The sequence below is a fragment of the Bufo bufo genome, chromosome 8 (genome assembly GCF_905171765.1).
Source record: "Bufo bufo chromosome 8, aBufBuf1.1, whole genome shotgun sequence".
Classification (NCBI taxonomy): domain Eukaryota; kingdom Metazoa; phylum Chordata; class Amphibia; order Anura; family Bufonidae; genus Bufo; species Bufo bufo.
In genome coordinates this window covers 218,682,729-218,971,086 of record NC_053396.1, presented here as the reverse complement: position 1 = coordinate 218,971,086, position 288,358 = coordinate 218,682,729, and the positions used below count along the sequence as shown (strand labels likewise).

General features: G+C 44.0%; 1 protein-coding gene and 1 long non-coding RNA gene across 3 annotated transcripts in view; both read left to right on the top strand.

Annotated features, from left to right (window-relative positions):
* The window catches only part of LOC120977470, a 21,920-nt gene extending 5,855 nt beyond the window's left edge, over window positions 1-16,065 (top strand). The window contains exon 3 of the long non-coding RNA XR_005773904.1: window positions 15,821-16,065. This is a non-coding gene — a long non-coding RNA (uncharacterized LOC120977470). The remainder of the gene's footprint in view (window positions 1-15,820) is intronic.
* A 72,124-nt stretch (window positions 16,066-88,189) lies between these two features.
* On the top strand, window positions 88,190-246,581 carry PCDH19 (protocadherin 19). 2 transcript variants are annotated; one of them, XM_040405244.1, is made up of 5 exons: window positions 88,190-91,248; window positions 95,682-96,009; window positions 169,573-169,631; window positions 182,096-182,265; window positions 244,701-246,581. In XM_040405244.1, the coding sequence occupies exons 1-5, from the start codon at window positions 89,090-89,092 to the stop codon at window positions 245,285-245,287; spliced, it is 3,303 nt and encodes a 1,100-aa protein (XP_040261178.1). In that variant the 5' UTR covers window positions 88,190-89,089; the 3' UTR covers window positions 245,288-246,581. The 2 variants fall into 2 exon arrangements, with proteins under 2 accessions (XP_040261178.1, XP_040261177.1); XM_040405243.1 differs by having other exon boundaries at window positions 182,093-182,265.
* Window positions 246,582-288,358: the final 41,777 nt, after the last annotated feature.

Here is a 288,358-nt window from a genome sequence, read left to right as displayed (position 1 = left end):
CAACAGAGACGTGAAGCTGGCCGCCCTCTCCTCATTTACATCATACAAAGCACTTCATTGGCTATGTAATGGGAAAGATTAAAAAATTATCTTTTTCATCAGACTTTTGAGAATCTTAATATACAGAGAACTGTTCAGATTTGAAGAAATATTTTTGACAACCATTAGCCCATAGCAAGAATCGTTACCCAGAATCTCAGGATTTTATTATTCAAAATCTCATTATGCTTTCCTACTAAGGACAAGACAGGGGTGAAGTGGGTGCAATTAGGTAAGGGCAATGTAAATATAAAATAAATTGAGAAATTTTAAAACGCTGCAATACAGGTTTCTTTAAAATATTGAAGTAAATGGTTCCTCCTGTAGCAGAACACCCAGTGGTCAGGTCTGGTATTGCAAGTAAAATACAGAAAGGTAGAAAACAAGATATATGTTTATACTCTAAAAAATTTCTAATGTTTATTCTCTGATGTTTAAATTGGCTTGATTGTAGTTGACAAAATTCTCCACAGGATCCTATGGTAACCTAAGGCTTATAAGGGGCCGATGCCCTCCTTGAGTAGAAACGTGACCGTACAAATTGTATTTTATCTGTTCTTTTATTTAACAGGGAGAATGACAGGACCATAGTTTTCTTATGACCCCAGCCTAAGGTGAATATGCGCCATTTACCAAGATTGTGTATCTTTAATTAAAGCAGTTAAAAATTCTGATCTGATTAACTTCTTAATATATCATTGTAATACCCAGCTCCAATCCCCTGCAAAGACCTAATGATAAAATTATGTCTGCCTTCAGCCACCACTAGGGGGAGCTTAGGTGCTTGCTGCATACTATTATACATTGAGGCTCCCCCTAGTGGTGGCTGCAGTCAGACATACTCTTTTACCTCTATGATTTTAATACAGCTCCAAAAGGATACAGATAATTTAAAGGGCATCTGTAAGCAGTTTTGACTATGGTAGACTGCTGACAGTGATAGGTAGGGGTCAGGGAGAGCAAGGCAAACATACCTATAGTGGAGATTTATTATCAGGAGTGGTGTGGATATGAACTTTCATTCTGACAGATTCTGCTCCTTAATTAAAGGCTATAGATGCATTCGGAGCAATGTTTTATTATTGGATTTTACTCATTTTGAGCTAAATAATAAATTTTCAAATGGTCTTAAGTATTATAATTTTTCTGTAGTTTTTGTGATACATGCGGTTAAGAATCAGTCTATTTGCGGCATGTACTTCCTGAGTTCCGTCATGTGCAGCCTTATGCCTGATCTCCTGACCTCATAAACAGCCTTGGGAACTCAGGAGAAACAGTCTGCAAATAGACTGATTTTTAACTGCATGCTTTTACAGAAACTGCAGATTTTTTTTTTAATAAAGACCAACTAAAAATAATTTTTAGCCCAGAATTAGTAAAATGCAATCATAAAAACTGCTGTAGTGTTTATAGCCTTTAAGTGTACTGGAGGTGGAGCTTCTCTGTAAAGTGCACTCCACATAGAGCTGCTTCATAGCCCCTCCCCTTTGCCCTGAGTCACAGCTGTAGCTTCTACCAGTAGACCCCAGTAGCTCCGCCTCCAGTGCACTTGCAGGAGCAAAATCTGGCAGGAACTAAACATTTCTATCTACAAACTCCTTGTGATAAAAGTTCTGTGGGTCCTGCTCGCCACAGCCTATATGTAGTGCGGTCAGCAGTTTAGCATGGTCAAAACTGCTGACAGATTTGCTTTACATGAATTTCTTAGAAATTGGCCCTAGTGTTTTTGAGAGGGAAATTAGACGACAGTATTTTGGCTTTCTTAAAATGGAAGCACTAATGCGACTGTATTAAAATGCTGCTAACATTAAAATAATTCCTGATTTTTTGCCTTAAATGTTCGGATCTGTGTCATTAATATTTATAACACTGCTCACAGGGGCGTGGAGGGCAAATAGAAATGTAAATGTCCATTTAAAAGACAGTTTGATTACATTACTGATACAATATTTGTGATTTCCTGTCCAAGGAAACTCGCCCATAACTAATCTAAATTATAAAATAATCCGCCAGCTTCATGATGATAATGATTCTGCAGAACGGACCGAGTGGGAGAATTTCTCAGCTCCGGCCATATGCATTTTGCATTTTGCATTTGGCGGCTTCTATTTCGTTTGCTGGAATATAAAAAAAAAGGAAAAATAGCAAAGGAAAAAAAAAAAGAACAATGTTACTGATCTGTATCAAAGATCATTGTGAGGCTCTTCAGTTCAGAGACACTTAATGAAATGTTTACTCGTGGACGTCTCGGTGAATCCTAATCTCACACTTAGAGGTCTTCTTGGTGCGGACTTTGATGAATGTTAATTAATATTCGCTCTCAACCAGACCCGCTTTCTGACTGGAGGAATGAGATGCAGCGACCGACCTTATGCTGCAGGTCTCATGAAAAATGTAACAGAAGATTATCACCTTATAACAAGTCATCTGAAAGGACAGCGGCTCCATGCAGAGAACAAGGAGGAGGCAAAGGATACATCACAGCTATGGGGGAAAAAATCATGACCGACCTGCTCCTTACAACAAGTTAATTTAATCAATAAAAAGAAAAAAAAATAATTATGTAGAATATAAAAATAAAAGTTGTAATACATCCAGTAATTCATAACCTGTCACTGGAATGTGTTGTGTACTGAGCTTCATGATAAAACAAATCATCTCAGTGGTAATGCCAGCTCTGTCTTTGTAGCAATGTGGAAGGAATATTATATGAAAATTTTAACCTTAGTTTGGGCAATAAAATTTTCTAACACATACAACGCACAGCAATATCATCTACATGCACAAAAAAAAAAAAGCCTACTATAATACTGCTCCTATGTACAAGAATATAACTACTATAATACTGCTCCTATGTACAAGAATATAACTACTATAATACTGCTCCTATGTACAAGAATATAACTACTATAATACTGCTACCTATGTACAAGAATATAACTACTATAATACTGCTCCTATGTACAAGAATATAACTACTATAATACTGCTCCTATGTACAAGAATATAATACTATAATACTGCTCCTATGTACAAGAATATAACTACTATAATACTGCTCCTATGTACAAGAATATAACTACTATAATACTGCTCCTATGTACAATAATATAACTACTATAATACTGCCTCCTATGTACAAGAATATAACTACTATAATACTGCGTCTATGTACAAGAATATAACTACTATAATACTGCTTCTATGTACATATATATATAACTACTATAATACTGCTCCTATGTACAAGAATATAACCACTATAAAACTGCTCCTATATACAAGAATATAACTACTATAATACTGCTCCTATGTACAAGAATATAACTACTATAATACTGCTTCTATGTACCAGAATATAACTACTATAATACTGCTCCTATGTACAAGAATATAACTACTATAATACTGCTCCTATGTACAAGAATATAACTACTATAATACTGCTCCTATGTACAAGAATATAACTACTATAATACTGCTACCTATGTACAAGAATATAACTACTATAATACTGCTCCTATGTACAAGAATATAACTACTATAATACTGCTCCTATGTACAAGAATATAATACTATAATACTGCTCCTATGTACAAGAATATAACTACTATAATACTGCTCCTATGTACAAGAATATAACTACTATAATACTGCTCCTATGTACAATAATATAACTACTATAATACTGCCTCCTATGTACAAGAATATAACTACTATAATACTGCGTCTATGTACAAGAATATAACTACTATAATACTGCTTCTATGTACATATATATATAACTACTATAATACTGCTCCTATGTACAAGAATATAACCACTATAAAACTGCTCCTATATACAAGAATATAACTACTATAATACTGCTCCTATGTACAAGAATATAACTACTATAATACTGCTTCTATGTACCAGAATATAACTACTATAATACTGCTCCTATGTACAAGAATATAACTACTATAATACTGCTCCTATGTACAAGAATATAACTGCTATAATACTGCCTCCTATGTACAAGAATATAATTACTATAATACTGCTCCTATGTACAAGAATATAACTACTATAATACTGCCTCCTATGTACAATAATATAACTACTATAATACTGCTCCTATGTACAAGAATATAACTACTATAATACTGCCTCCTATGTACAAGAATATAACTACTATAATACTGCTCCTATGTACAAGAATATAACTACTATAATACTGCGTCTATGTACAAGAATATAACTACTATAATACTGCTCCTATGTACAAGAATATAACTACTATAATACTGCTCATATGTACAAGAATATAACTACTATAATACTGCGTCTATGTACAAGAATATAACTACTATAATACTGCCTCCTTTGTACAGGAATATAACTACTATAATACTGCTCCTATGTACAATAATATAACTACTATAATACTGCTCCTATGTACAAGAATATAACTACTATAATACTGCCTCCTATGTACAAGAATATAACTACTATAATACTGATCCTATGTACAAGAATATAACTACTATAATACTGCTTCCTATGTAAAATAATATAACTACTATAATACTGCTCCTATGTACAAGAATATAACTACTATAATACTGCCTCCTATGTACAAGAATATAACTACTATAATACTGCTCCTATGTACAAGAATATAACTACTATAATACTGCCTCCTATGTACAAGAATATAACTACTATAATACTGCTCCTATGTACAAGAATATAACTACTATAATACTGCCTCCTATGTACAAGAATATAACTACTATAATACTGCTCCTATGTACAAGAATATAACTACTATAATACTGCGTCTATGTACAAGAATATAACTACTATAATACTGCGTCTATGTACAAGAATATAACTACTATAATACTGCCTCCTATGTACAGGAATATAACTACTATAATACTGCTCCTATGTACAATAATATAACTACTATAATACTGCTCCTATGTACAAGAATATAACTACTATAATACTGCCTCCTATGTACAAGAATATAACTACTATAATACTGCTCCTATGTACAAGAATATAATTACTATAATACTGCTCCTATGTACTAGAATATAACTACTATAATACTGCTCCTATGTACAATAATATAACTACTATAATACTGCTCCTATGTACAAGAATATAACTACTATAATACTGCCTCCTATGTACAAGAATATAACTACTATAATACCGCTCCTATGTACAAGAATATAACTACTATAATACTGCTCCTATGTACAAGAATATAACTACTATAATACTGCCTCCTATGTACAAGAATATAACTACTATAATACTGCTCCTATGTACAAGAATATAACTACTATAATACTGCGTCTATGTACAAGAATATAACTACTATAATACTGCGTCTATGTACAAGAATATAACTACTATAATACTGCCTCCTATGTACAGGAATATAACTACTATAATACTGCTCCTATGTACAATAATATAACTACTATAATACTGCTCCTATGTACAAGAATATAACTACTATAATACTGCCTCCTATGTACAAGAATATAACTACTATAATACTGCTCCTATGTACAAGAATATAACTACTATAATACTGCTCCTATGTACTAGAATATAACTACTATAATACTGCTCCTATGTACAATAATATAACTACTATAATACTGCTCCTATGTACAAGAATATAACTACTATAATACTGCTCCTATGTACAAGACTATAACTACTATAATACTGCCTCCTATGTACAAGAATATAACTACTATAATACTGCTCCTATGTACAAGAATATAACTACTATAATACTGCTCCTATGTACAAGAATATAACTACTATAATACTACTCCTATGTACAAGAATATAACTACTATAATACTGCTCCTATGTACAAGAATATAACTACTATAATACTGCTTCCTATGTAAAATAATATAACTACTATAATACTGCTCCTATGTACAAGAATATAACTACTATAATACTGCTCCTATGTACAAGAATATAACTACTATAATACTGCTCCTATGTACAAGAATATAACTACTATAATACTGCCTCCTATGTACAAGAATATAACTACTATAATACTGCTCCTATGTACAAGAATATAACTACTATACTACTGCCTCCTATGTACAAGAATATAACTACTATAATACTGCGTCTATGTACAAGAATATAACTACTATAATACTGCGTCTATGTACAAGAATATAACTACTATAATACTGCCTCCTATGTACAGGAATATAACTACTATAATACTGCTCCTATGTACAATAATATAACTACTATAATACTGCTCCTATGTACAAGAATATAACTACTATAATACTGCCTCCTATGTACAAGAATATAACTACTATAATACTGCTCCTATGTACAAGAATATAATTACTATAATACTGCTCCTATGTACTAGAATATAACTACTATAATACTGCTCCTATGTACAATAATATAACTACTATAATACTGCTCCTATGTACAAGAATATAACTACTATAATACTGCCTCCTATGTACAAGAATATAACTACTATAATACCGCTCCTATGTACAAGAATATAACTACTATAATACTGCTCCTATGTACAAGAATATAACTACTATAATACTGCCTCCTATGTACAAGAATATAACTACTATAATACTGCTCCTATGTACAAGAATATAACTACTATAATACTGCGTCTATGTACAAGAATATAACTACTATAATACTGCGTCTATGTACAAGAATATAACTACTATAATACTGCCTCCTATGTACAGGAATATAACTACTATAATACTGCTCCTATGTACAATAATATAACTACTATAATACTGCTCCTATGTACAAGAATATAACTACTATAATACTGCCTCCTATGTACAAGAATATAACTACTATAATACTGCTCCTATGTACAAGAATATAACTACTATAATACTGCTCCTATGTACTAGAATATAACTACTATAATACTGCTCCTATGTACAATAATATAACTACTATAATACTGCTCCTATGTACAAGAATATAACTACTATAATACTGCTCCTATGTACAAGACTATAACTACTATAATACTGCTCCTATGTACAAGAATATAACTACTATAATACTGCTCCTATGTACAAGAATATAACTGCTATAATACTGCCTCCTATGTACAAGAATATAACTACTATAATACTACTCCTATGTACAAGAATATAACTACTATAATACTGCTCCTATGTACAAGAATATAACTACTATAATACTGCTTCCTATGTAAAATAATATAACTACTATAATACTGCTCCTATGTACAAGAATATAACTACTATAATACTGCTCCTATGTACAAGAATATAACTACTATAATACTGCTCCTATGTACAAGAATATAACTACTATAATACTGCCTCCTATGTACAAGAATATAACTACTATAATACTGCTCCTATGTACAAGAATATAACTACTATACTACTGCCTCCTATGTACAAGAATATAACTACTATAATACTGCGTCTATGTACAAGAATATAACTACTATAATACTGCGTCTATGTACAAGAATATAACTACTATAATACTGCCTCCTATGTACAGGAATATAACTACTATAATACTGCTCCTATGTACAATAATATAACTACTATAATACTGCTCCTATGTACAAGAATATAACTACTATAATACTGCCTCCTATGTACAAGAATATAACTACTATAATACCGCTCCTATGTACAAGAATATAACTACTATAATACTGCTCCTATGTACAAGAATATAACTACTATAATACTGCCTCCTATGTACAAGAATATAACTACTATAATACTGCTCCTATGTACAAGAATATAACTACTATAATACTGCGTCTATGTACAAGAATATAACTACTATAATACTGCGTCTATGTACAAGAATATAACTACTATAATACTGCCTCCTATGTACAGGAATATAACTACTATAATACTGCTCCTATGTACAATAATATAACTACTATAATACTGCTCCTATGTACAAGAATATAACTACTATAATGATCTTTTTATTTTAAAACAGGCAACAAAATATTACAATACACTTACAATAAAATCATAGAAAAGAATAAATATAAAGTGACATCACAACACATTATACAATTGCTGACACATGGATGTTCCTCCAGTACACGTTATTGCGGTTATTTTTTATGTCTTTCTTATATATCATCTTCAGACTTTCCAGGATATTATATAAGATTTTATCACAGGTCAGGAGCTCTCTGTTGATGACCAGGCAGCACCGCGCACACCACAGATGGTACATGGTCACCACATTCACTACATACAGGGAACTTCTGCTGTATTGTCTGAGATCTGGGGGGAAGTCTCCATACAAGAGCTGTTTATACAGCTGTCCCACTAGATGTGGTAACTGAAGGGACCGTGACACGGCCTCCCATACCTGGACACTGAACGGACAGTCCAGCAGAAGATGCTCCATGGTCTCCAGTACCTGATGGCATTGCTCTCTAGGGCAGGATCTGTCTGGCACATTTCTACACTTTAGATTTTCCCTGACATACATTTTTCCATGAAATGCCAGCCATGACACATCCTTCATGTGAGCGGGGACTCTGGGGTCCTCCAGGATTTTCACAGCCTGTTTTACATCCAGGTTCGGGGCGTTCCTCAGCTGGATATGGGCACTAAACTGAGATATCAGCAGGTTCTTATACATCTCTTTCCTACTGAACTGCTTTACCTCACCATATAAGATTTTCCATTTAATGATCTTGCTAATTGCTTGTACCGCATACCAAGAAACGTTATTCTTAATGCGCCCCGAGATCCTCTTAATGGGGTCACCTACCGACCACACAGACACAAACTGCTGGATCTGGTTCTTAAACAGACGACTCCACGGCTTCACCTCTAAACTCTTACAAAATGAGAAATTCTTCATCAGAAACATTAGGTTAAAGAACAGCTCTGGGCAGGGCATGGACAGGCCGCCCTCCTTCTGGGGGAGATAGACAATGTTCCTCCTGACTATATTCACCCTATTACCCCACAAGAAGTGGAAGAAGATATTGGTCAGTCTGGTAAGTAACTTATCGGGCACTGGGAACACCACACTGACATAGAGGAATAGCGGGAGAAGGAAGCTTTTCAGCAGGCGGATCTTCTCCTGATAAGTCAGCTTCCAGTGCCTCCAGCACTGCACCTTCTGCTCACACACCGCCAGCTTCTCCTCCCAGTTCACCTTCCCATCATCTACAGTTCCAAAATGAACCCCCAAAATCTTTATCTTGCCCTGCACTGTTCTAAAGGGCACTGAGAAGACCCCACGGTCACCCCCCAGCCACAACGCCTCGCTCTTCTCCATATTTACAGCAGAATTCGACACTAGAGAGAAAGCTGCTATCTCCTGTTGTAGGGCCACACAGTCCTCACTAGACGAGACCAGAACCGTCACATCGTCCGCATAAGCACAGAACTTTATGTTCACTCTTTTACTCTGTAGGTGACATTCCAAACCCAAAAGATTTCTATTATCCTGCAACTTTCTTAAAAAAGGATCCAGACTGAAGACGTACAATAATGGGCTTAGAGGGCAGCCCTGCCTTACACCAGACATGATCCTAAAGGGCTCTGCCAAGTGACCATTAATCAGAGGCTGGCTTACCGCCTCCTTATAGAGAACCTGCAGCCATTGTACAAAGCGTGCAGGAAGGCCGTACTCCAACAACACCTGGTACAGGTAGTCATGATGGACTCTGTCAAAGGCCTTGCTCTGGTCTAACCCCACCACATATGCTCCTCCACTGTGCTGCCTGATGTAGGTCACCGCTTCCCTCACCAGCAGCAATGAGTCCTCTATAGTCCGGCCTTTCACACCACACGTCTGGTTGGAGATGATCAGGTCATCTGCCACCGTACTCAGCCTGTGATACAAGATCTTGGCCAAGACTTTATAATCAGTGTTTAATAAAGACAATGGACGCCAGTTTTTTAAGTCTTTTAGATTTCCTTTCTTTGCCAGGAGAACCAGAACAGATTTATACTGTGACTGTAGAAGTTCCCTGGCAGAGAGACAATCATTATAGACCTGCGCCAGGTCTGGGGCTAATATATCTCTGAACTCCTTATAGAATTCACTGGTCAGACCATCCAGGCCCGGGCTCTTCTTGGTTTTTAAGGAGTCAATGCTCCTCTTCACCTCCTCCTCAGTTATGGGCTCGGCCAAGCCATCTGCTTGTGCATGATCTAGTTTAGGGAGTTTGACACCTTTCAGGTAAGTTCTGATACTGTCACCACTTATCTGACGGTCATTAAACAGATTTTTGTAATAATCTCCAATAATCTTGTGGAGTTTACTTTGATCTGACTGCTCTGTCCCCTCCTCATCTAACAGGCTGGTCATAAGCTTCTTATTAACCCTGTTCTTACAGGCAATATAGGGGTCTGGGTTGTGAACCCCCCAATTATCGAACTGCCCCTCTGCTTTGAGAGACTTGAGGCGGTCATACTGCAGCTCTCGCATCTCCTGCTTTATCTGGCTGACGTACTTACCATCTATCTTCTCACCATTATTGATCTTACCATATAACCTGCTTAACTTCAGCCTCAGTGCAGAATACCTCATATACTCCACATTACTATGCCTCCTCGCAGCACGTATCAGAAACTGCTTGATATCACCCTTCATACACTCCCACCACTCCGCTGCGTCATCACACATACACTGGGTGGTCCTCCGGTCATTATAGAAGGTGGTAAAGGCCTCTCTGAACCCTGGATCTTGCAGCACCGAGCTGTTCACCTTCCAGTAGCCCCTACCACAGACCACGGCCCCGGCCAGATCCAACGTGACACTCACCATACAATGGTCAGAGAACTCTATGGGACTCGTCCTGTAGTCAGAGCTCCTCACTTCTCGTTTTATATACACCCGGTCTATTCTACTGGCGTTACCGGCCTTATGGTAAGTGTAGGCTCTATTGGAGCCACGCAAACCATAAGGATCCACTAAATGAGCCTGCTGGACCATATTGTTAAGGAAGTTCTCATCATATCTCAGTTGCTTATGACTACTGGAACGGTCCACATTACAGGAGACACTATTAAAATCCCCACACATTATAAACACCCTGGATGTAAAACAATATGGCTTCATCTGCTGGAATAATTCCCTCCTCTCCTTTCTAGTCTGAGGAGCATAGACATTAATGACTCTATAATACACAGTGTCCAGTATAAAATCCAGCATCAAGCAGCGGCCCGAACAGATCTCCAGGACTCTCTCCACCTCAACTTCTATCTTATTGAAGAGAATCGCCACACCGTCATTTCTCTCCAGCCCGAAGGACCAGAAAGATGCTCCATGTCTCCAGTCTCTCTTGGCTGCAAACACCTGAGCATTGCTCTTCAAATAAGTCTCCTGTAAGAAGAAGATATCAGATCTCTCCTGAGACAGACGCTGGTAGATCGCCTGCCGCCTGTTTTTAGTCTTCACACTATTCACATTTATAGAGCTGATTCTCAGCCTCATCCAGGACACTTAGGTTTTCTTATTCTTTTTCCTCTTCCCAATACTGTGACCTTTAGAACCCCATCTTTTGGTGGACACTGAAGGGTCAGGTTCATCTTCCAGAGGGTCATCATCAGGGTTATGTGAAGAAACATAGTCCATTTCAATCTTTTCTTCTGACTCTTCTTCCCCTAGCGCACCATACTGCCCGGAGGTTATGGCCAGCACTGGCGGATCCGGGGTTTTCTTTGCTGTAGTGCTGTTCTTTCTTTTTACAGTCTGAAACCCGTCTTCATCCACAGAGGACCTCCTGAGCTTCCTGAGCCCTGCAGCTGGACCATCAGGCTTTGTAGACGTAGAGGGCAGTTCTTTAGGTGGTTTGGCAACTGGTTTACTGGTCACTTTACTCTGCAGATGAGAATTCTCTTCAGTGGCTGGTACTTGTAGTGCTACAGATGGTACTTTAGCTTCCACAGCAGGATTTCTGGATTTCAAAGTCTTTTCAATGGCTGGTACTTGTGGTTCAGCAGATGTTGGTACTTGTAATGGAGTAGTTTGGCTATCAGTCTCCAACTCTGCCGGTACTTGTAGTGCATCAGCAGGGTCAACACTCTCTACAGCAGGGTCAGTAGTACTTTGCATTACTTCAGCAGGACGATTACCAGTTTCTGGGGCTGTATCTGCTCTTGCAGTGACATCCTCCTGACCTTCCTCCATGGCCTCTGAGAAGATCTCAACACTGCCTTTATTATGATCTGCATGCGGACATTCCCGGAACGTATGACCAGATCCTAAACACAGGTTACAGATGACCGGACCTGTACAGTCGTCCTTTGAATGTCCAAACTGCCCACAAAATGAGCACTTAATACGGGAGCAGTTGATGGCGAGGTGCCTGCCCCCACATCTGTGACACAGCCGCGGCTGACCGGGGTAGTAGCATATCCCTCTCTCTGAGCCCAGGTAGAAGGAGTGCGGCAGATGTCTGGTCACACCATTGTTCTGCGCTAGTTGTACCATCACGGTGTATCCGCCATTCCAGATGTCTTCCTCATCATAGATTTTTTCCGGATGACTCTTCACCAGACACTGTCTGCTCAGCCAATGCTCCAGATCTGCCAGCGCCACCACCTCAGACTGGAACAAGATGGTGGCCTTCACTACCTGAGGCTTGGACAGCTGGATCACCTGTAGATGCTCCCAGATTGACTGCTCCTTCGTGTCATTGTATATGTTCCAGAATAAGTCCAGATCATACTGAAGCTTAAAGCTGATGTCATAGATCCTGCTGGAGGGGATATGGATCAGGGCGTACACCTCAGAGGCCTTAAATTTCATAAAGTCCTTCAGAAGAACTTTCCCTATATACAGTCTGCAGGGGAGGCTATCTTCTGGACCCGTATACTTAATCCGTACAGCATTCCTTCTCTGAGGTGGAGGGTTAGCCGGCCTTGTAACATTGGAGAACAGTCTCCTGAATTGTGGACGGTCAGCAGGAGGATCAGTGCTGGGCCTCTCCTCTACAGTCTTACTGACTCCAGATTGTCCTGCAGATCCACCTGTGTCTGCTCCAGACTGCTGTGCAGCTGACACTGCGGACGGCTGAGGGTCCTGTATACTGACCTCCATGTCTGCTCCAGTCTGTGTAGTCGTCTCCTCTGAAAGCTGATCGAGCGGGGTCTCATCCACAGCACTGAGCAGGGTCTCAATCACAGCACTGAGTGGGGTCTCAATCACAGCACTGAGCGGGGTCTCCTCCACAGCACCTAGCGGGGTCTCCTCCACAGCACTGAGCAGGGTCTCCTCCACAGCACTGAGCAGGGTCTCCCCCACAGCACTGAGCAGGGTCTCCCCCACAGCACTGAGCAGGGTCTCCCCCACAGCACTGAGCAGGGTCTCCCCCACAGCACTGAGCAGGGTCTCCCCCACAGCACTGAGCGGGGTCTCCTCCACAGCACTTAGCGGGGTCCCATCCACAATGTCCATACATGAAGCAGTCTCCTGCTCACACACAGGATTGCTGCTCTCATTCACTTCAGCAGAGTTACAAGCTGAGTCCACTGCAATTAACTCCTTGTTGGATGGCTCACTTTGCTCTATAGTATTCCCAGCATTTTCAGAGACTGACTGCTCAGACCCCATACATAGTGACCCTGAAAGCAGTGACCCTCCAGGCGCTGCACCCACACATCTCTGAGGGTGTCCTTGCTTCACCATATTATGCACATTGCTGTAATCTTTCTTTTTTATTTCTATGATTTCTTTCATCTTCACATTCTGGGCTCTGGCCCCCCTCTTTTTCTCCATTGCCCAGCTTTCCACTTTAGGTATTGTGTTTTTACCTTTATCTAGTTTATCTTTTAATATATCCAGTTCACGTGTGCAGTCATCCAGGCATTCATACTTCATCAGCTTTTTCTTGGGATCAGCCTCTGTCTTTATCTCATCTCTTAACTTAGAAATGCGCCTTTCCAGTTTAAATAAACTTGTCTTTGTCACAGTTGTACTAAATCCAGAAGCACTACAAGTTTCAGTTGACTCACCAGCCACCACTTCCAGATCATCGCTTCCAAGATCTCCATGCTGCAGGCCACACTCCAAGCTCTGGGCTTTCCCAGGATCATCAGCCCAGCTCCCCTCCCCTCCACCTGGGTCAGAAGCCATGCCCCCTCCCTGCAGGGAGCTCAGCAGCACACGTCTATCCTCTCCTATGGACAAGAATAGAACTACTATAATACTGCCTCCTATGTACAAGAATATAACTACTATAATACTGCTCCTATGTACAAGAATATAACTACTATAATACTGCGTCTATGTACAAGAATATAACTACTATAATACTGCGTCTATGTACAAGAATATAACTACTATAATACTGCCTCCTATGTACAGGAATATAACTACTATAATACTGCTCCTATGTACAATAATATAACTACTATAATACTGCTCCTATGTACAAGAATATAACTACTATAATACTGCCTCCTATGTACAAGAATATAACTACTATAATACTGCTCCTATGTACAAGAATATAACTACTATAATACTGCTCCTATGTACTAGAATATAACTACTATAATACTGCTCCTATGTACAATAATATAACTACTATAATACTGCTCCTATGTACAAGAATATAACTACTATAATACTGCTCCTATGTACAAGACTATAACTACTATAATACTGCTCCTATGTACAAGAATATAACTACTATAATACTGCTCCTATGTACAAGAATATAACTGCTATAATACTGCCTCCTATGTACAAGAATATAACTACTATAATACTGCCTCCTATGTACAAGACTATAACTACTATATTACTGCCTCCTATGTACAAGAATATAACTACTATAATACTGCTCCTATGTACAAGAATATAACTACTATAATACTGCTCCTATGTACAAGAATATAACTACTATAATACTACTCCTATGTACAAGAATATAACTACTATAATACTGCTCCTATGTACAAGACTATAACTACTATAATACTGCCTCCTATGTACAAGAATATAACTACTATAATACTGCTCCTATGTACAAGAATATAACTACTATAATACTGCTCCTATGTACAAGAATATAACTACTATAATACTGCTTCCTATGTAAAATAATATAACTACTATAATACTGCTCCTATGTACAAGAATATAACTACTATAATACTGCTCCTATGTACAAGAATATAACTACTATAATACTACTCCTATGTACAAGAATATAACTACTATAATACTGCTCCTATGTACAAGAATATAACTACTATAATACTGCTTCCTATGTAAAATAATATAACTACTATAATACTGCTCCTATGTACAAGAATATAACTACTATAATACTGCTCCTATGTACAAGAATATAACTACTATAATACTGCTCCTATGTACAAGAATATAACTATTATAATACTGCCTCCTATGTACAAGAATATAACTACTATAATACTGCTCCTATGTACAAGATCATATCTACTATAATTATTATTTTTTTCCAGCACATGGAGCAACATAACATAATGTGAGGAAACTGAGCGGGTCTGAAGACTTTCTGAATGCACTGGATGCCCACTGTAGAGACCGCTACGGATGTGGCTGCAGGGATTTTATGTCTGTCTCTGACCTGGATGTCACTTCCATATACTCAGCTCATACATTTCTATTGGAGATCAGAAAATGTTACTTTTTTTAAAAATACCAAAACAGTATAAATCTGAACGACCTTGTTTATCGCAATGAACCTTTCCTGTTTCAGGTTACGCTGTGTCTATCCTGATAGTGTCCCCGGCCTGAGCTCAGAATGTCACCAGTGCCGTGTGTTACCCACATTAATATCTGCCAGCCGGAGACATAACGTACCAGCGAACAACAGTGCAGAACGTGCCAGCAAAAACCTTCTGCTCTAGATTTTAATAAATATTTTAAAAACAACTTACAGCTGTCACAGAATGAGTTACTGCTCCCGACTGATGAGAAACGATAAGGCTGCATTCACACAACAGGGAAAAAATGGCCATTAAAAACCATACAATGTCAGCTTTTCATGGACATTTTGCATCCGTGTTTGCTTCCATTTTCTGTCCGTCTAATTCTAATGTGCATTTTGCCTCAGTTTTTAATAAAAATGGAATAATTTCATAGGCTTTTTTTCAAATACCAACCCTTGCAGTGCCCTTAAGATACATAACGTCCCCATAGTGCCCCCCCCAGTATAATTAATGACCCCCTTTGTGCTATTCCCAAATTTTAATGATGATGTCACGAATAGTTGGGAGGGAGGGACACCTGAATAACAACAGAAGGGGAAAGACAAAGAACTAGGCCTCAAAGCCAGGGAGAGGAAAACGGTCACCTCCCAGGAAACCCCTAGACATGGCCCTGACTCCTGTCAGTATGTATAGACCCTGAAGGTGGGAAAATACATACGCCGGAACCTAAACCCTAGGAGCCCTGAAATGCCCTAGAGGTAGTGACAGGGAATGAGACAACTGGTTCCTTCCCATGTGAACGAACCAGCGTCTTCCTAAAGCCTAGTAACAACAAGCACAAGGGAAACAACCAAATACAAAGAGCAGTGCAACTTATCTTATAGAAAATGGATATGCAGGAACACCGGAAAAGTCCACACACCAACTCTTCCAAATCCAAGCAGAGAATATCAACCGCATGGTATGAAATGTGAGACCGAGCTAAATAGGGAAGCAGTAATGACCACAAGCTGCACCTGACAAGAGGTGTGGTCATTACCATACAACAACATTGAGAATCAAGAGACTGTCAGTTAACCCCGCGTGCAGCCAGTCTCTCAGATCTTCTAACCTCTGTCACAGTTGATCTCCTTTGTGCCCCCTCTTCCGCTGGTGCAAAAAACACTTCTCCTCACCACTTGCATGTGAGGCAACACTTGCTCCTTACTGGGGGAAGCAGGACCTGACGTTCCCAGTGTGATCATGTGACATCATCACATGATGAACATCAGGTCCTGCTGCCTCCAGTGAGGAGCAAGCTTCCCCTTTGGTGAGGGTACTTTTTATTATTTTAACCCCAGGAAAGCCCCTTTTTATATAATTTACCAGTTTTTAACGGCCGTTAGATGGGCACGCTCCTATCCACAGGTCCATTGGTTGTTTCATTAGGCTGCAGGGCTCATGCACACAAACTTAATTTTTGTCCATGTCCATTCTGTTCTTTTTTCGGGCTGTATGCAGAACAATTCCTTTTAATGGGATTGCAAAAAATCGGAAATTACTCCGTGTGCATTCCATATCTGCATGTCCGCAAGTCCGTTCCGCAAAAAGAATAGAACATGTCCTATTCTTGTCCGGACAAACATTGTTACAATGGATCCATAAAAAAACGGATGTAATATGGACGTCATACGGATGTCATCTCGCTATTTTTTGCGGATCCGTGTTTTGCTGACCGCAAAATACATACGGTCGTGTGCATGAGCCCTAAGGAAGTGACAAGGATTGTTTACAGCCCTCTAAGCTGTGTGCTCTGGAATGAAGAGGGTTAAAATAACATACTAAGGCCTCTTGCCCACGAACGTTGTGCATCCGTTCCGTGCATTGGGGACCGTAATTCGCGGTCCCCAATGCACGGGCAACATCCATGCGGCGGCCGGGACGGATCGAGACCTATTCAAATTGAATGGGTCCATGATCCGTCCACACCGAAAAAAAATCAAACAAGTTCTAATTTTTTGTGGTGCGGAGACACGGACTCCGTAGTGCTTCCGTGGGGTTTGGATCCGTGCTTCCGTTCCGCGTCTCCGTGATTGCGGACCCTTTCAAGTGAATGGTTCCGCATCTGCGATGCGGAGTGCACACGGGCCTGTGCCCGTGTATTGCGGACCTGCCATATGCGGGCCGCAATACGACCATGGGCACACAACGTTCGTGTGCAAGAGGCCTAAGGAGGATAAAGGAGTAAAAAATAACTGACCGGAGAGGGAATGGCAAGAACGTGGTCGGTGGTTGTCACGTCCTATCGGGAGTCCACATGCTGGAGCTTTGTTGTGTGGCTCTGTTATGTGGGCACTCTGTTATTTAGATGCTTTGTGTTCTGTGTGATGCTCATTATCTACAGCGCACCTTGTGGTCAGGCTGGGTATTACAATTGCAGTCACTAGTTTACTGAGATTCATGGTCCTCCACATTAATAAGGCAAAAATAAACTTGCAAAATAAATCATAAATATTAGAAAGGTAATAATTACTGTGATAAAACACAAACCATGGCTCTGTGCCATCATGGGTCCTGTCCAGATGGGTTCAAACCGTCAGTAAAGGATGTCTATTAGGACCATACTGATAGCTCTTTGTTCCTGCGCAGTAAAAGCTCTGCAATCCATATATAATGGAGAAAGATAGGGGTTATCTACTTTGGTTGTCTCTTTATGATGTTGCCCTTTAATCTTCACATAGAAGACACAAAGTATCACAATTCCAATGCTGGTACCATGTACTCAAGTACAAGCCTCATCTTCTCGCCTGGTTTAGCGGATGAGGTATAGCACTGGGTAGATGGCGCTTTATTCTCATTGTGGACTCCATGCACCGACACTTTGTTGCGGGGTTAACCAGATGGAATCAGCCAACTCCAGGTAAAGGGAATTAATTGAGGGTGTCGGCTGCAGCACGAGATTAGGGAAGCGGAGGCAAGCTGAGTTATGTCTTGCAATTACCACTTGTCTGAGCTCCTAATTAGTCGCCTTCGACTCCCACTAGTTTATTACTTACATCTCGCGAATCAATCTGTAACCGTACGGTAAAGTGAGAGTGACCCCCGCTGGGGGAGTCCATGACAAATAATCGGGGATTTGTGCATCTTCAATAAACAAGATGTTAATAATCCATAATAAACATATCAGGGCAGAGCAGAGAAAAATGGGCATGAGATGAGCGAGCCCCGGAGGATAGCCAGACGGGTAAGGGATCGACTCAACCGAAGCTGAGCATTATTAATATCCTATTAGGACCAAAGTCCAAATGTAATTAAAGGAGTCTTCAGTCTTATGTACATAAAGCTTAATCATTGTTCAGTATGCCGAAGAGTGGGACAACTTTCTAATAGATTAGGTTTCAGTTCTTCATCATTTTCAAGCTCTATGCTTGCTGTCAGTGAATGGTATTCTGTTTAGGCTCTGGAGTGGTTCTGATCACAAAGATCCAGCTGTTGTGGTGTAAGGAGTCTTGCAGGCAACGCTTTTGGGGAAAAGTATGTCAACTACCTCCCGTCCAGAAGGAAGAAATGTTTCTCTGTAGTGCCACCTCGTAGGTCAGTGGGTGGCTCAGTGGTTCGCGGTGGCTCAGTGGTTAGCACTGGTGCCTTGCAGCGCTGGGGTCCTGGGTTTGAATATGACCAAGGACAACATCTGCATGGAGTTTGTATGTTTGCGTGGGTTTCCTCCGGGTTCTCCGGTTTCGTCCCAAAGACATACTGATAGGGAACTTAGATTGTGAGCTAGGGATGAGCGACCCCGAACTGCAAAGTTTGGGTTCATACTAAACTTTGCAAGTTCGGGTGACCGCATCCGAACCCAGACTTTTTCACTGGGGTTCAAGTGATTTTATTATTTTCCGTTATAACATGGTTATATGGGAAAATAATAGCATTCTTAAGACAGAATGCTAAAGAATATGACCATTTAGGGGTTAAAAAAACTAAAAACAACTCACTTCATCCACTGATCGCGCTGCAGCAGTCTCTGCTATCTTCTTTCAGCAGGAGCTACCAAAGGACCTGCGATGTGCGCGATGACGTCACCACGTGGAAGAGCGCAGCGTCGTCATCGCGCACATCGCGCAGGTCCTGCCTCGTGATCGCTCATCCCTATTGTGAGCCCCATTGGGGGTAGTGTGATGATAAGGTCTGTAAAGCGCAGCAGAATATAGCGGCGCTATCTAAGTGCATAAAATAAATTAATAACAATAGCTACCCATCGGTGGCACCAGGCAGAGAGTTCTCTTTCTTCTGGAGGAGAGCTAGATTGCATTCTGGAAACTAAGAGCTTGCACGGACCTAATGCTTCTCACAGCTGAGGGTTTCTTTCCGTTGTATCCAGACTTGGCAAAAACTGAAGCAAAAAGAATATCAGAAAGTGTCAGGATGTTTGATTATGTGAGTATTAAAGTGATCCTTCTTTATAAAACGTCAGGGGCAAAAAGAGACTTCTGCAATTATATCGTCACGTCTCCTGGTGGTGTCATTCACTAGCATGAAGCATGTGGAAGAAAAGGAGCTATAGACAATCAAACTGGGAGGAACCATAGAGACAAGAAGAGGGAGGAGAGTGCAGGGGCTATGCTTTCCTACTGAGCCAGGGTGACTCTGTGACAAAACAATCACCCTATAGATGCTGTAAGTGGCTGACAGAAGAAGAAACCAGCAGACAATGATCGATCAACAAGAAAGCTATCAACCACTGTTACTGGGAATAGAGGAGGAGCTGGGGGGCACCGACACCAAGTGGTTTGCCAGGTAAGTACAGACCTAAACATGGAAAGAGAAGTTAAGAAGAACCAAAGAGAGAAAAATAAGAGGAAGAGGTACCGATGTGTCCTTCCTTACCTTTTCTTTTGTCTCGATGACCAGTGTAGAAAAAAAACATGATTTTCTGATACTCAGTCACGAGATGCCCATCCTATTTTCAGAACAGGGCCCCTGAGGTGAAGGGAGCGCCGCCAGCAGAGGTGAGCGAAGTATTGGAAAATTCAATTTGGCTGCTTCACTAAATTTTACAAACATTTTTACTTTGTGACAAATCACTTTATCTTGAAGTGCATTTCTTTATAAGTAGCGGGTGCAATGACGAGGAGCGGTGATTGTGCCCCCCCCCCCCTCAGATGCCGCGTTCATGCAGGATCACAGCATCTGATATACATAACACGGTGTAAAATTTAAAAACAATAAAAGTCATATCTGATCCATTTCGTTGCGATGAGCCGGCTGCCGCCATCTTGCTTGAAGGTCTGGTGCAAAATCTCGTGGTGACGTCATCTCCACGGCCGGCGGACGGGATTTCGCGCTAGATCTTCAAGCATGATGACGGCGGCCGGCTCATCGCAAGCCAATGGAGCTCTCAGGTTAAATTGCAGCGAATCGAATTTATCCTGAAATTTGTGGTATATCCTAGAGATGGAAAGATCCCTTTAACCAAATGTGCGTGAGGGGACAAGTGGAAAGCGCAGGGACTGCTCCTTCCTATGACATCTGGGTGACGCTTGTAGCACGCCTGCCATGGCTGCCGTGCACCTAGCCTTTCTGCTGCCTGAGGCAAAGCCTGAAACAGCCCCCCCAACAGCCCCCCCCCTCACCCCTCCCTGATGCCATTTAATATTTTCTAATGTTTTAATAGGACACTTCATGATTTGTGCCGGTGACAGAAGCTGCGACATCCAGACGAGAGGAGCAGACGATTACGGGGAAAGACTGATGCTGCGACCAGGAGAAAGTCGCGGAGGCAGCATTCCCCCTGCAGTAACATCACATATTCCGCTCTATTACAAGTAACGCGCCAGCAAATAAATATCCTGCAAATGAAAAGATTTCTCCGGCATCTTCATCATCGGCAGCCCCGTGGCGTCTTCCAGTGTCCCCGGACTGCAGGATAAAAGTATTACACGCCCGCGACGTCCGTGCAGCGATGCTAGATGAGCCGCGCCGACGCTTCTTCTCTCTTTCCAGCATTAACGTTGAAGCTTAAAAAAAGAAAAGGCCAGGCGATAGGAGCATCAATTCTGCGCTGCGGCGGGCCGGCTGCCTATAAAACACGCCGCGTGACCCACTATTCACCCCGATTCGGCCGATCTCATTCCAGGGAAATGTTTAGATTATATCTAAACAAATTAAATAGTGATTTGTGAGAAATTACAGGAATGCAATCTGCCAGGCGCGGCGTGCACACGAGAGGCGAGCGGGACATTGCATTTCAGTGTCCACTGAACACAAATAATGGCATCGCTGAGGCTAAGAGCGCAAACGCTTTAAGGGCAGCTGAAATGCGTGGAGGAAACAGATGTGCTGAAAACCAGAGCGACCGGTCATGTGCTGGAGCTCATCTGTCCACATCAGGATGTTCATTATTTCCCCCTGTTACACTCATGACCACTAGGGGGAGACAAGCACTGTATGATGATTATTATGATGATTATTATGAAGATTATTATTATTATTATTATGTTACTTTTTCTGATGTCTTCTAAGAATAAAGGCAAATGGTGTTACCCACAATGCACTATTTCTGTCCCATTGAACATGGTGTATGGGCTGCAGGCAGCATGTTATAGAGCAGGAAGAACTGAGTGGACTAATATATAGTTTTATAGGGAATTATTCAGTAAAACATGTATTTTATTCACTTAAATTCCTGCTTATTCTGGGCTTTGTAGTGAAGGAGGCGGTCCTATCAGTGATTGACAGCCTTCCCTCTATGACCATGAATACAGAGATAGCTGTCAGTCACTGCTAGAAGACGGCAGAAAAAGTATCTGAGGAATAGCAGCTAAAAGTAACATAATAGCTAGCGTTGAGCGATCCGAATTTCAGGGAAAATTGGATTCACCACAAAGGCTTCATGGTAGCGAATTGATTTTCCCTAAATGGTGGTAAAAGACAAAAAAAATAAAAAATAATCATACTTACCTCATCCATTTGCTCAAAATGGGCCAGCCGCCATCTTGATTCAAGATCTCTCACAAATCCGTATGACGTATAATTTCGCCATGCCGGCCAACATGATGATGTCATCACGGGATGCACAAGATTTTTTATGCCAGATGTTCAATCAAGATCCATTGCGAGCAAATGGATGAGGTATGATTTTATTTATTTATTTATTTTATTTTGCACTGTGTTATTAATGTCAGATGCCGCAACCAGCGATGAACGCGGCATATGAGGGGCACGGTCCCCGCTATTTACTAAAAAAATAAAAGTAATTAGTCACAAAGCAAATTTTTTTTTTTTCAATTCGGCGAAGCAGCCGAATCAAATTTTTCAATACTTTGCTCTTCTCTAACAATAATAATAATGATGATAATATTAATATGTTTTAATGAATCTTTTCCTATAAAACTATATATATATCAATCTGCTCAGCTCCTCCTGCTCTAGGACGTGCTGCCTGCAGATTACTTTGCGTTTTCACGCTGACAGGTTTCCTTTATCGCAGACAGATTCTAATCTTCAGTAAAACAGTTTATAAATATTTCCTTTAGGCTGTAAACAGTCGTGCAAATAATGAAACATTCTGCAACCTTGTAACATTTGTCTAGACTGTATGCAATAGCTACAAACCTTCAGCTGTGAGAAATATTACGGAGAATACACACGCAGCAGATTTGTTGCAGACTTGCCCGATTCTGCCCCATTCGTCTGAATGGGTCTTGCTGAATTCCATGTGCTTTCTGCCTCATTCACATGACCTCAAGGGGACTTTCAGATGCAGAAATTTTAGCAACAAATGTGTGAAATTGTCTTTCGATCTGTACAGGTTTTCAGCCTCTAAAGAGTAATTTTCCCACTTACTGACAGTAAGCAGAGATCTTAAAAAGGAAGCAGGAAAGTATAGTCTATTGAGAGAGCCTCCTAGTGGCCATGTATATAACAGTTTATTGTGAGTCATTTTCATTTTACATCTCATCCCCAATAAATTGAATTTGCAAAAGAAAATGCCAAACCCTAAAAAGAATGTTCACTAACCGAACCTCAGAGGAGCATTGCTGATCCCGGGGACCTGATAAAGGTTTCACAGACAGCAGCAACAAAAGTTCACTCTATTGTAGAAGAGATGATATTTCCTTCTGCTCAGACATAAATGGCATAAAATACTAGAGGAAAAAAATAAATAAATTCCCTTTACTTATTATAGAAAAAGATAACAACCATTATCTGCAACATGATGAGAAATGTGTTTAAATCATGCACTGATCCTGAGTTACATTATGTATTATACTCCAGAGCTGCACTCACTATTCTGCTGGTGCAGTCACTGTGTACATACATTACATATCATGTACTGATCATGAGTTACATCCTGTATTATACTCCAGAGCTGCACTCACTATTCTGCTGGTGCAGTCACTGTGTACATACATTACTTATCCTGTACTGATCATGAGTTACATCCTGTATTATACTCCAGAGCTGCACTCACTATTCTGCTGGTGCAGTCACTGTGTACATACATTACTTATCCTGTACTGATCCTGAGTTACATCCTGTATTATACTCCAGAGCTGCACTCACTATTCTGCTGGTGCAGTCATTGCGTACATACATTACTTATCCTGTACTGATCCTGAGTTACATCCTGTATTATACTCCAGAGCTGTACTCATTATTCTGCTGATGGAGTCACTGTGTACATACATTACTTATCCTGTAGTGATCCTGAGTTACATCCTGTATTATACTCCAGAGCTGCACTCACTATTCTGCTGGTGCAGTCACTGTGTACATACATTACTTATCCTGTACTGATCCCGAGTTACATCCTGTATTATACTCTAGAGCTGCACTCACTATTCTGCTGGTGCAGTCATTGCGTACATACATTACTTATCCTATACTGATCCTGAGTTACATCCTGTATTATACTCCAGAGCTGCCCTCACTATTCTGCTGGTGCAGTCTCTGTGTACATACATTACATTACTTATACTGTTCTGATCCTGAGTTACATCCTGTATTGTACTCCAGAGCTGCACTCACTATTCTGCTGGTGCAGTCACTGTGTACATACATTACTTATCCTTTACTGATCCTGAGTTACATCCTGTATTATACTCCAGAGCTGCACTCACTATTCTGCTGGTGTAGTCACTGTGTACAGACATTACTTATCCTGTACTAATCCTGAGTTACATCCTGTATTATACTCCAGAGCTGCACTCACTATTCTGCTGGTGTAGTCACTGTGTACATACATTACTTATCCTGTACTGATCCTGAGTTACATCCTGTATTATACTTCAGAGCTGCACTCACTATTCTGCTGGTGGAGTCACTGTGTACATACATTACTTATCCTGTACTGATCCTGAGTTACATACTGTATTATACTCCAGAGCTGCACTCACTATTCTGCTGGTGCAGTCACTGTGTACATACATTACATATCATGTGCTGATCATGAGTTACATCCTGTATTATACTCCAGAGCTGCACTCACTATTCTGCTGGTGCAGTCACTGTGTACATACATTACTTATCCTGTACTGATCCTGAGTTACATCCTGTATTATACTCCAGAGCTGTACTCATTATTCTGCTGATGGAGTCACTGTGTACATACATTACTTATCCTGTAGTGATCCTGAGTTACATCCTGTATTATACTCCAGAGCTGCACTCACTATTCTGCTGGTGCAGTCACTGTGTACATACATTACTTATCCTGTACTGATCCCGAGTTACATCCTGTATTATACTCCAGAGCTGCACTCACTATTCTGCTGGTGCAGTCATTGCGTACATACATTACTTATCCTGTACTGATCCTGAGTTACATCCTGTATTATACTCCAGAGCTGCCCTCACTATTCTGCTGGTGCAGTCTCTGTGTACATACATTACATTACTTATCCTGTACTGATCCTGAGTTACATCCTGTATTGTACTCCAGAGCTGCACTCACTATTCTGCTGGTGCAGTCACTGTGTACATACATTACTTATGCTGTACTGATCCTGAATTACATCCTGTATTATACTCCAGAGCTGCACTCACTATTCTGCTGGTGCAGTCACTGTGAACATACATTACTTATCCTGTACTGATCCTGAGTTACATCCTGTATTATACTTCAGAGCTGCACTTACTATTCTGCTGGTGGAGTCACTGTGCACATACATTACTTATCCTGTACTGATCCTGAGTTACATCCTGTATTATACTCCAGAGCTGCACTCACTATTCTACTGGTGCAGTCACTGTGTACATACATTACTTATCCTGTACTGATCCTGAGTTACATCCTGTATTATACTCCAGAGCTGCACTCACTATTCTGCTGGTGCAGTCACTGTGTACATACATTACTTATCCTGTACTGATCCTGAGTTACATCCTGTATTATACTCCAGAGCTGCACTCACTATTCTGCTGGTGCAGTCACTGTGTACATACATTACTTATCCTGTACTGATCCTGAGTTACATCCTGTATTATACTCCAGAGCTGCACTCACTATTCTGCTGGTGCAGTCACTGTGTACATACATTACTTATGCTGTACTGATCCTGAATTACATCCTGTATTATACTCCAGAGCTGCACTCACTATTCTGCTGGTGCAGTCACTGTGAACATACATTACATTACTTATCCTGTACTGATCCTGAGTTACATCCTGTATTATACTCCAGAGCTGCACTCACTATTCTGCTGGTGCAGTCACTGTGTACATATATTACTTATCCTGTACTGATCCTGAGTTACATCCTGTATTATACTCCAGAGCTGCACTCACTATTCTGCTGGTGCAGTCACTGTGTACATACATTACTTATCCTGTACTGATCCTGAGTTACATCCTGTATTATACTCCAGAGCTGCACTCACTATTCTGCTGGTGCAGTCACTGTGTACATACATTACATATCATGTACTGATCATGAGTTACATCCTGTATTATACTCCAGAGCTGCACTCACTATTCTGCTGGTGTAGTCACTGTGTATATACATTACTTATCCTGTACTGATCCGAGTTACATCCTGTATTATACTCCAGAGCTGCACTCATTATTCTGCTGGTACAGTCACTGTGTACATACATTACTTATCATGTACTGATCCTGAGTTACATCCTGTATTATACTCCAGAGCTGCACTCACTATTCTGCTGGTGCAGTCACTGTGAACATACATTACATTACTTATCCTGTACTGATCCTGAGTTACATCCTGTATTATACTCCAGAGCTGCACTCACTATTCTGCTGGTGCAGTCACTGTGTACATATATTACTTATCCTGTACTGATCCTGAGTTACATCCTGTATTATACTCCAGAGCTGCACTCACTATTCTGCTGGTGCAGTCACTGTGTACATACATTACTTATCCTGTACTGATCCTGAGTTACATCCTGTATTATACTCCAGAGCTGCACTCACTATTCTGCTGGTGCAGTCACTGTGTACATACATTACATATCATGTACTGATCATGAGTTACATCCTGTATTATACTCCAGAGCTGCACTCACTATTCTGCTGGTGTAGTCACTGTGTATATACATTACTTATCCTGTACTGATCCGAGTTACATCCTGTATTATACTCCAGAGCTGCACTCATTATTCTGCTGGTACAGTCACTGTGTACATACATTACTTATCATGTACTGATCCTGAGTTACATCCTGTATTATACTCCAGAGCTGCACTCACTATTCTGCTGGTGCATTCACTGTGTACATACATTACTTATCCTGTACTGATCCTGAGTTACATCCTGTATTGTACTCCAGAGCTGCACTCACTATTCTGCGGGTGCAGTGTGTATATACGTTACTTATCCCGTACAGACAGTTGAGGGTTACATTCTCCTCTATTTCTGGTAATTGTGTGAGGGATTCTGCTGCAATCATTATTAAAGGAGCAGGAAGTAATAATCTGACAGAACTAATGGTCCGTGCGCTCAGTTTGTAACAATCCCTGTGGATTTGCCGACAGCGACAGAATAAGCCACAGGCCGCAGGTAGAGCCCTGCAGTCAGAGGAAGCGTGACATCCATTTCATGTGCCAGGCGAGATTCCCATAATGGGTCACTTTTTAACCCTTCCTGTGCCATTGCTGCATGTATAATTTACATTTCCTTTCATACAGCACACCGATGTAGCAGAGCTGAGTTGGATATCTGGGACTGGTACTAAAATGCTGTAAATGTGTAACATTATTTCATAGATTTTTTTAATGAACGCTGTTGATATGACTGTACATTTATAGGGTTTGTCCTTTTGGGATAACCCTTGTCTTATACCCTAGGGGGGTAGTATGAAGCTTGTAGACCCCCCCCCCCCCCCCCATCTACCATGTGCCATTTATAAGATTAAAGGGGTATTCCGGTAGTCTGAAATCATCCACAAGATAGGGGATAACTATTAAAACAGTGGGGGTCCTACAACGAGGACTCCCGCTGATCACGACAACTGGGGTCCCATTCCCTCTGCAGTCCCCCGAAATGAATGGAGCAGCCAGTCGGGCATGCACACGGCTGCTCTATTCATTTCTATGGGAGTTCCGGAGATAGCCGGGCGCTGTACTCGGCTATCTCCTAAATTCCCATAGAAGTGAATGGAGCAGCCGTACGCATGTCCGCCGTGCTCCCACTATTCTCTGCAGGCACGGACAGTGCTTCACCCACCTGGTCCACACCTGCCTCCATGCTCTTGCTCTTTCTACTTTTAAACAGTGGTGCTCCTGGCCACCGGCACAGACTGATTTCTGCAGGTTGAGGCCTAAATGTGCTGCTGGCCTTTTGCTTGTCTCTTAGGGTGCGCACATGGCCACCCTTGGCCTCTTAAAGGGCAACTACATGCAGTTCCAAATGCATCTTCAGCCAATGGCTGGCTGTCCCTGGAACTCATCTTAGGGAGGGTGTCTGAGCTTTGGTGTCTAGTAACCAGCGACGGTGTGCTCTCATGTCTGACTACCCGTGTACCACACCCAGCCTGACTACAGATTCTGCTCTCACTTCTCCTGTCCTGACCTTGGTCTGTGTCTTGTTTTGCTCCTTGCCACCTTCCCCGACCTCGGATTCAGTGGTGGATCCAGAGCCTGGTCTCGGGAGGGGCACTTCCAGATTATTTTCTGTCCGTCGCCACAGAACAATGGTGCTTATAGAACAGACTACACAGTGTAGAGGTATACTGTATATTGTGTGGCACAGTGTAGAGGTATACTGTATATTGTGTGGCACAGTGTAGAGGTATACTGTATATTGTGGGGCACAGTGTAGAGGTATACTGTATATTGTGGGGCACAGTGTAGAGGTATACTGTATATTGTGGGGCACAGTGTAGCGGTATACTGTATATTGTGTGGCACAGAGTAGAGGTATACTGTATATTGTGTGGCACAGTGTAGCAGTATACTGTGGGCACAGTGTAGAGGTATACTGTATATTGTGGGGCACAGTGTAGAGGTATACTGTATATTGTGGGGCACAGTGTAGCGGTATACTGTATATTGTGTGGCACAGTGTAGAGGTATACTGTATATTGTGGGGCACAGTGAAGAGATATACTGTATATTGTGGGGCACAGTGTAGAGGTATAATGTATATTGTGTGGCACAGTGTAGCGGTATACTGTATATTGTGTGGCACAGTGTAGAGGTATACTGTATATTGTGGGGCACAGTGCAGCGGTATACCGTATATTGTGTGGCACAGTGTAGAGGTATACTGTATATTGTGTGGCACAGTGTAGAGGTATACTGTATATTGTAGGGCACAGTGTAGCGGTATACTGTATATTGTGCGGCACAGTGTAGAGGTATACTGTATATTGTGTGGCACAGTGTAGAGGTATACTGTATATTGTGGGGCACAGTGTAGAGGTATACTGTATATTGTGTGGCACAGTGTAGAGGTATACTGTATATTGTGGGGCACAGTGTAGCGGTATACTGTATATTGTGGGGCACAGTGTAGCGGTATACTGTATATTGTGTGGCACAGTGTAGAGGTATACTGTATATTGTGTGGCACAGTGTAGAGGTATACTGTATATTGTGGGGCACAGTGTAGCGGTATACTGTATATTGTGGGGCACAGTGTAGAGGTATACTGTATATTGTGTGGCACAGTGTAGAGGTATACTGTATATTGTGTGGCACAGTGTAGAGGTATACTGTATATCGTGTGGCACAGTGTAGAGGTATACTGTATATCGTGTAGCACAGTCTAGAGGTATACTGTATATTGTGTGGCACAGTGTAGAGGAATACTGTATATTGTGTGGCACAGTGTAGAGGTATACTGTATATTGTGTGGCACAGTGTAGAGGTATACTGTATATCGTGTGGCACAGTGTAGAGGTATACTGTATATCGTGTAGCACAGTCTAGAGGTATACTGTATATTGTGTGGCACAGTGTAGAGGAATACTGTATATTGTGTGGCACAGTGTAGAGGAATACTGTATATTGTGTGGCACAGTGTAGAGGTATACTGTATATTGTGTGGCACAGTGTAGCAGTATACTCTATATTGTGTGGCACAGTGTAGAGGTATACTGTATATTGTGTGGCACAGTGTAGCAGTATACTGTATATTGTGTGGCACAGTGTAGAGGTATACTGTATATTGTGTGGCACAGTGTAGCAGTATACTCTATATTGTGTGGCACAGTGTAGAGGTATACTGTATATTGTGTGGCACAGTGTAGAGGTATACTGTACATTGTGTGGCAAAGTGTAGCGGTATACTGTATATTGTGTGGCACAGTGTAGAGGTATACTGTATATTGTGTGGCACAGTGTAGCGGTATACTGTATATTGTGTGGCACAGTGTAGAGGTATACTGTATATTGTGTGGCACAGTGTAGAGGTATACTGTATATTGTGGGGCACAGTGTAGCGTATACTGTATATTGTGTGGCACAGTGTAGCGGTATACTGTATATTGTGTGGCACAGTGTAGAGGTATACTGTATATTGTGGGGCACAGTGTAGCGGTATACTGTATATTGTGTGGCACAGTGTAGCGGTATACTGTATATTGTGGGGCACAGTGTAGCGGTATACTGTATATTGTGTGGCACAGTGTAGAGGTATACTGTATATTGTGTGGCACAGTGTAGAGGTATACTGTATATTGTGTGGCACAGTGTAGAGGTATACTGTATATCGTGTGGCACAGTCTAGAGGTATACTGTATATTGTGTGGCACAGTGTAGAGGAATACTGTATATTGTGTGGCACAGTGTAGAGGTATACTGTATATTGTGTGGCACAGTGTAGCAGTATACTCTATATTGTGTGGCACAGTGTAGAGGTATACTGTATATTGTGTGGCACAGTGTAGAGGTATACTGTACATTGTGTGGCAAAGTGTAGCGGTATACTGTACATTGTGTGGCACAGTGTAGAGGTATACTGTATATTGTGTGGCACAGTGTAGCAGTATACTCTATATTGTGTGGCACAGTGTAGCGGTATACTGTATATTGTGTGGCACAGTGTAGCAGTATACTGTATATTGTGTGGCACAGTGTAGAGGTATACTGTACATTGTGTGGCACAGTGTAGAGGTATACTGTATATTGTGGGGCACAGTGTAGAGGTATACTGTATATTGTGTGGCACAGTGTAGAGGTATACTGTATATTGTGTGGCACAGTGTAGAGGTATACTGTATATTGTGGGGCACAGTGTAGCGGTATACTGTATATTGTGTGGCACAGTGTAGCGGTATACTGTATATTGTGTGGCACAGTGTAGAGGTATACTGTATATTGTGGGGCACAGTGTAGCGGTATACTGTATATTGTGTGGCACAGTGTAGCGGTATACTGTATATTGTGGGGCACAGTGTAGCGGTATACTGTATATTGTGTGGCACAGTGTAGAGGTATACTGTATATTGTGTGGCACAGTGTAGAGGTATACTGTATATTGTGTGGCACAGTGTAGAGGTATACTGTATATCGTGTGGCACAGTCTAGAGGTATACTGTATATTGTGTGGCACAGTGTAGAGGAATACTGTATATTGTGTGGCACAGTGTAGAGGTATACTGTATATTGTGTGGCACAGTGTAGCAGTATACTCTATATTGTGTGGCACAGTGTAGAGGTATACTGTATATTGTGTGGCACAGTGTAGAGGTATACTGTACATTGTGTGGCAAAGTGTAGCGGTATACTGTACATTGTGTGGCACAGTGTAGAGGTATACTGTATATTGTGTGGCACAGTGTAGCAGTATACTCTATATTGTGTGGCACAGTGTAGCGGTATACTGTATATTGTGTGGCACAGTGTAGCAGTATACTGTATATTGTGTGGCACAGTGTAGAGGTATACTGTACATTGTGTGGCACAGTGTAGAGGTATACTGTATATTGTGTGGCACAGTGTAGAGGTATACTGTATATTGTGGGGCACAGTGTAGAGGTATACTGTATATTGTGTGGCACAGTGTAGAGGTATACTGTATATTGTGGGGCACAGTGTAGAGGTATACTGTATATTGTGTGGCACAGTGTAGAGGTATACTGTATATTGTGGGGCACAGTGTAGGCTATATGTGTATAACATAAACATATTTCACATGAAAACTTACAATTACTTGGCTCGGCCCTTGGGGATCTCGGACACAACTTCAACACTTTGGTCGGGGGCTCGGCGGAGCTGATGTTGTGTTTTATCCTAATAAGAAAGATTTCATAATAAGGATTTGGAGAAGGGGCAGAGGGATAGCAGAGCAGGGAGAGGCTGCTGCTGCTACTAGGGGGTCATATCATGGGGGAGTAATAAAGCCCACCATAATGCCCCCCCCCCAGTAGAAATAATTCTCCTTATAATGTGACAGTGCAAAAAATACCCCCTTGTAATGCCCCCAGTTGAGCTAATGTCCCCATAGTGCCCCCATAGTGCCCCCATAATGTGCCAGTATAAAATACCCCTAAATAGTGCCCCCAGTAAATGCCCCCATAGTGCTCCTCTCCCCCCTTCCTTCTAGTGCCCCCCATAATGTACCATTATAATATGCCCCAGTAGATGCCCTCAGTGTCCCCCATAATTTGCAAGTATAAAATACCCCTTCTTAGTGCCCCCCGTACATGACCCCCATAGTACTCCTCTCCCCCCGTCCCCATAGTGCCCACCATGTGTCCCAGTATAAAATTCTACTGTACAGAGCCCCCCATATAAAACACCCCTTCTTTGTGGCCTCAGTAGATGGCCCTATAGTGCCCCCAATAATGTGCCAGTAATAACAGCCCCCCCATTATGTGCCAGTAATAACAGCCCCCCATCATGTGCCAGTAATAACAGCCCCCCCATCATGTGCCAGTAATAACAGCCCCCACATCATGTGCCAGTAATAACAGCCCCCCCATCATGTGCCAGTAATGACAGCCCCCATCATGTGCCAGTAATGACAGCCCCCCCATCATGTGCCAGTAATGACAGCCCCCCCATCATGTGCCAGTAATAACAGCCCCATTATGTGCCAGTAATGACAGCCCCCCCATCATGTGCCAGTAATGACAGCCCCCCATCATGTGCCAGTAATGACTGCCCCATTATGTGCCAGTAATGAGAGCCCCCCATTATGTGCCAGTAGCCAGAGCCCCCCATTATGTGCCAGTAGCCAGAGCCCCCTATTATGTGCCAGCAGCCACCAGTATTGTACACAAAAAAAAAAAATAAACACTTATACTTACCTCCTTGGCAGCGATGCAGGCCTCTTCCGGCCTGTGTCCCGCGCTGTACAGCTCAGGCGGCGCGATGACGTCATCGCGCCGCCTGCGCCGGCCTCTGATAGGCTGCCGGCCTAGTGCCTGCAGCCTATCAGAGGAAGGGAAAGGGACATGCCTCTCCCTCCCCTGCCTCAGCACTTACCTAAACCAGGACTACTCCAGGAGGTAGCGGCCTGGTTGATTCTTTGCTGTGAAGTCCAAATCCCTGTACAGGGGTGAAAGGATAAATACCAGGGAATCGCCAGGAGAACACCCTTAGGTTTAGCCCAACGTTAAACTGGTTAGTTGGTGCAGTAGGTCAACATCCACTGTCCGCTATACTATATTTTTCTCTCTCAAGGTGCTAGGTAGGTCTTCTGGAAGAAGGAAGACTCTCTCTCCAGTGCCACTTATCAGGGGGACCTGCCCTACAAGTCAATGTCTGACCGTTTAACAGGTTTTATGATACAACTTGGGTTATAAGTCCAATCGGAATCATCTCTATAAGCAGAAGAGACCCATCATTAGATAACTATTTCAGGGTATTGTTCTTCGTCAGTGCAGATCAGGGTCTTGGTTTGAGCTGATGAGGGGCAAAAACCCAGAAACAGCTATCTAATGATGGGTCTCATCTCTTGATGGAGATGATCTTGCTTTGGCTTAATAAGTCATATTGAAAGGTCAGACAGTAACTTATAGGAAAGTTTCCCCCAACTAATTGCACTAGAGGGACAGTTTTTCTTCTTCCTGGAGGAGAGCTTCTTTATATACTGGGATTAGGGCAGCTGAAGTTCATGGAGATCCATTAGTTGCTGGTGCGGCTTCATTCTGAGAAGAGATTGTCTACTGAGGACAACCTCAATATATGTAGCATTATAGCATGCCACAGTATGCACCTTCATAGGAATGCAATGAACAATGCAATTTGACATAATGTAACTTGAATGCACTTCTAGTCCAAAAAATTGGTAACAAAGTTGCCACAAAGTCACATAATAGGCAACAAAACATGACTTCTAATGTCGAAAGTACCCATGTGGACATCAATTGAGACCTATGGGTGTCCCACCGTTGAGTTTTTTGATCGATTTTAGTCTCAATAATGAATTTATAAAAGGAAAATCTCAGATTTGGTGAAGTTTCTCATGACTTAGCAAAATGGCCCCTTTGACATAAAACATGAGAGAAGTGAAGTCAAGATAACCCGGTGTCAGGAGAGACTTCAGACCATGTTCACACTCACTAGGTGAGGATTTCCTATGGATTGACTAATGTCTTGACTAATTGAGGAGCAGGATGATACAGGGAATGTACAAGGCGAAGGCATGCATGGCAAGAGATAATAAAGTATAACTTTTGCCAATTCCAATTTACAGTAGAGATAATGGGTGTCATGAGGCCGGATAACAATGACTGATGTCGACAAGGAGCTTGTAGCCCGGCTTGACTAATTAGGCAACAGGTAGCTGAGGAACATCTGAGGAATGTCAAGTCTCAGGGAGGATTGCAAGCGCCTGAAGACTTCATTTAAAGCCTGACAACAAACATAATGCAGACAGAAAGTTATGGAAACCAGAACAAGGGTGGCACCTACACCAGAGGATCACACAGGAATGGTACTGACTGGTACAATGGAGTCTGAAGCCCTGTGAAGACCTTCTTACATACCTGAAGCCTGAGACAGGGAGGATTATCAGTTGTTATTGAGCAGATGTGAGGGCTGACAAATAGACTCTAAGTAATGTGAATGTGGTTGGTGCTCAATAAGCTGCACATTTCTCAGATGTGTGAAGAAACGCATTTCGAGCCCAGGAAGAGAGAAAATAACTGAGAGGTAGCAGCTACAGTGTCAAACTGATTAAAAGTCTCTCTGTGTTCAGCAACTTCAGCTTGTTGTCTATGTGCTGGAATCCAGACTCTTCGGGGCATGAAAAGAAACTGTGCAAAAAAACGTCCTAATAATCATAATAACACCTCCGTAAAGTCTGCGCTTTCTTCTCCCCATTATAAGTGTCAGTGGGGGAGCAGAAACTTTACTTGATAGGCAGAGCAACACATTTTACTAAACGGCTCGCACATTTCTTCAGGTAGTTTGGAGGAAAGGTAACATTGTGAATAACGTTCTTTGTGGTTGACAGCTTTGTTACAATGTAACAGTTTCTCATTATCAGTAGGAACAGACATAAAACACTAAGTCCGACGTCTCTGGGAAGTAGCCAGAACTGAGGAACCGGTCAGGAACTAGGTTAGCCGAGGCTTCTGCTGAGGAGACCTACTTATAATACAGCACCACACGGAAAGTGACACAGGACATTACCGTACAAATGTAATACTGCCATATACTCACGTAATAGTTTCATACAACAAATAGTAAGAAAATTAGGTCACTTTCCAAAAAGAAAAGGAAGCTGAACCTCTAAGGCCACCAGAGTGATAGCACTTCTATAACTTAGCCAGTATCTCATCTGCAGACGGCTGTTTCGGGATGATTGCCCACCATCGGTGCAGAGCAGAGAGGACTGGCTTAGCTAAAGTGAGAGGCCTTGGTCAGATTTGGGGGGTACTACACTTCTCCTTATGCAGAGCACCTCCAGGATACAGTGAATTGATAACAGTATCTTTATGTGAACATAGAACAGTGCCCACAATAGAATACCATACAATTTCTACATAATACTGTTATACAATACTTTATAATACTATAAGATACTTCCTTCATAATACTACCAACCAGTGTCCACAATATAGTATCATAGAGCTCCTATATAATATTGCTCTGCAGTTTCTTTATAATACTGCCATATAGCTATAATGCTATATAGTGCTTATATAATACTTCCATATATTAAACTATTATCTGTATCATTTAGTGAACACAGAATGGCGCCATATAGTTCCTATATGATACTGCTAAACAGGGCCCAAAATAAAGTACCATATAGATTCTACAGTCGTGGCCAAAAGTTTTGAGAATGACACAAATATTAGTTTTCACAAAGTTTGCTGCTAAACTGCTTTTAGATCTTTGTTTCAGTTGTTTCTGTGATGTAGTGAAATATAATTACATGCACTTTATACGTTTCAAAGGCTTTTATCGACAATTACATGACATTTATGCAAAGAGTCAGTATTTGCAGTGTTGGCCCTTCTTTTTCAGGACCTCTGCAATCCGACTGGGCATGCTCTCAATCAACTTCTGGGCCAATTCCTGACTGATAGCAACCCATTCTTTCATAATCACCTCTTGGAGTTTGTCAGAATTAGTGGGTTTTTGTTTGTCCACCCGCCTCTTGAGGATTGACCACAAGTTCTCAATGGGATTAAGATCTGGGGAGTTTCCAGGCCGTGGACCCAAAATGTCAACGTTTTGGTCTCCGAGCCACTTAGTTATCACTTTTGCCTTATGGCACGGTGCTCCATCGTGCTGGAAAATGCATTGTTCTTCACCAAACTGTTGTTGGATTGTTGGAAGAAGTTGGAGGGTGTTTTGGTGCCATTCTTTATTCATGGCTGTGTTTTTGGGCAAAATTGTGAGTGAGCCCACTCCCTTGGATGAGAAGCAACCCCACACATGAATGGTCTCAGGATGCTTTACTGTTGGCATGACACAGGACTGATGGTAGCGCTCACCTTTTCTTCTCCGGACAAGCCTTTTTCCAGATGCCCCAAACAATCGGAAAGAGGCTTCATCGGAGAATATGACTTTGCCCCAGTCCTCAGCCGTCCATTCACCAGACTTTCTGCAGAAGATCAATCTGTCCCTGATGTTTTTTTTTGGAGAGAAGTGGCTTCTTTGCTGCCCTTCTTGACACCAGATTGTGGAGAATTCAATGTTGAATCTGTATTTAGCGCACCCTGTATAGAGGCTGACTGTAGGGTTCCACCCCAGTAGATATGACAAAATCAACAGCAGCCTTAAATGATCGATGCTAAGGTACATTTATTGGAGGTATATTTTTACATGCGACAGTATAACGTTTCGGCAAGAAAGTTGCCTTCGTCAGATACAATGCCGCAGTCAGAGGAGGAAAGGAACAAGATGAAAGGACGCAGGTGAAGTGTGCATGAGCTGTGCATGCTAAGCCATTCTGGCTTAGCATGCACAGCTCATGCACACTTCACCTGCGTCCTTTCATCTTGTTCCTTTCCTCCTCTGACTGCGGCATTGTATCTGACGAAGGCAACTTTCTTGCCGAAACGTTATACTGTCGCATGTAAAAATATACCTCCAATAAATGTACCTTAGCATCGATCATTTAAGGCTGCTGTTGATTTTGTCACTTCTTGACACCAGGCCATCTTCCAAAAGTCTTCGCCTCACTGTGTGTGCAGATGCGCTCACACCTGCCTGCTGCCATTCCTGAGCAAGCTCTGCACTGGTGGCACTCCGATCCCGCAGCTGAATCCTCTTTAGGAGACGATCCTGGCGCTTGCTGGACTTTCTTGGACGCCCTGAAGCCTTCTTAACAAGAATTGAACCTCTTTCCTTGAAGTTCTTGATGATCCTATAAATTGTTGATTGAGGTGCAATCTTAGTAGCCACAATATCCTTGCCTGTGAAGCCATTTTTATGCAACGCAATGATGGCTGCACGCGTTTCTTTGCAGGTCACCATGGTTAACAATGGAAGAACAAGGATTTCAAGCATCACCCTCCTTTTAACATGTCAAGTCTACCATTTTAACCCAATCAGCCTGACATAATGATCTCCAGCCTTGTGCTCGTCAACATTCTCACCTGAGTTAACAAGACGATTACTGAAATGATCTCAGCAGGTCCTTTAATGACAGCAATGAAATGCAGTGGAAAGGTTTTTTTGGGATTAAGTTAATTTTCATGGCAAAGAAGGACTATGCAATTCATCTGATCACTCTTCATAACATTCTGGAGTCTATGCAAATTGCTATTATAAAAACTTAAGCAGCAACTTTTCCAATTTCCAATATTTATGTAATTCTCAAAACTTTTGGCCACGACTGTACATAACACTGCTAAACAATTCCTCTATGATAGTGTAATATAGTTCTTATATAATACTACGAAACAACGCCTACAATAAAGTACCATACAGTTCCTATATAATAGTGCTATAAACGTTCTATATAATAATGCACTACAATGCCAGTTTATTACTGCCATACAGTACCAAATAATAGGCATATATAATACTGCCACATATTGTCAGCCTATTACTGGCAGTGACTACATAACAGTTCCATATAGTTACTACCTAGTACTGCCATATACTGCCTACATTACATATCAGAACCTTAGACTAAGCACATAACAGTGACATCACCGGTGTAATGATATAATGACTACATAATACTACCAAGCAGTGCACACCCAGTGCTGCCGTACAATAGTACCAGTACTTGTAATACAGGTCACTGCCTGGACTCGCTCTGTAGATATTCAGGGAAATCTCCTGAAGAAACGTCCCCGACCTGCATCTAATGAGGCGACGTCCACCGTGTTCTGTGAACGCAATCAATAGATACGAGCGGAACTTATCTTCCTGAAGATCTTCTAATTATCTCACACAGAACCATAGTAATGAAGAGGAGCCAGAGAGGGACGGGTGCTGCAGGGGTTAATTGTCACAGAGAAGGATAGGGACGGCAGCGACAGATGACATCACAGATCATTCTAAACCTGCTGACAAGAAGAAACCCTGACAACTTCCGTAAACCGACTACTGCTGAGGAAGACATAGACCTGACAACTAGTGAAAAACATCCAGTGTCCATCTAATATCTATCTATTATCTATCTATTATCTATTATCTATCTATCTATCTATCTATCTATCTATCATCTATCTATCTATCTATCTATCTATTATCTATCTATTATCTATTATCTATTATCTATCTATCTATCTATCTTATATCTATCTATCTATTATCTATCTTATTTCTATCTATCTATCTATCTAATATCTATTATCTATTATCTATCTATTATCTATCTATCTATCTATCTATCTCATATCTATCTATTATCTATCTATTATCTATCTATCTATCTATCTAATATCTATCTATCTATCTATCTATCTATTATCTATCTATCTATCTATCTATCTATCTATTATCTATCTATCTATTATCTATCTATCTATCTATCTATTATCTATCTATCTATCTATCTTCTATCTATCTATCTATCTATCTCATATCTATCTATTATCTATTATCTATCTATTATCTATCTATCTATTATCTATCTATTATCTATCTATCTATCTATCTATCTATCTATCTCATATCTATCTATTATCTATTATCTATCTATTATCTATCTATCTCCTATCTATCTATTATCTATCTATTATCTATCTATTATCTATTATCTATCTATCTATCTATCTATCTATCTATCTATTATCTGTCTATTATCTATCTATCTATTATCTATCTATTATCTATCTATCTATCTATCTATCTATCTATCTATCTATCTCATATCTATCTATTATCTATCTATCTATCTATTTATTATCTATCTATCTATCTATCTATCTATTATCTATTATCTATTATCTATTTATTATCTATCTATCTATCTATCTATCTCATATCTATCTATTATCTATTATCTATCTATTATCTATCTATTATCTATCTATCTATCTATTATCTATCTATCTATCTATCTATCTATCTATCTATTATCTATCTATTATCTATCTATCTATCTATCTATCTATCTATTATCTATCTATCTCTTATCTATCTATCTATCTATCTATTATCTATCTATTATCTATTATCTATCTATCTATCTATCTATCATCTATCTATCTATCTATCTATCTATTATCTATCTATTATCTATTATCTATTATCTATCTATCTATCTATCTATCTATCTATCTATCTATCTATCTATCTATTATCTATCTATTATCTATCTATCTATCTATCTATCTATCTCATATCTATCTATTATCTATCTATTATCTATCTATCTATCTATCTATCTCATATTTATCTATCTATCTATCTATCTATCTAATATCTATCTATCTATCTATCTATCTATCTATTATCTATCTATCTATCTATCTATCTATCTATCTATTATCTATCTATTATCTATCTATCTATCTATCTATTATCTATCTATCTATCTATCTATCTATTATCTATCTTCTATCTATCTATCTATCTATCTATCTCATATCTATCTATTATCTATTATCTATCTATTATCTATCTATCTATTATCTATCTATTATCTATCTATCTATCTATCTATCTATCTATCTCATATCTATCTATTATCTATTATCTATCTATTATCTATCTATTATCTATTATCTATTATCTATTATCTATCTATCTCCTATCTATCTATTATCTATCTATTATCTATCTATTATCTATTAATCTATCTATCTATTATCTGTCTATTATCTATCTATCTATTATCTATCTATTATCTATCTATCTATCTATCTATCTATCTATCTCATATCTATCTATTATCTATCTATCTATCTATTTATTATCTATCTATCTATCTATCTATCTATCTATTATCTATTATCTATTTATTATCTATCTATCTATCTATCTATCTATCTATTATCTATCTATCTATCTATCTATCTATCTATCTATCTATCTATTATCTATCTATCTATCTATCTATCTATTATCTATCTATTATCTATCTATCTATTATCTATCTATTATCTATCTATCTATCTATCTATCTATCTCATATCTATCTATTATCTATTATCTATCTATTATCTATCTATTATCTATTATCTATTATCTATCTATCTCCTATCTATCTATTATCTATCTATTATCTATCTATTATCTATCTATTATCTATTATCTATCTATTATCTATCTATTATCTATCTATCTATCTCATATTTATATATCTATCTCTCTATTATCTATCTATCTATCTATCTATCTATCTAATTATCTATCTATCTATCTATTATCTATCTATCTATCTATCTATCTACTATCTCTCTATTATCTATCTATCTATCTATCTAATTATCTATCTGTCTATCTATTATCTATCTATCTATCTCATATCTATCTATCTCCTATCTATCTATCTATCTATCTATCTCCTATCTATCTATCTATCTATCTATCTATCTATCTATCTCCTATCTGTCTGCGGTCACTGCTCCTCTGATAATATAGTTGTATTGGCAGAAAATACTTCAGTTTTCGGGGCAATATCGGATTTGGACCTCTACTGATTGGTAAAGGGTTGTCTTCTCCAACGAGTCACATTTTCTGCTTCATGGAACGGATGGACGTTGGCGTGTCCGGAAAGAAACATCAGAGAGGGAACGCCCTGCAGCCATTGCAGGAAGAACACAAGCTGATCACATACAGCCCTACCTGCTGATTGTCTCCCCTGGAGCAGATGGGGATCTTCCAGTAAGACAATGTAACATGTCACACGGCTAGAAATGTCCAACATTGGTTGGAAGAGCCTGACCAAGACAAGTACTAGCCTGGACCCATAATTCCCCAGACCACCTCAATGGTCGTGTTTTCTCTATGGATACTCCCCCCCCCCCCGCCCCCTCCAGAAGCTGTGGGGTGCACTGCAGTCAGCATGGCTCCACATACCTGTGACCACCAACCAGGACCTTATGGAGTCACTCCACGTCGGTGGTCAGAATAATGGGACTGGACTGTGTATTATTGTACCGATTATTCTGGATCTGTGTTTTGTTTATTTATCTCTTCTTCTGACGGATCAGAAGAACGGAAAACGGAGCGGTGATGTGAACGCAGCCTTAGGCTTCATTCATGTATCTCCGGTGACTGTATCCGGCAGAGAACATCCTGCCCGAGCTCACCGGGTCCAGCATTGCTAGATTCTGCCGTTCACCAGGGATGCCCAACCAGCACCCTCAAGCTGTTGCGGAACTACAACTCCTAGCATGCCTGGACAACCTAAAGCTTTCCCGCCATAGACTATGGCCGACTACTAGCAGGGTGAAGGGCAGAAACCAGCAGTGGTGAATTGGTGAACTCTGGCAGGATCTTCTCTACCGCAGGGATTAGCGACCTCCGGCACTCCAGCTGAACATCGGAGCATTTCCCTTGCCCTGCGCTGAATCTGGAGAATTTTTCTGGAGATTCGGTGATGTCACGGGATCTGCAGAAAAAGCTCTTGCAAGGGAGAACATTGGAGCATGAAATGTCAGTGGGGTTGAGTGTGGGGGGGGGGGGGGGGATATGACAACCCCTATAACAGTCACAGTCATAACTAGCATTGAGTGAACTTGTATTTTCAAGTTTGGCGTACAAAGGTTCGGGTTATCTAAGAATTCCGTTATAGAATTCTATGATGGCATAGCATGGTCAGCATAGACTTCTATTATGACGGAATGCAATACGGAAAGCCTCTTATGGGCTTCCATGGTGGATGCTGTCATAGAATTCCGTCGTGGTCCGTGGTACCGGAATCCATAACGGGATTCTTAGAAAACCCGAACCTTGTACGCCGGACTTGAAACACAAGTTCGCTCAACACTACTCATAGCGCATTAACTAAATGTGAAAACTCATCAAGTGTGTGTTAACTCTGCTACATCTGTGTGTATGGTGAGACGGTGACGGGCAGGAGCGAGGAACGGCAGAATCATCCATCTCTTTCCCATCAGTGGTCAGGCCTGAGGCAGCAACAGGAGCCACAATCAACGGAGCATAAAGCTGTCCTCGGAGTGAGAGCGGTGCGTCGTCTGTTGTAGAGAAGCCTGGGGCGGTTCTGTGTGTGGTCTGAGCGGGGAGACCACCAGGCTGGGATTAGCCTGAGGTTTGGGGGGTCCCGTGACGCCTAGGGATAAGGGTCGCATGGTCAGCGTCTGGCGGACGACTAGACCACAATCCGGTGTGGTAACAGCCAGGAGGCTGATGGACATTAGGCTGGGGAAAGCCGCACGGGTTCACGTGTGTGTGTGAACGGTGACTTAGGTGAGTCAGGGATAGACTGTGTTTAGTTAGAACCTGGAATTTTTGCAGGTCACAACCTTTAACAAAGCCCAAGCAGAGGCGCTAGAGGAGCAATGTGAGCAAAGGGCACAAACAAAGGGTCATAACTCAAGCAGAGGCATGAGGGTCTCCTGAAGCAGGTTAATAGTGGGGATCCTGGAGAAGAGGCAATATTAGCGGTGCATTTAGAGCGGGGGCATCTGGAGCTGGGGCACTTATGAGGGTGCACCTAAAACAGAGGCATTAGGGTCGCCTGAGGCAGGGTAATAGTGGGGATACAGGAGCAGGGGTATTAGGGGGGCAACTGGAAAAGATGCAATATTAGGGGTGCATTTGGAGTGGGGGCATTGGGGGGCACCTGGAGCTGTGGCACTAATGGGTGTGCACCTAAAACAGAGGCACTGGGGGGGACCTAGGGCAGAGTCCCCCCAATGCCACTCTGAACTTTTCAGAGAGCAGCACACATACAAAGATCTGAGTCTGCTATAAACAAATCCCCTATTTCCCCCTTAGTCTCCTACAGCTCACTACTGTCACACACCTGAGAAATCAGCCCAGCACCGCAGAGGAGTCCTTCTCTCCAGCAGCCACGGTTTTCTGACAGCAGGGAGGGCAGGAGGATGGCCAGACATGTTCTCTCCTCCTTCACTGCCAGCAGCCCAGGAGTTTTAGATGATACTGCGGGGCCTCCTGTACAATTTACACCAGTAGGAGGCTGCATCGCTGTGCGATACTGCCACCTAGTGGCTACAATAATTATCTCTCCTGAGAAAGGAGAAATAATTACTCCTCCATCTTATCTCGGGCACAGGAGACTGGGGGGCCTACCGAGGAATCCCCCACCTCCCCGGTGGGCCAGTCCGAGCCTGTGTTTATGATCCATTAGCAGATTCTGCTAAAGATTCCATAAAAAATACCAGAAAACTCCTGCTTCGTGCTGCACAGTTCTGCTTGTACAGTCGGAGAATTGCCGACACAGATGTGAACAGCACCGAACAGGTTCTCCTGCATCTCACAATCCTGGACTCTTCTGCCTCTTTCCTGTAACAAGTCTGAGGTTTTCTCTCTGAACAGTTATTCTTACAGCCACCTCCTGCTGACCCTCCCTCTCATCTCTGCTCCCGGGTGTGTTGGGGTCACCGCGGCCGCCCACATTCCTGCGCCCGATCTCCACATCTGTTTATTAAAGGAATTATCTGCTACTTAACAGATTGTCTAAACATTTCATATCCCAGATGAGTAGATCCCATAGAGGCTCCAGAATGTTCTCCGGGCAACAATTCAAGCATCGTTCCTTTGAGTTTAATTCTTGTTTAAAAAGACAGAACCTTAAGCTTCTTAGATTTTATGATTTTCTCAAAGATTTTTTTTTTCTCGCCGCCCCCCCCCCCCCCCCCCCCCCCCCTCATTGTTAGAAAAGCCCCTGAAAAAAAGCCTCCAAGTTTCATCTCCAGCGATCAGCTTCAGTCTGGGGAGAACCTGGCAGCAAGGCTTCAATTTCTCTGCAGCGCCTCCAGAGGTGAAATCGAGCATTACACACTTCTAGTTAAACTCGGTGGGTTTTCTATGCAGTGGATGACGTGTCCTCCAGAGGAACACCGAGAGGCTCTCCCCGCTAGCCAGGTCCTGAGCAGGGGGCTAAAAAAATTACAGAACATTTAAAGGGTTTCTATCACTTCGTTTCACCTATTGAGCTTTCAGACACTAGCGATCCGCTAGTGTCTGCTTTATCTAACCATCCTAATATAAGAGCTTATTGTCCTGCCGTTTAGCTAAAAAAATAACTTATATAGATATGCAAATGAGCCTCTAGGTGCTATGGGGGCGTGATTAGCACCTAGAGGCTCCGTCTACCTTAACAAACTGCCGCCGCCCAGCGCGTCCCTCCAGCCCGCCCATCTCCTCCGGAATGCGATGCTCCTCGTATTCGGCGCATGCGCAGTGAATGTCTGATCGCTTCCCTGCTCAGACATCTCCACTGCGCCTGCGCCGATGACGTCATAGTGCTCCGAGGAACAGGCGCAGTGGAGATGTCTGAGCAGGGAAGCGATCAGACATTCACTGCGCATGCGCAGAACAGAGACGCGCACGGAGAGGATCGCTTCAGCTGGAGATGGGCGGGCTGGAGGGACGCGCTGGGCGGCGGCAGTTTGTTAAGGTAGACGGAGCCTCTAGGTGCTAATCACGCCCCCATAGCACCTAGAGGCTCATTTGCATATCTATATAAGTTATTTTTTTAGCTAAACGGCAGGACAATAAGCTCTTATATTAGGATGGTTAGATAAAGCAGACACTAGCGGATCGCTAGTGTCTGAAAGCTCAATAGGTGAAACGAAGTGATAGAAACCCTTTAAGGTCCTGCACATTAGTGTTGTCCATACCCCTTTATGTTCTGATTTGCAGGACAGATCCACAAAAAAGATGAAGTATGTAGAAGTCCCTTTAAGCTGAAATCTACGTCTATACGGTAGTTATTGGGTTAAAACCAAAAACATAGTGCACTAAGGGGTATCGAGGGTATGTAGACTTTTACAACCAACTTTTTCGTTGTTTAGTTGCATCTGAAATAAAAATATTTTTGAACACTTGATGGAAGATTTTTTCTTTTCGTTTTGTGTATGCAGCTCCAGTGCAGAGCTATGTGTCTCCATAGTTACAGACTACACTGACCCTGTAGTCGTCTCGCTCTCTCTTCTGTAGTATTTGTGTATATGCACCACAGCCATGAGACGGCATATACCGTACTGTACGTGTTTCCTGGCGCAATACGGCCATTTTCGGCATCGCGATAGATCAATCTCACACCTTTAGACGTTTTTTTTTTTTTTTTTACTTTGTGCCTTTAGAAATCATTACCAATTTGAATCTCATTACTTTAATGCAGTTAATTTAACCCTCCGAGCCCATGTGTCTCCAGCACGTATTTAATAGCAGCTGCACTTCGCACTGGTGGAGCTTCGAGTCTCATAGAGCTGTGCGCGCAAGCTGCGCTCCCCGTCACGGGCAGTGCATTATCTTCTGTCTGGTATAGATGGAACCCCTGCATGTATCACATCATCCGCAACATAGTAACAGCGTGACCCCCAGGGTTATATTGTATCCATTTTGGCTGCACTGAGTGACTATGAGGGGAGAGGACATTTTACCTGGAAATCTCTCGATGGCTCCCTCTACTCAGGGGGCCATCAGAATATCACGGGGCCACATAGCACATCATAGAATGGGCCCCCAAATGGATGTTGCATATTGGCATTTGAGGCGGTCAGATTGTCCAGTGACATTCAATGTTTTATATATGGCTGTGTCGGGTCACCTCTATGGCTGAGCAGGCCGTTCCTGTTGCATCAAGCCGGACTCAGAAAGGGATGAGCGACCGGAGCAGAGCGGGAACAGCAGTAGAGGGGTCAGTATTTTGAAGCTTAGCCAGGGACATCCGCGTATTTATTTATCATATCGTGCAGGATGTTTTTAGCTTTGTTTTTTCTTTTTTTCTGTGATTTTTGTCTATTATGTAGTATATGCTTGAGGGAGTGGCACCTTCAAGTGTGAATGCGCTCCTATTTTATCTTAGGCGTAGCATTTCTGTACACTTTTGCCCTTCCTATCCCACAGGCGGCCTTGATTAGGCGGTACATACAGGGAGTGCAGAATTATTAGGCAAGTTGTATTTTTGAGGATTAATTTTATTATTGAACAACAACCATGTTCTCAATGAACCCAAAAAACTCATTAATATCAAAGCTGAATATTTTTTGAAGTAGTTTTTAGTTTGTTTTTAGTTTTAGCTATTTTAGGGGGATATCTGTGTGTGCAGGTGACTATTACTGTGCATAATTATTAGGCAACTTAACAAAAAACAAATATATACCCATTTCAATTATTTATTTTTACCAGTGAAACCAATATAACATCTCAACATTCACAAATATACATTTCTGACATTCAAAAACAAAACAAAAACAAATCGGTGACCAATATAGCCACCTTTCTTTGCAAGGACACTCAAAAGCCTGCCATCCATGGATTCTGTCAGTGTTTTGATCTGTTCACCATCAACATTGCGTGCAGCAGCAACCACAGCCTCCCAGACACTGTTCAGAGAGGTGTACTGTTTTCCCTCCTTGTAAATCTCACATTTGATGATGGACCACAGGTTCTCAATGGGGTTCAGATCAGGTGAACAAGGAGGCCATGTCATTAGATTTTCTTCTTTTATACCCTTTCTTGCCAGCCACGCTGTGGAGTACTTGGACGCGTGTGATGGAGCATTGTCCTGCATGAAAATCATGTTTTTCTTGAAGGATGCAGACTTCTTCCTGCACCACTGCTTGAAGAAGGTGTCTTCCAGAAACTGGCAGTAGGACTGGGAGTTGAGCTTGACTCCATCCTCAACCCGAAAAGGCCCCACAAGCTCATCTTTGATGATACCAGCCCAAACCAGTACTCCACCTCCACCTTGCTGGCGTCTGAGTCGGACTGGAGCTCTCTGCCCTTTACCAATCCAGCCACGGGCCCATCCATCTGGCCCATCAAGACTCACTCTCATTTCATCAGTCCATAAAACCTTAGAAAAATCAGTCTTGAGATATTTCTTGGCCCAGTCTTGACGTTTCAGCTTGTGTGTCTTGTTCAGTGGTGGTTGTCTTTCAGCCTTTCTTACCTTGGCCATGTCTGTGAGTATTGCACACCTTGTGCTTTTGGGCACTCCAGTGATGTTGCAGCTCTGAAATATGGCCAAACTGGTGGCAAATGGCATCTTGGCAGCTGCACGCTTGACTTTTCTCAGTTCATGGGCAGTTATTTTGCGCCTTGGTTTTTCCACACGCTTCTTGCGACCCTGTTGACTATTTTGAATGAAACGCTTGATTGTTCGATGATCACGCTTCAGAAGCTTTGCAATTTTAAGAGTGCTGCATCCCTCTGCAAGATATCTCACTATTTTTGACTTTTCTGAGCCTGTCAAGTCCTTCTTTTGACCCATTTTGCCAAAGGAAAGGAAGTTGCCTAATAATTATGCACACCTAATATAGGGTGTTGATGTCATTAGACCACACCCCTTCTCACTACAGAGATGCACATCACCTAATATGCTTAATTGGTAGTAGGCTTTCGAGCCTATACAGCTTGGAGTAAGACAACATGCATAAAGAGGATGATGTGGTCAAAATACTCATTTGCCTAATAATTCTGCACGCAGTGTATAGCTGTGCGTGCTCCTCCTCTCATTGGTTGCTGGATGCACATAGAGGTGACTAGGAGCAGCACATCATATGTCTGCGCTCCTGAACATAGATGCCCGATGACATAGGTAGGTTTAGTGTAAGACCTGTCTGATCTGAGATCACCTTGGCGCTGGTAGGCGGGCACAGATGTGTATTGATCAAAATATCTTGGCTAAGTGTCTCAGATTCTATTACATCAGAGTGAGGACTTAGTCCATATATAATGCTTGCAATTGAAAAATAAAGAGATTGTGGCGCTCACCAGACCTGTTTCACATGGGAAGCACGGATTGCGCTGGGAAGCAATCGCCGATTCCAGACTTTGGCAAAAAAGATTTGTGCAGATGTCCAGCTTCCATACAGGGACAGCCTAAAATACAGTAAAACGACAGTGGATTCACATCTACGCGTTTCGGATCGATTACTTCTGATCCATCCTCATGACATCTATTTTGCATCTATTTTGTTAGTGCATTATTATCTTTTTTTTAATGTGATTTTTTTCAAAAATGTAGCCAGGGACATCCGCATATTTATTTATTTATTACATCGTGCAGGATGTTTTTATCTTAGTTTTTTCTCTTTTCTGTGATTTGTGGCATAAGTTTAATTGCGTTATGGACTCCGTTTCCACGGACCATAACGCAATTCCATGACGGAATGCCTTTAGAGGCGTTCCGTTATTCATTCCGTCATAACAGAAGTCTATGTCCTGCGTAACGGACCCGTCCGGTTTACGTTATGCAGGAGAGAACTCCAGCATAACAAGCACCGGACGGATCCGTTATGCAGGCCACAAACTTCTATTATAACGGAATGCGTCTAAAGGCGTTCCGTTGTGCGTTCCATCATGGGATTGATTGCATTATGGTCCGTGGTAACGGAATACCAGAACGCAATTCAGTAAATACCGCAACGCAAACTCGAAGTTCAAAATATGAAATTCGCTCATCCCTATGCCGTCCACTCAGCTCCAGATTAGCTGCCTAGTCTATTTGGGTCTGAGGTTTGGCTGAAATCTACTCCTCTCATGAAAATCTCAGGCTGCTGCTCTGTTCCCCATGCCTGGCACTATATGGCGGTATAATATGAGCTGCATGTATATTGTCTTTGCAGTATTATGTGGCCTGTAAATGTAATGGCTTAACATCATATGGTGGTATTATGTGAGCTATATATATATATATAGAGAGAGAGATGGTTATCACTATATTGTCATATTATTTGTTTGCTATATGTTTTCTTAGCTCTATATTGCGGTTTTATGTGAGCTGCATGTATATTGTATTGGCGCTATATTTGGCCTGCTGTACCATGTGGGCTGCAGACTAATGATACCAACAGGGGTGGGGGGTCCTAGACTGAGACGAGAGGGTGGGCGGTGGGGGAATGTGACAGGACCGGGCAGGGAACCCTCCCAAATAGTCAGAGGAGCAGAATGATTGCACTGACAGCTCCCGACTCAGCATTTCTATTCACCAGACACCATGATATCAATAGCCGAGCCCTGACCAGCGGCTCCAGATCCCTTCCTCCCTAACAAGACGCCAGCAAACAGTGATTCATATAAATGAGACAATGCACAAAATAATCCATCAGGAAACGAGCGAGAAAATCTAAAGAAGGACCAAAGTGGAGCAAATCTGATTGTGAGGAGATTGTGAGGAGCTGCTCTGTGCGCTCCTGCGGAGAAGACGCGCTCCTGTAACGGAGGGATAATGTCGCCCCCGACCAGATGCAAATGGACATGATGCATATTTTTATATTTGTTACTAGGATTGCACAGATCTGGAGAAAACTCCAATATGTTCGTTAAGGGCAAAATCTGCCCATGAACCAATATAACGATTTCATGTTAAACTGGAAAGTGCAAAGAAACGACACGAAGAGCCTCAGAGAAAAAGGAGAAATCAGAAATACAACAATCAGATCAGAAACGAGCAAATAATAAATAATTACATGTAAGCCATTGGACCGGCTAAGGAATTCTCATTACCTCCTGTAATCAGAGGATGAGAATAGCTCTGCGGACCGGAAATACTCAGAGGCTACAGGATGAAGAAGAGCATTCTACTGAGCCAGGGAGGGATAGATATAGAAAGTATATATATATATAAATTACATTACTAATCCTGTACTGATCCTGAGTAACATCCTGTATTATACTCCAGAGCTGCACTCACTATTCTGCTGGTGCAGTCACTGTGTACATACATTACTTATCCTGTACTGATCCTGAGTTACATCCTGTATTATACTCCAGAGCTGCACTCACTATTCTGCTGCTGCAGTCACTGTGTACATACATTACTTATCCTGTACTGATCCTGAGTTACATCCTGTATTATACTCCAGAGCTCTACTCACTATTCTGCTGGTGCAGTCACTGTGTACATACTTACTTATCCTGTACTGATCCTGAGTTACATCCTGTATTATACTCCAGAGCTGCACTCACTATTCTGCTGCTGCAGTCACTGTGTACATACATTACTTATCCTGTACTGATCCTGAGTTACATCCTGTATTATACTCCAGAGCTCTACTCACTATTCTGCTGGTGCAGTCACTGTGTACATACATTACTTATCCTGTACTGTTCCTGAGTTACATCCTGTATTATACTCCAGAGCTGCACTCACTATTCTGCTGGTGCAGTCACTGTGTACATACATTACTTATCCTGTATTGATCCTGAGTTACATCCTGTATTATACTCCAGAGCTGCACTCACTATTCTGCTGGTGCAGTCACTGTGTACATACATTACTTATCCTGTACTGATCCTGAGTTACATCCTGTATTATACTCCAGAGCTGCACTCACTATTCTGCTGGTGGAGTCACTGTGTACATACATTACTTATCCTGTACTGATCATGAGTTACATCCTGTATTATACTCCAGAGCTGCACTCACTATTCTGCTGGTTAAGTTTTTTTTATGTACATACATTACTTATCCTGTACTGATCCTGAGTTACATCCTGTATTATACTTCAGAGCTGCACTCACTATTCTGCTGGTGGAGTCACTGTGTACATACATTACTTATCCTGTACTGATCCTGAGTTACATCCTGTATTATACTCAAGAGCTGCACTCACTATTCTGCTGGTGCAGTCACTGTGTACATACATTACTTATCCTGTACAGATCCTGAGTTACATCCTGTATTATACTCCAGAGCTGCACTCACTATTCTGCTGGTGCAGTCACTGTGTACATACATTACATTACTTATCCTGTACAGATCCTGAGTTGCATCCTGTATTATACTCCAGAGCTGCACTCACTATTCTGCTGGTGCAGTCACTGTGTACATACATTACTTATCCTGTACTGATCCTGAGTTACATCCTGTATTATACTCCAGAGCTGCACTCACTATTCTGCTGGTGCAGTCACTATGTACATACATTACTTATCTTTTACTGATCCTGAGTTACATCCTGTATTATACTCCAGAGCTGCACTCACTATTCTGCTGGTGCAGTCACTGTGTACATACATTACTTATCCTGTACAGATCCTGAGTTACATCCTGTATTATACTCCAGAGCTGCACTCACTATTCTGCTGGTGCAGTCACTGTGTACATACATTACATTACTTTTCCTGTAATGATCCTGAGTTACATCCTGTATTATACTCCAGAGCTGCACTCACTATTCTGCTGGTGCAGTCACTGTGTACATACATTACATTACTTTTCCTGTAATGATCCTGAGTTACATCCTGTATTATACTCCAGAGCTGCACTCACTATTCTGCTGGTGCAGTCACTGTGTACATACATTACTTATCCTGTACTGATCCTTAGTTACATCCTGTATTATACTCCAGAGCTGTACTCACTATTCTGCTGGTGGAGTCACTGTGTACATACATTACTTATCCTGTAATGATCCTGAGTTACATCCTGTATTATACTCCAGAGCCGCACTCACTATTCTGCTGGTGCAATCACTGTGTACATACATTACTTATCCTGTACTGATCCTGAGTTACATCCTGTATTATACTCCAGAGCTGCACTCACTATTCTGCTGGTGCAGTTTTTTTATGTACATACATTACTTATCCTGTACCGATCCTGTATTATACTCTGGGGTGGGTCTGAATGGTTCTTGATTGATTTAGGATCACAGCTATAAGATATCTGACAAACTCAGCTCTGCTTCATCTGTATTTTGCACTAGAAAACTAACTTCCATAATGACAATGCTTTAGGCTGAAAGCACTTGACGGATGCGCCCGGGGTCACGGATACAGAACTGGAGCCTCCGCCCTGTGCTTGTGACACGGCTGTGTAGTTGTCCGCCTCATATGTATCTACAGGAAAGTCCCGAGAGAAAATTCTTCTCCAGTAATAATCAAATTTGGCACAAAATTTAATCCTTACAGAAATATCAGGTAACAAGAGCTCTAAAAGATGAAAACCTCAGCCTAGAACAGAAGCCCTTCCGGATGACCTCAACTCTCAACATCCTCAGTCTGACTGCAAATAACAGGTGATGAAGATCAAAGGGATGAAGAACCGTGAAGCCTCGGCTGCGTGGAGCATGGAGTAGATCGACTCATGTTAAGACTGGAAACACTAAAACTTCTAGTCGTGCGACTACTTAGGGCTTTAAAGTGCATCTGTGATCATGCTAAACTGCTGACAGCTGGGGAGAGCAAGACAGACCTACCTTCGGTGGAGCTTTGGTCATCAGGAGTGGTGTGAATATGAAGTTTTATTCTGACAGGTTCTGATTCTTAAAGGGGTATTACTAACTGGAACATTTTATGGCACATCACTTGGATATGACATAAATGTCAGATAGGTTCGGGACCCAGGAGGCTCCTATGTCCAGAGCGGGGCCCTGAAATGAACGAAGAGAACACTGTGCATGCGCGGCATCCTCGTCATTCACTGCTATAGAACTCCAAAAATATGCAACAGTGCTCATCTGTTTTCATAGAAGTGAGTGGAAAGCAAGCCGCACAAGCATGGCCGCCCCCCTTTCCCCCCCTTCATATCTAGGAGGCTTCAAAAATCTCACAATGGTGACGCAAGGGTGTGAATAAATTGTCAACTGGGGGTTACTATTTCCATGACAATTGTCAGAGTGTCCAAGGGCAAAGAGAAGTGCTTCCTCAGAGGAGCCCATCATCGGCCCCTTCCGGACCAACGATATTGGGCTATGTGTGGTCAGCACTGCATGGCACTACTATAAGTGCGGTGGACGGGTGTGTCCAGGGGCCTCCTCAAGTCTCCAGCCCTTCTGGGTCCAAAAGCAAGATTTGCCGCAAGATCCCTCCCCTCCCGATGGACTTTTATGGCCTTCTCAGGTGGCCTAACCCTAACTCTTGCTCCTGCTATACCTACACCTTTGCTAATGTGGAAGTTGGGGGTGATAGTTGTTGGCTGAACGGCCGCTTCTAGATTTTTGCTTTTACACCCAAGCTCTTTGTAAGTCTATTTCCAGAAATGTTCCGTCCTGTAAAGAAAAGCCCACGTTACGACCTTGCTGAGTTTTTTGACTCTCGTGATAATTTCTCCCCCATTCGGAGGCTCTGGACTTAACAATGAATGGGGTCAAGTGACCTCGCCGTCCTCATGACGGGACATAAACATCGGCGGCGCGGGGCTCCAGGAAATCTCATCTACGCTAGATCCAATAAATATCCGTAATGCGGGTCCGCTAGAAGAGTGCGAGCAGCCTGTGGAGAATCTCGTTTTCTGTAGGATTAAGATTCCTCGTAAAACTTTTTACAGGACTGCGAAGCGAAGTGCGCGGAGGATGCATCCGTTCACCCCGCGTAAGTATCAGCGCTGTCATGTATAAGAGTCATCAAAAAGGAAAATGACTTTATGCCCAGAGAACGAGTATTTCACGGAGGACGATGATACCCTTAGAGGGAGGGATGGTCGAAAGCAATTCCCTTATGTTACGCTCCCTTTCTTAAAGGGTTGCCTGGTTTTTGCCCAGCAGTGCAACTAGCCTCCCCAATGCCAATTTCTTAACCTAACCCCTTAATTTCAGCTCATGGCCCTTCGAGTGCCCCTACCTGGTGCTGCCTGAGGCGATCGCCTCACCTGGCCTCGTTGATGGTGCGCCCCTGACCATGACCCTTTTAGAAGGAATGCTTCGCTCACGCATCAATAGGTCGACATGGTAAAGTGTATCCATTGTGACCACATGTCGCAATCGGCAGATTGACTGCGTCCTGAAGGGTGGCGCTAGGGAGTTTCACAGCAATGCCCTACAGCATGGGTGGGCAACCTGCAGCGCTCCAGCTGTTGTGTCCTCAGAGCTCCCTACAACTTGTCCCACGAAAAATAAGCCCTTATCTGTCTAATATGAATTAAAGATTGAGGCTTTTGGAAGGTAAAAAGAGAAAAAATGAAACGCAAAAACAAAAATGGCCTCAGTCCTCATGGAGTTACGCTAAGGAGCTGAGGGGTGTCTCTTAACCGTCCTGTATCCAGCAGGACAGTCCTGGATTTCAGGCGCTATCCCGCCGTCTCAGGATTTGGAAACCGTCAAAAACTCCACTTTTTGCCCTGACCCGCTATCGGTGGCATGGTGCTGGCAGGCGGCATACAAGGACAGCATCATGCCTACTGCACCAAGATGAAGACAACATAGACCAGACAAGAACTGCATGGGGTGATCTGCAAGGTTCGTTGTGGGAACGTGGCTTGGGGAGGATTTATTTTGGAAGTATGTACTAAGGGGCGCCATATTTTGTAAGGAAACACTAAGGGGCATCATACTGTGAGGGAGGCACTAAGGATGCATCTTCACTGTCTAGAGGAGCACTACTATTGTAGAGGTATCCTTACTGGAAGAAAATCACTAAACGGGCATCACTACTATGAGGGGGCGCTAAGGTGGCTCTATTACTGTGTGGTGGCGCATAGAAGGTTGGGTTGGACATATTGGATTTTAACATGTCCAATCCTTTTGTTTTCATATAAGACAAGTTTCGGCCAAAGCCGAGCATTCATGTGAAGCTATTTTATGTGCATGGCCTCCTTAAAAGGGTCATCCTGGGACTAGGATATGCCATCAATGTCAGATTGGTGAAAATTCCACCTCTGGGACCCACTCCAACCTCCAAAGTACAGGGAGGGCCGTCGTACGTGTTCACCGCCATCACTCCCATAGCAGTGAAAGCAAGCCGTGCATGCGAGGCTGATCCCCCTGCACTTCGACAGCCCCATTCTGGAGGTTGGAGCAGGTCCCAGAGGTGGGATCTGCACCTATCTGACTATGCCCTTAATGCCTCAGATGGGACAATTCATAGCATGGGTGACCGGTCAATTTGATGGTCAATCCAACATGGTGTGTCCACAGTGAATGGTTATCATCAGTGCACACAGCAGGCGTGTCCTCTGTGATGACATGTAACATGTGATAGACCCTAGACCTAGAGAAACCTGTGTGTTCCTCATGTAGAGCGGTCTTCTGCATGACCCCGTGGCCTCTGTTATGACAGGGCTGAACTCACAGGAGGACCTTCTGGTCTGGTGGTGGACTCCAACCCAGAGAGGTCCCCTCCTGCTGTTCACGCCCCATATGCACATTCCTACAAGTGAAATCTGATGGTAAAGTCCTTTTTGTCTGATTTTTGTTTTTCGAGGCAGCTCGATAGTCTGAGAAATGCAGCAGCTTTTTCTTCTTCCTCCGTGCAGAATCCATAGAGGTACCACGAATGATGATTATGTATGGCAATCTGTTCACATTACATAAGGACGGGCAGGGAAGGGAGCAGCTCCCCTTAAATATGCCATCTCCCTCCTCAGCATTGTCATCTCGCTAGACTGCAGCAGATCTATAATCCACCAGTCTGGGCTCTCAGCGTTACGTGCTCGCTGTTCACAGAGCTATGAGTGAACCTCTTAAACGACATGGAGTGAGACAAGACAGGATGGAGAGCACTTAGCGAGATAACCTCGTGACAGGCCCGCCGGGCAGATCTACAGATGCCAACACTAGCACCTAAGGAGGCTGCAAGGGAACCAGATGTTACCGCCGCACGAGTCTCTATTTTGGCATCTGCATCCTGTGACATTTCTAAAATAGAACACGAGGACGCAGGTCTGACAACGGATCGCTCATCCCAGATACCTAAAGTTCTGGAATGCCGCTCGCTTCTGGAGTTAGCAGTCGAAACTAGCTATGGTGCTTGGAGGGGCTCAGAGTCTCCGGAAAACACCAGTATTATAGATGATAGATAAGGGGCCCCGTTATTTTGCATTGGGGCCCAGGAGCTTCACGTTATGCCTCTGCCTTCCAGCTACGGGGAACTTTAATCTAAAGGGTTGAAGAGGAGGTTAACTGTGAGAGCTAGGAGTGGGGAGTAGGACATAAACCTTTAATCCCACCTCTGAGTAGATTTAGTCCCGCCCCCGAGGGGGCCATTACATTGGATAATTTGTATGAGGACATTTTGCACTCTTCGTTCAGGTCATTCTCATTATTGGACTCCATCTTCTTGATTTCGGGATCAAAGCTACCGCTCTTAAATGCTCAGGATTTTCCAAAAGCCGGGCATATGCCCTATCATTTTGCAGATTTTTGGCTAGCATTAAGCTACCATATACAGGTGAGCTGATTGCTCATTTGGACGACAGCTACATTTCCCAATTCCCCGATGCATGTTTGCGCCAATTTGCATTTGCAGCGCACCTCACCCACCTCATGGCTGCACACCCAAGCGGTACTGGTGCAATGGAAATACTGTGTCCCTTCTCCTCTACTGGACCCAATCAGGGAGAACCATCATAAGGAGCATAAGACAAAAGCTGCCAATATTATATGTAAATGAAGCTTAATTATAGTGTGTAAAGCTCTGTCCGTTTTACCTGCAGTGATACATTATAAAGAAGAGGCTGATGCGTTTCGCTCACAGGCGATTGTCTAAATTGGATACAATTGTAACAAACCCTCATTACTGAGAAGACTTTGTTCTGTTTGAGTCCAGCAAGCAGAGACATTGAAATATCATGATGTGAAACTGAACAGAACATCGCTGATACTTTATAATACGGCTTTAAGTTCTACGGCATCTGGATTACACCCCTTTTAACCCTCCCACGAGGAACTAAATGATTAAATATTCGTTTAATGAAGTCTAGTTTGGATGAGTGGGGGCTCAGACTATTGGGTGTTGGACTAACAGACTCTCACTCCAGTCCTGCTAAAGTTACTTACATTTGCGCCTGGAAACAGCCCCGGCTCCCGTAGTTTTTACTCTAGGCGCACGGACTGACACATATGCACCTAATTTATGACGCGGCGCACGCCTCATCATAAATTAGACGTATCTAGCGGCAGGGCAGGGGGAAACTAAGACCGATATAAAAAGTTGGTCTTAATAAATGTGCCCCAAAGACTCCAGTTTTCATCTTTCTGAAGGAGCGCTAACTTGCATACCTTTTCCCAAGGAGCAGCGCTCCCTAACGCCACGGCTCATGTTGCGGGATCCACATTCGTATGCATCTTCACCAACACTCGTGTGCAGGCGGTCTTAGCGTCTGGCAGTCTCTGCAAGGAAAAACAGCGCCCCACAGAGAGCTCCAGCCTCGGCTGCATTCACATCATGAGGCATACAATAGATGCCATGCGGTGGCATCTGCCATCATAGGGTCCCTTTGTAAAAAATTTAATTATCCATTTAACGTATGTGCTTTTTTTACTGGCCTCTGCGGGATCCTACATACCATATAACAGCACATTCCTAATGTATATTGTAAATGAGGGGCAAAAACCTAATGTGAACACAACCTTAGATGTTACTTTTCCTGAAGTAGTTGGAAATCCACCTCCTCTATCATCAGCTGCTCATTAGGGAGCGCTCACATGTGGAGGAAAATTCCTCCAAAAATTCTGCAACATAAAGGTTTCCCGGGTGTTAACCTGTGGGGCAGAGAAGTGTCAGTCTCTGCGTTGCGCTCCGCTGTGGAATCAGCATTCAGCAGAGTAAATAATTATGGGTTTTTACTGAAGCTGAACGACTCTCTTCATTTCAATGGGGGCATATAATCCGCATCATAATCCACACAGAAATCCGCATCATAAACCGCACAGAAATCCGCATCATAATCCGCACAGAAATCCGCATCATAATCCGCGCAGAAATCTGCATCATAATCCACGCAGAAATCCGCATCATAATCCGCACAGAAATACGCATCATAATCCGCACAGAAATCTGCATCACAATCCGCACAGAAATCCGCACAGAAATCCGCATCATAATCCGCACAGAAATCCGCATCATAATCCGCACAGAAATCCGCATCATAATCCGCACAGAAATCCGCATCATAATCCGCACAGAAATCCGCATCCTAATCCGCAAGGGCTCAGCTACACTCAGTGGGGGTCATTTACAAAGACTGCATTTTTCTCTGTTTTTTCTCTGGACGATGAGCCTAACTTATGACGAGGCCCACGTCTTTCAGTCAGTGAATAGATCATCCTCTGTCTTCTTCTTTGTAGTATCTCTCTCTCTCTCTATCTGATATATCAAAAACAGGGGCAGGATTCCCAAAACTATCTCCTGACACTGTATCAGAGTCTCAGCTCTACTTTCACACGACCGTATTTTGTTTCTGTGTCCATTCCATGTTTTTTTTTGCGGATTGCATGTGGACCCATTCATCTCAATGGGTCTGCAGAAAATGTGGACAGCACACCGTCTGTTCCGTAGCCCCGCAAAAAATATAGAGCATGTCCTATTCTTGCGGACAAGGATAGGCATTGTTACAACGGATGTAACACGGATGCCAAAAGGACATATTGCGTATTTTTTGCGGATCAGTGTTTTGTGGATCGCATGTGAATGTAGGCTCACCGACAGAAATCACAGGTTTTGAAAAGGGTGAATAATTCTAAAACCAAGCGCAGACATTGGATAACGGCAGAACCTTTCAATATTTAAACTTTATTGATACAATAAATGACACAAATATAAACAAAGTGTCAGAAGAAATAAATAAATAAATAACAATGTGTCCAATGCAGTTATGTTAGAAAACTTTATTAAATCTGCCGCATTCTGTCCAGAATTCACAATGTAATCTCTTGCTGAACCCATGGAGGGACCAGAGGCATAACCCCTGGGCCCCTGTGCAAAATCTGGAACAGGGGCCCCTCTCCCCCACAGTCCATGTGTTTTCTATAAGACTGGTGTATTCTTATGAGGGAGACGGTTTTTGGCTCCCCGATAGTGACTGCTACCTCTGCATCCCTGCGAGTCACTCAGCACCCCCCCCCCCAATCCCATAGTCTTGATAAGGATGGCGGTTCTAGAGCTTTATAATTGCTCTGCTCCTCTCTTCTTATTGTAGATGAAATGCTGGCATTTTACGGGCGACTCCCCGGCCCCGGCCATCGCCCCTCATTTCCATGCCTTTCTTCTGCCCCAGTCTCCTTGTTTGGTTGTGTGTGATCTCAGAAGGAGAAGATCTGAGCAGCTCCTGACTCGCTGATCACCGACAACTTGAGCTCCTGCTGGGATAAAAGGGTCTCGGCGCCTCTTACATGTGTGGTGGAGGCTAAACTGGAATTACATGTGTCAGTAATGAAGGAAAAGACATGACAGCAATCCCCCGGCTGCACGCTTTTTGTTTGGACTACAACTCCAGTGATCCACACTGAGCCCTTTAATGCTGGTGGAAGGATCGGACGCACCTGAGGAGTAGGTCAGGGCCACACACAAGCTTTTTGTCATGGCACGATATTGAGTCATGTGATGAGATTTTTTGGAAAATGTATGCAACTTTTTTAACCCTTAGGCCTCATGCACACGACCGTTGTTGTGTTCCGTTCCGCAAAATGGGGTTCTGTTGTTCCGTGATCCGTTTCCGTTTTTGTTTCCGTGTGTCTTCCTTTATTTTTGGAGGATCACCAGACATGAAGGAAAGTAAAAAAAATCGAAGACAGGTTTGCCATGCAAATGATAGGAAAAAAACGGACGCGGACATGGATGACATACTTGTGTGCCTCCGTGTTTTTTAGCGGTCCCATTGACTTGAATGGGTCCGCGAACCGTTTTCAGCGAAAAATAATAGGACAGGTTAAATTTTTTTGACGGATTGGAACCATGGATCACGGACGACAAACGGTGCATTAGCCGAGTTTTCAACGGACCCATTGAAAGTCAATGGGTCCGCAGAAAATCACGAAAAACGGCACAACGGACACGGAATAAAACAACGGTCGTGTGCATGAGGCCTTACAGGAACAAGAGCTGAAAAATAACAAGAGAATTACCCATGCCTGCAGCAGCAGCCCCCCACTAACTGGCTGTACCCCCATCCCTGCGCGGCTCTACCTCCAAGTTTAGATGAAGGCGCCCGGAGCGCTATATGAATCCATCAATAAAACACTATATAGTAATAAAAGGCCATAAGTAAAAATAAATAACTAAATAAATAAATATAATAAACGGTCTGTTCTGGTGTCTGGTTTAATTGTGGAGGTCTGGTTTGGGGTATATGTTGATTATAGGGTCTGAATTTTAATTTTAGGGTCTGGTTTTGGGTTTGTATTGATTGTTGGGTTCTTTATTTTTGGGTCTGGTCTGGTGTCTGGTTTAATTGTGGGGGTCTGGTTTAGGGTCTATGTTGATTATAGGTATCTACATTTTAATTGTAGGGTCTGGTTTTGGGTTTGTATTGATTGTGGGGTTCTCAATTTATTTTTGGGTCTGGTCTGGTGTCTGGTTTAATTGTGGGGGTCTGGTTTGGGGTTAATGTTGATTACGGGGTCTGAATTTATTTTTGGGCCCGGTTTTTGGTGTGGTTTTGGGCCTATACTAATAGTGGGGTCTGAATTTATTTAGGGGTCTGATCTAGGGTCTTGTTAAATTGTGGAGTTCAGTTTGAGCCTGTATTGATAATGGGGTCTGGTGATATACAGGTACCCACAATTAACCCAGACCCCAGACCAGACCTCAAAATTTAAACAAATCTCCCAATTCATCGAAAAAACCCAAATAAATTCGCACTTCAAACCGGGCATCTTCATGCTGATTCTGAAAAATTATTTTATGCTTCTGTTTGATGTATACATTACAAAAAGAAGAATACTAACGCAGCACACCACCTTCTTGTATCTTGCACAGTCCAGTAAAAAAACGTATATTCTTTTCTTTTTTTACAATACAACCGGTAATGGTAAACAGAGGCCACGGTACGGTATTATTCTGAGACATCCGTTTACCGTATACGTTTTTTCTAAGTCTGGCGCAGGGTATCAGAGCAGTGATGCCGGAGCAGCCAGGGATTGAACAGGGAAGCAATGGTTCTCATCTTCTGCATTTTCCCCCCTTGGCTGATATTTTGCAGATCCTGGACCACACCTTAAAAACTGTCAGCCTCCCTGAGGGGTTACAGTCCTCTTCTGTGTGGTTCTGGCGGAGGCGGAGGGGCTCCACAATCAGCACATTCCTCTGCAAGTTACACAGTTTCTGTTTAGACAAAAAGATTAAAAATAATAAAAATAAAACCTACGTCGCGGGGACTGTATATAGAAAGCTGAATAATCACATATGTTACGTGTTCCCTGCTGAAGTCCCAGCGAGACCTTCCTCTTTCTTCTATGTGCTGAACAGGAGATCACAGGGTCGTGCAGATGGTGGCCGCACCCGTGACTGCTGCAGTCTGGAGGGAACGTATACAGGGGATGACTGCTGCAGTTTGGAGGGACCGTATACAGTGGGTGACTGCTGCAGTCTGGAGGGAACGTATACAGGGGGTGACTGCTGCAGTCTGGAGGGACCATATACAGGGGGTGAATGCTGCAGTCTGGAGGGACCATATACAGGGGGTGACTGCTGCAGTCTGGAGGGACCATGTACAGGGGATGACTACTGCAGTCTGGAGGGACCATGTACAGGAGGTGACTGCTGCAGTCTGGAGGGACCATGTACAGTGGGTGACTGCTGCAGTCTGATGGGACCATGTACAGGAGGTGACTGCTGCAGTCTGGAGGGACCATATACAGGGGATGACTGCTGCAGTCTGGAGGGACCATGTACAGGGGGTGACTGCTGCAGTCTGGAGGGACCATGTACAGGGGGTGACTGCTGCAGTCTGGAGGGACCATATACAGTGGGATGACTGCTGCAGTCTGGAGGGACCGTATACAGGGGATGACTGCTGCAGTCTGGAGGGACCATATACAGGGGATGACTGCTGCAGTCTGGAGGGACCATATACAGGGGATGACTGCTGCAGTCTGGAGGGACCATATACAGTGGGTGACTACTGCAGTCTGGAGGGACCATGTACAGGGGATGACTGCTGCAGTCTGGAGGGACCATGTACAGGGGGTGACTGCTACAGTCTGGAGGGATCATGTACAGGGGGTGACTGCTGCAGTCTGGAGGGACCATGTACAGGGGATGACTGCTGCAGTCTGGAGGGATCATGTACAGGAGATGACTTCTACAGTCTGGAGGGACCATGTACAGGGGATGACTGCTGCAGTCTGGAGGGACCATGTACAGGGGATGACTGCTGCAGTCTGGAGGGACCATATACAGTGGGTGACTGCTGCAGTCTGGAGGGACCGTATACAGTGGGTGACTGCTACAGTCTGGAGGGACCATGTACAGGGGGTGACTGCTGCAGTCTGAAAGGGACCATGTACAGGGGGTGACTGCTGCAGTCTGGAGGGACCAGGTACAGGGGGTGACTGCTGCAGTCTGGAGGGACCATGTACAGGGGGTGACTGCTGCAGTCTGGAGGGACCATATACAGTGGGTGACTGCTGCAGTCTGGAGGGACCGTATACAGGGGGTGACTGCTGCAGTCTGGAGGGACCATGTACAGGAGATGACTGCTGCAGTCTGGAGGGACCATATACAGGGGATGACTGCTGCAGTCTGGAGGGACCATATACAGTGGGTGACTGCTGCAGTCTGGAGGGACCATATACAGGGGATGACTGCTACAGTCTGGAGGGACCATGTACAGGGGGTGACTGCTGCAGTCTGAAGGGACCATATACAGGGGGTGACTGCTACAGTCTGGAGGGACCATATACAGGGGGTGACTGCTGCAGTCTGGAGGGACCATATACAGGGGGTGACTGCTGCAGTCTGGAGGGACCATATACAGGGGGTGACTGCTGCAGTCTGGAGGGACCATATACAGGGGGTGACTGCTGGAGTCTGGAGGGATCATGTACAGGGGATGACTGCTGCAGTCTGGAGGGACCATATACAGTGGGTGACTGCTGCAGTCTGGAGGGACCATATACAGGCGATGACTACTGCAGTCTGGAGGGACCATGTACAGTGGGTGACTGCTGCAGTCTGGAGGGACCGTATACAGGGGATGACTGCTGCAGTCTGGAGGGATCATGTACAGGGGGTGACTGCTGCAGTCTGGAGGGACCATGTACAGTGGGATGACTGCTGCAGTCTGGAGGGACCATGTACAGTGGATGACTGCTGCAGTCTGGAGGGACCATGTACAGGGGATGACTGCTGCAGTCTGGAGGGACCATATACAGTGGGTGACTACTGTAGTCTGGAGGGACTATGTACAGTGGGTGAATACTGTAGTCTGGAGGGACCATGTACAGTGGGTGACTGCTGCAGTCTGGAGGGACCATATACAGGGGGTGACTGCTGCAGTCTGGAGGGACCATGTACAGGGGATGACTGCTGCAGTCTGGAGGGACCATGTACAGTGGGTGACTGCTGCAGTCTGGAGGGACCATGTACAGTGGGTGACTACTGCAGTCTGGAGGGACCATATACAGTGGGATGACTGCTGCAGTCTGGAGGGACCATGTACAGGGGGTGACTGCTGCAGTCTGGAGGGACCATGTACAGTGGGTGACTACTGCAGTCTGGAGGGACCATATACAGTGGGATGACTGCTGCAGTCTGGAGGGACCATGTACAGGGGGTGACTGCTGCAGTCTGGAGGGACCATGTACAGGGGGTGACTGCTGCAGTCTGGAGGGACCATATACAGTGGGATGACTGCTGCAGTCTGGAGGGACCGTATACAGGAGATGACTGCTGCAGTCTGGAGGGACCATGTACAGGGGATGACTGCTGCAGTCTGGAGGGACCATGTACAGTGGATGACTGCTGCAGTCTGGAGGGACCGTATACAGGAGATGACTGCTGCAGTCTGGAGGGACCGTATACAGGAGATGACTGCTGCAGTCTGGAGGGACCATGTACAGGGGATGACTGCTGCAGTCTGGAGGGACCGTATACAGGAGATGACTGCTGCAGTCTGGAGGGACCATATACAGGGGGTGACTGCTGCAGTCTGGAGGGACCATGTACAGTGGATGACTTCTGCAGTCTGGAGGGACCATGTACAGGGGGTGACTGCTGCAGTCTGGAGGGACCATGTACAGGGGGTGACTGCTGCAGTCTGGAGGGACCATGTACAGGGGATGACTGCTGCAGTCTGGAGGGACCATGTACAGTGGATGACTGCTGCAGTCTGGAGGGACCATGTACAGGGGGTGACTGCTGCAGTCTGGAGGGACCATGTACAGGGGATGACTGCTGCAGTCTGGAGGGACCATGTACAGTGGGTGAATACTGCAGTCTGGAGGGACCATGTACAGGGGATGACTGCTGCAGTCTGGAGGGACCATGTACAGGGGATGACTGCTGCAGTCTGGAGGGACCATATACAGAGGGTGACTACTGCAGTCTGGAGGGACCATGTACAGGGGATGACTGCTGCAGTCTGGAGGGACCATGTACAGTGGGTGACTGCTGCAGTCTGGAGGGATCATATACAGGGGGTGACTGCTGCAGTCTGGAGAGACCATGTACAGGGGGTGACTGCTGCAGTCTGGAGGGACCATGTACAGGGGGTGACTGCTGCAGTCTGGAGGGACCATGTATAGGGGATGACTGCTGCAGTCTGGAGGGACCATGTACAGTGGATGACTGCTGCAGTCTGGAGGGACCGTATACAGGAGATGACTGCTGCAGTCTGGAGGGACCGTATACAGGAGATGACTGCTGCAGTCTGGAGGGACCATGTACAGGGGATGACTGCTGCAGTCTGGAGGGACCGTATACAGGAGATGACTGCTGCAGTCTGGAGGGACCATATACAGGGGGTGACTGCTGCAGTCTGGAGGGACCATGTACAGTGGATGACTGCTGCAGTCTGGAGGGACCATGTACAGGGGGTGACTGCTGCAGTCTGGAGGGACCGTATACAGGAGATGACTGCTGCAGTCTGGAGGGACCATGTACAGGGGATGACTGCTGCAGTCTGGAGGGACCATGTACAGTGGATGACTGCTGCAGTCTGGAGGGACCGTATACAGGAGATGACTGCTGCAGTCTGGAGGGACCGTATACAGGAGATGACTGCTGCAGTCTGGAGGGACCGTATACAGGAGATGACTGCTGCAGTCTGGAGGGACCATATACAGGGGGTGACTGCTGCAGTCTGGAGGGACCATGTACAGTGGATGACTGCTGCAGTCTGGAGGGACCATGTACAGGGGGTGACTGCTGCAGTCTGGAGGGACCATGTACAGGGGGTGACTGCTGCAGTCTGGAGGGACCATGTACAGGGGATGACTGCTGCAGTCTGGAGAGACCATGTACAGGGGGTGACTGCTGCAGTCTGGAGGGACCATGTACAGGGGATGACTGCTGCAGTCTGGAGGGACCATGTACAGTGGGTGAATACTGCAGTCTGGAGGGACCATGTACAGGGGATGACTGCTGCAGTCTGGAGGGACCATGTACAGGGGATGACTGCTGCAGTCTGGAGGGACCATATACAGAGGGTGACTACTGCAGTCTGGAGGGACCATGTACAGGGGATGACTGCTGCAGTCTGGAGGGACCATGTACAGTGGGTGACTGCTGCAGTCTGGAGGGATCATATACAGGGGGTGACTGCTGCAGTCTGGAGAGACCATGTACAGGGGGTGACTGCTGCAGTCTGGAGGGACCATGTACAGGGGGTGACTGCTGCAGTCTGGAGGGACCATGTATAGGGGATGACTGCTGCAGTCTGGAGGGACCATATACAGTGGGTGACTGCTGCAGTCTGGAGGGACCATGTACAGGGGATGACTGCTGCAGTCTGGGGGGACCATGTACAGGGGGTGACTGCTGCAGTCTGGAGGGACTGTATACAGGGGGTGACTGCTGCAGTCTGGAGGGACCATATACAGTGGGTGACTGCTGCAGTCTGGAGGGACCATCTACAGGGGGTGACTGCTGCAGTCTGGAGGGACCATGTACAGGGGGTGACTGCTGCAGTCTGGAGGGACCATGTACAGGGGGTGACTACTGCAGTCTGGAGGGACTATATACAGGGGATGACTGCTGCAGTCTGGAGGGACCATGTACAGGGGATGACTGCTGCAGTCTGGAGGGACCATATACAGGGGGTGACTGCTGCAGTCTGGAGGGACCATGTACAGGGGATGACTGCTGCAGTCTGGAGGGACCATGTACAGTGGGTGACTGCTGCAGTCTGGAGGGACCATGTACAGTGGGTGACTACTGTAGTCTGGAGGGACCATGTACAGTGGGTGAATACTGCAGTCTGGAGGGACCATGTACAGTGGGTGACTGCAGCAGTCTGGAGGGACCATGTACAGGGGATGACTGCTGCAGTCTGGAGGGACCATATACACTGCGTGCAGAATTATTAGGCAAATGAGTATTTTGACCACATCATCCTCTTTATGCATGTTGTCTTACTCCAAGCTGTATAGGCTCGAAAGCCTACTACCAATTAAGCATATTAGGTGATGTGCATCTCTGTAATGAGAAGGGGTGTGGTCTAATGACATCAACACCCTATATTAGGTGTGCATAATTATTAGGCAACTTCCTTTCCTTTGGCAAAATAGGTCAAAAGAAGGACTTGACAGGCTCAGAAAAGTCTAAAATAGTGAGATATCTTGCAGAGGGATGCAGCACTCTTAAAATTGCAAAGCTTCTGAAGCGTGATCATCGAACAATCAAGCGTTTCATTCAAAATAGTCAACAGGGTCGCAAGAAGCGTGTGGAAAAACCAAGGCGCAAAATAACTGCCCATGAACTGAGAAAAGTCAAGCGTGCAGCTGCCAAGATGCCACTTGCCACCAGTTTGGCCATATTTCAGAGCTGCAACATCACTGGAGTGCCCAAAAGCACAAGGTGTGCAATACTCACAGACATAGCCAAGGTACGAAAGGCTGAAAGACGACCACCACTGAACAAGACACACAAGCTGAAATGTCAAGACTGGGCCAAGAAATATCTCAAGACTGATTTTTCTAAGGTTTTATGGACTGATGAAATGAGAGTGAGTCTTGATGGGCCAGATGGATGGGCCCGTGGCTGGATTGGTAAAGGGCAGAGAGCTCCAGTCCGACTCAGACGCCAGCAAGGTGGAGGTGGAGTACTGGTTTGGGCTGGTATCATCAAAGATGAGCTTGTGGGGCCTTTTCGGGTTGAGGATGGAGTCAAGCTCAACTCCCAGTCCTACTGCCAGTTTCTGGAAGACACCTTCTTCAAGCAGTGGTACAGGAAGAAGTCTGCATCCTTCAAGAAAAACATGATTTTCATGCAGGACAATGCTCCATCACACACGTCCAAGTACTCCACAGCGTGGCTGGCAAGAAAGGGTATAAAAGAAGAAAATCTAATGACATGGCCTCCTTGTTCACCTGATCTGAACCCCATTGAGAACCTGTGGTCCATCATCAAATGTGAGATTTACAAGGAGGGAAAACAGTACACCTCTCTGAACAGTGTCTGGGAGGCTGTGGTTGCTGCTCCACGCAATGTTGATGGTGAACAGATCAAAACACTGACAGAATCCATGGATGGCAGGCTTTTGAGTGTCCTTGCAAAGAAAGGTGGCTATATTGGTCACTGATTTGTTTTTGTTTTGTTTTTCAATGTCAGAAATGTATATTTGTGAATGTTGAGATGTTATATTGGTTTCACTGGTAAAAATAAATAATTGAAATGGGTATATATTAGTTTTTTGTTAAGTTGCCTAATAATTATGCACAGTAATAGTCACCTGCACACACAGATATCCCCCTAAAATAGCTAAAACTAAAAACAAACTAAAAACTACTTCCAAAAATATTCAGCTTTGATATTAATGAGTTTTTTGGGTTCATTGAGAACATGGTTGTTGTTCAATAATAAAATTAATCCTCAAAAATACAACTTGCCTAATAATTCTGCACTCCCTGTACAGTGGGTGACTGCTGCAGTCTGGAGGGACCATGTACAGGGGATTACTGCTGCAGAGGGACCATGTACAGTGGATGACTGCTGCAGTCTGGAGGGACCATATACAGTACAGGGGGTGACTGCTGCAGTCTGGAGGGACCATGTACAGGGGATGACTGCTGCAGTCTGGAGGGACCGTATACAGGGGGTGACTGCTGCAGTCTGGAGAGACCATGTACAGGGGGTGACTGCTGCAGTCTGGAGGGACCATATACAGTGGGTGACTGCTGCAGTCTGGAGGGACCATGTAGAGGGGGTGACTGCTGCAGTCTGGAGGGACCATGTACAGTGGGTGACTGCTGCAGTCTGGAAGGACCATGTATAGGGGATGACTGCTGCAGTCTGGAGGGACCATATACAGTGGGTGACTGCTGCAGTCTGGAGGGACCATGTACAGGGGATGACTGCTGCAGTCTGGAGGGACCATGTACAGGGGGTGACTGCTGCAGTCTGGAGGGACCATGTACAGTGGGTGACTGCTGCAGTCTGGAGGGACCATGTACAGGGGGTGACTGCTGCAGTCTGGAGGGACCATGTACAGTGGGTGACTACTACAGTCTGGAGGGACCATATACAGTGGGATGACTGCTGCAGTCTGGAGGGACCATGTACAGGGGGTGACTGCTGCAGTCTGGAGGGACCATGTACAGGGGGTGACTGCTGCAGTCTGGAGGGACCATGTACAGGGGATGACTGCTGCAGTCTGGAGGGACCATATACAGGGGATGACTGCTGCAGTCTGGAGGGACCATATACAGTGGGTGACTGCTGCAGTCTGGAGGGACCATATACAGTGGGTGACTACTGCAGTCTGGAGGGACCATGTACAGGGGATGACTGCTGCAGTCTGGAGGGACCATGTACAGTGGGTGACTGCTGCAGTCTGGAGGGACCATATACAGGGGGTGACTGCTACAGTCTGGAGGGACCATGTACAGGGGATGACTGCTGCAGTCTGGAGAAACCATGTACAGGGGATGACTGCTGCAGTCTGGAGGGACCATATACAGTGGGTGACTGCTGCAGTCTGGAGGGACGGTATACAGTGGGTGACTGCTGCAGTCTGGAGGGACCATGTACAGGGGATGACTGCTGCAGTCTGGGGGGACCATGTACAGGGGGTGACTGCTGCAGTCTGGAGGGACCATGTACAGGGGGTGACTGCTGCAGTCTGGAGGGACCATATACAGGGGATGACTGCTGCAGTCTGGAGGGATCATGTACAGGGGATGACTGCTGCAGTCTGGAGGGACCATATACAGTGGGTGACTACTGCAGTCTGGAGGGACCATGTACAGTGGGTGACTGCTGCAGTCTGGAGGGACCGTATGCAGGGGATGACTGCTGCAGTTTGGAGGGACCATATACAGGGGATGACTGCTGCAGTCTGGAGGGATCATGTACAGGGGGTGACTGCTGCAGTCTGGAGGGACCATGTACAGTGGGATGACTGCTGCAGTCTGGAGGGACCATGTACAGTGGGTGACTGCTGCAGTCTGGAGGGACCATGTACAGTGGGTGACTACTGTAGTCTGGAGGGACCATGTACAGTGGGTGAATACTGCAGTCTGGAGGGACCATGTACAGTGGGTGACTGCTGCAGTCTGGAGGGACCATGTACAGGGGATGACTGCTGCAGTCTGGAGGGACCATATACAGTGGGTGACTGCTGCAGTCTGGAGGGACCATGTACAGGGGATTACTGCGGCAGAGGGACCATGTACAGTGGATGACTGCTGCAGTCTGGAGGGACCATATACAGGGGGTGACTGCTGCAGTCTGGAGGGACCATGTACAGGGGATGACTGCTGCAGTCTGGAGGGACCATATACAGGGGGTGACTGCTGCAGTCTGGAGGGACCATGTACAGGGGATGACTGCTGCAGTCTGGAGGGACCATGTACAGTGGGTGACTGCTGCAGTCTGGAGGGACCATGTACAGGGGGTGACTGCTGCAGTCTGGAGGGACCATGTACAGTGGGTGACTACTGCAGTCTGGAGGGACCATATACAGTGGGATGACTGCTGCAGTCTGGAGGGACCATGTACAGGGGGTGACTGCTGCAGTCTGGAGGGACCATGTACAGGGGGTGACTGCTGCAGTCTGGAGGGACCATGTACAGTGGGTGACTACTGCAGTCTGGAGGGACCATGTACAGGGGGTGACTGCTGCTGTCTGGAGGGACCATGTACAGTGGGTGACTGCTGCAGTCTGGAGGGACCATATACAGTGGGATTACTGCTGCAGTCTGGAGGGACCGTATACAGGAGATGACTGCTGCAGTCTGGAGGGACCATGTACAGGGGATGACTGCTGCAGTCTGGAGGGACCATATACAGGGGATGACTGCTGCAGTCTGGAGGGATCATGTACAGGGGATGACTGCTGCAGTCTGGAGGGATCATGTACAGGGGATGACTGCTGCAGTCTGGAGGGACCATATACAGTGGGTGACTACTGCAGTCTGGAGGGACCATGTACAGTGGGTGACTGCTGCAGTCTGGAGGGACCGTATGCAGGGGATGACTGCTGCAGTTTGGAGGGACCATATACAGGGGATGACTGCTGCAGTCTGGAGGGATCATGTACAGGGGGTGACTGCTGCAGTCTGGAGGGACCATGTACAGTGGGATGACTGCTGCAGTCTGGAGGGACCATGTACAGTGGGTGACTGCTGCAGTCTGGAGGGACCATGTACAGTGGGTGACTACTGTAGTCTGGAGGGACCATGTACAGTGGGTGAATACTGCAGTCTGGAGGGACCATGTACAGTGGGTGACTGCTGCAGTCTGGAGGGACCATGTACAGGGGATGACTGCTGCAGTCTGGAGGGACCATATACAGTGGGTGACTGCTGCAGTCTGGAGGGACCATGTACAGGGGATTACTGCGGCAGAGGGACCATGTACAGTGGATGACTGCTGCAGTCTGGAGGGACCATATACAGGGGGTGACTGCTGCAGTCTGGAGGGACCATGTACAGGGGATGACTGCTGCAGTCTGGAGGGACCATATACAGGGGGTGACTGCTGCAGTCTGGAGGGACCATGTACAGGGGATGACTGCTGCAGTCTGGAGGGACCATGTACAGTGGGTGACTGCTGCAGTCTGGAGGGACCATGTACAGGGGGTGACTGCTGCAGTCTGGAGGGACCATGTACAGTGGGTGACTACTGCAGTCTGGAGGGACCATATACAGTGGGATGACTGCTGCAGTCTGGAGGGACCATGTACAGGGGGTGACTGCTGCAGTCTGGAGGGACCATGTACAGGGGGTGACTGCTGCAGTCTGGAGGGACCATGTACAGTGGGTGACTACTGCAGTCTGGAGGGACCATGTACAGGGGGTGACTGCTGCTGTCTGGAGGGACCATGTACAGTGGGTGACTGCTGCAGTCTGGAGGGACCATATACAGTGGGATTACTGCTGCAGTCTGGAGGGACCGTATACAGGAGATGACTGCTGCAGTCTGGAGGGACCATGTACAGGGGATGACTGCTGCAGTCTGGAGAGACCATGTACAGGGGGTGACTGCTGCAGTCTGGAGGGACCATGTACAGGGGATGACTGCTGCAGTCTGGAGGGACCATGTACAGTGGGTGAATACTGCAGTCTGGAGGGACCATGTACAGGGGATGACTGCTGCAGTCTGGAGGGACCATGTACAGGGGATGACTGCTGCAGTCTGGAGGGACCATATACAGTGGGTGACTACTGCAGTCTGGAGGGACCATGTACAGGGGATGACTGCTGCAGTCTGGAGGGACCATGTACAGTGGGTGACTGCTGCAGTCTGGAGGGACCATATACAGGGGGTGACTGCTACAGTCTGGAGGGACCATGTATAGGGGATGACTGCTGCAGTCTGGAGGGACCATGTACAGGGGATGACTGCTGCAGTCTGGAGGGCCCATATACAGTGGGTGACTGCTGCAGTCTGGAGGGACCGTATACAGTGGGTGACTGCTGCAGTCTGGAGGGACCATGTACAGGGGGTGACTGCTGCAGTCTGGAGGGACCATGTACAGGGGGTGACTGCTGCAGTCTGGAGGGACTATGTACAGGGGGTGACTGCTGCAGTCTGGAGGGACCATATACAGTGGGTGACTGCTGCAGTCTGGAGGGACCGTATACAGGGGGTGACTGCTGCAGTCTGGAGGGACCATGTACAGGAGATGACTGCTGCAGTCTGGAGGGACCAAATACAGGGGATGACTGCTGCAGTCTGGAGGGACCATGTACAGGGGGTGACTGCTGCAGTCTGGAGGGACCGTATACAGGGGGTGACTGCTGCAGTCTGGAGGGACCATGTACAGGGGGTGACTGCTGCAGTCTGGAGGGACCATGTACAGCGGATGACTGCTGCAGTCTGGAGGGACCATGTACAGGGGGTGACTACTGCAGTCTGGAGGGACTATATACAGGGGATGACTGCTGCAGTCTGGAGGGACCATGTACAGGGGATGACTGCTGCAGTCTGGAGGGACCATATACAGGGGGTGACTGCTGCAGTCTGGAGGGACCATGTACAGGGGGTGACTGCTGCAGTCTGGAGGGACCGTATACAGGGGGTGACTGCTGCAGTCTGGAGGGACCATATACAGGGGGTGACTGCTGCAGTCTGGAGGGACCATGTACAGGGGGTGACTGCTGCAGTCTGGAGGGACCATATACAGGGGGTGACTGCTGCAGTCTGGAGGGACCGTATACAGGGGGTGACTGCTGCAGTCTGGAGGGACCGTATACAGGGGGTGACTGCTGCAGTCTGGAGGGACCATATACAGGGGATGACTGCTGCAGTCTGGAGGGACCATGTACAGGGGATGACTGCTGCAGTCTGGAGGGACCATATACAGGGGATGACTGCTGCAGTCTGGAGGGATCATGTACAGTGGGATGACTGCTGCAGTCTGGAGGGACCATGTACAGGGGATGACTGCTGCAGTCTGGAGGGACCGTATACAGGGGATGACTGCTGCAGTCTGGAGGGACCGTATACAGGGGGTGACTGCTGCAGTCTGGAGGGACCATATACAGTGGGATGACTGCTGCAGTCTGGAGGGACCATGTACAGGGGGTGACTGCTGCAGTCTGGAGGGACCATATACAGGGGGTGACTGCTGCAGTCTGGAGGGACCGTATACAGGGGGTGACTGCTGCAGTCTGGAGGGACCGTATACAGGGGGTGACTGCTGCAGTCTGGAGGGACCATATACAGGGGATGACTGCTGCAGTCTGGAGGGACCATATACAGGGGATGACTGCTGCAGTCTGGAGGGATCATGTACAGTAGGTGACTGCTGCAGTCTGGAGGGACCATGTACAGTGGGTGACTGCTGCAGTCTGGAGGGACCGTATACAGGGGATGACTGCTGCAGTCTGGAGGGACCATATACAGGGGATGACTGCTGCAGTCTGGAGGGACCATATACAGTAGGTGACTGCTGCAGTCTGGAGGGACCATGTACAGTGGACACTCTGGTGTAATGAAAAGCTGTGTAAATTTATAATTTACTTTATGTTTCAACTCCTCACTATTTTTAAGATCTCTCCTTGCTGTCAGCAACTGGAAAATCTTGCTTACAAGCAGACACCGCAGACCCATACCGTTCTAATAGTTCTGAGTGTTTGTTACAATTCGGCTGAGTGTTTGTTACAATTGTACCCAGTCTAGACAAATCCTGAACTGGACGACATTTGACACTGAAACGAAAACCGCGGCAACCTACATGTGAACTGCATGAGTTTGCAGGTCAACAATTTATCCCCTCTGCTCAGAATAATTGTCTGATCAGCGGAGTTCCGACCTCTGGGGCCCCTGACGGACACGACGTTGGGGACCTGTGCTCTCCGTTTAATTGGAGTGACAGAAACATGCGTCTGTGCCGTTCTATTAAATGCCCTATACAATGGCTCACCTAGTAGAGTAAAAGAGTTTGCTACATTGTATCAGTGCAGGGAAGAGCTACATGCATATTTATTACTAGCCACAGAGCTCTTGATAAATGTGATGCATCTTCCGGCTGTTTGGACACCAGTTATGAGGGATGTAAATTTGTGCAATAATGTGTGATACTTTCTGGCATAAATAATAGTTATTCTGTAGCGCTGTGGAGGCCACGCCCCATCATTACCAGTTTTCCCAAAGTGTCAAGAGCACCAGAATTTTTTTTAAAACGCACCAATAGTTTTTTTTGCACAAAATGAACCTTTGCTTGGAATGAAGGGAAGTCTAGCAATGGCTCTGCTTTCCTGGCAGTGAAGTAGCGTGAATGACAGCCCCAGAGGACACCAATCTGAAGAGTTGAAGGGGTGATATGCAGAATAGAAGCAACTCAGCTCAGAGGCTGCTGAATAAAGGTCAGCGACCAGTAGATGGGGTAGCATCCTAATATAATTGTGAAGGACTCACTACTCAGGGGAAGGAGGTAATAGTGCAAGGCTTTAGCTCCTCAGAGGCGGGGCTTAAAGAGCAGGACCAAAATGAATTACTGGATAGGTTTTGAACAGGGTGACGTGGTGCCGCTCTGCTGACTGGAAGCAGAGGAGGGAGAAAGTAGCTAAATAACAGAATAAATCACAATTCCAATTATTACAGATTGATATGACGGGCGTGCCTGGAGGTGTAAGAACAAGAGAAATGAAATAATTGTAGACAAACAGCTGAATTTTTTTACTTTTGCACAGAAAATATTAAACGTGGCAGCGTTATTACGACAGCAGAAGATTCGTGAAAATAATGACGTTCTCCATCTGTTTCTGCGGGGACCGGTTACAAATTCCTCCAAGGGAGAAGAAGACGTCTTCGGAACAATCCGGCGCTCTGTTTATCCTTTTAATTGTACATTTCAGATTGTAATAGCAGATATTTAATCACGTCGCCTTCAGCACCCCCCCCCCCCCCCCCCCCCAAATGGACAAGCATCAGCAGTTTTAAAAGAGCTTATGAGCTTATCTGCGGATCTTACTGGAACGGCGGAGCCGAGCGCTGCGAGACAATTATTCATTTACAAGACGAGACAAAAGAAGCGCAAAAAAAAGTGAGATAACGCGTATCACAATGGCTCGGAAGGCTTTCAGAGCTGACATCATGTGCGTACGCTGAAATCCTGGGGACCCGTAGCCAAATCCAGAAGGAGTGCTACCCATGGGAAGCAAACGGGCTGCATCTTTATTAAAATCTAGGGGTCATATTATGGAGTTCAGTAAGAAAGTTCTGCATTTCTGCAGCCACCACTAGGGGGAGCTTTCAGGCATATGGTCACAGTATTGAACTCAATGATGGCTATAAAGGTCTGTATGTAGTGAGCTCCCCCTGGTGGTGACTACAGGTAAACATTAGCAGGAAGCAAGGGAATGGGGATTCGGTTCAGTTGCTACTGTAAAGTGATAAAAAGGTCCAACAAACCTTAGAGGTATCCAAAAAAAAATGCTATGGGGCCCTAAAGATGGAACTGCACTTAGTAAGGAAAGAAGTTAAGGTCATGGTCAAAAAGCAAACTCTACGCCCAATCCTTGGATGGAGGGTTTGATGACCTGAACCATCAGGGGGCGCCATTATAAACTTTCCTATTGATACCTTTTGCTCTATGGAAGTTCCAGCAACAGGTTGTTAATTCTTTCTAGCTCTTGTTGGAATTAACAAATTCAGCTCTGCTACATCTACCCATCACAGTGTTTGCCAGTACAGGTGAGCTTGGGCAACATCTTTTGTGAATGACTAAAGTACAAGTTTATCAGCAGTCCGATGTAAAACTATTGCAATGTGAACATGGGCCATGGTAAAATGTCAAACTCAGCTCTGCTGCGCCAACACATGCAGGGCTTGTCAATGCAATGAATAGAGCATGGTGCGGGCATCTTTTGTATAACGTGCGAACAGGTTGACCTGCCATCCTGTACAGACCGCACAGTCCCAATGGTATTGGCAAAATTGCCAATTCAGCTCGGCTGCGTCTATATATGTGCCAAATTTATCAGTGCAGCAGAGCCAGGAGCAGTGTGTATTATGTGCAGTGGTATCTGTCGAAACACAGATTAACCTGCAAGGAAAACCATAGATCAGGGTCTGTGATATCAGTGACCAACTCGGCTCTGCTGCATCTCTAGTCACTCATTTGAAAGTGAAGCTTATGAGTCGCGGTGCGACCAGCAGCTTTATAATAATAATCCTTGGAGTAGAAAGAACTGGTTAGGTCATTCTGAGCATCCCTCGGATATTGGTCACCGCCTCGTGTTACCCCATTGCTGGTTACTAGTGCCCCCCCCTCCGGGCGTGAAATGCTCAGGATTACAGGGGGTCAGCACCTGATCTGCATCAATTCATTGCCCAGATCCATAGATCTACCCAATACAATGGGTGAACTTATGTGAGAAATTCTGAGGTCACTAAGGTCACAATCTGAACAATCAGAGCTGCAGTGTAAAGCAAGGTGGAAAGCAGCAGCCTCAACCTCTGCTGAGATAAGATGAGGATTTCATACTGCCCCTGGCTCTAATAGACAATGCAGCTATAAGCAGGAGTCACTGGTCACAGTTTAGCGGTAAAAGAGCAAAGCTGTAGTGTAAAGTATGGCCGATGGAAAGTGGATTTCAGACTCGCAAGCTGACTAGTAACCTTAAAACCACTAGCAGCGACCAGACGGGCCAATGACATCACTAACGTGGCCCCGTGGCCCCCGTCAGGACCACATGCTGGGCTCTGGATATTTCTACATGCATTTATATAACAAAGGTTAAACGTTCTGCAGCTTTCTATTATACGCGGTGTTTACCATTCTTAAGATCCCTGCCTCCTTTCAGTGAATGGGAACCTTCTTGTTTCTGTTCAGAGGCTGAAAGCCTGCTTAGATCAGATACTTTGCACAGCTGTGACTTTGCTACAGTTGGACCCCATTTTCTGAGCTCTCCGGGCTCTTCGCTGATAACTGACTGATACAATGTAGCAAACCCTCTGAGCCGTACATGCGTTTATCTTCACTGACACATTGCAACAAACCATCTGCTGGGTAAAACAGAAGGAGGTCAGGATGGGGTTTCAGCCCCTATGGCCTCGTGCACACGACCGTTGTGCGTTTTGCGGTCCGCAAATCGCGGATCCTGCAAAACACTGATGCCGTCCGCGTGTGCGTTCCGCAATTTGCGGAACGGCGCGGACAGCCATTGATATAACTGCCTATTCTTGTCCGCAAAAAGGACAAGAATAGGACATGTTATTTTTTTTGGCGGACCACGGAACCGAGCGACGAATGCGGATGGCACAACCCATTCTAGCGAATGCCGCCAAAACTGCGGCTCGGGTGCGGACCAAAACAACAGCCGTGTGCATGAGGCCTAAGGATGTTCTCTTTCACTGACAGCAAGCAGAGATATTGATGAATTTATATAATTATATTATGAATGATATAAAACGTTGCAAGACTTTCAATTCTATAATTGCGCTTCATTTCCATAGATGGAGCGTCTCCTAAAAGCGGATGATCCGAGGTGGCAGGTCTGAAACATCATCCACAGCAGCGGTCTGCCACTTTCCATTTGTCGGGAAACTACAACTCCCAGCATGCCTTCAGTGGTCATTGAGCGCTGGCAGCTTTACTTCCCCAACAGGTTGCAGCAAACCACTGGTATCTATGCCTATCTATCCATAATTGGTTATCTTGGGTTTTGGCAGACAAGCAGGATACCTGCAGAAAATAGGAGTTGTAGTTCTGGAGAGCAACATGTTGCAGATCATTGCACCCTTATCATTTGCACTGTCCCTTTAAAAAAAAAAAAAAGACTTCAGTGCTGGCAATTGCTCCATTTGGCCACTAGATGTCTCTCTTGTGCCTTCAAAGATCTTCCCATTCGCAGGGATTTTTCTCCCTGGCACATAAGTATATATAGGATAAAGGAGACGGGAGGTTGCGGGTTCTGTCAGCTGCAGCTCGTGAATGCGTTATACCGGAGAATAAGGCGGCCCGAGCAGAATCACCCCGTGTCCAGCATAGAAGCCCCATTAATAAAGCCTCCCGCACGGGTTTACGCTCTGATAAATGGCGCTGATACACGGTGCGATGTATTCTAATAGATTTCGCATGAAAATAACAGCTTTGACGACCATATTGCGAGCAATGTGCTTCCAAGCACGCATTAATATTCAGATATGTAGAGCACTGCAGGCTTTGTGTAACTCGTCGGGGTGGACGCCGGATCCTCCGGTGCTGAAATCCACATCCCATCCTGATAGTAAATGAAGCAGAAAAAAAAAATCCCATTAAATGGCCACCACCGCGCGGCGTTAGGATGGCGTTTCAAAGGGATATTGCGCGTTTTTCGCGACACCTGTGCATTCTGCAGCTGTATATGGCCGAGCATTAGGACCCCTCTGAACCTGGATTTTCTTGGTGTGGAGCCTTTCACAGCCGCTAGGAGGGGGCGGCGGATAGCGGGCGCTCAGCCAATCAGCTTTCAGCATATTTTGCCTAGAAGTCTAGAGAAATCTGTAAGCAATGCTCACAGCTGCACAGAGTATTTAAGGAGTCAAGTGCACAGCAGCTTCGGTTATTCAAACCTTGTTTCAGTATTTGGAAAGGAAATGTAACGTTGTATCTTTTTGTAATACTTTTTGCATGTTCTGTGTGACCCGGGCACTGTTTACTGACAGGTAGCGGAGGTGCTATCTCTGTTCATCGCTCATCTTCGTGATACTTCGCAATGCTCACTCGCCACCTAAAATTTAACGAAAAGTTCGGCCGCTTTCTCGTATACTTTGCGTTTCAATATTTCTCCATTTTCAAGATCTCGGCTTGCTGTCAGTGTTCACACCTGTTCGTGATTTCTGCAGCTAACAAAGGATTTTCTGCGTGAATACACTGTAACAAGCCCTCAGATGTGATAGCTGGGTATGGATGTTTCCATTCACTGACAGTGAGCAGAGATTTTAAAAATATTGATGAACTGAGGCACAAAGGATAGGTGAACGTTGCAGAATGTTTCGCTGCAGCCTGACCAAGCCATCAGATGCCGCGCTCCCTTCCCGCTGTGATTTTTCCAGCTGTGACCACCAGAGGGAGTCGCTGTAACTTAACACAAGGACATGCACATGGGTGAACGAGCCCACTGGGCCCCGCAGGGTGTTGTAACCTGGGCCCCTAGTCTATAGATGCTGCCTCATGGGCCGCAGCAGAAAGGACATGCCCCACAAGCTGCAGCAGAAAAGACATGCCCCACAAGCGGCAGCAGAAAGGACACGACCCATGTGCTGCAGCAGAAAGGACACGACCCATGTGCTGCAGCAGAAAGGACACGACCCATGTGCTGCAGCAGAAAGGACATGCCCCATGAGCTGCCGCAGAAAAGACATGCCCCATGTGCTGCAGCAGAAAGGACGTGCCCCATGAGCTGCAGCAGAAAAGACATGCCCCATGAGCTGCAGCAGAAAGGACATGCCCCACAAGCTGCAGCAGGAAGGACACGACCCATGTGCTGCAGCAGAAAAGACATCCCCCATGAGCTGCAGCAGAAAGGACATGCCCCATGAGCTGCAGCAGAAAGGACATGCCCCATGAGCTGCAGCAGAAAGGACGTGCCCCAAGAGCTGTAGCAGAAAGGACGTGCCCCACGAGCTGCCGCAGAATGGACACACCTCATGGTCTGCAGCAGAAAAGACATGCCCCACAAGCTGCAGCAGAAAGGACATGCCCCATGAGCTGCAGCAGAAAGGACATGCCCCATGAGCTGCAGCAGAAAGGACATGCCCCATGAGCTGCAGCAGAAAGGACATGCCCCATGAGCTGCAGCAGAATGGACACACCTCATGGGCTGCAGCAGAAAAGACATCCCCCATGAGCTGCAGCAGAAAGGACATGCCCCATGAGCTGCAGCAGAAAGGACATGCCCCATGAGCTGCAGTAGAAAGGACGTGCCCCACGAGCTGCCGCAGAATGGACACACCTCATGGTCTGCAGCAGAAAAGACATGCCCCACAAGCTGCAGCAGAAAGGACATGCCCCATGAGCTGCAGCAGAAAGGACATGCCCCATGAGCTGCAGCAGAATGGACACACCTCATGGGCTGCAGCAGAAAGGTCACTCCCCTTCAGCTTTCAGCTTGATATAAATCTAACAGAGCAATGATGCCCCCTTGGCTGCAGCAGAAAGGACACTCCCCTGAGCTGCCAGGTTGATATAAGTCTTGCAGAGCAGTGAATGGGGAGATCTCCGGATCCATGTGAGGTCCAGGGCTGGTTCTGGCTTTGTTAGAAAGAGATTGTCATGTCCTATATGACTAGTTTTCATTTTTTACATTAGTTATTGGATAACCCCTTTAAGGCGTCTACAGAGCTCCGGATGGAGAACAGCTGTGAGAAGAAGTCCTCACGGAAAGTCTTATGTGAGCGGGGTTCTGCCAGAGAGGACGCGCTCAATATTTACTGATCATGGAGATTCTTCTAGTTCCTGTCGGCCGCTCTAATAATTATCTCCTTGTGATTTCCTGAGCAGTTGGGCTGATTAGTCCCTGGCATTCTCATGTGCTGCCACATGGCAGGGATCCGGCAGGCGGCACAATGGCGGCTGCCCCTACAGCTGCGGAGTGGCATTGTATCAGTGCTGCTGGTAAGTGCAGGGCAGGTAGGTGGCCATGGCTCAGCCGCTTGTCTGCCTGGCTGAAGGCCCCTAACAGACACCTACAGGGGGCGCCACCATGGATGAGGATGGCACCCCTGTACATGGCATCAGGTTGCAGCTGTAAATGTATTCTTCACACAGTAGGTGTAAGGACTTTTCTACCTAGCACTGGAGTTGTACAGCGGAACTACAACCCTCAGCGTGTCTGGTCAATCAAAAGAAACAGTGCCTGTCACATACCCACTGTACAGAAAAGCCTGCAGCTGCTAGGGGGACCCCTGGTGGCAGGGCACCCGCCGGGTACTGGACTGCCTCCCCTTCAGTCTCTAGATTTATACCATTGAATTCAAGCTGGTTGATCGGCTGAGGGTTTGAAATGAAGTGATGTCATAATTTAGATGCAGTGATGTCATCATTTACATGCAGTGATGTCATAATTTAGATGCAGTGATGTCATCATTTACAAGCAGTGATGTCATTATTTACACGCAGTGATGTCATAATTTACACGCAGTGATGTCATCATTTACATGCAGTGATGTCACTATTCCTAGTTCAACTGGGGGTCTTACATTGTTAGTAGAGATGAGCAAAGTTCTTAAAAATTCAATTTGGCTGCTTCACCGAATTTTACCCAAAAATTTGCTTTTGTACCGCCCCCGTCATTGAACCCCCTCAGATGCTGCGTTCATCACTGACCGCGGCATCTGAGATCAATATTAAAGCATTTTAGGAGTTGCTCATAAAAGCTAAATCCTACTTACCTTATCTATTTGAGGGTGAAGAGGCCGCCGCCGCCGCAGCCACCACCATCACGTTTTTCACGGATCCGTTGTTCCGTTTTTTGTTTCCGTTGTGTTTCCATTTCTGTTCTGTTTTTCCATTCCGTTTTTCCGCATGGCATATACAGTATACAGAAATTACATAGAAAAAATTGGGCTGGGCATAAAATATTCAATAGATGGTTCCGCGAAAACGGACCGGATATGGAAGACATACGTATGCATTTCCGTATGTGTTCCGTTTTTTTTGCGGACTCATTGACTTGAATGAAGCCACGGAACGTGATTTGCAGGCAATAATAGGACATGCTCTATCTTTCAACGGAACGGAAAAACAGAAATACGGAAACAGAATGCATACGGAGTACATTCCGTTTTTTTCCCCGGAACCATTGAAATTAATAGTTCCGTATACGGACCGTATACGGAACGCAATTAATGGCCCATAAACGGAAAAAAACAAACGGTTGTGTGAATGAGGCCTAAATGTGAGTTATTATTAGAACCAGTGAAGGTTTTACGTTGTGATTATGGGGGTGGAGTGATGTCACTATTCCTAGCTGGGCTGAGGGTCTTCCATTGTGATTTCACTGTTTATAGCACAGGTGAGGGGTCTTACATTGTGATATGATCATTATTTAGATGCAGTGATGTCACTACTCCTGGCCAAGCTGGGGGTTTAACATTGGTGATGTCATCATTTAGGTGCAGTTATGTTAACTTACTATTCCTGGCCTAGCTGTGGGGGTCTTTCATTGTGATATCATCATTTAGATCCAGTGATGTCACTACTCCTGGCTAAGCTGGGGGTTTAACATTGGTGATGTCCTCATTCTGGTGCAGTGATGTCACTATTCCTGGCTTATCTAAGGGTCCTCCTTTGTGATGTCATCAGTTGGTGCAGTGATATCACTATTCCTAGCCCAGCTGGGGGTCTTCCATTGTGATGTCATCAGTTGGTGCAGTGATGTCACTATTCCTGGTCCACCTGAGGGTCTCCCATTGTGATGTCATCAGTTGGTGCAGTGATGTCACTATTCTTGGCCCACCTGAGGATCTTCCATTGTGATGTCATCAGATGGTGCAGTGATGTCACTATTCCTAGCCCACCTGAGGGTCTCCCATTGTGATGTCATCAGATGGTGCAGCGATGTCACTATTCCTGGTCCACCTGAGGGTCTCCCATTGTGATGTCATCAGATGGTGCAGTGATGTCACTATTCCTAGCCCACCTGAGGGTCTCCCATTGTGATGTCATCAGATGGTGCAGCGATGTCACTATTCCTGGTCCACCTGAGGGTCTCCCATTGTGATGTCATCAGATGGTGCAGTGATGTCACTATTCCTGGTCCACCTGAGGGTCTTCCATTGTGATGTCATCAGATGGTGCAGTGATGTCACTATTCCTGGTCCACCTGAGGGTCTCCCATTGTGATGTCATCAGATGGTGCAGTGATGTCACTATTCCGAGCCCAGCTGGGGGTCTCCCATTGTGATGTCATCAGATGGTGCAGTGATGTCACTATTCCTGGCCCACCTGAGGGTCTCCCATTGTGATGTCATCAGCTGGTGCAGTGATGTCACTATTCCTGGCCCACCTGAGGGTCTCCCATTGTGATGTCATCAGATGGTGCAGTGATGTCACTATTCCGAGCCCAGCTGGGGGTCTTCCATTGTGATGTCATCAGTTGGTGCAGTGATGTCACTATTCCTGGCCCACCTGAGGGTCTCCCATTGTGATGTCATCAGCTGGTGCAGTGATGTCACTATTCCTGGTCCACCTGAGGGTCTCCCATTGTGATGTCATCAGCTGGTGCAGTGATGTCACTATTCCTGGCCCACCTGAGGGTCTCCCATTGTGATGTCCAGGGCAGTATGGAGCAGACACTGTGGTGGGCTCTCCTCCACCAGGCAGCTCTCAGCTCTCTTGTATCTGCTCAGTGAAGACTTCCACCTGAGTAATTCTTCCATTCTCGTTACCTGGGGGATTGGTAATGGCCGCGCAGCCCATTCAGACTCTTCTCTCAGCTCAATCAAATCTTGGAGGCGCCAGTTCCTTGTATTGATCACTGGGTTCCTGACAGACTTTGCCACAAGGATGCAGCATCTCAGCAGGTCCGGGCTAATGGCCTCAGAGCCGTCTCCGCAGAAGAGAGCGCTCCTCAGGCCGTCTCCCATTATTCTCCTGACCACAGATATTCCAGAGACCCCCATTCCTCCACCTCCTCCTGACGGGGGTCACATTTCACTGCCTCCTGCCTGATGCCAATACCTATTAGTGTCCTGCCCTTCCAGGTCTCCGCTTTCCATCATACCACACCAACTGGGAGCAGATTAACCCCTTCTGTGCTGCAGGGGAGCCATTAACCCTTCAGTCCTGACTGCTGCTGAGAACGCACCATGTATTATCTATCTCTGTACATGTATACTACATATCACCCCATTCCCCCTTTATAACTATAGGCGTGACTATCCGGCCTCTCCTTCCTCTCCTGACTCCCCCGTTCTCTCTGGCCTCCTCCGGCCTCTCCTGCCTTCCCCTGGCCTCTCCCAGCCTCCCCTGTTCTCTCCAGCCTCTCCTGGCTTCCCCGACCTCTCCCAGCCTCTCCTATTTTTTCTGGCCTCCCCCGGCCTCTCCCAGCCTCTCTTATTCTCTCTGGCCTCTCCAGGCCTCTCCTGCCTTCTCCTGGCCTCTTTTGCCTTCACCAGCCTTTCCTGTTCTCTCCTGCCTTCCCCAGCCTTTCCGGCCTCCCCTGTTCTCTCCTGCCTTCCCCAGCCTCCCTGGCCTCCCCCAGCCTCTCCTATTCTTTCTGGCCTCCCCCGGCCTCTCCCAGCCTCTCTTATTCTCTCTGGCCTCCCCAGGCCTCTCCTGCCTTCCCCTGGCCTCTTTTGCCTCCACCAGCCTTTCCTGTTCTCTCCTGCCTTCCCCAGCCTCTCCGGCCTCCCCTGTTCTCTCCTGCCTCCCCCAGCCTCTCTGGCCTCCCCAGGCCTCTCCTGCCTCCCCTGTTCTCTCCTGCCTTCCCCGGCCTCCCCCAGCCTCTTTGGCCTCCCCTCTCCTCATCCTCCCACCTCGTCCCATGTAACATTAAATGAACATCTCACCATTAACCATCCCCCATTGATTTCCCATAGCCGTGATCCACCTTTAAATAATGTGACAAGATCTCCTCTAATCTGGATATTTAAGCAGCCGCAATCAATGGATCTGATTAAAACCCCATTAAATAAATCACAGCCTTACTGGAGGCCGGAGTCCTCCCATGCTGCAGTGTGCACTGTATATGCAGTTAGAGGGATGAGCGCAGTCATTACCCGGAGCCGGCCAAGTGTGAATACAGCTTTATTACTGCTCTCCAGATGTCAGCATAGGAAACTATTGCAGCCTGGATGGCGGAGAGGAGGGTAAGTGCTGGTGGAAGGGGTTAATGCCTGGTAATGGCAGAGTGTAACGAGCTGCTCAGTGCACAGGAACGGAGAGTGACTACCGCAGGTACCTGTACACCGCCTCTCCTGCACCCGCCTCTCCTGCACCCGCCTCTCCTGCACCAGCCTCCCTTGCACCAGCCTCTCCTGCACACCGCCTCTCCTGCACCAGCCCCTCCTGCACCAGCCTCTCCTACACCAGCCTCTCCTGCACCAGCCTCTCATGCACACCGCCTCTCCTGCACACCACCTCTCTTGCACACCTGCCTCTCCTGCACCAGCCTCTCTTGCACACCTGCCTCTCCTGCACCTGCCTCTCCTGCACACCGCCTCTCCTGCAGCGGCCTCTCCTGCACACCGCCTCTCCTGCACACCGCCTCTCCTGCACCCGCCTCTCCTGCACACCGCCTCTCCTGCACACCGCCTCTCCTGCACCCGCCTCTCCTGCACACCGCCTCTCCTGCACCCGCCTCTCCTGCACACCGCCTCTCCTGCACACCGCCTCTCCTGCACACCGCCTCTCCTGCACCCGCCTCTCCTGCACACCGCCTCTCCTGCACACCGCCTCTCCTGCACACCGCCTCTCCTGCACACCGCCTCTCCTGCACCCGCCTCTCCTGCACCAGCCTCTCCTGCACACCGCCTCTCCTGCACCAGCTTCTCCTGCACACCGCCTCTCCTGCACCAGCTTCTCCTGCACCCGCCTCTCCTGCACCGGCCTCGCCTGCACCGGCCTCACCTGCACACAGGCTCTCCTGCACCAGACTCTCCTGCACACCTGCCTCTCCTGCACCAGACTCTCCTGCACACCTGCCTCTCCTGCACCAGCCTCTCTTGCACACCTGCCTCTCCTGCACCTGCCTCTCCTGCACACCGCCTCTCCTGCAGCGGCCTCTCCTGCACACCGCCTCTCCTGCACACCGCCTCTCCTGCACCCGCCTCTCCTGCACACCGCCTCTCCTGCACACCGCCTCTCCTGCACCCGCCTCTCCTGCACACCGCCTCTCCTGCACCCGCCTCTCCTGCACACCGCCTCTCCTGCACACCGCCTCTCCTGCACACCGCCTCTCCTGCACCCGCCTCTCCTGCACACCGCCTCTCCTGCACACCGCCTCTCCTGCACACCGCCTCTCCTGCACACCGCCTCTCCTGCACCCGCCTCTCCTGCACCAGCTTCTCCTGCACACCGCCTCTCCTGCACCAGCTTCTCCTGCACCCGCCTCTCCTGCACCGGCCTCGCCTGCACCGGCCTCACCTGCACACAGGCTCTCCTGCACCAGACTCTCCTGCACACCGCCTCTCCTGCACACCGCCTCTCCTGCACCTGCCTCTTCTGCACCAGCCTCCCTTGCACTGGTCTCTCCTGCATCGGCCTCTCCGGCACACCGCCTCACCTGCACACCGCCTCTCCTGCACCGACCTCTCCTGCACCAGCCTCTCCTGCACCGACCTCTCCTGCACCAGCCTCTCCTGCACCGGCCTCTCTTGCACACCACCTCTCCTGCACACCGCCTCTCCTGCACCTGCCTCTCCTGTACACCGCCTCTCCTGCACCAGCCTCACCTGCACACCGCCTCTTCTGCACAGGCCTCTCCTGCACCGGCCTCTCCTCCACCGGCCTCACCTGCACACTGCCTCTCCTGCACACCGCCTCTCCTGCGCACCAACATCTCCTGTACCAGCCTCTCCTGCACCGGCCTCTCCTGCACCGGCCTCTCCTGCACACCACCTCTCCTGCACCGGCCTCTCCTGCACACCACCTCTCCTGCACCGGCCTCTCCTGCACACCGCCTCTCCTGCACACCGCCTCTCCTGCACACCGCCTCTCCTGCACACCGCCTCTCCTGCACCGGCCTCTCCTGCACCAGCCTCCCTTGCACCGGCCTCACCTGCACACTGCCTCTCCTGCGCACCAACCTCTCCTGCACCAACCTCTCCTGCATCAGCCTCTCCTGCACCGGCCTCTCCTGCACCTGCCCCTGGCAGTGATGGATTGCTGCATGCTGGGGGATTGAAGACTTTTATCTCTCTGACTTATAGCTCTCCTGCCACATCCTCCTCGCCCAATGCCATTCACAGGCATCTCAGGGGGTACGCTCTCTGGACCGCTCAAGGGCACCATGCAGGATGCAGAGCTCCACTGTCAGGACAGCCCAGCTCCTGGAGCAGAGACCCCAGCATGAGCAGCACCTTGGACAGCTCCTCCCTGCAGCTCCACTGCTGCTGACTGCTGAAGTTTTACTCCCCTGCTCGAAATTTGAAGCTCCCCAGCTCCAATGAGAGCACCTCACCCCCCTCCTCCCCCCGCAGGCTGTGATAGGCTGCAGACTGGAGTATCTCCCAGCAGCTCCCCCTCCCTCCTCTCCTCTCTGTCTCTCTTTACAGACTGCACTGGCAGTAGTTAGCAGCAGCAAAGCTGGAGAGACCTCTAGCAGGCTGCATGCACCCAACTGCAGAAAGCCCGAGGAATATGCAGGACTACGAGCACTGCCCCAGCCCGCCGGTGGCCCTTGGATTGTAAACTACTTGAATTGCATTTTCTGCACTGAAGGTGAGAGGCGTCTGATGGGATCAGGGGCTCCTGCAGAGTCTTGGACATTATCTGGAGATTATTGAAAGTCTTCCTTCTGCATCCATAGTGGATTTATTTGCTGCACGTTGAAGGAGGTCCACCTGCTCTGTTCATCTAGCATTCACACTTTCTGGAGATCACAGTCAAAGGTTGGACTTGGCTTTTTTCTTGGCACATCCACAATTGCAGATAGAAAAGAGCCGGCGGTGAGGACTGCGTAAATGAATGAACGCTCCTGAGGCTCACACGCTAATTATCGCAGCCCTTGTGTGGCTATGGATCAGAGGCGGGTGACGGAGGTTTGAGGCTCAGATTTGCCTCCGTACTGACTTCCTGAGATGGTATCTCCACATCCATGCAGCTCTTTGCTCACTGAAGAATGAAATGACTGCAAGTCATGAGGACGCGTTTGAAGTGCCCATCCAGTGCGCTCTGATGCCTGCTGCTTCTCCCTGAGACATTGCGCATGCAGAGCAGGTGGCGGGGTCCTGAGGCTGCTCTCCACACTTCATCTTGCTTTTTCATTCTTGCATTGGTCTTCAAAGGAGCTGAGACTGCAGCACAGCAGGCGAGAAGAAGAAGAAGAAGCCCCAAGTTGAGGAGGACCAGATCTGGAGATCCCCCCCCATCTTCTTCATCCAAACCGGTACCCCAATTGCCTGTATGTGTGTTGTGCACCTTTGCTGTATCTCCTGCAGCTGACATTGATCAGCCCCAGATTTCTCACTTTAAGGGGAGAATAAGCGACAATGTGGCTGTGCCTGTGCAGGGAGATGGATGTATTTCACATTTTGCTTTTGCTGGCCGTGTCTTGGACACGAACCCGAGCCTTGATCAACTTGAAATACACGGTGGAGGAGGAGCAGAGAGCTGGGACTCAGATTGCCAACGTAGCTAAGGACGCTAAGGATGCAGGCTTTGTGCTGGACCCCAGGCAGCCTGCCTTCAGAGTGGTGTCCAACTCAGCCCCCCACCTGGTGGACATCAACCCCTCTGGAGTGTTGGTGACCAAGCAGAAGATTGACAGGGACCTTCTCTGCAGGCAGATGCCCAAATGTGTCATCTCGCTGGAGGTCATGTCCAACTCCATGGAAATTTGTGTCATTAAAATCGAAATCAAAGACCTCAATGATAATGCCCCCAGCTTCCCCACCGACCAGATAGACCTGGAGATCTCAGAGACTGCCAGCCCTGGAACCAGAATCCCTCTGGAGAGCGCCTATGACCCCGATTCTGGTAACTTTGGGGTGCAATCCTATGAAATCACACCCAATGACCTGTTTGGTTTAGAGATTAAGACCAGAGGGGATGGGTCCAGGTTTGCTGAATTGGTGGTGGAGAAAAATCTGGACAGAGAGACTCAGTCGCATTACAAATACATCATTACAGCTCTGGATGGGGGAGACCCCTCCAATTTTGGCACGGTGGAGCTGAATATCAAAGTGATAGATTCCAATGACAATAACCCGGTGTTTGAGGAGCCTTCCTATACAGTCAACGTCCCCGAGAACGCTCCCCTCAATTCCATAGTCATTGATCTCAATGCTACAGACCCCGATGAAGGTACCAATGGGGAAATTGTGTATTCCTTTAATAGCTATGTGTCTAACAAGACCAGGGAGCTCTTCAAAATAGACCCCAAGACCGGGGTGATCACGGTCAGTGGAGCCATAGACTATGAGGAAGGCCATGTCTATGAGATTGACGTTCAAGCCAAGGATCTGGGACCCAACTCCATCCCTGCTCACTGCAAAGTGACTGTGAATGTATTGGATGTAAATGATAATGTGCCTGTCATTAACTTGCTCTCGGTGAACAGCGAGGTGGTAGAAGTGAGCGAAAACGCCACCCCTGACTATGTCATAGCTCTGGTGAGGGTCTCGGACAGGGACTCGGGCATCAATGGAAGGGTTATGTGTAAACTCTTGGGCAATGTGCCCTTCAGGCTGCAGGAATATGAAAGCTTCTCCACAATCTTGGTCCATGGCAAGTTAGACAGGGAGCAGAGAGACCAGTACAATTTAACCATTCAGGCTAAGGATGGTGGGAACCCCTCTCTTCAGTCCACTAAGTCCTTCACAGTGAGAATCACAGATGAGAATGACAATCACCCCCACTTCTCCAAAACCTTCTACCAAGTCATCGTCTCAGAAAACAACACCCCAGGGGCCTACTTACTGTCTGTGTCAGCTAGAGACCCCGATTTAGGATTAAACGGCAGTGTGTCCTATCAGCTTGTACCTTCCCAAGTGAGAGACATGCCAGTCTTCACCTATGTGTCAATCAACCCCACCACTGGAGACATCTACGCCCTGAGGTCATTCAATCACGAACAGACAAAGGCTTTTGAATTTAAGATTTCGGCAAAGGATGGGGGGACCCCACCCCTCCAGAGTAATGTCACTGTCAGGGTCATAGTGGTGGATGTGAATGACAACACCCCGGTGATCACTGCCCCCCCACTGGTCAATGGCACCTCAGAGGTCTACATCCCCAGGAATGCAGGCATGGGCTACCTGGTGACTGTGGTGAAGGCTGATGATTATGATGAGGGGGAGAATGGCAGGATCTCTTATGAGATCACAGAAGGTGACAGGGGCTTTTTTGAAATCGATCAGATCAACGGGGAGATCAGGACCACCAGGACATTCGGCGAAAACTCAAAGACCACTTATGAATTGATTGTAGCAGCTCAGGACCATGGGAAACCTTCACTTTCTGCATCTGCCTTGATTTTAATTTACCTGTCCCCGGCCCTGGATGCTCAGGAGTCAATAGGATCTGTCAATTTATCCCTCATTTTTATCATCGCCCTGGGATCTATCGCCGCCATTCTCTTTGTCACCATGATCTTTGTGGCCGTGAAATGCAAGAGGGACAACAAGGAGATCAGGACCTACAACTGCAGGTAAGGAGCTGTAGACCCATCATGTCACTCTATACATCAGGGAAAATCCTGCCACAATGTATCCTTTATTTTCTAGAGTCATTCCCTTTGTTACAGATGTATCCCTCCCTCTGCAGCACCTGGGAAGCTTTCCCGCTATGGCATAGGGTTTATATTTGGAGCTCTTTGGATTTACATCCATGGGATAAAGGAAGCTTATATCACAGGCGATGAAAAAGTTAAGGGCTGATGTAGAAGTCTGAATGCAGACAGAATGGGACCGGTTTTAGGGTATCGATTTTGAGCGCGACAAGTGTTGCATCCAAAATCGCGGTGTGGCTGTACCCGGTAACTCTTGCAGGTGTCTGCAGAGCCAATAGTCAGTCAGGGCTGGCGGTTAATGAAGCAAGTTGGTGGAAGAGAGGTGCACTTCCCATTTTTCACCATTAGGTGGCACTGTGAGCACAAGAAATGCGCGGATCCGCTGGAGTCATGTAGGCTGGATGTGAATCACAGTTGGAATTTGAAAGAATACAGAATGAAATGAAAACATAATGATTTTTACATTTCAGTGCGTGCCTTCGGAGGCGATCGCATTCAATTCAAGCCCTTTTCTTAGCGCTGTCCCCTTCCCACCCCTCTAGTAATAGCAAAAAATATAATAATAATTTAAAAATTAAAAGAAAAAACAAAACAGAAAAAACCCAGATTCATTATTGATTCGGTTCTTATCAGTTTATGTCAGATTTCTAAGCGCTTATCTCTCTGACACATAAATTGTCAAGGCAGCAGCCCTGCTGGTGACATAGGGTCCTCCGGGCTGAGGTGGGAGCCCCCTTTATGGGGCTGATGATGCTACAAGCTGCAGTCTTAGGGGGCGGACAGACTGCATTCCTGTCCTTTACTCTATTGTCAGCATAACAAAAAAGTTTGGTAGACAAATGCCAACCCCACATGAATATCAATCAGCTACCCTGTGGGGCAGCTGCAGCGCCTGATCTCGTTACTGGAGGATGGATATGCTGCCCTCGAATATTCCCATCACAAGGAATGGCGTCTGAGGCTGCGGAAATAGAGGTTTTCATCGGTTTTAGCTCCTGCTGTAATGTCAGAGGAAACCAGAATGTCCACACAGAATGTGCAAAATCACAGAGATAGATATTATATAGATAGATAGATAATATATAAATAGAGATAGATAGATATTAAATGGGAAGATAGATAGATAAAAATAATGGACATGCAAGTTTGATTCTGTCTTTACATTTGGAAAGGCATGCTGTCATTTGTAGTTCTACAGCGGGTGAGGGGCTGCCTTGCTCTATGCACAGTCCATTTTCCATAAACACAATTGTGTACATTAGGTGTATGTGGGCCGAGTCCTGTAGGATCGGGAAGAGGATACGTAAAAATCATTTCTTTTTTTTTCTATTCTATCTATCTATCTATCTATCTATCTATCTATCTATCTATTTATCTATCTCTTATCTATCTATCTATCTCCTATCTATCTATCTATCTATCTATCTATCTATCTATCTACTTCATATCTATCTATCTATCTATCTATCTATCTATCTATCTATCTCTTATATATCTATCTATGGATCTATCTCTTATCTATCTATCTAATATCTATCTATCTATGTATCTATGTCATATCTATCTATCTAATATCTATCTATCTATGTATCTATCTCATATCTATCTATCTATCTATCTATGTCCTATCTATCTATCTATCTATCTATCTATTTCATATCTATCTATCTATCTATCTATCTATCTATCTAATATCTATCTATCTCTTATCTATCTATCTAATATCTATCTATGTATCTATCTCTTATCTATCAATCTAATATATATCTATCTATGTATCTATCTCATATCTATCTATCTATCTATCTATCTATCTATGTATCTATCTCATATCTATCTATCTATCTATCTATCTATCTATCTATCTAATCTATCTATCTATCTCTTATCTATCTATCTATCTAATATCTATCTATCTATGTATCTATCTCTTATCTATCAATCTAATATATATCTATCTATCCATCTCATATCTATCTATCTCATATCTATCTATCTATCTATCTATCTATCTATAGCACTGCCTATAGACTGGAGAGGGATTAACCCTCGGTTTACTGAAGCAGGATGGAAGAGAATGCTTTCCAGATTTCCCCTCAACCTCTGACTGGAGATATCGGGGATGGGGGGGGGGGGGGGGGCGCAGATGTAATGAGTCAGGATGCAAAGTATGTTACACCCCAGTTGTGCAAACATCTGCATCTGCCCAGACACACACAGGGCTGACTGCAGGGCCGGAGCTGATCTGCTGCTGATAATGCAGGGAGAAGATCTGTCAGCTGCGGGAGTCTTAGAAGAGAGAATTGTTCTCTGCCTCAGTGACTGCTTCCAGTGAGGATGGCAGGATCCATCCAGTGCAATTTTATAATATCATATAGACCCCCCCCCCCCCCTCCACCTTCCCTTCAAATCTAACCATTTTTATGAAATTCAGTGAAAATGAAAAAATGATGGGCAGGCGAAAATTAAAATTCCTCCCTGGAAAATCTTCATCTGTATTTTTCCTCTGCAGCTTAGAGGCGGGTGGCTTTCCGTGGCCCCGGTGCCAGCCCTGCTGCGATTTTAATTCTGTGCTTTTATTTCCGTCGTGATGAAAATGTCATCGGGACTGAAGTGTAAATCCGTGTCCTATTTTTTTTATTTGTATGTGACATTTCTGACGGCGTATCGTGGTCCCCATTCATTATCATCACTTAAGATGCTGAATAAAAAGTGACCCCCCCCCCCCCTTGCAATTAACCCTCTTTTGCCTGTGCCATCTCGTTGACCTGCCTGGAGGAATAGAGACCTCCATGAGGCCACTAATAGAGAGGCCACGGATGACCTACCTTGCAGACACCCCACCTACCATACGGGGGCATCGCGTCCACCTACTAGATACTTTGCTTGGAAACAGGTTGCTACAACCAGTATTAGTAAATTGAAGGGGGGTCATTTTGTGCCCCCTTCCTGTGCGAAGATATAATAGATGGCCGATGGAAGGGGCGAGAGTCTATAATAAATGAGAGGAATCTGCCCAGATCTGTAATAAAGGTCACTGAGGTCAGGGGCGCACCACCAGTGAGGCCAGGTGAGGCAGAAGAAAGGCTAGGTGCACCCCTGACTGAGGTGCTGCTGACCCATAGGTGTGGTGGAGCGGGATCTTAAGGTGGACAGGTTCTTGTCTTCTTCTTCCATGCCTTCATTTTCTGCACTTATTTATTTGCATTATCTACTTGAATTTCCATCTTTCCGCCATTGGGGGGTTGTTTAGCCATCGCACGGCTCCTCACGCTTCACTGCTTGTAAGAAAAGAGTGAGATGTGACTGCTCGTTGACTAGTCATTTGAAATAAAGATTCCCCGCATCCTCTACTGTAGCACGTTCTGCCGGGCAGGACAGGTAATCATCATCATGCACATCCTCGCTTCACAGCAGAAACGCGTTAGCAAATGCTACATGTTCACCCCCCCCCCCTTCTGATCATTAAAAAGCATGCAGGTGTAGCAGAGCTGACATCATGATGTTTGACATAGGACTGCTGGCAAATCTGATGTGCCCCATGAATAATAGAAGTGCTTGAGATCCACCAGCTACGTTGAAAACATGTCTTCTTAATGTGCGAGAAAATTCAATGTGTCGGCGAGTTAATGTACAGTGTGTGTGGACAGACCGTAGTCAGCTCTGCTATATCTGTATTCTGCATCCAAGCCTGTCACGAAGGGCTGCTAGGGATGGCTACTGGACAAATCTAAGACTTAGAAGAAGATGAGATGTGGCTTCAGAAAGGGATAATCAGCGAGAGCTGTGTCATTCTGAGAGTTGTAGTTCGACATTTAAGAAAAGGTCCACTCCTAAAAGGTCCTGTACATAGCTGTCCATCTAGCTGAAGGCCATAACCACCTAAATGGAGCCTATGCTCTGAATCAATAATTAGGAGGTCATAAAAATGTGTCGAGAACATAAGAACTCGAACAGAACCATCGAGAAGGTAAAAAATGACATAATGAACGTACACAACGTCCTAACATTTCAAGGGATTTTCAGAATGCAGCTTTGCAGATAATGTTTCTCTGCTCGACTGGCTGAAGGCCAATTAACCCCTAGAACTTGTAATTAATATGCTGGAAATCATGGGTTCGTGCTCCTTACATGAGCCTAATTAGAGGATGAAGTGAAAGACACTTGTAAATCATCACGATGTGTCCACCTCTGCTATGGAGATGTCTAGAATTTAACCAAAAGAATGATATGGGGTTGACGTGATTTTATCTAGAATTTTTGGAATTTTCTACATGTTGGGTTGCCTTGTATTGCACAGAACCGTGATAAAAACATGCATGTGTTTGCACCTTATTAATGTTGTCTTGCAGAATAGCCGAATACTCCTATGGACACCAGAAGAAATCCAACAAGAAGAAGAAAATCAGCAAGAACGACATCCGACTGGTGCCCCGTGATGTGGAGGAGACGGATAAAATGAACGTGGTGAGCTGTTCCTCCCTTACTTCATCACTAAACTACTTTGACTACCACCAGCAGACCCTTCCGCTTGGCTGCAGGCGTTCAGACAGCACCTTCATCAATGTGGACAACCAAAACTCAAGGAATGCAGGGTCTAACCATGTCTACCACCACACCTTCACCAACCAGAGTCCTCCTCAACCCGACCTCATCATCAACGGGATGCCTCTTCCTGAGGTGAGTACACTGAGCAACCACCTTCTCTTCCGCTAGCCTCATGGGGGTCTATAACATAACCAGCATGCCAGGTGAGATGCATTGCGGGTCACACATAGTCTTCCAATCTTTTAGAGTCAATGAAAGCTGATACTGAGTCAACCGAGTTTCTTATCTTCAAGTTTATGGTTGACTTTTTGGATGGAGCATGAGGTGACACTTGAGGACTAAAGTAGAAGTCCCTTGACCAGATCTCTTATAAATATGATGGTGGTACTCTTTGACAACCACTATGATCACTATTTCTGCTTATGAAAGAAACCCTTAAAAATGTAAAAGAGTGAATATGAAAAGTGTTTTCACCATACCTGCTATGATCCTTGGCTACATGAACCTTTGGACACGTTGACTTCTTTAGTGATGATCCAAGCGGTGACTAATCAATGGATTATTTTGCTATGGAGTCAAATGAATAACCATACAATGTAAGTTCTCTGGTCAATCTTTTTGAAGATGTGTTTGACCTAGAAGTAGTGCCCACAACCTTCATGTTTAGCCACATAGGTTTCGGGTCAAAGTGACATCTTAGTAACTGAGGAAGACTCCACAATGAGTCAATATGTTGTAGTATCAAATATTGGCACTTCTGTTGCAGATTTAAAGTATAGCTCCTCTAATTGTGTTTGCTTCTTTGCTCGTTGAGTTGGTTTCTTGAGTGGCCGAAGCACTTTACATATTTGAGGTCTTAAATCTATTATGGAAGTTACATGTACATTTTTAGCTTTTGTTTCCAGTGCTACAATTACCTGCATAGAATGGAGCACTAGTCACAATGTGCTTGGATTTCAGTAGTGGTCAAAGGACCTGTACATGGCATATGAAGCCTCTATGGCCTCATACCATGGAGCTGTAGGCAAGGCACTATGGTACTTTCATAATGGCCTCCAACGAAAGAGGCAACATATGAATCCAAGAGTAAATATGGAAGCATGATCTACAGTACAGGCCCATAAAACTTTAATTTCTGAACTTTTTGGAGGCCTTGAATGTTGGTCATCCCATTAAGTAACTGCAGGTTATTATAGGTTCTCTATACCTGTACGTCTTCAGAGGAAGGATGAGATCTAGTATGACTCTGAACATAAGCGGTTGAATATTTTGGATATACAATTCTCTCATCTACAAGAGAATGAGGTTTCATTGGTCTCTGGTTCCTCATTATTTTCATCTCTTATCCTGTAAAGCATGGGTTACAGAGAATAGAGGACCCACTATTGTCTATGCTCCGTCTGGTGTGACTACAGGATTAAGGATCACACCTCCTGAGCTTGGGCCAATTAGTTTCTGTAGTCAGCGGGCTTTATGAAATGTGTGACTTTCTCTCTTTATCAGCCGAGCTTCTCTTCACACTTTATAAGAGTTTTCTATAAGAGTTAAAGACAAGTGACAATAGTTTCCGCACTTCTACCAACACCTGTCCCGGGGCACATTCATATAATATCCCAGTCCGTTCTTCTGTGGGTCCTACTCAAGGAAGAAGAAAATATGGAGACATACAAGATCCAATGAACTATGGTCTGTTGGATATGTATAGGACTCCCTGTCTAGATGAGGGTAGTTGTATGAATATCTTCTACCAAGTCCTAAATGGACATTCATTATGATAAAAAGCTAATATCTAGGGTCCAGGGATGGAAAAAATTTGCGTCCTGTCGCTTTAAGAGCATAGTTCTACTTTTCCTTGGCCATTACATGCAGCTATGTGAAGTGATCTTACTTAAGATGTGAGTTATGTTTAAAGGGGTGTGCTACCTTAAAAGAAAACACATATATCGCCGACATAGGTCGTAGCACAGCTCTTAAAGTTCTCTTGTACACTTCCTACACAACCCAAGCAACAAAAGATCCTGGTACCTTTTAGCAAACCTCATTCCTGGCCAGACCTGGAAATTGGGAAGCCTACTTACCTGCTCCCCGCTGCTGGGTCTCTTCTCCTTCACTCCTCGGCTGCCTTGCTTCCAACATCTGCTTTGACACTGCTGCAGCCTATCACTGGCTGCAGCGGGGACCTGGATCAGTTGGTCACATGACAGAAGCAGGGAAAGTCATCGCTGCGGCAAATGACTGGCTGCTGTGGTGTCATCGCAGATGATGCAGAACATTTTTTCTGGGGAGATAATAAAAAAAAAAGGCCTAAAAATTACTTGCCTCCACTGAACCCACCTCTGCCAGTCTGATGCTGCTGTGGTCTCCTGAACCCAGGTCGACATGCAATGAAAAGCCTGCGGCCAATCACTGGGCGAGACGGGTCACCGCTTAGGCCATCAGTGGAGGAAAAGACAACATTGCATGTAATTTGTATTTCACCCTTTCACTTCTGTATATTAGGATCAGGGGGGCACCACCAATGAGGCCAGGTGAGGCGATCGCCTCAGGCAGCACTAGGTAGGGGCAAGAGGGGGACATGAGAAGGGCAATGAGCGCTTTGATTGTGGCAAAGGGGTTAGGTTACGAAATTGGCATGGGGGGGGGATCGCTGTTTCAGCCTCAGGCAGCAGAAGGGCTAGGTGCACCCCTGATTACGATTACACTGGATGAAAATGTCCACGTCTGGAACCTTCAGTGTAAACCCGAGAAAGTTCTTTCCATGAGTCAGGAGTCAATACAGAGTTTAGAAAGACAGAAATATTGCTTTCCTAGAAATGTGGAGCTCAGCGATAAGAGATACAATGTGTCCACTGATTGACACTCCTATTCATCTTGCCAATATTGATACATATGTTTCTATCCTAAATCATTCAATCTTAGTGCTGGGCAGATGCGTTTTGCCGAGTATTGTTTCTTTAATTGTTCAAATTGGCCACATCGGGGCTCATTCTGAAGTTTAAATCTCATTATTAGCTTGTTACAAAATTAAAACAACAACAGCCAAATTGGCAGAAGAGATGAGTCGATGTGATGTGGAGAAATTAATTATCTGTGGACTTTTTACATTTCAATCAAAGATATTAGAGCACGGAGACACCGGCGCTCCTCTCGGGCGTTCTCATTGCTTTCATGATAAAAAAAAAAAAGTGTAAAAAAAAAAAAAAAGGGAAGGGATATGAAGCTTGGCGCGGTGTTTGTGAGGTGCATCGAATTCATTCTTCTCATTACTGAAGGAATCTAGGAGATAAATTGTAACCAATGAGATTATTGTTTTAATTAAGGAGCCCAATACTGAGCCTATTAGGTAAGAGGTCTTTTTGGTTGGTTGCTTAGCTGGTTAAGTAGTAGCTTGGTTAGTTTAATGGTGGTTTAGCAGCCTTCGTGGTTTAATGGCTAGTTCGAGAGCTAATTGATTACTTAATTGGTTGGTGATTAGTTAAGTATCAGTTTGGCAGGTTGCTTGCTTTACTAGCTAGTTGGACTGTCAGTTGCTTACTTAAAGGGGTTATCCCATCACAGACAAAGGGGACATATCTCTAGGATATGACGGATAGGTGCGGGTCCCACCTCTGGACCCGCACCTACGACGTGAACGGAGCGGGGAGAGCTGTGGCTGGAGGACCCCGAATTTTCCGGGGTCTGTCCACCACCAAGCGCACCGCGCACGCGCAGCCCCTGCTCCCATTTATTTCTACGGGGCAGACGGAAATAGCCGAGCCAGCGCTCGTCTATTTTCGGCGGCCTCATAGAAATTAATGGAGGGCGCAGTGTGCCTTCCGTTCATTTCCCCGCTCCGTTCTCATTGTAGGTGCGGGACCTGCACCTGTCAGACAATGGGAGCATATCCTAGAGATATGCCCCCATTGTCGGAGATGGCGAAACCCCTGTAACTACTAGTTTGGCTGGTTGCTTGATTTATTACTATACGTTGGTTACGTATTAGTTTGAATAGTTGTTTGGCCATTTATTTAGTTGTATAATTAGTTGGGTGTTAGTGTAGTTGGTTGCATGGATGAATAGCATGTTCGTTAAATAGATAGTAGTCTGTTTGGATCTGGATATGGATCACTGTGCCAACTAACAGATTTGGCTTAGGGATAAACCTGAGGGAAAAATCCTGACAATTCCCTGTTTTTTTACCCTTTAACCCCCAAACAAGGATCTGGTTTCCACTGCAGGGAACACATGAGGCCAGTCTCCATGTGTTTAGGTACTGACTCACTGGCATCAGAGACACTGGTGCACAATACCAAGGGATCAGGCTATACCCGTAGTCAGGAAACAGGCAGAGGTCAAGGCAGGCAGAGTTCATGCAAATCTGTAATTCAATACAGAGGAGGCTCAGGGACAAGACTGTTAACAGGCACGAGTCAGGTCAGGAGGCAGAGAATCTGAGGACAGGAGACAGGCAGAAGTCAGGTCAGGAGGCAGAGAATCTGAGGACAGGAGACAGGCAGAAGTCAGTACACGGGCAGAGAATCTGAGGACAGGAGACAGGCAGAAGTCAGGTCAGGAGGCAGAGAATCTGAGTACAGGAGACAGGCAGAAGTCAGGTCAGGAGGCAGAGAATCTGAGGACAGGAGACAGGCAGAAGTCAGTACACGGGCAGAGAATCTGAGTACAGGAGACAGGCAGAAGTCAGGTCAGGAGGCAGAGAATCTGAGGACAGGAGACAGGCAGAAGTCAGTACACAGGCAGAGAAATGAATATAGCTAGAGAACCTGACAGGATCTGTAGAGACCTATTGCACAGGCAAGGACTAAAGGAAACAGCTAGAAAATAGCCATATATATATAGAACCAGAGTAGGAGAAGATTAACCCTTGCAGTGTTGCAGGCTAAGATTCAAAGAACACAAGTCCTAATACACACTGGATGCTGCCAGGGTGCTGGAACTACGACAGACACAGGGTGAGGGGAGCGGGGCAGCAGCAGACATGGTCCGTCAGTGTAACAGTCGCTAGTTGATAAATTGGTTAAATGGTTGTTTAATTAAGTAAAATGCTATAAATTTGGGGGTCGGTGGTTTGTTGGATGTGTCACTGGTTGTTCCACTACAACAAGTATTCATGTCTGTTTCAGTGGGAAGAGAGGAATAAGTTACTGCTAGATACCTCAGGGGCATAGAACCAGGATGGATAGGACATGCTGAAGTCAAACATGCCCGATCATTTTTTACCTCTGAAATCCGCCATTTGGGAGGCTCCTAGGAATGATGAGGGAGAATCTTCCCTTCTCAGACATTTTGACAAACCCCTCTTTAAGTTTCCATTCGAAAGTTAAATTCCCCTTATTTACTAAAAAGTCAAGCTCGCACTGTCCTGGGAAGCTGAGATATGGGCTGCTGTATGTAGAGAGAGTTATCAAGCATTCAGACTCCCACATCTCTGCTTTCCAGACCCTTTTTGAGCATAAACTTGAACGGCGTTGTATGAGATTAAAACATAGGATCCTTAGTTTCCAGAAACAGCGCCCCCCTTATATGCGGGCTACATCTGGAATTGCAGTTGAGTCCAATTCACTTGAGATTTAACCACAAATGGCTGACATCAGGGTGTCACCGCTTCTCACACATCCCTCTTCATTTTTTAGGTTTTGGGTGCTTTAAATGCTCTCAACACCAAAGGCACCTGGAAGGTTTCATTCATTCTGAGAATTTCAGAATGGATACAAGTTATCACCGAACGTGAGCCGTGCAGTCTCCGTAGATTCCCCGAACAATGCTTCACATCTTGACTGCATATTTTTTGCATTCTGCATTTTTATGCCGAGCCCCGATCCGCTCCTCCAGGCTGAAACACCTCATTCAGATAATTTGTAAAGGCCGGAGACTGATAACACAATTGGGGAAGGAGTGGAGGCGCGGGGGGCGCTCGGGTGAGGGGCTGGATCTGTTTCTTCTGTTGCAGTTCGGAGCTCATTATTTTTACTTGCAGCAGAAATTGGAGCAGGCGGCACATAATGTAATCGCATATGCTGATCTCTGGAGTGTGCCGAGCACAATGCTGCGAGGGAACCCTCTAAAATGACCACCTGTCTGTCAGGGAACGCCGCGCGCCTTCTGATATGTGGCTGCTCTTTAATGAGAGAAGCTTTTAGCTTAACAGTTGTGATTCTTGAAAAAGAGATCCCCGGAGAGAAGTCGTTCTCCTGAAGAGATCATCTGCGGGAGACAGAGATTTTTTTTATTTATTATTATTCACTTTCGTATTTACCAACCTGATTTTTTTGTTGTTGCAATTTTCCCATTTTTATGATATTTGGCATAAAAAATATAAATCGATTCCAGGGGGTCTCCATAGAGAGGTTTTATGTATCCGTCAGCCCGTGCTCTGCAGGGATGTCTATTTGGACCTATAACTCTTGTTTATCCTGAGCTTGCTAGTTCATGAATAGAATGGCAGCCTTACAGTAAAGACTGACAACAACACAGGGAGTCGGTTGGGAGAGATCAGATAATATTAATGACTATAGTCACTATAGTACTGGAATAGCATGCTTTAATCAGTGAGATACTTTTATGGCTTGTTAAGTCGGGTGATTACTTGGTTAAATGGTTTTCCGAGATTTTTATACTGATGGATAGGTCATGAGCGTCTGATTGTTGGGGGATCCGACACCCAACTCTGGATGTAATTTGCATAATCAATTTCTGCCGTGTTTGTATTTTTATTTTTAAAAAAAAGAGGGTTGAAGGTGTATTTGGTACTAAAAACGTTGGTGGAGTAAGTGGTGCGTTAATCATCAGTGGGGGCCCCGCCACAATCAGATATAGGATAGGTCATCAGCATAAAAATCTCGGAAAACCCCTTTAAGCTGGCCACACACATTACACTAATGTCCATCTGTGTCTGGAGGCGCCTGACTCTTTCCCCATTTGCATATGTCATCAGCATGCCCAATCTTTTATTCTGAGAGAAGATAAGCTGTCTCCAATGAAAACCCAAGCGCAGCCGGCCAAGCCTGTGTATGGGGACGTATAGGGTCAGTTTAGGTAGTACTTTGGTTGGTCGGGTTGCAGTGTGCACGGTTGGTTAGCTCGGTGGCTAGTTAGTTGGTTAAGGCTGGTTTCACACAGGCGTTGTGGGTGCGTTGCGGGAGAAGATGCGGGTGCGTTGCGGGAAAATGCATGATTTTTCCCCGTGAGTGAAAAGCGTTTTGCACGCGCGGGAGAAAAATCGCCATGTTTGGTACCCAGACCCGAACCCGGACTTCTTCACTGAAGTTCCGGCTTGGGTTAGGTGTTCTGTAGATTGTATTATTTTCCCTTATAACATGGTTATAAGGGAAAATAATAGCATTCGTAATACAGAATACTTAGTAAAATAGGGATGGAGGGGTTAAAAAATAAATAAAAATAATTAAACTCACCTTAATCCACTTGTTCGCGCAGCCCGGCTTCTCTTCTTTCTTCTTCTTTTAAGAAAAGGACCTGTGATGACGTCACTGCGCTCATCACATGGTCCATCACATGGTACATCACCATGGTGATGGACCATGTGATGAGCGCAGTGACGTCACCACAGGTCCTTTTCCTCACAGATCATCAAAGATGAAGACCAGAAGAGAAGCCAGGCTGCGCGAACAAGTGGATGAGGTGAGTTAAATTATTATTTTTTTTAATTAACCCCTCCATCCCCATTTTACCTAGCATTCTGTATTAAGAATGCTATTATTTTCCCTTATAACCATGTTATCGTCTCCTAGCAACCGTGCGTGAAAATCGCACCACATCCGCACTTGCTTGCGGATGCTTGTGATTTTCACGCAGCCCCATTCACTTCTATGGGGCCTGCGTTGCGTGAAAAACGCACAATATAGAGCATGCTGTGATTTTCACACAACGCACAAGTGATGCGTGAAAATCACCGCTCATGTGCACAGCCCCATAGAAGTGAATGGGTCCGGATTCAGTGCGGGTGCAATGCGTTCACCTCACGCATCGCACCCGCGCGGAATACTCGTTCGTGTGAAAGGGGCCTAACAGGTTGATTATAACATTGATTAGTTGCTTTGTTGGATAGTTTGTTGTTTTCTTTTTGGTTGGCTTACATTGGGACTTTGTGGGCAATGCAATGGCCGATATCAGATATCTATTAACCAAGAGACACCAGGAGACCTCAGGAATGTCTAAAGAACATATTGAGATGCAAGAGAATACAATGACCTGGTAACAGAAAGTCCTTCTGACCACCACAAGTGTCAGTAAGATGAAGGGTCTGCAGGATATGAAATGGCCAGTCCCTCTTAATAAAAAACCAATGAAGCCAAAATCTGTTCATCAGAGTAATTTGTTACAATTGTTATTGTGTAACATCCAAGCTTCACTCTGGTTGCCCAGCAACCAACCACTTCCTGTCTGGGTGACCACTATTTCAGCACAACTACTTCTTAGAATAAAAAGAGTTGTACAAGATTAGAAGACCAGGGCTGTTTTTTTTTTTTTTTGTCTGGTATTGCAGCTCCATTGAACTCAACTGCGCTGAGCCGCAGTACCACATACAGCCTGTGGACAGGGGTGGTGCTGTTTTTGAAAGTAAAGCAGCCCTTTTTGTCTTCCAAGGTATCAGCCAATAGGCAATGAGTCTGGCTTCTCTAATTCCCAGTGGATCAGGATAGACATGTGTGGCCACATTATGGAGAGATATTGTCCTATATGATGGGCATTCTCATGGATTGATGAGCATATAAAACATGGTGGCATTAGGTCGACCAGAGTGGGTGGCACTCTTTGCAATCGTTCTTCTCTGACAACCATATGTCTTAAAAGAGGACACCCCCTTTAAGCAGTACCTATCAGCAGGATTAACTTTACTAAGCAAGACATTCTTCTTGGTAGGGTTGACACTGCTGATTAAAATAATGTCTTGGTTGTGAGAATCGGTTGCTGCATCCCTGAGAAATAAGACTTTTATTCTCCCGTGTACAGAAGGGCGGGGCCTAGTCCACGGGTGCACCTCAGGCCACGCCCCCTTGTGTGGAAGCCCTTATTTGTTTAAAACATTAAAACTCTTCTATTCTTGGGAACTCCTGAACCGATTTTCACAAGATAAGTATCATTTTGATCAGTAGGATCAACCCTAGCAGGCAGTACGTCTGGTTTAATAATGTTGATCCTATTGAGAGTTGACCTTTAAGTCTTCAAAGACAGCAAAACAGGTCTCTTTGGCCACCATGACGCACGACCTCCACCATACACAGACAGATGGTGTTAAAAGGCATGAACAGCGATGCAAGACGCTTTGCGGAGTATTTGCTTCCATTTGACAATGTTTTACTTTGCCGCGTCTGCTCTCATCTCTCTCTGCTTTGTGCCACTTCCAAGGAAGACAATGTAACATCTGCAAAAGACGCATCTTTGCCTTCTCCTCCTCTTGGCCCCGTCTTGACACGTGCTCAGAATCCCCTACTGAAGGAGTAAAAGAACTTCCAAAGGGAACCTTGTTGTTCACATCACAAGGCACATCCTACATAAACCATATTGCTTGAAATTGATTTTGTCTTCCGGGGCTTTTTTTTTTTGTGTGTTTTAGTTAAACAGGATAATGCAACAGAGAATGCGGAATTTGGATCCATCTTCATCTCCAATGTTTATTTATCTCCTTCCAGCATCTGCCTGTTTATCCTATTCTCGGTCTCTTTAGATTGAAGGAGATCTGAGCGAAACCAAAGCCACCGAGATGCCGTTAAGGAGTTTCGACATGCACAGAGTATTTTCACTTAGTGTCTGAAGTCTTCATATTGCATCAGTGGAAAGTCATTACACGAGGACGTTGCTGAGCAACGCTTCCGAATTATTATTTCAGAGGGATAAATGCGGCATTTTTAAGGCTTCGGGTTCTCGAGTCAATTGTAAATAAACTGATATCTCCTATAATACGAGTGGGAGGACAGTGGCTTCACTTATCCAGTGGAGATTGGTGGGACCCATGGATTGCTTGAATAGGGACACTGGCACCCCCTTCACCAACCACATGATTTCGTATGGGACAACGGCTTCTGTGGAGTAGTACCACTCCACAGAAGATGGCAGGTCCACCCAGCCTTTCTGCTGCCTCAGACGAAAACTGAAACGGCTCCCCCGCCCAATGCCAATTTCTCAACCTAACCCCTGTGCCAAAATGAAAGCGCTCATTGCCCATGGCCCTTCCGCTGCCCCCCTTTTGCCCCTACCTGATGCCTCACCTGGCCTCATTGGTGGTGCACCCCTTAGTCCTCCAGTCTCTAAGGAGGGGGTCTCATCGTTGGGACCCTTTATGTCCAGGTAAAATCAACATTTCATATATGCTTCTGTTGGAAGTGAAGAATCCCATCATATTTTTGGCAGATCTGTGCCCCCCCTCCCTCCCCCCATTTATATGTTTTAGAAATTATAGACAGTCCAATCTTGGACACAGAAAGTCCTTGGGGACATGATATATACTGCAGGAATTATTTCCTAGGGGGCTAGAGATGAGCGAATCTATTTGCAGTCCCGAATCTCCGATTTTTTTTTTAGCCACCAAATCAAACCCGAATCTTTTTTGGTTCGATTCAGATGAATCTTGTAAAATGGCGCCCAGCGCATAAGCGATCGATAGAGTTCTGTAGGTAGTTGCAGTCAGTTGCGGCCAAGCAATAACCGCAGTTTGCGGCGGCAACGATAAAAGTAGATACAGTTACGGTACACCTGACGCGAGGGAAAATGAAAAAAATTTTTCAAAAAATTACGAAACGAGATAGGAGCTTTTCATAAAAATTCTGTGTTTTAGAAAACTAGAGGGGGTTATATAAAATTTACAGGGCAATTGGAGCAACTTTGGTTCGGAGCGAATAGATTCGGCCATGAACCGAACTTTTTGAAAAATTTGGCGAATCCAAAATTAGCCGAATCTTGGAAGATCTTTTTGACTACAGAGCAGAGACCTTACAGAGCTGAAAACGCTCAGCTGTCCCCAGTTATTGCAGTTTTAGTGGCTGGGAGACCCTTCGTCGTCCACATCGGCCCCCAGGGTTTACTTACAACCCCTACACATAAGGTTTCATGCAAATGCAAGCTCCTAAGCCGCCCTGAAGGTTTTGCATGTGCAGTCCGGATCCTGTCCATGCGGAGAGGGTTATTTGAATACAGGGCAGACGTTTCTATCCACCGGACCATTACCTGTTCGGCTTTGCACAGTGCAGTCTGTAAAAATACAAATTTAGTTTCTAATTAGGTGTGAAAAGAATAAAGTCCAGCAGTTAAATATTTGGCTACGGGGAAGCAAGATTAAAGGGGAGCACAAGGGACTCCTTATCTCTATCTCTGATGACACATCACATGATTGATCTAAAACGCAAGGAACACAAGGGACTGTAAGTCCCAGGATACATATCAGATGCAATGGAATACAATATCCATTCATAATTGATAAGGCTGTCGGACAAGGATTATCTTGCTCTCATTTGTCAGTCATTGCCCCTAAAACATGTGGGTTGTTCAGGATTAGAAAAAAAACGTGGCTAGAAATAGCGCCAACCCTGTCCGTGGGTTGTGTCTGGTACTGCAGATGAGCTCTGTTGCAGTGAATAGGGTTGAGCTGCATTATCAGTTACACCCTGTGGACAGGTGTGGCGCTGTTTCTGGAAGAAAGCGACCATTCAAATCATGAACAGCCCCTTTAAGGTCCATTGTGGTACACCAGGTCCCTACAGGTTTGTGCTATGGAGCTGTGGGTGTATACCAATGAATGGCGTCCATATGACATCTGAGGGAGCACGCACGCGCAGTGTGGAGCCTTCGACTTCTGTAGGTGCAGTATTGTGGCTTGGTATAGCTAGCTGTAATACAACCACGTGCAGAAGGCCATAGCATGGGCTGAAGTGCAGAAAAAAGGCAAAAAGTTGCAATGTTTGCACTAAGAACGATGCCCATTGTGCCTCAAATGTCCAAAAATAACAAAAATGTAACAAGCTTACTATGTAAACTCTGTGCCGTTCCTGGCCTGTTGGTGCCACGGTCCTCCACAGAGCGTGCATGGTCATGTGACCCCCGCGGGCAGCACGCAGTGTCATTGATAAGTATAGGAGAGTATGTTTTGCGTGCAGTGTGCATTATCTTTAGGGAGTGAAAAAAAGATTTTAGTTAAACAAAAGGAAGCAAATGCATAAAACAAAAAACTTAATTTTGGGCGCAATAGGGGTGTAATCCTCCACTGTACCGCTAATCCTTGGGATCAAGTGTGTGAAAAAGTCATAGTCGCACAGTATGAAGGCAATAGAAAAACAACCCAAAAGAACACAATAGTAATAATTAGTGTTGAGTGAATCGAAGCCAAATTGACTTCGATACTAATTTCTGGAAAAATGTAATTTACCGCAAAGCCAAATTTACTCGCGCTTCATGGTAACATAATCTATTTTTCCTGAAATGGCGTCAAAAAGAAAAAAACATACTCACCTCATCCATTTGGGCGCGAAGAGGCCGTCGTGGCCATCTTGATAGCAGATACCGCACAAAATCTTGCGTGGGGTGACGTACTGGCTGGGCACGGTGACGTCATCATTCAAGATTTTGCACTGTGTCTTCAATCAGGATGGTCGCAACGGCCTCTACGCGAGAAAATGGATGAGGTGAGTATTTTTTTTTACCCTGATTAACCCCTGAAAGGACAAAATTGTAGCCTCGTAGCTGATGGTGGCATCTGAGGGGTTCGATGACGGGGGCGGCGCGATCGGCATTCCCCATCATTGTGCCCGCTACTTACAAAGGAATGCGCCTCCCCGTAACGAAGCAGCCGAATCAAATTTATCATAACTTCACTCATCTCTAGTAATAATGATAATATAAAATACAATAAAGAACAATAGTATAGAAATAAAGCAACGCTAATAATAACAGTTACATAAAACTAAGAATAATAAACACAAATTAATAATAATACACACTTTTATCATTACCATCTTACTGATTTAGAGTTTCCATACTTTTTCTCCTCTGGTCGGATTCCGCTATAGAATTTTGTAGCCTCCGCACTAAAAGTTCGGTTTTTAGCCACATGTGCTCTTTTGGTGCAGATTTTGTTTGTCACTGACCAGCGCCTCCTGCACCTGCTAATAAAACAGTTAGGGGGAACAATAGTTCATCAGGCGACCATTGTAGGGGACAAAACAGTCAGCTGAGTCAATAATCCGGGCAGGGAATGAAAAGGGCGAGAAGGGGAACAATTGGCATGTAAATTGAGGCAGTACAGTATGGCACTTGTCCGGTTTATCACGACTTTCACGCCACCTTGTCCCAGTGCAATTACCCAACAACAAATACAAATGGGAGGACAGGAACTTCCCATAGACCCACAAAGTTATTTTAATGGAAATCTGCTGGTTACACACAGGAAAAGGAATAAAGAAGAAGAAAAAAGAGGGAGGAGGGGAGGAGGGGAGGAGGGGAGGATGGCTTCTCCGTAATTATCCCACCTGCAAATTTCAGCATGGGAGGCAAACTTCTCCATCCTCCCCTTCTGTACTTCAAAAAGAAATTAACAGCATAAAAAAATTGAAATATATATATATATACCCTGCAATCAAATCAATATAAGAAATCTAACTTCCACCTGAGATTGACACATAGATAAATATATGATAAAAAAATGAAAGAAAGAAAGAAAGAGAAAGAGAGAAAGAAATGAGACAAAATGACAGATATGGGATAGATAGATAATAGATAGATAGATAGATAGATAGATAATAGATAGATAGATAGATAGATAATAGATAGATAATAGATAGATAGATAATAGATAGATAATAGATAGATAGATAGATAGATAGATAGATAGATAGATAGATAGATAGATAGATAGGAGATAGATAGATAGGAGATAGATAATAGATAGATAGATAGATAGATAATAGATAATAGATAGATAGATAGATAATAGATAAATAATAAATAGATATAGAGATAGATAGATAATATCTGAGATAGATAGATAGATAGAGAGAGAGATAGATAGATAATATCTGAGATAGATAGATAATAGATAGATAGATAGATAGATAGATAATAGATAATAGATAGATAGATAGATAGATAATATCTGAGATAGATAGATAGATAGATAGATAGATAGATAGATAGATAGATAGATAGATAGATAGAGAGATAGATAGATAATAGATAGATAGATGATAGATAGATAGATAGATAGATAAATAGATAGATAGATGATAGATAGATAGATAGATAGATAGATGGATGGATAGATTAGACAGACAGATGGAACAGCTCTGTGTGAACACATTTGTTCTGTTTTTTTGTTTGTTTTTAATAAGTAACTACCAGAAACGTCAAGACTAATCACTTGCAGCTTCGTTAAAGGGATTTTGTGTATAGAGCTGAGGACAAGGGTTGCTAGATGTCCGCTAGCCCATCCGCAATATCCAGTTCCCATAGCTCTGTGTGCTTTTATTGTGTAAAAAAAAAGATTTTCTATATATGTAAATGAGGGTACTAACGTTTCCGGAGCCCAGCCACGCCCAATGTGAAGGAGCCCAGCACCGCCCCGCATCCTCCGAATCTCCTCCTTGCTCCCCGACGTCACAAAGCTAAAGTGCCGTAATCTCGCGATGCACGAGCTAGCGCATGCGCAGTGTCGGCATAGTGTTCCTTCCCTGTGCCGGCATCAGCCTCAGGGAACGAACTGCGCATGCTCTAGCTCGTGCATCGCGAGATTACAGCGCTCTAGCTTTGTGGAGCAAGGAGGAGATTTGGAGTATGCGGGGCGGTGCTGGGCTCCTTCACGGTGGGCGTGGCTGGGCTCCTTCACAGTGGGCGGTGCTGGGCTCCTTCACGGTGGGCGGTGCTGGGCTCCTTCACGGTGGGCGGTGCTGGGCTCCTTCACAGTGGGCGGTGCTGGGCTCCTTCACAGTGGGCGGTGCTAGGCTCCTTCACAGTGGGCGGTGCTGGGCTCCTTCACTGTGGGCGTGGCTGGGCTCAGAGTCAGAGAACGCTGAACTCATCTAAGGTTCATTTACATATCTATAAAATCGTTTTTTTTACACAATAAAAGCACACAGAGCTATGGGGACTGGATATTGCGGATGTGGTAGCGGCCATCTAGCGACCCATGCCCTCAGCTCTATACACAAAATCCCGGTGACAGGTTCCCTTTAATTCTACCTGTTGACTTTGCGATATGATTTCTGACATAGAACAGATGAACGGTCTTCCTCGCGTTGTTCCGTATTTCTGGGCTCTGTTCTCGGTGATTCTCGAGGTGATTTGTTTCCTTCTGATAAATTGATTAATCATCCAGACAGTCCGATAATGTGCTGCATCCGCTCATATTAACCGGCGATGAACCGCGGTGCCGAGCTTTCAGAGTCAACTTTACCAAATCAAGCGTCACCCGCTGACCTTTATGGTCGGTTCAACCACCACATTATGATAATAAGGATTTAATTTTTTTCTTATTTGAAGGTCAACATATTGTAATTATTTTCTTCAAGCTGTGGGTTTGGAAATGTGAATTTCCCTATTTCTGGAGCACTAATACATATTTCATCTCTTTCTTAGTGTTTAGAATTTTATTTGGTGTCATCGGAACACTTGATGGGGCCTTTTCAGACTGTACCACGACGTGGCTGATTATAGCGCACATTGAACAAATATTCTAAAATGTTACTTTTTCTAGGATTTCAGAATGTAAAATTAACACTTTTAAAGGCGCTTTGTGTTGAAGTTTAGCAAAAATTTCTCTATTCAAGACAGAAAAATTAAAGATAGAGAGGGGTGAATGTATGTTCTGCATACCAAAGATCGTCAATCAGAGCAACATTGTGCCTGGAAGGGAGCCGTATTTTTTTTGTGTCAAAAGGCTGGAATTAATTTCAGATTTTTAACATTAACTTGTTCGAAAATCAAGTATCCTCTTTATATAGATGGCAGATTCATCCTCAAATAGTCTGGATCTTGTCACGGTAATTGAGATTTTTGATTGCTTGAATATTGTGGAACCTTATAGTTTTTGTAAAAACTTTGAATTCAAAAAGTTCTTGACTGATTTTAGTGCTTTGGTATTTTGCAGGTCTGTACTTAGATATACTGTAGGGCTGGGTAGAGCTACTCATTCCCTGATGCTGGTCAAGGCTATTATACCATACCATTCCATTTCAAGCTACCATAAGCCATCCCAAAAGTTCCTGAAGCATTCAAAAAATTCTTGACTAATCTTTTTCAGGTCCATATTTAGACCTGCCTTGGGGCTACCTAGAGCCGTCCTTTCTCTGATGTTGGCTCAAGATGTTGTACCATTCCCTGCCATTTCAGTAGAACATTTCCTTTCATTGAATCTTTCAAAAAGTTATTGAACCTTTCAAAAAATTATTGAACCACTCAAAAAGGTTGTGGGCAAATGTAGTTAATATATTATCGCGTTTGAAAGTTGTATGAAATTGCGCTTGGGGTTTTTCAGGGCAGTAGATGAGTAGTGATTATGATTTCAGGTAGGTTTGATCAAACCAAATTCGATGCGAATTTCAGGAGAAATTTGATTCGTTGCAAAGCCAAATTTTCTCGTGCTTCGTTGTAACGAATCAAATTTCCCTGAAATGGCGGTAAAAAAAAAAATCATCCATTTGACCACCTTAGATCCCATGCAAAATCTCATGCACGTGGACATATGACGTCACCACGCCAACTAGCATGATAACGTCGTCACACACTGCAAGATTTTGCACGGGATCTTCAATCAAGATGGCCGTTGCGTCCTATTCACACTCAAGTGGATAAGATGAGTATTTTTTTTTTTACTGATTAACCCCTGAAAGCCCTTATGTTTGATTTCAGATGCTACAATCAGAGATGAACGTGACATCTGAGGGGTTCAATGACCGGGGGGGGGTAAATTTATTTGTAAAATTCGTTAAAGTGGCCGAATGGAATTTTTGTAAACTTCTCTCATCACTAGTTTCAGGATGATAGAACATTTTTCATTATGTAGAATTTTTTTTTCCAGATTTTTGAGTATCTAGTCTTTTTGAATTGTGTCTTGTTTGAGGTCACACCCCAACAGAGAGCCATGTGTGCCCTATTTTTGCCCATATATGAAGGGCATGCGCCGAACAACTGCATTGGTGGGAGGTTCCGTTTGTTATTCTCCATTTTCTACATTGTTTACAGTTACAAATGTGTCAAGAAATATTTTTAAAACATCTTTTTATACATACAGTATGACAGTCAATATCACAATGGTTGATATGATGGAAATCAGAGAAAAAACCAATATGACAATCTCTTGCTTCAACTTCTTCAATCTCTCACCACACGTGTTTAAAGTGTGTAACCCCAGGTGGTGACTTTGCCATGGGTTCAAGTCTAAACCAGAGCAATATCTGAACAGCGTGCCATAATTAACCGCAGGGTCCTGCCATGATAACAGAATGAGTAAATAGAAAGAAAATAACATAATGGCTACAAAAATACTTTTTTGCTTTCTATGCTAAACTGAATAAGTAATTAGTAAAATAGGAGGACATTAGTGTTCCCATAAAAACATAAAAAAATAATGAGATATGTGATTAGTACTACTAATTGTAATATAACAATAATAATAATAATAACAACAATAATAATAATTATTATTATCAATGAAAACCTGTAAGAAGAAATTGTAAATATTTCAAACATATTTATAAGGATATTTCACAACACTGTAAATTATTGATATCATGGCCGATACCAATTTAATTATGTCATTTCTTCCCATCACCAAATTATTTGAATCTATTGAAATATTTCCTGTCATGCTTGTCCTCACTGAGGTTTCTATCATTATTGACATTTCAGGAAAGAGAAGCGTGCTTTAAATATAGTCAAATCACAATTCACATATAATCCTCTCTGCCTATGTAAATAATCCAAACAAATTATCAGTGACCTAAAAAATACTGAGAGAAGCAAAATGAAAATGTACCTGGTAAAATAAAAAAATGGATTCTTATTGGTATAAAATATTAAATGTTAGGATGTAACAGTTTTATGCTTTGTGCTCTATTCTCCGTGAATTTGTGTAGTGTGGCATGTGGACAAACATTTCTGCAGCTTTTATGGTTCTGCAGTCTAAGCTTTCATAATTTGCAGATTCCATCTCACACAATCTCTAGATAAGATGGATCCCCTACAGGTTGTGTGATAAGTAGAAGTGGGCGAAGCCATAAAGGAAGTGATAGCAATTTTTGAAACAGCTTGTGACACTGATCCTTGATGGATATTTAAAATTCAATCTAAAGAATATCTGAGCTGTTCAAAGAATTCGGATCTTTGTTTGGGTATTGTGATGTTAGATCCCAGGCTGATAAACCTAACAAAATACTATATAATCCTCTGCTGAAAGCAATATAATACACTACTATAAAACTGCTCCTATGTACAGGAATATAACTACTATAATACTGCTCCTATGTACAAGAATATAACTACTATAATACTGCTCCTATGTACAGGAATATAACTACTATAATACTGCTCCTATGTACAAGAATATAACTACTATAATACTGCTCCTATGTACAAGAATATAACTACTATAATACTGCTCCTATGTACAAGAATATAACTACTATAATACTACCCCTATGTACAAGAATATAACTACTATAATACTGCTCCTATGTACAGAAATATAACTACTATAATACTGCTTCTATGTACAAGAATATAACTACTATAATACTGCTCCTATGTACAAGAATATAACTACTATAATACTGCTCCTATGTACAAGAATATAACTACTATAATACTACCCCTATGTACAAGAATATAACTACTATAATACTGCTCCTATGTACAGAAATATAACTACTATAATACTGCTTCTATGTACAAGAATATAACTACTATAATACTGCCTCCTATGTACAAGAATATAACTACTATAATACTGCTCCTATGTACAAAAATATAACTACTATAATACTGCCTTCTATGTACAGGAATATAACTACTATAATACTGCTCCTATGTACAAGAATATAACTACTATAATACTGCTCCTATGTACAAGAATATAACTACTATAATACTGCTCCTATGTACAAGAATATAACTACTATAAAACTGCTCCTATGTACAGGAATATAACTACTATAATACTGCTCCTATGTACAAGAATATAACTACTATAATACTGCTCCTATGTACAAGAATATAACTACTATAAAACTGCTCCTATGTACAGGAATATAACTACTATAATACTGCTCCTATGTACAATAATATAACTACTATAATACTGCTCCTATGTACAAGAATATAACTACTATAATACTGCTCCTATGTACAAGAATATAACTACTATAATACTGCTCCTATGTACAAGAATATAACTACTATAATACTGCTCCTATGTACAAGAATATAACTACTATAATACTGCTCCTATGTACAAGAATATAACTACTATAATACTGCCCCTATGTACAAGAATATAACTACTATAATACTGCTCCTATGTACAAGAATATAACTACTATAATACTGCTCCAATGTACAAGAATATAACTGCTATAATACTGCTCCAATGTACAAGAATATAACTACTATAATACTGCCTCCTATGTACAAGAATATAACTACTATAATTCTGCTCCTATGTACAAGAATATAACTACTATAATACTGCTCCAATGTACAAGACTATAACTACTATAATACTGCTCCTATGTACAAGAATATAACTACTATAATACTGCCTCCTATGTACAAGAATATAACTACTATAATACTGCCTCCTATGTACAAGGATATAACTACTATAATACTGCTCCTATGTACAAGAATATAACTACTATAATACTGCTCCTATGTACAAGAATATAACTACTATAATACTGCCTCCTATGTACAAGGATATAACTACTATAATACTGCTCCTATGTACAAGAATATAACTACTGTAATACTGCTCCTATGTAGAAGAATATAACTACTATAATACTGCTCCTATGTACAAGAATATAACTACTATAATACTGCCTCCTATGTACAGGAATATAACTACTATAATACTGCTCCTATGTACAAGAATATAACTACTATAATACTGCCTCCTATGTACAAGAATATAACTACTATAATACTGCCTCCTATGTACAAGAATATAACTACTATAATACTGCTCCTATGTACAAGGATATCACTACTATAAGGCCTATTGCACACGACCGTATGGCTTTTTCAGTGTTTTGCGGTCCGTTTTTCACGGATCCGTTGTTCCGTTTTTGAGTTCCGTTGTGTTTCCGTTTCCTTTCCATTTTTCCGTTCCGTTTTTCCGTATGCCATGTACAGTATACAGTAATTACATAGAAAAAATTGGGCTGGCCATAACATTTTCAATAGATGGTTCAGAAAAAACGGAACGGAAACGGAACGGAAACGGAAGACATACGGATGCGTTTCCGTATGTGTTCCGTTTTTTTTGCGGACCCATTGACTTGAATGGAGCCACGACCTGTGATTTACGGCCAAATATAAGACAAGCTCTATCTTTCAACGGAACGGAAAAACGGAAACACGGAAACAGAATGCATACGGAACACATTCCGTTTTTTTTGCGGAACCATTGAAATGAATGGATCCGTAAACGGACCGTATACGGAACACAAAAAAACGGCCCGTACACTCGCAAAAAAAACGTTTATGTGAACTAGGCCTAATACTGCTCCTATGTACGGGAATATAACTACTATAATACTGCTCCTATGTACTAGAATATAACTACTATAATACTGCTCCTATGTACAGGAATATAACTACTATAATACTGCTCCTATGTACAAGAATATAACTACTATAATACTGCTCCTATGTACTAGAATATAACTACTATAATACTGCCTCCTATGTACAAGAATATAACTACTATAATACTGCTCCTATGTACAAGAATATAACTACTATAATACTGCTCCTATGTACAAGAATATAACTACTATAATACTGCTCCTATGTACAAGAATATAACTACTATAATACTGCCTCCTATGTACAAGAATATAACTACTATAATACTGCTCCTATGTACTAGAATATAACTACTATAATACTGCCTCCTATGTACAAGAATATAACTACTATAATACTGCCTCCTATGTACAAGAATATAACTACTATAATACTGCTCCTATGTACAAGAATATAACTACTATAATACTGCTCCTATGTACGGGAATATAACTACTATAATACTGCTCCTATGTACAAGAATATAACTACTATAATACTGCTCCTATGTACAAGAATATAACTACTATAATACTGCTCCTATGTACAAGAATATAACTACTATAATACTGCTCCTATGTACAAGAATATAACTACTATAATACTGCCTCCGATATACTGTACAAGAATATAACTACTATAATACTGCTCCTATGTACAAGAATATAACTACTATAATACTGCTCCTATGTACAAGAATATAACTACTATAATACTGCTCCTATGTACAAGAATATAAATACTATAATACTGCCTCCTATGTAAAAGAATATAACTACTATAATACTGCCTCCTATGTACAAGAATATAACTACTATAATACTGCCTCCTATGTACAAGAATATAACTACTATAATACTGCCTCCTATGTACAAGAATATAACTACTATAATACTGCTCCTATGTATAAGAATATAACTACTATAATACTGCTCATATGTAAAAGAATATAACTACTATAATACTGCTCCTATGTACAAGAATATAACTACTATAATACTGCCACCTATGTAAAAGAATATAACTACTATAATACTGCTCCTTTAATATCTATCTTATGTTTTTTAGTATTTTATTCCAGTTTTGGCATTAAAAAGTATTTCCATGGACAGAACTCTCCATCACTGCTGCCTTCTATGAACGTAGCCTTTGATTAGCGCCATATGGTGACAAAGTATTGCCCACAAGTAATTCAAATTTTTTGCCCTGGTAAAAAGGTCTTGTGCACCAGAGAAATGTAGAGATAGCGGTAATGCGGCACTTTGATGTGTTTTTTGGGTAGCGCAGCCTTTGCCTTGTGGTCCTGCCATCTATTATATGGATCGGTTGTTTATTACATTCATGAACCCGCGGTGGATTGCAGGAGCTTCTCCTTTAATCACATGATGTGCGGATACATGCCCGGGCCCAGGCGGTTTTCTAATATGAAAATGGTTTTCTTGCCCTTTAAAGGTAAAATCCAATCTGCTTTGCTGAGAAGTGAACAATACATTTCATTACGGCTTCCGCAGATACAGCCTGGGATTGAGCTTGTCGGATTATGCCATCTTTTGTTGTGGCAGGTGTATGCCAGAGGGCAGGTTTAGAAATCCTTGTGTTATAGAATTGCATTAACCCAGCCCTGAGTCAGGTATGTACAATGCTATTAAGTGAGCCCTCCTTCTGGCGTCCTCTCCGTGTAGTCGCCGCGCAGACGACGCCCGTCCTATCTATTAGGGTGATGAAGGTTTACAAATAAATATCAGCATTCATCTCTCCCTGCGTACTGACCTATAATGCCGCGCGGTGGGTAATGGGCTCTGAAATGGGTCAGACAGGAAAGATGGAAACTGACCAGTTCCAGTCCACTAGATACAGCTCAGAGGATACAAAGAGTTAACGTATCACTCCCTACTGGTTACTATGTGTCCATGGATCTGTTCACAACCCTTTAGTTTATACATACAGTAGATTTCATCTACATGAACAGATAAGGAGATATAGCCTGTGATATAGTCAAGAGCTGCATTCATAATTCTGCATGCTTTTGAGCTGTATTCTACCAGAATTTCCATTATTTTCAGTCTAAATACATTGTTTATTCTTTTATTTATTTTTTGCATACAGGGGTTTTGAGAGTCATCTGATTTCTATTTCTAAAAGTGTCCAGGTCAACAATTAGTGATTTGTTTCCATTACCTTCTAGAAGAATTATGACTGTGAGTGCAGCTCTGGAGTATAAAACAGGATGTAACTCAGGATCAGTACAGGATAAGTAATGTATGTACACAGTGACTGCACCAGCAGAATAGTGAGTGCAGCTCTGGAGTATAATACAGGATGTAACTCAGGATCAGAACAGGATAAGTAATGTATGTACACAGTGACTGCACCAGCAAAATAGTGAGTACAGCTCTGGGGTATAATACAGGATGTAACTCAGGATCAGTACAGGATAAGTAATGTAATGTATGTACATAGTGACTGCATCAGCAGAATAGTGAGTGCAGCTCTGGAGTATAATACAGGATGTAACTCAGGATCAGTACAGGATAAATAATGTAATGTATGTACACAGTGACTGCACCAGCAGAATAGTGAGTGCAGCTCTGGAGTATAATACAGGATGTAACTCAGGATCAGTACAGGATAAGTAATGTATGTACACAGTGACTGCACCAGCAGAATAATGAGTGCAGCTCTGAAGTATAATACAGGATGTAACTCAGGATCAGTACAGGATAAGTAATGTAATGTATGTACATAGTGACGTCAGCAGCAGAATAGTGAGCGCAGCTCTGGAGTATAATACAGGATGTAACTCAGGATCAGTACAGGATAAGTAATGTATGTACACAGTGACTGCACCAGCAGAATAGTGAGTGCAGCTCTGGAGTATAATGCAGGATGTAACTCAGGATCAGTACAGGATAAATAATGTAATGTATGTACACAGTGACTCCACAGCAGAATAGTGAGTGCAGCTCTGGAGTATAATACAGGATGTAACTCAGGATCAGTACAGGATAAGTAATGTAATGTACACAGTGACTGCACCAGCAGAATAGTGAGTGCAGCTCTGGAGTATAATACAGGATGTAACTCAGGATTAGTACAGGATAAGTAATGTATGTACACAGTGACTGCACCAGCAGAATAGTGAGTGCAGCTCTGGAGTATAATACAGGATGTAACTCAGGATCAGTACAGGATAAGTAATGTATGTACACAGTGAATGCACCAGCAGAATAGTGAGTGCAGCTCTGGAGTATAATACAGGATGTAACTCAGGATCAGTACAGGATAAGTAATGTATGTACACAGTGACTGCACCAGCAGAATAGTGAGTGCAGCTCTGGAGCATAATACAGGATGTAACTCAGGATCAGTACAGGATAAGTAATGTATGTACACAGTGACTGCACCAGCAGAATAGTGAGTGCAGCTCTGGAGTATAATACAAGATGTAACTCAGGATCAGTACAGGATAAATAATGTAATGTATGTACACAGTGACTCCACAGCAGAATAGTGAGTGCAGCTCTGGAGTATAATACAGGATGTAACTCAGGATCAGTACAGGATAAGTAATGTAATGTACACAGTGACTGCACCAGCAGAATAGTGAGTGCAGCTCTGGAGTATAATACAGGATGTAACTCAGGATTAGTACAGGATAAGTAATGTATGTACACAGTGACTGCACCAGCAGTATAGTGAGTGCAGCTCTGGAGTATAATACAGGATGTAACCCAGGGTCAGTACAGGATAAGTAATGTATGTACACAGTGACTGCACCAGCAGAATAGTGAGTGCAGCTCTGGAGTATAATACAGGATGTAACTCAGGATCAGTACAGGATAAGTAATGTATGTACACAGTGAATGCACCAGCAGAATAGTGAGTGCAGCTCTGGAGCATAATACAGGATGTAACTCAGGATCAGTACAGGATAAGTAATGTATGTACACAGTGACTGCACCAGCAGAATAGTGAGTGCAGCTCTGGAGTATAATACAGGATGTAACTCAGGATCAGTACAGGATAAGTAATGTATGTACACAGTGAATGCACCAGCAGAATACTGAGTACAGCTCTGAAGTGCACAGAGCTGAACCTTAACTTTAGGGCTCATGCACAGAAACATATTTTTTTCTTCTTCGATTACTTTTTTTTTTTGCAGACCATATTCGGTCAGTTCAATGGGGCCACAAAAACAACCCAGAAATGACTCTGTGTGCAGGACTGTTCTATTAGGGGCCACTCATTCCATTCTGAAAATTGTGGAATGCATACGGCTGGTATCCGTGTTTTGCGAATCCACAATGTGGACCACTAGACACCCAGCGTCTCTTGGAAGACATCCTCGCCGCCGTCTCTTGACAAGGAGTTTGTGTAGTCGCTGATTCTGAGAGTGACATGCGCCATTTTCATACAGAATCACCTTGCCTTACAGACCGTCCATTCGCCGGATGTTGCTCTCTGTAGATATCGGCCGCTTACATGGTGAGGATGAGCCGGTCGCCCGCACATTGAAGTTTGGCTCCTGTATCAGGTTGTATCAGCAGGTTTAGTACTGGGAGGGTCACTGGTGCTAACTGGTCAGAGTAGGATGAGCGCAGCCTCGTCACCCGAGGTCTCTGTCACTGAATTAAAGGGACTTTGTGTTCTGCTAAATGATAATGAAACGCTTCATCCCATGAGAACTGATCCTGAAGAAGAAAGAGCTGCTTCTTAATGGAAGCGTGTGATGAAGGCATGTTTGGTGTGTGAAATCCAGCAGGAAGGATTCTCAGGGGCCCTCATCCCGCTGACGTCTTCTAATTATTAATATCGCCCCTCTGTCTGATGCTGCGTCTTTAAGGCCGGTTTTATGAAGTTAAAACCACATGAAAGTTCCTGGAGCACAAGCCCCTCATTGAGCGGATCCTGATGATGTCACTGCTTCTGTGCAGGAGACAATGGCCGGGTGACAGTTATGGGCCATGTGGACTTTACGTGGATTTACTTCATCTTCATCAGCCTTTATTCTTCAACATCAAAGTGATTGTCTTCAAATCGTAGCTGCCCGGAGATTGCGGATCCTGCAGGTTGCAGCTTGTGGCCGAGTGGGCGTCGTGTTACCAAGAGGAGGACGCGGTGTCTGAGCTTTATTTCACCTTTATTTTAGTATTTAAGAGTTGAATCACCGTATTAGGGTGCACAGTATTAAAGATGGGGGATTCTACCCTCTATTACTCATCCTAGCATTATAGATAGATAGATATTATATTGATAGATAATAGATTAAAGATAGATAATAGATGATAGATAGATAGTAGATAGATAGATAGATAATAGATAATAGATAGATAATAGATAGATAGATAGTAGATAGATAGATAGATAATAGATAATAGATAGATAATAGATAGATAGATAGATAGATAGATAATAGATGATAGATAGATAGATAGATAGATGATAGATATATAGATAGATAATAGATAGATAGATAATAGATATGAGATAGATAGATAATAGATAGATAGATAATAGATAGATAGATAATAGATATGAGATAGATATAAGATAACAGATAGATAGATATTAGATTGGTCATAGATGGATAGATAATAGATATTAGATAATAGATAGATACCCCAGTACAGTATCTTGCTGGTGCTCTTCTGGCCCCGCCCCCCCCTACACCCCGGCACAGTATCTTGCTGGTGCTCTTCTGGCCCCGCTGCCCCTCCACACCCCAGTACAGTATCTTGCTGGTGCTCCTCTGGCCCCGCCGCCCCCCTACACCCCGGCACATTATCTTGCTGGTGCTCCTCTGGCCCCGCCGCCCCCCTACACCCCGGTACAGTATCTTGCTGGTGCTCCTCTGGCTCCGCCGCCCCCCTACACCCCGGTACAGTATCTTGCTGGTGCTCCTCTGGCCCCGCCTCCCCCCTACACCCCGGTACAGTATCTTGCTGGTGCTCCTCTGGCCCCGCCTCCCCCCTACACCCCGGTACAGTATCTTGCTGGTGCTCCTCTGCCTCCGCCGCCCCCCTACACCCCGGTACAATATCTTGCTGGTGCTCTTCTGACCCCGCCGCCCCCCTACACCCCGGTACAGTATCTTGCTGGTGCTCCTCTGGCCCCGCCGCCCCCCCTACACCCCGGTACCACTGCTGGCGGCGTTCTTCTCTCTCGGACGCTGCCTGGGATGTTCTGCAGCCATTCCTCTAAGATGCGGGATTTTCATTTTAATTAAATGTATATGAACTTACTGAACAATTTATTAACCATTTAATTGTCAGTCACAGGTTTTGTCCCCTTTTTCATTACCGCTCGCTGCATAATGGAGGGAATGTAATTAGAGCGCTCGGCGAGTTCATTGTATTTGATTCCTATTTTGTATCCAAACATATTACATTACCAAGAGCTCCGAGACGATTCCTTCTCCGCCCATTCAGAGCAGAATTAATCTCTTAACACTGAAGCCCCGGACATTTTCCCGGCTGTAAGATGTGACGCTCCCCCTTTCATACTCGCTCAATATTGAGTTTCTTTTCAGGAAGAAATTTAATAGTCGTGTAATCACATCGCAACGTATTGGGTTACTTGTTACATTCTTCCTGGGAGAACTCGTTGCATTTTTCCTCCAGACCTGGGCGAGTAAATGGGGCTTTATGTAGAGTTAAATGACATACGTTTGTTGGGATAGTCGCCGCGTGCCCGGGCCCTGTGCGACATAAAAGCTCTGATTCCTCAATGGTAAAAAGAAAAATCTATAATTAATGAGTTCAATTATGTGGACAAGAGGGCACTGATAGCCGTCGTAGGGACCTAATTGTCCTCCGAATGTGCAGTTCTGTCATTCAAGATTGCTCCCATTTAATTCACTTTCTTTTCTGTCTGTAGACATTAGGCTCTATTCCTCCGTACCCTCCACACACATGCATGCTTGGCTCTGTCTAGCATGCATGTGTTTTCAATAGGCATCATGGTATATATTGCTGACAGACATCTCTTGGGCATGTTGAAGTCCATCTGCCTGACCATTATTTCAAGGACAGTCCCATACACATCTGACTCAGCTAATTTTGACAAAATTGGCGAGTTTAGCTGCTTTCAATAGATTTCAGTGGCCACCATTATGCAGATCATATACATTAGATTAAAGTCAGCAGAACCCACCAGTTTTGGCAGGATCAGATAATGTGTCTGGGAGCCCCAGCTCTCCTCTGATCACAGATGTCAGGGAAAGAAGGATCAGACAGCTGAATTTCAGCATGCCTGATCTTCTTTTTCTCAGAGGAGATAAGCTGCTGCCAGAGGTGTCAGGCAGAGGCTTAATCCTCTTTTTCCATTCAGAATACATGCATGCTCAGCCTGTATGGATGGTTCAAGAGGAGCAGCTGTAAGCTGATCAAGCCTTCAGTCAACAGCTATCTTAAGTCTAGAGTCACCTCAAGTCGACTATGCATGTCTGTAGACCGGGGAATCCTACCAATTCCAAGAAGAAGCCACCATCCTTGGTAATGCATTTGAAACCCTTTGCTACAGCTTGGAGATTTTTGGATCCTGGGTTCTTAGATACCGAGGTTCTTCAGAAGTGCCAATGGGTTGATGGAGCCTTCATAAGTTCAGGACAAAGCACCATTGAGATGACTGGATCTTCTTAGTGTTGGACGTGTCAGGTTATGGACTACTCCAACCAGTATTGAGGGGCTTACCAATATCTTGAATATTTTGATCCTTTCATTCTTGTACGTTATGGTAGTCCCAGCTCATGGGTACAAACTCAATGACTTGTAGAAAAGAACTTAAACCAGAAGGGCCTTTGGACAATCTGATAATTCTATCATCTCAGTCATCATGGACTATCCTTGACCAGTGAATTAGATTTTTGTACCTTGAAATCCGAAGAGTAGAGATGAGCAAATTTACTAAAATTTGCTTTTAGGTCTGATTTGTCCAAATTGACCAAGAAATTGTGTTTGGGTATAAATCAATTCTACATGAATCGAAGGCACTATCTCTCTCTCTCTCTTTTCTACCAAAATGAAACTGGACAAAGTCTGATTGTCTTAAAAAAATTTAGGTCAAATTTTGATTCTAAAAAAATTGATTCGCTCATCTACTCAAGATGTTCCACTAAATCCACCATCAGTGCAGTCTATTTGATGAAACTCACAGGATCCATACATTCTATAGCAGGACAACATTACCTTCACGAAGCCCAGTTTTTTGCAGTCGATTGTTTTCCGCCAGGAAAATAAATTATTGTTTGAAATTCAAAACTTTTCTCTCTTTATTCTCCTGACGTTATAACCAATAAAGCTTTATCTCTACCTTTTTATCTTCTTTACCTTTGCTTGATTTTCTTCAGTCATTTCATAAACACTTGACAGGAGCCCTTCTTTATATGCGGCTCCATCTCCCACCCCTAACCCCGGCTCTTTGCAAATTTCTGAACAGCTGTCACGCTTCTTGGTTTTAATTGGACCATTGTGAAACTCATTTCATGGGAATCATCTCCCTCTTCACGTTGGGATCGCAGAGTAGTCCACACAAATCTTCCATCTTGTCCTTCCTCCGGCAGATACAAAGTATCTCCTTGGTCATTCGGAATGAATCATCGCTGAGGAAAGAGAAAAAAAAAACTGGTCCTATCAGTCATAAAGTGTTTAGTGTGACCTTCCGAGCAGGAACACTAATTATTATAACACGAGTCAGGAATGTGAGAGTGATAATTAGCAGAGATTTATCTGAATGGGCAGTTCGAGGAATGCTTCAGCAAGTTAGCCATCCATGTTGTCATGACAGAATCACAAATTTGTTTTATGGAGTGGGTTAATTAGGATAATTAAGAACTTCTGTTGTCCTGTTGTGTGTTTTGTAGTCACGTCTATATCAGTGTTATCTTACTACATTGCAGTACTAACACTAATTATAATTACTAATCTCACATTGCTAGGATTCATTTTTGCTGATATGTTACATAATCTACCTGTGTATCTCACCTATGTCCTTAGTGCAGTACAGACCCAATGAAATGCCTACTTTGGAGGAGAACCTTTTTTATTACAGTCACTTTTTTGGGTTATTTCACAAAAGTTTATTAGATCATGAAAGATTCGATTTGTTTCAGGTTCGCCACATTTTTGAAAAAAAAATAAAATCAGTTTGGATGTGAATCGATTCAGAGAGAAAGGAGGAGGAGAGAGACAGAGAGCATAGTATGCTGCTGTGGGTTTCTTTTTATCATTATGGAGAGCGCCTAGTATGCATAGTATGTATGAGCTGAGCAAAGAAGCTTAAACTTTGCTTGGCTGCCTGAGAGGCCTTGGTTGGGGTACTATTTTTTCTTATGGAGGGCGGTGAGTATGCATGACCAATATCGTAACCTAGTCAGCCTGGCTTCAGATAGACTTAGGAAAGCTAATTTGAATATCTTTCCCAGAAACACAGAGGGGCATTGCCTGGCCTACAATACTGCGCACAGTAATCTGCATACTAGGCGCTCTCCATAATGAGAAAGAGCACCTCCCTGAACAATGCATATATATATGGTCCAGAGACCCACAGCAGCACACTAAGCTCTCTCTCTACATCTAATTTGCCAAAAACGAATCACAAAAATTCCAAACTGTTGGGTATATTTAGTATGACTTCCATACCAGTAGAATCGATTTGCTCATCCTTAATTAGATCCTATTGATATTTTGTCCAACAAGTGCAATGAATGAAGCAAGTTTTACAATGTAACAAATAGTGGAGATGGAAGTGTTCTGTATGACTGTGGGCTAGCCCCACACAATAACTTCCAGGGCACAAAAACTAACCCTGCTTAAGAAAATCCAATGGCAGCAGCATACTTCAAAAAGTGGGCAAGGTTCAGACCAGTGTAGAAGTTGGGCTTCTGTCAAGCTCTGGTTGAAATGTGAAAATGCTGTAGCCTTTTTTTTTGGTGTTTACCTTTCCTTTTGTAAACCCCATGAGATTGTTCAAAGTCTGCTGCTGTCTCATCTGCATGGGAGAGATCCAACTTGATCTTAAAGGAGTAATCTCATAAAGTTAGGATGGTTGGAGGGGGTCCAACCTCTGGACCATAATCATTGATCTTGAGAATGAAGCAGCCATAATAGTGATTCACCGATGTGACCCCTTCATAGTCTTTCCATGCACAATGGCCACCGGCTCAGCAGGGTAACTGCAGCAAAGCTCCACTCGGGTAGATGGAGCTGGCTACCATTCCCAACACAATGGAAATAACAATGAAGTGGCTTCAGTGCTAAGTCAGCGCTGCTACTACATGTAGGGATGGCATATGCTATCACGTTAAGAGATGGGAGTACCCCTTTAACAACATCTACCACGATGTTCACACTGCCCAGACCAGAGCCTCCATCGGCATTTCTGTCACTTTTGATGGCAGGACAAAGGAACCCAAACAGACCCCACTGGACACCATTGCAAGCCGTCATTGGATGGATCCAGAACAGCAGCGTAGCTTCTACAAGGCAGATGTGAACAGAGTCTAGAGAAACCTATTATCTCTAAGTAAGTCTAATGCAGTGAGAATCATTATAAAATTTCATTTCGTTATTTTTTTTTTTTACCCAAATAGTGGTTACAAATCCATAACTTCATCTTCCCCTGGGGACACCGGCGAGTATTCTCGATGCAATTCATAGGGTTAAGTTTTAGTCTTGGTGACTCATCTGGTGGTTGCAGATTAATGGTTGCAGTGAAAAGGGCACCTCAGTGGAAATCTTTAGAAATGGATCCAGAGACCTCGTTATCCTTCAGTGAACTATGGCGCCAAGCCTGTAGCACATGAGATAAAGGCCACGCAATAACTCCCCGCTATTTACAGGTCTCATAGACTGTACAAGCCCTAGCTGAAGTTTGCAAATTGCTTTGGCGTTGAGGTTTGTGCATTTAATACAGCATTCACACTTTAGCAATGAGCGCGCTCAGTAATAACTAGTTCCCGTCAGGCTAACCTTAGCTGTATTGAAGGTCTATTAGTATTGAGCTTCAGTCACCCCACTTTCAGATTAACTATAGGACAATGAAAACGTCGGCAGCCATTTTGAAATGGGAGATCATTAATGCATCCAATGAAATTGGCTTAATTTCTATACCATGCATTTTTGAACCTTTTGGATTTTTTTCATGGTCATCTATATTTTCATGAATATTACTTTAGCAATGATCTTAAAGGGGTTGTTACACCATGATAACTTACCTAACCACAGTACAGTAGATAAGTATCTGATCATTGGGAGTCTAAACGCTGGGAAACTCACAAGAACGTGGATTTCTCAACAGTAAGTGGATTGATGATTGCACATGAGTATATGGGACTTCTGGAGATAGGTAAGCACTAGATTTGTCTCCTCTTCGGCAGTCAAAGGTAGTTGAATGGAACAGCAGCCTCAAATATGAGACCATCACTCCATTCGATCCTAAGATTCCGGACCCGGTTCCTGTGATCGGTGGAGGCCACAGCTGTTGGGACTCATCATATAGTTATCCCTTATTGTGTGGATAAGTTCTTATGGTGGGATAACCCATTTAATAGGAGCCGATCACCAGGTCAGGTTCTTCTTTGACTAAGGTCACATGATACCCCATCACAGTTGCAAGACTGCCCATGGGCACCCACAAAATAGTCTAGAAAGTGCTAATCAGGGGGTAGAATACATGCACCCCACCTACCTGACACTTTCTCTTAAAAGTCGGTACTGGAGGTTGGTGTCTGATATGACTGCCCAGTGACTGATCGGGGGGTAGAGTTTTCAGACCTCCTGATGGACTCTTTGGGGAGATGTTTAGTGGGTGCAATTTTATAATTCTCTCTCATTAAGGAAATCTCATGACTCTTTATTTTTTTGCATTTCTCCTTGGAACACCCGGTCCTGAATGGATGAGTAACTTCTACTATGAGAGATGCTTTTTATCTCTGACCCCATCCCTCATTTTGCATATTGGTAATCGTCAGCAATTAGTCCATTCAGCTTTCATCAGCTTGCGTGGATTATTTGTCTTTTCTGAATGCCAACATGCTTATTTGCAGAGATTGTTTGCCTCCGGATAGACAGACCGTCCGCTCTTGGCATATTAGTGAAGGCGCTCTCAATGACAGCCAGACAAACTTGCCTCATGAATTGAATTGTTTAGAGTAATTAGCAATTGTTTTCGGTACTTTTGTCAAATGGACCTACTTAGACATGCTTGGGCAAGGCTTCAAGAAGACAATCGGTAGAAAAAGAAACGCTCTGCCAGCCAGGGACACAGTCACGGCTGCCAAGAATTCTCCTTCTCCAGTCAAATAATTTATCTGTCTTGTGAATCCTGCTATTCCGCTAATGTAATTATAAAATTACCTTCCTTACTGATGCTCAATTCTCCTATTTCGTAAGATTTATGGTTGGACGACAAGTAATGGGCATTTTTTTTTTGCACTTTTTTGCCGCTTCGTTCAGTGCTCTTCTGTGCCAGAACATTTCTAGCTCTTTCCGTGCAGACCTTCAAGTGGTGAAATGAAAGTGGTGCGGTTGCCTTTGGGGCACTTTTATGACTTAATGAAGCAGGGTTGTAGAAAAAGTTTGAGTCTACAAAGCTACTCACATACCCCAATGTTACCAGCTGCCATAGCGAGAGGCATGGGAGTGGATGGAGATATTTAAAGAGGCATTCTGGTTGCCAAAAGTTATCCCCTGGCAGATAACTATTAGGTGGGATCCTACCAGTGGAACCCCCCCCCCCCACCCCGATCAGGAGAATGGGTTCCCCAGGAACCCCCAAAATCAACAGAGAGGTAGCCTAAGCATGGAAAATGCTGCTCCATTCATCTCTACGGGAGTTCTGGAGACATCCAACTACAGCAACCGGGCTATTTCCGGAATTCCACTCTGAGATGAACGGAGCTGCAGTTCACTCAACCTGCTGCTCCATCCATTTTAGGGGGCTCCATTCTTTGTGGGGTCCTTTTCTCGGTGATGGTCCCAGTGCTATACACTAGTGGATAGGAGATACTGCATTTAACACTGGAATACCCCTTTAAGTATTAGCAGAATATGAATATGGGAAGCAGATACAGTGTGGGACAAACATTGGAGATTTTGATGGTCTTCAAAGTACCAACTCTATAGGAAGAGAAGGAAGGAGTCGCTGAAGTCTCCCACTATTACACCTAGAATAGGGATCTGCAACCTTCTACAATTCCCAGCATGCACCCTCATTCAGCCTCCCATAGAAGTGAATGGAGCATGCTGGAAATTGTAGTTTAACAATAGCTGGAGTGCAGAAGGTTGCTGATCCCTGACCTAGAAGAATTTATTTAGATTTAATCATTTAGCCCAAATCATCATGATCATGAATATGCTCACCCTAATGCAATATATAGTATATCATTCCGAACAGTTGGCATGGTGTAACCCTAAGGAGATACATGACCGATATAGCTCTGCTTTATATTCTATATGGAGGTGCAGATCATGGCAGGACAGCAATGAATACGTTTAGGTTTATACATATACAATTTGATGATATATCCAATGTAACCTTGTGTCACTATGAGCTACCAGGGAGATCTCAGAGACCTTGCTGTTGACCAAATAGTGTAAAATAAAAGTTGAGGAGCAGCACCCACGGACTTCGTCGACCACACCGGAATGCACCAGCCCAACCGGCTTGCTGGTGTTGACCAGTGATTCACGAAACACCATTTTAGAATGGATCAGAGATTGGACCTCAGGTTGGCTCACAGACTTTGTGCTACGTGTGGATTGTCTTCTTATGTTATGAATGTAGTCACCATAAAGTGGTCATGGCATGCTAGAGGTTGTAGTTTTGAGTGTCATGAGCTGGAGACCGATGGATTAGGCAATTGCTTTTGCAAAAATTCTCTTGCATGCTCCCATTACCCTAAACAACGAAAGCGATGAACAGTCACTTTCCTACCACGTGATGCACATGTATCAGCGTTATACATTTTCCCATTCTTTTTTCTGTATGATTTACGCCATCAGTCATTTCTCGCAGACTGGAAGTCGATATTTTTTGCCACAAAACAGCAATTAAAGCTCTGCTACGTCACCGCACAAATGGTTTTACATTCCTGAATGAGTCAGACCCAGATGTCATGCTAGTGATTGATCGACTGTAAGTTAAAAATACAGTGTTTACCCCAGAGCAAACAATTCATTAACGCAACCAATACTGATTTAGCGGTACATTTTCTACATGTGGTGTGATATTTCCTCACTATTACCGTGCCTCTTCAATCCATGAAATATTCTTCAAAAGCCTTTTGCTGCTGGTTTGAAGCTCTGACCAAGGTTATGCATAATACATTCTCTGTGAAGATTTCGACACTTTGATCCTCAAATTGTCCCACTTGCTCAATATGAAAGTAGCGGACTCTTCCCAGTTTCAATATGTCTTCTTATACATAGAATAACCGCAGCCCTGACAATAATAAATAAATCCTAAAAACTACAAAGAAAAAGATGCAAACTTTTCATGTAGGCTGTTCCGATTAGAGAAATCTCTGATACATTGGGGATTTTTATCAAGACTGTTGCTTTCTGCGCTGGTCTTGATATCCCCTGTGCTGCTGGAGGATGCCCCCCGTTTATGATGAGGCGTTAATTAGGTGTATCCTCCGGCAGTCCTTGCGCCTAAACAAAAATCGGCGACAGCTTCTATCGAATTCTGGCTTCATTTGCACCAGAAAACTTGGATAAATGATGATAAATTTGTCTCGGATGTTGGTCGCACCCCTTCCCCCTCCCCTTGCTAAATCCCATTTTGAAAAAGTTTTGGGGGCAGTGAAAATAGAGGCATTTTTGACTTGTGACTTTTTAAAGCTTTTCTTGTATAATTTCTTTATTTTGAAGAAAATGCAAAAAATTAACAGTGTCAGAGTTAAGTTCACTTTGACAGTTATACAAATGACAGTTAAATTTGTAATAACATTTCCATTCAATGAAGGTATCAAAACTCGTCATTTGTATCAAAGAAAAAAATGTAACAATATAACACTGAGATAAAAGGATGAATAAGGAAGAGACAGAGGGTAGGAGGGGTAGGCTTTTCTGGCTCAAGGGAGATGATAAATCTCCCCCATAGTTTCTAATAAAAAACAAACAAATAAATAAACAAACAAACAAACAAATAAGTAAAGAGGTAAATAAATAAATGACTAAAATAAAATAAAAAGTCAGCAAATATTTTAATTATTAATAAAACTACGACAGAAAAAAAATGCTGTAAGTTTTAAATCAAGAAAAAAAAATTAACTAAAACATTGCAACATAAGTAATAGAAAATGTATAAATCAAATATTGAAAATGTTTAATTATATATATATGTAAATTTAGGAATTAATGGAGACCACATACTATAAGGGAATATGATACCATGAGGCTAATGCTAAATTAGTAAAAGTGCTATCATAGCTCCAGGGTGTAATTTGAACAGTTGTGAAAGTATTAGCACTGTGTACAAGAGATCACCTTGACCTTCCACCTATGACCTTGTGTGACACTGAGTATAGTCATGACCATTCCCCACCTGTAGATCAGGTGTACCAGACAAGCCCATTCACATGATGTCCTTTTGTTTCTTTGTAACTTAATAAAGCCTTTGGTTCTTGAATTGAGATACTCTTGAGTTGTCTTTACTAATTGTTTGGGCTGCTTATAGCCCCAAAAGGTCTGACCCCAAACAAATTACATTTCTGTTCATCCATTATGTTCTCCTAGCATGGAATATGAGGAAAGTTAGAGAAGTTACATAAAATGATTCAATTGAATATCTATCCAAAAACATTCTTGTTTTGTTCATTTAAATAAGTGTAATATTCTGAGCTGAGTAATATCATAATGGATGGAGCTCCATTTTTCTGACACATTGCTTCCAATCCCCTGAATAAACAGTTACATTTTAGCATTCTGGTTGCCTTCAGCCACCACTAGGGGGAGCTGATTGTATTCTAGCTATACAGTGAGCTCAATAATATCCCAGAATTCAGTAAGCTCCTGAGCTCCCTCTAGTGGTGGTCACGGTCAGGTGAGTTTATCATGTAATGCTTTGTCTTTGCAAGGGATGTGGAGCTCTCTGACTACTCCAGCTATATTAAGAAATGAATGAACATCGAATGTTAAACCCTTACATGAAATGTGAACATTTACTTTAAAAATGTTGTCTCACTTCAGCAAATGGCTTTTATCATGTAGAGAAAGTTAATACAAGGCACTTACTAATGCATTGTGATTGTCCATATTGCCTACTTTGCTGGCTGGATTCATTTTTCCATCACATTATACACTGCTCGTTTCCAGGGGTTACGACCACCCTGCAATCCAGCAGCGGTGGTCGTGCTTGCACACTATAGGAAAAAGCACTGGCCTCTCTGCTCTCTGGCGGCCGGGACCATGGGACTCCATGTAAGCATGCATCTGCAGCAGATCCCATCCCGGCCACCTTGTATCTGCGCTGCAGCAGTGGCCGTAACCACTGGAAACGAGCAGAAGCCAGCAAAGGAAGCAATATGGACAATACATTAGATTAACTTTCTCTACATGATAAATGTCATTTGCTGAAGAGAAATAACCTCTTTAATGGCGATAGATATCAGAGCGCTTGTATGACGGGGGCTGCATCTCTGTAGTGCTGCACCAGTTTTATCCAATGATACAAAGTAGTCAGGAAGGAGTCACCAGAAAGTTTGAAGGAGTTTCATGAACGGAAGGCAATTTTAATGAAGAAGTATCTCATGGTAGACTTCAGCAATATCGGAGCTAATGGCTTGCGACTCATACTCTTCACACAAAAAGACAAGCAGATTCTAAAACATTCTTCTAGTTATTTTTAGCCCCTGCTAACTAGCAATTCATATTCTGCAATGCTACATTAACCGAGACGCTGGAAGTAGCTTCTCGTTTGGGGAGATTACAATAAGTTAAAGTTTGCTATATGTTAATTTCCCGGCTTCCAGCTTTTTTATTTTGTGTTATTTTTGGTTTATTATTTTGTACATTTATATTTTTATTGCATTTATTTGTTTATTATGATTTAATAGAAAATTGAAACATTCTGTTTTACTGCTGAGAAATCAGACATTTTTTTAAACTGTATTTTCTATTTTCTTTCCCGCCGGCTGAGAATACTGTGTGTGGCGGTAGACGCTAGGATGCTGAAAGTTATTTGTAAAGTGTGAGGGCAATGTTCTTTGGCTGAACGGAATAATTAGTTATTTAGAGCTGGTAGGCAGCAGGCACACCTGTGACATTCTTCTGCACCAACTACGTGGAGAGAAAGCCTGTTGGGAGCGAGGAGTCTGGAGATAGTTGAGCGGTACGGTATTGTGCAGCTAAGACGTAGCGAAGGAAAAATAAGCCTTTGAAATTAATATGTTTCTTATGCTGCTGGTTCTTTCATGTCCAGGAAGAGACTTTTGAATAGATACCTGCTGCAATCACCAGGGATACCCTGTACCATGTCTATTTTGGATGTTCCATTGCTATAGCCTATTGCATATTTTTTTTTTGTTTACTTTAAGGGTTTTATTCACTTGTGGCACATTTTTGCCATGGTCCCATTCATGTCAATGGAGTTTGCTGAAATCCCCGTGCTCCCTGCCAAAGCAACCCTATTCAGATGAATGCAAGGGATTTTTGAGTCATAGAAAACTTCTGCAATAACTTCTGTATATATTAGAAATAAATAAATATATATATAATATTTTACCACATTGTATGTTTATATTATTATTATTATTATTATAATAATATTTTTTTACCAAATTTACCTGTTGTATTATTGCTATTAGTTACTTTAGAATAAATGTACTACCACTACTACCACTTCTACTACTATTACTACTATCACTACTACTACTTCTAGTACTATTACTACTATTACTACTACTTCTCCTACTACTACTATTACTGCTACTACTATTACTACTACTAGTACTACTACTACTATTACTACTACTATTACTACTACTACCACTTCTACTACTATTACTACTATTACTACTACTACTATTACCACTACTACTACTATTACTGCTACTACTATTACTACTACTACTTCTATTACTACTACTATTACTACTACTACCACTTCTACTACTATTACTACTATTACTACTATTACTACTACTTCTACTACTACTACTACTACTATTACTACTACTATTACTGCTGCTGCTACTACTACTACTACTATTACTACTACTACTTCTATTACTACTACTTATATTACTACTACTTCTACTACTATTATTACTACTACTTCTACTACTACTACTACTACTACTACTATTACTACTACTATTACTACTACTATTACTACTACTACTACTTCTATTACTACTACTACTACTTTTACTACTACTTCTACTACTATTACTACTACTATTATTACTACTACTACTTTTACCACTATTATTGGTACTACTTCTACTACTATTACTATTATTACCACTATTACTACTATTACCACTACTACTACTACTTCTACTACTACTAATATTACTACTACTACTACTATTACTACTACTTCTACTACTACTACTACTAATATTACTACTACTACTATTATTACTACTATTACTACTACTACTACTTACCCTTTCTTTGGGGTCTATGTTTTCACATAGAAAAAAAAAATTACATAATTTTATTATTAAATTTTTTAAAACTTTTAGTTACAATTCTTTCTTATGTAATATACAAATAATTTCGACAATTTCTGATTTTACAAAACCCATAAAAACTCTTAAAATATGGGGTTATTGCCAAGGTCAGCAGAAAGTTAAATTTCTCATCTGTTGCTTGGCGGTTCTAAATATACTCCCATTTGTCAACCAAAACCAATGAAATCCAGCGGCCCGTTTTAATTCTTCCTGGCAGCGGCTCTATCAACAAGGAATCTACAATCTTTTGAAATCAGCTTTGTATTTTCTCCAGAGCGCCGCTAATCTCCTTTTGTAGGAAAACTAAATACATTATATATGTCACCTTTGCCAATATTGATTTTGGTGCTGTGATAAGACATTGGCAGACCCATAACTCAACAGCATGACCGCGTTCCCATTACAAGCGCAGGTTGGCTTCAATAGGAGCACAATACAATTTTGAACATATATACACTGCTGCACCCGGAAGCTTTTATGACCAATTCAGAAGGGAAATCAATGGCAGCAGTGCAGTGGCATATAACATTTTCTGCAAAATACCTTTCCAAGAAAGCTTGCATTTAACAGCCCCCCTGAATTATGACTTGCCAGATCCTGTTGATTTCTTGGCCAAGGCTCATGTCTTTCTCACTTCAGCAACGCTGAGGATGTTTCTTCATTTCATTAAGGATTTTTGTGTGTATTGGGCCCATCTTGATTAGAATGAAAGCCATTTTTTATTTATACATAGATGTTCTAATGTCATGCCCATAGGACCCATACAGCCATAATGGACACCTTGACTCTCAACATTGGGGTATAAAGGATTGGTATTAGGGAACAGTGAACCAAATATGGCTACCAGGCCGGCACATTCAATAATAATATCACTCATTGTGTGTTACTATAGTAGAAAGATGGTCTGGTGTCACTCTCCCTTCTCCGAGTCTCCAAGAGAAATACCCAGGGGATGAAGGGACTGTAGAAGTATGTGTCCCAGCCAAAGCAATGTAACTTGGCCTCCGTATTTAGATTCAGGGCTAAAGGAGTAAACTAAGTCTTTGCAGGGGATGCAGGACTCACAGGCTTACTCTATGAGTAGGAAGGGGAAGCAGAACTATTAAAACATAGAAACATAGAATGTGTTGGCAGATAAGAACCATTCGGCCCATCTAGTCTGCCCAATATACTGAATACTATGGATAGCCCCTGGCCCTATCTTATATGAAGGATGGCCTTATGCCTATCCCATGCATGCTTAACCTCCTTCACTGTATTTGCAGCTACCACTTCTGCAGGAAGGCTATTCCATGCATCCACTACTCTCTCAGTAAAGTAGTACTTCCTGATATTACTTTTAAACCTTTGCCCCTCTAATTTAAAACTATGTCCTCTTGTAGCAGTTTTTCTTCTTTTAAATATTCTCTCATCTTTTACCTTGTTGATTCCCTTTATGTATTCAAAAGTTGAGCCTACTTTATGAGTGGGAAGGGGAAGCCGGACTCACAGGCTTTCTCTATGAGTGGGAAGGGGAAGCCGGACTCACAGGCTTTCTCTATGAGTAGGCTGGAGAAGCAGGACTCACAGGCTTTCTCTATGAGTGGGCTGGAGAAGCAGGACTCACAGGCTTTCTCTATGAGTGGGCTGGAGAAGCAGGACTCAGGCTTTCTCTATGAGTTGGAGGGGGATATAGGACTCACAGGCTTTCTCTATGAGTGGGCTGGAGAAGCAGGACTCAGGCTTTCTCTATGAGTGGGGAGTGTAAGCAGGACTCACAGGCTTTCTCTATGAGTGGGCAGCATAAGCAGGACTCACAGGCTTTCTCTATGAGTGGACTGGAGAAGCAGGACTCAGGCTTTCTCTATGAGTGGACTGGAGAAGCAGGACTCAGACTTTCTCTATGAGTGGGCTGGAGAAGCAGGACTCACAGGCTTTCTCTATGAGTGGGCTGGAGAAGCAGGACTCAGGCTTTCTCTATGAGTGGGCTGGAGAAGCAGGACTCACAGGCTTTCTTTATGAGTGGGCTGGAGAAGCAGGACTCAGGCTTTCTCTATGAGTGGGCTGGAGAAGCAGGACTCACGGGCTTTCTTTATGAGTGGGCTGGAGAAGCAGGACTCACAGGCTTTCTCTATGAGTGGACTGGAGAAGCAGGACTCAGACTTTCTCTATGAGTGGGCTGGAGAAGCAGGACTCACAGGCTTTCTCTATGAGTGGACTGGAGAAGCAGGACTCAGACTTTCTCTATGAGTGGGCTGGAGAAGCAGGACTCACAGGCTTTCTCTATGAGTGGGCTGGAGAAGCAGGACTCACAGGCTTTCTTTATGAGTGGGCTGGAGAAGCAGGACTCAGGCTTTCTCTATGAGTGGGCTGGAGAAGCAGGACTCAGGCTTTCTTTATGAGTGGGCTGGAGAAGCAGGACTCACAGGCTTTCTCTATGAGTAGACTGAAGAAGCAGGACTCAGGCTTTCTCTATGAGTGGGCTGGAGAAGCAGGACTCACAGGCTTTCTTTATGAGTGGGCTGGAGAAGCAGGACTCAGGCTTTCTCTATGAGTGGGCTGGAGAAGCAGGACTCAGACTTTCTCTATGAGTGGGCTGGAGAAGCAGGACTGATAGGCTTTCTCTATGAGTTGGAGGGGGACGTAGGACTTACAGGCTTTCTTTATGAGTGGGCTGGAGAAGCAGGACTCAGGCTTTCTTTATGAGTGGGCTTGAGAAGCAGGACTCAGGCTTTCTCTATGAGTGGACTGGAGAAGCAGGACTCAGGCTTTCTCTATGAGTGGGCTGGAGAAGCAGGACTCACAGGCTTTCTTTATGAGTGGGCTGGAGAAGCAGGACTCAGGCTTTCTCTATGAGTGGGCTGGAGAAGCAGGACTGATAGGCTTTCTCTATGAGTTGGAGGGGGATGTAGGACTTACAGGCTTTCTTTATGAGTGGGCTGGAGAAGCAGGACTTAGGCTTTCTCTATGAGTGGACTGGAGAAGCAGGACTGATAGGCTTTCTCTATGAGTTGGAGGGGGATGTAGGACTTACAGGCTTTCTTTATGATTGAGCAGGGGTAGCAGGACTCACAGATCTTTTCTGAATGGACAGAATTAGCAGGACTTTTGGGTTTCTCTATGAATGGATGAAGGGAATAGACTTTCAGTGAGATTCTTGTCACAGCAGTTTTACATAAAAATTATTAATTAAATCATAGAAAGCTCTGAATCCCACATGTCAGCCCATCTCCTACTTTTCTGCCCTCAGAAAAAGATCCAACAGAACCAATTTATATATGTCCAGGTCCTAGCCCTACTGTCTTTTCCCCAGACCCAGTTCTGGAATTTTGTCTGGCAGCTATTGACCTCATGCTCTATCACTTTACATATCTGTTTTTTTAAACCCAGGCGACTGGGCAATTTCGGACTAATCCGGCGCCGGAGCTTTGCTGGAGTATTGAACTATTTGATTCAGATTAACATTGCCTTGTTGATTTTATTTTAATAGCCCTCCCCCTTCCCCATTCTAACCCCCTCCTGAGATACTTGCCTGCTCCTTGGCAGTGCAAGAGTTAATCTCCTTGGTATCAGGATCTGGCAGAGAGGTCGGCAGATGAGTGTTTTCTAATTTTGTTTCATGCTTTTTAATCTAATCTGCGTTGATATACAGAATTATATTTCTTTTTATGCTTCCATTTCCATATATCAAATGAGGAAAATTATTAATTTGAGAGGAAAGTCACAATTTAAAGGAGATTAGTCTGACTTTTAATCTTGTCTATGTTTCTGTTCATTATGGAGAGTTACGACGAGATTTAAGCTGCGCCGTTGTATTTGCAGGGAGCCCTTTTACTCTATTAGAAAATGGAACCCGACTTAGCCCCACGGTTGCTGCTTTTGACTTGTATTATTCTGGTTGATTTTTTATTTATTTTTTTCCCCCTGTAATTATTACAAGGAGGTTTATGTTAGACGGCAGCTCGGGCGCCTTCGAGAGACGTTCCACCGAGCCTCATTAAATTTGAAATTAGTACTTGAAAAAGGTCATCCATAAATATTCTGTTTGTGCCACGTCTCCCTGACATAAATATAGAGGGCACCGGATGCAGATTTGCATCCCCCCCCTAGTAGCCCCCGTGCTCGGTTCTGCCGCTTTGTCAAGCATAATAGAAAAAAATAAAAATAAGGGAAGGTGTGCAACTCATCAGATACTAAAACCCCTTCCATTTTATTTGGTCTAATTATAAAAAAAAAAGCCATTATTACTCCTCAACAGGCTGTTTCCTTAAATGTCTGCTCCCCTTTTCCATATGATATACAATGCAATCGGATTTTATGTACTGTCTGACCCACTTAGAAAATGCACGCTGAGTCTTGTGCATCAGTACATTTGATGAAGTCTCTTAAATCAGCGACTCTTCCTTCTTTATTTTCCCTTCTTGGCTAAGATGTATTCACTCGAAGCCCCCGTTAGACCCGTACGTAGGGATGTGCTGTACAAATGACATTACTAACCCACTTGGGGCTTAAATGAAGTTTACTTAATCTCAGTCACATATGTTAGGCTAGCTGGCCTACTTTAGAGTGCTGGCAAGCTGGGGAAAAAAAAAGTAAGTCAACTTTGATATGGATAATTTAGTGCTAGAGTCGGCCTACGGGCTGCAGGAGTAATCTCACGAGGTCCACTGAGATGTCTGGAGCTCCCTCGATTGCTTCGAGCAAGGAAGTAGCTAAGAAACTGCCTCCGTACTTGGATATTCTTCTGGAAACATCATTGTCTCTTCATATAGAAGTGGATACATTGTAACCATTGCGTAGCGTCAGATCCTTTAATGCCTTTGTGTCTTCTGCAGTGAAGATTTTCATGTGATTTGCTGCTGTTCTTGAATCTATTGTGTAAATTCTGTAGCTTTGGATTCTGGGACCTCGGTGTAATACAAGGGCATGGGGACAATGTGCTATGTATGGCCTCCGTCTAACATATAGACTCCTAATGAATGTATCAGGCTGTGTTCTCTGTGCATTCGAGCCTTCATTGCAAATTTTATAAAACTAAAAGCTCTTTAGAGGATTAGCAGCGCTTGCGCGAGCATTGCATTCTCTTCAAAATTACCAGTGCACCGTCCCATTTGCCGTGACTGCTCAGTGTAGGGGAGAAGCAGATGTAATTACACTGTGCCACCTCAACAAGTGAGACGATGCACGGGTAATTCTGAAGCGGAAGCAGTGCTTGTGCAAGCACCGCGGCCCCTCAAAACAGCTGAATGGCGGTGGTGCCGGGAGTCAGACCCCTGCCGATCTGATCCTAAGGATAGGTCACCAATATCTTTGTGCTGCATAACCCCTTTAAATGGAAGTCTCCAGTGGATGCCCTACAGGGACATCTATCTGCCATAATAGGGCCCCGTTGTAAAGAAAACATATAATGTGCAATATATGGATTTTACTAAATACGATTGTATGCAATAACATTGTCTACTACATTATTTTAAACCTTTTGGTGGAGGTCTCGAGATGGTCTCAAGATAAAATTCTCATGGAGACTCTTTTAGCATTTTGTGGGGCTAACGTAACCCTACGGACAAGCTTAGCTTATATTTTTGGTTCATAGCTTCATAGTGGGATGTCCTTGTGTGTGTCCTTGTTTTTAGATATTGGGGTCACATATAGCTTTTGCACCAGAGCCCAGGAGCTTCAAGCCATTGCTTTGTTGAACATTATTGTGGTACTGTGGTTGGGTAGGAGGGGGTGGATTAATAATCCATCATGTATAGAATACACAAGGCATGTACATCCCTAATGGACACTTCCTATAGGATAAGAAAAAGTTTGCAAACATAATCATCAATTAGCTAGACATGGTAAACTCTACTAAAGCCTGTAGACATGTTGTAGGGTTCGTTTTGTCATTGTAAGCTGTGGTGCTCCATTGCTGGTCCATCATAATAATGCATTAGTTTTACTCCTGTCCATTGTACAACTACAGATGAGCATGTTTTAATCTTCATTTAAGTAACAATTCACCACCACATAATTCCCGTATCTCCCACTGTGTTTTTGAAGCCATTAGACAAGGAAAGTTGCCACCATGGAAGTCAACTCAGATGGTCCAGAAGCTCCAAGCTGCTGGAAGAAGCCTGTAAATCCTCAGAAACTATTTGAAACATTGTAAGCTTCTTTGAAGGATGTGAACCTCCTCTATATTTTTCTATGGCATCTCATTTCCATCTTTTTGAAAGACTTGTAGTTGGAGGAGTTAATCAGAAAAGACGCTGTTGTATGGCTGAATGGCTCCACTCCATAAGGAGTCCATAATAGAAGTCCATTCCTTTAACGTAGCATTCAACAAAGGATAGTAATTGAATGTCGCACCCTTCCAGGCCATTCATTGCCAGTGACACAGGTCAGTCATATTAAATGAGGAAAGGTTAAGTGAGGCTGATGTATGCCTTGTCCCCAAGTGAACCCTGCTCCACACGAGCCCCCGATGACTGAGAGAGACTGCCCCGATCTCTGCAGCTCTATGAACATTTCGGCTCATTATTTCCTACTAATATCACAGTCTGGAAATTCTGTTTCACAACATCCTTTGTTACAAGCCATAAACTAATTGTCTCTTAGATTAGTTACATTTTTGCACAGAAACTCCAACAATTGTTTCAGACTCAGTCAAGAAATTCCATTATTTGTAGCCGAGCAGAACAGTGAATCAATTATTTGTGATTGTAGAATATTCCGGGCTCCGAGCTCGCATTGTGCTTTGTCTTCGTGGATTATTACAAATGCCGTCTTCTATCTGACATCTTCTTCTATGCTAATGTGCTTAGCATGTTATTTGACTGAGACACAAATGCAGCAAAGGTAGAGATGGCCTACAATGGCTAATACAAGTGAGGATATGTCATGGCTTTTATGTGGCTGTTTTGAAACAGAATGAGGTGATTGGTGGTATCTAATGGTGGCATTTATATGACAGGGTCAGATGTATCATGCCTTTACCTTGAACTTACATAGCTTTGGTTTTAAAGTGACCCTCCAGTACAAACCTAATAATTTATTATATGTGACACATGTATAGTCAACATAAATGATGCCCATCATCTCTTCTAGTCCCTCAGTAGGTTCCTTTGGAGATAGCCATCACCATCCTAAACCATGTAGACCATTGTTGGAAAGTGTGAAACACCCTTCTTTATATGTTCTTGGATAGACCAGCACTAAAGCTGTAAGCGCAATATATCTGGGGGTGTCTTAGACCTTCCTGTAGACCTACTCATGGGAGAGACCATGGTGAGTGCCTTGAAAGGAATCCAATGGGGAAACCAAAATGCAGAGACAGAGAGCAGCAGATATGTTGACAATACATGGGTCATGTACAGTCCAATTTTAGGCTTGGACTGGAAGAACGCCTCAAGCCTTGTGGCACCTGCACTGGAGGAGTGCTAGGCATTGGGAGGGCCAAGCAGTAAACAAATATTGGCTAGAAAAATTATAATGTGTTTTTTGAAGTTCTTTAAAAGTAGAATGAAGATGAGACATGGGAATCTGGTGGCACCATAGACATATTAGTTGGCTCCTTGTAATAACTATTGAGAGGGATTCATGGCATTGCCAATTTTTTGGTAGATACACACCTGATATGACAGCTGTCTATGGCCGCCGCTGCCCTTCTCTCCCCTGTAGGGGCTCTGTCCCCTTAGGGTGCTCACATGATCACTTTCAGCCTCTGAAAGGGTCAGTGTGTGCGCTTCCAAATCCTTCCCCAACCAATGGCTAGGCATCCTCTCTAGGCAGAGAGTGCCTGAGCTTTATGGTCCCTGCAGACCACCAAAGGTGTTGAAGGCTTGTGCTTCTTTGATTCTCCTATGTTTTGCCTGCGTTAATACTCTGTTCCTGACTGGAGTTTAGCCCTGTATCCGCCCGGCCTGTGTGTTCCTACACTTCCAGTTTCAATTCAATTTGTGCTCAGGGTGAACTCTGGTCGGGTTGCTTACCAGCAGTGAAGGCCAGATCCCTGTGCACGGGTTGCTAGGGACAGAATAACACTTAGAGTTCGAGTTAGCCTAAAGCCAGGTCAGGTTGCTTCCCAGCAGTGAAGGCCAGATCCCTGTGCAGGGGTTGCTAGGGACAGAATAACACTTAGAGTTCGAGTTAGCCTAAAGCCAGGTCGGGTTGCTTCCCAGCAGTGAAGGCCAGATCCCTGTGCAGGGGTTGCTAGGTACGGAATAACACTTAGAGTTCGGGTTAGCCTAAAGCCAGGTCGGGTTGCTTCCCAGCAGTGAAGGCCAGATCCCTGTGCAGGGGTTGCTAGGGACAGAATAACACTTAGAGTTCGAGTTAGCCTAAAGCCAGGTCGGGTTGCTTCCCAGCAGTGAAGGCCAGATCCCTGTGCAGGGGTTGCTAGGGACGGAATAACACTTAGAGTTCGGGTTAGCCAAAAGCCAGATTGGGTTGCTTCCCAGCAGTGAAGGCCAGATCCCTGTGCAGGGGTTGCTAGGGACGGAATAACACTTAGAGTTCGGGTTAGCCTAAAGCCAGGTCGGGTTGCTTCCCAGCAGTGAAGGCCAGATCCCTGTGCAGGGGTTGCTAGGGACGGAATAACACTTAGAGTTTGGGTTAGCCTAAAGCCAGGTCGGGTTGCTTCCCAGCAGTGAAGGCCAGATCCCTGTGCAAAGGTTAAAAAGATAAATAACAGGGGCGGAATAACCCTTAGAGTTATGGTTAGCCTAAAGCCACATTGGGTCCACACTTGCTGATCTGTAACAACACCAAGTTACCAAAGATGCAATTCACCTACTAGTACTAGCTTTGTAACAAATTTTCATATTTATAGAAAATACTTTTTTTTCTCTTGTTAGTCCTTATTCACATATGCCTGAAGGCAATATTTGGGTGTAAAGTATTCCAACCAATAGGTGGTGTAAGGAAGAGAAAAGTCTCCCTTAATTCATTAATAAATCTACATCTACTTATGTATCAGTATCACCCACCACTCCCGCTACAAGTTTCACCAGCAGATTGTCTAAGGCAGGGATGCCCAACCTGCGGCCCTCCAGCTGTAGCCAAACTACAACTCCCATCATGCCCTGCTGTAGGCTGATAGGTGTAGGCTGCCCGGGCATGCTGGGAGTCGTAGTTTGGCAACAGCTGCAGGTGCATCACTACTCTAAGGTATTATTCACACATTTAAGATTAATGCAAAAAATCTGAGAAGAGCTGATCAGACATTTGTTTCTGAACCAGACACAATGTTACCATCGTATATAAAAACAAGACACATTCTCACACCAATGTCTTAGGGAATAGCAAACATTTTCTTAAGTGTGCTGTATGACATGTTAAAATTTTATATTAGCTTTCAGAAAGCTCCGGGCAACAGAACGACCCTTGAAACCTTCGCTATAATTGACGTTTAGAAATGTTCTGTTGCTTTCTGAATCAAGTCAAATCCCAATTTAGGAAGACCACGCAAACTGCCTTCAGTGGACAGAACCTGACCAGCTGCAAGTATAGCTTGGATTGTTGGCCCTGCGAGCATGAAGGGCCAATTTTCAGCTCGGTTAAACTAAGTAGAGCCTTCAGTAGGGGGCGTGTTCCTCCTTATCATATGTTCTCCACAGGAAACAAGCGTAGAGCGGAGGTTCAATGTCTCCAGTTGTTGACCCAAGCTGTGAACTCAAAGACTCGACCAGGTGCGGGCGTTTGTACTTTACATCTGAGTCGACTCCTATTGTTGTCTTCATGAACGCCCATGAAGATGGTGATTTGTATTCCTGGCAGGTCAGAGAGAGCTGGTGTATCACAAAGGAATCTTTGTATTCCAAGGAGAGTCAAGTAAGATTGATGATGTTGCTGTGATGGTAGAAAGCAGCCCACCACTAACACTAGAGAAGTGACCCAAGTCTTTATCCAGGCGTTTATTGCCTGCATCTTCCCCCATCGTAATCAGAGAAGAAGAAGAACACCTCGTCTTATCTCATAGGCCATCTCATTCAATCAATATTACCCAGCTTATTCTTGTAAACATTGTCTGGTAACAAGGTACAAAATGTGTATAAAAAACAGCACAACTGTATAACACTACAAAGACATTTGGGGGATCTGTTTTACAGATTGACGGGATGGTTTATGTGTGACGCTTTATTTCCTATAACATAATTTCCTAATCCAAATAACAAGCCATCGTACACTCACAAAACGTATGAAAAATATAGTTTCATTTGCTCTATAGAAAGTTCTAGAAAATGACTACTGGAGAACACATTGACATATCGAAGACCTCTTGGCCTACTTGTTCTAGCCTAATCTTGGTCTACTGTTGGCCTACTGTTCTAGCTACTTGTTCTAGCCTAATCAGTGGGATTGTGGTCGTAGGAAAATATCGCTTTGGGACAACACTTGGATGGAGTCTCAAAAATGGTGATCTCAGGTGTGGTGTTATCTTCTTCAGTATAAAAGTGGCCCCAAGTCCTGGTTTAGTTAATTAATCCAGTGGAACGCAACACAACCGGTTGAAACATTCTGCAGTTGACTCATCGTCTTCTGGCCAAAAAGCTGGACTTTGTGTAGGAGACCTGGCAGAAATGCTAAAGTGGCCGGATTTGACAGGTTGGACGTATTCCCAGGACCTCAGATTGCACCTGAATTCTATCTAGACTTCTGGACATAGGATTGCTCCATGTAGAGGCCTTTTTACACCGCCCGATATTCGGGCAGATTACCGCTGACGAGCATACGCAATGATCGGCTCATTTAAAGGTGCCATGGATAAGCATTTAACTTGATCATTGCTAAATTATCGTTTGTGGGCAGCAGATGGTGGCGTCTAAACAGCTTCCGCTGTCGTCAAATGATGATTCAGTAACAGGAATAAGGGATGGCATTAGCAATCACTCTTCCACATATTGAGGAGGAGATCGCAGCATGTAAATGTGTCTCCTCCACTGACGAGCAGGCGGTTGCAATCCTCTGCCTCATTAAGGTGTTGTCTCACTTCAGCAAATAGCATTTATCATGTACACCAAATGAATGCAAGGCCCTTACTAATGTATTGTGATTGTCCATATCGCCTCCGTTGCTGGCTGGATTCATTTGTTCATTGTGTTACACAAATTGTTTTCCATGGTTACGACCACCCTGCAATCCAGCAGTGGTGGTCGTGCTTGCACTCATTAGGAAAAGGCGCCAACCTCTCTGACTGCGGGGACTATGGGAGTGGGCATAGACCAGCACCTTTTGCTATAGTGTGCAAGCACGACCACCGCTGCTGGATTACTGGGTGGTCCTATAACCCCTGTGATGTAAAAATGAATAAAGCCGGCAAAGGAGGCAATATGGAGAATCACAATACATTATTTAGGGCCTTGTATTAATTTTGTGTACATGATAAATGCCATTTGCTGAGGCGAGACAACCCCTTTAAGTCGTATCATTCACAACTAGAGATGAGATTGGGGTCTGAATTAGTCGCCAACTCGACCTAAATCAGAAGTGCCCCAAATGCTCTGTTCTCTTGGAACGAATCCCAAAAATTAGAATTCTTGCCAACCCAAACTTTTTAGAAAATTTGGGTCAAGTTTTAGACTCGATTCGCTCATGTCTACTTAGAGCCAATCTGTGATTCAAGAGGTGATTTAAACCAAATTGAACGCCCCCCTCCCCCGGAAAGCATAGTCCAACCAAAAAATAAACCCTGAAAGCCCTCCTTCATGCATTATCTTAACCCTTTGTGATTCGGATTCCTGGGAGTATTGGCTCCTGTGGGGCCATTATTTCTTTTAGATGGCCAAGCACTAAGTCTTCACCTCCTGCTTCTTCTGTCCACTCTTCCTGAAAACCAATCAATGATCATATCAAAATGTTTTTTAACCCACAAACAGCGCGATTTTAGGGTGGCTAGACATTAGATTAACTTTGACCAATCCTGCCAATGACTTACCATCTAAGGCTGGGTTCACACTGGCGTTGCGGGTAACGTGCGGGAAAAGATTCTGGTGCGTTGCGGGAAAATGCACGATTTTTCCCCGAGAGTGCAAAGCGTTTAATTGCGCTTTGCACGCGCGTGAGAAAAATCGGCATGTTTGTTACCCAGACCCGAACCCGGACTTCTTCACAGAAGTTCGGGTTTGGGATAGGTGTTCTGTAGATTTTATTATTTTCCTTTTTAACATGGTTATAAGGGAGAATAATAGCATTCTGATTACAGTATGATTAGTAAAATGTCCATTAAAGGGTTAAAAATAATAAACAAATTTAACTCACCCCATCCACTTGGATCTCCTCTTCTTTCTACTTTCTTTAGGACCTGGCAAAAGGACCTTTGATGACATCACTGCGCTCATCACTTGATCCATCACATGGTCCATCACCATGGGGATGGACCATGTGATGGATCATGTGATAAGCGCAGTGACGTCACCAAAGGTCCTTTTCCTCTCAGGTCACCAAAGAAGAAGAAAGAAGACAAGCCAGTGGATGAGATGAGTTTAAATGTTTTTTTATTTATTTTTTAACCCCTCCATCTCTAATTTACTTCAGAATGCTATTACTTTCCCTTATAACCATGTTATAAGGGAAAATAATTAAGATCGGGTCCCCATCCCGATCATCTCCTTGCAACCATGTGTGAAAATCACACCGCATCCGCAGATTTTCACGCAGCCCCCTTCACTTCTATGGGGCCTGCGTTGCGTTAAAAACGCACACTATAGAACGTGCTGCGATTTTCACGCAACGCACAAGTGATGCGTGAAAATCACCGCTCCTGTGCACAGCCCCATAGAAATGAACGGGTCCGGATTCAGTGCGGGTGCAATGCGTTCACCTCACTCGCCTGTATGAAAGAGGCCTAAGCTGTTGTCAGGCCTCATGACTGTCCCCCAGAAGCGGATATCAGGGGAAATAAGGATCGTGCATCTCAAGATTCAACATGTCAACACTTTCTAGCTGGCTGAGGATTATTTCCATCACCCCAGTGAGAAGACGTGCACTCTTGGCTGAGCCGAGCATGCACGTGTACAGGGAGGTTGGAAGGAAAAGATGTCGGCCATTGAGTGGCTGACAGATTAGAGTAGGGCCACCTTTAGGGATTACGTATCAATCCTTGTACACACAAGATAGGAAATATGGCGGCCGTTTTGTACGCTACTTGTGGGTGGGGTTAATCATTCGTAAAATACGTAGCATACTGTTATGTACAATAGCCACCAAAATAGCATCATAGAGGGTACAAGAGATTTCAGAAGTGTCCTATGACAATGACAAGAACCCCTAGAGATAAACGTCCCCTTTTCTTCTTTATTCAAGGAATGTTCCGAATGTCAATTGTTGCTGAACCTCGCGGCCTCGCTGCAGTAAAATACCTTTGTTCCTATAGAAATCCGGCCCGAGGGATGGACGGTGGAGCCATTAAAAGCCTCCTGTTATTTATAAAGTGAGCTGCAGCATTGCAGGGAGTTACCGCAGATAATCTCTCCATAGTCCCCGCACAATGGTCGTGGAAGACGGGCAGAGCGGCAGCGTCAGGCCGTGCCCGATTCAGAAAAGACCAAGAATCGGAATTATTTGCTGCCGGCTCCTTCTTTCTGCAGCTGACAATGGAGCCATCTGCAATTTTAATTTCAAACAGACGCGTTTCAGTATTTTTTTTTAAGGGCAACAGCGCGCTCCAGGAACAGGACGCTGCGGAAACACCCCCCGCCGCGCTTCACTTATTGTGTCCTCCATTGAAGACCATTTTCCTTTAGACTTCACGTTGTTGAAAACCCTATTTGCGTGTTTATTGGGTCTGTCTGTAGCTGGAAAAGATGAGTTCTGATCAATACGGCCTCTAATACAACAGGGGCTGTCACTCAGCTTTCCTAGAAATAGCTAGCCAGAGACTTAGGGGGTCATTTATCAAACAGGAATACACGTATATTTCTGGCACGGATTGCTGCACAAAAGTCGTTCGCTCACGCCAGGTCGTTGTGTGGTCGGGGAAGCCGACCGGTCTCCTTTGCCATTTTCTATGCCGTCTTACGTTTAGAAGCGGCGGTGGGTCCCCCGAAGTTATGGAGAGGCCGGGATCCACCTCCAGGTATAGGGGTTATTAAGACTGGTGTCTAAAAGGCTGGTGTTCCGTTAGATTTCCCTACCTCGTGAGATTTCCCTACCCTCGTCACTTCCAGCCACACCGGACATGACGTGAGGAGGTGTGCCGCACCGCGCAGGCGCAAAACGACGGGGTAGGGAAATTTCACAGCAGAGTTATCTGGACACCGGCCGACACTGCGCATGCGCCAGGAGCCTCACCAGCGGTTAGGGTAGGGAAAAATTACGGGCCAGTGCGCAGGCGCGGTGATCGGATGGATGTTCTCAGCTGGACACCGGCCAACACTGCGCATGCGATGGGAGCCTCACCAGCGGATAGGGTAGGGAAAAAGCACTGGCCCGTAATTTTTACCTACCCTAACCGCTGGTGAGGCTCCCAGGACATGCGCAGTGTCGACCGGTGTCCAGCTAACTCTGCTGTGAAATGTCCCTACCCCGTCGTTGGCACGGCACACCTCCTTACGTCATGTCTGGTGACGAGGGTAGGGAAATCTCACGAGGTAGGGAAATCTAACGGAACACCGGTCTTAATAAATGCGCCCCTTGATGTCTGTACACAGACTTAATTCTGCTCACAGCTGAGGGTTTGCTACAGTAACCATTCTAGAGCACTCCCTAAATACATCAGCAGCAGAAACCCCTCCCCCTCCAGCCAGTTTGATACATTTTACCTGCACTGATACATTGTATCGGTCTGGAGTTCCCCACGGTTTACTTGTTGTCCAGACTGGATACAAGTGTAACAAACTCTCAAGTACAAGACAAGTTTTCCATCTCTGGGTTTTCTCATTCACTGTCAGCAAGCAGAGATCTTGAACAAGGTGATGACTTGATAAAGTGTATTCTATGACACTTTATAGAAGACTTTGGATTCTAGCAGGAGTCATATTAGGCTGTTTTCCTGATCAGGCGTCATCATAGGGCCCCTCGGCCAGTCCAGGGGCCCTCGTATCTACCCAGGGCGGACCTGATGGACTCCTATGGAAAGTTCTGATACTGAAGTTCCTCAGCAACTTTCCTATAAAGCTCTGCACTGGTTAATCCATCTTCTTGGATATATTAATAGATATAATTGCTCCCACACACAGACATCGCTGCTGAACTTACATTTTTCATAATTGATGGCGTTTTTTATTATATTTAAAAAAAAATAATAGAGTTTTCTTATTATCTGCCGCTCTCTCCCAGATTGCATTTCTTCCCTGACACAATGGCAATCATCGCATTAAGACTTCTTTTGTCCCGGTATTCTTCCGCTCTTACAACCGAATCGGCGTTCTTCTTCTTCTTCTTCTTCTTCTTCGACAATTATATCTGCAGTTTGATGGCGGAGACCTGGTCAGACGATTGTGTTCCGTGATGAAGAGGGAAACCAATCATCATATTTGTTAAATCTGAGCATTTTTGTTTTATTTATTTATTGTTTTTTAAATAGAACCTTACAAAAAACATTTTGCATGGACACCGATTTAAAAGGATTGTCATGGCTACTTTCTTCTAAAACGGTGCCACCCCTGCCCACAGGCTGTTTGTGGTATTGCAGCTCAGTTTCATTCACATCAAGGAAAACAACTCAAGGTCAAGCAAGTTCAAAGGTAGTAGCGCCTCCCAATATATACCTGTGGTGCTGTTTTTGGAGGAAGCATTGCTTAACCCTTTTAAGGCACGACTGACCCCCTTTAAAGGGAAGAAAAACTTTCTACGCTTCAACATTTAACTGTCTTCAGGGAAGAGAATGGGACTTCATGTCATGGGAGGGTTAATGATGCAGCCCACTGAAGTGCATTAAAGTTGCATGAGGGTGCATCAACAGCGCAAGCGTCAGGGGGGCGGAGCTTGTGTATAAAAGCCAAATGGGACCCACAACTTAAGGCCTTTTTCACACGACCGTATGTCTTTTTCAGTGTTTTGCGAAGCCGTTTTTTTTTTACGGATCCGTTTTTTCCATTTTGTGTTTCTGTTCCGTTTTTCCGTATGGCATATACAGTATAAAGTAATTACATAGAAAAGATTGGACTGGATAAAAATTTTTCAATAGATGGTTCCGCAAAAACTGAACGGATACGGATGCATTTCCGTACGTGTTCCGTTTTGTTTTTGCAGACCCACTGACTTGAATGAAGCCACGGAATGTGATTTGCGGGCAATAAAAGGAAATGTTCTCTCTTTTAACGTAACGGAAAAACGGAAATACGGAAACGGAATGCATACGGAACACATTCAGAAAAGAACCCCAAAGAGAAAGGAAAACGAAATGCGTTGTACCATAAGCGCGCCGTGTTTTTTTTTTGCGGGTGGGATGCGGACCCATTCATTTCAATGAGGCAGCAAAAGATGTGGATAGCATCCGTACTTCTGTTCCGTTTCCCCCCCCCATAAAAAAATGTCCGATTGTTGTCCGTTTTGCAGACAGGAATAGGCAGTCCTTACAGAGGGCAGGATGTAGCGATCCGAAAAATGCACAACGCACGCGGCCGGTAGCTGTGTTTTGCAGATCCGCATGCCGTCTTACGTTGTAGGGGGTCTTGTGGATTTGGGCTGAGTTTTCTAAGAAAGTGAGCCTTTTAACCCTTTACAAGAGCCGAGTATACCCTCTAATGCCCTGAGCCCCCTATGTACGTTCACCCCCGCCAGGGAAAGGCTTTCTTCAGCCGCTGCCATTACTGAGCCTCAGTGAGACGTGGCGAGATCCACCCTGGGAAGATTTTTCGCATTTTGCACGTGTTTTTATCGTGGCCCGTCCGTCTTTTAGCTCGTAATTAGCGAACGGTTCTAAACGGCAGAACTGAGGTGGAGGATGTAACACCTGAGAACGGCGCTCATTACACACCGCGGCGTCCTGAGGTTTTCTTAATACGCCGAATCGAATGCCATCCGCTGGAGAGTCCCTTTTATTCCAGTGCACGGTATTTACATGAAAGAGATATCCGCTAACAAAGCCATGGCACCGGAGGAACGGCGCCGGGCGGACGCCATTGACTTCGCAAGACGTGCGATTCCACCCTTATACTTTCCGATCAACTGATGTGATAAGGTTCTCTTAAAGGGACAGCACCCTAATCTGTTGACATTTCGAGGGGAGCTATGTCCTCATTATAACGCCGCTTGTTCTGTATATCGAGATCCGCGGCGCAGCGTAGGATGGCAGCGCCTCGGGGGTAACACCAGCTATAAGCGCAGCCCAGCAATGGAAAGTGAGAACACAAGCTCCGTTAAGCGTCTCAGCACGACGCAGTCACACAATGTCATTTTCATTTGAATGCAATCACACATGACGCCCGCGGTGACTCCTGATGATGCTTTGCTGCTTTGAAAGCCATGACAAATATGTGCCATGAATAGAAAGACCGTACGGAGACTGCGACCGCGCTCTCAAGGAAGAGACACTTTACAGGGACCATAAATATGAATAGGAGCAAGACGAGCTCAGGGCCCGATCTATTGCAGCATGCCAAGGGTTAACAGAGCTATACCATGTCACGGTGTCAAAAACGAATGATCCTGTCTCTGTTGTTGTGGAAGTACAACTCCCAGCATGCACTGACCGTTATCCCCAGGGGGTTGGAGTTCCACTGCAGCCACAGATTGTCATCTTGTATCATCTGTTTGAGGCCTCCTGCACACGCAAAAAATAGAAATCTGCAAAAAATATGGATGACGTCCGAGTGCATTCCGTATTTTGCGGAACGGAACAGCCGGCCCCTAATAGAACAGTCCTATCCTTTTCAGTAATGCGGACAATAATAGGACGTGTTCTATTTTTTTGCAGAACGGAAATATGGACAAACTGAAACGGAATGCACACAGAGTAACTTCCATTTTTTTTTTGCGGACCCATTGAAGTGAATGGTTCCGCATACGGTCCGCAAAATATAAGGAATGGAAATGGAATGAAAATACATTTGTGTGCAAGAGACCTAAAAGCTTTATTTCATCTGTGCTAAACATGAGTCACATCACATCCTACACTCCAGTCACTGCCAAAGCTGCATAGTTCTTCTGTCAGCGCTGGGCCCCATGATGGGAGGTGTAGTGTAGGTTCTGCTAGGTTGGATTACTGGACAGGACGGTTATCACTGCATCTGACACCACCGGTGTCCATAGGATATTAGGGCCCCATATGCTGCTTCTGGGATCTTTGCCATATTGAAGTCATGTGATTATCTGGTGACAGTTTGATGACATCATCATATGCTTCCGAGCTTGCTCCTGGCAGCACATGGGCAGCTCGCCCTCTTATAAACACTCGATGCCCATTACTGGGTAAAAGATAAAGAAATGGGGGAAAAAAGCAGGAAAAGGCAGATGATACAATGTTGCATTCAGTATGGATCTGATTCCCTGCTATTCTTGTTGCTTCCCCCCCTGTAGTGTTCAAATCGGGGCAGACATTTTGGAGAGTATAGAGTAACCCTCAGAGAGTTTAGAGGGGGTGGGGCGGTGGAAGAATCCTCTAAATGTGATAAATAATGAAAGAATGTGAAAGTCAAGTCAATGGGAACTCTAGAAATGTAGAATAAAATAAGAATAGTGTTAGTAATAATAATAATAATAATAAAAAAATATATATAATAGTAATAATAATAAAAAATAAGAATAGTGTTAGTAATAATAATAATAATTAAAAAAATATAATAATAATAAAAAATAAGAATAGTGTTAGTAATAATAATAATAATAATAATAAATAAGAATAATGTTAGTAATAATAATAATAATTATAATAAATAAGAATAGTGTTAGTAATAATAATAATAATAATAATAATAAATAAGAATAGTGTTAGTAATAATAATAATAATAATAAATAAGAATAGTGTTAGTAGTAGTAATAATAATAATAATAAAAAAAATATAATAATAAAAAATAAGAATAGTGTTAGTAGTAATAATAATAATACAAAATAAGAATAGTGTTAGTAATAATAATAATAATAATAATAATAATGTCAGCAAATAATAATAACTAATACATGTTTTAATATAAGAATACGGATAATAATTATATTAGTAAAATGCTACTACTAATAAATAAATAATAATAACTAATAATAATAATAATAGTAAAATGAATATTTATAAATATAAAACTAGTAAAATGCTAATAATACATTTTAATACAGAAAATTATAACAACTGCTACTACTACTACTACTACTACTAATAATAATAATATAATATATGATTACAGGCTTTTCTGGTTCTTCCACAACCTGCGCCCCTAATCACATGTGAAGTCCCCATACTGATCAGCGCCACCTAGAGGCCATACGATTCCTTTCCATAGAGTTTCCTCTCTGCTCAGTGTATATTTCTGTCTATAGATGTTGTGTGTATAATGGCTGTATCTCCTCGTGCCGAGCACTGGGGGCCTGTTGCGTGCATTTCGCTCTGGTTGCAGCCATGTATCATACATCATTACCTGAGACATGATATTTTCTTTTTTCATCTCTTCGTTACGGTGTTGGTCACCAATTTCGACCATAGACAGAAAGGCTGTTTGCCTGGGCAGGTATACATCACTCCGCAGGGAGGTGGGCTGACACCGCAGGTTAATTTCACACTGGACTGCCTGAGACCATCAGTCTTATCCCCGGCTATACCTTTACCTCCTGGAGCCATGTAGCGAAAATAGCTGCTTGAAGATCACGGTCAGGGGCTTGTATCGTACATGAGAAGAAGGGAAAACACCCAGATTTATACCGGCATGTAGCAGAGCTGGACACGTTTAACAGTTTCTTTTGTGCACTATGCTAAGTCCCTGAGCTAAGGGAATGCTGAACGTTCACCTGCAGTCCTATGTAAATCCACTCTGTAATGTTATTATGAATTGTGCAAATACCCATTTACATTCCTTAGAAATCAATGGAATTTGATAAGATTTCACAAACATTGTTTAACATTTCTGCAAAAAAGATGTCGCACAACACAAGCTACGACGTCTTTTCTTCCTAATAGCAAAATGAGGTATAGCTGGTGGTAACAGCGCCACCTAGTGGCCACATATTCATGATAAAAGTAGAATTAATGATGATCCAACACTTTTGGCACATTTAGATGCCCAGCGGAGCAGGCAATTATCGGGAAGGGAACGCAAAGAGCTGACTTTACCTGCTGCAATCTCCTCCACTGTATGGGGATAAGGGAAGACCTTATACAGATGTATTGCTTCTGGGCAGCAGATCGCTGTTCACACTGCACAACCGGCTGGTCCTGGAATGGTGATTGAGGTGACCACATGAAAGGTCATTTCTCGGGCAGAAGCGTTCTTACTATTCATTCCTAATAATCTGACCTACCATGTAAATCCAGCATTCTGGTGTCATACATAGTAACAGCACCACCTAGTGGTCAAATATTCATCAGAAAAGGTGGAGTTATTTTATGATGCAACTAAGTAACGACTTATTATTTTCTGGTATCATTCATAGTAACAGCACAACCTAGATAAATGGTTCAAATGATTTTATGATCCAGCCAAGTCATGGCTTATCTTTTCCTAGTATCATACATGGTAGCAGCGCCACCTAGAGGTGATATAATGAGGATAAAAGGGGCAGTAATTGTGTGATCCAGCTAAATTATGGCCTATCTTTTTCTAATATCGTACTTAATGGCAGTGCTACCTGTGGTGGTAGATTCATGATGAACTGGAATGATTTTACGATCCAGTATAGTCATGACTTTTTCTAGTGTCGCAGATATTAACAGCACCACCTAGTGGTGATACATTCATGCTAAAAGGTGGAATTATTATATGATCCAACCAAGTCATGGCTTATCTTTTTCTAGCATCATATGTGGTAACGGCGCCACCTAGAGGTGATATATTTAGGTTAAAAGCTGGGATTACTGTACGATCCAACAAAGTCATGGTTTATCTTTTTCTAGTATTATAGATGGCAGCAGCGCCACCTAGTGGTTCTATATTTATGATGGACGTTAGCATTTTTTGGTATTCCACACCCTTGTTTTTCACTCTATTGAATCCTGCATTTTCTCTTCTCTTTGACTTTTTTCGTAGCATACATTATTTTATGACTGCATTTCCCAGATAATCTCATCGTTATAAAAGCATTACATAAGACGCGGCAATTACCCGAGGTTTACGCTCTATGAAAGCCGGGCCATCCTTCCATCTGCAGTCTCCCATTTCTCTGCATGGAACGCGTCCAGTGAGGACCTGGATGCATTAATAGATTATGACTTAATTAACATTCCTGGCAGATCACAAGTAATGAATTCCATATCGCTCAGTTTATGCTGATGGATTTCAACTATAGGGGCTTTAGAATTTTTGTTTTTCGTCCTTGAGGGCGAAGAGCGGAGGATGCCGGGTCCTGCTTGTTGAGACGCCTGTTTGCTTTGAGGATGTCAGTTCTGAATAGGCGGCTCTGTTGGAGGAAAATTCCCCTGTCATTACATTTCAGACAATTGTATCGAGAGATCTGGAGACGCAGTCCTGGTGTCGGCTCTGCCGTGACCTTCAAGGCGTCATCCTGTTGGGTGCAGCTTATCTTTTTCTAGAATTTTCCAAATCACATTTGTTTCAATGCGTTTCTTCTACAGACATATACACGTACAATTAAAGGTCTGTTCACATTGTGTCTTTATGCTGAGAAAGCTATATGCCAGACGTATCCATAGGGCTCCATTCTCCCAATGGATGTCTAAAGAATGCTCTTTTGGTATAAATCGGGTCGGTATACATCAGAGTCTTCCATCAGAGATTGGTAGATCCTCCCAATGTATATATCGGATGGAGGACTCCAATGTGAATATAGCCTAAGGATGCAAACAAGGGTACTTTCACGCTTGCGTTAAACTTTTCCGGTATTGAGTTCCGTCCTAGGGGCTCAATACTGGAAATAACTGATCAGTTTTATCCTAATGCAATCTGAATGGAGAGCAATCCGTTCAGGATGCATCATGGTGTCTTCAGTTCAGTCACTGTACGGTTTTTGGATGGAGAAAATACTGCATCATGCTGCGGTATTTTCTCCGTCCAAAATTCCGTAACACTTGCCAGAATGCCGGATCCGGCATTATTTTACATTGAAATGCATTAATGCCGAGTGTTCCGGAAAAATGGATCCGGTTTTGCAGTGTGCGCATGCGCAGACCTTTAGAAATGGGAAAAAGATAAATACCGGATCCGTTTTTCCAGATGACAACCGGAGAGACAGATCCGGTTATTGCAATGCATTTGTGAGACGGATCCACATCCAGATCCGTTTAGAAATGGTATCCGTTTGCATACAGATTGCCGGGTCCAGCAACGCAAGTGTGAAAGTACCCTAACACGCACCTTCTTCCACATCAATACTCTCCTCCTTATGTTTGTAAAGAGCGTCTCATGGGACAAACTTGAAATCAGGTGCAGACTGGCCATAGACTCTACAGGGAAATTTCCAGGTGGACTGATGCCCAGGAGGCCACCCACAGCTGGCCGGTTACATTATGACCTGATGCTCTCATTAATGAATGCTAGGAGCATCAGGTACTTACTCAGGCAATCACAGGAATACTGTAGCAGGTGCAGAAAAATGTTGTGCTGCGCTGTGGTAATATGTTCTTCTGGGTTGATATTTTGCGATGCACTGCGGTATTGCTGACCCTGCCTACTTATTATGCCCCCATCTTTGAAATGACCTAAGCTTTTCCTAAACAAAAACACGAAGGTTAAAGGTCTTTATACCCTTTTTGGAATGACCTATTCTCTTCCCAATGGCGAGCGGTCCTTACAGTCAAAATGACATCCTCATCCTTGGACTAAACCATGGAGAGGAAGTGATGGAACCATTTCACCATTTCCTCATTTAAAATCACTTGGTTATTGGAGGAGCCATAGTCTATTCATGACTTGGCTCTGTTTGTAACGCCCCACCATACCCCAGAAGGACCCCCAAGAGGATTAAGGCGCTGCAGACCCATTTGCCCTTTTCTTACATCTCCAGGGGACAATGTTGCATGACCCTTGGATCCTCATGTTCCTGTGAAGAGTTGGAGCCCGTCACAGGGCTAAAATAAATTGAGCCCATCTTTCCAGAGGCTTCATAGCCCCAGAAGACTTGGCCTCTTCTTCGTGTCCTACCTGCCTGCCACATTTACACAGGATATGTCTAACTTATCCTGGGTCCGGTGAAATAGGGGTTTGGGATTTGCATTCACAACGGAACCCTTTCTTCTCCCACCAGTAGGCGGGAAGCACAAAGGGTTAATTATGTATTATAATTGCGCAATGATATCATCACACCAGGTTGAATTAACCAATTATACAAATCCTATATTATTATGGTGGATGTACGCGGCATGACATCATCATATGGTGACATAAGACCTTATTACTGGATAATTCTCGGATCCAGGGATCAGGCAGCATTGTTGTATCTTGTTCTATGTGCAGTTGTATTATACCTTTTCCTCAATTGTATTATATCTATGTGCAGTTGTATCATATCTTGGTGCAGTTGCAGTATATTATATGTTGGTGCAGTTGAATTATACTGTATCTTTGAGTGGTTGTATTGTCTGTTTGTGCGGTTGTAATATATATTTGTGCCGTTGTTTTACATCTGGTTACTTTTCATTAGTTTGTTACATTTCCCTCTGATACTAAAGGACTTTACTTTCCGGTCAAAAGATTTCTTCTCATAAACCCTCAAGCCTGAGTCATGACTGACATTTTCAATTGGCCCCAGTGGTGGACAAATCACCTAATTCGTGGACAGATGTGATTATTTTTGTCTCCTGAGGGAAACCGTCTTTTAACAAACTCCCTAGATGCCTCGAGGCCTTGTTCGCGGTGGTGCAGATATTGTGTGCATTAGTTTTACAGTCCACATCCGTTAGGGGTACTATAAATCTACAGGAACTGTATGGGTTGAGGGCTTAAAAAAAAGATTTAAAGACCAGGATGAAAATAATAAATATTGTTTCATTGAATATTTCAAGGCCACGCGTTTCAGAGCCCTCTAAGTCCCCCCTATCAGGTGTAATACAACCATAAGACTCTATGCACCAAGGCTACATGTATAAGCCCAGACGTGGTGCTATACATAGTATATTGTCTAATCATGGGATCAAAACTATTGAATATTTCAACCCTACGCGTTTCAAGGACAGCGTAGTCATCCTCCATCAGAAACCATTAAATTTATATTCCAAGGAGTTTCGCACAGTGACATTCATTCATGAAAGCTATGCATTTTGGCACAGACAGTACATAGTGTATTCTACAAGGCCTAAAAGACCAAAATCATTGAACACTTTAAGGCCACACGTTTCAGAACCAGTCTATTTGTTCCATCTGGCCACATTTAATAAAACTAACTTCCTAGTACATTTTTTAAAAGGCTCAGTATTATACATAGTATATTGTACGTGGCCTAATGATAGGACCAAAATTATTGGATTTCTCAAGGCTACGCGTTTCAGAGCCAGCTTAATCCCTCAATCCGTCAGACACAATTAAGTCATATAACTTCATACATGAAGGATATGCACGCTGGCACAGGCTCTGTATTATAGATAACATATTGTACGTGGCCTAACCATGGGACGAAAATGATTGAATATTTCAAAGCTACGCGTTTTAGAGCCAAGTTCCTCAATGCATCAGGCACAATTAAGTTAGTTAACTTCATACATGAAGGCCAAACATTCTGGCACAGGCTCAGTACCATAGATTATATATTCTACATTGACTGATGGGACAAAAATTATTGAAAATTTCAAAGCTACGCATTTCAGGGCTGGCTTGCTCTCTCCAACAGGTGAGGTTCAATAATACTTTTTACCTTAATTCATGAAGGCTATGCATCGTGGCACTGGCTTAGTACTATAAATAACATATTGTGGATGGCCTAATGATGGGACCTAATTATTGAATATTTCAAGGCTACGCGTTTCAGCCTTGTACCTAAACCCATCAGATACAATGAAAGTATTTAACTTTACGTATGACGTCTTTGTGTTTTAGCACTGGCTCAGTTCTATGTATATAGAATATAGTACAAAGCCTAATGAAGGGACCGAAACGCGTGGCTTTATCAATCAGAAATCTTTATTACTTTACACACCAGCTATCGATGCATTTTGATATCGCATTGTAACTAATACCAGAGATGCTAGAGAGGAAGAGCACAAATTTATACTATATTTTTTTCGAATCCCGGAGGCGTTTTGAATCCCGGAGGTCGACAGTGGGCATCTTTGTTTTGAGGAGTCTACTCTTTTTGCGGAGACTAGATCCAACACAACGTTGTTGGCACTAATTACCGGCGGAAAGTAATAACCGCAACGCGCAGGGTTATCCCAACTCCCTGGGCTTTAACAGGATAACATGCTCCTCGCATGGAAGCTGCTGTTTGGTAAATTAGATATTGTATTTCAGGAAAGGTCACTCTTAAGCGGCATTTGCTCTGCTTTATTATCTCGGCCCAGCAGCCTCCTCCCCAGCAATGGTCACACTTAGATTTTTAGATTAATCAGCCTCGATGTGCGTCTCCATCACCGCTCCTTCCACCCTCCGGTGCTTGACTAGCTCCAGACTTGTTGATGCATTTGCTGAATTTATTAACTGTCGATGGATAGATAATAATTTTATTTATTTTTTCCACCTAAGTAGAAGCAGCTGCAGTTTTTTCTTGTTCGGGGTTTTATTTATTTTTTTCAAACGAGGCATTAATCTGATAAATGAATCACATCCAGTTATGATGAACGGGGAGAGGCAGACTCTTGTGTAAATGAAAGATGGCTTTACTGCTGGAAATTGCTTGTTTTCTCTGGCAGGTTGCCTGCATTCTGAAATATTTTGTAGGGATTTTTAATTTTTTTTATATTTTTTCATTTTCTACAGATTCTAAGATGTTGAAAATAAAATCATTTTTCAGGCAGGGGCGGATTGGGAACCTAAAGTGACCCTGGGGAAAAAAAATACTTAAAAGTGGCCCCATGTTGTAGGAGAGTCTAACTTGGTAGGAGGCCATCAATAGCGGCTACATTCTGTCCTCCTCTTCCAGTTGTCTCTGAATAAGATATGGAAAAGGGGGCTTAGGAGGTACCATGTGGGACATAGTTGAATTCAGGAGGGCCAGGTATAGGAGAACCTGATTCGCAAAGCGTTAATTACCACTTAGAGCTTATTGTGTACCTGGCCAGCGGCATTGACGGCCGGGGCTTGGGTGGCCCCCTGGGCATCGGCCCTCTGTAAGGTCTATGGCCAATCTGCCCCTGATTTCAGGTGGTATCCACTGAGTTATCACCGTGCTGGAATATTATGCAGCAGGGACATTCTTGTTGTGAACAGTCATATGGATTTTGAAGGGATTGACCATATGTATTTGGCAGTGGCGTACATAGAGAAGTAAGGGCCCCAAAGCAAGGATCAAACCAGGCCCCCCACACAGGACAGAAGGGTTTCTGCCTAGACCCTTTTCAATGACCCTTGGGACATTTTTCCACTGCCTTATTTGCTAAAAGTTGTTCCTTTCGAGGGTAGAGTCCTGACCAAGTTTTCACCTCCAGTAGAAGAGGAGATGATCCCAACTAAGACTGGGCCCCCTCTTGCCCTGGGCCCCATAGCAGTCGCATGGTCTGCCGCTATGGTAGTTACGCCCCTGGTATTCGGTCATCCAGACGTCTCCCTACCTTATACTTATGGTCTACTGAATGAGCACCGAGATCTTATCATTTTATGATATGTCATCTCAGTTCTCTGAAAAACGACCAAATCTTTTTCAAAATTATAACTTTTTGTTTTTGGAGATGGGTGCCTGCAGGCTTAATGGTGGAGCGGGGAGAAGTTTTCCTGCTTCACCATTCAGTGCGAGAGAGACAGAGCGCAGGGAGCTGAGTGACAGGACCACAGCTCTCTGTGCTCCAGCAATGAACGCTTCCATCTATATTGATGGAAGCGCTCATTGCTTCTAGGCTCTAGCACCCCCTGAGAGCTGGCACCTGGGGCGGAGCGTCCCCCCCCATCCTCCCCCTGGGCACGCCACTGATCAAGCATATCAGCCCAGCCTATGCCAAAAAGATACGCTTTAGCATTCACTGGGTACATGGGGACCTCAGATATGTTTGACCTAGGTGCATGGCGGACTTGGAACTTAAAGCGGCCCTTGAAAAAAGACTAAGGGCTCATTCAGATGGCCGTATGATGTCCGCAAAAATGTGGATCCGTTTTTTTGCGGATTAGATGCTGTCCCATTCGCTTCTTCACTTAAAGTGGCCCGTTTTGTAGTTAGGTCCAAATTAATGGAAGGCAAGGCCATGAATACCATATTGTGGCATATTATACCGCCCAACAGAGCCAAATACCACAGTCCATCACAAATTACTGCCAGCAGCACAAAATACATCCGCAAAAAACTTCCACTGGCCGGGATATTTCCCTGTAAGGTCTATGGCCAATCCTCTCTCCTTGATTCTCCTGAATTGAATCACATCAAATTCTAATTAGTTAGAATCAGAATTTTTTGAAAAATTTAGCTCGAATTTCAGAATCGATTTGCTCATCTCTAAATTATCTCAATTGTCTAGTACAGGGATGCCCAACCCGCGGCCCACCAGCTGCTGTAAAACTACAACTCCCACAATGCCTTGCTGTAGGCTAATAGATGTAGGCTGCCCGGGCATGCTGGGAGTTGTAGTTTTGCAACAGCTGGAGGGCCGCGGGTTGGGCATCCCTGGTCTAGTAAGTCAGATCCTGCTTTCCTTTTCAAAGTTTTTGTTTACTAATAGTATTTCAGGTTTTTTTATCTGAGAGATCTGAGCAAATATCCAAGTGTTCTGAAGTAACTCTGATCCTTAGATATTATCTCAGTAACCAGGAAGTCTATGTAGAGCCTTTAGACATGTGACCGATCTACTAAGGGCTCATGCACACAAACTTAATTTCTTTCTATGTCCGTTACGGTTTTTTTGCTGACCAAAATACATACGGTCATGTGCACGAGCCCTAAGTCAGAGCTTTCATATTTTCCATCTCAGTGCAGTTAGATAAAATCTCAGCACCATGAGAAGCCAGAGCTCGGAGCTACTGTTATCAGTTTCTTACATAGAATTGTATCTATTTGTATCAGACTCTTCTTCTTCTGGTTCCATCCATGTATCACCTGGAGGTGCAGATATTGCCTCCTTGTCTTACTTATTCTCGCTCAAAGGTTATTTGGAAAAGAATGATTAACTCCAAACACAATCTGCAGAAGGAATCTCTGCATTAGGCACATTTAGCCGTTACCCAAACCCGAGAGGTAATTATTCATCGGTAGAATGACAACGCGTCACTTTCCCTCATTAGATGGATAGAAAATTCTGCAGAATAAAACAATTTTGGGTCAAATCTGCAGATATCAGCCAAATGAAGATAAATGGAAGAAATGCGAGAATATTAGAGTCATCCAGGATGGTAAAAAGTATAATTTTTCACCCAAGTTCCGTAAGTAACGGGAAGGTATATTTTGCGCGCGGCTCATCAATCATATGCATTATTTCATCTGAATGTATGCGATTCCTGCGTTCTCATAATTGAATATATCGGGATCTCACAAACTCAATCTTTTTTTTTTTGTTTCCAGGAACAAAAATGCGAAATGTTCCATATTTCTATATGACAACGAATTGTTAATGGTATGCTAATGCAGGCTGACCTTTGACCCTGGAGCTGCGTTGACACCTACACAATTAGCCTCATTTGGGAATTCGAAGCAATTAGTTGGGAAACAGATTGTGGTCACATTGACCGTCCTCTGCGGTCTCTGATGATCCATTTACGATCTGTTACTTTCTTACACTTTAATGACAACCGGGGCTGAAAACCTTCGTTCTGCTCATTTGCAATTTTTTCATTTAAATAAAATTTGAACGAGCAACCTTTTGTTTCTTAAAATTGACCATTACTGAACCATCCCTTGTGATGGCTAAGCTGTGGTAGAACTACAACTCCCAAGATGCACACTTGCTTGGCTGTTCTCAGAACTCCACAGGAATGAATGCAGCATGCTGGGAGTCGTAGTTTCACCACAGCTGGAGTGCCGGAGGTTAGCCATCACTGCCTTAAACTGTTACATGTTGCAACCCAAGTGATAATAGAGCGATTCCTTAAAAAAATTCAGATTTCATGCTGATTTTTGGAAGAATTTACTAATATACGTAGTCGATTTTCCCTTAAATCTTATTGTCATTTACAATTGTACATTTTTGACTTGCAGTACCACTTTTGACCACTGTTGTCAGGGAATATTTTTCATAGACAGCAATACAACAGCGCCCCCAGCTCTACCGTCACTTATTATTATTTATTTTTTTAAGCGGTAACTTTGGGATAAAATGTACCTCAGAGATTACCGGTACATTCATCGTATTTTAATTGGCAATTACAATATTGCTAATAATACAAAATAGATGATACATCCCCTTTAAATAGTAATGGCCCTGCTTGTACATATCATCCGAGGCCTCGGGGGCCATTAGATGACTATAGGGACAATTCTGAAAAAGGTAAATGTGAACAGGGTTCTGGTTTCTATTTGTCCGGGGCGGTGACATCATCAGTGCATTATACTCCATCTGACAGCTGTGTGACATGCGTTCGTCCTAGAGCAGATCTATAGAATGAGCTCGTGGACGGAGCGTGCGCCGGAGCCGTGGACGTTCACAGTGCATACCGTCTTGCATCAATAACTCCCATCATTGCATAGCAGATCTGGCTGGATCACATTCTGTATTGAGGCTGACAGAAGTTACGATGGTTGCTCAACGAAATCGGTTCCCGTCCACTTAGAGGGTTAATACATAATTGATACCCTTCATAGCCATTAAAAGCCTTAGACATTGATTTTCCTTCCCATATATTTAGAGCCGTATCAGGGATTCACCTGCCAGTAAAAGGAATTAAGGCTTCAATAAAACGTTGTATCATGGGGGCAGCCATGTTTGTACTCAGCAGTCCAGGAGGCGGGGCTAAAGTCAGTGGCTGCTCTGATAGTTGTGAAAAAAATTTATAAATCTTTATTGAAAAAATTACAAATCTACAAACAGTATTACGTTGTGGTTTTAATAGTTACAGGAGTCTCCAGCTCTCATGAAACTACAACTCCCACCATGCACTCCTTATTTATTGCTTCCAAAACTGCAATAACGATGAGAGTATTCCAACGGTTGGCTGCACACATGGGTGGAGTAGTTAATGAGAGGGTTTGGGTGCTACCATGAATTGTTGCATTGTATCCGGAGGGGCTCTTTTCCCCTAAATTCTCAGCTCATAGACCAAGGTGGAATTCCCCCTAAGGGTCCATTAACATGTCCACATGTGTTTTGCGGATCCGCAATTTGCACATCGCCGTCACTCTCACAGAAAAAGCCTTTTTGCGGACAAGAATAGGACATTTTTTGGCAGAACGGAAGTGCGGATCTGCAAATGCGGATTCGGACAGCCCATTGAAAATGAATGGGTCCGCACCTGTTCCGCAAAATTGCGGAACGGAGGCGGAACCCATTTTGCGGACGTGTGAAATCATTACTATAGAGGTTATGGCTAACCTCCGCCACTCCAGCTGTAGTAAAACTACAACTCCCAAGATGCACACTTGCTTGGCGGTTCTCGGATCTCCACTGAAAGGAATGGAGCATGCTGGGAGTCGTAGTTTCACCACAGCTAGAGTCCCGGCGGTTTAGCCATCACGGCTTTAGAGGCTATGGCTTGCAAAAGATCCTGAGGATCATATAATTGCATCCCCAGATACCCATCTCCTATTGCTTTACCCGTGTGCCAGTCTGTACTGCAGCTCTGGCATTCTATTCATGAACTAGAGAGATCAGGATGAACAAGATTTGTTCATGACATTGTGCTGCAGTGGAGGAAGACTACAGTGAATTATTTCTGCAATCAGCCAAGTGCACAAGATGATGGTGACAAATTGTGTTTCTCATGTTGTCAGAGTCGATGTTGAGGCAGCAATGACTGGCGGGGGGCATGCTGCGGCTCGCCTGTGAACCCACTGACACAAGCGCAGGGGGGCTTCAGGCTGCATGTTTCAAGCTCATTGCCAAAATGACACATTTAGACTGTGCACAGACCACTGACGGGGTTAATGCAGGTCATACCTGTTATATATCCTGGATTCTGCAGCCTACCCGCAAAGTGGGTGTCAGCGCCGTGTGAACACGTCTGCAGCACGCCGGCTGTACCCACAGGAACTTGTCCTGGTAACCAAGTGAAATACTATCTGAAAACAGGAATTCAAAGATTAAAAAATTTAAAATACATATAAATAAAAAATGTTACACGTTTTTGGTTTGCATCTTTAGTAACTATTGTGTATCGTAAACATATTTGCATTGTTTCTATTATTATCTACAGTTACATCATCTTTTATGCTCCATTTACAACCAGAGCTGCATTCAGAGTATCTTAGCTCTTGTACAGGAGATTATTGTAGATTACTGTACAGGGTATGGTGCCCAGACAGCACGGCATGCTTCATAGGAAAACTGAGGCTGCAGCCAGATGGCAAACCGAAACAGGAGGATAGCAGAATTATGAATGCAGCTCTGGATGCGATTGGAGTTAAACACGTGGTGTAGCTCAGGATCAGTACAAGATAAGGCAATAAAAGTATTGACAGAGGTGCAGGAAATGTTTGTGTAAAGAGGTAAAAGTCATAGAAATCTCCAGTGAGATCAGGTTTGATGAACTGTCATGAAGTGGAAGCTTAATGTCTGATCGATGCACTGACTCTTGTCTTATTTCTGGAGCAGCAGAATTTATTATGTCACATTTTATTCACATTCACAATCTGAATGCTTCCCCCCCCCCCCCCCCCCTCTCTCTGGACTTTCTCATTTCCTCTTTCATCTCTCATCCTCCCGCCGCCTTCCCTCTCTCTTCTCATTTTTCTTTTACACTGTCCTTTCTCTGTCTCTTTATTGTTCCTCTCTCTCTTCCTCTTTCTCTCTGTTCTCTCTCTCTCCCATTCCCTCTATTCCCTGTTTCTCTCTCTCTCTCTCGCTTCTTCGCTCCTTTCTTTCATTCATCTCTCTATTTCCCCCTCTGTCTCTCTCTCCTCCTTCCCCTTCTTTCCCTCCCTGCCTTCTCTCTCTCCTCCTTCTCCCTCTTTCTCTCCCTCATCTCTCTCTATCCCCCCTCTTTCTCTCTTTCTCCTCCTTCTTCCTCTTCTCTCTCTACCTCCTTTCTCTCATTCATCTCTCTATTCCCCCCTCTGTCTCTCCATCCTCCTTCTTCTTTCTCTCTTTGCCTCCTCTTTCTCCTCCTTCTCACTATTTCTCTTTCTCCTTTCTTTCTCTTCCTTTTCTCTCTATTTCCCCCTCTTTCTCTCTCTCTCCTCCTTCTGCATCTTTCTCTCTCTCTCTCCTTTCTCTCCCATTTCCTCTATTTCCCCGTCTCTCTCTCCCTCCTTTTTCTCTCATCTCTCTATTTCCCCCTCTTTTTCTTTCTGCTCCCTCTCTCTCCTCCTTCTCCTTCATTTTCTCTCTGTCTCCTCTCTCTCCTCCTTCTCACTCTTTTCCTCTCTCCTTCCTTTCTCTTTCATTTTCTCTATTTTCCCCTGTTTCCCTCTCTCCTCCTTCTTTCTCTCTCTGTCTCCTCTCTCTCTTACTTCTCACTCTTTCTCTCTCTCTCTCCCTCCTGTCTCTCCCTCTTCTCTCTATTTTACATTTTTTCTCTCTCTTCCTCTTCTCTCTAATTTCCAGTTTCTCTCCCTGATCTCTCTATTTCCCCCTCTTTCTCTCTCTCCTCTCTCTATTCCCCCTTCTGTCTCTCCTCTCTCTCTTTCCCTGATCTCTCTATCCCCCTTCTCTCTCTCTCTCTCTCTGTCTCCTCTCCCTCTTTCTCTCTCTCTCCTCCTTCTCCCTCTTTCTCTCTCTCTCTTTCTCTCTCGGTCTCCTCTCTCTCTTTCTCTCTCTCCTCCTTCTCCCTCTCTCTCTCTCTGTCTCCTCTCTCTCCTTCTCTTCTCTCTATCCCCCCTTGTTTCTCTCTCTGTCTCATCTCTCTCTTTCTCTCTCTGTCTCCTCTCTCTCTTTCTCTCTCTCTCTCTCTCTCTCCTCCTTCTCCCTCTTTCTCTCTCTGTCTCCTCTCTCTCTTTCTCTTCTCTCTAATCCCCCTTCTTTCTCTCTCTGTCTCCTCTCTCTCTTTCTCTCTCTCTCTTTCTCTTCTCTCTATTCCCCCTTCTTTCTCTCTCTCTCTCTGTCTCCTCTCTCTCTCTTTCCTCCTTCTCCCTCTCTCTCTCTCTCTATCTCTCTGTCTCCTCTCTCTCTTTCTCTCTTTCCTCCTTCTCCCTCTTTCTCTCTCTGTCTCCTCTCTCTCTTCTCTCTATTCCCCACTATTTCTCTCTCCCTCCTTCTCTCTCTTCCTCTCTCTCTCTCTCCTCTCTCTCTTTCTCTTCTCTCTATCCCCCCTTCTCTCTCTCTGTCTCCTCTCTCTCTATCTATCTCTCCTCCTTCTCCCTCTTTCTCTGTCTCCTCTCTCTCTTTCTCTTCTCTCTATTCCCCCCTCTTTCTCTCTCCCTCCTTCTCTCTCTTCCTCTTCTCTCTATCCCCCCTTCTCTCTCTCTCTCTCTCTCTCTCTCTGTCTCTCCTCTCTCTCTTTCTCTTCTCTCTATCCCCCTTCTCTCTCTGTCTCCTCTCTCTCTTTCTCTCTCTCCTCCTTCTCCCTCTTTCTCTCTCTGTCTCCTCTCTCTCTTCTCTCTATTCTCCCTCTTTCTCTCTGTCTCCTCTCTCTCTTCTCTCTATTCCCCCTTCTTTCTCTCTCTCTCTCTCTCTCTGTCTCCTCTCTCTCTTTCCTCCTTCTCCCTCTTTCTCTCTCTGTCTCCTCTTTCTCTTATCTCTATTCCCCCTTCTTTCTCTCTCCTCTCTCTTTCCCTGATCTCTCTATCCCCCTTCTCTCTCTTTCTCTCTCCTCCTTCTCCCTCTCTCTCTCTCTGTCTCCTCTCTCTCTTTCTCTCTATTTCCCCTTCTCTCTCTCTCTCTGTCTCCTCTCTCTCTTTCCTCCTTCTCCCTCTTTCTCTCTCTGTCTCCTCTTTCTCTTCTCTCTATTCCCCCTTCTTTCTCTCTCCCTCCTTCTCTCTCTTCCTCACTCTCTCCTCAGCCTTTGTCATGGGAAGTCTCAGCATGGGATTGTGTTCCGTCGGGATCTCACCCCTTCCTCTTCTCTTCTCTTTCAGACTGAGAACTATTCATTCGATACAAACTATGTGAACAGCCGAGCTCATCTGATTAAAAGGTACGGATCTCCTTTCATTGCTTCTGAGAATCGATTCCTTCTCCGGCGGCTGTCGCCGCGTCTCACAATGACTTTTCTCCGTCCTAACTTATTCTTGTTACTCCATTAGTTTTTTTTTTTGGATACTCACAAACGTCTAATGGAGGTGAGATACAAAAGTGTCTGTGCTACAAAGTGGCGCTGCGAAGGTTAATACTCGCGCTCACTACAGTCAAACTAGGCATTTTCATGTTTTGAAATGCACCAAAGGAACAACCCAAAATTATTGGGGACTGTGGGTGCGGTTCTAGTCCCCCCACATTCCAGCAAGATGGGAACACAGCCCCATAGTAGTGCCACATATTCCTTCTCAGCCAATCAGTGGCCGCAGCAATAATCATGTGATCTCCAGAAGTGTAACTTGAAGATTCTGAGCCCCTTTCAAAATTAGCAACAGGACCCCCCCCCCCCCAACTATCAAATACTGTTTTTCTCACATGGGACAGAGGGACATTTTTTTTTGGGCCCCTCAGGTTCCAGGGCCCAGGTGCATCTTTGCCCTTCTTACCCTTCTCCAAGAACCAGGACCTGCTTTCTTTTCATCTCCACTGTTTGCCAATTTGGGGTCCTATCACTATGTGTGATAGCGCCCCCTAGGATATCTCTGTTGGGCTCCTTGCACATTGCATACAGACAGGGAAACCTTCCAGCATGTCAGTTAGATGGACACAGTCGGTGTGTATACTTCTGAGAATACTTTTTTGGAGACCTCCTCATGGCGTAGCGCAGTCTGCTCTACTATTCCACGCAACTAAAAAACGAAAACCTCCACCGGATATCGCCAAATAAACCCTTTATGGGGCCCTGTGGGTCCATTTAATGGATACACTGACGATTTTTGGCAAATTCGGTAAATGGACGCATCATGAAAAAGAGTCTTAGGCCGTTAAATTGAGGTTCCCTAACTGATTAGTTGCTTTGTATCTGCTAATCACTGACCACAAGATACATTGTTTCCTTTTAACCCTTGACATATCAATAGAACACACTACATGGCCACAACTCTCCACAGCCTGTAATTGCTGAACTACAACTCTCAGAATTCTTCGGAGAAAAATCACAATGAAGACACTGAAAGTGAGGAGACAGGGCAGGGAGACAGGGCAGGGGTGACAGGGCAGGGGAGACAGGGCAATGGTGACAGGGCAGGGGAGACAGGGCAGGGGAGACAGGGCAGGGGAGACAGGGCAGGGGAGACAGGGCAGGGGTGACAGGGCAGGGGAGACAGGGTAGGGGTGACAGGGCAGGGGAGACAGGACAGGGGTGACAGGGCAGGGATGACAGGGCAGGGGAGACAGGGCAGGGGTGACAGGGCAGGGGTGACAGGGCAGGGGAGACAGGGCAGGGGTGACAGGGCAGGGGAGACAGGGCAATGGTGACAGGGCAGGGGAGACAGGGCAGGGGAGACAGGGCAGGGGTGACAGGGCAGGGGTGACAGGGCAGGGGAGACAGGACAGGGGAGACAGGGCAGGGGAGACAGGGCAGGGGTGACAGGGCAGGGGAGACAGGGCAGGGGAGACAGGGCAGGGGAGACAGGGCAGGGGTGACAGGGCAGGGATGACAGGGCAGGGATGACAGGGCAGGGGAGACAGGGCAGGGGTGACAGGGCAGGGATGACAGGGCAGGGGAGACAGGGCAGGGGTGACAGGGCAGGGGAGACAGGGCAGGGGTGACAGGGTAGAGGTGACAGGGCAGGGGTGACAGGGCAGAGGAGACAGGGCAGGGGTGACAGGGCAGGGGAGACAGGGCAGGGGAGACAGGGCAGGGGTGACAGGGTAGAGGAGACAGGGCAGGGGTGACAGGGCAGGGGAGACAGGGCAGGGGTGACAGGGCAGGGGAGACAGGGCAGGGGTGACAGGGCAGGGGAGACAGGGCAGGGGTGACAGGGCAGGGGAGACAGGGCAGGGGAGACAAGGCAGGGGTGACAGGGCAGGGATGACAGGGCAGGGGAGACAGGGCAGGGGAGACAGGGCAGGGGTGACAGGGCAGGGGAGACAGGGCAGAGGAGACAGGGCAGGGGTGACAGGGCAGGGATGACAGGGCAGGGATGACAGGGCAGGGGAGACAGGGCAGGGGTGACAGGGCAGGGGTGACAGGGCAGGGGAGACAGGGCAGGGGAGACAGGGCAGGGGTGACAGGGCAGGGGTGACAGGGCAGGGGAGACAGGGCAGGGGTGACAGGGCAGGGGTGACAGGGCAGGGGTGACAGGGCAGGGGTGACAGGGCAGGGGAGACAGGGCAGGGGTGACAGGGCAGGGGAGACAGGGCAGGGGTGACAGGGCAGGGGAGACAGGGCAGGGGAGACAGGGCAGGGAAGACAGGGCAGGGGAGACAGGGCAGGGATGACAGGGCAGGGATGACACAACATATTACCCCTCCTGCATGCTGGATGGATGATCTTTGAGCTGATGTTTTTGTGCTTGGTGCCTGTGAATAGCAGGAGGACATGGTCTAATGGTCCCACACAAGTCATGAAGATACTGTAGGTGTATTGTGAGGGGAGGATGTGCGCACACAGACAAACACACCTGCTCTGCACAGACGCACAGCTGCTTGCACTGCTTCCTCCATTGTGAAGGCTCTATTAATCACAAGCTAAGCAAACATGGCCCATGATGGTGCGGTGTGACAGTCAGGACGGGGTTCCCAGGACTATTCATCAAGACACCAGTCAGGAATGTCAGTGCAAACAGGTCTCTTTGTGGCTGGGGCCTCGCCGCAGGAAACGCTGCATTGTCAGGAGGATTTGTTCTTCAATAAAAGATTTTCCTTCAAAGTAAAACCTAAATGATCTTCAAAGAGGCCCTTCCCCGGCTACTAATTCCAGGCCTAGGAACAATACGCCGCGGCTTTTATGGCTTCTTGCACGCAAACCTGTAGAGTAACCGGGGAGCGCCGGATCCTGGGGCTATTGATTCCTTGTTTCTGTATATTATAAAGATGTAGCAGAGTTGAGATTATTGTTACAAAGGTCTTACACATAACTTCAAGTAAAACCTACTGTACCACAGTATCCATCTATCTCATATCTACCTATCTCATATCTATCTATCTATCTATCTATCTATCTATCTATCTATCTATCTATCTATCTATATATCTAGAGCTTGTTGGAAATGTTACAGATACTGAGGATAAATGGAGAGCTTTAAATCCACATTGAGCAATTGCACAAAAAATGTATTCCTTTAGGTAACAAGTATAAATGGCTAAAATTACCCCCCCCCCCCCCCCATGGCTTAGAGTTACTGTAAAAAGGGCAATAAAAGACAAAAAAAAGGGCATTTAAAAAATACAAATCTGAGGGGTCAGCTGGAGCGTTTGAAGATTACAAAGGGCTTAATAAAATCTGTAAAAAGGAGATAAAATTAGCAAAATTACAAAATGAACAACAGGTGGCAAAAGAGAACAAAACAAATCCCCAAAAAATCTTTAAATATATAAATGCTAAAAAACCTAGGTCTGAGCAGGTAGGTCCCCTAAATAATGGTAAAGGGGGGTTAGTCACTGAAGATAAGGAAAAGGCAAAGTTACTAAAAAAAAATTGTAGCTCTGTATATACAAAAGAAGAGAAAGGAGACGATATCTGTGGTGCTGGGGCTGTTAGTGCATCCAGTAATATACTCAATTGGCTAACTGTAGATATGGTCCAAGACAAGTTAAATAGGGTGAATGTGAACAAGGCTCCGGGTCCAGATGGATTACACCCAAGAGTGCTTAAAGAGCTCAGTTCAGTAATTGTTGTGCCCCTGTTTATAATTTTTAAAGATTCTCTAGGTACTGGTACAGTGCCAAGTGATTTGGACACAAGGCAAATGTGGTGCCCAAATTCAAAAAAGGATCTAGGTCCTCCACAGGTGATTATAGACCAGTTAGTTTAACTACTGTTGTTGGAAAAATGTTTAAAGGACTCTTAAGGGACTATATACAGGAGTATGTGACTGTAAATAATATCATAAGTGACAACTAACATGGGTTTACCAAGGACAGAAGTTGTCAGACTAACCTGATTTGTTTTTATGAGGAGGTGAGTAGTAGCCTGGACAGAGGGGCGGCTGTGGATGTAGTGAGGTGAGTAGTAACCTGGAAAGAGGGGCGGCTGTGGATGTAGTGAGGTGAGTAGAGGCCTGGACAGAGGGGCGGCTGTGGATGTAGTGAGGTAAGTAGTAGCCTGGACAGAGGGGTGGCTGTGGATGTAGTGAGGTTAGTAGAAGCCTGGACAGAGGGGCGGCTGTGGATGTAGTGAGGTGAGTAGTAGCCTGGACAGAGGGGTGACTGTAGATGTAGTGAGGTGAGTAGAAGCCTGGACAGAGGGGCGGCTGTAGATGTAGTGAGGTAAGTAGTAGCCTGGACAGAGGGGCAGCTGTGGATGTAGTGAGGTGAGTAGTAACCTGGACAGAGGGGCGGCTGTGGATGTAGTGAGGTGAGTAGTAACCTGGACAGAGGGGCGGCTGTGGATGTAGTGAGGTGAGTAGAGGCCTGGACAGAGGGGCGGCTGTGGATGTAGTGAGGTAAGTAGAAGCCTGGACAGAGGGGTGACTGTAGATGTAGTGAGGTAAGTAGTAGCCTGGACAGAGGGGCGGCTGTGGATGTAGTGAGGTAAGTAGTAGTCTGGACAGAGGGGCGGCTGTAGATGTAGTGAGGTAAGTAGTAGCCTGGACAGAGGGGCGGCTATGGATGTAGTGAAGTAAATATAAGCCTGGACAGAGGGGCGGCTGTGGATGTAGTGAGGTAAGTAGTAGTCTGGACAGAGGGGCGGCTGTAGATGTAGTGAGGTAAGTAGTAGCCTGGACAGAGGGGCGGCTATGAAATATAAGCCTGGACAGAGGGGCGGCTGTGGATGTAGTGAGTTGAGTAGAAGCCTGGACAGAGGGTTGGCTGTGGATGTAGTGAGGTAAGTAGTAGCCTGGACAGAGGGGTGGCTGTTGATGTAGTGAGGTGATTAGTAGCCTGGACAGAGGGGTGACTGTGGATGTAGTGAGGTGAGTAGTAGCCTGGACAGAGGGGTGACTGTGGATGTAGTGAGGTGAGTAGTAGCCTGGACAGAGGGGTGGCTGTGGATGTAGGGAGGTAAGTAGTAGCCTGGACAGAGGGGCGGCTGTAGATGTAGTGAGTTGAGTAGAAGCCTGGACAGAGGGTTGGCTGTGGATGTAGTGAGGTAAGTAGTAGCCTGGACAGAGGGGTGGCTGTTGATGTATTGAGGTGATTAGTAGCCTGGACAGAGGGGTGACTGTGGATGTAGTGAGGTGAGTAGTAGCCTGGACAGAGGGGTGACTGTGGATGTAGTGAGGTGAGTAGTAGCCTGGACAGAGGGGTGGCTGTGGATGTAGGGAGGTAAGTAGTAGCCTGGACAGAGGGGTGGCTGTTGATGTAGTGAGGTGAGTAGTAGCCTGGACAGAGGGGTGACTGTGGATGTAGGGAGGTAAGTAGTAGCCTGGACAGAGGGGTGGCTGTTGATGTAGTGAGGTGAGTAGTAGCCTGGACAGAGGGGTGACTGTGGATGTAGTGAGGTGAGTAGTAGCCTGGACAGAGGGGTGGCTGTGGATGTACGGAGGTAAGTAGTAGCCTGGACAGAGGGGTGGCTGTTGATGTAGTGAGGTGAGTAGTAGCCTGGACAGAGGGGTGACTGTGGATGTAGGGAGGTAAGTAGTAGCCTGGACAGAGGGGTGGCTGTTGATGTAGTGAGGTGAGTAGTAGCCTGGACAGAGGGGTGGCTGTGGATGTAGTGAGGTGAGTAGTAGCCTGGACAGAGGGGCGGCTGTGGATGTAGTGTTTCTGGATTTTGCAAAGGCTTTTGATCCTGTCCCTCATAGACGTTTAATAGGTAAAGTAAGGTCTATTGGTTTGGAGAGTATAGTCTGTAATTGGATTGAAAACTGGCTGAAGGACCGTGTCCAGAGAGTTGTGGTCAATGATTCCTATTCAGAATGGTCCCGGGTTATAAGTGGTGACCCCAAGGTTCAGTGCTGGGCCTTCTATTATTTAATTTATTTATTAATGATATTGAGGACGGGATTAATAGCACCATTTCTATCTTTGCAGATGACACTAAGCTGTGTAGAACTGTAAAGGGTTTAGACAAATTCTTAAAAGTAAACAACATTAATGCTTATGGAAACGTGTAGAAATCTGAGTCTCACTTCCTTCTGGGATTCGCGTCCCCACCGATCCCTTGGTTGAACTTTATGGACTTATGTATTTTTTTAACCGTATCAACTATGTAACTATCTATCTATCTATCTATCTATCTATCTATCTATTATCTATCTATCTATCTATCTATCTATCTATCTATCTATCTATCTATCTATCTATCTATCTATCTATTATCTATCTATTATCTATTATCTATCTATCTATCTATCTATCTATCTATCTATCTATCTTTCTATCCATTATACATCGGATGCCATTTTCTTGTTTATGTTGTGAATTAGATGATGACGTTGGTGGTTGTAACAATAATGGTTGTGATGATGTTGATGATGGTGGTTACATTAATGATTATAGTGTTGATGATGGTGGTGGTTGTTGTGATGATGATGATGATGGTTTCGTCAGTAATTGAGGTATCTTTGGTGTTACTAATCTCTGGGACCTTCTCTCGAGTTGATGAAGTTTGCACTTTGATTCTCTGATCGTCATGGAGTAAATCGCGCCGATGTCTCCATCATCTCTTCTCGGCCGGAGACCTCAGACTCTGGTTCTGTCGTTTTTTCTCACATTTTTATGTTCTGCTTTGGAAATCGGCTGAACCTTTTTCACTCTATTTTCTCTAAACATCGGTATTTCTTGTGGAGGGTGTGAACACATGGGTGTAGATGTATCTCCACACCAGCTCTTCAAGGCTCGGTACGGCAGTGGATGGTCGGGGGTCTCTTTGGTTTCTATGGATACAGAGAGAGAAGAAACGTCTCTGTAAGCCGCACTCTAACAGCTCTATAGGAGTCCGAAAAGCGGGACTTCTGGAGAGGGATTGCAGCTCCGGGATAATTATCCTGCCATGTGTGTATCTAAGCCTTCTCATGTGAGATACTATATGCTGAGCTACTGTATCTAATCTTACCATGTGTGATACTGCCCGCTGAGCTACTGTATCTAATCCTATCATGTGTGTGATACTGTCTGCTGAGCTGTGTATCTAATCCTATCATGTGTGTGATACTGTCTGCTGAGCTGTGTATCTAATCCTATCATGTGTGTGATACTGTCTGCTGAGCTGCTGTATCTAATCCTATCATGTTTGATACTGCCTGCTGATCTAGGTATCTAATCCTATTGCGTGTGATACTGCCTGCTGAGCTGTGTATCTAATCCTATCATGTGTGATACTGCCTGCTGAGCTAGGTATCTAATCTTGCCATGTGTGATACTGACTGCTGAGCTAGGTATCTAATCTTGCCATGTGTGATACTGACTGCTGAGCTGTTGTATCTAATCCTATCCTGTGTAATATTGTCAGCTGAGCTGTGTAACTAAGCTATCCTATGTGTGATACTGTCTGCTGAGCTGTGTATCTAAGCCTGTCATATACGGTACTAGGCTGAGGAGCCAAGGTATCCAAGCATATCATTTGTGATGCTGTGCTTTGGAGTGGGTGTATCTAAGCCTATGATGTGTGTTGCTGTTCTGGAGGCTGTGTATCTGTTTGAAATCTAAGCCTCTTGTGTGTGATACTGGAGTATGTTCTATGTGTAATACTGTGCAGTGGAGCCAGTGTATCTAAGCCAATGATTAGTGATACTGTGCAGTGGAGCCAGTGTATCTAAGCCAATGATTAGTGATACTGTGCAGTGGAGCCAGTGTATCTAAGCCAGTGATTAGTAATACTGTGCAGTGGAGCCAGTGTATCTAAGCCAATGATTAGTGATACTGTGCAGTGGAGCCAGTGTATCTAAGCCAATGATTAGTGATACTGTGCAGTGGAGCCAGTGTATCTAAGCCAGTGATTAGTGATACTGTGCAGTGGAGCCAGTGTATCTAAGCCAATGATTAGTGATACTGTGCAGTGGAGCCAGTGTATCTAAGCCAGTGATTAGTAATACTGTGCAGTGGAGCCAGTGTATCTAAGCCAGTGATTAGTGATACTGTGCAGTGGAGCCAGTGTATCTAAGCCAATGATTAGTGATACTGTGCAGTGGAGCCAGTGTATCTAAGCCAGTGATTAGTGATACTGTGCAGTGGAGCCAGTGTATCTAAGCCAATGATTAGTGATACTGTGCAGTGGAGCCAGTGTATCTAAGCCAGTGATTAGTGATACTGTGCAGTGGAGCTAGTGTATCTAAGCCAATGATTAGTGATACTGTGCAGTGGAGCCAGTGTATCTAAGCCAGTGATTAGTGATACTGTGCAGTGGAGACGGTGTATCCAAGGCTGTTATGTGTGGTACAGGGCTGTGGAGCCAGTGTAACTAAGGCTACTTTCACACTAGCGTGTAAATTTTCCGGTATTGAGTTTCGTCATAGGATCTCAATACCGGAAAAAAAACGCTTCCGTTTTGTCTCCATTCATCGTCAATGGAGACAAAACTGAAGAGAACGGATCGCTCCAAAATGCATTCCGTTCCGTTTAGTTGCGTTCCCAGACTAGAGAGCAAACCGCAACATGTGGTAGTTTTCTTTCCGTCCTGCAAGTCAATGGGGACGGATCCGTTTTCTCGGACACAATCTGACACAATAGAAAACGGATCCGTCCTCCATTCATGACGGATCCGTCTTGGCTATGTTATAGATAATACAACCGGATACGTTCATAACGGATGCAGACGGTTGTATTATCAGTAACGGAAGCGTTTTTGCTGAACCCTGCCGGATCCAGCAAAAAACGCTAGTGTGAAAGTAGCCTTAGCCTGTGATGTGATACCGTGCAGTGGAGTCAGTGAATCTAAGCCCATGATGGGGGATACTGTCGGTATTTGTGTCTCAGTCTTTCCTCGGAGGACTGGCCCTCTTCTCACCATTCTTCATATGTAGTCACCGCTCGTCCTGATTTCCAGCCCCTGTCTACATTACTCAGCCAGAACAAAGGAGGAGCCGCGGTGATTTACTGCCAGTGCTCTCCATACCCGCGGGCAGCAACCTAAAATAATCCATCTGTCCCCAGGAAATCAATAAAAGGTGCCGCCCCGGACCTGATATGTACAATGTACATCCAGGTATCCGCACCACCCCCAAAAAACCAAGGATACAGTGTTAAAATTTTTCCTCAGCAGTTTCTAGGAAGGATGGGTGACATCTAGTATTGCCAGTGGCTGCATTATAATGGGGTATTATAGATAGATTATTATGGGGCACTGTGGTTGAATTATTATGGGGTACTGCAGTTGGATTATTATGTGTTACTATGGATATTTTATTATGTGGTACTGTGGTTGGATTATTATGGGGCACTGTGAGTGGATTATTATGGGGCACTGTGGGTGGATTATTATGGGACACTGTGGCTAGATTATTATGGGGCACTGTGGTTGAATTATTATGGGGTACTGCAGTTGGATTATTATGTGTTACTATGGATATTTTATTATGTGGTACTGTGGTTGGATTATTATGGGGCACTGTGAGTGGATTATTATGGGGCACTGTGGGTGGATTATTATGGGACACTGTGGGTGTAATATTATGGGGTACTATAGATAGATTATTATGTGTAACTGCAGTTGGATTATTATTATGGGGCACTGTGAGTGGATTATTATGGGGCACTGTGGGTGGATTATGATGGGGCACTGTGGGTGGATTATTACGGAGTACTGTGGCTGAATTATTATGGGGCACTGTGGGTGGATTATGATGGGGCACTGTGGTTGGATTATTATGAGGCACTGTGGGTGGATTATTATGGGGCACTGTGGTTGAATTATTATGGGGTACTGCAGTTGGATTATTATGTGTTACTATGGATAGATTATTATGTGGTACTGTGGTTGGATTATTATGGGGCACTGTGGGTGGATTATTACGGAGTACTGTGGTTGAATTATTATGGGACACTGTGGGTGTAATATTATGGGGTACTATGGATAGATTATTTTCTGGTGCTGTGGTTGGATTATTATGGGGTACTATGGATAGATTATTATGGGTAACTGCAGTTGAATTATTATGGGGCACTGTGAGTGGATTATTATGGGGCACTGTGAGTGGATTATTATGGGGCACTGTGGGTGGATTATGATGGGGCACTGTGGTTGGATTATTATGGGGCACTGTGGGTGGATTATTATGGGGCACTGTGGGAGGATTATTATAGGGTACTTAGCATAGCTGTGAAAAGCTAATCCAGGACGGCTCTTATTGGGAGTAGCCATAGTGCTGGGCGGGTGGCTACTCCCCACGGTCCAGGCTGGGTTTTGACTGGCTTACAAAAAGTCAGCCAGCAGGGTCAGGTGGTGTGTGTGTGATTACCTGGCTGACGATGGAGCTCTGGATAGCTGGGTGTTTTTTGAGCTGAGTGAAAGCCGGAGGGTCTTTGCCGAGAGATGGAGGACAAAGCAAGATCCACCTCCAATCCGTGCGAATTGCGGTACTGTGCCTTAATAATACCTGTGTGCTGTCACCAGATACGGGACTGAATTGTTTTTTTCTTTAAGTGTCGGCTGGAGTAAGCCGATCACTGCCGCCTGTTGACTTGTTGTGTGCCTACAATAAAATACATTTATTACTTTAATTACTTTAATTTTCACCGAATAAAGGCTGCTGTGTATTTATCTGAAGGCTACCATTTGGGAATCCCTACAATAGATTATTATGGGGCACTGTGGTTGGATTATTATGGGGTACTATGGATAGATTATTATGGGGCACTGTGGTTATATTATTATGGGGCACTGTGGTTGGATTATTATGGGGCACTGTGGTTGGATTATTATGAGGCACTGTGGTTGGATTATTATGGGGCACTGTGTTTGGATTATTATGGGCACTGTGGTTGGATTATTATGGGGTACTGTGGTTGGATTATTATGAGGCACTGTGGGTGGATTATTATGGGGCACTGTGATGGGATTATTATGGGGCACTGTGGTTGGATTATTATGGGGCACTGTGGTTGGATTATTATGGGGCACTGTGGTTGGATTATTATGGGGCACTGTGGGTGGATTATTATGGGGCACTGTGATGGGATTATTATGGGGCACTGTGGATTATTATGGGGCACTGTGGTTGGATTATTATGGGGTACTGTGGTTGGATTATTATGGGGCACTGTGGGTGGATTATTATGGGGCACTGTGGGTGGATTATTATGGGGCACTGTGGTTAGATTATTATGGGGCACTGTGGTTGGATTATTATGGGGCACTGTGGTTGAATTATTATGAGGTACTGTGGTTGGATTATTATAGGGCACTGTAGGTGGATTATTATGGGGCACTGCGGTTGGATTATTATGGGGCACTGTGGGTGGATTATTATGGGGCACTGTGGGTGGATTATTATGGGGCACTGTGGGTGGATTGTAATGGGGTACTGTGGTTGGATTATTATGGGGTACTGTGGTTGGATTATTATGGGGTACTGTGGTTGGATTATTATGGGGTACTGTGGTTGGATTATTATGGGGTACTGTGGTTGGATTATTATGGGGCACTGTGGTTGGATTATTATGGGGCACTGTGGTTGGATGATTATGGGGCACTGTGTTTGGATTATTATGGGGTACTGTGGTTGGACTATTATGGGGTACAATGGTTTTCACAGTTTTGGGAATCTATATTTGACTAGTGGTTTTAACTGCCTGGCACTGCTATGTCTGGTGAGGCTATGGCTGGCACTGGTTCTGGGGCGCTATGATTGCGTCTTACATGACACTGTAACTGGTTCTGTTGTGTGGACACTGCAGTATCTGAAAAATGTGCAGTGCCATGTGTCCTATTATATATATACCTTCTCCTCCTTCCCATTTCCAAAGGCCGGGATCTGTCATCTTACTTGCATTAATAAGGACAGATACAGTGTCATAATGCCACAACATAACGCACTCAGCTCTGCTACATATGTCTTCCGACCATAAGGCTTTTCCAGGCTCCTATATTGTACATCAGGACATCCAGTAAGATTTCCCCCATCATAAAATGGAAAATATATATATTACAGGGGTCTGGGAATGATGGGCGACAACCGTTGGGAAGCTGGAACCAGAATATTGGTTGACTCCCAGATTTCCCAGCTTCAGATATAACAAAGGAGCAGAATGGATTGTTTGACAGGTTCAGGGGAAAATAGTCTTAAAGTAAATAATTGCAAAGTGTTTTTGTGCCTTCAGAAGAGCCTTGGATCTTCAGACGTGTCACATACCTGGTGACGTCTCCTCTGTTTGCACTGTGACTTAGGGGATGAACTATTATTTGTTACAGGCTGGAATAATTCTGCATGATGGGACTTGACATGACACTAAATTCTTATGGTTTCTTCATCCCAGCAGTTCAACCTTCAAGGACTTAGAGGGAAATAGCCTCAAGGACAGCGGGCACGAGGAGAGTGACCAGACTGACAGTGAACATGACGTCCAGCGGGGCTTGTACTGTGACACTGCTGTCAACGATGTCCTCAACACCAGTGCCAATTCAGTGGGGACTCAACAGACAGACCAAGGTACTGTGTTCAACATGGCGTTCAACATGGCAGGGACTCTGGAAGGATTCCTGCTTCTGTCAAAATTCTATAAAATAAACTTAATCTGCCGAGATTTAAAGAGCAACTACAGTCACATCTAATATCAACACGAAAGATGGCGTCAGTCAGTACTAATGGTGAAGAGACATCTCATAAAATATGTCTCACCAATAAATAACGCCCCCTATGTACAATAATATAACTACTATAATACTGCTACTATGTACAAGAATATAACTACTATAATACTGCCTCCTATGTACAAGAATATAACTGCTATAATACTGCTCCTATGTACAAGAATATAACTACTATAATACTGCTCCTATGTACAAGAATATAACTGCTATACTGCTCCTATATACAAGAATATAACTACTATAATACTGCTCCTATATACAAGAATATAACTACTATAATACTGCTCCTATGTACAAGAATATAACTACTATAATACTGCCTCCCATGTACAAGAATATAACTACTATAATACTGCCTCCTATGTACAGGAATATAACTACTATAATACTGCTCCTATGTATAAGAATATAACTACTATAATACTGCCTCCTATGTACAAGAATATAACTACTATAATACTGCTCCTATGTACAAGAATATAACTATTATAATACTGCTCCCATGTACAAGAATATAACTACTATAATACTGCTCCTATGTACAAGAATATAACTAGTATAATACTGCTCCTATGTACAAGACTATAACTGCTATAATACTGCTCCTATGTACAGGAATATAACTACTATAATACTGCTCCTATGTACAAGAATATAACTACTATAATACTGCTCCTATGTACAAGGATATAACTACTATAATACTGCTTCTATGTACAAGAATATAACTATTATAATACTCCTCCTATGTACAAGAATATAACTACTATAATACTGCTCCTATGTACAAGAATATAACTACTATAATACTGCCTTCTATGTACAAGAATACAACTACTATAATACTGCTCCTATGTACAAGAATATAACTACTATAACACTGCTCCTATGTACAAGAATATAACTACTATAATACTGCTCCTATGTACAAGGATATAACTACTATAATACTGCTCCTATGTACAAGAATATAACTACTATAATACTGCTCCTATGTACAAGAATATAACTACTATAATACTGCTCCTATGTACAAGAATATAACTACTATAATACTGCTCCTATGTACAAGAATATAACTACTATAATACTACTCCTATGTACAAGAATATAACTACTATAATACTGCTCCTATGTACAAGAATATAACTACTATAATACTGCTCCTATGTACAAGAATATAACTACTATAATACTGCTCCTATGTATAAGAATATAACTACTATAATACCTCTCCTATGTACAAGAATATAACTACTATAATACTGCTCCTATGTACAAGAATATAACTACTATAATACGGCTCCTATGTACAAGAATATAACTACTATAATACTGCTCCTATGTACAAGAATATAACTACTATAATACTGCCTCCTGTGTACAAGAATATAACTACTATAATACTGCTCCTATGTACAAGAATATAACTACTATAATACTGCCTCCTATGTACAAGAATATAACTACTATAATACTGCTCCTATGTACAAGAATATAACTACTATAATACTGCTCCTATGTACAAGAATATAACTACTATAATACTGCTCCTATGTACAAGAATATAACTACTATAATACTGCCTCCTATGTACAAGAATATAACTACTATAATACTGCTCCTATATACAAGAATATAACTACTATAATACTGCTCCTATGTACAAGGATATAACTACTATAATACTGCCTCCTATGTACAAGAATATAACTACTATAATACTGCCTCCTATGTACAAGAATATAACTACTGTAATACTGCTCCTATGTACAAGAATATAACTGCTATAATACTGCCTCCTATGTACAAGAATATAACTACAATAATACTGCTGCTATGTACAAGAATATAACTGCTATAATACTTCCCTCTACGTGCAGATATTATTACATCCTCATGTTACTGTAGTTGCTCTTTAGTCGCGGGGCCTCTTAGTGCACTATGCAGTAGTGTCGCTTACGTTGCGGTGGTAACACCTTCTATCCTGTCACTCGTTTCTCCGTCAGTTTTTGGTAACACTTTGTTTGTGCATTGATCCTGCTTTACCCTGCTCTCTGTGGTATCAAGGAGATGCTTCACCTCCTCTCGCTGTGATGTGCAGTGAATACCGGGAGATCTACTAATTATGCTCGGTGTAAACAGACGCTCTGGAGACTTCAGCAATAACAAGTCACAAGTCGCAGTTTTCCTGCTTTCTGTTGCTCATTGTAAATGATTAGAATTTATTGTTGACGTTTCCGCTGTATAAGCATCTCCCTCTCCCCCTCTCCCCTCGTTTCCCTTTTTCTCCCATTATTGAATCGGTGACACTTGCCTAGAGGATGGCAGGAGATACGCCATAAATTAAATCCGTTTATTAGAGTATACGTGGACCTTATGCTTGTTATACAACCAACCTTTTAACAGTTTGTTGCAAAATATTACATCACGAAGCCGAGCAAATACTGTGCAAGGGAAAAGGGGGGCAATTATAAGTCATGGAAGCGAGGTTCTGTTATATATCAAGTAGAAATGAGCGAATCCCACAAAGTGGAATTCTATCCGAATTTCAGGAAAAATTTGATTAGCCTCAAAGCTGAATTTCCTCTTTCTTCGTGGTAGCAAATTGATTTAACATGAAATAGTGTTAAAAACAAAAAAAATCATACTTACCTCCTCCATTTGCTTGCCGCCATCTTAATTGAAGATCTTGTCCGAAATCCCGTGCTTGGTCACGTCACCACACCGACGACTTGAGCCGCGCGAGATTTCGCTCCAGTTCTTTAACCAAGATGGTGGCGCCCGTCGCGAGCCAATGTAGAAGGTAAGTCGGATTTTATTAGTTTTTTTCTGTAAATTTCACACCGTTTTTACTCACAGATGCCGCGATCATGTATGAAAGCGCCATCTGAGGGGTACAATGATGGGGGTGGCGCTATCGCAGTTCCCTGTCATGGCACCCGCTACTTACTGAAAAATTCCCTTCATGACAAAGTAATTCATCACAAAACGAATTGTTTTTGCAAAATTTGTCTAAGCAGATAAATCTAATTTCCCAGTACTTCGCTCATCTCTAATATTAAGCCGCCATTAGAGAGGTGTTCCATTCCCGGAGTCTTCCTCTGATGGGAGGTCTTCTAATATTCATCTACTTGGAATTATGGATTCCCTATGGTGACCTAAGCTCACGGCTGTTCTAAAGGGCCCATGGGAAATAGGGGCCAGCTCCATGATATGCCTATCCCCTTTAGAGACCCCCTTTATGATAATTGAGGGACGAAGCAGACAAGTGACGTAGAAAGGACCAGAGCTCATGTTGCCCTGGTTCTGGGGCGCTAGTAATGGGCATCATCATAACATGAAGCTCTTGGATCCTGTTGTAAAAGCTGTAACGGGGCCCCACCTAACATACTGATTGGTACATGGTATTATAAGAGTGGCTTTTGAGTTTCCTTAGGCACCAGAGCCTGGGTGAGCGGAAGAATTAATAGGTCATTTTATTGATCCTGATGGGAAAGACTCCAGGAACTTGCAACATTTACGGCTTGCAAGTTACAATGTATCTGAATCTGATGTCCAGGAGCCTCAGGACAGATGGACAGCGGTAACTTATACTGTAGGGGGATTGATCTGTTTATGCAGCCGTACAAGGACTTCTTCCCATCTTCTACATCAGAACCAGATATGTCCTTGGACTTCACACAGAGTAAAGTTTCATATTATCGAACAGTACGTTAAGATGTGGAGGCCTCATCGGTCATCTGTGACCTGAACTCCCAAGGCTCCTGTAAGACAGAAGGCTTCTGGGAAAACTTTAGGATTTTGACACAGAGTCTGTGTTTCTTTAATGGCCAGACATCTGCCTCCGGCCATCAGACCCCTGGGATCTGGTGTAAGAGCGGCCACATGTCCAGTTATTGTATAAGACATAGATAGACCATGTTCTCATGCTTTGTCTCTTCTGTGCTTTTTGGTTGAAGATTACGTTGAAATCGGATTTTTGTAAAAAAAAAAAAAAATTCTAAAGTTTAATTTGAGGGGTATCTTTTGCTCCTATGAATGTTTGTGACCTTAAGTCTCAAGTCCACTTTGTAGACCATCTTAGTGTCCTCGTCTACCTTTGATAAGCCCAGAGTTTTTCACCTTGTGTGTACAGGACCATCTTATGGGGAGACCAAATTTTATTCTGCCCACAAGTGAGGGTAAACACTCTGCACATGCGCTGGAGTCCAGGTGTGACTGTTTTTTGTGCAATTTGTGGTCAATGTTGGTCAACAAAGCCAACATTGACCAGGACACTAAGACGACCCACATAGACCCAGCAGACACTTGAGTCTTCTTTTGCCAATGGCTCTGGAGGGTTTTATACTGTAGGCTGCACTACTGTAGACTAATAGAACTTTAGAAAGATCTTTTCAGGTTACAGGCAGTGTGGCAAACAATTTATGGGGTTAATCCTGCCGATAGGTCTCTTTTAAGGACAATCCATGGTCATGTGACCTTTAGGTCATATTTAACTGATTCCCTTTTCGATAACCCCCTATGTCAAGGAAACCCTGATGATAGACGGCCATTCATCTCAGTAGTTGTCATTGTGGCTTTCGATGGCTGGGAAACATATACCATCGAGGTGGACCATGCAGCTGCTGTAGGCCTCTTGGAAAGAGGGGCGCCAACTCTTATGGTCCCATCCCTTTTGTTACTGGGTGAGGAGAACCTGTGCAGACACTTGGGTGAGAATGGTGGAGGGTAAGCAAGCACCAATCCTTCAGTCCTGCAGCACCCGCACCTTAAATTTGATCTTTGCTATGGGGTCCAACCGGGAACAAGTCTGATAAGAGGGAGTCCAGCCAAGACAATCCCTTTAAGAGTCAAAAGACAGCCCAATGTGGCAGACGACTGTTGGTAGGGAAGAGTTCCTTCCTGGGAATCACGGAGGAGACTGCTTCTAGTACATGCCATCGCTCGTCCGCTGCTGTATAGCGGTTTGCTGGCGGTCGATTATTTTTTAACCTGTCAAAAGATTTGGATTGCTTGATGATCGAGCATTTGCTCATTTATCGGGCAATAGGCGGCGGTATTACACTGCAAGATGATCATACCAACACTTGTTAGCGATCATCTGCCAAAAATTTGGCAGGTGTAATACAGGCTTTAGAACGCAAGCAGAACGGCGGCAACAGGACAGATACATTCCGACAGCTCCGTAAGACGCCACTACGGCTACGGTGTTATTACACGGAAATGATTGCCGCGGTGCCCGGGACCTGTCTGGTGACTTCTGCACCATCATACGCGGTAATACGCCGCTCGCTTGTCTGGCAGATAAAAATGTGCTGGTGCAAAATCAATGAGTGCTGCAAGCGAGGTAATCCTCTGCGCATTGATCCGGCCGGAGCGCCGCGCCTGTCGCTGGAGCTCGCACATCGCTGCCCTCTCCTCTCGTTTCAGAAGACTTTCTGCTTCTTATCGAGGTCTAGATTAGCATCGCTCGTGTCTGATGATCGATGGCGGCTCTTACGTCTGTTTTCTGGCTGGAGGATGGAAGCCGCCAAACTTCAGACAAATCCTTCCGATCCTCGTCCATTGTACAGAAAAAGTATAGCTACAAAAAGATCTGATGGGAATCGTGAACTAGACGGTGGAGAAGGTTGTAGTGGCGCTGCCCCGCGTGGACCATAATGCAGCAGATTTACAGCTCGTGAGGGCAAAATAATGATGCACGCGTATGATGATGGCACAGCAGCACAAAGTATGTCAGCAGAGGAGTGTGCTGATCTTGTGGGAGGTCAGAGAAGGTGAGAGTTACATAGAGGAAGGAGCAGGGTCCCAGCAGCACAGAGGATTTCAGGAGAGGAGTGTGCTGATCTTGTGAGAGGTCACAGGGTGAGAGTTACATAGAGGAAGGAGCAGGGTCCACAGCAGCGCAGAGGATTTCAGGAGAGGAGTGTGCTGATCTTGTGGGAGGTCAGAGAGGGTGAGAGTTACATAGTGGAAGGAGCAGGGTTCCAGCAGCACAGAGGATTTCAGCAGAGGAGTGTGCTGATCTTGTGGGAGGTCAGAGAGGGTGAGAGTTACATAGAGGAGGGAGCAGGGTCCCAGCAGCACAGAGGATTTCAGGAGAGAAGTGTGCTGATCTTGTGGGAGGTCACAGGATGAGAGTTACATAGAGGAAGGAGCAGGGTCCCCAGCAGCGCAGAGGATTTCAGGAGAGGAGTGTGCTGATCTTGTGGGAGGTCACAGGGTGAGAGTTGCATAGTGGAAGGAGCAGGGTCCCAGCAGCACAGAGGATTTCAGGAGAGGAGTGTGCTGATCTTGTGAGAGGTCAGAGAGGGTGAGAGTTACATAGAGGAAGGAGCAGGGTCCCAGCAGCACAGAGGATTTCAGCAGAGGAGTGTGCTGATCTTGTGGGAGGTCAGAGAGGGTGAGAGTTATATAGAGGAAGGAGCAGGGTCCCAGCAGCACAGAGGATTTCAGGAGAGGAGTGTGCTGATCTTGTGGAGGTCACAGGATGGAAGTTACATAGAGGAAGGAGCAGGGTTCCGAGCTGCACAGAGGATTTCAGGAGAGGAGTGTGCTGATCTTGTGGGAGGTCACAGGGTGAGAGTTACATAGTGGAAGGAGCAGGGTCCCCAGCAGCACAGAGGATTTCAGGAGATGAGTGAGCTGATCTTGTGGGAGGTCACAGGCTGAGAGTTACATAGTGGAAGGAGCAGGGTCCCCAGCAGCACAGAGGATTTGAGGAGAGGAGTGAGCTGATCTTGTGGGAGGTCACAGGCTGAGAGTTACATAGTGGAAGGATCAGGGTCCCTAGCAGCACAGAGTATTTCAGGAGAGGGGTGTGCTGATCTTGTGGAGGTCACAGGATGAGAGTTACTTAGAGGAAGGAGCAGGGTCCCCAGCAGCACAGAGGATTTCAGGAGAGGTGTGAGCTGATCTTGTTGAGGTCACAGGGTGAGAGTTACATAGAGGAAGTAGCAGGGTCCACAGCAACACAGAGGATTTAAGCAGATGAGTGTGCTGATCTTGTGGAGGTCACAGGATGAGGCCTCTTGCACACGACTGTATGGCTTTTTCAGTATTTTGCGGTCTGAAAAAAACTGATCCGCCAAAAATACGGATGACGTCCGTGTGCATTCCGTTTTTTGCGGAACGGAACAGCTGGCTCCTGATAGAACAGTCCTATCCTTGTCCGTTAAGCGGACAATAATAGGGCATGTTCTATCTTTGAACGGAACAGAAAAACGGAAATATGGAAACAGAAGGCATATGTAGTACCTTCCGCTTTTTTTGCGGATCCATTGAAATAAATGGTTCCGTATACGGACCGTATACAGAACGCAAAAAAAGGAACGTAAATGAAAAAAAAAAAGAGGCCTGAGAGTTACATAGTGAAAGGAGCAGGGCCCCAGGCAGCACAGAGGATTTCAGCAGAGGAGTGTGCTGATCTTGTGGACGTCACCGGCTGAGAGTTATATAGTGGAAGGAGCAGGGTCCACAGCAACACAGAGGATTTCAGGAGAGGAGCGTGTTGATCTTGTGGACGTCACCGGCTGAGAGTTACATAGTGAAAGGAGCAGGACCCCAGGCAGCACAGAGGATTTCAGGAGAGGAGTGTGCTGATCTTGTGGGAGGTCACAGGGTGAGAGTTACATAGTGGAAGGAGCAGGATTCCCAGCAGCACTGAGGATTTCAGGAGAGGAGCGTGCTGATCTTGTGGAGGTCACTGGCTGAGAGTTACATAGTTGAAGGAGCAGAGTCCCAGCAGCACAGAGGATTTCAGGATGTGGCTATACCAAACACTGTGAGAAGTCACAGACTCAAAGTAACGTAGTGGATACAGTAGAGTCACAGCAGCACAGAGTGTTTAAGACAATGAAGACAATCAATATTAGTATATGAATATGCTGACTTTGAAGGAGGTCCCAGACTAAAGCGTTCTGTGGTAGGAGAGGCAGAGTCTTGCAGCAGCACAGAGTATTTTAAGAGAAAAGTGTGCTGATCACAGGAGTCACGTAGTGGAAGAAGGAGACCAGGAATCACCACGTTGAAGGAACAGGGTCTCCCAGCAGCGCAGAGTATTTTAGGGGTGCGCTTAATTTTTGCAAAAGATCACCGTTTTTGGGCTGCATGTAATAGGGGCAGCATTAGTGCCTCCAGCAGCACAGAGTATTTCAGGAGTGTGCCGATCTTGAAGATGAGTCTTTGCCCTGGTATTAGGAGCATTAGTTAAATCCACCTTCTTAAAGGAGATCCAGAAAGACACTGAGGAAGCACAATATATCAGAGCGGAGGCCGGCGCGGGTGTAATACGGACGTAGTGGCCTCTTTAATGGCCGCATTTCTAATTCTGGGAGAGAAAAAGAAAAGCCTCTTTCATCCGACACAGTCTATGTGGAGACAAGGCCCCGCGACGCGGCGTGACAGGCGCCCGGCGCTCACTCATGTCCGGCCTTTCATTCCCGTTTGGGCACGGATGTTGTTTTTTTAATGTCTAACCGATGCAAACATCCAATGCAAACATCTTGTCTTTTTCAATTAAGAAGCCTGCGTTCAGCTCGGTGCTGGAGCTCATTGAAGCCTCGGGGTGCTTGGATCTGTCTTGAGATAAGCCGTCGCTGAATCTCAGCTGGAAGCCTCGCCGCTCCAAGACTTAAGGATGTGAAAAGCAAAAAATTCTTGTGATTATGTCGACGACGGGTCCGGGGCTGTTTAATGCAATTCGCGGTAAACATCATTAAATCCTTTTGTTTTGATTTTCGTAAATGAGTCAAATGGAAAGAAAGGTTTCAGCAGCCAGTTCTTATCTTGTCACACGCACGCCGCATACTTAATCTTCCATGGACGCCATCAATCCTGCCCGTAGGAGAGATTTCTGGAGGCACCTTCCGCGGTGGGGGGGCGGTTATCTGCCTGTTAGAAGCCATTCCCTAAGATGCAGCAATTTTCTTAAAAAATAGAGGAAGACAAGCAACGGGAAGTCCGATTTCTTGCATCCGCTCCCTGGTGGCGGAATTAGGCTAGGTCTACACGACGACATTTGTCGCGCGACAATTTTTTATAATGACAGTCTACGGTGTCGCGCTGCAACATGAGACATGCTGCGACTGCGACGCATCTCGAATGGATTTTCTGCGTCGCAGTCGCGGCATGTTGCATGTTGCAGTGCGACGCCGTAGACTGCCATTATAAAAAATTGTCGCGCGACAAATGTCGTCGTGTAGACCTAGCCTAACGTTGGAACGCTCCTGTATTCTGCCAGCGCCAGGTGAGGAGCATCCAGTCTCCTCGAATCTGCCCCTCAGTGGGGTAGCATCCCCATCATCGGCCTTTGCCCAGTCGATGTCGGAACCTTTCGACGCAGTCTTTCATCTTTTCGACGCGCTAGCGGATATTTCACTTTTGCAACAGTTTTAATTCCAGTGCATCTAATAAATACTCAACCTTGCCCAATCAGCATTAAAAAAAAAAAATAATCTACCGTTTCGAGTTTACAGCTCCCGTGCAGACACATGTGCGTCCATGGTTACAGACTACAAACAAATGCTATGTAGTCTGATCCCATAGTCATATCCTCTTGTTTGCTTCCCTCTTCTTAAGGGCTCATGCACACGACCGATCCGCAAAAAAAAACGGATGCCGCCCGCGTGCCTTCCGCAATTTGCGGGAACGGAACAGGAGGCCCATCATAGAAATGCCTATTCTTGTCCGCCAAACGGACAAGAATAGGACATGTCTCATAATTTTTGCGGGGCCACAGAACGGAGCACTCTGTGTGCTGTCCGTATATTTTGTGGACCCATGGAAATGAATGGTTACCGTATACGGAACGCAAAAAAAAAACGTTCGTGTGCATGAGCCCTAAAGGAAAACTCCCATCTCAGACATTGATGGTGTATTGCTAGGATATGCTATCAGTGTTAGGCCTATTGCACACGGACGTTTTTTTTTCCCGTTTACTGGCCGTTTTTTGCGTTCCGTATACGGTCCGTATACGGAACCATTCATTTCAATGGTTCCGCAAAAAAAACGGAATGTACTCCGTATGCATTCCGTTTCCGTATTTCCGTTTTTCCGTTCCGTTTTAACATAGAACATGTCCTATTATTGCCCGCAAATCACAGTCCGTGGCTCCATTCAAGTCAATGGGTCCGCAAAAAAACGGAACACATACGGAAATGCATCCGTATGTCTTCCGTTTCCGTTCCGTTTTTTGCGGAACCATCTATTGAAAATGTTATGCCCAGCCCAATTTTTTCTATGAAATTACTGTATACTGTATTTGCCATACGGAAAAACGGAACGGAAAAACGGAACGGAAAAACGGAACGGAAACGGAAACAAAAAACGGAACAACGGATCCGTGAAAAACGGATCGCAAAACACTGAAAAAGCCATACGGTCGTGTGCAATAGGCCTTAGATAGGGGCAGGTCCCACCTCTAGGACCTGTTCTCATTCCTATCTCCAGATGAAGTGATGGAGAGCATGATGCCACGCATGGCCGCCGTGCTCTCCATGCTCTGCTATGGGGGCTCCAAAAATAGCGAGTGTGCGTGGCCAATTCTATGAAGTTCTATAGCGGTATATTAAGAGCGCATTGCACATGCCCGGCCACCTCTCTACTATGGGACTGCCATAACTGTCAATGGAGGGTGGCCATGCATGCTTGGCTACTATCCCTTCACTTTCGGGGGTCCCGTTCTGGGTCTCAGAGTTGCACCTATCTGACATTGATGATAAATCCAAGTGAAAAGCTCTCTGAACCTGGCAGTTTTGTAGTGATCGTCTGATTTAAGTGTATGGAGGTCTCCCAACTCTCCTCTGACACAGGATGTAGGGTAAAACAAGGACCGAGCTTGTTGAATTTTTCACCCTCAAAATTACTCCCCGTCCACATTATCAACACATGCACCCTTGGCCAAACCAGTAATGCATGTGTACGGTGACAGCTACTGAAGGCAAGTGGCCACCTTTGTAAAAATACATTTGGAGGGTTTCAAGAAGTAGGGTTCAAGTAGAAGCAAATCTGACTGCAGAAAGCGACTGCGCAGCGCAGCCACGGAGACCCATGGAGCTGTGTACATGAAACGGTAGGAGATTTTTAATCAAGACTTTTTGCAAAGTTGCCTTATTTTTTTCATTTGACACATGGAAATAATAATAATAATAAAAAAAAAAATGGTTGCAATAGTTTACACACCCTTTAAGTTCTAATAATTGGAAGTAAAATAGTAAAGTCTGACACGTTACTGTGGGCAATTATTATTGGCTCTGATTTATGAGCAATTATTGATATCAAAATTCCCAAATATTGTAACTTGTATCTTTCTATCGATTCATTATCTATACAGCTCGGGGAGGGGAGGGGGGTACAAGCTCCCATGGAAGAGACTCAATTTCCAGGCAATGCTCCATGGGAAAAAGAAAATGCTAATTTGGCTCATATGAGCTAATCTGCATTCATCATGTAGAAACTCAATAAACATAAAACGTGATTTTTTTATTTTTTGGTCAGAAGGGAAAAATAGTTCAGGATCCTCTGGAGGAACTTGTTCAGTTCTGTGTGAACTGAACCCACGGAGGAAGGAGTTGTCTTCTTGTCGCTGTAAAATGTGCTGCTAATGGCGGATCCGAGCAGATGTTCACTAAGTAATTGAAAATTCCATTTTATTAGAACAGCATTTGCTGTCAAAAAGTTTTATCTGTACTTCAACAAAGAGGTTGATTAAGTCCCCCGGGAGGTGGATTAGCATGCTTGAGGTCAGACGGTCTACTTTGCAATTCATGCAGCCATTTCTCCCTAGGTTTTGCCGCGATTCTTAGCCGCATTTGTGCTTTATTTTACTTGTGAACTGATTTGAGGCAGAAGTTATGTTTCCTTTGGGTCAAGGGCAAGAGACTTGTGATCTCGATCATCACTATCCCTATAAAAAAAAAAGTTAAGACACAAAACAGCAAAAAAACTAAACAAAACAAAAAAGCAAAAATAATAATAATTATATTTTTACTTTTACCTTTTTAAAATGTGGAAATGTTCTTTGGGCTGTTTCAACAATTTTTGTGCTGCATCCTTCTGAAATGCAATGGCCCATATTAAGGCCTCGTGCACACGGCCGTATGTATTTTGCGATCCGCAAAAAATACGGATGACGTCCGTGTGCATTCCGTATTTTGTGGAACAGAACAGCCGGCCCCTAATAGAACAGTCCTATCCTTGTCCATGCAGATAATAATACGACCTGTTATATTTTTTTTGCGGAACGGAAATGCAGAAATACGGAAACGGAACGCACACGGAGTACCTTCCATTTTTTTGGCGGACCCATTGAAACGAATAGTTCCGTATACTGTATGCAAAAAAAAACGGAACGGACATGGAATGAAAATACGTTCTAAGGCCTAAGGCCTCTTGCACACAAACGTTTTTTTTTTTCTATTTATGTTCCGTTTTTTGCGTTCCGTATACGGAACCATTCATTTCAATGGATCCGCAAAAGAAAAGGATCCGTTTTTCCATTCTGTTCAAAGATAGAACATGTCCTATAAGGGTCCATTCACACGTCCGTATGTGCTTTGCGGATCTGGCAATGTGCGATTAGCATTTTGCGGACTGCATATCGCCGGCACTCTCATAGAAAATGCCTTTTCTTGTCCGCAATCAGTGATGGCCAGTTCACATTAGGCTGCCATCTTAACTCACAAGTCCGGCGATGCACAAGTAAGTCCATTTTTCCGTTCCGTTCAAAGATAGAACATGTCCTGTTATTGTCCGCATAACGGACAAGGATAGGACTGTTCTATCAGGGGCCAGCTGTTCCGTTCCGCAAAAAACGGAATGCACACGGACGTCATCCGCAAAATACTGAAAAAGCCAGGCGGTCGTGTGCATGAGGCCTAAGACTGGCATTTCTTGCACCAGTTCGTCGGAGTTAATTGCACCCTTTTTGTAAAGATGAGTGAAATGCACAGATTTGTATTTTTCTTTTGGCCCACTTTGGACTGCGTGACAATGAGAACTACATCTGCTACAGAGGAATCCATTCCCCGTGGCTTGAGATGATTGGTGTGAAGTGACTTGTAACGCAGGAAAGAATACCGTGAAAGTTCATCAAAACCGCACCATTTTATTGGGAACACGGAGGCTCTGGAATGACCAGTTTCTCTACTTTTAAGGAGTATTAACAGCATCATTTTTGCACAATTTTGACGAGTGCAATGATTTGCACCATTCATACCAATAACTGGCAAAAATGCATTGATAAACGTAGGTTTATGGTTTTATTTCCTTACATTTTTACATTGTGTTTTTCCCTCAAAGTCACTGAGAAAAAGGTCAAAGTCAAGCAAAACTTGCAAGCAACAATCCCAGGGGCGGATTGGCCATAGACCTTACAGGGGAAATTTCCCGGTGGGCCACCAATCCCTGGCCACCGATGTAACCGGCCAGCGACATGCCCTCCTGATTTCAACTATGTCCCGAATCTCGCCTCTTAAGCCGCCTAGGCCTCTATTGACGGGACAGCTTTTGGGGCAATATATTGTGCAGCACTGTGGTATGTGGCATTTTTGCTATTGCTGACCCCCTACTTTTGTTGCCCTTCCTCCTGTCAATTTAGACCCTCCTACAATATGGGGCCACTTTTAGGTATTTTTTTCCAGGGCCACTGTAGGTTCCCAATCCACCCCTGCCCCTTTCCACTGAAGAGTAAATCCATCAGCAAGTGCTCTACTGTTACCCACCCGAGTTTTAGTTAAACCAAAAGCAGCTTTACCTAATGGGCAATGCAAGTTATGAGGTTACACTTACTGCACCTTTAATTCATGTTTTGTCACAAAGAGCTCGGGGATCGATGGGATCGTTTCTATATTTGCAATTTTTAAAAAATCTTGTTGCTTGAGTGAAGAATGTGAGGTGGGTCCATATCAAGCCTTTGATACGTAGTAGCACAATGCATTGATAGATATGATGTACGTTCTGGGTGCTGCATTCTCTGATGTGTTCATGCCACCCATTTATATGCAGTGCTGGTTCCTCGTTGCCCTCACCGGCTGATCAGTACTCCAGGGCCTTGTCAGATGAGAGGCGGCTCAACCTTCCCGATAACGCCATTCTTCTCTGCATCATCTTTGCCAGGCTTATCTGCTATCTCTCCAGCAGAAACCTTGAGGGGAAGCTTGTTTGCAGCGCAGTCTAGGCCCAGGCTCTGCTAGATGTTTGATGGAGGTGATAGGCTTTACCGTGCCACATCGAGAAGGAATGGGGGGGCGTCTGCTGATAATTACTGCTTTCCCTCCTCCATAACAACATCACTGACGACTTTTAGAGCGCTGACAATCGTCATTATTTCTGAAGATCCATCTGAATGCCACAGACTTGGCTGCAAATTTGCATAATTTTCTAGTAAGCGATGATGACGATGCTAAAAATAATTCAGAAAGATCTTTTTTTTTTCTCCGGCGTTTCCTTTACGACATGTTTAATCTACTCACAGTATTGATTCTTAATGGTCCATCACCTTGATGAGCAATAATGCCGTTTGGCGATTATTTACCAATGGAGAGAGGCCATTTGTGTTACACGATTGACATGAGAGGCATGTATCTCATCCAAGTGTCGATGGATTCGTCTTGAGGGTCACATTCACCTAGGCAGGCTATTGCCCTGAGCAATTGCAGAAGATAAAACATCCAGTAGAACATTCTAGGACGTGATCGACACTGACAAAATGGCTGCTCTGGTGGGGGTTTACAGGACATAGTGGAAAATAGGCGCGGAAAGAATAGTAGATGTTGGTTATAGTGATCAATTATGATCCAATTCATGGGTGTAAATCAGTGTTCCACAACTCCAGTCCTCAGGGCCCACCTACCGGTCATGATTTGGGAATGTCCCATAGAATATATACCTATGGTAAGTCCTGATGCATGGACACTAACTATATCACCTGCTCAATACTAAGGAAATCCTGAAAACATGACCAGCAGATGGGCCCTGAGGACTGGGTTTGAGGAACACTGGTGCAGATAAAATAGCTATCCTTGGTTTACCATTCTCACATGTGACAATGACCGCTCTGATGCAGGTATTCTAGACAAAGTAGGGTATTTATGGAGATTAGGGGGCCGATGTGGTCAACCAAGTTTCAACCCATGAGTTGTGTTAATGAAGCCACCATTTTTGGTTGAATGTTTAGAAATGATAATTGCTGTAGACCAAATGGCTACTCTCAGTTGGTTGGACAATGATGCTTCCTTCAGGAAACTAATGAGATAAGGAGACAATGTTGCTCATAACGACCAGTCAAGTTCCAGCCCATATGTAGTGTAGACTAAGACCATTTTTGTAAAACAGTCTTAAGAACCATGGCAGCTGCAAAGCTCTGTACCTATGTCATAGCTCTGTACCTAAAAACTCTGGCTTGTTGAAACCCCCTCCATGCCCAATATCACTCCCATCTACGGGACGGTTGCTGGTGGCAAAATACATGTTCTCAGCCCAGTCAAGCAAATATTGACAGTCACCAAGGACCTTCATAGTGACCAGTCACATTCTAACCTATGAGTGACAAAAATAAATTGGACGCCATGATAGAAATATATGACATATAAGGATGATAGTGAGATGGATGGAACAAACAAAAATGGCTGCCCTGTTGTTCTTGTGTCAACCAATGAAGCCTCCTTCCAATCAAAGATCACAGGGGCTGCTCATAATGAGCAATTTACTCACCAGACTTAGGCCTCTTTCACACGGGCGTTGCGGAAAAATGTGCGGGTGCGTTCCGGGAACACCCGCGATTTTTCCGCGCGAGTGCAAAACATTGTAATGCGTTTTGCACTCGCGTGAGAAAAATCGCGCATGTTTGGTACCCAAACCTGAACTTCTTCACAGAAGTTCGGGCTTGGGTTAGGTGTTGTATAGATGTTATTATTTTCCCTTATAACATGGTTATAAGGGAAAATAATAGCATTCTGAATACAGAATGCTTAGTAGGTGATCATTTGAGGGTTAAAAAAAAATAAAATAATTAACTCACCTTCTCCTCTTGTTCGAGTAGTTCCCCGTCTCTTCTTTACTTCTTTAATGATGAGCTGTGGGCTAAAGGACCTTTGGTGACGTCAGATCACATGCTCCAATCACATGCTCCATCACCGTGGTGATGGACCATGTGATTGGAGCATGTGATCTGACGTCACCACAGGTCCTAGCCGATAGTTCATCATTAAAGAAGTAAAGAAGAGACCGGGAACTACGCGAACAAGAGGAGAAGGTGAGTTAATTATTTTATTTTTTTTTAACCCTCAATTGATCACCTACTAAGCATTCTGTATTCAGAATGCTATTATTTTCCCTTATAACCATGTTATAAGGGAAAATAATACAGTGAATATACTGTCACCTAGCAACCATGCGTGAAAATCGCACCGCATCCGCACTTGCTTGCGGATGCTTGCGATTTTCACGCAACCCCATTCACTTCTATGGGGCCTGAGTTGCGTGAAAAACGCTGAATATAGAGCATGCTGCAATTTTCACGCAACGCATAAGTGATGCGTGAAAATCACCGCTCATCTGAACAGCCCTATAGAAATGAATGGGTCGGTATTCAGTGCGGGTGCAATGCGTTCAACTCACGCATCGCATCCGCGCGGAATACTCGCCCGTGTGAAAGGGGCCTTAGTACAATACAGCAATCTAACAAATGTCTATGGAAATGGTTGCAAGTTTGTATCTCTCCATCCTAAAATAAAAAGTAGCATAAATAAAAAAACTAACAAAAAGAAAAAAACTATAATTTTAGAAAACATTTACCTCCAACGGAGTCGCATAAGGCCCCAGCATCGAGCATATTATTCTGTCGCTGACATCAGCAGCTGAAAATTCACCGGCGAACATCCATGTTGCGAAGCATAAAAGTTGCAACGGTAGAAGGCCACTCAATAATTCATAGGCTGACTCCATACACACGCCACCGATAGACTTCTCCCGGCTTGATGCGTGTAATTGGTAAACAGCTCTGCTGCTATGAGAGCGTGTTTACACCGTAACAGTCAAGAAGTGTTAACCTGAGCATCTGCATTCTTCTGTAATTTTTTTATTTTCACATGTTTTATTCTCTAGACTGCGCCTCCCAGCTTTACAAAAGTCGCAACGACACGGGGAACTGATAACAGAATCATTTTCCTCACTGATATGAATAGATTGACACGGACGGTAGATCATAGATTACTGCGCGTCGGGTGCCAAAGGACCCTGGAAGAGATTCTCAGAAAAGCTGAAATACTTTACATATTGAAAAATTCCAGTGTGATATAAAAACTCCTTTTCCATCCAAATCCAAAGTGAACAGTATTATAGTAATTATATTTGTATCCAAAAGGAGCAAGGAAAGCAGTATTATAGTAGTTATATTCTTGTACATAGGAGCAGTATTATAGTAGTTATATTCCTGTACATAGGAGGCAGTATTATAGTAGTTATATTCTTGTACATAGGAGCAGTATTATAGTAGTTATATTCTTGTACATAGGAGCAGTATTATAGTAGTTATATTCTTGTACATAGGAGGCAGTATTATAGTAGTTATATTCTTGTACATAGGAGGCAGTATTATAGTAGTTATATTCTTGTACATAGGAGGCAGTATTATAGTAGTTATATTCTTATACATAGGAGGCAGTATTATAGTAGTTATATTCTTGTACAGTACATAGGAGCAGTATTATAGTAGTTATATTCTTGTACATAGGAGCAGTATTATAGTAGTTATATTCTTGTACATAGGAGGCAGTATTATAGTAGTTATATTCTTGTACATAGGAGCAGTATTATAGTAGTTATATTCTTGGACATAGGAGGCAGTATTATAGTAGTTATATTCTTGTACATAGGAGCAGTATTATAATAGTTATATTCTTGGACATAGGAGGCAGTATTATATTAGTTATATTCTTGTGCATAGGAGCAGTATTATAATAGTTATATTCTCGTACATAGGAGGCAGTATTCTAGTAGTTATATTCTTGTACATAGGAGCAGTATTATAGTAGTTATATTCTAGTACATAGTAGGCAGTATTATAGTAGTTATATTCTTGTAGATAGGAGCAGTATTATAGTAGTTATATTCTAGTACATAGTAGGCAGTATTATAGTAGTTATATTCTTGTACACAGGAGCAGTATTATAGTAGTTATATTCTGGTACATAGGAGGCAGTATTATAGTAGTTATATTCTTGTACATAGGAGCAGTATTATAGTAGTTATATTCTAGTACATAGTAGGCAGTATTATAGTAGTTATATTCTTGTAGATAGGAGCAGTATTATAGTAGTTATATTCTAGTACATAGTAGGCAGTATTATAGTAGTTATATTCTTGTACACAGGAGCAGTATTATAGTAGTTATATTCTGGTACATAGGAGGCAGTATTATAGTAGTTATATTCTTGTACATAGGAACAGTATTATAGTAGTTATATTCTTGTACATAGGAGACAGTATTATAGTAGTTATATTTTTTACATAGGAGGCAGTATTATAGTAGTTATATTCTTGTATATAGGAGGCAGTATTATAGTAGTTATATTCTTGTACATAGGTGCAGTATTATAGTAGTTATATTCTTGTACATAGGTGCAGTATTATAGTAGTTATATTCTTGTACATAGGAGCAGTATTATAGTAGTTATATTCCTGTACATAGGAGGCAGTATTATAGTAGTTATATTCTTGTACATAGGAGCAGTATTATAGTAGTTATATTCTTGTACATAGGAGCAGTATTATAGTAGTTATATTCTTGTACATAGGAGCAGTATTATAGTAGTTATATTCTTGTACATAGGAGACAGTATTATAGTAGTTATATTCTTGTACATAGGAGCAGTATTATAGTAGTTATATTCTTGTACATAGGAGCAGTATTACAGTAGTTATATTCTTGTACATAGGAGGCAGTATTATAGTAGTTATATTCTTGTACATAGGAGCAGTATTATAGTAGTTATATTCTTGTACATAGGGGGCAGTATTATAGTAGATATATTTTTGTACATAGGTGCAGTTGTTTAGTATACTAGCAGGTACTCACTTGTGTGGACTGCTGTGTGTGTTCGGTAGGGCTGTTTCTTTTAATGTTTTCTAGATATGCCTTAATATTCAATTTTTTTTAAGAAGTCCTTATTATTTAATATAATACTTTTATAACTTGTTAGACTGAAGCTCATTTATTCTGATTATAAGGGGGGAAAAAAATTCTCCTAGTGTAATAATAGTGAAGCTAATCAGCGGTTCGGCGCAGCGATAGAACCATAGATTTTCAGTAGTGGAGCTCTGTCTACTACATCCTTCTGTGTATCGTCCGTCCTTGGAAAAATAAAAATTATGTTTTTGTCAGTAGTTAATAGCGATGACGGCTGCAGTTGCTATGAAGATGAAAGATACAGACAGCTACACAGATTTACTGTTGAGTTTAAAGTGTTGTAACCAATAAGGCAGGAATTGCAATGAACGGCTTTAGATATATGACGTCCTCCGGTGCGGGCTAGAAGGTGGCGCAGGCTTTCCATTCTTTGCACACCCACTGCTTTCAGGAAGGGAACATGACACATTTTCTCAATGTTTCACTGCACATTCCAAGCTTTGATGTCTTCTTCTTGACAGATCCGTTGTCACCCAATTCACTGCCATTATATATATAGTAACCTATGCAAAGAACTTCTGAATATAATTCTTTTCTCAATAGACTAAAAAATGAAAGAAAAAAACCCTCAGCAATGAGATTTTCCTCTTAAAAAAATCGAATAAAGGGGGCAGCTTTTTTTTATATGTGAGCACTTCTAATACTGAGGCATAGGTAAGTTGGGGCAGGTTTAGTCATTTATGGTGTCATTACTCTTGGGATGATGCAAGGTGTGGGGATTCGCTCTTGTAGTTAGGACTAGCGGATGGAGTATAGAGGCAAAGGACACAGTTCTTGAGTCAAACAGCGGTGTATATTCACACATTGGTGTATAAAAAAAATGCAGATAAGGTGTATCACAAAACGCAAAACATAAGGAAAGTCCATAACAATAAAAGTCACTCTTTCTCCTGGGTGTTAATTCACACCCTGTTAGCAGTTCAGCCTCATCAAGTCCATAGACGGCCTGTTCGCCTTTAGAGGGGCCTGAGTCCTCCAGTCCTGCTCAAAGCTCAAGTCCCAGCAAAGCCCTCAGTTCACAGCACACAGACTCCTGAGCTCCACTGTTAGACGGAGATAATCCTCCTCACCTGGCAGTGCTGGCTTGTTTTTATGCCTGGCAAAACCCGGCCTGGAACATGGGGAGTAGTCACCCACCCAGCACTTTGACTACTCCCAGTAAGAGCCTCCTGGATCAGCTATGACAGCCATGCTAAATCTCAAGGTGTCAGTTAGCAATAGCTGCTGCTGACACATAAAATACTGGCTCTTACTTCACCGAGGCCAGGAACCTCGGTGACACATACCTTCCATCCACGATGATTCCAGGTACCTTCTTACAAAGGTTAAAGGTTTATTCCAGTTTTATCCACAGGATAGGCGATAACTATCATATTGGTGGGGGTCCTACCCCTTGGACTCCCACCAATTATGATTTCAGAGGCCCTGTACCCTGTCCAGCCCCCCTGAATTGGAGGAAGTGGTGGGTTGGAAAAGTGCACCACCGCTCCATTCATTTCTATGAGAGTGTTGGAGATTGCCTTTTACAGATTGCCTTTTACAGAGGTCAGCGGTCTCATAAAAACAGGGGTGCACCTAGCCTTGGCAAAAACTGAAACGGTGGCCCCATGCCAATTTCTTAACCTAACCAATTTGCCACAATGAAAGCGCTCATTGCTTATGGCGCTTCTGCTCCCTGGTGCTGCCTCATCTGGCCTCATTGGTGGTCGACCCCTGCATAGAAATGAATGAATCAATATGACAGAGTCACTGTTTTTATACAGCCATGCTTTTCATCTGTCCTAGAAAACCAGGCTGGTGGCAGTGTAAATCTGGGCCCCTTCTCCGTTCAGCTGTTTTGAGGGGCCAAGGTTCTTATGCAAGTATTGCGGCCTCTTCATTGCTTACATGGGTCTATGCTGTCCACTTAGTAGTGGTGGTGCAAGGTATTGCCGATTTTTCCCATTGACGTGAATGGGACAAGGTGGTGTTCAGATAGACTGCCCTATGTAAGCAGTGAAGAGACAACAAGGCTTGCACCATGGCCCCTCCAAACAGATGATCATCTGATCCCACCACTCTGAGGTTAGTTCATTAATTTTCTGATCCCAAAAATCCCTTGACGTCACATCTAGCTGCGTCCTTGCTGAACCTATAAACCTCATAACCTCATGTTTTTGTGCAAATTATCTTAGGAGTCTCTCTGGTCCCTCGGCATCATTATGACTGAAGTGGTAATTAGACCGCAAAGACTTTCAAAGTCAGCAAGACACAATATACATAGGGAGGGAAGAGGTCGATGATAAAATATCCAAATATCAATTATTTCATTAGAAACGTGGAGCCACTTCCATGGAGAATGAGAGCGTCATTCATCTGGTGATGGGAAAAATCCCCCAAACCTCTGCTTACACAGCAGCGAGCATCTCCTCATCTGAGGACTAATCAATCTAGGTAGCTAATGAGTCTGAAGTCCTGGCACCAGGAAACTCACGTTCCAGGCTGCCCTCTTCTATTAACCTTTTCTGCTTCCTTCTCGAGACTAAATTTGGAATTGCAAAGCAAGATTTCATGTTGGAGACAGAACTGTTGCATTGCGACTCCAACAAGTCATTTGTAATGCGGTAGAGAGAGCTTCTAAGAAAAATGGCAGACAATCCGGAATTCATCAGATCCAATTTTATTGTATTCTTATTTATTGTGATATTTTTTGGAGGATTTAGTTTTAGAACTGGTTTCATAACATTTCTGGATGGATTATATATTGTTCTAAGCTGTAAACTTTATCCAGGAGGGATGGTCTAGAGATTTTCGGTAATTATTACACCCGGAGAGGGGTGGGATTTGTTGCAACACGCTGTATATCCTTCACGATGAAGCTCTTAGGATGTGAAAGTAAATGAATCATTTAGTCAAAGGTCCGTCCTAAGATAGATGAAAAAGCACCACCATAAAGACATAGTGGATAACGGATCGGCTATGGATTTCCTCATTAGGTTAATGGTCTGCAAAACTATTTTCTCAATGATCCGGAACTTTTGTCTTCTCATATTTACAATTTGTAAAAAGGTCAAAGAAATGAAAGTCTAAACGGATTAATAAGTCAGTGGATAGTGATTAGTTTAGGGGGATATGAGTAGACGCCTGGAACATAAGAGTATCAATGAGCCAGTATATGATGATGAGGGGCCGGGAGAGGAGATTTAGGACAGGCTAGTAGGATAGGTCAATGAGGGGGACTTGGAGTTATATATGGTAAAGTCATTCAGAGTCTGTGACTTCCACTGTCAGCATGACTTGGAGGAGGAATCATGACCACAAATGAATGTAACAAAAAGTAACAGAATAAAAACAGCGACAGTATCATCAGAAGGATGTAATCACACTGTAATGAGGCAGAGAGAGGAAGACCAACATTGTGGCGTTTGTATTTCTGAAACTTGTGCTAAATTCATAACAATGTTACACACGGCACAATATATTTAGTGCAACGCACCAGGTATATTCTCTTCCTCTTATCCTGGCTGGCACCAATGAAAAAGGTTGCACGTTTGAATTTTTTTTTTCTTTTGCATTTTATGATATTTTTAGCCTTACCTATTTCTCCTTACAATTCCCAATATGGAGGACGGAGATTGATGTAAAAAAAAAAGTGTCAAAACATCATGAATGTGGTCATGACAAATGTGGTGTATTTTGCATGATACATCTCATTTACCTAATCCTTTATTTGAGCGTGTTTAGTCAAACGTTCCTCTTGTCTTCTTTGGCGCTCCATTTGTTTCTTATCCTGTATGATTTTCCGTGAAGGAGTCTCCTATATAGTAGGCAGAACTTCATGTTGCCATTCCTTTATGGCACGGAGAGGAAGTCCCTTGTACAGCAGGTGTAAATTCCTTGTCGTCATTCCTTTGAAGCATGGAGATGCAGTCTCTTATTCCGCAGGTATAACTTCACGTGACCCTTCCTTAGAAGCAGTCTTTTGTATAGCAGGTAAAACTTCCTATGGCCCTTCCTTAGACACAATCTCTTGTACAGCAGACATTACTTCATGTGACCCTTCCTTAGAAGCAGTCTCTAGTACAGCAGGTATAACCTCATTACAGCAGGTATAACTTCATGTGTCCCTTCCTTAGAAGCAGTCTCTAGTACAGCAGGTATAACTCGGTATAACCTCATTACAGCAGGTATAACTTCATGTGTCCCTTCCTTAGAAGCAGTCTCTAGTACAGCAAGTATAACTAGGTATAACCTCATTACAGCAGGTATAACTTCATGTGTCCCTTCCTTAGAAGCAGTCTCTAGTACAGCAAGTATAACTAGGTATAACCTCATTACAGCAGGTATAACTTCATGTGTCCCTTCCTTAGAAGCAGTCTCTAGTACAGCAGGTATAACTCGGTATAACCTCATTACAGCAGGTATAACTTCATGTGTCCCTTCCTTAGAAGCAGTCTCTAGTACAGCAGGTATAACTAGGTATAACCTCATTACAGCAGGTATAACTTCATGTGTCCCTTCCTTAGAAGCAGTCTCTAGTACAGCAAGTATAACTAGGTATAACCTCATTACAGCAGGTATAACTTCATGTGTCCCTTCCTTAGAAGCAGTCTCTAGTACAGCAAGTATAACTAGGTATAACCTCATTACAGCAGGTATAACTTCATGTGTCCCTTCCTTAGAAGCAGTCTCTAGTACAGCAGGTATAACTAGGTATAACCTCATTACAGCAGGTATAACTTCATGTGTCCCATCCTTAGAAGCAGTCTCTAGTACAGCAGGTATAACTAGGTATAACCATATTACAGCAGGTATAACTTCATGTGTCCCTTCCTTAGAAGCAGTTTCTAGTACAGCAGGTATAACTAGGTATAACCTCATTACAGCAGGTATAACTTAATGTGTCCCGTCCTTAGAAGCAGTCTCTAGTACAGCAGGTATAACTCGGTATAACCTCATTACAGCAGGTATAACTTCATGTGACCCGTCCTTAGAAGCAGTCTCTAGTACAGCAGGTATAACTCGGTATAACATCATTACAGCAGGTATAACTTCATGTGTCCCATCCTTAGAAGCAGTCTCTAGTAGAGATGGCCCGAACTATCCGACGGCGAACAGTTCCCGGCGAACATAGCTTGTTCGCGTTCGCCTCTGCCGGGCGAACACATGCGATGTTCGGTCCGCCCCCTATACATCATCATTGAGCAAACTTTGACCCTGTACCTCACAGTCAGCAGACACATTCCAGCCAATCAGCAGCATACCCTCCCTCCCAGACCCTCCCACCTCCTGCACAGCATCCATTTTAGATTCATTCTGAAGCTGCAGTCTTAGTGAGAGGAGGGAGACTGTAACTGCTGCTGATTTAATTGGGAAATCGATAGCTAGGCTAGTGAATTCAGTGTCCACTCCAGTCCTGAAAGACTCATCTGATCTCTGCTGTAAGGACAGCGTCCTGACAGCACCCCAAAAAGCCCTTTTTAGGGCTGCAACATTAGTCTGCTTTTTTTTTTTCCTTTATATACATATTGCAGTTGCCTGGCCTGCCTGTGTGTGAGGAGCTGCAGGCCCACAGACTGTAGTGTGCCCACTGCCAGTGCTCACCCCTGTCATTCCGTGTGGCACAGGACTTTGCTTAAAAAAAGGCACTTAATTTTTACACTTTAATCTAAGGTTAGTTGCCTGCCAGTGTGTGTCAGGCTGACTTCCACTGACTGTAGTGTGCCCACTGCCAGTGCCCACCACTCATACCGACTGGCACAGGACTTTGCATAAAAAAGGCATTTAATTTTTACACTTTAGTGTAATTTCAGCTGCTTGCCTGCTGCTAGTGTGTGTCAGGCCGACTTCAACTGACTGTAGTGTGCCCACTGCCAGTGCCCACCCCTGTCATCCCGTGTGGCACAGGACTTTGCTTAAAAAAAAGGCACTTAATTTTTACACTTTAATCTAAGGTTAGTTGCCTGCCAGTGTGTGTCAGGCTGACTTCCACTGACTGTAGTGTGCCCACTGCCAGTGCCCACCACTCATACCGGCTGGCACAGGACTTTGCATAAAAAAGGCATTTAATTTTTACACTTTAGTGTAATTTCAGCTGCTTGCCTGCTGCTAGTGTGTGTCAGGCCGACTTCAACTGACTGTAGTGTGCCCACTGCCAGTGCCCACCCCTGTCATCCCGTGTGGCACAGGACTTTGCTTAAAAAAAAGGCACTTCATTTTTACACTTTAATCTAAGGTTAGTTGCCTGCCAGTGTGTGTCAGGCCGACTTCAACTGACTGTAGTGTGCCCACTGCCAGTGCCCACCCCTGTCATCCCGAGTGGCACAGGACTTTGCTTAAAAAATAGGCACTTAATTTTTACACTTTAATCTAAGGTTAGTTGCCTGCCAGTGTGTGTCAGGCTGACTTCCACTGACTGTAGTGTGCCCACTGCCAGTGCCCACCACTCATACCGGCTGGCACAGGACTTTGCATAAAAAAGGCATTTAATTTTTACACTTTAGTGTAATTTCAGCTGCTTGCCTGCTGCTAGTGTGTGTCAGGCCGACTTCAACTGACTGTAGTGTGCCCACTGCCAGTGCCCACCCCTGTCATCCCGTGTGGCACAGGACTTTGCTTAAAAAAAAGGCACTTCATTTTTACACTTTAATCTAAGGTTAGTTGCCTGCCAGTGTGTGTCAGGCCGACTTCAACTGACTGTAGTGTGCCCACTGCCAGTGCCCACCCCTGTCATCCCGAGTGGCACAGGACTTTGCTTAAAAAATAGGCAATTAATTTTTACACTTTAATCTAAGGTTAGTTGCCTGCCAGTGTGTGTCAGGCTGACTTCCACTGACTGTAGTGTGCCCACTGCCAGTGCCCACCACTCATACCGGCTGGCACAGGACTTTGCTTAAAAAAGGCATTTAATTTTTACACTTTAATGTAATTTCAGCTGCTTGCCTGCTGCTAGTGTGTGTCAGGCCGACTTCAACTGACTGTAGTGTGCCCACTGCCAGTGCCCACCCCTGTCATACCGAGTGGCACAGGACTTTGCTTAAAAAATAGGCACTTAATTTTTACACTTTAATCTAAGGTTAGTTGCCTGCCAGTGTGTGTCAGGCTGACTTCCACTGACTGTAGTGTGCCCACTGCCAGTGCCCACCACTCATACCGGCTGGCACAGGACTTTGCATAAAAAAGGCATTTAATTTTTACACTTTAGTGTAATTTCAGCTGCTTGCCTGCTGCTAGTGTGTGTCAGGCCGACTTCAACTGACTGTAGTGTGCCCACTGCCAGTGCCCACCCCTGTCATCCCGTGTGGCACAGGACTTTGCTTAAAAAAAAGGCACTTAATTTTTACACTTTAATCTAAGGTTAGTTGCCTGCCAGTGTGTGTCAGGCTGACTTCCACTGACTGTAGTGTGCCCACTGCCAGTGCCCACCACTCATACCGGCTGGCACAGGACTTTGCATAAAAAAGGCATTTAATTTTTACACTTTAGTGTAATTTCAGCTGCTTGCCTGCTGCTAGTGTGTGTCAGGCCGACTTCAACTGACTGTAGTGTGCCCACTGCCAGTGCCCACCCCTGTCATCCCGTGTGGCACAGGACTTTGCTTAAAAAAAAGGCACTTCATTTTTACACTTTAATCTAAGGTTAGTTGCCTGCCAGTGTGTGTCAGGCCGACTTCAACTGACTGTAGTGTGCCCACTGCCAGTGCCCACCCCTGTCATCCCGAGTGGCACAGGACTTTGCTTAAAAAATAGGCACTTAATTTTTACACTTTAATCTAAGGTTAGTTGCCTGCCAGTGTGTGTCAGGCTGACTTCCACTGACTGTAGTGTGCCCACTGCCAGTGCCCACCACTCATACCGGCTGGCACAGGACTTTGCATAAAAAAGGCATTTAATTTTTACACTTTAGTGTAATTTCAGCTGCTTGCCTGCTGCTAGTGTGTGTCAGGCCGACTTCAACTGACTGTAGTGTGCCCACTGCCAGTGCCCACCCCTGTCATCCCGTGTGGCACAGGACTTTGCTTAAAAAAAAGGCACTTCATTTTTACACTTTAATCTAAGGTTAGTTGCCTGCCAGTGTGTGTCAGGCCGACTTCAACTGACTGTAGTGTGCCCACTGCCAGTGCCCACCCCTGTCATCCCGAGTGGCACAGGACTTTGCTTAAAAAATAGGCACTTAATTTTTACACTTTAATCTAAGGTTAGTTGCCTGCCAGTGTGTGTCAGGCTGACTTCCACTGACTGTAGTGTGCCCACTGCCAGTGCCCACCACTCATACCGGCTGGCACAGGACTTTGCTTAAAAAAGGCATTTAATTTTTACACTTTAATGTAATTTCAGCTGCTTGCCTGCTGCTAGTGTGTGTCAGGCCGACTTCAACTGACTGTAGTGTGCCCACTGCCAGTGCCCACCCCTGTCATACCGAGTGGCACAGGACTTTGCTTAAAAAATAGGCACTTAATTTTTACACTTTAATCTAAGGTTAGTTGCCTGCCAGTGTGTGTCAGGCTGACTTCCACTGACTGTAGTGTGCCCACTGCCAGTGCCCACCACTCATACCGGCTGGCACAGGACTTTGCATAAAAAAGGCATTTAATTTTTACACTTTAGTGTAATTTCAGCTGCTTGCCTGCTGCTAGTGTGTGTCAGGCCGACTTCAACTGACTGTAGTGTGCCCACTGCCAGTGCCCACCCCTGTCATCCCGTGTGGCACAGGACTTTGCTTAAAAAAAAGGCACTTCATTTTTACACTTTAATCTAAGGTTAGTTGCCTGCCAGTGTGTGTCAGGCCGACTTCAACTGACTGTAGTGTGCCCACTGCCAGTGCCCACCCCTGTCATCCCGAGTGGCACAGGACTTTGCTTAAAAAATAGGCACTTAATTTTTACACTTTAATCTAAGGTTAGTTGCCTGCCAGTGTGTGTCAGGCTGACTTCCACTGACTGTAGTGTGCCCACTGCCAGTGCCCACCACTCATACCGGCTGGCACAGGACTTTGCTTAAAAAAGGCATTTAATTTTTACACTTTAATGTAATTTCAGCTGCTTGCCTGCTGCTAGTGTGTGTCAGGCCGACTTCAACTGACTGTAGTGTGCCCACTGCCAGTGCCCACCCCTGTCATACCGAGTGGCACAGGACTTTGCTTAAAAAATAGGCACTTAATTTTTACACTTTAATCTAAGGTTAGTTGCCTGCCAGTGTGTGTCAGGCTGACTTCCACTGACTGTAGTGTGCCCACTGCCAGTGCCCACCCCTGTCATACCGAGTGGCACAGGACTTTGCTTAAAAAATAGGCACTTAATTTTTACACTTTAATCTAAGGTTAGTTGCCTGCCAGTGTGTGTCAGGCTGACTTCCACTGACTGTAGTGTGCCCACTGCCAGTGCCCACCACTCATACCGGCTGGCACAGGACTTTGCTTAAAAAAGGCATTTAATTTTTACACTTTAATGTAATTTCAGCTGCTTGCCTGCTGCTAGTGTGTGTCAGGCCGACTTCAACTGACTGTAGTGTGCCCACTGCCAGTGCCCACCCCTGTCATACCGAGTGGCACAGGACTTTGCTTAAAAAATAGGCACTTAATTTTTACACTTTAATCTAAGGTTAGTTGCCTGCCAGTGTGTGTCAGGCTGACTTCCACTGACTGTAGTGTGCCCACTGCCAGTGCCCACCACTCATACCGGCTGGCACAGGACTTTGCATAAAAAAGGCATTTAATTTTTACACTTTAGTGTAATTTCAGCTGCTTGCCTGCTGCTAGTGTGTGTCAGGCCGACTTCAACTGACTGTAGTGTGCCCACTGCCAGTGCCAACCACTGATACCGGGTGGCACAGTAGCTTGCCGATAAATAAGGCATTTAATTTTTAGACAGTAGTCTAAATTCAGTTGCTTGCCTGCTGCCAGTGTGTGTCAGGCCCGCTTCCACTGACTGTAGTGTGCCCACTGCCAGTGCCAACCACTGATACCGGGTGGCACAGTAGCTTGCCGATAAATAAGGCATTTAATTTTTAGACAGTAGTCTAAATTCAGTTGCTTGCCTGCTGCCAGTGTGTGTCAGGCCCTCTTCCACTGACTGTAGTGTGCCCACTGCCAGTGCCAACCACTCATACCGGGTGGCACAGTAGCTTGCCGATAAATAAGGCATTTAATTTTTACACTTTAGTGTAATTTCAGTTGCTTGCCTGCTGCCAGTGTGTGTCAGGCCCGCTTCTACTGACTGTAGTGTGCCCACTGCCAGTGCCAACCACTGATACCATCTCCCCGTTCGAAAAATCTATTCAATAAATGGCACCCAGATTGGGGACGTTAGAGGGATTAAACTGATGAGAATAGTACTACAGAAAATACCACTCATATCGGGTGTGACAGTAAATTGCACGGCGCAGACGCAGTCACCGTGGATAAAAACAAAGGGGAGGGAGCCAGCGTTTTTTTAACCATCTCCCCGTTCGAAAAATCAATTCAATTGACCTTTCGGGGACCCTTGGTGTTGTACGTGGCTGGGTGGAGGAAGAAACCTTCAATGACATCACCGGGACGTGGCTAGCTTGGTATCCAACCTTGTGCAAATGGGGAGTTTGCGGTTGTGCAAATGAACTGTTTGCGGTGCATTAAAAGGGGAGTTTGGTCTGTCAATGTCTGTGATGCGGGCGTAACCCTTACACTACCTGATCGATACAACATCATACCTGATCGTATACACACACTGGATGTTTTAAAGCACGTTATTCCAAACAATTTAGGAATGTTAGTTGATTTATGCCCTTTATGGATTAAAACCCGACTCTGCGTCCACTACGTAATTTTCCATGGGAGTTTTGCCATAGATCCCCCTCCGGCATGCCACAGTCCAGGTGTTAGACCCCTTGAAACAACTTTCTCATCACTATTGTGGCCAGAAAGAGTCCCTGTGGGTTTTAAAATTCGCCTGTCTATTGAAGTCTATGGCGGTTCGCCCGGTTCGCCAGTTCGCGAACATTTGCGGAAGTTCTCGTTCGCTGTTCGCGAACTGAAAATTTTATGTTCGCGACATCACTAGTCTCTAGTACAGCAGGTATAACTAGGTATAACCTCATTACAGCAGGTATAACTTCATGTGACCCTTCCTTAGAAGCAGTCTCTAGTACAGCAGGTATAACTAGGTATAACCTCATTACAGCAGGTATAACTTCATGTGTCCCTTCCTTAGAAGCAGTCTCTAGTACAGCAGGTATAACTAGGTATAACCTCATTACAGCAGGTATAACTTCATGTGTCCCTTCATTTGGAGCATGAAGAGAGGACCTCTTGTGCAGCAGGTACATGTTGTTGCCATTCATTTGTCTTAGGCTCCATTCACACGTCCACAATTCTGTTCCGCATTTTTCAGAACGGAATTCCGGACCCATTAATTTCTATGGGGCCGCATGATGTGCAGCCCGGATCCGGAATTGCGGATCCGCACTTCCGGGTCCGCAATTCCCTTCCCGAAAAAAATAGAACATGTCCTATTCTTGTCCGCAATTGCGGACAAGATTAGGCATTTTCTATTAAATGCCGGCGATGTGCGGTCCGCAAAATGCAGAACGCACATTGCCGGTGTCCTTGTTTTGTGGATCCGTGGAATGGACCCTTAGGCCTCTTTCACACAACTGTTTTTTTTTCGTTTAAGTTCCGTATACGGTCCGTATACGGAACCATTCATTTCAATGTTCTCCGTAAGCATTCCGTTTCCGTATTTCCATTTTTCCGTTCCGTAGAACATGTCCTATTATTGCCCGCAAATCACGTTCCGTGGCTCCATTCAAGTCAATGGGTCCGCAAAAAAAGCGGAACACATACGGAAATGCATCCGTATGTCTTCCGTATCCGTTCCGTTTTTGCGGAACCATCTATTGAAAATGTTATGCCCAGCCCTATTTTTTTTCTATGTAATTGCTGTATACTGTATATGCCATACGGAAAAACGAAACAGAAGTGGAAACACAATGGAAACAAAAAACTGAACAACGGATCCGTGAAAAACGGACCGCAAAACACTGAAAAAGCCATACAGTCGTGTGAAAGAGGCCTTATGGAGAGGTAGTCCCGTGTACAGCATGTATAACTCTATGTGTCCCTTCCTCTGTAGTATGGCGAGGCAGTCTATTGTACAGCAGATGGAAAGTAATGGAAAGTATTGACAGTAATAAATAGAGCCAGAGATGGTCTCTTGTCGTCTCCTATAAAACGCTTTTCCTTGTTATTAGGGGAACAGATCCTAAATAATATGGCATTTATTACACTGAAAGGATTTTCACCCTGCATTGTAACAGTCCTTGTTATTCTGTCTATTGCTCGGTATACTTCAGTGCCTAGTATTATGGGAAGGCACAACATTCAGGGCTACGGGAAGCGTCACACAATAACTTTTTGGAAAACATCTACAAAATTTCCAGCATTTGTAAATTTCCTGCATTCATGATACATTGTGCAGCTTTTTTTATGAATTAGTCCTGTGACATTGCCAGAACCATCCATCCTGAAATCGCTTCTACAAGACGAGCCATATATTTGCAGCATATAATTTCTTGGTGGGCTTCCAGGTCTATTAATATTTTTTTTTTCTCTCTCAGATCGTATTGTGCTAAATTCCCATCATTCATTTCATTTTGCATAGGACGCATTGTACTTCAAAGCCATGCATTAGATCACTTTTGCACCAAGAATCCCCTTTGAAATACTTTCCGATGCTGCCGCCAACACACTCTGCGCTGCCGGAGGCGCCAGATTCATGTTTGTCGTCAAGGCTGTCTTCTTGGTTGTACTTTGCCATGTCAGGGAGAATAAGACCCCGAGGCACAGAACCAATTGCACAAGTGAGATTTACAAAGACCTTTATTGTACCGCTTAATGAAATCTATAGTCTCTCCAATTTCCAGGACAAGCTATCATTTTTCTTAATTGTATCAGTAAGTCACTTTCCGTGTGAACAAGAACAAGACATAATAACAAAATAATAAGAAAAAAAATTCTAATTGTGTCCAGAACTTCTGGAAAAACTTCCTAAAATTGTTCTGTGGCACTGTCGCTGTGTTAGTCTCCTCTTCTAATGAGATCTGGCTCTGGAATACACAATATTCCAGATGACACCATTAAGATTGTCTTCAGTATTGCTTCAGTAATTCAGACAGATTCACATGTGTATTTCTTCCTTGTTGCATTTTTGATATTCTCCCATGGACTATAATGGGGCGTCTTTGGAAGCAAATATACAAGAAACTAGGACATGTTGAGTCTTAGTGCACAGATTCTGGTACGCAAAATATGCATCATATATGAATTGCAAATATACTCGTGTGAAAGAGGCCCATGTCAGTGATGGACTGGAAGCCCCCCGGGCCCCCCATATTGAGGAGCATGATGTTACTGCACAATGTAAGACTAACTCCATGCTAGCTAAAGCCTTTTCTACTGCCAAACTGCCTAACTATACATCTGTCTCCAGATTCTGGTTGGGTTCACTTTTTGTCCCTGTCATATGCATTGAGTGGAGGAGAAAGGCTATTGGCTTCAAGAGCTGGACCCTTTCATCTTGGCTAATTGCCCAACTATACAGTCTATCTCTAGGTTGTGGTTGGGTCCACCACCTGGAACTTATTATATGGATTTGGTGAAAGGGAAGCCAACAACATTTAGGTGCTGGACACTTTCACACCACCAAACTGCCCTACTGTAACTTCTGTCTCTGGATTGTAGCTGGATCTACCACTTGGTTCTTGGGTGGAAGGAAGGCCTGTTGGCTTCGCGAGCTGGATGCTTTAATACTGTCCAACCATACAGTCGGCCTCTGGTTTGTGGGTGGGTCTCCCACTTGGCCCTTTCAATTTCACTGGCTGGGAGGAAAGCCTGTTGTCTTCAGGAGCTGGATCTTTTAATACTGGCCAACCATACAGTCTGTCTCTGATTTGTGGGTTCACTACCTGGCTCTATTCTATGGCTTAGCTGGAAAGGGAGCCTCTTGACTTCAGTTTTTGGACCGTTTGATACTGCCAGATTGCTCAACCGTGCATTCTGCCCCTAGGCTGCTGTTGGGTAGCTTAACAAAAGAGCAATGGGAATTTCAATTGATTGTCTACTTTGAGGGTACCTGCAGCACACAATCTGGATTATGTGTGCTTTCCACACTGATTTACGTGGAGAACGACGGCAGCGTAATACAGCACAGTGTATGAGATTAGACAATTCTCATGTTGTACTCTTTGCTTCTTTCATTCATGCGGAAATTGAGATTTTTGGTGCAGATTTCACCCCTTTCAAGGGAAGAGAAGGATATGCGACAAAACCGCATCAAATCCACACCAAAAACAGAAAGTAACACATATGGTACTCTGATTGGGTTGTCTCATGAAGACAACCCAAGTGCATGTATTCTGTTAGGGCATATGGATGTCATAGAGGGCGATCCCCCCGCTTGAGACCTCCCTCGTTGTTACAGAATGGAAACCTGCTCTTTACAAGTGACTTCAGCTATGGTGGACTAAAGCCAACATCCTAATGGCCGTCATGTAATACTACATTTCTCCAGCAGTGGCCACTGCAGGGGGAAATAGCTGTCTGGTCACAGCAAACTCATTGAGTTTCTTGAGTGCCGGGAGCATGACCAAAGGGAATCAGCTGATCGCCCTGGCATCCACTTTTTTAAGTGGTTTGTTTCTGATGAGAAAATCCCTTTAAATGGCTCCCTAGAGAATAAAGCAAGGTAAAGATATTGGGTTTGACAACTTAGTATATTTGTACTATATACTGTCATTCATTAGGGTACTTTCACACTAGCGTTATTCTTTTCCGGCACTGAGTTCCGTCCTAGGGGCTCAATACCGTAAAAGAACTGATCAGTTTTTTCCTAATGCATTCTGAATGGAGAGCGATCCGTTCAGGATGCATCAGGATGTCTTCAGTTCAGTCTTTTTGACTTTTCAGGACGGAGATAATACCGCAGCATGCTCCAAAATTCCGGAACACATGCCAGAATTTTTTCCCATTGATTAATTAATCATTAATGCCCGAGTGTTCCGGCAAAACGGATCCGGCATTGCGGTCTGCGCATGCTCAGACCGCAAAAAATTAAAAAAAAAAATTCCGGATGACACCAGAGATACAGATCCGGCATTTCAATGCATTTGTCATACGGATCAGGATCCTGATCCGTGTGACAAATGCCATCAGTTTGCACGCGTTTTGACGGATCCGGCAGGGAGTTCCGGCGACGGAACTGCCTGCCGGAATCCTCTGCCGCAAGTGTGAAAGGACCCTTAGCCTGTTCAATACGTCTATTAATTGAGAGTGATACAACTGCAAGAATGTATCCATTTTTTAAGTGTATATGTTTTAAAATGACAAATAATGTGAGCGATGGTGGGAGGATTTCAAGGCTGGATTCTTTGAAAGCCTCAGCAATTAACAATTCCCGAGGCAATGGAAAAATTTACGCATTTTGCATCAAAATGTTTCTAGTTTAAGGACATATAGATGGAAGAGGCAGGAAACGGAATCATTGTCAAGGCAGAATTTTTTTTTTTTTAACAATTTCAGCTTAGAAAATATACAATTCCCTTGTTATTCGACTGTGATGCATTCTAAACGGTTAACCTGTTGCCTCAGCGTCAGCAAGAAGCTGAGTGAGGCCTTCATATTTTGTAGCGGCGCTGCGCAGCGTGTCCTGATAAGGAAGCGTTATCCATTTCTCTACTTATCTCATTGTCTATTTATAGCCAGAGCCGGTGACAGAATTAATAGATTCAGGGACGTAGCGAGATTTTCACAGCGCTTGGGCTTTGCTGCTGAAAATACTGCACATCCTACCGGAGAAATGTGGACGTTAGAACCAGCAGAGGTTCTTGTGATATCTGACATATTGCAAAAAGCTGTACTTAATGTATGAACTGACATAATGTCACATTGGGCGAGAACGATCTACTCCTTGTAGCATCCAGTAACAAAATGAAACGTAGAGATTAGCAGCTTTTCATGTGGAGGCACGAGGCCGGGTGTGTACAGGATGGTGGGACATGCCATTCACATCAGAAGAAGCTCCAAAGATTTATTCATCAGGATAATTCCATACATTACCTGAGAGATATGAAGTGATGTCATTATTCTATGTATTGTATGAGAGAGATGAAGTGATGTCATGATTCCATACATTACATGAGAGAGAGGAAGTGATGTCATTATTCTATGTATTGTACGAGAGAGAGGAAGTGATGTCATTATTCTATGTATTGTACGAGAGAGATGAAGTGATGTCATGATTCAATACATTACATGAGAGAGATAAAGTGATATCATTATTCTATGTAGTGTACGAGAGAGATGAAGTGATGTCATGGTTCCATACATTACCTGAGAGATATGAAGTGATGTCATTATTCTATGTATTGTACGAGAGAGATGAAGTCATGTCATGATTCCATGTATTACATGAGAGAGATTAAGTGATGTCATTATTCTATGTATTGTACGAGAGAGATGAAGTGATGTCATGATTACATGAGAGAGATGAAGTGATGTCATTATTCTATGTATTACACGAGAGAGATGAAGTGATGTCATGATTCCATACATTATATGAGAGAGAGGAAGTGATGTCATTATTCTATGTATTACACGAGAGAGATGAAGTGATGTCATGATTCCATTTATTATACGAGAGAGATGAAGTGATGTCATGATTCCATGTATTACATGAGAGAGAGGAAGTGATGTCATGATTCCATGTATTGCACAAGAGAGATGAAGTGATGTCATGATTCCTTATATTACATGAGAGAGATGAAGTGAAGTCATGATTCCATGTATTACATGAGAGAGATGAAGTGATGTCATGGTTCCATACATTACATGAGAGAGATGAAGTGACGTTATATGATTCCATACATTACATGAGAGAGATGAAGTGACGTTATGATTCCATGTATTACAGAAGAGAGATAAAGCTATGTCATGATGACATCTCCAATCTCCTCACCTGGAAAAGTGATAAATGAGAAAATACCGGGCAAATATACACAAATCCAATGTGCTTTTAGTGATGAGCGGGAGGTGCCATATTAGATTTCGCAATATTTCGCAAATATTCGATTGAATATTCGTCTTATATTCTTCGAAATCGAATATTCGTCATTATTCTATTTATCGCAAATAATAATTTAATTATTCGCGTATTGCGATTTTCTTTTAACTTTATTAGGCAACTTTCCTATTGGTTGGCTATGGCTATAGCTAATATGTGTATTTTACGAATATTCTAAAAAACAAGTTATAGCAATATAGCGAATATTCGTAAAATAGACATATAGACTGCAATTTAGCTAATATAGTGCTATAATCTTTTTTTTTATAGTCTAATTTTTTCTGTCTCATCTGAAGTTCAGATTTGGAAAAACTTTAGACTATAAAAAAAAATACTATAGCACTATATCAGCTAAATTGCAGTCTATATGTGTATTTCACAAATATTCGCTATATTGCTATAAAAAACAAAGCAATATAGCGAATATATTCGTTATTTAGAATATTTGTCTTTTTTTTTTTCAATCTGTACTGTTATTCCACTTTGGCATACTCCTCCCCGACAAGCGTCCCCGTCACCATGGGAACGCCTGTGGGTTAGAATATACTATCGGACGGATCTGAGTTTTCACGATCTCAGGGAAAACTCTGATCCGATGGTATTTTCTAACCCACAGGTGTTCCCATGGTGACGGGGACGCTTGTCGGGGAGGAGTATGCGAACAACTGTACAGATTGGAAAAAAAAAGTGAATATTCTAAATAACTAATATATTCCCTATATTGCTATATATTTGTTTTTTAGAATATTCATTTTATTTTCCATATGAACATGATTCCTCGCTGCTTAAGTTGCTGGTGGGCCAATGACTCATTGACCCACAAGAAAGAAGCAGGGAGGAATCATGTTTTCAGATGTAAAAAAATCACAAATATTCGATATAGCAAATATATAGCACTATATTCGAAATATTAGCGAATTAGCGAAGTTGCCATATTCGCGATTAATATTCGCTATTCGAATATTCGCGCTCAACACTATTTGCTTTATAAAATGTTTGCCGCAAATCCCCTGTGCAAATCTGTGCAATATCTTGTAGATTTTGGTGCTGATTTGATGCAGATTTTCCCACAGATTAGGCAAAAAAAAATAATGGCTTTGAAATCTGCAATTTTAAGTTCCCAATGGGAAAAATCTGAAAAAATTCTGCATAAAATCGTTGTCAGAACTAACAAACTGCAGATTTCAAAGGTCATCTTCTACAGGGAAAATGGATGCTGCACATGTATGGGATTTATTCAATCTGCATGGAAAATCTGCAATGTGAGTTTACAAGCCAAGTTAACATCTTCATGGCAGATCCATCACATACGGCGGACACAATGATGTTACCCAATAAATACCATTATTAGTTGACAGGCTCCATCAAGATCTGTTGGTGTCCGTCCTGTGATGGATCTATCATGACTTTGTGATTTCTGTTTTAAATGATGTGAATAAGACCTAACTCAAAGGGGTTCTCAAAGGGGTTCTCTCATTTTGAAAATTGCTTTATCTTTAGATTAATTTGCCCACAGGATCCCCCAGCTGTTGCCTGTGATCTGTAGATGGAATATGGAATATTACACAGAGTCATTGAAACCAATGGGAGGTCCATGTTATGCACAGAAATGTTGGGTCCTCCAGAGACACTCATGGTAGCCACTCCTGTTGGTGAAGAGATAAAGGTCTTGCAAAAAGCCTCGTCCTGCATCACAAACCACAGATAACACATTCTGATATTATTATGTGATGTGCGTAATGTCAATGTATGTATATCATAATGTACCTGACACGCTCTGCTCGGCTGAATATCCATTCTGGATTCAGTAATGAACACTTTAAAATGCACCAAGACCACCTGAAGAGTAGGATTTAATCGCTGGTGATAGCAGATGATAGATTTCCAAATTCAATCCTCATAAATTGCAGTTCTATTTCTTGCTGTATGACATACCTCAACTGTTCCCTTCTCATTTATATGTTGTCTAATGGCATTCTCCAGTGACCCAAATACTTTTCTTGTTGCCCGGCCATTGTTATGTTCGAAAAGAGCTTCTCTTCCTTTCGTCCATGACCTCTTGATTTCTTTTGTTCAATTACAACTTTCTACTGGTAATTGGCATCAATCAATTCCGGGCTTTCGGAAGACTTCTCTCTCTGCCTAATAGAATCTCAGTTAAGTCGCAGCTATTGAGGCCACATCTGATTAATGTTTCTTTCCAGCGTGCACCCCCAAGGTATGATTCATCCGTCTTGTCCTCCGCAGTGCCATTCCTATATTATCTATCAGTTTGTACAGTAGGACGATGTTCTCCTGGTTTCCGGCTGTGTACTCACAAATGCCTGACACTAAAGATGGAAACAATGCGAATTATAAATATGTCATGGACGTCTTACCCTGCAGTCATGTCCTAGTATTGGACACTTGAAAAAAAAACATCCATCCTTCTCCAATGTTAACTTCCCTCTGGGTGATCCAGGCTCGAAAACAATAGAAAGAAAATATAGAAATGGATACTTCTTTTATACTTCAACAAACTCCCATCATGCTTAGTTCTTCATGGTCATTGTATATGTCTTCCCCACACAAGGGGGAGTTTAGTTGTCACGTGAAGAGGGTGGCGTTTGAGAACTAACATGGTAGAAATCCTATGGGTCAAAGGATAGCAGCCATGAGTGGTTAGAGTGTAGAAACCATACTGTAACAGTGAATATAAGGAGAATATGCACTGTACATTGGCAGGGTTTTCATTCAGGACTGTAATTTTCCTTTGAACATGTGGATTTATTAGCATTAAAGGGGTTCTTTAGCCTAGAAGCTCACAAACCCAATGGGCATAACCCGTGCCCTATAAATGGAAAAAGCCCAAACCCTCGTCTGTCCACAATTCTGTCATTCCCGTCCTGCAGCCCCTTTTGGAGGCCACTTCCGGTCCCCGCTAGAATGGAAGCTGATTGGTCCCGTGACTGCTGTGGCCAATCACTGTCCTCAGTGATTATTTGTGCTAGAATAACTTATCACTAGCACATCGATAGCAGTCACAGGACCAAACAACTTCCGGTCTTCTGTTGACTGAAAGCACCCACGAAGGGAGCACTGGCATGAGATTATTTTTTTTTTAGTTAGGCACAGGTTACAACCATTGAGTTTTCAATTTCTAATCCAGATAAACCTTCTGAGGTTTTGACTTTTATTTGTGCTTTAGACTAGAAATACTTTGCCTGCTCTAGATATCTGGGTTATTGCTGAGCAGGATCGGATCCAGATGTACATGAGCATCTGGAGGTCAGAGTCACAATGAGCCTACTCAACCCATCTTCTTCCAGATCACCATGGGCAGCCAATATCAGTGGCCAATAGTATCTGCTTGGGTTTGCAGGCTGTGAGTGGCCTGTGTCCAGCTGGTGGTATTACTTATTATACTAGTTTGATACTGGTGGCCCATTTGGACATGAAAACCCCAATGGTTAAGAGAAAAAGATGGCTGACTGACCCTTTTGCCGAAGACGGATTTCAAAGCAATATATTTTGAATTGAAAGATAGATGGATGGTGGTGGCCCATTTGGACATGAAAAGCCCAATGGTTAAGAGAAATAGATGGCTGGCTGACCCTTGTGCCGAAGATGGATTTCCAAGCAATTTATTTTGAATTGAAAGATGGATGGATGGTGGTGAGGTCCTTGTGTACCCTACTGCAGTGGATGCAGTGGCTCAAAGATTAGCTCTGTTGCCTTGCACTGTTGGGGTTGGAAACCAAGGGAAACATAAACATGGAGTTTGTATGTTCTCCCTCTCTTTACATGGGTTTCCTCCAAGTGTTCTGGTTTCTTTCCAAAATCCTATGGATACTGTAGGTTGGAATTGGGACTGTGAGCCCAAATAGGAATATGAGCGATGACCAACTCTATACTGTTCCGCAAAATATGTTGCTTCTGTTTAAATTAGTAGCGTTCCTTTCCGGGTCTGGCGCATGCGCAATGACTTCTGTGAGGCTGATGCCAGGACACCGTGCAGGCACTGACATGTGTATCCTGGGCGCATGCGCGGGATTACGGGCTCTGCACCAACATTACGTCGGCGAAGAGGAGTGAATAAATTAGCAGTGGGGCGGTGCTGGGCTCCAAAGTAATGGGAGCGGCTGGGCTCCTACTGCCGGAGAGACGTCTTCTTGGGCTCCTTATTGAGGTACATTGCATATTAATAAAACCGATTTATATATACAAACTAAAAGACACAGGGCAGTAATACTAGTATATTTTAATGTAAATCGTGGAGACTGATGTGGTGATGTTATTAGCTCAGTAAAATCCAGGTGACAGTGTCCCTTTAAATAATATGTCCTATTCGAAGTGGAGAACAGCAGCAGCTGGGTGTATCTTTATAATGGTACTTGAAAGTTAATAATGTTTTGTAGCGAGAGACCGAATACCGACGACGAGCGGCCAGGCAATATCCTGCACCTCATCCAACTGACAGCTGTCATAAAACAGCAAAGGAATCTGTTATTACCGTCATTAATTCAAAGGTTACAGAATACGAGAAAAGTTATTTAGGCAGAGGCAGAATTTCAACTCAAGGACAACCAGGAACTTCAGAGCATCCTGTGAAAAGCAGGATCAGCAGTAGAACAGGACTTAACCCTTGCCCGGGGCTTGTACCTGGGGGATTTCTAGCATGTTTTGACCCCAACTTTCAGAAATTGGCATCAATGGGGATACTGACCAGATCCAGTTTCATCAGTATCTGAGAAGTTTCCTGATATAATTGCACTAATGGGGTGTAAACCATGATTGTGGGGACACCCTTAGGGCATTCAGGGCATGCTGGGAGCTGGGGAGCCACAGTTTTGAGACCTCTAGGGTCAGTAAGTCTACATTTATCAGGTTGCAGCTGTCTGAGCTTTCCCTTTTAGTGCTTTATGGCTTCTGAGAAAAGCCATTTTACATTATTTTCGTGCCTCGAAGTCTGCAGCCGACGTGCCTCCATCAATATTTAAATGATAGAGAGAAAGGTTTGATAATGATGTTAAGGCGGGCTTGTTCCTTTTTTATTACCCAACTTCTTGTCTATTCAGAAACTTGTAAAAATAAATCAAAGGTTCTTAATGTATAAAAAACTAATAAAAATAATGTATCGACTAATTAATATATAAAAATATCAATAATGAAATATCAAATAAGTCGTCAAACTATCTTATCCAATATGCAGCAACAAGACACTTGTGATACTATTTTCCAACACATGTGTCATAGATACTTTCTACTAGCCTTTCTTGGTTCTCAGTTGGGTTCTGAGAATTTAAGAATTTCCACTTTAGGTTCTTACTGTTTCTATGTGCTTTATTTTGCCAACCTGAGGCTTCACTATAAAAAAAATACTATGTTGCTGAATCTTATTTTTGGCAACATCCAATATCTGCAGCATAATGTGCATGTACCGCATGCCAATTTTATGTCAGATTTGTGGCAAACTCTATGGTGGAAAACTCCAACGTGCGTGTATTTACCCTTTTAGGGTTCCTTGGGTTGAAAAAGCTAGAAAGACATAGTCCAAGTTCAAAATTTTCTGTCCTACAATTTATTCATTATATGTCAAAGACCCAGTGTCATCTGCACGGAAACATACATTTTTTAGACAGTAATTTTGCCTTTTTTTGCCTTATTGCTTGTTTCATCAGGATTCGTATAGATAGTATACATAGAGAGAGACCTTTTGATCTTGACAAAACTGAAAGGCTGAGAAATTGTCAAGCCTTCGGGTGCAGGGTTGTAGATTGTACGGAGGTAAAAGCATTGGAGGTTCCAAGACAAGAGCTCCGAAAATTGCTTAAGTATCTAAATAGCCCAGAGAAAATATATCCACATAGCAGCGCGTTGGTTGTAAATGTATTAATGTCAGTGCGTATATACAGCACCGGACTGTATGTAATTTGGTTTTCATATTTCTGTCTGCTCTTCAGCATTTAAATGTGTCCTCAGAGCTACCGGTGTCACTTGCAATCTGTCTCAACAAAATGCCTCATTTGCACCATCGTTCCCCGATCATCTGCAGACTTCCCCTGCTCTTCCCTCTCTAACCTTCAAGCTCTCGCCTGTCTTTCTTCACTTGCGTCATTTTTCCATTCGCCTAAATGTGTTTGTAGAATATCCATAGTAACAATTTTTCATAAGTGGAGAGAGGTTGTGTTCTTTATTTTTTTGTGTGTGTAGACATTAAGATTACATGCAATATCTATTAGTATTTTCAAAAGCAAAAAAATGGTTCAAAATGATTGTGTTTTTGTTAAACGGCTGCTCATACGTCTTCCTTTCTTTGATGTAAATGCTCTGCACAGCTGGACTGGCGCTAGATGATATCTATGACAAACATTAGAGGGATAAATAAAGCAATTACATTTCTAGAAAGAAAACACAATTTTTTAAGGTATTTTAAAATCTGCCCTCCGCTTGGCACATCCTATTCTTGCCCGGCTGCTTAACAGTTGATTTTCCGACGCATCTATTAAATGTTGTTCTATTATGCTCCTCAAGTTGCTTGTCAGGAGCCTTCCTGATATCTAGACATGTTTAGCTTTGCAGAATGCAAATAAGGGAAGGCGGCTTGTGGGACATAAACAAGTTTAGTTCTCAGTACTCAGCCATCTTTAAAATAGTCCAAACATACTCACTTCTCTTTATCACTAAGACTTGGGGCAGGTGTTCAAGTATAGCTAACTTCTGTACAAGACTGGTGCCAGGTTACGGAGAGAAGTCTCAGGCTTCTTACATAGTAATTGTATTGTATCCTATATTATGGGCATGTTCACCGACTGCTCCTAGTCTCCAGGGATGGTGTTAGGTTGTAGAGTGTCACTTAGTCTCCTTCTCACAATGTAGACCCCTATATAACGATAGCATGTTCACTTGCTTTCAGCCATCTCCATCTGTAGTGCCAGGTAAAGCATAATGTAATTCAACTTACAGCAATAGTACATTAACTAAGTACTCCTTATATCCAAGGGTGATGCAAGTTGTTAGGATTAAGCTTAGGTCTATTCTCAAAATGCCTTATACCAAACTGATATATTCACCAAATGCCGCTAATCTCCAGCAAAGATATTAGGCTGGGTTCACATGGGCGTTGCGGGTGACATGCGGGAAAAGATGCGGGTGCGTTGCGGGAAAATGCACGATTTTTCCCCGTGAGTGCAAAGCATTTTAATGCGTTTTGCACGCGCGTAAGAAAAATCGGCATGTTTGGTACCCAGACCCTAACCCGGACTTCTTCACAGTAGTTCGGATTTGGGTTAGGTGTTGTGTAGATTTTATTATTTTCCCTTATAACATGGTTATAAGGGAAAATAATAGCATTCTTAATACAGAATGCTTAGTAAAATAGGGATGGAAGGGTTAAAAAAATAAAAATTAAATTTAACTCACCTCATCCACTTGTTCGCGCAGCCCGGCTCGTCTTCTTTCTTCTTCTTTGAGGAAAAGGACCTTTGGTGACGTCACTGCGCTCATCACATGGTTCATCACCATGGTGATGGATCATGTGATGGACCATGTGATGAGCGCTGTGATGTCACCAAAGGTCCTATTCCTCCCAGGTCATCAAAGAAGAAGACAGAAGAGAAGCCGGGCTGCGCGAACAAGTAGATGAGGTGAGTTTAATTATTTTTTATTTTGTTTTAACCCCTCCATCCCTATTTTACTTAGCATTCTGAATTAAGAATGCTATTATTTTCCCTTATAACCAGGTTATAAGGGAAAATAATAATAGTCGTCTCCTAGCAACCTTGCGTGAAAATCGTACCACATCCGCACTTGCTTGCGGATGCTTGCAATTTTCACGCAGCCCCATTCACTTTTTTGGGGCCTGCGTTGCGTGAAAAACGCACAATATACAGTAGAGCGTGCTGCAATTTTCACGCAACGCACAAGTGATGTGTGAAAATCACCGCTCATGTGAACAGCCCCATAGAAATGAATGGGTCCGGATTCAGTGCGGGTGCAATGCGCTCACCTCACGCATTGCACCCGAGCGGACAACTCACCCGTGTGAAAGAGGCCTTAGGTGCCTGCGTTGTCACTAAACATCCCTAATCTCCAGGGGTGTATTAACCCTTTCAGAATGATAAGATATAAGACAATTAGCTGAAATCATAAAATCTGATAAAATAATTACAATATTTTTGTTCTACATATTTTTTTTCTTACATTTCTAAACTTAATTGAAATGCTGGAAATCAGCGAGTTAGATTTTTGGACAAGGTCAAAAGCAGAGTGAGCTTGAAGCAAACTTCATTAATGCTTCAAATCTCATGTTTCGAATGTATTTGCCCTCTGATCTGAGCGAGTCATGTTTCTGATAATTAAATACACTAAAACGCCGGATTTCTGCAAATAGTTTACATTTATATGGATTACACAGCGAACACTCTTGATTCTGTCTGTGGGTAACGGGCAGCTTCTACAGCTGATTGTGTTTTAAGCCTTCGTTGTTTAATACAATCTCTCCAGCTTTTAGATTTTTTTTTAATCTTGTGTATTATTCTTTAACTAATTCCATGCTGGTGGGCTTTTTGAAAAATTGTATTCATGTGTTTATTGGGGGGAAATTCTTAATGACATCGAAAAGTTGTCATATTGAGGCATATTTAACGCCAGCAGACGTCTTAGTACGTTTCACACATTGTTTTTTAATACATACTAGATATAGGTGATCAAATCTAGAATCTACATTACCCAGCATGCTTTGCTATATTGCACATTAATATATAACGGGGTCTATTTGCACCCCTTAAATCCCCTAGGCTTAGAGAAAGAAGTGAGAACCACGCAGGGTGATTCTCCTGATTTTATCAATATACCTTAATGAATTTCAGTGTAATCAAAGCATAAGTACATCTTCCAAGCATCTCTTCCACAATGAACAACATTTATCATGTTTTGTTCTATCTCCCAAAAATCTCCAGACGTCGCATGATCGTCCCGCTGTTTACTCGTTATAGTATATTCACGCTTTCCTCAGCACCCGTTTAACAAAATCATTATCCGATGAGAGAATTTGCAATCTGGGGCAAAAAAATGAGAAAAATATACATGATAAAAAAAATGCAATATGGAAATTTCTAAATACATTTTTTTTATAAAAATGTTAATATTTACCAAAATAATTCAAAATATTTAATATTTTTTATAGATTTTATAGATTTTTTTTTGCCACAAACATGAAGTTATACCTTTAAGTTATTCAAACAGGTGCTATTAATAGTTTTTTTTCTTTTTCAAAAACATTTCCCTTGATGCCACCTTAAAGGGGTTTTCCGGTTTGCAGCAACATCCTTTAAAATGTGTAATGGTAACTTTGTAATGTATTTCTTTTACCTGTAAGGCTCCTAGCTTCTGTTCTGGGCTGTGGTCACATGACCATGTCCATGCAACACTTTCCTATTTCTTGTGATGTCATGTCCATAGGTGGGGAGTGTCCATGTAGCTTGGTAGGAGGAGCTGTACACTAGGTGGGAGGGAGTTGGCGCTATGGCAGAGAAAGGAGAAGTGCATCATGGGTTTGGTTGGATACAGGAACAGGAAGTGATTGGTTTATATGGTGAAAATGGGTCAGGAGAGTCCAAACTAAAAAAAAAAATGGTAAAGATGTGCATGAGGTGAGCAACTACATGAGAATATCTGTTACAAATCATAGTAATCCATTAAAACCTGAATAACGTTTACTTTAGGGTCAGCAACAGTGATGCTTTGAAAATGACCAAAATCAGCCAAATATTGTTTTATTGGCGATCCCTCACGCAAGCATATTTAAAGCGCACCTGTCAGCAGTATCAACCCAATTAAACCATGTACACTGCCTAGTAGGGATGATCCCGCTGATTAAAATATATTTTAAAATATACTTTATGGCCAGCACTGGAAAGCTCAGGAGCTGAGGTGCACTGAGTGTCTAGGTTTGACCCTCAGTGCACTTAAACCCTTATTTTCACAACACAGGTATCCTTTTAATCCACAGTCCAGCCAGTATATTTGGTTGATCCTGCAGACAAGTGCTTTATAATGCTCCTCATAAAACTAGTGCATGATGGTGTCAAAATTACCCAAAGAGCTTCATAGTCATGAGATATCTATGGCCTTTTGAAGGACACGTCCTTTTCAATCAATATTCGATGACAATCCTGTGGGGGACTTGCCTGCCAAAATATGGGTTCCATTAATCAGGCAGTGTTACCTATGAAGGGAATATTCCATAAATTGGCAATAATTGATCAATCAGCTCTTAGAGAAAGACACCAGGGATCGACCTGAGCCCACAGTGTTTATCTAGATGAGAAGAACCAGGCCACAGCATAAAAAGAAGCCTCTGGCTACAAACGACTGATCAGAATTCCTTTCAGCACACTTCCAGGAGCTCCTCGTGGGAAATGTATTTGTCAGTAGGCAAATTTAAGAAGGTGTCGCCTTTGTCATAATTCTTCCTTGATTTTGAAAAATGAACAGCTGGAGATCCATTTGTCTTCTGTGTCAGGCACCATTTTGTGCACTTAAGCTATTGGGATCTGTAAGCTGCTGGGACGATGCCACCAAATTGAAAGCAAGTTCTTCTGACTGGAATAGACAGCAGTTGAGGATAGACTTTGGCCAGAAAGGAACTCATTAGTCAAAGCGGCTATAAATGACATTAGAGATTACTGCCCACCAGGATAACGTGCCTGTCCTAATGTTCTGGCCGACATCCCAACCGTGTTTACAAGGAAGGCTGTAGAGATGGAGCGAGGATCTTCCGTGTCACCGAGAGTCACGCTTGTCACGTCCCTTAGCCTGTTCTCATGTCAATTAAGAAGAGTAAGTAAAGGCAAAATGGTCCTCAACTTTTTCTTTTCTAATAAATTTCAAGCAAAAGTGACTCTTTCAAGACCAGACCAATTTCAAGCAAAAGTGACTCTTTCAAGACCAGACCAATTTACATATTTTTTTCATTTTTAAGTTGGCACCATTACCTTACCATATCTTGTACTGAAAAACTTGCAAAAAAATTGTGGGGTGAAATTAATAATCCACAATTCTGCCATTTGTTTTTTGGGTTTTCTCCTTATGGCATTGACCATGAACTAAAAATAACGTGGCGACCATATTCAGCAGGTCAGTACAGTAACACAGTAACAAATGGATATCGTTTTTTTCATGTTCAAAATTGAAATTTTTGTACAATTGTACAAATTTTTGTACAATTGTACAAATTTTTTGTACAATTGTACAAATTTTTGTACAAATTTTTGTTTTCTTCAGGGGGCGAGGTGACCATTATTTTTCCAACACTGCATTCACTATTCATTATAAATACTTTCATACTGTATTTTAATAGTTCACTAATTATTTAGATTTTTTATTTATTTTATATGCAAAATTATAAATGGGGGGGGGGGGGGGGTCATGTGAACTTTAAATAGTTTTGTTTAAAAAATAAATCCCTACTATTTCTAGTCCCAATAGGGGACTTGAACCTCCGATTATAATACCATATACGGCAATAGTTTGCTATTTCTATTTCATTACTCTCAATGAAGATGATAAGTCAAAGAAGATAACACTGCGCCATGCACCTTTCCCCTCCCCGCCTCTTGCATGAAATTCCTTTAAAGGCGCTAGAAACTAACGAGGATGTAAAATCTAGCATGAAACCATCACAGAGTGCTCAGTGTGAACGCAGATCAGTCAATAGCAGTCTGCTGACTGCTTCTATATAGAGAACAGAACGCACCAACAAATAAAAAAAAACTGTGATACAAAGTTATTTAGAAATTATACACAGAAAAAGAGAACAAAGAAGAAACTCACAAAAATACTATTGACAAAATGAAAATGTCAATTTTTGGCCACGTCCTGCTGAATAAATCAAATGGCTTCTGCCTGTCCAGCACTTTCACTGGCACCATCTTCTAGAAATGATTACTGCATTACCCAATGCCAAAAAACCACTACTGCAGATATTATCCATAAAAAAGAGACACCAGTGTCCGGAGCCGACTGACCGGGCAAGAAATAGAAAAACTTCAGGCTGCAGCATTAAATATTTATCATCAGTGCTTCAGAGGAAGAACTCTTTATGTGCGATGCTAAATCTATCTATCTATCTATCTATCTATCTATCTATCTATCTATCTATCTATCTATCTATCTATCTATCTATCTTCTATCTATTATCTATCTATCTATTATCTATCTATCTATCTATCTATCTATCTATCTATCTATCTATCTTCTATCTATTATCTATCTATCTCATATCTATCTATTATCTATCTATTATCTATCTATTATCTATCTATCTATCTATTATCTATCTATTATCTATCTATTATCTATCTATCTATCTATCTATTATCTATCTATTATCTATCTATCTATCTATCTATCTATCTATCTATCTATCTATCTTCTATCTATTATCTATCTATCTATTATCTATCTATCTATCTATCTATCTATCTATCTATCTATCTATCTATCTATCTATCTATCTATCTATCTATTATCTATCTATTATCTATCTATCTATCTCATATCTATCTATCTATCTATCTATCTATCTATCTATCTATCTATTATCTATCTATCCAGACTCGGACTGGCCCACAGGGGTACAGGTGAATCCCCCGGTGGGCCCCTGAGCAAGGTGGGCCCCTTGTCACCCACTCCCTGCAGAAGTGGCACAGAACACAGTAGACTTACTGCACTACTTATTGATAGACAGTGAACAGCACCTTAAGAGACTACCCAGTTTATCATTATAGACACGTTCATGTGGCTGGGATGACTTCTGGGTACAGCGGCAGGTCACTGCAGGGACCCCCAATAATCAATCATCTTGTAGCATCTTGCTATTGTGTGAGCAGGTAATATTTGGATGTATCCGTATGGTGGGCCTCAAAATAAATTTTACTGGTGGGCCCTAGAAAGCCCAGTCCGACACTGTATCTATCTATCTATTATCTATCTATCTATCTATCTATCTATCTATCTATATCTATCATCTTTGTAATTTCTTTCTTTCTTTCTTTCTTTCCTTCCTCATCCTCTACCAAACTCTTATAACCCAACACAAAAATATACAATTTCGAGTTTGGCCTTCATGAGATTGACACAAACTAGATTATGCAGTTTCCGTAATTATCAAATCATAATGGATGTGAGGGTCTCTTCACTTATCCGTCAAGGCTTCCGTTAGTAATGGAAACCACCATGCAGCACTGAATCTTTATCACAGTGGACACAATGTCTGAGGACCCCCGCTGACCTATAATAGGGTCCATTGGGTTCTGCTCTGGGGCCCAACATTTCCCCAGAATAGCAGTGCTACTTTACTGTCAAATGTGACTGAATCTGCACTGGAGCCTTATCTGGCTAATATGCTTTTAATATTTTATTTTTTCCTAAAAATAATTCATGTAAAATATGTAATAATAATAATAATAATAATAATCGCCATGAGAAAGGAATATAATGTCTTGTATAAGGGAGCATCAAAACAATGAAGCAGTTCCCACAGATGAGTCTTTTTGTGGCATGCAGAGCAGGAGAGATACTTGCATTCAGCTGCTTATTATTCATAAATTCCATTACAAATGTTAGGCCTGCACCCTGGTGACATATTTGCATTTTATTTCTTAGTATGGTGCCGTCTTTTTTTTTTTTTCAAGTCCTGATTTACAAAGAGCGACTGAATGTATCACAACCACATCCACCCTATTTCATCTCTTAATGTTTTGGGAAGGATTTCAAGCTCAGAACAAAGATGTTTCCGCACAATTCCTCCAGGGCAATCAATTTACTTTTAATTTGTCTGGAATGAGACTCTTCTGGGTCATAATGAGGAAAGGAAATAAAACTTTGTAACGTTTCAGATTTTCTGTGATATTTTTTTTTAAAGTTCTTTATTGCTGAAGATCCTAGAAAAGAATTGGTAATGATTGTGCCCCGTTTCAGAGTTTTTTATTTTTTTTAGAACATGTTGTTAGTGTGAGAACTGGAGAATGAAATGACGGTTACTAGGGGCCATCAAGTCCTGCTCCCTTAAAGGTGTTTGTCCTACCCTATGCCTGGAGAACCCAGCATCTATGTCCATCGCACCGACAGGTTATTGATTTAAATGGGCATGGTGTAGTAATTCAGTTCCCCTGCGGAGGAGCTGCAGGGGAATGCACTTCCTGTCTGGTTGCCCCACAGATCATATTGTATTTATATAGATTGTCCACCATTGGTATTATTGTTGTGTGGTCAAATATTAAGATTGCAAGTCTGACCTCGGTCTCATCGCAGATCCTGTTTTGCTTTATAATGGGAGAAATCATAAGATATATTCACAATGTAAAAAGGACCAGATATCTTCTGTGACAATGGCCTTTAGGCCCCCTCCTCATATTTTGACCCTTTGAGAGGTGATCACTGTTATTATGATTTCTTAATGGAGTGGAAACGATTGTGTTCCTACATGGAAATCTTCCACCATGACCAAAATGCCCAAACTACTTATTATTTCCACTTTTTCAAGCGGTGGACTTAACCTGCCAATTTTTGTTGTGATTGGTCATCTATCTAATGTGGGGGCTTTCCGACTCCCTCTGGGTGGCAGATGTTGCAGGAAAGAAGGATTGATGTGCTGATCCTAAAGTGACTTATTCCCTTCTCCTCAGAGAAAGTCTTGCATGCTTAGACAAATATGCAAGTTGATGGTGTTTATGGTTTGGCCAACAGCTATCTCAAGCATTTGACCTTCTTAAAAGGGTTCTCTAAGACCAAGATTCCCTGCTGAGATGGTCAGGCAGGGTTCCAAAGTTTAAAAAAAAAACTGTGTCACCTGTCACAGGTGCTACAGGTCCACAGGCATGACTTGCATCTACAATAATTGTCCAGTGGTCATGTACCATGCCTGAACACGACACCACTGACCATTGATTGACCATCAGTGGTGATATGTAGATAGAACATCACTCTTCCAGTCCAGTTGGGACCAGAATTGAAGAAGAAGGAACCTTGGCACTGGATCTGGATGATTTGTGACAGGTGAGACTTTTTTTTTTAAATGTTGCGCCTGCCCAACCATCTCATCAGGGTTTCCCGGTCTTGAAGTCTACGTATACATTTGCATATGGGCACCATTTGGTCCTGGAACCTCAGCTTCTGCCCACATGGTTATTCCATCCCTGGATTTTTTTTTTTCATAGTTGTATCCTATGTCGATCAAATCCTTGATGTTGCGCTAGTCCTCAGGGTTTTGTATGATAAAGAAAGGCTCTCCTGGAATCGAGAGTCACAATGACATTTCACTTTAAGCCATAATATAATCCATTCCACACTATTTCCTGAGGCTCTTACACTAAAAATAGTCCATGATTAAACGGGGTGAAAAAAAATCAATGGGCTCTGATAAATATATATTTTTGTGCAAAGATCGTATTTAGTTAATGGTTATTGTAGCGTCTGCAATAAATCATGTCTACACTGGAGGTCAACCATGACCATTGTTTTAAATAGCAGCGGATGTTAGCTTTTTTAAAGCTATTCAATTGACCTAAAAAAAAGGTAAAAAAATAAGTGTTAAAATAGAAAAATATGCAAAACTGGGGCATTGATCTTCATTTGACCTCAGCAAAGTTTGTCCTTGTGAACAAAGCGTCTGTACAGCTGACGCTTCAGCCTATTCATAAGGAATTGTTGGGTTACTTGTGTAATTTTTGGTTTGCTTTCTCCATAATAGGGAGTGATTAGATGTAGGCTAAGCTAACCTCAATGATGTGAATGGTAACCTACTGGGCTAAAAGAGAGCCCAATGCATTTCGAGAATTCTAATGCCATTTCCACATTCGACTGGAGAAACACAATGTCCAGGAAACCTTACCCCCTCTTCTTTGTAGTCCTTTAATGCAGAGCAGAATACATTCCCTCCAGCCCAGTTTAAGGCACGGCACAGTGTACAGAGAGCAGCTCGAAAGACTTTGCTGGAATTCAAGATGTTTTAGAAAAAAGGAGAAAAAGAAATATAATATGTAATTGTGAGAGTAGATTTGTGGGATGATGTCTGAGAGACGCATGAAATCAACAGTGACAATCTCGAGAGCTTCTCTTCCCTCTCTCTCCGAATGATACCTATAAAGCATAAATATGCAATCATCAGGCTGCCATTAAATGGAAACTAATATCCATGCAGGGAAGTGGAGGGAGCAGCCGCATTATTTCTTATTTTCCGCAGAAATTCATCCACCCAAGCTCCAGGGAATAGTATCTACAGGCGTTCCAGTATTCCCAGTCTTTTCCAGGAACTAAGGGAGTCATGTGTGGGATAAGACAATGGTTTAACTTGTCCTGACCTCAGATCCGATGTGAAGCATATGGACATAAAAGTTTATAGTAGAAAAGAAAGAAAGAAAGAAAGAAAGAAAGAATTAAAGAAAGAAAGATACGAGATAGATAGATAGATAGATAGACAGATCATATTTGTCAAGGCAGGAGCAGATTGGGCATACTGTTTGGGCCAGTCCTTGGAGGACTATACAATAGGGGCAAATCTGACCCCTCCAGTTTGCTGTCACTCATATATTCTACACTATCCGGTAAGTGTCCACTTGTCTGGTCGCACCAGCATCACAAACAGCAAATTCTCCGTCCGGTCATTTCCTCGGGGCTGTACATAAGATCTAAGCCTCGCTGTTCGGTGACTGTTGTCAGAGTTGTCAGACAGGGCTGTGCCTGTGCAGCTGTTTCTCTAACGTCCAGTCCATGGGCTTTGCAGACATTTCTACACGGACAGACATCGAGCCTCCCAGATCTGTCACAGCTCAGGCTCCTTTATCAGAGCCAGTGATCAGACATTGAAGACGTAGATTTAAAGCTGATGAGGATCTCGGCTTCCAGTCTGGAGAGCTTTTCTATTTTTTTATACCTCACCAATTCCCTGCAAGCTTAAGCCGCTCACATTTCTTTTTTTCTTTTTTTGGTGCAGTGAACGGTGTGCTGTGAATTTTTATTAGTTTGCCTCATGTGTGGTGGAGGAAAAAATAGATTTAGAAGACTCAAATTAAATATCCAAAGACATAGCTGGTAGTGCTTCAGAAAAATCTTTACCGGGCTGGATGTGATGCAAAGAAAATTTTTTTTTTTTTTGGGTTTAAATCTAAAAGAAATATTTGCATGAAAGGGCTTGCGAGCGCTTTATTAGAAACGTCTGGGGTTGGAGGGATTCTGTCCAGGATCTTCATCTCTTGGCTATAGAGAAGAATATCTCCTGCTCTGGAGGACCTGTCCTGTCTTGTATTACAAAGACAATCCATTGATTTGAATGAGCTTGATGCAGTACCTCATTTCCCCTGTGGTGGCGCTGCAGGAAATCTGAACAGTTGCTGCAACACAGATCACAGTCGATCACTGGGATTCCTTCAAGGGTAAACAGTGCAATCAACTGTACATCAACTTTTCCATCTCACAACTAGGGATTATCCCTAGTAGAGGACCCCTTTAATGAAAGGATCTACACGATCCATCTCTTCGCTGCGGTGCTGGATGTTGTCCTTGTTATAATAGTGAATAAATTGGTTGGAAAGGTCATTGCCGGTACTAATGGCTGCCATTCCTGTTGTGGCACGAAACTGTCATGATTTTTTTAGTCACCCATCTATCTTTTTCAGTAGAAATGTTGTGCCTGATATCTGTCCACCTCACATCTCTTGGGGTTTGATCTCAAGAACATTTCCAGCAGCTGCTAGTTAGGAGGACCTCATGGACACCGCTTTGGCCTGATACGAGCTTGATATATATGGCTATGATATTGTGTGATAGCGCCTACTACATATGTATAAAGATGATCATCTTACCGTTATGATTTTAGTATAGCGTATATTGCCTTAAGGAGAGCCCATCCGCAGGATCAACCCTATTACATTGTATGCATGCCAATTAAAATGGCAGTTGCCTTGTGAAAATCGGTTGTGACTCTCCTGAAAAAAAAAATGCAAATGAGGGCTTTATGCAAATGAGGGCTTCATTGCACCAAGGGGGTGTGGCCAGAACTGGAAAGCTGAGGTGTACCCAGGGGTTGGACCCCATTGAAGACCCCAAATTTTTTCTCGGGAATGCCACAAACTGATTTTCACAAGACAGGTATCATTTCAATCAGCAGAAGCAACCCAAACATACAGTATGGTGAGTTTAATAGGGTTAATCCTGCTGACAGGGGCTCTTTAATTTTTCCAACTTAACCCTGGTCCACAGAAGCCAAGTTATGAACCACCTCTTGAGGGTCTACATTAAATTATGACAAACCCACGTTCTTATTTTCCATAAACCGGTACTTTCTCAATAGGCACTCTACATGTAATACTAATGTAAAGTAATATTCATGCCGATTAGTCTTTTTGACAAATTCTGAAAGCTCCTTTTTTGATGTGCAGTCCCTTCTGTAATATTGTCCTTCTGTAACAGTCAGCACAAATAATAAGACCTCCTATATAGACAGGTAATCTATTGTCAGTTTACTGCTGCTGTGAGGGGATGTTTACGGAAGGGTAATCGTTATGGTAATAGTAGGTGTAGAATTGGGGAGACAGTATAGCAGCTCTATTGTTCTTTTGACAGGCCTAGATACCCACAGAAAAGCATTACATTGATCAGTATGATGCTCTAACTCTCACCCTATTACCTCTCTGGCCGCAGTGATGGCCTGACTGAGAGAGTTAAGCAAGACTGTCTGCCGTGCTAAAATATCAACCAAAGAGGAAGTTAAAGGCCAGGACAGGAAGTAAAATATACTATATAGAGAATTATATCCAAAAATTGCAAGAAAACTAACTCCTGTGGATAGGCATTTGCCTGAAGAGGAGGCAGAGGCCGGTGGAAGGGCGGGGGAGCGATAAATATCCTAGGGCGGAGTGTTTATCAAGACCAGAATGTAAAGTGTAAAAGAGTACGACCCAAAGGAGAAGAAAGTGTTAATTTTTTGTAGACATTACAAATATTATTTTTCTCTATTATTCTATTACCACGGAGAAGTAGCAAAGCGAGTAACGAGTAATAAGGACTGAAATGTTCACTTATGAATTCTTAACGCGATTTAGACTTTGAACTGAAGAAGAAATAGAAAAATTGTAATAACTATTTCAAGGAAATAGCTGGAGAAGTTGCGGGGAGGTTGAATTTTTTTTTTTTTTCCACTTCTCGCTCCCTTTTATTTTGGTCATACTAATTAAGTCTGTCTTGTTTTCTTTCTATAATCCCCTTTCAGACCTAACACAAAGCTGATTGCAAAATCTTTTCTAAAGCAGTTTTTCTTGTATAATCTGCAAGCTGTGCAAACACGCCGTAGCTGTGAAGAAATTGGGATCTGTCAGAGAAAAAAATAATAATTTAAAAAAATAAAATGAGAAAAAAATGAATAAAGGCAAAAAAAAAGAAAAAGAAAATTATGTATGGTCTGTAGCACCATAAAAAGTTTCATTTTGTATATAGGTCTAATACAGGTGAAACTCAAAAAATTCTAATATTGTGCAAAGTTCATTTATTTCAGTAATGCAACTTTTAGGAGTAATTATTTCAGAAGACTTAAAGGTGGGAAGACAATGTAATAGGGCAGCACGAAATGCCAGCAGAATGCTTGGATGTATAGGGAGAGGTATAAGCAGTAGAAAGAGTGAAGTGCTTATGCCGCTGTACAGAACACTGGTGAGACCTCACTTGGAGTATTGTGCGCAGTACTGGAGGCCATATCTCCAGAAGGATATAGATACTCTAGAGAGAGTTCAGAGAAGAGCTACTAAACTAGTACATGGATTGCAGGATAAAACTTACCAGGAAAGGTTAAAGGACCTTAATATGTATAGCTTGGAAGAAAGAAGAGACAGAGGGGATATGATAGAAACTTTTAAATACATAAAGGGAATCAACTCGGTAAAGGAGGAGAGAATATTTAAAAGAAGAAAAACTACCACAAGAGGACACAGTTTTAAATTAAAGGGGCATAGGTTTAAAAGTAATATAAGGAAGTATTACTTTACTGAGAGAGTAGTGGATGCATGGAATAGCCTTCCTGCAGAAGTGGTAGCTGCAAATACAGTGAAGGGGTTTAAGCATGCATGGGATAGGCATAAGGCCATCCTTCATATAAGATAGGGCCGGGGGCTATCCATAGTACTCAGTATATTGGGCAGACTAGATGGGCCAAACGGTTCTTATCTGCCGACACATTCTATGTTTCTATGTTTCTAACTTAAAAGGTGAAACTAACATATGAGACTCTTTACAGGCAAAGCGAGATATTTCAAGCCTTTATTTGTTATAATTTGGATGATTATGGCTTACAGCTTATGAAACCCCAAAGTCTCCATTGTGGGGTACCCTTTGCTCAGGGGGTATGGATTCATTAGCTGACTAGAGTGTGACACTTTGAGCCTAGAATATTGAACCTTTTCGCAAAATTCTAATTTTAAGTTGCATTACTAAAATAAATCAACTTTTGCACGATATTCAAATTTTTCGAGTTTCACTTGTATGTTTTCTGTAAAGTCTAGTAGTTTCTTTTGTTAGTGCACGTGGTTGTTGGTTGTGGAAAAAAATTAAGAGGTTCTCTGGTACCCAGCAGGCCCCTCAAACCTACCATAATTACCCATGATGTTTGTAATATGCTTACTGTTCTGAAGCTGTGTGGACCGGCCTCTTAAGAAATACTGCTTCCACCCACATTACATCCATTACCAGATTTCCAGCCTGGGTTATTGGTGAGATGTCCCTTCTGTTACTTCCACAATTTCTCTCCCTGACGCATGCACAAACTGCTGAATCCACCTCATCATGCGCCAGGTAGAGAAATAGTTCTGGCCTCGTCTACAGCGGAAGTGATGTTCTGTCCATAGCCCAGGGTGGAAACCTGGTAAAGGACATGACATCGGCAGAAGCAGGTTTTCGAGAAGAAGAGCATTTCATGACTGGGTTCCTAAGAGGTCAATCCTCTCAACTTTGAAATGGTATGTATATTACAAACGATCTATCTATCTATCTACTATCTAGATTTATAGCTTCAGGATTGTGTATCCGATGGATAATCCAGAAGAGCTTTCTTCCAAGGAATCAATGTGAGGACTACGATGTCCACATCTAGTCCTGGGAAGACTTCTTCAGTCAGCTATATCCCATTATTACGCATTCCTCCAGCTGCTCCTCGGTTAACAATGTGCCAGACTGATGTTTTCCTATCTCCTTTAAGTGCCGCTACCTGGCTCCAGAGTATTTATAGTCTTACTGTACAGTGGCAAGAAGCCATACGTCATATTCAAGAGGCTTAATAAGATTGAAACAGCTGTCTGTTTTTTTGAAGTCATGGCTCAACTTCCTTGTCTGAATCAATGCTGGAAGTGCTATGTATAAATCTGTCTTGTTAGCAGACATAAAGCAAGAGCGCGATCTCACCTCTACTAAACCGGAGTTTTCTAACTCCATTATTTTATCTGGAAGGGAGAATGTGATTGGCCAGTAATAGGTATTGTGTAATATTCTAGTGTATACAATACATAATTTATATAGTAAAATCATACTAAAAATGAAATATACAATATAAAATAAATATTTATAAAATACTCATTAAAGATATGTAAGTTTATGTAAATATTTTAAGATAAAAATAAACAATTAGGCCATTGTGTTTTCTGCAGACTGAATAAGATCTCCCCCATGACAATGCAACCCTAAGCTCTTTGACCTTTCCCGTAACCCACCTTTCTGCTGTGTCCATGCTCAGTTCTTGCTCCTCGTATTTCTTTAGATGCATTAGAATGTCAATAGAGGATAGCACTGGCAAGATTTAATTATATCAGTTTATGCAATAGCAGAAGGCCGATCACCACCTTCATCATTTTGCTAATTTCTTATTGACCAGACATTTATTTCCTTGAGGGCCAAAAAGTTGAATTTTTAGATTTTTTTAAACAAAGTTTGCTCCCGGCTGTATGCCAACTAGCCCTTTTGAAGGAGAGAAGAAACTGTCACCTATGTGTAGTCAATAACCAGCCCATTAATAGTCTCTCAGCAGTTTTGAGGATGCTAAACAGCTGACAGCACTAGGTAGGGGCTGAGAAGAGCGGAGCAAACATAACGTTTGTGGAGATTTTCTTATCAGGAGTAGTGTAACATAGTAACATAGTATATAAGGCCGAAAAAAAAAAGACATCTATCCATCCAGTTCAGCCTGTTATCCTGCAAGTTGATCCAGAGGAAGGCAACAAAAAAAAACTGTGAGGTAGAAGCCAATTTTCCCCATCAGGCATCAAATAACTCCATGGATCAATGACCCCTCTCTAGTAGCTATAGCCTGTAATATTATTACGCTCCATAAATACATCCAGGCCCCTCTTGAACTCCTTTATTGTACTCACCATCACCACCTCCTCAGGCAGAGAGTTCCATAGTCTCACTGCTCTTACCGTAAAGAATCCACTTCTATGTTTGTGTACAAACCTTCTTTCCTCCAGACGCAGAGGATGTCCCCTCGTCACAGTCACAGTCCTGGGGATAAATAGATGATGGGAGTGATCTCTGTACTGACCCCTGATATAGTTATACATAGTTATTAGATCTCCCCTCAGTCGTCATTTTTTTAAAGGGAATAACCCTAATTTTGATAATCTTTCAGGGTACTGTAGTTGCCCCATTCCAGTTATTCCTTTAGTTGCCCTCCTCTGGACCCTCTCCAGCTCTGCTATGTCTGCCTTGTTCACAGGAGCCCAGAACTGTACACAGTACTCCATGTGTGGTCTGACTAGTGATTTGTAAAGTGGTAGGACTATGTTCTTATTAGGGGCATCTATGCCTCTTTTGATGCAACCCATTATCTTATTGGCTTTGGCAGCAGCTGCCTGACACTGGTTTCTACAGCTTAGTTTGCTGTTTATTAAAATTCCTAGGTCATTTTCCATGTCAGTGTTACCCAGTGTTTTACCATTTAGTGCGTACGGGTGACTTGCATTATTCCTTCCCATGTGCATAACCTTACATTTGTCAGTAATAAAGCACATCTGCCACTTCTCTGCCCAAGCCTCCAATCTTTCCAGATCCCTCTGTAGCAGTATACAGTCCTCTGTAGTATATAAATATATACAGTATACTGTCCTCTGTAGTATATCTACAGTATACTGTCCTCTTCCGTGTTAATTACTTTACACAGTTTAGTGTCATCTGCAAAAAATTATATTTTACTATGCAAGCCTTCTACAAGATCATTAATAAATATATTGAAGAGAATAGGGCCCAATACTGACCCCTGAGATACTCCACTAGTGACAGTGACCCAATTAGAGTGTGTACCATTAATAATCACCCTGTTTTCTATCACTGAGCCAGTTACTTACCCACTTACAGACGTTTTCTCCCAGTCCGAGCATTCTCATTTTATATACTAACCTTTTATGCGGTACAGTGTCAAATGCTTTGGAGAAGTCCAGATACACGACATCCATTGATTCGCCGCTGTCAAGTCTAGAACTTACCTCCTCATAGAAACTGATTAAATTAGTTTGGCATGACCGATCCCTCACGAAGCCATGCTGATATGGCGTTATTTGCTTATTTTCATTGAGATGCTCTAAGATAGCATGTCTTAGAAAACCTTCAAACTGTTTATCCACAACAGATGTTACACTTACCGGCCTATAGTTTCCGGGCTCTGTTTTTGGACCCTTTTTGAATATTGGCACCACATTTGCTATGCACCAATCCTGTGGAACACTCCCTGTCAGTATAGAGTCCTAAAATATCAGAAATAAGAGTCTGGCTTTGACATTACTTCTAATTCTCTTAGGAGACGGTGGTGTATGCCATCTGGTCCTGGCAATTTGTCTATTTTATTCTTTTTAAGACACCGCTGTACTTCTTCCAGTGTAAATGTTAAGTTTTATTCTGCAAGGTTCTGCTCCTCAAATGCCCAGAAAGAGGAGCTTCACTGTTAAGTGCTCTCTGCATTGTCTCCTTTGCTCTGAGTGACGTCTCTTGCTTGGATGTTACAGTTATCACTCAAAGCAGAGAGGAGGGTCTGTGAAGCAGCTCAATGCAGTGAGCACTTTACGGTAAAGCTCCACCTCCTGGACACCTACAGAATGGAATCTGGCAGATTAAAACTATATATTCACACTAATCCTGATAACAAGATTTGTGTGTCCTGCTCTTTCCAGTCCTCCCTAGTGCTGTCAGCAGTTTTGCTGTCGACAGAATCCCTTTAAAGAGCCTGGAATCATTACTAGGATATCAGATAAACCAGAGACACCCATCTGTAGACCGCTATTTTAGAGTTTTTGCCTCTTATCAGCGCAGAGCAGGGTATTGGCTGGGTGGGATGCTTTTAGGGGCTACTGGTTCTCTTTGTAGAGGCCCGCCTGATGTTTTGGGCCTTGCAGGCAATGCTCCCTGGTAAAAATATGCAAATTAGCTTCCGTATAGAAGAAATAAACCTGTCTCTCTAGTGCCACCTAGAGGTAGCTACCCCGTAAGCAAAGTAGTAATGTTACTGTCAGTATAGCTCACCATGTAATGCATACCAACTAGACATTGGGGTTCAAGGGCACCGTATAAGAAGGGCAAATGATAGCATAGGTTACTGGGAGATGTGTCAGGAGGAACTGGAAGGAAAAGGGTCAAAGGCATTGACATTCTTTAGCAAGTAGCATATTGAAAGTCTACCCTAAATAATACATTTTATCTCTGCTACATAGTTTCCATGTGGAAAAAAATTATAATAAGACCCTCAAAGACCTTGAATTACATTACAACACCTATATATCACTTGTAGTTAGATGTGTTGATGCTAACGTTTTATTGTATTTTGTCAAAGGCTATGACAGCTTTCTACATTTTGTTACATCATATATAGATGCAATTGCTTTGTTTATTGTTTCAGTTGAGAAAGAGACCCCACATGGTGGAGCTAGATGGCAGAAAACTGCCATTGTGTGCAGTCTTCCTCAGTCTATGAGCACCACAGCAATCATTATAGGTGCTACCACTGGTCACTCCAATACAAGGTCAGAATGGTTGACCAGTGAATAAGACTATCCTCCTGTGTCACAAGGCATAAACATGATAATGGGCCTCAGGCACAGCTGGGTCAATAAGGGCCAACAGAACATATGTCCATTGGATCTTCATGGTGGGCACTCAGTCTCATCTTGTCTGGTGGTATCAAGGTTGTCTAGTCCAACCCTTCACCTCCAGAGCTGATATACCAAGTTCCATTAAAATAACAGTTCGATTGATGGAAATAGCAGCTGGTTTGCAGGGCTGATATAAGGTCACACTAATCGTCCATTGGGATTAGGCCCAGACATGATGATGGGCCTTAGCCATAGATAGGCATTTGAGGTCCAACAGAGCACCTATGTTTTGTATCTGGATCGTGGCCCCTCAGTCTGATCTTCTCTGGTGATTTCAAGGTTGTCTAGGCCAACTCTGTGCCATGGAGCTAGTACACCCTGTTGTCTAGGGTAGCAGCCACTTTGTAGGGTTTGGTTTCCTACATCAGTTGCCGATGTCAACTGAATATTCATCTGGCACACGGTTTCTATCTCTGAGCTGTAAGACAAAGGCATTGTCAAGTTATTTGTTCTACTGTTGCACATATTCATAAAACACACTTGCCGTGCAAACCGAATGATATCCCCTAGCTTGTTGTAACTCAATAAGCACTTGGTTGATTGGTGGCCATGTTCATTGCTTCTGTCAACGATGCCAGAGATGGAGAGCCTGGAACCAGAGCCAGTGTCTTCTGACTGCACATCAGATATATGCATTTCTTCCACGGAATTGTTGTAGTTTGCACATATTAATAAGACACATTTAAGCAAATATAATAAGGATACAAATTATAGCACATAATTATCGTTGTAAATACCAGGCGCACAATGCAGCCTTTTTGTCTAATGATAATTGCAGCTTATTATACGACGTGCCAAATCAAATACTGATTTCACATTTCTTAGTTTGAATTTAAAAAAAAAATTCTTTCTCTTTTGTTCAGATCAGAATGAAGGTTTCCACTGCAGAGAGGAATGTCGAATTCTTGGTCACTCCGATAGATGTTGGATGCCCCGTGTCCCCATCCCAAGTCGAGCCAAGTCCCCGGAGCATGGAAGAAATGTCATTGCTTTGTCTATAGAAGCAACTAATGTGGACACTGAAGCTTTTGAGGACTGCAACACTAAAAGAACTTTTGCAACTTTTGGCAAAGATGGAAATGAGCATACTACTGATGACAGGGCTACCTTGAAAGCAAAAAGGACAGTGGACCTTCCCATCTGCAGCCCCAAGGTAAACGGTGCCATCCGTGAAGCAGGAAATGGCTGCGAGGCCATCAGCCCCATCACTTCTCCTCTGCATTTAAAGAGTCCTCTGCCAGCCAAACCGACAGCAACGTACAATATCATGCATTGCACTGGAAACCGTGATGTGGAGCAGTTTGTAAGCAATGGTCCTTCTCGACCTTCAGAAGCAGAGCCCAGGGGGGCAGACAGTGAAAACGTATTGCATGAGATCAATCCATTGTTGCAAGAATGTCGAGAAAAAGACTCAGTGGGTGTAAAGAGACTAAAAGACATTGTCCTCTAAGTTTACTGTATGGAAAACAAAAGAATGACTTAAAAAAAACAACAAAAAAACAACAAAAAAAACAAAAAGAAAAAAAAATGAAAAAAAATTACAGTTCGTTTTTAATGGCTTACAAATGGTTCACAAACTGCTGTATTTAAAGCTTCCCTAAGTGTATTGTTTATAATAAAGGCTATTGTTATGTGACAATCCCAAACTATTCAACATGTGGCAGGGGTGTTCCATCCAAGCAAGCAGCCTGAATCGCAAATTTTTATTTTTCGTTTTTCTCCTATCTTCTTCTCGCTCTCAACACAGAAACCGTTATGACCATCCATGTACAAAGTATTATGTATGTATTAAGTATTTTGAATTTATATATTTTTCTAAACATATATATCAAAATTATAATATAAATTAGCTTATTTGTACAGAATGGAGAAAAAAAAAGCAGAAAAAAAATTAAGTTTCAGACATTAATTTCCAAAAATGTGTCTCAATTAATGATTTTGTAGCATCGTAATGGCCCGACCCTGCCTTGTGAGTGGTCATACCTTCGATGAGGATAATGAATGAATCCATGATAGGTTGCTGTGTTGCCCCGGACACCCCTGCATTAAAAGCCCTTTTGCTGTTACATGCTATCTGTACTATTACTGTATTTGATATTTAAATTTTTTTTTTGTCCAGTGATGGCAAAAGGCATTCAAGTAAAAACGAAAGGAAATTAAAAAAAACTGTAATTTGTAATCTTTATTTATTTATTATATTCTGTTACCTAAAAAACTGGATTTTTTTTTCTATATTTTACGCTTAACTTTATTTTCCCCAGATAATTTCATGAGCCGATTTTTTTTTAGTTTTTACTTTTTATATTAATTCACCATGCAAGGTTATGACAGCGTTTGGATATTTAAATACTATTTATCAAAAACGTGTGAGGTTTTGTGAAGATAAGTTTTTATATTCATGGAGAATTTCATTTTTACTTAATTATTCATTTTCGGTGTCAAGTCCTAACCCTCATTCAGATGGATTTTTTTTTTTATATATATTATTCTCACATTTATTGCTTTATTGAGTTTTTATTTCCCATAATAGTTTTCATCTCTATTTTGTATGTTCCATCTCTATTTTAAATTCTTTTTGACAAGCTTATGAGATGAAAATATTTCTGAAATGTTCTGATATAAGAGTCTGTTCTTTTTTTTTTTTGAGAATTGTATAATATAGAAGGGGTTTACATAATATTCTGTTTGTAAAATAGTCTTACGAGATGTTACAACAAAAACACTATAATTCACTGACAGGAAGTGAAAAAATAAGATGAAAAAATTAAAAAGTTTTTAATTTCAAAATGGCGTCTTAGCCATGTTTTGAACACTGGTTTTATGTGGTGGACCCTCCTTGTGTTGTCTTTCATGTAGCACATACCAGTTTAAAGTGGATATCTAATCTTTGGAAAAAAAAAGCAACATGTAAAAAATAGCAGCAAAATGTACCATATCACTGACATCATTGCCCCCATTTCTGAGCAGTGACATCACGGTGGGGAGTGGGGGAGCCTCCCACCGTACAATGTAAAGCAGATGGACAAGCAACTAGGCCAGAGGCTGGGATAAGGGAGGTCACCTCCTATTGCTTCCCTAACCCTTGCCCTAACTCCTACCCATATGAATGGACCTGGATGGTAGTACGGCTCATATCCCAGAACCTAGGACCCTGAGTCGCCCTGATAATCCCTCAAAAATCGGGAAAGGGCAGAGACGACCTGTTCTTCCATTACACGGAAGCACAGGAGTCCCAACCGGCCTTAATGCCAGGAAAAAAGAGACCATATACAGCTACTGGATTGGCAGGTAAGCACACAGAACAACACACTTACCTGCCGCAGCCACAACGACTGGAACCCGAGCATGAGTACAAGTGCCCACACACCATACAGCTCACAGTACAAACAACCACACCCAGGTATCCAGCATACCAGTTACTTCCAGGAGTCCCATGCAAACAGGATGCATGGCGGCCCCAGGCAGAGCTGCATACAGACTTCAAGTTCCCCCTCTGGGGAACCCTGTTACCCCCTTTCCGGAGGATACACCAATAGACAGGACAATGTCTAGCAAACATGCTCGACAACAAACACCACCAGACATGTAACAACAACCAGACATAACACCTACCCAAATAACACCACACATAAAGTAGGGTAGTGAAGGGAAGGAGACACCGGGAAGAAATAGGTGAGACATTGCTGAGACCTTGATGTTCCACAAGGTGGCCCTCAAACTGGCAGGATGGAATATCCAGGGCAGGAGCATAGCTCCGGCACACACCAAGGCTGGGGAACTACTGACCACATGCTCATAGCAGACAGGGAAAGAACCAGAAGAAGGAGGAAAGCACAAACATGCTGCACCACAACGAGTTGCCCCTGGCAACCAGCATTCAGCAAACGTGTCACGCGCACAACAACTAGACCATGATACAGTCGTGACAAGTGATGTCAGCAGTATGGCACATCATCACTGAGGCCACTAACTGGCTGCAGTGGTCATTTGCCAGTGACTTGTAAAAACACACCACGGATACCTTTGGTGAGTTTGTACTGAATCAGAAAGGGATTAGAGGCATGATTTTTATTTTTTACAGTATCTTATAACATTTGCTGCTGTTTTTTTCCCCCAAGGGTTGAATAACCCCTTTAGCTATTTTTATGCTTCAAAATGATTTTTTCTTCTTTAATTAATTTATGATTGTGTCATTTTTTTTTTGTTTGTTTTTTATTTGGTCTCTAAGCTGGGTCATGGACTACCATATCTTAGCCAAGGGTGTACCTTGGGAATAAAGGGCTAACGGGGCATGTGCCCTGGGTGCTCGGTGCCAGGAGGATTCCAACAAGCTATAGACCATTGCCCTGGGTGAACAAAAGACTAGCTATGGTTCCAAGCTTTAAGCTTAAAGGGGGTGGTGTGTCACTTCAGCAAATTGCATTTATTATGTAGAGAAAGTTAATACAAGGCACTTACTAATGTATTGTGATTGTCCATATTGCCTCCTTGGCTGGCTGGATTTATTTTTCCATCACATTATACCCTGCTCAATTCTATGGTTACTACCACCCTGCAATCCATCAGTGGTGATCGTGCTTGCTCACTGTAGAAAAAGGCACCAGCCTATGTGCACTCCCACGGTCCCACCCACCAGAGAGGCAGGGGCTTTTTCCTATAGTGTGCAAGCACGGCCACCACTGATGGATTGCAGGGTGGTCATAACCATGGAAATGAGCAGAATATAATACGATGGAAAATCGAATCCAGCCAGCCAAGGAAGCAATATGTAGAATAACAATACATTAGTAAGTGCTTGTATTAACTTTCTCTACATGATAAATGCCATTAGCTGAAGTGACACGACCCCTTTAATGTTAGATCTTGACCCATAGTCATATCTCTATAAGGATGGAATCACACATTTTTTTTCTGCCAAGTTTTTGAGCCAAAGCCAAAAGTATATCCAAAAAGAAGGAAAAGTATGATGAAAAAAAATGTCTCCTCTCTTTCTATTAAACGCTGTGTTTGGCAAAAATAAAAAAATAACTGCCATGAAAAGATGAAAACATAAAGTAGAATTTGAAGTAAGTTTTTTTATCCTTATTGGGAAGATAACTTTGAATATGAAATTAGAATTAGAATTCATGGACTCATTTCAAATCGGGAAGGAATCATTTTCAGAGATGAGCCAATCACAAAAAATTTTATTTGGGTTTGATTCAGCCGAATGAGATGACTGATTCTGAGTCTGCATGGATTTTCTATCCAAATCAAAGGTGATCCATTTGGCCTGAAAATTTGTGTATCACACTCTGAGGTCAACAATTTTTTCTCATTTGTACCTCACTTTACTTTTGCATTTTAAATTTATTATGTATTACTCTTTCACCAAAATCTGTCCATAACAAATCACCAAAAAATTCAGGTTTGGATCCATCTCAAATATTTATAAAAATTTTGTAGAACCCAATTCATTTTGATTTTCTCATATCTACTCATTTTTGGGGAAATTAGGTAAGGGCCTCCCAAGTGTTTTTTTTTATGGTTTTGTCTTCTTCTAGATCCAACTACTTAACAAAATCCAAGCCACCAGTAATATAAAGCATGAAAACAGTGACGTTTTGGCACCTAGCTGACCTTTCCTGTACACTGAAACATTGCCAGGGGCGGATTGGCCATAGACCTTACAGGGAAATTTCCTGGTGGGCCGATGCCCAGGGGATGTATTTTGTGCTGCTGACAGTATTTTGTGATGGACTGTGGTATTGGGCTCTGTTGGGGCGGTATAATGTGCCACAATATGGTATTGCTGGCCCTGCCTTCCATCAGTTTGGACCTAACTACAAAACGGGGCAACATTTAGTATTTTTTCCAGGGCCACATTAAGTTCCCAGTCTTCCCCTGAACATTGATGTTTTTATACATTTGTATGGTGGGTCAAGAAACACAGCCTCAAGTGAGTTAGCAGGCCTAGAGTCACGTTACCTCCTCTGGATACCCTTCTTCTGGGTCAGCACGGCAGAATAATATTAGGCTGATCTGGATGTTTTCAAAATACTATTTCTTGTATATGGAAAACAAAAATTCAGGTGCCTATCCACATTTAACCAATCTATAGCAATTATGTATGTGTTTGCTAAAGCTTTATACATGTTTAGCTTGTTGTTGCATTAAACACTGATCTTGGTCAATACTGGATACTCCTTGGACCAGTGGCAGGTACCCCCAGTGGATGTGTACAGCAGGTTGAGAAGCACTGGTGTAGACCAACGCTTCCTAGACTATGAGGTAGACCTGACTGGTGAGGCTCACCCCACTTGTTCGTGAGGTGCAGTTGGGGAGGCAAGCAATACTGATCTCCAGGTCTCTCTAGATCTCACAACTGGATGTATGGGTAGGTATGATCTCAAAGTTTTCTGATAACAGAATCATGTAAATTCAGGGCAAATTAATTAGACACTCTACCATTCACTACCTTCTTAACATTTCCTTCAACAAACATTAAGGCATTAGATCCTCGCTGCATCTGCAAGAGATAATTTTGTCAATTCCAAGTGGCACTAGGGAGTACACCAAATAAGCGAGGAAATTACTTCTACCGCCGCCTGCACTTCTTTACAGGGCAGCAAAAATAAATATGGATTTATGGCAAACAAATCTGATTGTTTGGATTAAATCAAATTACCCATCCGGTTCGAGACAACTTTTCCTGCTGTATTCTCCAAGGATCTGCGTAGCATCTTATTTCAATCAGTTATTTGCCAGACTTGCACCGAGATTACAACCTACAACCTTTATGACCCAGGAACAGAATGCCCCCCCCCCCCCCCCCCACAATATTACTCTGGTTCTATTACGTTATCCATTTTTTTTAAATTTATGTTTAATGTATGTATTTTTATTATTATTATTTATTTTTTATTAGGATTATTTTATTAGTGGTATATGATTATTATTATTTAAGAAATAATAATATTTGTATTTTTTCACAATGTTATTGAAATACGGTTTATAGCAGAAACCATGAGCCAGCAGCTGATTCATCAGATATCTGATCACTTTAAGGGTCCATTCACACGTCCGTGAATATGTCCGCACCCGTTCCACAATTCTGTGGAACGGGTGCGGACCCATTCATTCTCTATGGGGACGGAATGGATACGGAGAGCACACTATGTGCTCTCCTCATCCACATTTCGGAGCGCGGCGCCGATCTCCCGGTCCACGACTCTGGAAAAAATAGAACATTTCCTATTATTGTCCGCAATTGCGGACAAGAATAGGCAGTTCCATGGGGGTGCGGACCGGGTGTATTGCGGATCCGCAATGCACTACGGACGCGTGAATGGACCCTTGATGGTGTCTGTCAGGTTCCGTCATGGTGTATTTGTGCTTAGGCTGCTTTCATATCTGCGCTCATTATTTCCGTTCTTCTGCTCCATTATACAGTAGAAGCAAAAGAACACAAAAAAAGTAAGTCCCGGATGCAGCACATAACGGAAGTAAACGGGATAATGGGATCCGTTAGTTTTTCATTCAGGACAACATTTTTCTGCATGCAGGACTTTTCTCTCCTTTATTTTCAACAAATTCTGTGACTGAAGCCTCTAATGGAGCCTCCAATGCAGATGTGAAAACTAGCCTTACAGTGCATGCAAATATTTCATCCATATACATTGGCATAGCTAAATATTATATCAACCGAGCCATATGCCATACAAACTTATTAAACAATAAAAAAAACTCTCTCTCTCTCTCTCTATATATATATATATATACAGTTGCAAGAAAAAGTATGTGAACCTTTTGGAATGATATAGATTTCTGCACAAATTGGTCATAAAATGTGATCTGATCTTCATCTAAGTCACAACAATAGACAATCACAGTCTGCTTAAACTAATAAAACACAAAGAATTAAATGTTACCATGTTTTTATTGAACACACCATGTAAACATTCACAGTGCAGGTGGATAAAGTATGTGAACCCTTGGATTTAATAACTGGTTGAACCTCCTTTGGCAGCAATAACTCCAACCAAACGTTTCCTGTAGTTGCAGATCAGACGTGCACAACGGTCAGGAGTAATTCTTCACCATTCATCTTTACAGAACTGTTTCAGTTCAGCAATATTCTTGGGATGTCTGGTGTGAATTGCTTTCTTGAGGTCATGCCACAGCATCTCCATCGGGTTGAGGTCAGGACTCTGACTGGGCCACTCCAGAAGGCGGATTTTCTTCTGTTTAAGCCATTCTGTTGTTGATTTACTTCTATGCTTAGGGTCATTGTCCTGTTGCAACACCCATCTTCTGTTGAGCTTCAGCTGGTGGACAGATGGCCTTAAGTTCTCCTGCAAAATGTCTTGATAAACTTGGAAATTCATTTTTCCTTCGATGATAGCAATCCGTCCAGGCCCTGACGCAGCAAAGAAGCCCCAAACCATGATGCCCCCACCACCATACTTCACAGTTGGGATGAGGTTTTGATGTTGGTGTGCTGTGCCTCTTTTTCTCCACACATAGTGTTGTGTGTTTCTTCCAAACAACTCAACTTTGGTTTCATTTGTCCACAGAATATTCTGTGGAACATCCAGTTGCTCATGTGCAAACTGTAAATGTGCAGCAATGTTTTTTTGGACAGCAGTGGCTTCCTTTGTGGTATCCTCCCATGAAATTCATTCTTGTTTAGTTTTTTATGTATCGTAGATTCGCTAACAGGGATGTTAGCATATGCCAGAGACTTTTGTAAGTCTTTAGCTGACACTCTAGGATTCTTCTTCACCTCATTGTGCAGTCTGTGCTGTGCTCTTGCAGTCATCATTACAGGACGGCCACTCCTAGGGAGAGTAGCAGCAGTGCTGAACTTTCTTCATTTATAGACAATTTGTCTTACCGTGGACTGATGAACAGCAAGGCTTTTGGAGATACTTTTATAACCCTTTCCAGCTTTATGCAAGTCAACAATTCTTAATCGTAGGTCTTCTGAGAGCTCTTTTGTGCGAGGCATCATTCACATCAGGCAATGATTCTTGTAAAAAGCAAACCCAGAACTGGTGTGTTTTTTTTATAGGGCAGGGCAGCTGTAACCAACACCTCCAATCTCATTTCATTGATTGGACTCCAGTTGGCTGACACCTCACTCCAATTAGCTCCTGGAGATGTCATTAGTCTAGGGGTTCACATACTTTTTCCACCTGCACTGTGAATGTTTACATGGTGTGTTCAATAAAAACATGGTAACATTTAATTCTTTGTGTGTTATTAGTTTAAGCCGACTGTGATTGTCTATTGTTGTCACTAAGATGAAGATCAGATCACATTTTATGACCAATTTGTGCAGAAATCCATATAATTCCAAAGGGTTCACATACTTTTTCTTGCAACTGTATATATATATATTTATATATACATATATTACAATTACTGATAAATACTATACAACCAATACAATTAAAAACTAAATAAAACACAACAAACATAAACAATAAAGTACAAACTTACAAAAATGAAAGTAAATTATTTAAGCAAATTGTCAGCCTGACAATTCTAATAATTTATTCGCATTTCGTGCTTAGACTTTAATGCCTATTGCTTCTTTTTATTATTATTATTCTTACTATTATTATTACTATTATTATTATCCTCACCCAACTTCATACTGGTATAATGCTATGATTTTATTGAATGATTCTATAAATTATTATTAAATACAAAGGTATAAAGTCAGAAACAATCGAGGCATTCCCTTGAATAGGATTCAGTTCTGACAAGGACACGATCAGCATTGACTGCATGTTCTGTTCTACTTTCTTGGTTTCTTTTCATACTCTGTACACATTTAAGACAAAGTACAACAATTCAAGGACTGATGAGAGTAGTTTCTCCATAAGGAAATAGGAATTTTCAATAAAACATTTTTGGATGAGCAATTATAATAATGATAAAAATACCAAACCTGTCTTTAGAGTAATTCAAGGACATACCCATAAAAATTGAAAAAAATAATAGTGCTCAGATATAAATATTCAGATTCATATTCTTTATCCTGGGGCAGATCCATAAAAGTATATTCGCATTTATAATGAACATTATTATAGCAGTTATATTCTTGTACATAGGAGCAGCATTATAGTAGTTATATTCTTGTACATAGGAGCAGTATTATAGTAGTTATATTCTTGTACATAGGATCAGTATTATAGTAGTTGTATTCTTGTACATAGGAGTAGTATTATAGTAGTTATATTCTTGTACATAGGAGCAGTATTATAGTAGTTATATTCTTGTACTTAGGAGTAGAATTATAGTAGTTATATTCTTGTACATAGGAGCAGTATTATAGTAGTTATATTCTTGTACATAGGAGCAGTATTATAGTAGTTATATTCTTGTACATAGGAGCAGTATTATAGTAGTTATATTCTTGTACACAGGAGCAGTATTATAGTAGTTATATTCCTGTACATAGGAGGCAGTATTATAGTAGTTATATTCTTGTACATAGGAGCAGTATTGTAGTAGTTATATTCTTGTACATAGGAGCAGTATTATAGTAGTTCTATTCTTCTACATAGGAGGCAGAATTATAGTAGTAATATTATTGTACATAGGAGCAGTATTATAGTAGTTATATTCTTGTACATAGGAGCAGTATTATAGTAGTTATATTCTTCTACATAGGAGGCAAAATTATAGTAGTAATATTATTGTACATAGGAGCAGTATTATAGTAGTTATATTCTTGTACATAGGAGCAGTATTATAGTAGTTATATTCTTGTACATAGGAGCAGTATTATAGTAGTTATATTCTTGTACATAGGAGCAGTATTATAGTAGTTATATTCTTGTACATAAGAGGCAGTATTATAGTAGTTATTTCCCTGTACATAGGAAGCAGTATTATAGTAGTTATATTCTTGTAGATAGGAGCAGTATTATAGTAGTTATATTCTTGTACATAGGAGCAGTATTATAGTAGTTATATTCTTGTACATAGGAACAGTAATATAGTAGTTATATTCTTGTATATAGGATGCAGTATTATAGTACTTATATTGTACATAGGAGCAGTATTATAGTAGTTATATTCTTGTACATAGGAGCAGTATTATAGTAGGTATATTCTTGTATATAGGATGCAGTATTATAGTACTTATATTGTACATAGGAGCAGTATTATAGTAGTTATATTCTTGTACATAGGAGCAGTATTATAGTAGGTATATTCTTGTACATAGGAGGCAGTATTATAGTAGTTATATTCTTGTACATAGGAGCAGTATTATAGTAGTTATATTCTTGTACATAGGAGCAGTATTATAGTAGTTATATTCTTGTACATAGGAGTAGTATTATAGTAGTTATATTCTTGTAAATAGAAGCAGTATTATAGTAGTTATATTCTTGTACATAGGAGCAGTATTATAGTAGTTATATTCTTGTACATAGGAGCAGTATTATAGTAGTTATATTCTTGTAAATAGAAGCAGTATTATAGTAGTTATATTCCTGCACATAAGAGGCAGTATTATAGCAATTATATTCTTGTCCATAGGGGGCAGTATATTAGTAGCTATATTCTTGCTTGTAGGGATCAGTATTATAGCAGGTAAACATTATTGTGTGTTATTTGAAAGTCAACAGTTGCTAAAGAATATGTATTTAATTAATCGTTTAGCTGAGGATTGTAAATTACTTACTTTTTCACATGTCTCTGTAATCACTAACAATTCTTACTGCCATCTGCGCCATTTTCTTTTGACAAACCGTCTTTCGTATTGCGTCTTTGTCAACAGCCTGAGCAATTTGTAAAGTTGCATAACTTAAAAAAATAAACTAATACTAATTTACACCTTAATCTGATATCAGGATGACGGCAATTCATTTGATTATAAATACAATTATGATATGGAAATTTTTTCCTCAGCTGATATGATAATGTGCCACGCAGGGGTGTTAGGAACTCATAGAGCCTCAGAATAAACATATTAACATTAAAATATGTTACACGGTTTATGCATGGATTAAAAATAACTGCTGGTATGACAGTTTGTGTATCAAGGCTCCTGATTAGCTCCTTTTTTGCATTATATAGTTAATAAAATATCTTGATTTTGGCAATATACAATACATGCTGGATGATATTTGTAGAGTATGTGGGTTGGATTGATGGGACACATCTCTTTTCCAACTTCTGCATGGCTACCATATGACTTTATTGTTGGCAGATTACCATATGACAATCCTTGTACACATTGTTATCTATTACCAGTAGACATCTGTTATATTAGCCTGGCAGTCTCATGGATGGAACAGATTGAAGTGTTGAATGCTGAATCTCCTAGTGGGAGTAGTAATTTAGGGCTTTGCCAGCTGTAATCGATAGCCATGGGTTCTCTTACTAAAGGAGTTTTCCAAGATTTAGATATTGATGGCCTGTCCTCAAGATAGGTCGTAAATATCAGATTGGTGGGGTCCAACACCTGGCACCCACATCAAACAGCTGTTTTAGTCTACCGACGATGCCGGAAACTATTCAGTGGATGGAAGTCTCCATCTATTATGTGGGTTCCTGTGCGGTGTAGAGCTGCCGTTCACTTGAATGGGAATTGAGCTTCAGTACCCTTGCAAGGCATCTACAAAGTGGACAGAGCGTTGTGCTTAAAGCTCTATCCACTGTATAGTTTCTGGCACCAGCGACTGCCCAACGTAGCTGATTGGTAGTCGTGTCTGGTGTCAGACCCCTACCGATCTGAAATTCATGACCTATCTCGATGATAGGCTATCAATGTTTAAGTAACCCTACAAGTAATTTCTACGACAAAAAGAAAAGAAAAGAAAAAACTGTAAAGTCAGGGGGCAAAATTAGGCAATTTGGCAGTGCCCATCATCTATTTTCTGTCCCAGGTAGAGCATGCTGATGAGTGGTTCGAGAGGACCAGCTTTGGTATAATCATGATTTGGTGGTACTCTGTTGGGAGATGTATGTGTTGAGTCTGTGGCCATCCAGTGGTTGTAATCTGAACTGCAGCACCCTGTTGGCTTTTGTTAGCATTTCATTTTTACCAAATTGAAAATTGAAGAAAGCTAAGGATGGATCTATATGTTGCTAGCACTGTATTCTTAGTAAGTGAAAAAAATAATCAAAAATAGGAATTCTGGAAAAAGGGTGCTAGCTCAGATATCTACAATTTATAACAGGGACGGCCAACCTGCGGCTCTGCAGCTGTTGTAAAACTACAACCCCCACCATGCTCTGCTGTAGGCTGATAGCTGTATGCGGTCTGGGCATGCTGGGAGTTGTAGTTTTGCAACATCTGGAGAGAATCATGTTGGCCATTTCTGATTTATAAGATCGAAATCCCATCCAAGGATGGTCAATTGTTCAGTTCTATGTGAAAAAATGACCCATACAACTGGAGGGAAAATCAGGTACTTTAGGGAGATGTGACAGGAGTGGGGAGGAGTGGATGATGGAGGAGAAGAAGTAGTTAAGGGTTTAAGGATTAAGGAGATAGGAGATTATTTTACCATCTTCATCTGATCCGCATTTTTTGTACAAGGTTTTTACTAGAGATGAGCAAATCGAATTCTTTCCTAAAATGTCTGCTGCACATGTTATAACATGTAGCAAGGAACTCTGGGAAGGCGGGATCCCCCATAATGCCATGTATGCAGCCAATCAGCAGCCAGCCAGCCCTGTGATGTCACAGCCCTATAAATACCCTCAGCCATCTTGGATTCTGCCATTTTCCAGTGTACTTAGTGCAGGGAGAGACGTCAGCAGGTGCTAGGGACACTGATAGAAAAGAATTAAAAACGTATATTTTGCTCTATAAAAGTTCAGGGAAAGGATAGGGAGGAATTATTCCACAGCATTTATGTAGAACAGGGTTCAGTCGGGGAGGTTACAGCCCGTGTAATAGGAACAATCCTATTACACCTTGCTGCACTGACTGCGGATCCATTATACAGCTCTGTAATTCCAGCAAACCGTTCTTGTTATTGGGGTCTTATTAGCCCTTGTGCAGTGCAGTTATATATATGTTCTAAAGCCTTTTTTTGTTGTATATTAGTGGGGGAAAAAGGGGCTTATTAGTCATTGTGTGGTGAAGTGAGAAAATTACAGCCGATTTTGGCATGTATTAGTGGCAAAAAAAAAAATTATTTGCCGTTCAGCAGTGAAGTTCCATTGTACAATATCCATTTACGGGGTGTATTAATAGGATAGATACTTACGCCCTATTAGCCGTTCTGCGGTGAATTGTGATTGTTATGTGTTAAGCAAAGAAGTTTGCTGAATTTGTGGGAGGGGAGGGTCATTACAAGGCTACTTTCATGCACCTGTGAGCCCAGGCTGGCTGGTTACTAGGCTATTTATAGGCACCTGTGGGTCCAGACTGACGCCGATTCAGCTGATTTCACTACCTCTGGCTCAGCTCTAGGATACAGCAGCATGGTGTGGAGGCTCCTTACGGCTGGGCGACGGCAGGAGGGCGCTGGTATCCATGGTAGGATCGGAATTTTACCACATGACAGGAGGCTTCGTATTTTGCATTAAACTCTCTTTACTTACTCCACATAGCAGTAAAGAAACAGTTAAAACAGTAACCAATCAAAATGCAATAGGAGGTAATATATTCTGAGCCGTGAGACTCCTCCTCCTCTTTCTTTACTGCTCCATCAGACAGACAGGTCAGAGTTTCTGCTCTCCCAGTTATAAGGTTTTGGGGGTTGCGTATCTCCATTTGAGTTTTTTCTATCTATCCTTGTGGTAATATTTAATGTCTACTACTACATTTTGGGAGGTTTGTGGCTCAAGCGAAATTTTTTCTCCTCAGTTGGTCTCCCGTCCCTGTCTGGCCTTCTCACTCGGACGAGGAGGATAAGCTTTACTAGTTTATTTATTTACTAGCACCCCCCCCCCTATCCCCCGCCCCCCCCCCCCAAGGATTATGGTAAGGGGTAACGTTCACCCCGTCTGCGAATATCGCGTCGCGATTTTTTCGCCGCGCATTATCGTTAAAAAAAAATTTCGCTGGGAATTTTTGCTCGCGGCAGCCGCGGCAATTATACTCGCGCCTCGCGAGAACTGTGGCCGCCATTTTGGATAGAGACTCCGTGTCCAGCGCGCTCGGTTTTTGCGCTCGAATCACATAAGCCTGTCAGACGACCAGGCAGGGCTCTCAAATCTGTGGCCGTTTGTCCAGGCCTCATCACTGCAGGGTTCATTCCCTGGGCTTTGGGGTGTCGCCCCGGAATTGCTGCTGCTACTGAGGTGTCAATCATACATCCTCTATTCCTGGGTGCTGCCCAGTGTAAAAATCCCAATTTACCCTGCTGGGGTTATAGGTACTGCTGGTACCATCTCTATATACTTTATACTACCCTGTGCCAGGGTGTTGTTGGACAATGGACCAGAACGCTGCACAGCTTCAGGCCATGATTAATGAGGCAGTTGCTGCCTCGATGGAGAAGGCTTTCTCCAGAATTATAACGGCGGCTGATGGGCCAGATGACCTCGCTGAGGTCCCGCAACAGGACTACGATTCCGAGGCTTCGGGGTCACAGGTTCGTGCCGACTCTCGGCCACAAAAACGCCATTGGAAAGGAGAGAAGGGCTCTGCTGATCCAGACAGGGGCAAGGCCCCCGCCAAGCACGACAAACCGTCTCCTCTCGCTCCCTCGCCTGAACATCATTACTCCTCGGACGAGGAGGATAAGCTTTCTCCGTCCATGAATATTCTGGACTCGTGGCAGGCCGCGGACTCCGACGTTCCGGAGGACGCCTGGGCCTCAGATGAGGGCGTGTTTTCCGGTAACCAAAAGGGCACCTTTCTCGAAACCGCCCAGCTACCCGACGACTCGGTGCCACCGCTGGAGGATGAGGAAACCATCCTGGACCCCTCCGGCCAACGTCTCTTCGATCCGAGAAACATCCGTCATCCACGTTCTGGGGACTGGACGCCTCCGGATCACCTCGCAAAGTTTATGCACCTATGGCTACGCAAACCTATGGACAAAACGGTTCGCAACCGTTTACGATCTGAATGCCCTCGCCCTCTGTTACCCGACTTCGTGGCGCAAACTCCGGAGTTCGACCAGATCATGACCACCTTTATGTCTAGGGGTGGTCGGGACCCTCGCAAAGGGGTTGAGAAGGCATTCCACGGCGTGCAGGATAAACTGTTGGACTCCATTGGTCCACTTTCCCGCATTTTGTATTTGGCGGATGATGCCCTAGCGCGATCAGAGGGGTTTGACGCTAATATGGTTCGTGAATGGGCTCACGACATTAGAGAATGGGCTCAAAGGTGCTTCTGCTTTGTAGGCAACGCCAACGTAGCCCTCTCTTCTGAGAGGAGGAAAGCAGCATTACTCCGTCTTGACGGAAAATTGGTGGAATTGGGCACCAAGGAACTAGGACCTCTGGCACAGGGCCACCTATTTGGCGAGACTTTTCTGAAGGAGCTCAATAGACATGTGAATGTCTTTACCTCGCTTAACAAAGCACAGACCTCCATGAAGCGGGTCTTCCGAGCCAACTCCCAAAGGGGTGTTTTTGGAAGGGCTGGCCGCCACAGAGGCCGAGCAGCCAGCCGATTCTGGCCTTCGGGCCCCAGTTCTCAAAGGCCTCAACCGTTCTACCCAGAAACAGGCTATAGACAGCCTTTCTCCTTCACCAGAGGAGCCGACAGAGGTCGTGGATCACGTGCCCGGGGCAGGGCTCGCTTCAACTCCACCGGTAAGTCGTCACCTGTTGCAGGTACCTCTTCTCACTCATACAGCAGGTCGTATTTCCCTTTGTTTTCAGAACTGGGCGGCTATATCGTCGGATGCATAGATACTCCAAACGGTGCAGGGTTACGTCATAGACTTCGTGGGACGTCCAGACCAGTCGATCCTGCCGCATCCTTTTCTCTGCTCCGCAGAGGACTACAGGTTGATAGCAAACGAGCTACTAGACCTCCACTCCAAGGGTGCGGTGGAGCCCGCACACGATCAGGGAGGCTTTTTCAGCAATCTTTTCTTGGTGAAGAAAAAGACCGGGGACTTCAGACCAGTCTTAAACTTAAAAAAGCTCAACTCCTTCGTGCGATACAGGCACTTCAAGATGGAGGGCATTCACCTTCTGAGGGACCTCCTTCGAGACGGAGATTGGTTCACGAGACTGGACCTCAAAGACGCGTACTTGTCGGTACCGGTCCACTTAACCTGCCGACGTTTCCTCAGATTCCTGTGGCAAGGTCGACCGTGGCAGTTCACGTGCCTCCCTTTCGGCCTCAGTTCAGCCCCGTGGTGTTTCACCAAGTTGCTGAAGCCTGTGGTCGCACATCTTCGTGCTCAAGGGATTCGGTGCATTATATACCTGGACGACCTGCTTCTGTTTTGCGACGACAGGTCCGAACTGACTCGGCACACACATTTTACCGTCGACTTCCTGACCTCCCTAGGGTTCGTGGTGAACTTCTTGAAGTCAGAGTTGTCCCCGACTCAGACTGTCCAGTTTCTGGGATTCGAGATAGACTCCAGGTCCAGCACACTACGCTTACCAGCGACGAAGATCGCGGCTATCAAGAAGGAATTGCGCAGAGTCATCCGCTGTTTCTCCATTCCACTCCGTACTCTAGCTCGGATCGTAGGTCTACTCTCCGCTTCCATTCAGGCCATTTTCCCGGGACCGCTCCACTACAGGGCGATGCAACGTCTGAAGACCTACTTTCTCCATCGGAATCCTTCCTACGATCAATCGATCCCGATAACGGGAGAGGTCAGGGAGGAATTCAGATGGTGGCTAGACAGCATGGAGGCTTGGAACGGCCGAGCCATCTTCGGGAGCTCTCCCGACGTCGTTTTGGAGTCGGACGCCAGCCTTTGGGGCTGGGGCGCGACGGGCGGAGGCAGATCAACCGGAGGCGCCTGGACCGCACAAGAGAGTCTTCTCCACATCAACTGCCTGGAGCTGTTGGCGGGGTCGTTCGCTATCCGCAGTCTGGCGAAGGACAAGTCACATTGCTGTATTCTCTTGCGGATGGACAACATCTCGGCGGTCCGCTATATCAACCGCCTGGGCGGAGCCCGTTCCCGACTACTGTCGGAGGTGACGAAGGAGATCTTCGACTTCTGCCTTCCCCGCAACATTTCACTCAAGGCGGAATACCTTCCGGGGGAGACGAATCTGACGGCAGACTGGTTCTCACGTCACTGGAGGGACAGCAGCGACTGGAGATTGGATCCTCAGGTCTTTCAACGACTCTCGGTCAGGAGGGGCCCCCTCCGACTGGACCTATTCGCTTCCCGCAACAACAGGCAGACTCCGGCCTACTTCAGCTGGCTACCGGATCCGGAGAGTTTAGCGGTGGACGCGTTTCTCCAACAATGGCCAGCCAAGGGAGCGTACGCCTTTCCCCCTTTCAGCATGATCGCACGGACAATTCAATTCCTGAGGAATCAACGCATTTCTCTCCTGCTCGTCGCTCCGCTTTGGCGGAGTCAACCGTGGTTCCCGGACCTTCTGGAGCTCTCCTACATCGAGCCGTTGCTTCTACCGTCTTTCCCGATGCTCCTCACGGACCCGAAAGGGAATCCGCATTCCCTGGTACTCGAGGGCCGTCTCCTTCTGGTGGCTTGGGCTCTTTCCGGGGAGCCTGGCAGACCAGCGATTTATCGCAGGCAGCTAGAGACCTCATATGGGACTCCTGGGCTCCTGGAACTAGAAGATGTTACTTATCAGCTTGGGATTCCTGGTCCTCTTGGTGCTGTGAACGGGACTTCGATCCATTTACGGCACCTGTGACAGCCATATTGAATTTTCTGTCACATTTGTTCTCTTTGGGCCGCTCCTATCGTTCTCTCAACGTGGTGCGTTCCGCTATTTCGGCGGCGCACGTTCCCTCTCTTGGTATCCCAATCGGGAGGGATCCACTTGTTTGCCGTTTACTTAGGGGTATAAGGTTGCAGAGACCTCCGGGCCCCAGATATTCTCGTCTCTGGGATGTGGCCTTGGTTCTTCAGTTTCTGAGAGATTGGCCGAATAATACCTCCCTCTCTCTAAGACAGCTGTCGGCCAAGTTGACTTTGTTACTTTGCCTCGTTTCCTTTCGTCGAGTTTCGGACGTACGGGCTTTCGACGTCGACGCTTTTTCGGTCTCTCCGGAGGGAGTTACCTTTCGGGTGTCTAGACGTACCAAGTCCAACTCTACGTCGGTCTTTTATCCCTTCTTTGCCTCAGAACCACAACTTTGTGTCGTTTCTACCCTTACTCGGTACGTAGAGGTCACTTCCGCGCTTCGAACTTCTGCCTCGGGACAGCTTTTGGTGTCCTACGTTCGGCCTCACGTTCCCGTCTCAACTACTACACTCGCCAGATGGATACGGTGGCTTCTGTCCCTGGCGGGCGTGGACCCCTGTTTTGGGGCACATTCAGTTCGTGGGGCGGCTGCTTCGTCGGCTTTCTCGGCAGGCGCTTCTCTGACAGACATCCTACATTCGGCGGACTGGTCGAGGGAGTCTACCTTCAGGACATTCTACTTTCGCCCAAGCACGGGGGCGGCTATGTGTCTTGTGAATCAGCGTTAAAAAATGCTAAATACGAAGCCTCCTGTCATGTGGTAAAATTGAAGATTATGCTAGCGCTAGTGTACTTATAATCTTAATTTTAGTAATGACAGGAGGCGAGTATTTTCCCACCTCTTTCCCACCCTTGGTAAGTGCTCGTGGGTAAGTATATGGTTTCATTCCCTTTTGCGTTTTAGCAGCCAAGATCCTTTTAAGTGATGTCATTTACTGTCATTTTATGTGGGTCATGCCTGCAAGCAGGTTCAGTTTCGGTTCCTAACCCATTTCACATTGTTTTTCAGTATAAATGCTTGAGGTTTCCGGTCCAACTTCAGGGAGTTTCTTCGTGTCGATTGGACTTCGTCTCACGGAGATTTGAGTGCGGACAGAAGGTCTTTTGATTCCGGTTACAGTTCATTCCGGATTTTTCATCATGCCTTACAGTTACAGGACAAGGAGTTCGTTCGGTGGTTCGTGGTTTAAGAGACATTGACTTTAGTTTGTCCAGTTTTTTCTGATGTCGCATGCGAAAGAGGAGGAGGAGTCTCACGGCTCAGACTATATTACCTCCTATTGCATTTTGATTGGTTACTGTTTTAACTGTTTCTTTACTGCTATGTGGAGTAAGTAAAGAGAGTTTAATGCAAAATACTCGCCTCCTGTCATTACTAAAATTAAGATTATAAGTACACTAGCGCTAGCATAATCTTCAATTGGTTGTACGGGACCCACGCTGCGGCCCGCGATATGTTAGCGCTCTGGGATACAACAGAGTATGGGCGCTAATGGTCAAACCATGGTTGTTTGTATTGTTTGTCTGGCTATTCAGAGGCCTGATGGGGCCATTGCATACAGTTATTGGGGTAGCATGTGCTTAGAGTGGGCATGGTGGTATGTTTTCTGAGACCTGGTTTACATGCGGGGCGCGTGTCTGCAGTTGGTTCAAGCTACGCGTGCTGGGTTTAAGTGATGGTAAATATGGATCAATGGTCGCTGATTTAAAAAAAAAAAAAAAAAAACACCTGCAGCATCATGTGGAGGTTCGGTTGCGCCTGGGCAATGGCAGAAGGTGCCAGGCAAGTGCTGGCATTCACGGTAGGATTGGACTTGGTTACACGGTCCGTGACTTGTAGCGCTCTGGGGCAAAGGGGGTTGGGCTTCAGTGGTTAGGATTGTTACCTTCAAAGCTACGTCCGTGTGTCTGCATTTACATTTTGTCCTATACACCGTTCACTACTAGAGCTGCGTTCATACGTCCGCTGTTGCATTACATTAATACTCTGCTCACTTTCAGATTGCATTCATATGGCTGCTCTATACCATGCTCCTCATATTCATACACAGAGCTGTGCCCATACCATGTTTTTAGGCACCACTCACATCCAGAGCTGCATTCACCCACTTGTTCTTACATCATGTGTTATACTCTGCTTCCACTTAAAGCTGCATTTCTTTTCATTGCTACATAATGGTTACTCAGTATTCTTACTAGGGCTATCAGCACACCGCTCTGATACTGCTCTTCCGATAAAGATAGCCGCTTTCTTTTCAGGCTTACGTTTTGATATCTGCTTAAAAAAAAAAAGGTGTGGGGTTTCTGTTACCTGTTTTACATGTGGGGGCACATCCGCAGTTAACGCCAGACATGCTAGGTGTGGGGGTTTGTATATCAGTGGTCTGTATATGGGTACTCAGGCAGATCGGTCTAGGTGCCTGTATTTGAGTTCTGATGCTCTTGTATGGAAGTGTGTTTAATCTATAAACCGTATGTTATGGGCACGCATGTGTCAGCGGTTTTGTGCTAGGTCATAGGTGCACTATATGTTGATTAATTGGCGTTGCATCAGGGTTTACGTTCAAAACGCATTTATGTTTTCTTGGGTGGTGGTGATGTCCATTTAAAAAAAAAAAAAAAAAACCTACAGCATTATGTGGAGGTTTCATTCGCACCTGGGTAATGGCAGAGGGTGCCAGGCGAGTACTAGCATTCACGGTAGGATTGGACTTGGATACACCATGGGGGACTTGTAGCGCTCTGGGGCGAGGCGCTAATGGTCGAATGATCATGGTTAGGTTCGTTACCTTCAAAAGCCACGTCCATGTGTCTGCATTAACAATGTTATACTCCATTTACTACTAGAGCTGCGTTTATGAGTTGCTGTTGCATCACATCAATACCCTGTCACTTCAGGTTGCATTCATACAGCTGCGTTATACCTTGCTCTTCATGCTCAGAGCTGGGCCCATACCATGTTTTTAGGCACTACTCACATCCAGAGCTGCATTCACCCACCTGTTCTTACATCAGTTGTTGCATATTCGGCTTCCACTTGAAGCTGCATTTTCCTTTTCGTTGCTACATCATGGTTACTGAGTATTTTCTCTAGGGCAGTCAGTGCACCGCTCTGATACCGTTCTCCCGATAAACATAGCTGCTTTCTTTCAGGTTTACGTTTCTTTCCTCACTGGTGGTTATGTTATAGGCCTACTTTTTCTGTTCACTTCAGCAGGAAAAAAAAAAAAGTGTCCTGTTCTTTAGTCCTGGTTCGCATTCACTCAGACTGGTCTCCTTTACTTCTGGTTCGCATTCACTCGGATTGGCCTCCTGCCCCAGTTCACCATGCAGTCCTCAGCGGTTAGTGGGCTAATAGGAGTAAGATTCCTACTATGTTTCACAAGTAGTTCATTTGTTTTCACGATAAGGGTCTTCTCTTAGCGAACTGTAATGCCTCTGGCGCTTTTCTCCCATCTGTTTATTCACGGTTGGTTTAATGTTTTATTTAGGCACGTGGTTCGGTTCACTAACGTCGATGCATATCCCATCAGGTCTAGCTCACATTTTAATTACTTATCCTCACTGCAATGTCATCGAGTGCAGTCTTGGCTTCGGGAGCCTGATGATCTCTTCAGCCTCATGGCTCTGTGGGGCCTATGACCGATCTTCATGTTGTTAGGGGTACGATATGGTTATAAGCTTGCTAGTGTCCTAGGTTTATTGTCGAAGGGGGTCATGGTTATGCAAGTCCCCAAGTCATACTGGTGCTGCATAAGTGGATAAAAAAAAAAATAATATATATATATATATATATTAAAAATAAATAATAATAATAAATCATTTGTTTTAATAAGCCATTTGTTTCGCATTCATGGCTACGCCATTAGAGTCTCTGACGCATTGCTTCTCCGTTTAAGTTTGACGCGCATGGCCCCGCCATTAGTGTCTCTTGCGCATGGCCCCGCCATTAGTGTCTCTTGCGCATGGCCCCGCCATTAGTGTCTCTTGCGCATGGCCCCGCCATTAGTGTCTCTTGCGCATGGCCCCGCCATTAGTGTCTCTTGCGCATGGCCCCGCCATTAGTGTCTCTTGCGCATGGCCCCGCCATTAGTGTCTCTTGCGCATGGCCCCGCCATTAGTGTCTCTTGCGCATGGCCCCGCCATTAGTGTCTCTTGCGCATGGCCCCGCCATTAGTGTCTCTTGCGCATGGCCCCGCCATTAGTGTCTCTTGCGCATGGCCCAGCCATTAGTGTCTCTTGCGCATGGCCCCTTTCGCGCTTGGTTCCACCATTAGTGTCTTTAGTCCCTCTAGCGCTTGGTTCCACCATTAGTGTCTTTAGTCCCTCTAGCGCTTGGTTCCACCATTAGTGTCTTTAGTCCCTCTAGCGCTTGGTTCCACCATTAGTGTCTTTAGTCCCTCTAGCGCTTGGTTCCACCATTAGTGTCTTTAGTCCCTCTAGCGCTTTAGTCCCTTTCGCGCTTGGTTCCGCCATTAGTCTCTCACGCATGTCTTCAGTTTACATTTTACTCCCACAACTCCGCCATTCGAGGTTGGCTGCGTGGTCCCGCCACAGTATGTTCATGCCTTTTCTGCATTCAGGCCGCTCGCATGCCTCGGTCAGCTGTGGCTCGCGTTACAATTCTTCTCGTGGTGGCTCGTAGGCGCGGCTTTTCCATTAGAACCTCACTCACATTATTGTTGTAGGTCGTTGGGTCTTCATTGTTTCTTTTCAAGCAGTCATCCCAAGCCTTCCTTTCGGACATCACCTTCTCCCGGGTTCGCATTTTCTCACATTTAATCTCTCTAGGTTCTTGAATTATAGACCTATTCTCCCAGGGAGATGACCCTGGGGTCTCACAATTCCGCTTCTCAAGGGGTTGTTAAAAAAAAAAAAAAAAAAAGGGAAACAACTATACTGTGGCATCAGGTTCGTCCACAGGGAGTCCGGTCACCACTACAGGTGATTACGAAGTCTGTCACGACTACAGACTAAGTCCTGTCTCACCACTACAGGCGATTTACGAAGTCTGTCACGACTACAGACTAATAAGTCCTGTCACGACTACAGGCGATTTACGAAGTCTGTCACGACTACAGACTAATAAGTCCTGTCACGACTACAGGCGATTTACGAAGTCTGTCACGACTACAGACTAATAAGTCCTGTCACGACTACAGGCGATTTACGAAGTCTGTCACGACTACAGACTAATAAGTCCTGTCACGACTACAGGCGATTTACGAAGTCTGTCACGACTACAGACTAATAAGTCCTGTCACGACTACAGGCGATTTACGAAGTCTGTCACGACTACAGACTAATAAGTCCTGTCACGACTACAGGCGAATTACGAAGTCTGTCACGACTACAGACTAATAAGTCCTGTCACGACTACAAGCGATTTACGAAGTCTGTCACGACTACAGACTAATAAGTCCTGTCACGACTACAAGCGATTTACGAAGTCTGTCACGTTTACTGACACGATAAGTCCTAGCACGACTACAGGCGCAGCATAGCTAGTCTATCATGACCTTAAGCTCGTCCTGTCATAGCAGTAGGCATTGTGTGTACATTATGTCTTCATTATAGGCACGCTTACTTCATCTTCAAACTCGGGCTGAGGGTGTTGGTGTTGCACCTTGTACCGGTCCATCTTCAAGTGGGAGGTACAACAATAAGGCGCAATATATATAGTCAGTCACGTCTACGGACACAAGTCCTATCACTATCACAGGCGCAGCATACATAGTTATCATGACTTTAAGCTTATTTCCTGTCACAACTGCTAGTATAGTGGGTATGTTTTTTCCTCAGTGCAGGCAACATTAGCTCGTTAATTTCAACCAGCCATGTATTCGTGCTTATGGTTCCCCAGGCCTGGTGAGTCTACACATTTCACTTGATCCATTACTAGAGTTAAACGGCATACGCCATCTTCTAACTTTTGGGTCCTTTATAAAATAATAATAATTAAAGCGGTCGCCTGGGGAATAAGTATAGGTGAAGTATTTGCCACCAGTAACAGTTGGTGTCCAAGCAGGACCCTTAGCGAATGGTTGGACTTAATTTAAGCCCTTCCATCAGATTCACCATTGTTTCAGTCTGCAGCTCTCGGGATTCAGACCTCCTCGTAATATGTTCATATGTTTGTCAACATAGGAGTAAATCGTTCCTGATTACCGACCACTCTTTCAAAAGCATCAACTTTAGCTACCTTCAAGAGCAATGTGCCGTCGCACGTGACAAAGAGGTAACATATATAGAAGTCTCTGATATGTACGGTATATTCCGCACCTTCATCATGTAGTGTCTTTTGAGTGCAAAGCGGGTGTCGTAATGGGATGTATATGTTTTACTCTAAACTAAGGTCTACGCTTTTTGGCCACTTTAGGCTGCCCTACCGCAGCAGTTATGGCACAATTCTACTGCTTGTTGTAGATGGGTGTACCCATCGTATCTAACCCTTTCTGATAGCCGATCCGACCACAAGTGTTAAGCAAAGAAGTTTGCTGAATTTGTGGGAGGGGAGGGTCATTACAAGGCTACTTTCATGCACCTGTGAGCCCAGGCTGGCTGGTTACTAGGCTATTTATAGGCACCTGTGGGTCCAGACTGACGCCGATTCAGCTGATTTCACCCACCCACCCACTCCATCTTACAGTCACTTCATACTAGGGTGGCCCACTTTAGGCCGCCCTACCGCAGCAGTTATGGCACAATTCTACTGCTTGTTGTAGATGGGTGTACCCATCCTATCTAACCCTTTCTGATAGCCGATCCGACCACAAATATATTTTTTTGGAGTGTATTAATAGGAAAAAAAAAAATCATCTAATTAGCTGGTGTGCAGTGAACCGACATTGTTATACAGCCATTGTTGGGGTGTATTATTGGGAAAAATAAGTACATGTTATTAGCCGATCTGCGGTGAATTTACATTGTCATTCGGTGGTGAAATTTTTTTGTGATACAGCCTTTTTTGGGAAAATTGGTCGGAAGCTGTAACTACGGTCAAGGACAATATATGTTCTTTACGGCCCACTGGGTAAATATGGTTCCTGCCCAGCCACAACAACAACTTAGCCAAGTGATACCGCTTCCTTCTCCATGTTCTCACGCCATTGGTCCTGCGACAATTTCCACCATGCCTCCTCATCCTCCACCGTGTCCTCAGCCTCCACTGCAGGGACAATTCACAGTGCCCCTCCAGCATACCACATGTGCAGGGCACGGCGGTGTCACGCGGTTCTACACCTTGTTTGCGTGGGTGAACGGAGTCAGACAGGGGAGGAACTGCTCTGTGTCCTTCATCAAGAAATCAAATCCTGTCTTTCTCCGCGACAACTCAAAATCGGAACCATGGTGACCGACATTGGAAATAACATGGTGTCTGCGCTGCGTCAAGGAGGGCTGAGCCATGTGCCCTGCTTGACACACGTGTTCAATCTGGTGTAAAGTGGTTCCTAAAGTCTTCCACCCATCTGCAAGACTTCCTAAAAATGGGCAGGAAACTTTGCATGCACTTCAGCCACTCGTACACCGCAAAGCACACCCTCCTTGAGCTGCAGCGGCAACATAGGCTGATATGCGGCGTTTCCACCCGTTGGAATTCCACCCTCCATATGTTGGACCGACTATACGAACAGAGAAAGGCCATAAACGATTTCTTGATAATCCAAGTGTAACTTTGATGTCAGCCAGTGGCAGCTCATGCGTGACACCTGCCGTTTGCTCAGGCCCTTTGAGGAGGCCACTTTATTTGTCAGTTGCCAGGACTACGGGATGAACAACTTCACCCCCCTGATTCATATCCTGAAAAAAATGCTGGTAAATCTGGCTGGTCAGGGTACTGGAGACGTGGTGCCTAGATCTCACTGCTACATGAGCCCTGTGGGGGCTGAACTGGAGGAGGAGGAGGACATTGGAGCATAAGCAATGTGTAGCAAAATGGGTGGTTTTTCTACACAGGTGACAGGAGAGAAGGAGCAGGAGCAACTGGAGGAGCAAGAGGGAGTTGAGGAAAATGAGGCAGATGACCCAGACACACCGTGGCGGTATGCAGTGGAGATGGAGGCAGGGAGTCTCTCCGAGTTACATACGCAAATGGCCCGATGCATGCTCACTTGCTTGCGTAGTAACTGCCGAATTGTCACCATTCGCCAGAGGGATGACTACTGGCTCTCCACCATATTAGACCCTCGCTACCGGTGCAAAATGGGGGCCTTTTTTACACCTGCTGAGAGGGAGGACAAACTGAACTACTATAGAGACATCCTATGCAATCAGTTGGCCGCTGCCTATCTGCGCCATCGCCCATCCTCTGCCATGGCTGCTGGGGAGGGGTGGGGTGGCAGTACCAGCTCCATCAGCAGTAGCCTGAGTCTAGAGTCACTGATGAGCAGCTTTCTTCACCCGCAGAGTGAAGAAACATCTCACCAGCAGCAGCAGGTAGCCATGGATCAGAGCCTGAACCAACAGGTGGTGGCATCCTTAGAGTGCACCCTGACACCAGTCATCAAAGATACGCTGGACTACTGGGAAGACAAACTTGATTTGTGGCCGCAACTGGCCAAGTTTGCCCTGGAAAAGATGTCATTCCCTGCCAGTAGTGTGGCATCAGAGCGGGTGTTTAGTGCGGCGAGGGCTATAGTTACCCCAATGTAACGGTCACGTCCACACACACACAGGGGGAAGGGTAGTGACCACTGCACTCCACCCTCACCCCTGGCCCTGCCTACTTGCCTCACGAGTCCTGATGACAGGGGACAACTGGACGGCAGTCCCTAACTTAGGATATGTGCAGGGAAGACAGACAAGACAAAATACGGAACATGAACGGACCGGGTCAGAACCAAGAGAGCTACGCAGTACAAAGGATTAAGCAAAGAATGGTCAGGAGATGCCGGGGTCAAATACCAGGAGAGTAGCAAAGTACAAGAGGAGTCCTAAGAGAGTAGTCAGGTGGGAGCCGAGGTCACAATACCAGAATGGATGCGCAGTACAGGAGGAGCAGTCAAAGGATCGTCAGGGAACAGGATCAGGTAAGTATTCAGTAGTCCAACAAATAGCCAGGAACCTAGAAATTAACAGGCAACCTGTGGCCAGCAGGCTGCCTGTATTTATAGTGGGGAGTGAGGGTCATGTGACGTGGCCAGCGTCACATGACCGACAGGCCAACCAGTCGAGCACCGAGTCATCAGCTCGGCGCTCAAGGCAGACTAGGAGCAGGGAGCCACCCAGCCAGCAAAGCCGCCCTGGGAATAAGGTCAAGCACAAATCCTCATTCCCAAAGCTAAGCAACAGGTCTGCGGGCAATGGGGGACCGAGTGCACCTTCGGAACCCCGTGACACCCAAGGAGAACTCGCCTGTCCACCCAAAATGTGGAGAGACTGACCTTTGTCAAGAAGAATCAGGCGTGGATCAACCAAGATTTCCACCCACCAATGCCTGATGCATTAGATTAGATCACCCATGCTGCCTCACCCATACCTTGACAAAAGAGACCGGTTTCTTCTCGCTACCTGCCTCAGATACTATTCTGATGCTGCCACCCGCCTGATGGCACATATATGATGCCAAGTGCTCCTTCTTTCACCGACCATCGTCAGCGGGTACTGTTATTGCCACCCACTACCGCACTCTGTCACGGGTCACTCTGTGGCCTCCTCATGCTGCTGCCACCTCCACACTATGTCACCTTGCCACTCTGTGGCCTCCTGATGCTGCTGCTGCTGCCACCTCCACACTCTGTCATTGTGCCACTCTGTGGCCTCATTATGCTGCAGCCACCTCACCACTATGTCACTGGGCCACTCTGTGGACTTCTCAACGCTATGCCTCAACACTATGTCACGAAGCCACTGTGTGGCCTCCCCATGCTGCTGCTGCCACTTCCACACCCTGTCATTGTGTCACTCTGTGGCCTCCTCATGCTGCTGCCACCTCACCACTATGTCACTGGGCCACTCTGTGGACTTCTCAACGCTATGCCTCAACACTATGTCACAAAGCCACTGTGTGGCCTCCTCATGCTGCTGCTGCCACCTCCACACCCTGTCATTGTGTCACTCTGTGGCCTCATCATGCTGCTGTAACCTCACCACTATGTCACAGGGCCACTCTGTGGACTTCTCAAGCTGTGCTCCCACCCTCCCCACTCCCTGACTGGGCCACTATTTTGCCTTTTTGGCCTGGATGGCATCATCCTATTTTTTACCCTTCTTCTGATCTGTCAGAAGGAAGGAAAAATGAGATTCACAACGGATCCTGTCTGTGTAGTGGCTGTAAGGCCTGCATGGTCCCATCAGAATTGGCTTGTGATTTGGTACCAAAAGCTGGAGTAGGTACAAAACACAGAAGACATGCAAATATTCCATTCACGTCTCATCTCTGTTTTGGATCCACTCCTGTTTTTATTGGGCATTAGCAATACTGATGGATTACAGACCAAATGCTGACCGAGTGAAGGCGGATGCTCCACGGACAGGATCTGTTTTTTGGGGGTTATTGTTCTGACGGATCAGAGGAAGGGCAAAATATTCAGTTACATCAACACAAACTTACTGCTGACACCCTCTCCACTCTGTCGGGGGGGCTCTACTTGTATAAGCGTTTAATAGAACAGGTTCTGTAGACATCTTTGTGGAATCAGCTGACGATGGTGTAAAAGGAGTGCGCTTCTTCTTGGCGCTAACATCGACCTGTAAGGCTGAGTTCATACTTGAGTTATTTGGTCAGTTTTGGCCCCTTGATTGCTCAAATAAGTGAAGTGTGCAGTGATTCTAAGAGCGACGCCTGTCATCTGCATGTCATACTGACTCACAATATTTTTTCACTACCACAGCAGACACCCTATGCGTGTTACTGCAAGGCACAGTGTTCTACACCCCTATAGAGGCTCTCTGCAGCCAGGAAATAGCAGTTTTTTTACGCGATTCGCCGTGAATAAGTTAAAATCAAATAGTTTCGGAAAATTCTGTGAATCGGCTGAATCGAATTTTTGAAAAATTCGCTCATCTCTAGTTTTTACTTTTTTCTTTTTTTTTTGTTATGTTCTTTATGGTAAAAGGGTGACTGTATATGGGGGAGGGGGGTTATATCTATTCAACAGATGTAACGTAATGTAAATGTGATGCATTTATAACATAAAACCATGAACACATTTGACCCCTCAACCAAATGTTTTCCCAGCACATTCATGATGATGACACGAACCATATTGAAAGAAGTATAATAAAACTCTCTGCACAGAGCTACCTGACTCTGGCTACAACGAGGTGAACTATGTCCACAAAACAGTTTCTCAATAAAAGTACAGGATTAAAATATACGCCTCGTAGCACACCAACAAAGTGAAACAATAAGGACCAGAATGTCTTTCAGATACGGCTCACCATTCCCAGGCTCTTCAACTTAGATATTTATAACACAAATCCCCTTCTTGCCCTTTTAGTGTGTGGCATACAGATGTGTCCATCATTACCTTTGCTGGAATTTGGTTACAAACTCCAGTGTCTCAGTAAACAAGTTTAATACAATATTGCAACATGCTAGCAAAACACTTAACTGAATGCAATACACAACACAACCACTGGGTGTTCCCACATAGACACAACTAGCATAGAAATCTTGTGACAGAGTATCACAAAATTGTGTATTTTTTTAAGGCTGGTCATCTTAATATATGTCAAGGCATGCAGACATAAGGAAGGAGACATTGGTAGCAATGCAAAGTTCAACGGTTTCACCTGAGCCCTGTAGCCTAGGGCAGTAGTGGGCAAACTTGTTTGTCAACTGAGCCAAATATCGCCAAAACCACAATTGAAATTTCTTTCGAGAGCCACATTTTTAAAATCTAAAATATTGCGTCAACAGTACCAGTGAGGACTATTAGGGCTCATGCACACGACCATGTGCCCGCCGTTGCCATATTGCAGGCCGCATACGGCGGGTCAGCAATACACGGGCACTGGCCGTGTGCAGCCCGCATCAAGGACCTATTCACTTCAGCATGCGCTACTTTTTTGCGGTGCGGGCAGTCGGATGCAGATCGCGAACCCCATTCAAGTGAATGGGTCCGCGATCCTCATGCAGCTGCCCCATGGTCTGTGTCCGTGCATTGCGGACCGCTATTTGCGGTCCGCAGCACAGGCATGGCACCCTTACATTCGTGGGCATGAGTCCAGAGTGTGTTTTTACATACTTTTATATGTACTTTCTTTTATTTGGATCTTGATTATTATTTCATGTTATCTTTATCATTTTTTACTTTTATTAAACTTGTGGATGTAATGTGTATGACGCACTTATGGGGGATATCTGTGAATGACGCACTTATGGGGGATATCTGTGAATGACGCACTTATGGGGGATATCTGTGGATGACGCACTTATGGGGGATATCTGTGAATGACGCACTTATGGGGGATATCTGTGGATGACGCACTTATGGGGGATATCTGTGGATGACGCACTTATGGGGGATATCTATGGATGACGCAATTATGGGGGATATCTGTGGATGACGCACTTATGGGGGATATCTGTGGATGACGCACTTATGGGGGATATCTGTGGATGATGCACTTATGGGGGATATCTGTGGATGACGCACTTATGGGGGATATCTGTGGATGATGCACTTATGGGGGATATCTGTGGATGACGCACTTATGGGGGATATCTGTGGATGACGCACTTATGGGGATATCTGTGGATGACGCACTTATGGGGGATATCTGTGGATGACGCACTTATGGGGGATATCTGTGGATGACGCACTTATGGGGGATATCTGTGGATGACGCACTTATGGGGGATATCTGTGGATTACACATATATAGCATAAGATGCTATATATGTGCCCTCCACAGATATCCCCCATAAGTGCCCTCCACAGAAATCCCCCATAAGTGCCCTCGACAGATATCCCCCATAAGTGCCCTCCACAGATATCCCCCATAAGGGCCCTCCACAGATATCCCCCATAAGTGCCCTCCACAGATATCCCCCATAAGTGCCCTCCAGTAAGTAAAGTAATGTATTAGTGGGGGGAAGGGAGGAGGCAGGGACACTTGCGGCGGGGCCGGTGCAGTGCCCGGCGCTGTGCACACACCGGGGGCAGCTCCTACCTTTCTGCTGCAGGACATTTCGCTCCTCCTGAGCGGCGGCCTCTTCACCACTCCTCACATGGCCGGTGTTCTGCCGAAAGTCCGCCGCTGCCCACCCTTCTGCTGCTGTGCTCAGCGTGACATCTCACCCTCCGTCATGCGCCTCCTGCCCCGCCTGCCTGCTTCATTCATAAAGTGGAAGGAGCAGACAGACGGGGCAGGAGGCGCAAGCAGCTTGAGCGGCGCTATATGGCTGCGCAGCCGCCCACCCGCCAGCCCGAACCAAAGAGCCGCATTCATGGATCAAAAGAGCCGCTTGTAGCTCGCGAGCCGCACTTTGCCGACCACTGGCCTAGGGGGACATACTTTGCTCCTTATGCAAAGACCAGTACTATGAATTACACATGATATTCAGAGGACCTTTACCGATTTTGCATTGGGGCCCAGAAGTTGCACTTCTTCATGACCCTATAGACATAACTCATACATGCTACCTATCATTGTGCCCTTCCTTCTTCATTTGCTGTTTAAAGAGGACCTTTAACCACTCCTGGCATTCCTGTTTTAATAGTTACATGCATTCCCCACGTAATAGCAATACTGGAACATCTATTCTTATGTCTCTATGTTGTACCGTTCCTTTATTATTTCTACTAGAAGTTATGAATGAATTGCTAGCAGTCTGCAGTAAGGGTACAGAGGGGAGGTAACCAGTTGGGGGTGTGTACCTGCACAGACTCACTCTATCCAATCAGTGCTGCCATTTTCGCACTGTGCAGGGACACACCCCCATCTGGTTACCGCCTCTTTGTACCCTTACTGCAGACTGCTAGCAATTCATTGAACTTCTAATAGAAATAATAAAGGAACGGCAAAACATAGAGCCATAAGAATAGATGTTCCAGAATCGTTATTACATGGGGAATGCATGTAACTATTAAAACAGGCATGTCGGGAGCGGTGAAAGATCCTCTTTAATAAAATATACAAAAAATATATATATTTTTACTGTCCCTTCTGTATCATGGTGACGTTGGCTGCCGTACAACAAATGAAGGGAAAACGCATTCAGTTCTTTCTTGGCTTATCTTCTAATGGAACGAGGATTGTTAATGACTGGTGTGAGTCAGCTGGGAAGTACTTATCCCTGGGTCTATGAATACAAGAGCCATTGTCCAGCTTCCCATTTCAAAGTGTCTCCGATCTCCCGCTCTGCGAGCCAGGCTCGAGGGGGCTTATAGATCACACATTGTTCCCTGGTGAATCGCTTTGTAATAGAAAGTAAAAGTTCCCATTGAGAAGAAGATTGTTTCAGATTAATATGTTGGAATTACTTGTGGAAAGAAGAAGGAAAAAAAAGCTAATTGCAAATGGAAACACATTTGTCTGCCATTTGGAGAATTGATGATGGGAATTCTGCAGCACATCGGCCTGGAGAGGGAGAGATAAAAATCTATTCACGCAGCTACAAAGCCGAACCACACGGAGAGATCCACCTCAGACAATTAAAACGGCTTATTAAATTGATGGTTCTCTGGCACAAGCTGATTCTCCGAGAGAAATGTGACGTCATCAGGACACTGGGGTTCATTCCAAGCATTGGCTTAGATTTCCAATGAAGAAAATGTGAAGTCAGATATACTCTGTCATCAAGGAAGGGTTAAAGAAAATGGCTATAACAATAGGTCCTTCTATATAGACACAAAGTATGATAAAGAACTTGGAAAGCTAACTTTAAAAACTCGGATTCATTTCTATGCCACTAAAAACTGGTCACTGGTCCACTCGATGCACATGATGATATGACCTTCCAGGCGTCACTGAGTGAGGAGACGTCTGTATGGACAAGCATAAGATTTCACTTCTTGCTGGAGTTTGTGGTTATACTAATTATTTTATCTGAACAAGCAAAGCTGCAGTGTAAAGCATGGGGAAAGAGAAGCATTCTGAACCACTGATGTACGACCACTGAGAAGATCAAGGGTTGGGCAGAAAGTACTGAACCCCATGATATGTGGTTGTTTACAGAACAGACAGCAGATGAAGCCTGACCAATAGTGTCAGAACCTCAGAGATTGGGTATGCTTCCAAATTGCTTCCTTCAGTAGGACACAAGTCGGAAAGGTCAAAGTTTTAGAGGCGAAAATCCTGCAAAGTCGACCTATGTATAAACTAAAAGATTAGAGAAGCTTCCAGCCTATGAGTCAATGATAAAACTATAAAGACCAACAATATGGGATTCAGACTCCACAATGAATGAGAACTGCATATCCCTAAAATGAATTCAGACCCAAGATCAAATCGCAGGTCCCTAAAGTTAATTTAGACCCCAAACTAGATGCCCACAATTATTTCAGACCCCAAACCAGATCCCTAAAATTAATGTAAACTTTGGACCAGATCCATTAAATTTATTCAACCCAAGGCCAGAGCCTAAAATTAATTCAGACCCCAGTCCGAAGAAAAATGATGACTAGAGAAGCTGGTTCAGCCCCTCATACAACTCCCAAAATCTATTCTTGGCAACTTAAACCCCAGGATTGAGGCAAAAAGAAGATAAAACGTAACTTTTACTAGTAAAAGACTGCGCCAACAAAGACATACAAAACACCAAATCATGTAGAACATGTACTGGGAAAACGCCTACATTGTAGCACAACCATGAGATATCAAAGGGCTCATTAAATACCAGGGAGAATTTTTTTTTTTAATAATCTCACCAGTCCGGACGCTGTAGGTCCTCAGAGAAATGCGGACCATTCACGAACCCCAGAAAAACGATATGGTGCCTTGATGTGCTCACATGTCGGTATACAAACGGGTGATTCTTGAATGCAGAACAGGCAAACGGGTCGGTGGCTCTTATCTTCTTACGTAGAGACAGTGTCAGGAACAACTAGCCCTATATCGCCCTATATGGAGGGAAGGGACTAGAAATGCCCTGCCTATCTATACAGAGCACTCGCCCCAAATGTATTTACTTATCTGCAGCCTTCTCTGTTTTATCAGTAACTTTCATTCCCCCATTCCACTTCCCTACAGTAGCGTACAGTCTACTTAATCTATTTTCATCTTATTTATCTTGTTTTTGCTGATTTATGTTGATATATTTGCCCCCTCCAATTATACGTGGTCTGAGTTCTGCCTAAAATGCTCCTTCTACTTTTGTTTTTGTTAAATACCAAGAGGCACAATTTAGCTGTGCTGAGTTCTAGACTTTATTTCCAGGGGTCCCGGGTTCCTAGGCACCCGCTCCGTCTCCCCATTGCGAAGTTTTCCACCCCACATGACCGCCGCTGCGTTCCACGGGACGCTGAGCCTCTTTAGTTCGCGTCCTCTGCTGCACGCCGTGCGGGTAACGTGTCTTGAGCACCTGACGTGAATGATCCGCATTTCTCTGAGGGCCTACAGCGTCCCGACTGGTGAGATTATTCAAATTTTTGTTTATCTCCCTTATATTTAATAGGCCCTTTGATATCTTGTGGTTGTGCTACAATCTAGGTCAGTGGTGCCGAACCATTGTTTGTCTGAGGGCCGCACTAGACATAGTATAAATGGGATGACAGGAGGAGGAGAGAGCAGGGTCACTAGTGGGGTGACAGGAGGAGGGAGAAGCAGGGTCACTAGTGAGGTGACAGGAGGAGGGAGAAGCAGGGTCACTAGTGGGGTGACAGGAGGAGGGAGAAGCAGGGTCACTAGTGGGGTGACAGGAGGAGGGAGAAGCAGGGTCACTAGTGGGGTAACAGGAGGAGGAGAGAGCAGGGTCACTAGTGAGGTGACAGGAGGAGGGGGAGCAGGGTCACTAGTGAGGTGACAGGAGGAGGGAGAAGCAGGGTCACTAGTGGGGTAACAGGAGGAGGGAGAAGCAGGGTCACTAGTGAGGTGACAGGAGGAGGAGAGAGCAGGGTCACTAGTGAAGTGACAGGAGGAGGGGGAGCAGGGTCACTAGTGAGGTGACAGGAGGAGGGAGAAGCAGGGTCACTAGTGAGGTGACAGGAGGAGGAGAGAGCAGGGTCACTAGAGAAGTGACAGGAGGAGGGGGAGCAGGGTCACTAGTGAGGTGACAGGAGGAGGGAGAAGCAGGGTCACTAGTGGGGTGACAGGAGGAGGGAGAAGCAGGGTCACTAGTGAGGTGACAGGAGGAGGGAGAAGCAGGGTCACTAGTGAGGTGACAGGAGGAGGGAGAAGCAGGGTCACTAATGGGGTGACAGGAGGAGGGAGAAACAGGGTCACTAGTGGGGTGACAGGAGGAGGGAGAAGCAGGGTCACTAGTGGGGTGACAGGAGGAGGGAGAAGCAGGGTCACTAGTGAGGTGACAGGAGGAGGAGAGAGCAGGGTCACTAGTGAGGTGACAGGAGGAGGGGGAGCAGGGTCACTAGTGAGGTGACAGGAGGAGGGAGAAGCAGGGTCACTAGTGCGATGACAGGAGGAGGAGAGAGCAGGGTCACTAGTGAGGTGACAGGAGGAGGGGGAGCAGGGTCACTAGTGGGGTGACAGGAGGAGGGAGAAGCAGGGTCACTAGTGAGGTGACAGGAGGAGGGGGAGCAGGGTCACTAGTGGGGTGACAGGAGGAGGGAGAAACAGGGTCACTAGTGAGGTGACAGGAGGAGGGGGAGCAGGGTCACTAGTGAGGTGACAGGAGGAGGGGGAAGCAGGGTCACTAGTGAGGTGACAGGAGGAGGGGGAGCAGGGTCACTAGTGGGGTGACAGAAGTAAGGGGGAGCAGGGTCACTAGTGAGGAGACAGGAGGGAGAGCAGGGTCACTAGTGGGGTGACAGGAGGAGGGGGAGCAGGGTCACTAGTGAGGTGACAGGAGGAGGGAGAAGCAGGGTCACTAGTGGGGTGACAGGAGGAGGAGAGAGCAGGGTCACTAGTGGGGTGACAGGAGGAGGGGGAAGCAGGGTCAGTAGTGAGGTGACAGGAGGAGGGGGGCAGGGTCACTAGTGGGGTGACAGAAGGAGGTGGAAGCAGGGTCACTAGTGAGGTGACAGGAGTAGGGGGAGCAGGGTCACTAGTGGGGTGACAGGAGGAGGGAGAAGCAGGGTCACTAGTGGGGTGACAGGAGGAGGGAGAAGCAGGGTCACTAGTGAGGTGACAGGAGGGAGAGCAGGGTCACTAGTGGGGTGACAGAAGTAAGGGGGAGCAGGGTCACTAGTGAGGTGACAGGAGGAGGGGGAGCAGGGTCACTAGTGGGGTGACAGGAGGAGGGAGGAGCAGGGTCACTAGTGGGGTGACAGGAGGAGGGAGAAGCAGAGTTACTAGTGAGGTGACAGGAGGAGGGGGAAGCAGGGTCACTAGTGGGGTGACAGGAGGAGGGTGGAGCAGGGTCACTAGTGGGGTGACAGGAGGAGGGTGGAGCAGGGTCACTAGTGGGGTGACAGGAGGAGGGGGAGCAGGGTCACTAGTGGGGTGACAGGAGGAGGGGGAGCAGGGTCACTAGTGGGGTAACAGGAGGAGGAAGAAGCAGGGTCACTAGTGGGGTGACAGGAGGAGGGGGAAGCAGGGTCACTAGTGGGGTGACAGGAGGAGGGGGAAGCAGGGTCACTAGTGGGGTAACAGGAGGAGGGGGAAGCAGGGTCACTAGTGGGGTGACAGGAGGAGGGGGAAGCAGGGTCACTAGTGGGGTGACAGGAGGAGGGAGAAGCAGGTTCACTAGTGAGGTGACAGGAGGAGGGGGAGAAGGGTCACTAGTGGGGTGACAGGAAAAGGGAGGATCAGGGTCACTAGTGGGGTGACAGGAGGAGGGAGAAGCAGGGTCACTAGTGAGGTGACAGGAGGAGGGAGAAGCAGGGTCACTAGTGAGGTGACAGGAGGAGGGGGAAGCAGGGTCACTAGTGGGGTGACAGGAGGAGGGAGAAGCAGGGTCACTAGTGAGGTGACAAAAGTAAGGGGGAGCAGGGTCACTAGTGGGGTGACAGGAGGAGGGGGGCAGGGTCACTAGTGAGGTGACAGGAGGAGGGATAAGCAGGGTCACTAGTGAGGTGACAGGAAGAGGGGGAGCAAGGTCACTAGTGAGGTGACAGAAGGAGGGAGAAGCAGGGTCACTAGTGAGGTGACAGGAGGAGGGAGAGCAAGGTCACTAGTGGGGTGACAGGAGGAGGGGGAAGCAGGGTCACTAGTGGGGTGACAGGAGGAGGGAGAAGCAGGGTCACTAGTGAGATGACAGGAGGAGGGGGAGCAGGGTCACTAGTGATGTGACAGGAGGAGGGGGGGCAGGGTCACTAGTGGGGTGACAGGAGGAGGGGGAAGCAGGGTCACTAGTGAGGTGACAGGAGGAGGGGGAAGCAGGGTCACTAGTGGGGTGACAGGAGGAGGGAGAGAGCAGGGTCACTAGTGGGGTGACAGGAGGAGGGGGGAGCAGGGTCACTAGTGAGGTGACAGGAGGAGGGGGAGCAGGGTCACTAGTGGGGTGACAGGAGGAGGGGAAGCAGGGTCACTAGTGGGGTGACAGGAGGAGGGGAAGCAGGGTCACTAGTGGGGTGACAGGAGGAGGGAAAAGCAGGGTCACTAGTGGGGTGAAAGGAGGAGGGAGAAGCAGGGTCACTGGTGAGGTGACAGGAGGAGGGGGAGAAGGGTCACTAGTGGGGTGAAAGGAGGAGGGAGGAGCAGGGTCACTAGTGGGGTGACAGGAGGAGGGAGAAGCAGGGTCACTAGTGAGGTGACAGGAGGAGGGAGAAGCAGGGTCACTAGTGAGGTGACAGGAGGAGGGGGAAGCAGGGTCACTAGTGAGGTGACAGGAGTAGGGGGAGCAGGGTCACTAGTGGGGTGACAGGAGGAGGGAGAAGCAGGGTCACTAGTGGGGTGACAGGAGAAGGGAGAAGCAGGGTCACTAGTGAGGTGACAGGAGGGAGAGCAGGGTCACTAGTGGGGTGACAGAAGTAAGGGGGAGCAGGGTCACTAGTGAGGTGACAGGAGGAGGGGGAGCAGGGTCACTAGTGGGGTGACAGGAGGAGGGAGGAGCAGGGTCACTAGTGGGGTGACAGGAGGAGGGAGAAGCAGAGTTACTAGTGAGGTGACAGGAGGAGGGGGAAGCAGGGTCACTAGTGGGGTGACAGGAGGAGGGAGAAGCAGGGTCACTAGTGGGGTGACAGGAGGAGGGGGAGCAGGGTCACTAGTGGGGTGACAGGAGGAGGGAGAAGCAGGGTCACTAGTGGGGTGACAGGAGGAGGGGGAGCAGGGTCACTAGTGGGGTGACAGGAGGAGGGGGAGCAGGGTCACTAGTGGGGTAACAGGAGGAGGGGGAAGCAGGGTCACTAGTGGGGTGACAGGAGGAGGGGGAAGCAGGGTCACTAGTGGGGTGACAGGAGGAGGGGGAAGCAGGGTCACTGGTGGGGTAACAGGAGGAGGGGGAAGCAGGGTCACTAGTGGGGTGACAGGAGGAGGGGGAAGCAGGGTCACTAGTGGGGTGACAGGAGGAGGGAGAAGCAGGGTCACTAGTGAGGTGACAGGAAGAGGGGGAGAAGGGTCACTAGTGGGGTGACAGGAAAAGGGAGGAGCAGGGTCACTAGTGGGGTGACAGGAGGAGGGAGAAGCAGGGTCACTAGTGAGGTGACAGGAGGAGGGAGAAGCAGGGTCAGTAGTGAGGTGACAGGAGGAGGGGGAAGCAGGGTCACTAGTGGGGTGACAGGAGGAGGGAGAAGCAGGGTCACTAGTGAGGTGACAAAAGTAAGGGGGAGCAGGTTCACTAGTGGGGTGACAGGAGGGAGAGCAGGGTCACTAGTGGGGTGACAGAAGTAAGGGGGAGCAGGGTCACTAGTGAGGTGACAGGAGGAGGGGGAGCAGGGTCACTAGTGGGGTGACAGGAGGAGGGAGGAGCAGGGTCACTAGTGGGGTGACAGGAGGAGGGAGAAGCAGAGTTACTAGTGAGGTGACAGGAGGAGGGGGAAGCAGGGTCACTAGTGGGGTGACAGGAGGAGGGAGAAGCAGGGTCACTAGTGGGGTGACAGGAGGAGGGGGAGCAGGGTTACTAGTGGGGTGACAGGAGGAGGGAGAAGCAGGGTCACTAGTGGGGTGACAGGAGGAGGGGGAGCAGGGTCACTAGTGGGGTGACAGGAGGAGGGGGAGCAGGGTCACTAGTGGGGTAACAGGAGGAGGGGGAAGCAGGGTCACTAGTGGGGTGACAGGAGGAGGGGGAAGCAGGGTCACTAGTGGGGTGACAGGAGGAGGGGGAAGCAGGGTCACTAGTGGGGTAACAGGAGGAGGGGGAAGCAGGGTCACTAGTGGGGTGACAGGAGGAGGGGGAAGCAGGGTCACTAGTGGGGTGACAGGAGGAGGGAGAAGCAGGGTCACTAGTGAGGTGACAGGAGGAAGGGGAGAAGGGTCACTAGTGGGGTGACAGGAAAAGGGAGGAGCAGGGTCACTAGTGGGGTGACAGGAGGAGGGAGAAGCAGGGTCACTAGTGAGGTGACAGGAGGAGGGAGAAGCAGGGTCACTAGTGAGGTGACAGGAGGAGGGGGAAGCAGGGTCACTAGTGGGGTGACAGGAGGAGGGAGAAGCAGGGTCACTAGTGAGGTGACAAAAGTAAGGGGGAGCAGGGTCACTAGTGGGGTGACAGGAGGAGGGGGGCAGGGTCACTAGTGAGGTGACAGGAGGAGGGATAAGCAGGGTCACTAGTGAGGTGACAGGAAGAGGGGGAGCAAGGTCACTAGTGAGGTGACAGAAGGAGGGAGAAGCAGGGTCACTAGTGAGGTGACAGGAGGAGGGAGAGCAAGGTCACTAGTGGGGTGACAGGAGGAGGGGGAAGCAGGGTCACTAGTGGGGTGACAGGAGGAGGGAGAAGCAGGGTCACTAGTGAGATGACAGGAGGAGGGGGGGCAGGGTCACTAGTGAGGTGACAGGAGGAGGGAGAAGCATGGTCACTAGTGGGGTGACAGGAGGAGGGGGAAGCAGGGTCACTAGTGAGGTGACAGGAGGAGGGAGAGAGCAGGGTCACTAGTGGGGTGACAGGAGGAGGGGGGAGCAGGGTCACTAGTGGGGTGACAGGAGGAGGGGGAAGCAGGGTCACTAGTGGGGTGACAGGAGGAGGGAGAGAGCAGGGTCACTAGTGGGGTGACAGGAGGAGGGGGGAGCAGGGTCACTAGTGAGGTGACAGGAGGAGGGGGAGCAGGGTCACTAGTGGGGTGACAGGAGGAGGGGGAGCAGGGTCACTAGTGGGGTGACAGGAGGAGGGGGAGCAGGGTCACTAGTGAGGTGACAGGAGGAGGGGGAGCAGGGTCACTAGTGGGTGACAGGAGGAGGGGGGGCAGGGTCACTAGTGAGGGGACAGGAGGAGGGGGAGCAGGGTCACTAGTGAGGTGACAGGAGGAGGGGGAGCAGGGTCACTAGTGGGTGACAGGAGGAGGGAGAAGCAGGGTCACTAGTGAGGTGACAGGAGGAGGGGGAGCAGGGTCACTAGTGGGGTGACAGGAGGAGGGGGAGCAGGGTCACTAGTGGGTGACAGGAGGAGGGAGAAGCAGGGTCACTAGTGAGGTGACAGGAGGAGGGAGAAGCAGGGTCACTAGTGGGATGACAGGAGGAGGGGGAAGCAGGGTCACTAGTGGGGTGACAGGAGGAGGGAGAATGTATTTGTGATGATGGGTTTGGATGGCTGATTTCCAGTATCTGGAGTTGGGCTGTTGTCTGTCGATCACCAGTTGGGTGGCTCTGGGGTAGTAGAACACCATTAGAAAGGCTCCTACATTCACTTCCAAGTTATGGGTACATTATCCTCAGTGGCTATCAATACTGCACCATTACTTCTCCAGTAACTGAGAACAAAGTGATAGAAACCACTAGTCCACCAGGGACCAAGGTCACTAATCTAAAGGCTATTAGTCAACTAAGGATTTATTGATTCCATTGTCTTTTCTGGTATTTTTGCATGTATTCCAGGCCCTCTGATGTAGTTCATGTTGGTGAATAAGAATATTGATTTAATTGGTATCTGTGATCACTTTAATTGTAAAATATAATGTAATGCATGGCATTGGGAGAAGACAAAATGTACCGTAGTTTTAGGTGTGAGATTCTATTGTCCTCCCGTGGATAATGAGCATGGATGGAAGAGACAGATAGGCACAGACAAAGGGACAGCAGACAAATGGATGGTTGGACAGATAGATAGATAAAAAGATAGATATGAGATAGATAATAGATAGATAGATAGATAGATAGATAGATAGATAGATAGTCCGTGTATTAGATATTGGAAGCTACCCTCCTCTCCGCCGAAAGTTCAGCAGTTTCACTTCTCAGTGGTGGCGGAGGAGCAGACTGCAATCACTGTTCAGCTGGTCGATTTTCATGCACCAGTCTCAACATAGTTTGCAGCGTTGGTTTCGGCTATATTGCCGCTCCAGCTGGAAAATTTCCTCAAACAAATTCCATCGACTGTGTACAGCTTGGTAATTCCTACAGCATATATTTCCACGCCAAACGCGTTTCGAAACAACTAGATTCTTCCTCAGTGGCTAAAATATGCTGTTTCTCATGATACTTTTATAGAGCACCATCTTGGGATATTGGTAAATCCTGGGTTGGAATTCTTCATTGCATCATCCGACAATTTCAATCACAACAGCACTGAAAGTGTCTATGTGCGGTTTATTTGCGATTTTTCGTATTACGATTTGTACACAATTCCTGGAAGCTGAAAACATACCAGTTCTTGCATGGCCAGCATACTCACCGGACATGTCACCCAATGAGCATGTTTGGGACGCTCTGGATCGGCGTATACGACAGCGTGTTCCAGTTCCTGCCAATATTCTGCAACTTCGCACAGCTATCGAAGAGGAGTGGACCAACATTCCACAGGCCACAATCGACAACCTGATCCACTCTATGTGAAGGAGATGTGTTGAGGCAAATGATGGCCAAACCATACTGACTGGTTTTATGACCCCTCCCCCCCCCCCCCCCCCCCCCCCCGTAAGGCAAAACCGTGCACATTACAGAGTGGCCTTTTATTGTGCTCTCTAATCAGCACCTTGATATGCCACACCTGTGAGTTGGGATGGATTATCTCGGCAAAGGAGAAGTGCTCACTAACACAGATTTAGACAGATTTGTGAACAATATTTGAGAGTAATGGGTCTTTTGTGTACGTAGAAAATGTTCCAGATCTTTCAGTTCAGCTCATGCAAAATGGGAGCAAAACCAAAAGTGTTGTGTTTATATTTTTGTTCAGTGTATATAATAGATACATTTCCTATATACACATATTATTCTTTGTAAGAATTTTGTACACTTTTCATGGAAGGTCATTGTGGAAGATAATTATAAGCACCATTTACTGAGGGAATTTGAATTGCAGTTCTGCATCCTCCTTACTATACATTATGCAGTTGTGGGCATTCTGTTGGCACAGTGTGAATAAAACACATGCATAAATTCAGCTATTACCCAAACCTGGAGCGTTATATCACTCTCAGACAGTAAATAACATCAGACATAATTGTATAAACTCTGCAGTTTGCGTCAATGACACTTGGGCCTTGCAAAATTAGGAATTATTCAGAAGGGAGCCGGCCCTAAATGAGGCTTACTAAGTTTCTATTTCAACAACAATCCCGGAGAACCTATGTCCGGTGCCCGGCAGTTAATGTGCTCCAGAACGGGTGCCGTGTTACAGCAGCTGGACACGCCAAAGCTGGTAATTGTTTTCAGAAATAGATACGTATCCTCCTCGCACTGGACAGGAGAAAATGTTGGCTAAGATTTAGGGTTGGTGGATCTAAACTTTTTAATCTAAAGTTGTTTTGATTTTTTTCTGTAGGATGACTACTCATTAAGTGAATGGCCTTGGTAAATTATGCAAGATTGTCAGGTTGTCAGTCTTGCATATACTTCATAAATATGAATTACACAACATCCAAAAAGATCTTATAGAACATCTCATTCCAATCTGCTGACATTAGGGTTTGACTAGTCCACTAGAGTTCTAGAGGATTCTATGGAGACACAATAATGGCCCCCATAGGTCCAACAGAAGTCAATCATATATGAATAGTATTTTAAGCCCATTACCTGGTGGTACCTATATAATTCATTGCACATGTCTGTACAGATGAAGGCTGCATCCTCTAAATCATTTCCTCTCGTAGGCCAGATGAACCCCCATTGGACACTGATGGACATGTAAAGAGAGTCAGCCATCTCTTTGCAGCTAGACCCACTTCCACTCTTCTTGGTGGAAGGGCATAAGTAACATTGCACTGCTATTAGGTGATGAGGTCTGTCTGAGTGTACAATTTGCATCATCTCAAAAGTCTTCCATGAGGGTGAGGTCCTGATCCTCTGGACTTAGAAAACACATTCTTTCTTCATAGATATTACGTATATGTTACTGTTGGCATAATGACTCTTGCAGCCAAACCATTGTAAGGAACTGATTGGAAAGATAAGGTAAGAAGTTGGAACCGTGAAGAACATCTCCGAAATTCTGTCTCTCCCCAGAGTCCATTGGTGCGTATGCACCATCCCAGTCAATGCATTAGATGGTGTGTTGGAATGATGCTGTTTGGTAATGGAAACCAAAGCCAGGGTCCCAGTGAACTGAGGCAACGCAAACATCATTTTCACGTTGGGATGTATCCTACAGAAGTCCCTG

Excerpts from the sequence above, each read along its gene's own strand:
- PCDH19 (XM_040405243.1), top strand. The coding sequence starts at position 89,090 with ATGTGGCTGTGCCTGTGCAGGGAGATGGATGTATTTCACATTTTGCTT. Across the intron at positions 96,010-169,572 it reads ACGGGATGCCTCTTCCTGAG|ACTGAGAACTATTCATTCGA; the intron begins GTGAGTACACTG and ends CTTCTCTTTCAG. Across the intron at positions 182,266-244,700 it reads GACTCAACAGACAGACCAAG|ATCAGAATGAAGGTTTCCAC; the intron begins GTACTGTGTTCA and ends TCTTTTGTTCAG.